The 248,827-nt window shown below is 43.9% G+C and overlaps 2 protein-coding genes and 1 long non-coding RNA gene across 10 annotated transcripts; 2 read left to right on the forward strand and 1 right to left on the reverse strand.

Moving 5' to 3' along the window:
* The first annotated feature begins 31,235 nt into the window (after positions 1–31,235).
* On the forward strand, positions 31,236–55,234 carry TP53I11 (tumor protein p53 inducible protein 11). 2 transcript variants are annotated; one of them, XM_068193708.1, is made up of 7 exons: positions 31,236–31,396; positions 47,847–48,216; positions 48,757–48,815; positions 49,373–49,421; positions 49,854–49,950; positions 50,475–50,576; positions 51,501–55,234. In XM_068193708.1, the coding sequence occupies exons 2-7, from the start codon at positions 48,088–48,090 to the stop codon at positions 51,632–51,634; spliced, it is 570 nt and encodes a 189-aa protein (XP_068049809.1). In that variant the 5' UTR covers positions 31,236–31,396; positions 47,847–48,087; the 3' UTR covers positions 51,635–55,234. The 2 variants fall into 2 exon arrangements, with proteins under 2 accessions (XP_068049809.1, XP_068049810.1); XM_068193709.1 differs by lacking the exon at positions 31,236–31,396 and adding an exon at positions 45,053–45,254.
* TSPAN18 (tetraspanin 18) lies at positions 54,246–243,312 on the reverse strand. 7 transcript variants are annotated; one of them, XM_068193705.1, is made up of 11 exons: positions 218,048–218,341; positions 186,129–186,240; positions 114,233–114,363; positions 81,418–81,507; positions 76,073–76,164; positions 75,124–75,318; positions 69,587–69,661; positions 63,788–63,886; positions 62,387–62,566; positions 59,755–59,838; positions 54,246–58,810 (listed from the first exon to the last, which is right to left on the reverse strand). In XM_068193705.1, exons 5-11 carry the CDS (start codon positions 76,133–76,135, stop codon positions 58,763–58,765), a joined length of 744 nt encoding a protein of 247 aa, XP_068049806.1. In that variant the 5' UTR covers positions 76,136–76,164; positions 81,418–81,507; positions 114,233–114,363; positions 186,129–186,240; positions 218,048–218,341; the 3' UTR covers positions 54,246–58,762. The 7 variants fall into 7 exon arrangements, with proteins under 7 accessions (XP_068049806.1, XP_068049805.1, XP_068049802.1 ...); XM_068193704.1 differs by lacking the exons at positions 186,129–186,240; positions 218,048–218,341 and adding an exon at positions 243,134–243,312; XM_068193701.1 differs by lacking the exons at positions 186,129–186,240; positions 218,048–218,341 and adding an exon at positions 176,392–176,547.
* LOC137476652 (uncharacterized) lies at positions 219,156–220,703 on the forward strand. The gene is made up of 2 exons (XR_011000500.1): positions 219,156–219,195; positions 220,310–220,703. It is a non-coding gene; the product is annotated as an uncharacterized lncRNA (long non-coding RNA).
* Positions 243,313–248,827: the final 5,515 nt, after the last annotated feature.

The raw sequence follows: 248,827 nt of genomic DNA on the forward strand, positions 1-248,827 counted from the left end.
TATTCCTGATTCTCTCTCCCTTCCCCACAGCCCCATCCTTTCCTGCACCCCTCACCAGCAGCACAGGAAGACAGGGAATGGGGGCTGTGGTCAGTTCATCACACATTGTCTCTGCAGCTCCTTCCTCCTCAGGGAGAGGACTCCTCACACTCTTCCCCTGCTCCAGTGTGCAATCTCTCCCATGGGAGACAGTCCAGTTCTTCACTAACTGCTCCACCATGGGTCTCTTTCCATGGGGTGAAATCCTTCAGGAAGAGTTCTGTCAACAAACCTGCTTCAGCATGGACTCCTCTCTTCATGGACTCACAGGTCCTGCCAGGAGTTTGCTCCATCACAGGCTTCCCAGCCTGCTCCAGTCACATCCACTGCTCTGGTGTGGGTCTCCTCCATGGGCTGCAGGTGGATCTCTGCTCCACCATGGACTTCCATGGGCTGCAGGGACACAGCTGGAGGTCTGCACCACCAGCTGCAGGGGAATCTCTGCCTCAGTGCCTGGAGCACCTCCTGCCCCTCCTTCTGCACTGACCTTGGTGTTTGCAGGGCTGTTCCTCTCACATAGCCTCGCTCCTCTCCCCTGCCGCAGCTCCAATTGCACAGGTTTTTGTTCCCTTCTTAACTCTGCTATCCAGAGGCACTACCACCATTGCTGATAGTTTCAGCCTTGGCCAGCTGGTGTTGTATCTTTTGGACATAAGGGAAGTTTCTAGCAGCAGAAGACAGTCTGAAGCCCTGCCACTGCCCAAACCTTGCCACACAAACCCTGCACACCTTGGCAGTGTACCGAGCCCCTAGCTCAGTGGCAATAGTTACACCTGACTGCCCTACAGAACTTCACATGCAGCATGTAATAGACTTCTTGACAGCTCCCCAGTCATTGGAAACCCACATAACTATTCAAGGCACATTTTGTTCCTCCACAAATCATCCACACACTTCCTTTCCTCCATAAATGCTGTGATAACAGCTGAAAAGTGAAAGCAAAATAAAGCTGTGTGAAACATGTGAAATACAAAATGGTTGCTCTGTGCTGGTACCATTTGTACAGTCCTTTTCCCCCATCACCCACAAAAAGGGGGTCATCAGAAGAACAAGGCGAGAACTGTGTTAGATGCACTGGTACAATCCCTCTAATACATCTGGTACAGTTTACCCTGACAGCAGATTATTTCAGCCATATTTGCATTGAAGATCCAGGCTTGGAACATACAGATCAGAAGTTCAGAGGTAATAAAAAAAGGGAGATACACAGAACTACAGGGCTGCCACTAGGGTCTCCTGCACAGGAAAGAACTCCTCTGCTGTGAACAGAAACCAACATCAGCTCAAGGACAAGCATAATTCAGGGCAAGCAGAAAGCCTCAGCTGGAGAGGGCTCTTAGTTCAGAACCTGGGCCTGTCAGATGCCATGTACAGTGAAGGAAGGGCTAGCAGCCTCATGAGTACTTTAGAGAAAACAAAACAAAGCAATGAAATCATTATTACTAAAGAGGACCAGCACTCTATGTCTTTGGATCAGGAGCATGGCTTCTGCTCAGAACAGCCATCAAAAAGTGCTGCACAAGATGGGAAGGGGTACAGCCACTCCCTTAGGGTGAAACAGCTCCTGGACATGAGGGGCAGCCCCAAACTTTTTCTGTTCTGGAAAGCCCTACAAGTTTGCTGCCTTCCTGGAACAGGTGTTGTGAATGCTGGTGAGAGAGGGTCTCTTTTTGCACATTGGTACACTTGCCTCTGATGTGTTCACACCTGGAACTTTGTAGAGCAGCAAGGGAACAGTAATTGCCAGATGGTTCATTGGAAGATAAATGCTTCAGTGTTAGAGCCCTTGTATGACTCTCCATCATTTATCAAAGGCCTTTCAAGACTCTAGAAGCACAGGGAGAGGATGTGGTTTAGGCATGAAAGGGCTGATCTGGAGGTGAACAGAGCTGAATCTCTGTGTACACACAGACGTGTACACACAGATGTGGACACACATGAATACACACACAGGCACACAAGTTTATTTTCACACCAATTTCATTTTATACCAAACATCTGTGGAGACGGATCAGGCTGAATCTCTGTTTAAAGCAACAACATGGGACTGTAAGCTCACTTTTCTTAGCCCCTTAAATTTATATAAAAGTCCTTGTCCCATTCCCTATCTGTAGGAGTGCATAATCTTCCTCTATCCCTTTGGAGATTCATCTTAATGTAATGGCACTTGTCCTGAGATTGCTCCTTTTTTTTTTTTTTTTTTTTAGCTAATTCCAAATCCCTCAGGGGTTAAAATTCATTCATATCAAATAGGAAAAAAATCTGTTCTTTTCACAAGTGGTTCAGACTAGATAACATCAGATCTGGCTGTCAGATCTCTAACACATGACTGAGAATAACAATAATCATGAGAGAACACACTGCACATCATCTTTGGTCCAACCAAAACAATCCCCAGGCTCTTTCTCTATGCCCTGTGGCCCCAGCCAGAGCTGAGATGGTTAGATCAGGGCGAGGATGATCATGGCCCCTGTGGTGAAGCACAGCAGGCCTGGGCTCATCAGCATGCTGACAGAGGCCCATCCCAAAATGGAAAGCATCACAGAAGGCTCATTTTAGTGCTCTAGAGATGAGTAAGACCGCAAACCAAAAAATATATCATTATCTGGGCACATCTTGTAGTTCTTGTTCAAACATTTTGAGTAATTTGCTGCTACTTTTAACTTCTCTGTCCCCCATGTGGCAGTTTTTGACAAAGGGGAAACAGTAAATGATCTATTCTTGGAACATTTTCCACTGCTTATTCAGAGCAGACTCTAATTCAAAGGATAAAATCCCCATACAATCAGGGGTATGAATAGGACTGTCTGGTGGAAATCAGCCCGCCGTTTAGCAGCAGTCTGGTTACGGTTTGTTACCTCTCGCCCCTAGAGCTTTGGGGATGGGGAAGGAACTTTCCAGGGAAGCAAGATGAGTCAAAGATCAGTCTCATTAAATACAGCTTGAGCACATGTCTGTCACTGACCACTTAGATGAAGACAAAGCAAGGAAAGGCACAAAAAAATGCCTTTTTCCTACCTGCATGCTTGTCTGGTAATAGGATGTATCTGATGCAGCAACGTCTCAAAACTGCCATGAAAGATCACTTGGGATTTTTGATATTATATAAACCTTGCTCTGAAGCTTCAGAAATTTTTGTTACTATCAGGAGCAGCTCTGCACTGCCATTAATAGACATGCTGAAAAAGGAGGGGCCACGGTCTTGCTTGCAGACCTGTCTTTGCTCTCCTGTGAGCAGCTACAGGGCTGATGTTCCCCTTCCAGCTGAATGGAAAGACTCCTGCATTTTCCAAGGACAAAATTCCCCATTCAGTGGATGCAGACATGGACAATGTTTGACACACAGAATTTGGTATGCACTTTTTAAATGTCAAAGGTGTAAAGAGAGAGGATCCCCTTTCAAAGAAAATTAGTGATTTTGCTGTTCATAGGAATCATAAAATCATTGGAATGATTTGGGTTGGTAGGGACCTTTAAAGGTCATCTAGTCCAACTTCTGTGCAATGAGCAGGGACATCAACTAAAATCAGGTGGCTCAGAGCCCCATCCAACCTTGAATGTTTTCAGGGAGAGGTGACTCACCCCCTCTATGACCAACTTGTTCTAATGTTTCATGACCCTAATTGTAAAAAAGGTCATCGTTATATCTAATCTAAATTGATTCTCTTTCAATTTAAAACCATTACCCCTTGTCCTACCACAACAGGTCCTGCAAATAATGTTTGTCCTCTTCTTTCTTGTAGTCCTTGTTAGGTACTGGAAAGCTTGGATAAGGTCTAACTGGAGCCCTCTCCTCTCCAGGCTGAACAATCCCAGCTCTCTCAACCTGTCCTCATAGCAAAGTTGTTCCATCCCTCTGATCATCTTCATAGCCCTCCTCTGGATTCAATCCAACAGGTCCAAGTTGATCCTGTACTGAGAACCCTAGAGCTGGATGCAGCACTCCAGGTAGGGACCTCACCAGAGTGGAAAAGAAAGGGTGACATTTTTATTCCCTCAAAACAATCAAACCCAAAGCACTAATATTCATGTGTAAACACTAAAACATTTGTTGCCTGCAAGTAACTATCTGACTAATTCCAATCATGAACACATCCCATTATCCTTTTTTCTCTGATGAATTGAATTGCATTTTTCTATGTATGCAATAAATGTTAATAAAACCATACCGGGGGGATTGAGAGTGGCTTGTGTAATGTATTGGCACTTCCTTATTCACCGAAGAGATTATGGAAGCACTTTATCCTTTTTTTGGGCTGGCACAGAGTGGTTTCAGCCATTCTGTGACTTACAGGTATCCCCTTGTTCCACAGCTCAGCTGGGAGCTCTCCAGTGGTGTTGGAATCCTGGATGCTGAGAATTTTAGACTTTCTGTGCTGAAAGGCACACACCCACAAGAGAACACTGCATTTGACCTGAGGCTGTGGAGAACACTTTAAAAATTGATTGATAGTACTGGGATTGCTGGGTATGTAGTTGGTTAGAAGTGTGTAATACCACAGGGTGGAAAACTTAGAGTTTGGGGTTTCAGAATACAGAAATAAATATGAAGCAAGATGGAGGTTTTAGGGTAGAGACAGGTTGTTCTTCTTTACCTTCTTCTTCCTTCTTCTTCATGGGTTTGGGTGATGTTTTGTGATTGGACAGAAAGGTCCACATTGCGGGCTTTGGGGGACCAGTTATTGGGTTAAAAGGGAAAATAATCTAGGTGTCCTTTCTTAATTGGATAGTTTAAATTTAAAAGACCTTGTAACAAGAGTTAGTTAGTTAGCCATGTCGTGCCTTGCTAATGAAAAGCTGCCAAACTCATGCTTGTGAGACTGTTTCACTGATAAAATAATAAACACCTGAGTCTGAACATGGAATGCCGTCTCAAGTGCCTTCAATCCCATCCTCGAGAAATTGATACAGTGGTGCAGTGAGTGTGGCTCAGAGGGCTTCACCCCTCGCCTTCCCTCTGTTCCCCTTGGCAAGTGGCAGCTGCTACTCTGTGCTCTGCTTTTATTGCACCCAAGCTCCATCCACGCTAAGGGGCCAACTCAGCATGTTAGCAGGGTACAGACAATGGTCAGTTACCAATGCTCCCATGATTTTCTAGGAAACATCTCTGACTGCAAGCAAGGGTTTAACAGAATTGTCAAGCTGATTTACAAATAAGGCTGCTCTCTGGTGCAGATGAAGATGCTAATACAATCTTTGTGGCTTGGAGTTTACTTGCATCATAGATGTTGGAGCATATTTATTTGAGAAAGGGAAAGAAAATAATTACTTGGGCTACTGCTGGATTTGTCTGAGGCTGATGCACCAAGTCAGGCCAAGGCAGAATCCCCATGTGGTGTTGCAGATAAATGATGAACGGATTGGTCTTCTCTGGGCAGAGTGCCAGGGCATGTCCTAGGGAGCCCCACTACTCTGTTTTAAAGGGTGTAGTAGTAAATGAAACTTGGATAAACTGACCTGTTGAGTAGATACGAGGAGCCCATTTACTCTGTATTCCCTTAACTGGAGGCAGATAATCTCCTTTATCTTTGTTTACACACAGCTGCACACAGGTTTATTGAGAGGAAAGCAGCTTTCCCTGTGACTCAGAATGCAATTATTGTGAGATTGTGCCTGTGCCTCCAATGGCTCCCAGTCAGCAATTGAGCCAGAGGCACTGCCAGCAAGGAGAGCTGCCGGGAGCTTCTCAGGGCTATGCTGGCCCTTTGCACTTCACACTGTACAGGCTGGTGAGACGTGTCCTGCTGTCCTGCTTTCCTGCTCCTGGGAAGTCTGGTGGTGGAGAGATGCAAAATCATTATCTTCAGCATCAGTTCTTTAATTTTGTTTTACTGTCTTTTCTAGGTGTGACTAATTTCCTCCTTCACTGCTGCTGTTGTGAAGTGTTTATAGTCTCCCATCTCTGCCATCAAGTCTCTCTCCTCACCCTGAGCAATCATTCTACAGTGCACAATTCATGTTTGCATGTCAAGCTTTTTCTTCTCCTCATATTTCTCTTAATTCCTTGCTGCCTGGGTAATTCTCTCTTTGCCTCTCAGCACTTTTTAGCTAATTTTTCACACAGTTTTGCAAAGAGAGAGAAATGGAAGAGCAGGATCATGGAACACCCTTGTCTGCAGGAGCCCCACCCTGTTCATCACCCTCATCCTTGGATAGCTCTGCTAGTCTCCATATCCCTGTGTAACACAACAGCACGGGCTCTATGGAGTAGACAGAGACTGGCCAGTGTCTCTGCCTAGAGCCCCTTGCACTGGACTCAGAATGTATATTTTTAACCCTTTGCATTGTCGGGCTACACCAGACAGACTCAATCTGACTTTTGTCAGACACACCTGTGTTAGTTATTCTGATTGCTTAGCTTTCAAATTCTACCTACCAGAGGCATTGCATGAGCTCTGGGGTTTGGTGTGGGGTTTTTTATTCCTAATTATTTTCCTTTGGAATCAGACCGACACAATTAAAGTGACTTCAAAGAAGTATTTCAAGTACCATTCCAAATTTCAAGTCTGGTTTAAGATAAGTGGCAATGATTGTGGGAAAGGACTGAAGATAGGCAGACTCACAAAAAACAAAGATGAATACACTATCAGGAAACCATGACAGGTGCATAAATTGTGGAGTAATACAAATAACCAAATAACCAAAATAAGGGAGGATGGTAATTCTGTCAGTGCTGACAGCAATTTTATACCAAAGAAGCACTGTTCAGTGGAGAGATAGGATCAGCCACAAACTAATAAAAGAACAGTATGAACGAATTGTACACTGAGCCAGGGGAAGCAGCTGATAGGCTCAATGTCTGCTTAGACTCCTCTGCAATAAAGCTCTACAATGTCTCAAGGGTGGCAGTGATGGGCAAGAGATGCCCACGTGCTTCTTTAAATGGGCTTTCTGACACTTTCTGACACAAAGCATAGAGAGAATGGAATGATAGATAATGTTCAGCTTTGCTTTCTCTGCTCCTGGCACTGAATGAGATTTGCTGTCCTGAACCAAGGAAAACCAGAGGGCAGCCCTTGGCTTTGGGATGGGATGAAGACTCATAAAAATACCTTTTTACGTTTCTCAAGGCAGGGAGGGGACAAAATGTTCCTGTATTAAAAAGTTCATGTTGATAGCCATGCTGCGATTTGGACATGCTAGTTACTTGTCTACAAGCCATTAAATATGCTATTTCCCTGCACAATCGGATTTACACTTCTGACCCACTCAGCTTTGTGGTTTATATCTGATAGCAGACTTTGGCTTTATACCATAAAGAACCAGCAAATTAAAAGAAAATTATCCCATTTCTTGAACAAATTAGAGGACTGTCACCAGTGTCTGAATGAGAAAAATGCCTGGAATCATCTTTAATCTAATCAAATTTGAATTTGTGTGCAGTTGTTAAAGAATAATCTGCGCACCTCAAGCTGTAATCATTCAAAAGAGCAAAGGCATGGCAAGCATTTTATCTGCAGGCCGACACAAATAACACCAATTAACCTGCTCTGATCAGTTCACTAGAGAAAAAATTGTTATTGAGGAGTTCTCGCAATAGTAACAACTGCCAAGAGAGAATTTTTCCCTGAAAAAAAAAAAAAAAACATAATCAAAGATTGCCACAAGTAGAAAAGGACAATGAAGTGTCAGGGAGAAGAACCAGCCAAGTAGCAACAATATTTAAAAGTTTTGATTGCAATTTTCAGTAGAAAGCCAAGAAAATGAAATTAATTTGCTGAGGATGATCTCACTACTGTGAACTCAGGGCCTCTGGTCTGCCAGTTTCCAGACACTGGGACTTCCTTCCTGCAGGCATGAACAAAAGGGGGTGGCTAGTCATTAGCTGGTCTGAAGACAAGAGTGGGATTCGGCTTTAGTTCTTACTGGATTATTATCTCCTCTTAATTAAAATATCCTATAACATTATTTCTCCTTTAAAAGAAAGAGCCTTTGAGAGATGTTAAACCTCAAGACTAGGTAAGAAAACTTTCATCCTCAAAAATTTGAGAAAAGGGAAAGGTCATTTTTCCAAATTAGAGAAGCAAATCCAGGAGTATATCTGCTGACTGGTTCCAGAAAGGAAATCTTTATCCTCGAGACAAAGCCAATTAGTGAGGCTCATGACTACATGTTCCACAAAGAGTATTTTGTGGGAGAAGGAAAAAAAAAAAAAAAAGAAAAGCCAGTGGTAGACTTTGAAAAGGTGATGAATTTCTTGTCCTTCTTTCCATACAGTAGGCACAAATGGCTGCAGGGCAAAGAGCCTTCAAGATGTCACATTGGCCTGAGCCCACTGCTCTTTGGACCAGCATGCAGGTTCCCAGATGTTCTTCTCTACCAGCCATATCCCCCAGCACAAGGCCCACCAAAGCTCGCTCAACCCCAAGTCACAGTCCTGAGAGTAAGTGGCTTGTTTTCAGTGACTCGAATGCTGGAACTGACTCATATTCCCTGTTTCGTTTATATACTCATCATTTTTGCTTCCCACTTATGCATCACTCCAGCTTATGTCACAAAATTAGAAAATGAGACAGACTTGTTAGAGACCAAATATGATCTCTGGTTTGACTCAGCAGTGTTTATGTGGAGCTACTCGGACACACTGTGGTTTGGCACATTGATGATGACAGAAAGGACAGGTTATAATAATTTTCCAGTCTGCACCTCCCTCCCTGAAAAAAGCCCGATCGATCAAAATTAATTGTCATCCCCTGACATCTTCATTAACAATAGAAATAGATACTCATGAACATGCCTTTTAGATCTGAGTTCAAATTTTAAGACTCCCTGCAAAAGATTGCTGTTTTCTCCCATCTGTAGGAGTGATGCTCGTGACAGGTACTACCTCTCCCTCCCCAAATGCTCTTGCTCATTGCTTCACATATGGGAAAAAATCATCCTAATTTCACACTTCAGATGTCTGCAAAAGGCTGAATCATCTTTCTCTCTGGCTCTGACTGTGGCTGGTTGTTTTAAGCTCCTGTGCAGGTGTTGATGGATGAAGCCACCGGGAGTGGGGTTTCCCACTGTGCGTGGCGGGTGCCATACCTGGTAGAGGCTGGCTGGCTGCACCCATTGCCAGGTGTGGTTGTGGCGCCAGGGGGTGGCAGGTGAGTCCACAGGGACAGCAGCTGCACAGAGTTCTTCCCTAGCATTTGTGTGGGGACCAAAACGGGATCTGGCAGCCAACAGAGCAGATTTGTGTAGCCAACAGAAACTGGCAATGAAGGCAGCGGCTCCAGGAAAACAAACACAAATATAAGAGGCATAGCAACCACAAGATTCTATGGCAAGGATGGGAGATGAGCTATCAATCTGACTCAAGCAATCAAGCACAAGCCAGCTGCACAGGGCATTCCTCAGCTTGGGAGGGAAGATGGGCAAAATACACCTTTCTTGGCCCTGGAATGATGATATGCTGTGAGGGCAGCAAATTACCAGCACAGAAGTAATGATCAGCTTATGTCATGGTTCTGGTGAGGGCTTTTTGTCAAGATGGGAAATAGCAAGGACACTGTTTGAACCTCCTGCCTACTAATTATGCAATTTACAATGTGTTGCATGGCAAATTTTTGGCTAAGGTGATACTGAAACCGAAATCTACTAGGTCTGTATCCTCTGCCTTATTCAAGTATTTGACCACATTCTCTCTATTCCTTTCCCTAGCAGAATCGCTGGTTTCAGACTGGCACTGCCTGGTTAAGAGAGTGGAAGCAGCCATGAGAAGGGTCCTGATGTTCCTTCTCCCCAGATGCAGCAGGGCTGCATCCCCAGGACTGAACACCCTGCAGGGTTGCATCAGCAGTGTTGGGGCTGGATGGTGGAGCCACATTCTTGGCTTGAGACTCTCTATGTTTAGTACAGGGTGCAAAGGAGCCTCAGAATGGCTGAACCAGGTGGCCTGGGTGGCCATCCCTTTGGAAACACAACCAGATCATCTCCTTCCCCTAAACACTCTGCCAAGGCAGAGACCATGCCAGACTACTCACCAGCAGCCTGGGAGGTGCAGCCAAATTCAAGACAAACATTGACATCAGCTTTTGAATCCTAACCAGCCTGTGCAAAGATACCCTTACTTACACTTTCCAAGTTTTCTTTCCAAGCCCATATTCCCCAAAGGCCTGGGAACAAGCTGCTTTCTCACAGTGTGAGAGTGAGCGGAGTTAGGATGATCTAGACACCAGAAAGAAAGGAAAAAAGCATCTTAATGGGGCCACACAGTCTTGTCTAACCTTTTATTTTAATATGGGCCTTCTGTTTTGTTGTCTCTAGCAGGGTTTCTGGATGACCCCAAAAGCATAAGTCAGAGCAGTACAGCAATTTGTGGAAAACGTGTCACAACATGCTGCTCACAACGTGCTGCTCTTTTGTAGGGCAGCAGGGATCTCAAAGCAACGGGACCCATGCTTCTACAGCACTCAGTTCTTTTTTCACTTTCTGTCCACCTCGGTGTTGTACTTCTCTGCCTTGTGACAAAACAGCCATTCCTATGACTTCCAGATTAGGACCATGGCCACTGTGCTATGTAACTTCCCTTAGGATTAAAAAAGAGCAATGAGAATAATGACTTTGTGCCATCAAACATTTATTGGGAAGGGAAACATGCCATCAGATTTGCAGGATTTTAAGCTTTTTAAGAGATAGCTTGGAAGCACTCATAGGCCTTGAGAGGCTGTACCTATCAAGGTGTCCTGTACCATGGGGAGTGGGGAGCTTATTACCATGAGCAAGACCAGGCACCTCAGGACATTACTCAGTAATCACCTTGGTGGATACAGCAATGACAGTCGTCACCTGGCCTGGCACCATGGCCTGGATGCAGATGAAAATATTCAATGGCTTGTGACTAAATGAGTTAAAAGTGGGGATTCTTCTGTCACTTTAAGAAAACTCAAATAATATTCCTGACAGATAATCAATCTCATCTTCTTGTGCTGGAGAACTGCTGTGCCCCTCTATGATAATTCTCATGACATGAAGCATATGCTGTGCTCCTGCAAGACCACCTGTTATGGTCAGAATAATCTTGACCTCTTAAAACAAAAATGTGTCCTTCAGTGCAGGCTGGGGGAAATGAAGAGGAGCCTTGCCTGAACACCTCTTTGCTGTCACGCTAGTTTTGTGGGGAAAGCATTGGTATAAAGGGTTGGATGAATAGAAACAAGAGGTATTGATGCTTTAGATGTACTTCTTTTGGTGTTTCTAGAACACTCATGCACCTACCTGTGATGCTAGTGTTATTTTGGGGGCATAGACCCTATTTGGCATCATGGTGGGCAATTGCTGTAAGATGCTGCATATCATGGGCTTGTTAAGGAGCTGGTACAGCTGAATTTCCCCAGTCCTTGCTGGGCTGGGTTGGATCCATAACCATAACAGCCAGGAACAAACTCTGATTTTCATCTGATCCTTCGCTTCCTTCTCCTAAGAAGGATTAGGTCACAGATAGACATTTTGCTTGATTCACTGTTTCACTAAGTGCTTAAACTGGTGGTAATCAAAGGAGCAAGCAATCTCCTCTGGTGTGTTATAATGGTCTGCTGGTGATAAGAGGCTCCTCTTTTGGGGTTCTCTATATGCTTCCTATCAATAAAATAATCTGTCACACACAAGGAAGTTGGTCCTGTGCAATGAAGGTTCTACTCTGTCACAGGGTGTTTTAAGGTTTGTGATGCACTGAGAGGTTTCTTCTGGACCCAGATGGATGAGTGGCCTGGGATGATCATAGAGGTCCCTCCTTCGGGGATCACAACCTTGCCTTGCACTGTCCTGCCTGAAGCCAGTCCTTGAGCCAGAGATTATGATACTAAAGAAACAAATGACAAAACCTTTCTGCCCTTGGGATCAATAATAACAAGAGAGGCGGATGTGCCACAACTTTTCAAGGCAAGTATTATTCATACATCCCCTCAGACATGACTGGTGTATATAAATCATAGCAGAGGCTATCTCAACGTGCCCTACTCCATTCTTGTAAAAAAAGATGCACCTGGATTTTATTTCTTTTTCAATTCTATTTAAAGAAGGAAAATAATCTTCAATATCATGGAAAGGCTTTTTAATCCCTCACAGACAGTACAGAATAGAAGGCTCAGGATCCCTGAAGTGAGTGGCAGATGAAAAATGCTATTCTTCCTTTCATAAATCAAAAATCAGAGCAATTTTCTTGAATTCAGTCCTGTTATTGTGGTTTTCCCTGTTTCAAATATGAGCATTAATCTTCCTCATTTTATGTAGCTATGTAATTGCATTCCCCAATCCAAGAGGATAAGTTTGCTTGTTTCAATAATTCTTATGATTTGCTGTTCCACTTGCAGCTTGGAGACTGTAGAGACAAATAGGAAGAGCTCAGAACAACTCAGAGTCCAGGAGAACCTCTTGGGACACAACCAGCTTAGAGACAGGCTGGGGGGAAGGGGGGAGCAGCACAGCATCTCAGCCACTGGAGGACTGTGGATGCCTCCTTCGAACTTGTAATCCATTACCCTTACACTGATTTGTGTAACTACTCTCCAAGGAGAATAAAAAGGAGAACAAATGTGTTAGGGTCTGGCACAGGAGTTGGATGTATCTTATTAATTGAAGTAACATTAAGTTCAAGTCCAAATGCGTTTGATCCTTCATCTCGTTTGGCCGCTTTCATTTCCTCTTTCTTGCATGTTTTCAAGTCATTGATTGTCTCATTCTGCAGCTAAAGCTGCTTAGTTGGGAGGCGGGGGAGTGGCAGGAGATTGCTCTGCCTGAAATGCTCTTAGTTTATTGCTGCTTGGGTCTGAATTCCTTCCTGCTCTTACAGTCAGTAAATGTTAAACATTGCTTGCTCTCAGTATTTACCTATTTTTAACCCTGACTCATTTTGTTTATTTCCATAACGTATGCCTCTCTGTGCTTTACTTCTCAATATCCTCATTCATTTTTTTAAACCGCTGAATATCCTCACTTATTTTCATTTGTAAGCACTTCTGTTGTTTCTATTTTTAGTTCACTTTTAAACTATTTTTCTTTTTTCCTTGTCCAGTTCTTGGAGTTTTTTGTCTGAGATGTGGGACGTTGTCTAGCCCAGGAGCTCACATCTCTCTGTATCCTCAGCTTGGACCTGCTATCTACCTGTCAGAAACATTCACCTTGCTTACACTTTCCTCTGCAGAAATACTAGGGTCTACTGATTCATCCAAAAAAATCCTTAAGTATCTCGTACCCCATTGTATGGCAAAGGAAGAGCTGAAAGAGTCAGGAGACAAATTATCTCCATAGCTCAGCTTTCTGCTTAGAAAAAGAAAATCAAAAAGAAGATTTTAAAGGCAGATCCTATGGGAAGCCAGCATGGTTAGCAATGGAAAGAAAGCCCTTCCCTCCCCAGTGCTAGTAATGAATCTTCTTTCCCTCTCAGCTGGTCCCCGTCCTCCCCTTGGAAAGCTAATTACCATCGTAGGGAACACGTGAGCTGGCCATACAGCGTTAACTCTCAGACCCTAATGAGGCAGAGTGGCAGATGCTGGGGTTATTCAGAGGTTATGGGTGACCCTCCAGCCCATGAGGGGAAGCTCTCCTGGGAGTGGGGTCACTACAGGCTCACACAGGGAGCCTGCCTGGGCATATCTCCAAGCCAACCAACAAAGCAGCAGACAGAAGGGTTAATGCTGCTCAATAAATGAACCAGCATCAGACAAGAGATGCTTGAATCTTTTTTCCCCCGTAATATAATTTGTTGGCTGCTGGGAGCCTCCCTTCATTTAACTGGGGCTTTTCTCTCAGGCAAATCAGGGTGGGTGCTGCTTGCACAGCTGCAACATTGATTTCCAGTTTGGAGTAGAAAAGGAGTTATTTTCTCCTCCTTTGTGTCATCCCAGAATGAAAAGGAGACAAATAAATAAAAATCCCCTCTGTGCAGCATATGACACTGAGAGACCGTTGTGCATGGCACAGCCCCCTCCTCCCCCCACCCCTCACCCTCTGGGTACAATGCTCCCTCATTAACTGGACGTTTCATTCGGAGGCTGTTGCCCAACTTAATTTGGAATAATTTATTGGATCGGATTCATATCAACTTAATAAGGCTTTAGTTGAGTGCAGAAAATCCATTTTTCAGCAGCAGTAATTGCAAGTGATGTTAGAAGGTGACCCCCTCCAGCAGACACTGATGGGGCTGCAATGCCACAGGGTAAGGCTTTCATGGGCATCACTGGAAACTAGATGGGATAACACAAAGGTATTCCAAAGGCTTAATTCCAAACAACACAATGTTTGTCCTGCCATGCTGCCATGTTCCCCCCCCGCCACCCCGCAAATCCTGCTGACATCTGTTGCCCACTTCTTAGTGGGTTTCTCCTCCAGCCCCCGCTCCTCAGCTCCATATTGAGCCCCCAGCTTTGCCCAGTCTTGCACCTTGTCAGATCTTCCCTGAACCCATCCTGCCTCTCCAAACTCAGTCTTCCTTTCCCACTTCACTGCCTGCACAGCCCTTTCTCATTCTGTATTCAGCCCTCCCAAATGACCAGTTTCATCTATACCAGCACTGAGGGAGACACACCCTTGCTACCTAGTGAAGAGTGGGTATCAAGCTCTGCCATGACAAAGAAATGCCCACCATTCACCACAATCCCATGCCTGCTGCTCTCCTTGCTGCCTCCAGGAGTTTGGAGAAGGGAGTAGAACTCTGCTACAAAGTACTTTTGGACACTGCAATTCCCTCTTATCCACTTGCAAATAATTTATGCCAAGCCAAAAAGCACACCTGTAGAAGAGGGGCAGAAAAGCCCGTCCCTGTGGGCACAGCAGCAGGAACGGTGGGCAGTGAGGTGGTACCTTCATCCCACCATACCACCTGAAGTGTCACCAGCAGCAAGAAGCAAAGTGTCCTGAGGGATTATCCCTTCCCACGCCTGCTCCGGCAATTCAGTCTGCAGCAGCGAGTCCCTTTCATGTCCCAATCTGTCAGGCTGGGGAGGGCTTAAAGGGAGAGGCTGGCCACCCCATATGCCGGGGCTTTTCAGGGTCTAACCCCAGAGCTGCTCAGCTGCTGTGCCTTAGCAGTGCTGACGATAACGCTTTCATTTCAGCCGGACGCCTGGACAATGGCTCACGTACGCCACTGACTGCACCGGCCGAAGCTCCTCACGCAAACTGGTGTTCCTCAACGTACATCTGTCATGAACGGGTTTTGGATGGACACACGCACATAGCAGGCTCTGCTATGAACATCTGCCTGTTGCTTCTTCCCAGTGCTCCCCAGCACTGACCTGTACTCTGCTTCCACGGCCAATTAAAATGCAGTGGGGAGTGGGAGGTCGAGGGAGAGTAGAGAGACCTTTCATAACTGCCAGAAGCCCTCTGACTCTTTATTTGAAAAATTAGCATCATAATACCTGGCAGTATCACTGTGCTGTTAATTCTTCTCTCATTGTCCTCCTGAAAGATGCAAATGGCATTGGAGTTCTATTTAGAAGAAGCTAGGCAATAAGAAAGTCATTCTAAAATCAGCTTAATGGGCTTCTGCAGAACCTGAGCGCAGCTGGTGAGCCTGCCGATGTGCTCACACATTCCGAACACAGCGGTGGGTGAATGAGTGGGCTTGCTGCCCTTGCAGCAGAGCATCTCCATTCCTGCTAGAGCAATAGGCTTTACTTGGTGCTCAGAGGGAATGGGTAAAGTCCTCCTGTATCCTAAAAATGAGTACCATTAAAGAAAGGCAGTGCAGGAACAACATCTCCCCTGGTTTTCATAGTCTTTTGTGCAGATGGAGAAGAGAGTTTTCAAAAGCCCAAAGCAAACATTGACCTAAGGCTACTCTCTGAAGATAATGGCCACCCTGGAGAGCTTTTGCAAATCCTGCTCCCAGGCAGAGAAGAGTTTCATTTGAATAAAGAGAGGAAGTGACTGAAGTCAGAAAATTATAAAGCCATGAGCTGAACTATTTCTGGAAATCCTAAAACAAATAATTGAAGAAATTTTTTTAAGCACCTAGATAATAAGGCTGAGAAACTTTTAAGTTAATAGGAACATGTCAAGAATAGGTTGTGTCAACACGATCCAATTTCTTTCCTGACAGGTTAATAGGGTTTGTGGATGAGGCAGGAGAAAGCAGTCAGTGTCATGCGTCTTCAGTAAGGTTTATGACATTGGACTTATATGACACACCCATAAAGAATTTAGGGTAGCGTGGCCCAAAGGCAGTTTCTATAGACTGAGTATAAGGGTGGCTTAAAACCGCTGACATTTAATTGTCAAGTTGGAATGATTCATCAGCTGAGATTTTGCAGTGATCATTCCTGTAGCAGATGTTATTCAATGTTTTCATTAATGGCTCAGATGATGGAATGAGAACAAGGTTATTAAATTTGCAGGTGGCATTAATCTGGGAGGGACTGCAGGCACATTTGATAAGATTAGAATTCAAAATGCTCTTGATAAGTTTAAGAAATACTCTGAAAATAACAGGAGACACTTTAATAAAGACAAGTACAAAGTAGTATCCTTAGGAAGGAAGAATCAGATTACTAAATGTAAGATGGAGATGGTGGGCTGGGTAGTGGGTCTGCTGGAGGAAAAGGGCTCATAAGGAATCACATGCAGAATTTTGACCATAGTTACATTTTGGTGGAAAAAATCAAAATCATATTGGGATGTATGAATACACTTTTTAAGACAAGGAATGTGAATCTACTTTGCTAGAGGAAGGCATTGATGCTCCGAAGTGATGCTCATGAGCCACATAGGTGTCCCTGTCACCACAGGGCTGGTCTGCAAAGGAGTGGAGAGGGAAATGTCTGGGAAGTCATTCTCCCAGTCAAAGCACTTTAACCAATGGCTAAGTGCCTGAAAAAAAAAAAATCCCAAAAGTAAACCTCCCCGGCAGCCTAAACTATGTACAATTAAGGCTGCCTTCCTCCTTCCTTCTCACTTCCACATAGGGGTGCAGCCCCTGGGATGGAATCACTTGGGTGACGGGGTAGCCCAAGTGGCTGAAGCACCAGCCCTGCAGAAATGTTTCCTTTGCAGTGTTTTGCCAGCAGCTGAACAGCCTGGAAATGAAGCCATCATTTTTTTTAACTTTATGGGGGTAGGATTCTGCCCAGCTCAGTTCTCTGAACCCTCTGTACCCAATGACCCACCGGGCTGTGGCAGCAGTCCCACTGGCCACAAGGTAACCAATTCTCAACAAATACTTGCAAACCACATAGATGTTGGCATCACTAGGGGAAATGGCACGTTTTTTCAAGCAAGCCAAATTTCACAATTCTCCTACACTTGAGCAGGGATCTTCGTCAGCTGCTGATTGCAGCAGAAGTCCAATTAGAGGCTTGCCTGCTTTCCCTGGGGAGCAGTGATATAATGACAAAGTCTCCCTAAAACAAGCTTGTTTGTTTACTTTCTCTGCTCAGTTCCATTTGCTAATAAACTGCCCACGCACATATTTAGTCCCATATAATTTTATGCCTCACTACAAGTGGAATGAAATTGTTTTTCTCTCTTGTATTATGTGAAAAAACCTGATGTAATCTACATTATTTCTAAAAGTCAAGGACCCATTGGAATTCAAGCTCTTTTATATTGTTCTTCCTGTCTCCCACTCTGTGTTTCCTCAGAAAAAAAACAATCTTCTTCTCCCTCAAAGCAAACACCTTGGAGCATACCCAAGCCCAGCTACAGCACCTGGGTTTTGCCACAAGCCCTGGTTTCTCCAGGAGACAGTTTCAGGTGCACCAGAGAAAATCCAGCTGTTCCCCACCCTGAGAAGAAAGTCCCTCCTCGCTCCTCTGCCATGTCCCTGTTCCCCTCCTTTCTGCTCTAGCTCCAGAGATGTGCTCTGGCCACCTGCTTGCTTGGTTTGACGCCAAGATGAGCCCAGCTTCTGGGGTGCTGGAGCCATCCAGTCCATACAATGGCACTTGGTCCTCAGGTTAGTTTGAGCAAAAGGCTCTTTTTGGTGGTTTGTGCCAGGGGACAGCCCTACAGCCTGTTCTACCAGGGTGACAGCAGTGGGGGCCTGTCATGCTGGGATACCACACCACCAAAAGCAACACACTAGGGAAAAACAACACGTGTGAGCTTAGATCTCATTACACTCCTCCCAGACTCCTTTCATACGATTAAAGTAGGTAGGCTTTAGCTAATTCATTGTCACTCTCCTGGCTGTCCCCTTGGGGAACCTGGCAGTCACTTGCACCAGGAGGCTTAGATCAGCCCTAATGAGCTCAGTCTGCAAAGCAAGAGCCCCCGTTTATGCTGGGCACATTGTGCAGAAGAATGTGAGACTTAGCAAATGCTCACAAAGCCAGTTCAAACACTCATTTTTTACCTTAAGATACACATTTCCTTAGATAGCTTAAAATGCCATGGTGACTACTGTTTGTTAAAACACAGACAAAGGCTCTCTTGAGAGCCTAGAGGCTTTTTGGCCAATTAAGCAAAGATCTTTTGTAACCAGAGGGGTCATTTGACAGGTACAAGTCCACCTAAAGGCGTATATACAGGTATTATTAAAACCCACTAAAATACGAGGGGAAAACAAAACTGCAAAATTGAATGTAGAACTTTGGGAGGGGCACATGTCCTTCTGTGCCCTCTGTATGCACTTGTATACTCCTCCTTAAATCATACTTCAGTGAGAACAGGAATGTCTCTCAGGAGTTGCCCTGAGCAGCAGCCTCAATGTTAGTGCTGTTGCTGGGCTCCTGTCTCCAAAACTCTGCTCACACAAGTGGATGAAGAGTTGGTACAATTATCCCAAAGCCTGTCCTGTTTAAATCTTGGGATGTCTCAGGCTGACATCTCCAGACAGGGACTTTTGCTGTGGGTGTTTTTTTTTAAGACTACCTTATTGCCCTGCATACCAGGCAACCCCTCTTCCCCTTTCTGTGGGGAGGGGGATGCCCTGCAGCCAGCCATGGAGGTGTGTGGCTGTGGGTCAGACCACACAGCATCAGTAATGCTGGAAGAGGCCACATGCCCACAGCCCTGGGCACCGCTCGTTGCGGAGCTGCCGTCGTCACAGTGCAGACCTGGCTGAATGGCTGCTGACATGCTGCTGCCCAAAAAGGGCAAAGGAAATCTCTGTTGGTAAGTGAGAGCTATACAGACGTGGAGTTTTGCCAAGTGAAGGTGTTTGGGCTGTTTGCAAGAGCTGTTTCTGCTGAATAAGGAAGTGCAGGGCTGCTTTGCTGTAATAAAGCACACTGAGGAAATTATTTGTATAATCAAAAAGAACTCTGCATGAATGCACAAAGTAGGTAAAGAAGCTCTCAGAAAATTACCTTAGACAGTACAAGGGTTAAAAAGATAAGGGGGAACCTTGCATGGGGCTTAGGTTCCTTGATGCCAAGATAATGTGCTTCCACTAGCCTGTGCTGAAGTTACGAGAGCAAATAACTTTGGGCTTCAGGAACTGAGTGTGAATATTATGGACTTTCTCATTTTCCCAGAAAGACTTTTCTTAATAAAAGGAGTGAGATTTGTCAGATGTGACCCTAGAAAATCTACTAAGCATTAATTGGCTTCTACTTACTTAAAATGTTTTTGGGAGTGCACAGCCTTGGTAGATCCATGCCCAAACATAAGCTGGAATTCACATTTGTAATAAGCAAAGTTGAATTGAAATGATGAACATCTTTTTTTCCTCATATGTCCTCCCCACAAAGGTAAAGCTCTAAACTGTTAACAGCACTCAAAGTAGCTCCCAGTATTTCCTATAAAGTAGGCTCCCACCTCTCTGATAGTGATGGTCTTTTTTTAAATTTCATGCCATTTGTCTCCTTGGCCTTATTCATCTCCCAGTGCCCAGGGAAATGATATTTTACACTTCTTTGGAAAAATATCATTGTAATATCATTAGGAAGTGTGAGCTGAGGTCAGTTTGCTTCTCATTCTCGAGGTGAATATTGGAGAAGAGTCAGCGGCATCTCTGATGACAAGGAGACACTGGAGCAGTGTGTGAAGCTGGGGCCTTGCCCTGCCTGGACCCCTGCAGATCTGGCCACCCCATGACTATGTCCAAGCTCTGCCTGGCCTAGGGGCTGACCCAGATCTGAAAAGGAAAGCTGTTTGCTGTGGGCCTGCTGCCAGCTGATACAGGATTTAACTTCTCTGTCTCTTTGTGTGGGGAATAAAAATATGATGCTTAAATTCAGGCCAAGTCTGCCCTAGGTCAAGGCTAAGAGTGAGAGCTGGACCTCATCCTGAACAACAGACATCGTCGGAAACTTGGCCTCTTGTGGTGAAGTACCTCTAGTGATAAAACTGACCCTTTCTGGCTATGGATAGAAATTTCAGGAAGAGGGTGATGGAAACATGGTCACATCTAAGCCTTGTTTCAAGCCTGACTGTTGTAGTTACTACTGATTTGCATTTAAAGCTTAATTTTGATTATTAGAAAGCAAGGTGACTTGTTGCCATTTGTGTTGCTTGTTTACTTCCTATATCACTTCAGGTTAAAACCTATTAGGCAGAAGCACTCGCTAGAGACAGCATCCTACTGTGTCCCCTGTTAGCATGGAACAGGTTCATAGGCTTGGGACTGGCCCTTGGCACAGAGGGAAACTGCAGTTCTGGTCCAGAGCTATGATGGACAGTTTCACTAACTGTTAACACCTGCTGCTTCAGAGGTGCCTGCACATCCCTGATGCAGGGACAAGCAGGGATGGGACAAAGTCTATATCACTTACAGATGAAGAATCTGGATTAATTCTTGTTCCTTCCTTCGAAGTTTCTTCTCCCCAAATCTATCCATGACTTTGAATCCCATTTTTAAGGGGTGCATTTCCCTCCACCCATGCTTCTATGAAATCCTGCTATTTATCCTTGCTCCCTGAGAGGAGAACAGGCTCCAGGAGCAGCTGCATTGGGAACTGGCCTCACTTTTGGCATGAGGGGAGCTGCCAGAGTGCCCAGAGACAGGAAGGGGCCAGATGCAGAAAGCTTTCTATTTACCCTAATGGGACTGAAAACATGTTTAGTAAATTGGCAAAATATACTGAGAACAGAACTCAGCACACTGGAAAATGTGGGAGTTGGCAAAGGCACTCATGGCATTAAAAGTATATATGCAAAGATGCCAAGCATTATATTTATATAACTAGCAGGCAGTGGAACATTCTCATCCCCCTAGATGGTCACCAAGGCCCTGCTTTCCGAGGGAAAGGTGTCCTCAGGGTCCCACCATGAGCTGCCAAGTGGTCTCAGCAACACACATCAGTGTCTAACAGGTCAGGCAGGATGCCCTGTGGCCAGGGCAGAGGGCAGGCCAGCATCCTGGTGACAAAAAAAACCCAAGCAGCCCTCCAGGCTATCAGTGAAAGAGGAAGAATGGACTGAAGAACAACCAAGTACTCTGCCCCTTTGGTGTGAAAATCATATCCTGCCTCTCATCCAATACCAACCCCATCAACCAAGGAATTTAATTTTATCCCTGCTCTGTCACCAGGGCAAGTCTACATAAATGTTTTGTCCCTTTTAAGCTTTCCCTTGTTTACCCTGACTGAGCTTATACCACTCACTCACCCTCATTTTGGTGACCACCATGTGCTAAGCTACAATGTTCTCTGCCATAGTGTTGAACACTCCCAGTCAGCAGGGAAAGAGGGAGCTGGCAAGCCTCAGCCAGCACTGCCTGATCTCAGCCTGATGCAAAGCAGGGGCGTGGGACCCTGCAAACCCTGGCACCTGGCTGTGGACAGCAGATCACAGCTCTTCTGCACAAGGGACTGGTTGAACGCCATGGCGCTGCATCCCCATCACGTGCCCCTCACACAGCAGACTCGCAGGGCGGTGCTGCACAAGACCCACCCTGGATCCTGCTGACCCTGAGCAGCTCCCCCTAGCTCCTACTTTTCTTAAAATGTGCTTTTCCCTTCTTCTGGTTCCTTCTGCATCAGACTCCCTGTGGGCAGCATTCTGTGGGTGCCTGTGGCTCCTCACTGCCCAGCTCACATTGACTCAGTAGGGTACAGCAGGGTGCAGGGACAGGTTATTTCCTAGGAACTCATCATGTTTTCCCTAAAAGAATCTTTGCTGCCCATACTACAATCAGGTGCAGGACAGCCTGTTGCAGCCTACCCCTAACAAGCACCATTTTGCTCGCAGGAAGGTGCTCCAGTGCACTGCAGACAGCAAGGGACACTGAAGAGTAATTTACTTTTTTATGTAAACCTTGGCTTCCAACAGGCAAAGGTGCTCCCGTTCCCACAGTGAAGTTACTGAAGAAGCTTTAGCTTTAGTTCACTGTTTATGATTTTTTTCTATGCTTTTGTCAAATAAACCATTATCATCAGGAGGAAATCTGTCACTGGTATATGAACACATTCTGCTTTCTTCTGGGAGTGATTGAGTTTGGTGTCAGCGAGAACCTGGGAGAGAGGAGATACACAACCCAGAGCAAATGGCTGCAGGCCAGGGAGGTGCACACCAGCAGTGATGGCTGAGGAGGGGACACCCACCTCTGGCAGAGACTGTTCCTCTGAGGTGCTGCTGCAGTGGCAATGGTGGAGTAGTGACTGCCCTGGAAGGTGACCCCACTGAAAACTTTAGTGTCACCAGCAGGAAGCCCTGAATTGGAGCTTTCAAGATGAGGAGACAAGGTGAGCGTACTCTGGGTGAGGGTCTGCAAACCCTGCTTTGGCTGCACTGGTATCCAGGCTGGGAGCAACTAGAGGCACACAGCAGTGGTCTTCTGTGTGTGACCAACCAGAAACTCAGCAGAGTGCAGGAGCTTGCTTGGCAGCAGCACTGCTGTGGCAGCGATCACAACCAGTGACAAGAGTGCCTCTGAGAAGGGCACAGCTGTTGACCCGGGAAGCCACACCTGCAGCAAACCACCAGCCCCAGCTCTAGTGAGGGTCCTGCTTTGAATATTCACCTTTGTGGTCATGCAGGGTGCTGTCCTGCATGGCTCTGGCTCTGATAGTGCCACGTAGGCAAAGAGGTCTCTGGTGGATGCTCTGCCGCATTCTACTGGAGCCTTCCAGCTGTTGGCAGCTGCCTGGCTTTGTCCAGGGGCTGAAGCAGTTAACAACAGAAACAGCTGAAATGTTAAACTAGGTGGCCTATATATGCCAAGAAACATTCACAGCTGCTCTTTGATGTTAAATTTAATCTGTAGTATGCTGTGCAAGTACGGTTGGCTGTGCATCTTGTATAAATTAATTACAAAGAGCTCGTCGTGCATGCAGAGAGCAGCGGGCAGCACTACAAACACTGCGCGCAGTCGTTTAAGGTCGCAGGGGGAAATCCTGTTGTGAGGCTCTGCCAAGGGGCTTTGCCTCCTCCCTCTTTGGGAGGACACCCTGGGCATCACAGCTTCTCTGACTGGTGAGCTGTAGTTAGAGCACATGGATGTTTCCCTCCATCCCTGTCCAGCCCAGTGGGAGGCAGAGAGCCCCCTCCTTAGTCACAAGCACCCTGGGATTCAAAGATGAAGCATGGTCTGGATCCTTGGGATGCACTTACTCTTTTTAAAGATGAAAACTAGTAGATCTGGGAGCTGTTCCAGAAAGGGGCCATGCAGAATTACAGGGAGGCCGTAATGGGGTCACTCTTTGGAGGGCTGGTGTCCTGCATTTTTGGGAAAAGTACCCTGGGAAAATGAGAGACGCCTTCTTAAGATGCCTCTGCTTGGCAGTGGCACTTGGTTCAGTCTTCTTGCAAACTTTTGTTCTCAGCTTTGTACCAACAAGCTCTGAAGTCTTTACCTTACATCTTAAAAAGTAAATTGCTGTTGTTGGGAAGTGGGGAACACACATTCCATCTGCACTATGCATGCATACCAGGCCTCAGCAGCACCTTGCTTCCCTGCTTTGCAAAAAGAGACAGGCAATGTCCTTTTCAGAAGGGAGAAGGAATCTTCTTTCTTTCTCCCATCCTTCTGACCTGGAACTTTGGCAGTGGAAATCAATTAATGCAAAGGAGAAGCACCTCACATTCTGTCAGAGATTAAGCCAAGGAAATCTCAGTCCACAAGGTGAGAAAAGAAAAAAAGAAAAGCGACAAACAATCAGAAGCAAGATTCAGAAGGGAAAAGCTCATGCAGCCTCATGTTTGTTGGTGGAAAACTGCTTCAGTGCCTACCCCAACATCAGATGTTGATTACCTACCCATCCTTCTCACAGGGTTTTGTAATCATTAGCTAAATCAGCTTACTGTAATGTGGAAAAGGGAGGGACTGAGAGTATCCCGGATGAAGGGCACAGGCTGCTGGGTGTGCAGGGCACTGGTGTGGGAAGCACAGGGGCTGGCCTGGGGTGCAGCTTGGGCTTGTGACTGCTGGCAGCCTGGCTGCCCCTTCCCTACCTCTGCATTTGAAAACATCACCACTGAGCAGGCACCTAAGCTTTCCCTCCCTGCTAGAAACCCTCAGCAGCAAATGGCTAGGAGATGGCTGGGGGTGTCCAGGCAGGGAGAGAAGCTCCTTACTCCTGGTTTCATTGGCGTGGCAGCACAGCCACTCTGCAGTGAGAGAATGCAATGGCTGCAACTGACAGCACAGCTGACCTCGGAACAAAGGGCTTCAAACAAGGTTTAGTCGCTAATTTTGCAGCTCAAATCAAAAAAGACAGGGCTGGGAGGGAGCTCTGTCTTTGTTTCTGCATGTTCCTTCTATAGCTTCTATTGTTGCAGCCCCCCAGAAACATTCACAGCCTTCCAGATTGGGGCAAGAGCATTACCAGACCCCAGTGTAGTGCCTAGGTTTAGGGGAAATCCCACTTTCCCCCATTAGTTCTGACACTTTTGCAACACTGATCTCCACAGCACTTCCCATTTCTCACCGCTCCATTTCTCCTGTTTTTGGCCGGCACACCCACTCATTAGGGTGTAAGACAGGCTCCTCTTAGGTATCAGAGGACAGGCAACTTGCCTGTGTCATCCGCCTCACCTTTGCCTTTACCCGAAAACAAAGCACAGGTAGCCCTTATCCTGTGGGCAGCTCTCCATCAGCTTTGCTTTCCCCAAAGAAATGTCACAGCAGGTGCCAGAGATGTCAGAGGGGCTGCAGTGTCCTCCCCTAAGAGCAGCTCACATCCCTCCCTGCTGCCGTCCCCCGCCCCCTGGGGAGAGAGGACGGCAGATGCCTTTTCCTGCCTTGCAGCAGCCACAGTCCCGGCGATAAAGCCATTGTGGCTTCCAGCTGTGGGTGAGGAGCCAGCGGTGGCTGCAGGGCTCTGGACATAAGGGAAATGGCAGGGGCAGGAGCTGCAGCCCCCATGGCACAGCCCACTGCCCACCTGTCTGCACTGCTCTCTGTCACAAGAACCACAGCACAAGGCAGAATCATGCACCATTTACAAGTGGCAGTCATGTGGAAATCTAATCCCAGGTATAATCACTGCACTGCTGTCTCGGGCACAGCACCTGGGATTGCCAGCAGGCAACAAAGCCTGCTGGGATGATATCTGCTGACTCTTAACATTGCCATACTTCAAGAGTCAACCCTCAAAAACCAACTCTCTCCATTCAAGATTCACTCTTCTCTCATATCCACACATGGCTTATTCATTTTTCTTACAGCAAATCAGGCTGCTTTGCATTTGCTGAGCACCAAGGAGGGTTTGGGAGGTAAATTACCCAGGGTGGGAGGCTTGAGACAAATGCAGAATGTTCATCCAGGAGATGACCCTGTGGCTTCTCATCTATTAATAGGAGATGTAAAATACGTATGCTTCCAAAGCATCTCCCTGTGAAAACTGAATGTAACACCTTTAGATACAGAAGCCATAAAGCTGCTACTCCTGGGGTTAAGGAAGAGGCTTGCTGTCAAAAAAAAAAAAAAAAAAAAAAAAAGATGTCCATGAGGAAGAAAACACGAGGAGAAACTTTGAGGTGCAGCAGCTTCAAATTATACATTGTCCAACACAACTGCTCCACATATTTGCTTCAGCACCACAAGCCCCTTGAAGCCATCAGTACAGAAACCTCTGGTCACCGGAGATGGATGCCAGGCAAACCCCAACGCAAAATTAGATATGTTTTTCCCACAAGGCTGATCAAACATCACAACATGTTTCTGGAAGGGGAAAGGCACTTGATTGCCAGTTGTACCAGGTTTTTGTGCCCATCCTGTAGACTTGCTGTTGGTTTCAAGATGCTGCCTGTAGGATATGCACAACAGGATGGCTTTTGCCCCTGCCAGCCATGGGCCTCCTGGAAGGCTGTGGGAGGAAAGCAAGGTGACCTGTGGGTTGAGACACAGGGTCAAACAGTGTGTTGACTGTGGTCCTTCAGTGTTCAGGAACATAACTACTGCAAAGCAGCTTTAGGGTAAGAGCTAGTCCTACTGCTCTTCTGGAAAGTAAGTTATGGCTATGAAACTCAAGAAGATGTGATGGGTAGAAGAGCTTGAACTACATAGTCTAACCATCCTCCCTGATCTTATAGCTTATAAATTTACCACTCAGCACATTTTCTGTGGCATCTTTCAAAGGAAACTGTAGGAAGTATTTTCAAGTGTGAGAAAATGACAACCCAAAGGGTGAAAATTGAAGTCAGCAACTATCTCAACATACTGTAGGGACAACAAGACAATCTCAGATGCAGAATAAAAGGACTGAAAAGAGGATTCTCATAGATGCTCAGAGGAGCCCAGTTGCTGAGGTGAGCAGCTGGGGGTAAAAGCAGCTATAGGGCAACAGCAAAAAAGCATTGTAGAATTCTGCAAAATAAGGGTGGCAAGCCAAAGGGGTGTGGGAGGTCACTGAGGGGCATGAAAAAGAGGGAAAAAATCTTGCTCTGGTCCACTGTGACCTTCTTTTACAGGGGATGGAGTCTGTGTCCAACCTGCTGAGATAGCAACGCTTCTGCAGGAGTCTGGTGCAAGAGCTGGAGCCCCTTTCAGTGACACTGGGTACACACAAGACTCCCTCTGGCTCCTTCAGATGACACTCTGGGAGTAGCTTTTTCACTTTAATTTTTGTGGTTTAGTTTATTGTGGGGTTTTGGGTGGGTTTTATCCCTCCTAAAAAGGCTATTTCATCAAAGACATTGAGTATGTCTTATTCTGCTTCAGACAAAATTTCCAGAGATTTTTTTTTTTAAGTTTGTATTCCAATGACAATTTTTGTGCTTAATTGTGTATACACAAAATTATTTAAAAGACAGATATTCAAATGGAACCATTTGCAGGCCCCGAATCAAAATGCCTTGACCAGAAACAAGTTTTTGAGATTTCTTTGAAAGAAGAGCAAAAAGTTTTTGCCGATATAGAACCTACTTCTTCCTCTTTCTAGGCCTTGCCACTTTTCACAGTTCAGAAAACACAATTTTCACAGCAGCTTTTTTTCCTTGAAAGCCTGTCCATCTGACTATGCATCACCCTCAAAGAGCAGCCTGGGGACACAGATCCTGCACCAGATCTCTGTGCTACCCTTCCAAGACAAAAAGGCTGCTCTGCTGTGAAAGCAGCTTGTGTCTTGTTCCTGGTAAAGAAAGTGTCCTGTCATCATCTTCATGCCCCAGCCCAACCTCAGGGGCAGAATTAGTTCCTCTCATGAGAAGTGATCAAATGGGACGTGCTATCTTGCAGGACCTGCGGAGCTGGGGTCACACCTGGCAGACACCAAGGGACAGGAGGCCAGCGCTGTGAGAGGTGCCAACAAAAAAAAAAAAAAACAAAAAAACACAGAAACATCTTCAGAGTATTGATTATTTTGGCTGTTTCAAAGTTGCAGGCAGCTGCCTGCTCTCTGCCAGCCTGCTGCTTCCCTTCCCCGGGCTCAGAGGGACCCGCTATCCTCTCCAAGTCCTTTCCACCCAACACCTTGCAACATAACTAAATACAGTAGGTCTGCACCCATCAGGTCCTGTGTAGGCAGAGGGCTTGCTTGAAGATGGCTCCAGCCTCCAGCCCCTTGCACAAGGACCACCTTCACTTGCTGGGGCCCAGGAGGGGGTGTCTGAGGAGGCAGCACGCCCCACTGCCAGCTCTGGCCCCTCACAGCAGCCGGCTCTATCTCACCTCTCCATGCATTGCCTCACAAGCAGGACACACCCACTCAAACCCTCCATGGGCATTCCCAGATTTGACTCTCCAAGAGATGAGGGAAGGGGCCAGGGAAGAGCAGGAGGTAGTGCCACCCACCGTCTTTATCTGCCCTCTCCAAGGTTCCAGCTGACCTGGGAGAAAAATGAAGACTCAGCATTGCCTGAGGAAAAACCAAATCCTCCCCGTCAGCATTGCGGCGGCTCGCTCCACACACAGCCTAACAGATCCGAGTCTCTGTGCTCTAGCCTGCCTTGCATCCTCTCAGAATGTATTTTAATGTGTTCAGCACTGCATATAACAATTCCTACTGATGTAGCTGCCTTAGCACATTTCAGAGGCATCGTGTTTAACAAACTGTCCTATTTGGAGATGCAGAAAGCAGGCTGGTGTTTCTCCAGCCCAGGACTATGAAAAACAGGGCTCTGCCGTGCCTTTGATCTACACAAAAGGCTTTCTCCCCCGCAGAGGGGGAGGCTGCTAGACCCTTCTCCTTTACAGATGCTCCTCCAGCAGATATTCATGAGCACTGCTTGGGAGGGACTCTGGACCAACCTCTCCCTTCCCCACTGCTGCCTGGGGCCTCTGAGCCCCCATCTCTCTGTGTCCCACTCTCTGTGAGTCACTGTCTCTGTCCATGGACTCTTATCAAGTGCAGAATATTCCTTAATGATACTTCACAAATTTTTCCTTTATTTTTTTTTCCTTTCAGGCAAACACCAGGCTCTGGCTGGATTGTGCGGGATCCAGGGGCAGGTGCAGCCCCCTCCCTGCTCCCCTCTCCACTCTGGTTTGCAATGCTTCTTCCCCCGGGTCCAGCTTGGAGTTGGTCTTCCTATCTCCTGCCTGATTAAGTGCCTCAGCCGAAGCTCCTGGGGCACAGCGAGCTGGTGACTCTGAGCCACTTGATTTCCTTGGTGCTGTGGAACGACGCTGCATGTCAATGTCAGCCCAAGGCCACTGGTGCCTGCTAGAGATGCTTCCGCGAGGGTTTGAATGCGCACTTACTAAAGCTGCTGCGAAGGAAACCAAAGCCTGTTTGGGCCATGTAATGCAGCAGCGTGGTGCAGGTGAAAGGCCCCGCAGACCAGCTGCTGCCTTTTGTACATCTCACAAGTCAGCATGCGGAGAGCTGCTGACCCCCTTGTGAGCTGTGCTGCACCCCATGTCTGCCTGCAAGGAGTCAGGAGAGATCTGCCTGCACCCATCCATCTGCCTATTGCTGGGGAAGCCAGGAAAAAAATGTTCCTGGAAGTCTGAGGTTACTTATCAAATGTGGTCACACAGACCAGCGTTAATGCTGTGACGATCTGCTCTGACCAAACAGCATCAAAGAGCGAGGGGAGAGGGGCAGAGCTGAAAGCACATCCTGTGGCAGTTGTCTTGCCATTGAAACACCCAGCAGGGAGGACAAAGGCTTGACCAGGCTTCTGAATTAATAAAAGGTGGGTGATCTAGGCAGTCTCAAACAATGCAGTCGCTGCAGAAGGCCTCTGGCTCTCGTTTATGAATTCAAATCTTGGCTGAGGGTAATATTTTCAAAAGCACATTTATACGTGCCAGAAATAACCCCATAGTTTCTTTGTGACATCAGATGACACAATTGTTTGAATGACGAACATTGAAAATAAATGTTTACTACTTCTGAAACTCTCCCCCTTGATGCAGCAGCCTGAGCTATCCTCGGAAAACTGCTCATTACTTCTTTGAAACAATTTTGAGAGATCTCTTTGAATGCAAATTTCTCTTTAAAAAAAAGTCAGGATGACATATTTTGACTTTCCTTGTTTGACAATACCATAGTTATTTCATCTCAATAATATCAAATGTGATTGTTTCGTCTGTGCCTTCCCATTTTGCTCTGTGTGCTTTTGTATTTCATTATCATATTTCAATGCCACAAAGCCCAGATGGAGTATGTATAATATTTCATCTCTTGTACATGTTCTGGCACAATCACACTGAAAATTTTGAACTTTATCACAGTAAAATATTTGACTAGCTCCAAGGGAGGATTGAATTTGTTTTAGAACTTGTATTAAAAAAAAAAATCAGCGTTTCCTCTCTGTTATGCAGCAAAACCAGCTACTGAAATGTCAGATATTCCCTCTGAAGAAATGTTCTGTTTCCCAAAGATTCATTACTTGGCCTCTGTGAAATGATACATTTCAGCCCAGTTCCCAGTGGATGAGCCTTCAGTTTCTCAAAGGACACCCTTGTGTTTGCGATGACCTCATCACATTGTATGTTTGAGGATGCAGTTCTCCATTAGGGTTTATCCACGGGGTTAAAGTGAGTTCAAAGGTTCCCAAGCAATCCCACTCTCTGTACCTCCCTCTGCCTTCCCCTCACACAACTTCACCCTCCTCTGTACCTTCAAACTGGACCTGTGAAACGAGATGGGTCAAATGACCACACTAGAAACCTCCCTCGGAAAAAGGCATTGCATCAGGATAGGGACAGAGCTGCCGCCAGCTCCTTTGCCACCCCTCTGTTCTAGCAGCCCCAGATGTTTGCCCATTACCACGCCGTCATTCTCTTTCGTTACAATCTTTTCTGCTCTGAGACAACCCCAACATCAGAATGCCGGCACGCCCGACTTGGTCTCCGCTCATCCTCCCAGAGGGACCCGGTGATGTGAGCCCCGCTCCAGGGCAGGCTCTGGCCAGGCTGGCTGTGGGAGCTGGCCCTGCAGCTCTCTGTGCAGCCAGGCTCTTCCCTTGTACCTCTCCACCTGGAAAAACTATGCGTGTTCCCCTGCGCCCACGTTTATTCCCTTTTGCCTTTCTCAGGGAATCGTAAAGCACTCCTCGAATCCACGCAGCCGTGACCAGCAGGATCGAGGTCCTATTTGTATCGCAGAGAAAGACCGGGACAGCGTCGCTGCCGACCCTCGGTAGCTCTAACCCGTCGGACATGAAGGGACGGGACCCCCTCCGGCAGCTCCCCGACGGGCCGGGTGGGACAGGAGCCTTTTGTTTCTCCCATGGGTTTATTTCCATGGGTGCCTCCGCCCCTCCTTCCCTCGCAGGAACCCGGCCCCGGGACTCCGCTCTTTGTTCCCACGCGTCAAGATGCGGTCACAGGTGGCCCACGCGTATCCCGCACAGAAGCCACACGGGACCCCGGCGCAGCCCGCAGGTAACCCAGCGCTCCTGGGCCGGGCCGGGCCGGGCCGGGCGGCGGGGCCACCCCGTCGGGCGGTGGCGGTGGCGGTGGCGGGTCCCGCCCGCCGTGGGCCGGCGCGGGCGGGGCGGGCGGGCGCGGTAAAGGCGGCGCCGCGCGGGGGCCGGGCTCAGTCTGGTCGCCTGCGGGCTGCGCGGCGCCGCGGCCGCCCCCGGAGCGCTCTGCCCATGGGGCAGCCAAGCCGAGCCCTCGGGACTGTCCCCCGCCGCCGGGACCTGCGCTAGGGCGGTGAGTGCTGTGCGCGTCCCCCCGCGCCGCGGACTTTTCCCGCCGCCCCTCGGGGTCCCGGAGAACGGGAGCGCGGACGCCGCCGCGGCCGTGCGCCCCGCGGGAGCCCGGTGCCGGCAGCCGGCCCTTGCTGTCCGCTCGCAGTCAGCGCGGACGGGGGTGGGAGGGAGGGAGGGATGGACCGACGGATGGACGGACGGACAGGGGCTTAAGGAGAGGGATCAGCCCTTGTGCTGGCTGCGCACGGCTGCGATGGGACCGTCTTCGTCCTGGCCGTGCCCGGTCCGGGTGGGATGGGTGGAGAAGGAGGTGGTGGAGCGTTGTATCCTGGTGGGAGGGTGGCAGGTTGCTCCGAGCGTTGGAGGGACAGCAGCCGTGCCGCCTTGCGAGGTGATGCGCAGGCGGTCCCTTGGCTTTGTGGCGAGGGCTTTCTCCTGGCTCTTACTCGACTCAAAGGCAGGGGTCCGATGTCACTTCTTTCCTGGAAGTGCTCCGTTCTTTTCCGCCTGCTCGGGAAGCGTCACAAGACGACCACGGTCCCCAGATGAGTACTTCAGGTGCCTGAAAGGGGAGGCTGAGTCCTGGCCACTGCACAAGCTCGGTGAGCTCGGTCAGCCTCGGTGGCTGAACGTTGCGTCGAGTTGGGATGAGGGAAGCTAGCACAGCTGTGCTCCCCGTGGGATGCAAGCCCGTAGGTGTGCTGGGGAGCCCTGGCCGCAAGGAGGGCTTGGCCATGGTGGACGGCGAGGCTCTTGGGGGGGATGGAGGGAGAGGGGCAGGGGGCGGGAGCCACGATGTGGGAGGGAGCCGGGACAGACCCCCTGTCATCACAGAGGGAAAGGTAAGGAAAGCCAGCTCTCAGCAGGTTCTACATCCCCGCCAGAGCTTGCCCATTCCTGCGTGCTGAGTGGTCTCTTACAGGGTCTGGCTGTCCCATCCGGGCAGGTGCACTGCTTTGTCTAGAGCAGCAGCTATTAGGCTTCTCTGTTCAGTACAGCTTCCACTGACTAAACCAAGCTGAGCAAGAAGCAGCACCTCATTGTGCACCTGCTCCTTTCCTGCCTCAGCACTGCTTGGAGTTGGAGTTCAGTGAGACTTTTTCTTACATGAGCAAGGAACCTGACCCTCTTGCAGCTGCCTGCGAATCAGGGCTGCTAATGACTAAATGGGTACCATTTAATCTCCCCGGTCTGCAAAGGCTGTGAGTTACAAATGCCAGCAGCAACCAAAGCCTTGTTGACATTAGGGTACCACTAGCACAGCTGAGCCATGAGAAACTACAGAGTATGCAAGAGTACTGGCTATTCTGGACTTGGCATAAATAACTTGTTCAGTAACTCTGTCTGCAGTAGAGCAGCCTGCTGAATAATTGCATTCAGGGCCTGTGGATGAGGAAAGTGATTTTTAAACAAATAAATAGTAGTTACAGTTCAAGCAGGAGAGTCTGCCCAGGGAGGAAGTTTCCTAAGAAAGGTTTTGGCAAAACCCCAAAATAAACAAGGTCTTAAGACTCAGCATGAAAGCACCTCAACCAGCCCTAGCTGTGTCTCAGCTAGACTGCGTAAATACTCATCTGATGCGTGCACAGCAGATTGTGAGGGACACCATGAACCTGTGGTGTCCTGGTGCCCTCAGGAGTGAGGGGCTGGATACTGATGGCAGCTGGGAAAAGGGGGGACTTGGTTGCTTTAGTATGTGCGTATTCTTGTTCTTTGAATGCAGTGCAGAGCAAAGTCAAGGGAGCTCTTCCCTGGGTAGGTGGTTGTCACAGCCAGGAGGCTGTGAAGGTGAGTTCTCTTCTACAGTCTCAAGAGAAGTTGGTCCTTTCTGCTTGTGGGCCTGTAGTGAGGTTTTGTTGTTGAGATATGAACACAAGAACATCTCCAGAGATGCACAGCAAGGTGAGGCTTGGGGTGGCCATTGATCACTTGGAGAACAAACCACAGACATGCCCTCCCCTGACGTTTTCAGTCCATTTGGAGCTGCTTGGAAGCTGGGGTGTGATCCAAAGGGAAGTGTTTTCCTATTGTTCTCATTGAGCATTGAGTGCTGAAGCGTGCAGAATGCCAGGAGTACATCTGCAGCTGGTGTTCATTTGTCCTGCAGCTCTCTGAAGGTCAGCATTGTTGAATAGTAGGGGCTGGGAGGGATGGTGCCACAGGCTGGTTACAAATGTCACTTTGAGCTGTTTGGATCATGAAATGTTCTGTGTGATGCGTGTGCTAGGTCCTCACCCAGTAAGCCCCCAAATTTCTAGTGAAAACTGCTAAATGCCATTAGAACACAAAGAGTATCTCCTTCTGACGCAGGCAGGATTGGCTGCCTTCCCACCAGGCTGCCCAGGAGGCTGCATGTTGACCTGGGTGGAGCTGTGCATGAGGTGGGGGGTGTCTCTCTTCTTAGTGCGACGTTTTTTGGCTACAAGTTTTCCCTTGGCGCTGGATAAAAGCACACGTGAAATAGAAAGATGTTGAGATTGTTTATGTTTGACTTCTGGCCTGGTGCCAGAGGGAACGGTTTGGTGACCTTGGCACTATTGGGACATTATTTATAGACTGTAGATCTTCTGGGTTTTGTATTTTTGATGTAGGAATGTGAAAATAAGTCTTGGGAGGAAAAGACCCAATGTTGGCCACAGAATACATTTGGATTTTTTCCAGAGCAGGAAAAACAACACTTAAGAAGTGACCAGGTGTTCCCTGTTCACATTGCTTTCTGCCTTCCCTTGAAAAATACGGGTTTGGTGCTGTCCTGGAGATCACAGGCTAGCATGAGTTCACTCCATGTTAGAAAAGTTCTTCAAGATGCTAAAAGATGATAAAAAAGAAATCCAGCTATAACCAAAGACACTCTGGATATTTGACAAATGATAAATGACTCTATGGCCTTCTTGGCCTTCCTCTGTTTGTGAAGCTCTGTGTCATCTGCAAGGCTTACTGCATCTCTGTGTGTTTCAGTGCCCATCTGTGGTGCTGCTTAGTGTGGCTGACCCCAGATGACAGATGGAGAAGAAGAGGCTTGGAGATGCACAGGGTTTTACTGGAAGGCCCACCACATAGTGCTGGCCCCACAGCTCTGCCTCCCAGGGCTCTTGTGAAATCCCAGTAACAAACTTTCCTTCTGGGTTTCACGATGTGCATAAGTCTCTCATCCTCATTCTGAGCAGTGCGTATAGGCTCCATTTACCTAAATTGTAAATGTCTTTCTATCCCTCTGTATGCAAAGTAAGAACGTACAGAGCATTGCACATTGGTTTTGATGGGGAAGCCCTTGACTAGGTTGTACCTGATTCATTTTTTATACCAGACTTTGGTTGGACCCTTACTCAGCTCATCTTACAGGGAAAAATCAAGGACCAGTGTCTGTAAGAAAGCTCTACTCCAGATTTATACTGATTTCTGCTGTCATTCTGGGGAGGAGAGATTCATCACCAAAACAGGGAAATTATCGAAACCTTTTGTAGTTGGGTTTACTGCTGAAGGTTGAGCAGCTTCTACTGATGTTGGTGGTCAGGAACTGTGTGCTCACTTTCTGAACCTAAGGGGCCAAAATCAGAAGCCTAAGCATAGGGACCGGTAGCTGGCTCCAATGATGCAGAGTTTCCTAGATGTTTTGGTCAGGGATTTGGATTAACATAATTTAAGTCAAAGGCACAGAGGAGAGTATGGGGAGAAAAGCAGTTAGGAATAAATCCACGGTTCGGTAGTTGCGTCTCCTGAGGAGTGGTATTATAGGATGAGTTGGTGTAGCGGGAGATGCACACTGTGGAGTGTCAGATAACACTGGCCACCTAATTACTTGTTTGAAGGGGTTCTGTGTTTTACAGGGAGATTAGTGTGCAGTCCCCTTTGCAGCTGCCTGCTACTGCAGAGAGGAATCCCTCCTTTTCGTACTAAAATTAGGCAGCAGCACTTTGACTGCGTGGCCCAGGGGGCAGGTGCGGGCAGAGCAACACACAAAGGCTTGCAACCCTCTTGTTTTTAGCTGTATCCTGCCTGGGTTGAGAAAGTAAACAGTTTGTGTCAGCAGCTAAAAAAGAGACCTACAGAGAAAACCCACAAGTCTTCAGGAAACTCCATGGGTGACTCAGAAGGTGTTTTTGTCTGAGCACCCGTTCATTCAGTAACCCATGATGGCAGCAGAAGCACTTTTTGTAGTGGTGCCACCTTCTGAGTGAAACACAAACCTCTGGTGTCAGATGCTTATGGTCATATAAAGACTTGAGAAGCTCTTTCAGCCAACAGATGATGTTCCAGTAACTCCACTGCTGAGCCTTAAAATAATCCCAGCCCTTGTTGGGTGCTGCAGTTTCTTTCTGGGCTTCCAGCTAGGGCTGCTGTAGATGGAAATAGATGTGATAAAGAGCAGGCAGTTTCCCAAGGATAGCTGTGCTTCCAATCCTTCCTGACAGCCAAGAAGGTGCCTTTAGTTCAGCCTTCCTGGCTGTCTGGCCCTGCCTTGCTGTACATGGCATGCACCCAGCCAGGCAGCAGCCTCACTTGTGCCCCATACTGCAAAGCTGTGAGAGATGTGTGGGCAATGCTGGAGCACAGCCTGGGTGCAGACACTCTGCCATGTTGTATGGAGTCCTCAGGAAGGACTGTGTTGTGGAAATGGAGGGCCGTATTGCCAGTCTTAGCCAGAGCTCCAGGAAGCAGGTTATTTTCTGAAGAAACAAGATATTTTAAAGGTCCATGGTTTTAAGTCCCTCTTAGTCTTTCTGTTGGACATTTAATTTTAGCTGCCTGGCATAACATTTGTGGTAGATGTTTGCTGTATTCCAAGAAGGCAAAAACACAAGCTGCCTCCTTGCAGAGGGGAGAGGGAAATTCAAAAACCACAATACTGAATCCAGAGGAGCTGGGTGGTATTGGCCTTTCCCCAACACTTTCTTTGTGGCCTAGGAAAAAAAGTTTGTGTAGAAGCTGCTCAATAGCAATAAAGAGCATCCAAACATTAATCCACAGAAAGCAGAGCTCTACCAGGAGTCAGAGGTTGCATTGAACAGAACCAAAGAATTTAGATCATTTGTCTGTGTTTTCCCAGGTTGTTTTCATGGTAAAGTGAGAGTAAAATTTAGCTGACTTTAATATCAGCATTGCTGGTGGAGTCTGTAAGTGCTAACCAGAGATCTGGTGTGCTTCTGAACAGCAGACACCTATGGTGCATCCTTCCAGCCTCCTGCCCTACTGCTCTGCCCAGTGCAACTGTTTTCTTCTCGGGCTGTTCTTGCCTTGTCTGCTGGCAAAAAACCATCAGGAATTCTTCCAGTCCCTTCCATGAACTGTGACAGCATCCACTGTTTAAATCTCTGGACAAGCAGGATGCACTGAGGGTTGATGGATGGAGGAATAATAAAGCAGTTGAGCTTATCCCCTCCAGCCAATTTATTCCCTACATCACATCACCATGCAAACCAAGTGCCTGTCATTAGTCAAAGGGCATGGGGGAGAAGAGGCCAACCTGAAAGCCCCAGAGCCCTGGCTGCATGGAAATGACACTACAATGAAAGGTGACTGCGAAGGTGTTGACTAAAACCTGACACTTCTATGTCACAAGCTCTTCTAAGCAGGAGGCTGTGCTGTTTGTTTGTTGACAGATGTATATGTACACAAGCACAGTAGCAAAGCACCGTGTGTGTATACACACACACAGAGTCCTGATGGATGATCCTGATATTACTGGAACTTGTTGTACCCAAGTGTCTGAGACTTAAAACTGAAAAAGAAGGGAAGATCCTCAAACAACCCTTGATAGTAGAGATAGGACATCTGGCAATGCTGCATTTTCCATGGTTACTTGAAACCTTGATTTGTCAGCACTGATGCTGCTGTAATTTGGCTGCCTGAATCTCTCTGTTGCCTCCTTGTTCCTGGGTAGAAGAATCAAACAAAAGTAGGGAGAAGAACTAGTCAGTGCTACCTTTAACATTTTTTTCCTAAGAATTCTCTTGCATGTGCCAGGCAAGAAGGAGAGAGAGCTCCTGTGGGACCTCTTAGTTCTCAAGATATCCCTTGTCACCCCGGTTGTACATGCCACATACTGGTGTCCACCCCTTTGCTTCCTCTCTGCTCTGAAAAGAGAAATCTTGCTTTAGTTCCTTAGGCTGATGTGGGTCCTTCGTGGCTGTGACTAGAGGACATAGCATCTCCATACCCTTTCCTTGCATGCTGTTGTCTAGTTTTTTCATAATCCCAAAGTGTGGCTCCATGCTGTGAGATGGGCAAAAGTGATACAGGGTTTGCCTAGGATCAGGTAGTGAAAAATTCACTGCAAGGATCTTGATCTTGTCTATCCATATAAAAGCAATCAAAAGCCTAGTCTTGCTCATCATCTAGGCTCTTCCTGTGGTATATTAAAAGAGGTGAACCATTGCAGGGAATGATGCATCTTGTCCTAGAATGGACACCTCTGGGGATTGGCTCACCCAGTCTATTTCAGAGGGAGCCTAAAGGAGGGAGGTGAGGAGATGTACAGATTCAAGTTATAGTTGATGCTTCCAAACTCCATTCTCTCCACCCATGAAATGCTTTTACTCTGGGCTGGGGGCAGATTGACTCTGTGCATGCTCTTCACAGTATGCATACACTGGTGTTTTGTGAAAGCTGGAGAACCTGTTATGCATCAGAGACATTGTCTCTTTCAATCTCCTTTATATGAGTTCCTTTTTCTGATGAAAGCTTTCTGAAGGGTACTTGTGTGCTGAATAGCCATTGTTGATAATGCACGATATGAAATCCAAAAGGAAGGCTCAGATTAAATGTCACGCACTTCATAGTCGGGGAATTCAAAGATCCTTGTTGATCTGTGCATAATTCGGGGCTTGACAGCTCATGCATAAACAAACATGTGCACATTCACATATATGGGTGCAGGCAGTTTTCCCCTGACTCAGCAGCACATAAAAGCAAAGTTGGGAGGGTGAGTTCCAGAGGGGTGGGTGCTGTGTTCATGGGGAAAGCCTGTGGGTTCTTCAAGCCTCTGACTTGAGAATCACACTGGCAAAGTCACTTGTTATTAGTGTGGTGGGCTTCCTTCCTCTGTCCTCTACTGTGCAGCTCTCTGCTGAGCTGTGGCTGCGGCTGCTTTGATTTTCTGCATCTGGGTTTAATCTGACCACGAGAATCTTCTGAGAGTTTCTGGTGTGTGCAAAGGCAGTATCCATGTGAGGTTCACCCCAAGGTTTCCACAGTGCGTTCTCCCACCAGCAGTGAGTGAAGACAGAAAGAAAAAAATCGATGTCATGCTAAGCTGGTTGTTAGTCAGGCCAGGAAGGGCATTTCTGCCTCTGACATGTTGTGTGTAATGAGCCAAGTGCTGCTCAGGAGTCCACAGAGCAGGCCAAAGTGTCATGACCTGGCACTGGTGGGTACAGTGGCTGGGCCATTGCTTGTAAGATGTCTCACCTGCTGCACATGAGCTAAATGATCTGTGGTAGATTTACTTTTCATATGCATCTGGGAAAACTAAGCTCTCAGAGATTTAATGACCCAGTCTTAATTTTATGGAAGGAGCAGGAGTACTGCCAAACCTGTAATCTAATAGTTTGGCTTTCAGGCTTCCTACTCTGCATGCTGTGCTGTAGTTCTGTTCCTAAAAACAGCTGCTTTCACTTTCAAGTGCCTCATTGCAGGAGAGGGGAATACTTTTGGCTCCTTCTCGTTCTGAGGGATGCTGTGGAACAGTGCTCCATAGACATGTCCCTGTGCACCATGTGTTCCCCCTCTAGTGGGTTGCTAGAAGTTTCTTTGAAGTTGTTTCACCACCAACTTGTGAATTAACAGAGCTTGTGCTAGCTCTGGCAGCAGCTATTTAGAAGTTTTCCTCTTCTAAATCTGTCCTCTTAGCTCCTGTTTGCCCAACATGGGGAATTTTGCATCTGACATTTTTAGCAGTAACCTGTTGCTATAGAAACTGCTAAGGTGTCAGAGGGAGATTTTTGCCAAGTTGGGATAGGCTACCAAGTAGTTGAAGTATGTGTTTTGTTGGGAGGCCTCCTCCATCGTGTTTTTGCTAAGCAACTCCCTGAGCCTGTCTGCATGTCTGGGCTCATTTCATGTCTAAGGAGCCAAGAGGGAGTGATAAACCCAGAGTTCCTATTGTATGTGAATGAACAGGAAATATTAGCAAATTATTTAGGGGAGATGTGAGAAGGTGTTCCCAAGCTGCAGTGATGGGTCCAAGTGGTGTGTAGGTGGTAGTGCAGGGCTGAGAGATCACAGGTGGTATCAGTCTTTAGGGCAGTAAATGGTAGACCTAGAAGCAGGAGTTGAGACTCTAAATGACATCTCCCATGAAGGAGTCTGGGACAAGCTGCTCCTCTCACCCTTGAGACCAAAATATAGGTGAATGCCAACATACTTGGTTGGTCTGATAGTCTGAATTCTTTACTAACTAGTCAAGAGATCGTGCAGTGGGACCCAAAGTAAGTCCACACAAATCAACCCATGTCTCTTATTTGTGTGTGTGTTTATACGTATATATAATACATATATTTATATACAAATGTTCATGTACAAATACATATATTTATATGTATGTATATGTACATTTATATTGGCTTAATCCAGTAATATATAACTTATTGTTAAGAAATTAAATGTATTTTTATAAATAATACAGTTTTATTATTTTTTCCAGGATGTGGATGTAACCATGTATATAGGAAATGCTCTATAACGGGGTTGTTAACAACTCAGCTGTTGACTGATAGTTGCTTGGGCCATTTCATACCAGGCCTGATTTACAGAACTTCTGTGTCATGGAAGGAAACTTTATTGCTTGTACAATGAGAGGTGTGAGTCCTATGAGTGCCTATGTGCCTGGGACTCAGGAAAAATCCTAGCTAGACCAAAAGGCAATCTTCCTGATTTATGCAAATTTATTCGTCTGCCCTTTTTCCTCCCTATTGTGTTTGCCTAGACCGCACATCTGGTCATATCATGACAGACTATGGAGATGAGAAACTCTTTGTTTTCTACACAAATGGAAGAAAATAATCTGATGCTGCTGGGGTGTCCTGCAGGAGTTGTTCTCAGGCTGGGGTTGCAAATTGGTCCATGAAACTGGTTTGGAATCTGCTTTTGCAGTTCTGGAGTGGAACAGACTAATTTCATCTTCCATTTCATGGTTGTAAACATGTTGAGAGTGTATAAATCACAGTGGTTGCATTGTGCTGAGTAAGTTCCAGGATTGCAGATAGAGAACTAATGTTGCTGGAGGTGTAGATTATTGTCTTTGGGAAGGGAATTCATCGAAAATGGCTTTGAAATCACTATTTCAGTGACAGTATACAGATGGATGTTGTGCCTGTATGTGGCTCAGGGGACTTTATGTCCCAAATTGTAATTTCTTAACAATTTTGTGTTCTGGAAAAGGACAGAGGTGCAGGGAATTGTTGAGAATAAAGAGCATTGGCTTCCTGGAGCATTTATGAAAGTCTCTTGTCAGGTGCTTGGGGGCACAGTAGAAAGAAAATTTGAGGAGGTTTGAGGTTGTCAGGAAAAGAGGTGCCAAGAAGCCTCATGTTACAGTGAAGGTTCAGTGTCCAGTGGTGTTGTGGGTAAGCACCATGTGTATGGATTCCTCCCTGCTCCTCCCAGGGTCTTTCCATAGTGTTCCTTTGAGCCTCTGTTAGGCCTCAGGTGCGAGGCAGAGGAGATAAATGCAATTGCATCATAGTTTCTGTAAAACTGACTTGTATTACCCTGTTTGGTTGAAGGGCTTTCCTAGCTTTTTAAGCCACTCTTTTTCAGTAGCAAGGGTTGACTTACTTGGGTGGGTTGGGTTTTTTTTGTGTGTGTGTTTCTCTGTATGTGCATATGGGTTTTATTTTTCCTTCTAATGTTTCCCTGTAGAAATCATCTGCAGGACAGATGGCCTGTTAAGCTTCTGGGGTTGTCTCTCACAAACACCTGTCTAAGGCAGCTGGGAATCAAAGAGGAATTCTCCTCTTTTAATGCCTTGAAAGAAAAACGGTACCTGATCCTAATATGTCCTATTTCCCTGTCTCTCTCTCCATCCTCTCAGCTTCCTGGGAACTTAACTGCTTGGTTGTGGCCATCTGTTGAGACAGCGAGGGGCTGGGTGGGGAGGTGGCAGACAGAGCCTTTGCGGGAGAGCAAGGGCAGCTTTGAGGTGATAGATTGCTGTGGCTGGCTGGGCTGAGAGCCTCGGTAGCAGAGAGGAGGATGATGCAGGGGTGGACTTTTATGTAAGTCACACAGATAGATGAGAGCTGCTGAAGTGGCTGTTGTACATTGTTGTGCTTGTACCTTGCATCCTTTGTATTTGCAGCCAAAGCACACCTCAGCCCAGGGATGGGCTGCTTGAGAAGGCAGGGTAGCATGGCCAGGCTTGCACGCAGGGTGTGAGCACACATGTGTGGTAGATGAAGGGTGAAGTCTGTGTGTCCCCTGTGGCAGGAGCCCCCTGAGCCCAGACAAGAGGGACCGCGATGGGGCCAGGTGTCCAGCTGGGCACCCGTGGGGAGCCCTGTGTACTGTGCTGGTCACCACAGCTGTGCAGGGAGCCTGCCCGAGCACATGCAGCGTGTCACTGGCTGCCCTGCCAGCTGCTGCGAGAGGCAAACAAGCATTTCTCCCCTGAGGTGCTGCCCAGGCTTGCATGGAGGGGTCGGCGAGTTGCTGCAGGTGGTGGTTGGCAGGCCGGCAGGAGTGAGGTTGCTGTGTTTAATTATAGCTGCCATCTGAGAAACTAGTAGAGCAACAGAGCTTTTTTATCGTGTTCTGGGGAAACTGAGCACTTTACAGGTTTTGATTGCTGTATAACACATCCTGCGACACAGAAACTTTCCTGTGGTCTCTGCAAAAGGAAATTTGAAACCTATGGGCAATAAAATTCTGGAGATGGGCTGTACCTCCACATGCTGTGGGATATAGCCAATAGTGGCTCTTCTTGGGGCAGGATGTTTGTACAGCCACGAGGAGCTTGGGGGCAGGAGCTGCTGCACCCAGGGGCTGCAGGGGAACAGTGTGGAGGAGGGTGCAGGGGCTGAGCCTGCTTGGGCTAAAGCAGCCCTGAAGCAGACGGAGGAGAGGATGCATGGAAAAGGCTGAGCAGACTTTGGATGTCCTTCTTTCGTGAAGTGGTGACTGAGTACGCAACACAAGTTAACTCTTTCCTCCCCAGAAGGTTACAGAGGGCTCTGTCCCTTGTTGAGGGGTGATGCTGGCTGTATCCATTACGCTTGAGATTGCCAGAGCTGCTGTAGGCATTGGGTGCCACTGCCTTGTGAGTGGAGGCTTTGTGGTCACGGGCAGCTCTGCACCTCTCACAAACACCTTTGGAGAGCCTATTCAATGGTGTTTGGCCATGAGATGTGTTCAGCTTGAAGGGGGAGCTTTAGATGTGCCTGAGGCTCTTGGTGTGTTGCAGATGATTTGGGAGATGATCTGGAGGCACCCAGTGAAGAAGATGTCCTTTGACCTAAGGATCTTGTTTTGCATTTTCATCATTTAGGGGCAGGAAATCTACTGCCTAGCTTTGTAGCTGTTCCCTAGGGATAACACAGTCTCCCTGCACCTTTTAGCGTTGCTTAAGGAAGCAGCCCCCTGTGCCTTTTAGAGTTGTTTATGGGGCTGTGGCAGGGCTGGGCATGAGCCTCTGTCAAGACATGCTTCCTGCTGGTATTGCAAAAAGCCTCCTGCACTGAAAGGGCTGGTGTTTCTGTGGGAACAGAGTCCTGTGTACCTGGCTTGTTACAGGTGAGAAATCTGAAGTCTCCCTGTTGCTTAGGGGTACAGACTGTGCCAGACAGAGCGGGAGCAGCCGCCGCATGCTGCTGCTGTGGTGGCTGAGCGCTAATTGTTTTTACTGCCTGAGCATCAGGTTATTTTTGGCTTGATCAAGTTTAATTCCCAGCTGGCTGGTTGGTGGTAGAGAGGTCCTAATAGTCTAAATCTCCATGCTTGATAGAAACCTAGACTGGGAGCTGGTTTGGTCACCATGGATTTGGGATGTGCAGTTGCAGAAATACAGGATGAAAATAGCTATATTTTGGTAGTTACATGGGACATGGGGAGTTCTGGCTCAGGGTCTGCTGCGCCATGGGCTTCCAGGGGAAGCTCTTGCTAGGCCATTTAGATAGGATGCACAAAGATGTTTTGTGACTCGCAGGTGTGGTTTAGGGTTAGACACAAAGAATTTACCCATGCCTCAGGATTTCAGAGTCCTGAAGTGTCTGAGGTTGTTCATGAACAGATTTTAAGCATATAAAAGTGAGCAGACTGAACTTTCATGTATGGTGGGGAAAAAAGGAGTCTTGGGTCCCATGGGATTAGGCAACAGTGTAATGTTTGCAAGGACCAAGGTACTCAGTAGGTCTGTGGATCCTGTCCTTAATTCACTTGTGTTTCCACTGCCTCTCCTCTTTACTGTACACATGTGTTTGAGCCCAGGCTTTCTCAACAGCTCTGTGGCTAATGAGGTATGGGGTCCAGAGCAGCTGCTATGGACCCAGGACTGTCCTCAGCAGCAAAGAGACAGAACTGCCACAGCCTGGAGTAACATCAGAAGAGCTGGACAAATCCATTACAGCTGCCAGGCCCCTTGCAAGAGAAATGCTGTGGGCATCAGACCATCTATGAGGGCCAGGTACAGCACAGCTGCCATGGTGGATGCCCCTCTCATATGTACACTTCATTGTGCTGCTGGAGAAATCCCCTGGGCTCTGCCAGTTCTCCCAGAGAACTCCAGTGTTGGAAAGGGACACTGCCTCTGCTTCATCTGCTTCATACTTAGTATTGGTTCTCAGCCTGTGCTCTGTAGAAGATGCTTAGGCATGGCAAGTGCCCTGTGAGGCTTGACATCCACATCCAGTGCAGACATCCACTGCACCTTCTTGGCTAATTCTTAGGCATAACAAATCAAAGCGGGCTCGAGATGCTGGGTTGTCTTGGATATACTGACTTGGGAAATCTAACACAGAACAGCAAGAATCCTCTCACTGGCCTGAACGTGATAGAGCTGAACAAACTGTGTCCAATTTAAATGTATAAACATTTCATTATCCCAGCTTGGCTCTAGTTTCATACTCTCTTCCTCTGCATAGAGATTGGAAGTTCCATGAAACCCTTGGAGCAAGAGGTTCCGTAGTGCCACCTCTTTAATTCAAGCACCACTGCTTTCTCAGGTAAAAGGCTGCACTGTGGATGACAGTGCCATCCAGCTTAGCAGTAGGCAGCATCCCTGCTCCCAGGGCCCTGGGGAGCCATGTCCTCCCAGGTAGCCAGTTTGCCACCCACGAGCAGTCAGGCTCTGGCTTCCAGGAGCTGTAGGCTGTCGGTTCCAGGTGCTGCCGGAGCAGGGTCTGGCTCTGCTCTCCATGGTGGGTGCGCAGCTCTGGCTGCTGCAGCGCTGTGGCGTGTGCCGTTGAGTCTCCTCTCTCCCACGCTGCGGAGCTCGCCTCTCCAGACGCTGGGAGGGAAGCGGAGACGTTGGGGGAAGAGCTGTGGAGGTGGGAGAGATTGAGCTATCATTGGTGTGGCACCAGTGGGGTTTCTTTGCACCACTAAGCAGTAGCTATCAAAATTGAATGCAGTATGCTGAATAGCTGAGCAAGGGAGCACACACTGAAAGGAGCCTGTGAAGAAAAGGGATCTAGGAGGAAAAAACCCTCTTTCAGCTGCACATAGGCAGTGCCCATCACAGAGAGCTGTGGCAGGGAGTGGGAATTGCCTGTGTATGGTGGTTGATCTGCACAGTCCCTGGGATGCTTGGAAAAAGGATTAAGGAGGAGAGAGTCGCAGGAGAAAGAGGAGGTGGAGGTTTCCCTTTGCAAACTCACAGGCTAATAGAAACAATCCTCTAAGTTGTCAGTGTGTCAGGATACATTAATGTAAGTATAATGTTTTCAAATCCTCAGCATCTTCTGTCTGAATGTCACGGAATTAGCGTTAATTGCATTCATTAGCTCGTTAGCCATTAATATTCAGCATTCGTCAGCCTGGCTCTGTCTCTGGATGAGGCGGGTAGTGAGATGTGGGACTGGCTGCGAGGCCATGCCATAGCTGTGCTGTAGGAGCGTGGGTTTATGCACCAGATTGTTTTGTTGGCATTTGTGTCTGGCCCATGTTGTCCCGGCTCTTGGCCAGTGGCTTACAAATTAGTGGAAACTCTTAATGGGAGAGCAGTGTTAATGATGATGTGGATAAATTTCCACCAACTCCTGCCCTGAAAGCAACTGGCAAGACAAATTATGAAGGCAAATTTTGATCTTTTGGCCTTGAGCCAGTTGCTAAACTGCCTCTGTAATCACAAAGCTATTCAGTGCAGTCTTCATTGGTGAGTCATGGAGTCCCACCTTTCTTTGCTTCTTGCTCTCAGGAGAAATTCTCTATTACTTTTTTTTTCTTCCTTTTTTTTTTTTGTTCCTTCTTTCTTTTTTTTTTAATTTTTCTTCCTTCTTCTTTTTCTTTTTCTTCCTTATTTTTTTTCTTTATCTTCTTTCTTTTCTTTTTATCTTCCTTCTTTTTTTTTTTCTTTTTCTTCCTTTTTTTTTCACCCCCCTTTCCATCTTCCCTTCCTCTGGCATTTCTGACCCTGAGGCCAGAGCAGGAGGTGTAGGCATCAGGCTTTCCCTGGCAAGAAACCAGGAAAGATCCAGAAGTGCCAGGATGGCATGGTCAGCACACTCAGCATTCCAAGTCCTGTGAAGACCAGCAAGCCTCAGGTCTCTTGTCTCTGAGGAGAGCCATTAGGATGCTCCTGCTCAGGCCCTCTGCCAGACTTTTCCCCTAACATTAGAGATGTGGGATGGCCTCAGAGTGAGAGAGAGGAGCATTCACCACAAGATTATTGCTTCACGATTGGAATGGATGCATTTTGATCAGAAAACGCTGGGAAACAATGTCTTCTCTGGTTTCGGCACTTCTGATGGGAAACCACTCAGCATCCAACCTTGTGAGCCAGAAGCAGAAAAAATTGCAAAAATTGTAGCTAGTTAAAGAGGTTGAGCTTTTCTTTTAGACATATCTCACTGTCTTTAGCATGGATTTTGTGTGCAGATTATCTAGATTTGAATACACACAATTTATTGTAACAGTTTAGTTGGCAAACCCCAGACATGATAAATCTTTCAAAGTTTTCTACTGTCAGCTACCATTTGAGCTTCCTGCCTTATGCTCAAAGGTAGGCCTGAGTGTACAACTTCTACTTTCCTCCTGTGCCATTGTTTACAACTCTCCCAATTCTGAAATATCTCTAGATCCTGACTGCAGCATCTGGCTTCATGCTGCCTTTCCAGGAACCTGGGCTTAGTTATTCAGTGAAATAAGAGCAAAAAACCCACAACCAAACAAGCCCTGCTACAATCCAAAAGAAGTACCTCCAAAGCACTGAGTAGCTCAGCTGGCTCACTGAAAAGCATTTTGCCTGGTCTGCTGAAAGGATCTTATTAAACCCTTGATCATGGGGTTCACCTTTTGCACCACCCCAGCAAGACCTCTTAACTTTGCCTTAAAGAAAGAGTTACGTTGGGCACTTGAAGACAGGACTGGCTGTTCTTGTCTGAGCCACCACAGGGAAGGGTATTCCTTTGAGAGGAAAATCCCTCACAAGGCACTGGCACAACATTTGCATGCACAATGCCAAAATAATTTTCTCTCATTTTATTACTCTCCAAAGGCTCATGAAATATGTAGACATCAGCATAAATTGTCTCCTCCTGGGGCAGCTCTGGGAAGGTTCAGCTGGGGCATGAGCCCTACACTTGCTTGGGCTGGATTAGCTGTGTTTGGTGCCTGTGAGGAATTTCTGTGGGTCTCTGGAAGGGTCAAGTAGCACATGGAAAAAAAGTGTTTGTGTTCAGCTGAACCAAGATAAAATGAAGACAAATTGGAAGAACAGGCTTTCTGAACTGAGGATTTCCAGGGTTTTATATTTGTGGGATGAGACAGAGTGATTTCATGGGACTCAATACCTGTAGCTTTATACGCATGCCAGGGTAGAAGTTATCTTTTTCAACTCTCATTGCCTATATTTACTTATCCCAGATAATATTTGAAGTTTCTGATTTCCATCATTTCCCAGAAAGCAAAGTGAGTGTCTTCAGGGAAAATTATGCCTCTGGCTTCTTGTTGCTCAGGGGCTGATATATTCTGGCATGGCCTAGGGGCTGCAGCATCTGAGTGGGGGCACACACAAATAAATAACTGATAATTGTTTGGGGTTTGACCTGAAATGGCAGCTGAAGAATCTGATGTATTGCATGGGAAAAGAAAAAAGGCCAAGCATTACTTAACAATTTTAATTCCCCTAGTCTGAGACACACTTAATTCCCCTAATCTGAAAAACAGCAAAGAGGTACTATTGGGCATTGCCTCATGCTGGGATAGACGAGATTATGGTTTGTAGGTCAAAAGCATTTATAACTAAATGTCCCTGCTAAAGCCACTCTGCTCTAAGTTTTTTCTTTCCTCTCCCATGGCAGATCCCGGAGACAGCAGGATCATTCTGAGATGAGCCACCTGTAACTGGGGCTGGCCTCGTTGCCAGGGCTCCCTGCCCTGTGAGGATGAGGAGCCGTCTGCCAGCCTAACAGAAAGATTTTGTGGCGGTGGTTGTTTTATTTTTCCCAGACGTCGTGAAATTTCATGTGACAGCGGAGCCACTTCCTGCACCCTCCTTGTGCCACCTCACAGCCAAGGGCTCAGTGGGGCAGGGCCACCACCATGGCGGCGAAGCAGCCCCCACCGCTGATGAAGAAGCACAGCCAGACCGACCTGGTGAGCAGGCTGAAGACACGCAAGATCCTGGGCGTCGGCGGGGAGGATGATGACGGCGAGGTCCATCGCTCAAAGGTGAGGGCAGCAGAGAGGGAAGCCCATGAGCAGTAATGGTGGAAAAGGGACCTTCTGCTGGACAAACCAGAGTTTGCCCATCCATGTAGTTTGGGGTAGTTACAGCCAGGCATTGTGAATGGGAGAATGTTCACATGGACATGAACAGCTCTGGGCAGTGTGCACATGACAGCAGGACAGATACTGTAACACCCTGAGGGCTCTGCAGGAGCCTGTGCTCCATCAGGATGTGACATGCAGGTGATGTGTGTGAAGAGTCAGTTCTCTTCTTCCATAGGTAAGAGGAAACAGGAGTTAAGTGTTGACCCTTCCCCAGCTGCATGCTGCAGGTGGCTGATCCCACTAAGGGAGCAGTAGAGGCTGCAGCTCCTCATGGAAATCAAGGCAGGTGTTGAGACCAAAGAGTCACAGCTGAATCCTTTGCCCTCCTTCCAGCCCTCTGAGATAAACTCCCACATGGGATTAGATATGTGGTTTTGGGCTAGTGAGTATTGCCTGAAGACGGATCTGCTTAGCTTGTGCCTTTCATTTGAATTTCAGATTAGCCAAGTACTGGGAAATGAAATCAAGTTTGCAGTCCGGGAACCACTGGGACTCAGGTAAGGTACTGGATCACCTTGGAGCTGGGTCATCTGAGGGCCCTTGGCCCTGGCAGCTCTGGTTTCTGACACCAACTCTGCCACTGTGTGAGCATCACTGCTCCCTGCAGAGGCTTCCTGCAGGCTGTGGAACCAGACCAGCTCTTCATTCTTCCCCCATTAATGAGACTGAGGCACTCAAGTTCTTGTCTCATTGTATATGCCGAGAACTACAAGGGCTGTGTAGGGCTGGAGGAGCTCCTGTTCTACTGCGTGACAGTGTGTGTGTCCTGTGGGGACCCTGCTCTGCACCATCCTCTTGGCACCTCTCTCCTTTGCTTGGGGCAGGGGGAGTCGGGCTCTGTCTCACCAGCAAGGCCGGTCTGCAAGTTGAGGCTGGAGGTAGCAGGATGTGGAAAGATGAGACCTTCCATGGGAGGTTTCTGGCTGTCTTACTTGTGCATGGGGGAAGGATGAAGGCTGATGAATGAGCAGGCAGCCAGAAATGCTTTGTGAAGTATGAGTGATGGGGTCACCTCCAAGCTCATGCTGGGTCCTCTGTCTTCCCTCTCATGCAGGGTCTGGCAGCTTGTTTCCGCCATCATGTTTTCTGGGGTCGCTGTCATGGTAAGTGAAGGGTGTGGTCCTGGCAAGAATCAGCTCCTGACTGCTAAAGGGGTGCCCCAGCATGGCTCTCTGGTCCCTGGCATTTCTCTTCCTCCCCTGCCTCCAGCAGCTCCTACCACTTTCTCCTGCGAGGCCTTTGCCCTCACTGTGTCTCAGTAATGGGCTTTGCCAACAGTGTCCTTGGCAGTTTGTTCCCACTGTGAGCCTGTTTTCATTAGCAGGGCCCATAAACCAAGGAATGGCAGCCTTGGTCACAAAAACCAGCCATGCAGCTGATAGTTGACATGGTGATATTTCTGCACCTCCTTAATTTCCAGTTTCCTGGCCAGCGGCTCCAATCCTACAAAGGCGTCATGCTGGAGTGCTGCTGCCCAAGAGGACATGTTTTGGTGGCCAGTTCAGATTGTTGAGTTTCTCTCTCGCCTCTGCCAGGCTCTTGCTTTCCCTGACCAGCTCTTTGATGCCATCTTTGAGGAGGAATCGGTGAGCAGCAAGACTCCCATCCGGCTCTATGGAGGAGCCCTCCTCAGTGAGTGCCGCACTGTACTGCTGCCCCACAGAGTAGGGGGACAGGTGGCCAAAACAGCAGCAGGGGACAAAGTCCATGCCCAGCTGGACACCTGCAGCTGGAGAGCAGAACTTCTGCTGTTAGCAAAGAAATTGCTGAGGGGTATTTTGAAAAACTTGGCTACTGCTGCTTTTTCCTAGCAGGGATTCGGGCGTGCTGCAGGTAGGGTAAGAAGCTCCGAATCCCTGGGGAATCACCCCATGTACCCCAGCAGAGGGAGCCTGCAGGAGGGCCCGGGGAGGGGCGCTGGGCCGCGGCTGAGGTTCCGTGGGAGCGGCAGGGGAGATGGGGCAGGCGGCGGCATCCCGGGAGGGGCCCAGGAGGAGGGGGGCGAAGGACAAGGAGGCGCGGAGAGCTGGGAGAAATGGTGTGGGAAGGGAAAGGGGCCCGACCCGCGTCCTGCAGCGGCACCGCGCGGGGCGGGCGGGAAGCGCGGCCCCGGCCCCTGTCCCGGCCCTCGGGCAGCGCCTCCGCTGTCGCCGCAGGCATCGCGCTCATCATGTGGAACGCCCTGTACACCGCCGAGAAGGCCATCATCCGCTGGAGCCTGCTGGCCGAGGCCTGCTACTTCGCCGTGCAGTTCCTGGGTGAGTGCCCGCGGGCCGGCCGGGACGAGGCGGAGGAGGAAGGTGCGAAGACTGCGTGGTGGGAAGCTGGGATCCACGGTGGGCAGGGCACTGGCATGTTCCCTGCCAGCTGCTTGCCTTTTTCTCCCCCGTGGAATAGCCTCTGCCCCGATCTGCTCCTTGAACATCACCCTCTGACAATTCATTAATTTTTCTCCCTACAAATGTCGTGGGCTTCATAGCCAGCACAGGTCATTGCTGGACCAGGCTGCCTAGATGCAGGGTCTAGCAAGAAAAGATTTTAGCAACCTACACTAAAAAGGGGGATGTTTAGTCTTGCCAAAACAGAGTATAGCATTTAGCTTGTTTCTAGGGAGCTTATCTATATTTAACAATGAAGGGGGTTCTTGTATGTGTGTCTTGGTAGCTCAGTGCTGGTTTAGCTGGTTTTAGATATGAACTATGTATTGGTGGCCAGAAATGACAGGTGTTCGATAGAGGTGATGTGTGTGGACTGTGCATATTCTGTACATGCTTCTAAAGTTGAGAAATGTTTATCAGCACTGATGTGTTCAAGCCACAAAGCAAACTCGGGAGGATGCGACTCCCAGATTAATACCTGAGCATAATGGAAACTCATAACTGCTTGAGTGACTGTTTCAAGCTGCCTGAATGTGGGGCTGCCTTGAAAGCAGGTTCTCTCTAAGGGAGAGCTCTGGGGTCCACGGCAAGCTTCAAGGCTGTGAAAAGAAGCTAGTGAAGAGCCCCTGCCATGGGTTCACTGTGCATGTGAAGGAGCCTTGCTGAAAGCTCCTGCGCTCGCAAGGCTCAGCAGTTCCTGCCGAAGCTCTGCGTTAGAGGGCAGCAGAAAACAGCATTGGGCTATTTGTCTCCTTTTGGTTTTGCATCACCAACCTCTGCCTTGTCTCTCTCCTTCTTCTCCAGTTACCACTGTGTCTCTGGCTGAGAGTAGCCGGATAGCCACAGGTGCTGTGCTTCTCCTGGTCAGCCGAGCCCTCTTCATCCTCATCAGCATTTATTATTATTACCAAGTTGGACGTCGTCCCAAGAAAGTCTAATTCCTGGGCTTTTTTGTTATGGGAAAGGTGGGAGGGGGGAGTTTGTGTCGGTAATTTTGCATTATAATTATAATTTTTAAATTATTTTTTTGTTAGTCCCTTTTGGTTCTAAAGTAGTTTCCTTCTTTACCGGCATGAATCAGTGTGAAACCCAGTGCTGGTGGCATTGCCAGGTTAAATGGGGGGAGCAACATCGCTGGGACCCCCCAGCCCCTCTGCAGGAGGTAAGGAACAGTGGGGAGGAAGGCTCAGGGAAGTGTGTGGGCCTGGTAGGCTCAGGGAAAAAAGCCAGTTTTCTAGGGGGAACTGGCTGATGGGATCACAGGCTCTGTACCCACTGGAACAAAGCACAAAATAAGGCCAGCATATTGAAACCAAATCCCTGAGGAGACAGGGCAGTAAGACAAGCAACAAAGGATCTGGCTACTCTACTTGGTAAGCCTTGCACCTCCCCTGGTTTACAGCCCTTTCCCCTTTTAGCAAGTACTGACTATCCAGGTAGCCAGGAGCTGGATGGAGTCAAGTTCAGTGCTTTGCAAACAGCTCTTCTTTCCTCTCTGCCAGAGGTGCATTTTTGTGTAGTTCATAGTTTTGCACCAGATGCTGTGTAGGGCTTGGCAGGAGATACAGCAAAAGAAGAGGGAGAGCCCTTGTTCCCTCTGCAGGGACAGCACTGGGAACAACTTGGATTACAAGATGTTAGAAGTGAAGGAAGCTATTGGAAATAGCCCATTGAGCACAAAGACATCCCCTTGTTTGGGGTGTTTCATGAAGTTCCTAGGCTGGGGTCCTGTCCCCTTCACCCCAGAGCACTTCCTACAGTTGAAGCTTTTCTGATGGTAGTAGCAGTGGTGGGTGTGCAGTACCTTTATCTGGTGCTCTAGTTGAGCAGGAGCTGGACTGCTGTTGTGGTTAGCACTGCTGAGAGCAGAGGACTGTAACAGTAAGAGCATCTGCACAGATGCTTGGGTCAGTGAATAGCCTCTAGATGTGGGCTCTGGCTGTGGGAGATGGTGTTCCAACTCTGCTAGTATCTGCATCACATCTCTTCTGACCTTGAGAAGAGAGGACCAAAGTTTGTAGCATTAACATATTTAATACTTAACTGGGATGAGGAACAGCAAGGAGTGGAGCGTATGATGACAAGGACAGACTAAATGTGCTTTGGTACTCACTAGCCAATTTCTCCAATGTCTCCTGGGCTTAACAGCATTGCCTGCCCTGCTTCCTACTGCTCTTTCCTTGTGGATTATCCCTGTCCACAGCTTGAGGCAGCATTTTTTATTCTCCATGGGACTAAAGCCAGAAGGTCTGTGTACAGGATATGGACTTGTTACTCATGCACTAATGTTGACTGGATCAAAGCATGCCCTGGAATATAGCTGATGTTCCAAAATCCCAGTAGAAAGATTACTACAAAAACAACTGCTGGTGTGAACAACAGTCCTCAAGCCACTGGTAAGACTGGGATCTACAGCTATTGCTGTTTAATATCTTAGTAGAGTTAGAAGAAGGTAGTGGGTAGTTATTGTATGTTGTGTTAGTGCTTTTGGCATTTAGAAGCAGCTGCATAAGCTTGGGACACTGTGTGCATTGTACTTACTGGCCATGCAAAATGTCTGTCACATAACAATATTGGAAATTGTTAAATCAGGAAACATCACAACTGTAACTTAGTTTTTTGCCTAATGAGTAAATCAAATGGAGAGGCAACATCCAACAGCAGGCTAAATTCTGGAGCCTCACAACAATACACGCTTGTCAAGCTGCTTTCAGCATGTCCAAAAATGATACTGAGCAACTAAAACTTTTAATTAGGAGGAGTGTTTCTGTTTAGATGGAATAATTGGGGTCTAAGAGGCAAACCTTTCCTTGTAAGGCAGGTAATGATCAAATGCAGGCTGGAGAGGATCAGAAATTAGACCAAGTGGTGCAGCGTGCTGGAGCCGGAGCATGGCATGCTGTGGCTGTTGCTCTCCCCCTGTGCGTCACCTGCATGGGCAGCTGCAATGGCCTCAGTGTGGCACTTTGGCTGTAGTTGTGGGTATAGGTACGTGAGGCTTGATTCTTTATGTTTTGGGGTGTCACATGAATGTATACACAGATTGATGGTTGGTTTTTGTGGGGGGGTGGGAAATTATGTTTCTAGGACAGACAAGTAAAACCTACCACAGCAAAAGCAATCTTACAGAAGAAGGACATGGAGGGTCTTCTTCATGCTGCCTCACATCTGTTGTCCACAGGTCCTATGAACTTAGTTATGACTTGGGTCTGATTAATGTACCTTAAAATGTCATCCCATAGGTGAGAGAAATGAGTTACTGTACTATGTGAGAGCAGTACTCCAAAGACTTCTTGATGGTTAGATCAGGTAGGAGTGTGGGGGAAGCAGTTACAGCTCTCCAGGGTAGCTTTAAATAAGGTGAGATCAGATTTCTCTGGTCCCCTGATAAGCAGCCGCTTCTGCAAAACTTGAAACAGTCAGCCACTTCTAGGTTTGCTGGTCAATGGCTTTTTCTGCTCCAACATAGAGCAAAGCTTGGGGGGTGGCCACTTAAAAGATTTCATGCTACTTGGTACCTAGTCCTGAAAGTGGAGACATGAAGTTGGATTGACACTTCTTGCTCCATCTTGCTATAAGTGGACCATGTAGAAAATACAGAGCTCTACACCTCCTCTACAACTAAGCTGTGGTTCCTGGCATGTCCCTTCTCAGCAGCAAGGTGCTGCAGGAGAAACACTGTCAGGCCCACTGCAGGTGGTGAATGCATAGCAGGTGAGGCCTAGGAGGGAGTTGCTCAAGGTGTCTTGAGGATGAAACCCAGGCAGAGCAGCTGCAGCACTGTCAGAAACCAGCTGCACCTGGTTGTCTTCACTCTGCTGTAATGGGGAGAAAGGGAGGAGGATGCCAAACCTTTGTATAGAACTGTGTCCCCAAGGACAGAAGTGCTGACATCACAGCTGCAGGTGGTAGTTGAGAACATTATTTGGAATCAAAAAAGCCTGAGGTGTCACTTCAGGCTTGGCTACTCATCTGCTGATAAAAAAACTCCATCTCCACAGGCCTCAGCTTCCTTATCTGTTACATTGTGAGAGAGGCCTTGGACTGATGTCATCTCCCAAGGGAGACTGCAGTGAACTTCCTGCATTGTACAATGCTGTGCAAGACTGGGGTTCTGTTCCCCAAAGAATTGTGCTCCAAGCAGGCATAGGCCAGGACTTAAAGCTGACCCCCTTTCTTTGCCAGGGATGGACCCAAACCATTGCATTCACAGAGCTCTCACTTTGGAGGGTGAAGAAAACTCATCATTCACATAACTCCCTACATCATCTTATTTGCATCTAACCAATATCTGGCAAACTGGAGCTGGTGACATAGGAGAGGCTCTGTCTGTCCTAAGCTGGCCTCTTTTCTGGTCAAGGGTTTTTACTTGGGAGGGTGTGGGTGGGGGTGGTGGTGCAGGGGGAGAATGGGACACTTCAATTTATACCTCATTTTAGCTGCTGTACCTGAGTTTATTTCTCCTCTGGTAAGAAAGTGACTGTACTTAACACCAAGCAAATAGTGAAAATTAAAGCTGTTTCACTTCACTGGCACAATATCTTTCTTTTATTTTTTGGGTTTTTTTTTAAGAAATGCACACAAAAACCGTGCAGAGAGTGCTTCAGGCTTGTGTTCTGGTTTATATTACCAAAAAAAATTCCTTTTCAATATAAAAAAGCATTACAGTAGGGAATACAGGATAAATTAGCTCCGTTATCTAATAAAAAGAACATTTACATTTTTTTAAAATAGATTTCAAACATTATTTCACACGCAGCCCTTTTCCCAGGCGTTTGTGACAGTCAATGGAGCATTAAATAGGAACCAGGAGGCAGGGATGCTGAGAGGGGCTAGGGGCTGGCCCAGGCTGGTCTCTACTACTCCCTCCAAGGTGCTTGGGCCGTGGTCACAGTGCTACAGCTGCTACAGAGCAGCTCCTTCTGCTCTTCAGCCTGCCCAGAGTTCTCCAGCCAGCAGTGACTTCAGCTTGAGCCCCTGGCCCCAAAATACTCACCAGAGCTGTTAAAAACAAATACAAAAATACAATTGCTTTTCCTGCCTACAGTTCTGAAAACTACTGTACCACAGAGGGGACAGCCACGAAACCAAGGGACAAAACCAACAAATTTACATGCTTTGCCACACAGTGGGAGTCTGCTTTCTGGGCTTGCTTGTTCATTAAATTCCCCCAAGGAAATTCCTTCTGCATGTTACCAACTGCTACAGATCCTCTCAGACTTGCACATATCTTTACAGCTATCTCCACTTCTTGTTTGGAATTGCTGCCTGGCCTTTTGAGCTGTGTTCCCAGTGGCACGTCAGGCAGCCTGCAGAGAGGATTTGAAATCTTCACACAGCAAAGAGCAGTGGGGGATCAGAAAAGGTAGAAGAGGAGAAACAGCTGTGCACAGCCCAGAATAACAGATGAAGAAGAGATCCTTTTGAAGATACAGGGACTACCATTAGGGAGAGAGGGAAAGCAAGAAAGCTAAAAACAGACAAAGTAATAAGTACAGAATTAGGAAAGCCAAAGAGAAACAAGCCAGCCGAGATCATACTTCAGGCATGTATATTTAGTACTTTGTGCTCTGACTGCTTTGGTTTGGTTGCCCCAGCTCTAACAGGTTTTTTCCTCCATGCCACTGGTGGCAGAAAAAGGCTTTAAGGCTTCTTTTCCCCTTCAGCCACGCACCATGTACAAATGAGGATATTTGCCAGCCAGGCTCTGACCTGCGAACTCTGCATAATAAACTGAGGGGAAAGGAAGAAACTGGAGACTGGAGGAGGCAGTTCTGCTTCTTTCGATCACCTCCAGCCAAATTACCAACTCTGCTGACAGGTTTGTTCCTTCCCTGGGAATTGCTGTCCCAGAACAGTCACTGACACCAGCTCCTGAGGCAGAAGGAGAACAGATAAGCTTGCTTTCTGCTCAGCCCATTCCCTGCAAGACTGGTAGATGGAACAGATTTTTTTTATCTTAAGAGCAGCACCTGCTGTCCAGTACAAATACTGCTGGGTTTTGGCTAACAAAACTGTTTTTCTTTATTAAACAACAGACCAGAGTTTAATGCTAAAATGTCTCATTACAAGGAGGTCCAGAGGGAAATAGTTCTGAACAGCTTTCCAGAAGGTTTAATGCAACATCTGATGTTGCTCAGCAGCCCTGGCAACATATTTTGTTGCTGGAATATGCTGACTGCAACATGGGGGGGCTGCAGCTCTACCTGCCCAGCCCTCTCTTGTCATTTAATAAATTGTCCTCAAATGAAGCTTGGAAAAGCTCCTAATACCTCCTTCCTGTTCCCTAGTATCCTGATTCCCCAACCTAGATACTTAACCATTATCTTTGTCTAGTGTGGCCGAGGCTTTCTGCTGCTTTCCTTCCTTGCCTGTAGTCTGTGCAGTGCCACTGGGAGAGCTCAAGGGACACAGCCCCAGGGGTCTAAGGCAACAGCCAGAGGATGAACGTGCTGCTGCTGCAAAACCTGGGCACAAAGTTTAATGCTCTGCTCCTTCCTTGCCAGAGATTACAGCTTTCAGAGGGGCTGGCTTGAGCCTATATAAGAGTGCTCCCATAATCTGAGTCTAAAAAATCTGTAAAAAGACCTAATCTAAACAAGAAACCACAGCCTCTTCTGTCATTCCCCAGGTAAAATTAGTTTGGGGTCAGGGAATAAGTGACCAGATGAACAATTAAGGCAACAGATGATGATTCAAGATGAGAGAAACCAGTCACCTGTTCAAGTCAATATCCATGACCATAGCAGCAGTTGGAGCACTGTGGCTGCACACAGGGTTTTCTTGCATCCTGCCTGGGGTCTCAGTAGCTCCAGCTTAATCTCTGACCAAGGTCCAGTCCCAGGCATCTTGCTCAAGTTCACTTCCAAATGATTGAGTAGATGACATGTTAGTTAAATACCAAACTATCTCAAGGGAGGAAACACTATCAACTAAAACAATTCTGACTTGATGATTACTTTCATCATGAACCCATGGGAGAATCTCAGGGGAAATTCTCTGACCAGAAATGATTCCACCAGACTGATCCAGGAAAACAGCATGGGAGTGGTTGACAAACTTCAGCCTCTTCAATCCAGCACCATGTCTGGACCTCCCCTTAATGCTGGAAAATCATGCAGGAACCACTGCAAATGTTTATGCTAACAGAGCACCACAAACCATTTTTTTGCAAGTATCAGAGGAAAGGCAAAGGCTGACCAGATTTAAATAGTATATCCTGCCCTTGTCAGGAAGGTAGCAGTATCAATGATGCTTGACCAGAGCCATTATTTTCCCCAGTAGATGGGAACACAGCAGGGAACCATTTGGTCTCTTTCACAACAGTGAACAATAAATCTTAGTAAAAACAGAAAGGTAGGCACCAAACTCGACCCTCAGCCAGCCTTAACTGAGTCCCATTGCTAAGTTAGATCACACTGCCCCTGCTTGGAGATCCAGAGAAAAACCAGCCTCACTGAAGTGCTTGACATCTCTGACAAGTTTCACATGACAGGGGCAGAGCTTCCACTGAAGAACGAGTGTTTTCATCCTGTGGCTGGAAATTAAAGCCAGAATCACGCAAATGTTGACTACACCTGCTTAGACAAGCCACCACTGCTTGTTTCAAACCCACCTGGACAGTCACGGCCAACTTGTTCCCTTATGCAGCCCCTGCATGTCTGTTCTGGAGTCTTTTGTTGTCTAAAGCACGATGAAGTGGTGAGTGGTAGGCTCAGCCTGGTGTGAGAGGCAGCTGTGCTCATCCTCCCACATCCCCACCAGCTCCATGCATCTCTAGTGCAATCGGCGGCTCTGGGCTCCTGCTCCACGGTTGCTGCGGGTGGCTCTGGGCAAGGGTCCGGTGTACAGTGTAGTGCACATCACCTCAAAGTTCCAGCCCCTGAAGTACAATCCTTTTGGTCATTCATATATTACAACCCTCTTTTTTTCTTTTTATTTTTTTCTCCCTGTCCCATTTTGTTAAAAAAAAATAAAGTTTTTTGGATGTTTTCAGGTTTTGTTTCTTCGGATTTTCCTTTTTTCTTCTGAGTGTGTGAGGAACATGGTGGTTCATGGGCCACTTCTTACTGGATCCCTCGAAAGAGACACATAGCAAAGATCATGGCAAACAGCTGGGAAGAGGAAGGGAGAAGAAGAGGGCAAAAACAAAACAGAGAACCATAAATGTCAGCTGCATCTTCCAGAAGATTGGCAAAGCTCTCCCTGGCCCTGGGACCATCCCCGTTGCTTCCTCTTACCTAGCAGTCAGTGATGCAGAGAGGGGGACCCTTACCACCCACAGGAGGCTGTGGCAAAACTCTTTCCTCTGCTCTTCCTTCCCCTCCAAACTGTTAGTGGCTACAGCAGCAGCCTGACTTCATTCCCAAACTGCCCTTGGTGTCACAGGGGCACAGGATCCACAGTCCCTGCTCTGCACATCACTGCTACTGCCTGGCATGGGCACAGCACAGCCCTTGTGGGAGGCTGCTGCACCTCTGCCCAGATCTCTCTCCTTTGCACAAGATGGGGAGCTTTTAAAGTACCCAGCCTTTCCCTGCAATGCCACAGGGACATAATTTCTGGGCTAAAACCATGTCTGCTGGATGTCTGTTATTCAGAGACGTCGCCAAAGAAGAGGCTACTAATGCAGGACAATGAAAGTGCTCTGGAGCCCATGCTTTCAGGTTTTGAAGCACAGGCAGGGTGCTTTAAAACACATTAACCAAGTGACAGATTAGCCAGCTGGCCGGGGCACTGTGGCAGTGGGAGCAGTGACTGCGCAGGACCCTGTGGAGAGTGGCGGGTCCCCAAAGCCCCTGTGGCCAGCGTGGCAGGGCACGAGCTCTGTGCAGGCCCAGCACGAGGTGGCACTGCAGGCATGTGGCACTGGGTATTTCCCTGCCCTTTGTGTCAAAGGATCAAGGAGCCTCTTTCCAGGCAATTAAACCCACAAGTTGATAGCCTGTTTGCATTTTGCCAGAGCACCTTTCCCTGGCGAGGGAGAGCACCTGCCTGTTTGCCTTGCTGCTGGCACCTTACTGACACTGCTTTGTTCCAGTCAGACAACAGTCAGTACCTCAATAGCCAACACTCCAATGGCAAGAGCTCCTGCCAGGTACACGTACGTCTCAAAGGAGTTCAGGATCACGGTGTAGCAGCCCTAGGAAAGACAAAACATGATGAGATACACCTGAGCAGCACATTGTGTTGCTCTCGCTAGGACACGAGGTGCTCTCAGACCCAGGCACCACAAGCTGGGCTTCTCCTCACCACCTGACCCAGGTCCATGGCACAGGAGGCAGAGGTCCACGGGACAGTGCTGGGGAAGAGGAAGGTATTGCTGTAGTGTGCTGGGAGTGGTTCACACCCCTCACTGACCATGAGGAACTGTGAGCTCCTGCAGGGCAGAGAGAAGCAGCACAGAGAGGAACTCCATCTGCAAAGGGCAGAGACTAAGCACAGAGGGAAGGACACTCACTGCGGGTGACAGACATCCCAGACTGGCTAGAGAAAAGAATGATTTATTTAAAGCCAGGACAGGAAATTCTTGATTCATCTCGCACAGCCAGCAGCTCTTTACCAGCCCAGGACCTTTTCTCTGTGTTTTCCCCAAAAAGAGGCTGGCTGAACACCTGCTGATCTTGCTATAGAAGAAGAATTTCATTAGGAACTCAGGGCCATGCACTATGGCAATTATTCTGCTTATGAAGCATAACCACCATCATCCTTAATTAAATTTATGGTTGCTAATACAATTAACAGCAGGTAGATCTTCCTGCAAAGGTTTCGGGATATTTCTGGAAATCACCAGCTTATCCTGGCCTCAGTTTTCCCAGCCTAAATTTCAACCCACTGGGAAATTTCTGCAAACAGGTGGCACATAAAAAGAAAAGTATATTGGAGTTTGTCCAATATGAAAAGCAGATTCCTCTCCACTGTGAATATATTTCACACATACATTTTAATCCTATCTATTCTGCTAGGACGTTTCCATCACCTGTTTTTTTTCTTTCCACCTATAATGAAAGTCTTGGAACAGCAAAGACAGCTCAATAGCTATGTACCTGTGTCCATGCCAGACCCTGTGAGTGAGGCACAGCCGGTGGAGAATGAGGGAGGGCATGGAGAAGATCCACTCATGAGGCCACCCCAGGGAACCCAGACTGCTGGGGCAGTACCTGAGCTGTTAAAACCATGCTTTTGTCAACATGAGACCACTCAGCATCAGCTGTCTTCCAGCCATGTTTCAGCCAAATCTTCAGAGAAAAGCCCAGCAACAAATATTTGTGTGCTTGCCAGACCTCCAACCTGAACCCAGCCTTCAGCATGCTCTGCTCAGCTGGCTACAGACAGGAGTGAGCACAAGTGTGTCAGCACTGTCCTACCAGCATGGTGGCCCAAGAGCTTGACTTTGCTCCAGCAATGCCTCAATTCAGCTCTCAGTTGTTTGGGTTTGTCTCTCCTGTTTTGCAGAAGCGCACTGCTCTGTGCTTGGTGACACTCGCTGTGCACACAGCTTTTTCCACCAACACTTTGGTGACATGGGTTTGCAGGAAGCCTTCGCTTTCCATGGGAGTGGTAAGCTTCAGCATTACCACTCGAGGAAAACTTTAACCCTCTTTCTCACAATGCATTTCTCTTTCCCTCCCTGCAGTCTGTCATCTCTCTCCTCCCCATCTATTCCCAGCAATCAGACCTGGCAGAAGCAGCATGGTGCTGTCTGCTATGAACTCTCACCCAGAGTGCCTTTGCCAACCATTTCCAGCTGCCAGACAGGGAACAGTTCACATTCTGCTTCCAAAATCCTTTCCTTTCTTTCTCAATCTGCTCTTAAGTGCTGAAAAGAGGACCACTGCTTAGTCTGGACGGAGAAGGAGGCTTGTACGTATGGTCAGTACAGAGCTCGTTTGTTTTAACTAATGCTGAGGTGAACACAATCAGGAACTTTGCTGGAAAGTTTCTTAAACATCACATCTTGGTGACATTGGAAAGAAACTTGATCCTGCATCTCACCACCCTCACAGTCAATAATTTCTTCTGTAATATCTACACTAAAACTACACTCTCAGTTTAAGGCAATTCCTCCTTGTCCTATCATTACATGCCCTTGTAAAAAGTCCCTTTTCAGCTTTCTTGTAGGCTCCCTGTAGGTACTGGATGACAGCTATAAGAAATGCCCTTTTTCTACAGTAAAGAGTACAAAAGCAGAGAAATGCAGCTTTCCAATGCTTCTCTTCCTTAGAAAACAGACATGGTTTTCTGTGGCTGTTTTACCTTTGATATTTTGATTGTATATATTGATTAGGAGTCTTTGTGAACTAAATTGGAGCCATTCCTGCAGCCAGTAAGAGCCAACTCCATCCCATCCTACCTGACCTGTGCTGGCTTGCTAATTAACTTCTCAGAGGTAGCTCTAACCTTCATAAACACAACAGAACTTGATCTAAATTTTCCACCTTACCTCTCAATCCCTTAGGAAAATCTTCGTATTTCTGATGTTACAGCACAACATGGACTTAGCAGTGTGTACAATGAAAGAAGATTTTCAAAATCAGCCATATGCCATGACTTCAAAAGCTGTCAGCAGAAGTGTAATTAGGATGTGAGGTACAGTCAGGACCTGCCAGATTCACTAGCTACCCATGACCACTGCAGCCATGTCTCTGCCCACTGTGAAGCCCCTTTTCCTAGGGTTTGACCTCCCTTACCTGCCGGTTCTGAAACCTCTCAATGCCTTCTAGACAAGCTTCCTTGTTGACAAACATCCCTTCCCGGCTCTGGAGCTCTCGCTGGCAGCAAGCCTCTGGTGTCGCCTTTTCCAAAGAGGAATATGGAAGATGACGAATATCTTCAAAATCTTCTGGTCCGTTCACTCCGCAGCAGGCAAACTGGGGAGAGGCACAGAGAAGAAAGGAAGACAGAATTGACACCTTTCCCTAAAAGCAGACAAGAAATCTAATACCTACTCTCGTAGGGATCGAAGCTTTAGTCAAAGCAGAGACAAAACAACCACTGTTTCCAAAGAAGTGGGTTGTGCTTGTACCTTGGAGCTTCTGTTTCATTGAAGTCTTTATGAAGTCCCAATGTTTCTATGCCATACTGTAGATTCTAAGGTACTACTGGGAATATTGCTGCAAACTACATGGGGCTTTGGAGCATATCCAGAATGATTTGCTTGAGATCACCCAGCAGTATGATCCAGGCTCCCAACCACCCTTTCTCCCCATAGCTAATGGCCAGCATTGTTGCTGCTCAAAGACACTGCTAGGTGATTTGAGTAAGGTCCCTCTTTAGGATTCCAGTCAGATGCTTTTTAAAGATTCAAGTCATACTCTGACTCCGTCTCCTTTCAGTCAGCAAAAGGAAATGTCTTTATTAAAGTCCTGAATCAGCATGAAGGGCAGCAATCATCCTTTCCTTTTAAGATTAAAATTGACTTTTCATCTGCAGAAGCTGACGTCCTGCTTTTCACTCCTGAAGGGATACACTGTGGGGTGTACAGAGCACTAACACATGTGTCCACACACACAGATTGAATTCCTTGTGGTAGGTAATGACAACTGCAGTTCCAATGACAGTTGACCTGTAACCTGCCCAATTAGGGGTGTAATAGCAAAGTCAATTTTGATAGCTAATATTTCTATAGTGAAAATACATCATTAGGCACACTCCTGCCTAAGCTGCTGTTAACTACAGAATACTAGTTAATGCCAGCTTTTGGCTGCTGTTGGCTGGGAATAATTCTGAAGCAGCCTGCAAGGTGAAAGGCCCAGAGCAAATGCAGTGATACCCAGCTGCAGACACCTTCACTGCTCTCTGTGCTCAATATTTGAAAACTGAGGGTACTCTAATGCCTCAGGCTTTGGCAAATCAGGTGACCCCAATGCAGTCACTAGGATTTCTCTCTCAGGACTGGTGGCATCTCCATTTGAGAAAGACTGACTGCCAGCCAAAGTCTCACCTTCCTTCAACCACAAGCCCTGGTGCTAGGCTGGACATGATAGGATAGTTGAAGCAGGCTGACCCTGGGAGAGCTGAGGGTGTGGACTGAGCAACTTTTTGGTGGCCACTGACCACAGGCAGAACGGGATTGGGGTGGTCTGACTTACTGTGATCATAACAGAGTTCCAGGTGGAAGAGAAGACGTCCGTGTCGTTGTTCCTCTGGTAGTGCTTCTTCAACTCCTTGGTGAAGAACTCTCTGGTCAGCTGAAATGCACAGACAGGTGGAAATGTAAAGATTATTGCCAACACCTTTCCCAAACATTTCCCAAACCTCCCTCCTGTGAATGATGGGGGTTCTTTGGTTTTTGGGGTTTGTTCTTTTTTTTGCAAACCTCAGAGGAGAAACATGAGAAAAGCCATTGGCTGAGCCATATCTATGAAGAGGGTGAAGGGTACCTGTTGAATACAACTGTCACTCATTAAAATCAGGGACTAAACTGTATCTGTATTTCTAAAATAATGTTTACACTTAAATGTTGGTTGATTTTAGTTGTTGTTGGTTTTGTTTCTTTTTTAATTTTCAGCACTATTTGAAAGTATTTAATAAATTGAAACAGGCCTAAACCAGATTTTAGGAAGATTGTGAAATCCACACCCAAACTGTATGTTCACTTGCTGTGCTTCATGAGGTCTTCAAGCAAAGCATGATTTTCCCCTCCACTTTTCAGTCAAACCAGTTAACTTCCTACTAACAACAGGGGAACTGCTCTGAATTTACTTCAATGTGTGAGAAAGCAGAATGAAGCCTTAACATGAAACTTTCTAGAAATTAAAAAGAAGTAAATATAATTAATAGGAACTAGTCAAGTCATCTTATGAATCAGAAAAAAATGCCATTTGCTTGACAATGCTTTTGATTATCTAAACTAACCTGCATATGTGAAGAAAAAAATCCTCTTTATATTTGTATTTAGATAATGTAAACATTTTTTCAAAAGTCAACAATATAAATTATTGAAATTTCATTTACCCCCATCTGTATTTACAGCAAAAATAGAATAAATGCACCAATAATTTGTTCCAGAGTCTTCTCAGGAAGCTAGACACCTTGAAATTACATTTACTGAGGATGACTCTCTGGAGGAATAGTGAACATACAAACCTAATAATCATGTTAAACTGAACATCCCAGTTCAATCTTGCTGCCTTTCTGTCACTTCAGGACAAAAACTTCAAGAAATCCTCTTTCATGTTCCCAATAGATCTGGACTTGCGTGGTCCCTTCTCCAAAATATCTTGTGACTAGTGATCCACACAGGCAAAATCTTCTGCCTGTGTGCAGAAGCCACAGTGAAGGGGGCTGGACTTGGCTGGCTACAGCGCTGCTGTGATGTTGCACATTTGTAGGATCAGGAATTAAGCTGCTTGAAAAATACCCTTTCTATTCCCCCCTGTTGTTCATACAGCACTGCTGACGCAGTAACAGAGACTGCTACAAGCTGGTTTCAGGTTCTTGATATGCAACGTGAAATATCTCACATACACATACATATGTATGAGCTCTATGGGTGGGCACAAAAGCACAAGCACAAATCTGCTTGTTTCATTTATATCACAAAATTTAAGGACAAAAAAAAAACGGTAGTGACTTTTAAAAAGACCCTGGATACCACCTAATATTGGCTTCTCTTTTACAAATACAAACAAAGGCCAAATGTAATTACTACATCAGTACTGGGTTACTTTGTCACAAATACTTGAATCATGCAATTAACTCAATCTCACTACCTCTAATTAGTTATACCATTTAATTCCTAAATTACTTTTTCGGGACAGATATTACCTCATTTTTTGCTTTTGAACATTAAAATACCAGAGGACATGGCATTTTTCCTTTGGGAATTCGGTGCACTGAGGGAAGGTGAGGTTAGAAGATGCTGAATTAAGTCCTCGGTGTTCTCCTTCCCTTCCCTTTCTCTGTGTACTTTATCCATGCAGCATCCAACTCTGCAGACAGCTGCACACTTTTTTGATGCTTGTCTGTTCCTGAAGCACACACTTTTGAAACTGATATTACTGCTGGTAATAATCCCAGCCAGCTGCCTTTGCTGGGGTCTAAAACAAAAGAGTAATTTAAATATAAAGTGAAACCTTTATTTTGACAGCAGTAATCCCAGAGGAAATTGTTCAGAGTTTGTGTGTGATTTTTACAACACTTGGCCTAAAACAAAGCCTAGTGCTGGAAGAATACATTTGCCAGAAAAATAACAGATTCCATTTTGTTGGTCTTAAACTGCTTCTCCTGAGCATCTCAAGTTCAGAAGAATAGGGCCAAAAAAAAAAATTCTTCTTTTAAGAAATTGCTGGCTAAGGAGGATGAAAAAAGACAGTCCTTTTGCCATACCCATGGCCCTCCTCTAGCTGAAACAAGTACTGGCCCTGATGAGATCGGTGCACATTGGACTTTTATGGCAAGAACCATTCAGAAGGGAGCAAAGGACCTACTGATAAAACTAGAGCTTCACACAGGCTTTGACAACACAGTTGTGGCAGCCACAGCCATGAACAATAAGGAGCTATTCAGCTGTGTTTTGGGCGGGGTGCCTTCGATGCAGCACATGCATGCATACATTTACATGGCAGTGAATGAAGTGAGACTGTTTTGTCACACTGGTTCAGAAAATAGCTTTGCTGGGATTAGTGCAGCCAGATAAAAGGGGTTTAGAGAAAGGAGGGCATTTCTGGACAACACAGGCATGCTGGCACTGCCAAGGAAGGTCACAGCCTTCTCATGCTGCACTGTGCTCAAGGATACTGAACGCTGTAAAAGAAGCTGCCTTCATGGTGCCTGCTTGGGGAACAGGACACACTCCTGCCCATCTACATCGGCCTGGAGCATTCTGATGTGTCTGGCACGGTACAGGGCATGGAGGTGCAGTCACCAGTGCTGCACTTCCCACTCCTGCCGGGCCATCCGAGACACCTCTGTCTGCTCAGATGAGGAAGGCTCACGTTCTTTAGCTTTTTGCCTTATGTCTGAGGAAATAGAGGTACTAGCATCCAAGGTGACTTGCTTATTGAGTGTTAGAACTGGAACTAAAAATCCAAACATCCGGACTTCATCCAAAGCCTGCCACTGGACTCTTCTGTTCCCTAGACAGTTCACTAAGAATCAAATATCTCTCGAGGGTTTTTCCCATCCAGACCTCTCAATGGCATAGAAAGAGCAATTGATATTGCTCTTTCAATGTCTCTCTCTAGTGTTCATCAAAGTCATTATTTTATGGGGAATCTTCTAGATGATAAAGGGTTCTCCACTCCCAAAACCTCCTTTTCTAAGGAAGAGAAACTCTGGTAATCCCCTAGCTAATTAACAGCAGCATTCTTCTTCAGAGACTGCTTTTAAATAGCTCTTTGGAAGTGCAGCTGGACTTGCAGATCACAGTAGCTCACCTTTTTGTGAACACCACCTTCACTTACCCCACCACCTTGCTCTACTTCACTGACTCTTCCTCTCATGTCAAATCTCAGCAGAAAACATCTCTTTTCTCCCTTATTTTTGTCTCTTGATTTCTCTCACTCCCATAGCTGTTAATCATTTAACCCCATTGAGTATTTGGGAGCTGGTTTGAATGTAAAACTATACAACAAAAAGCTGCACTGAACATTATCTGTAAAGCAAACAGATAAAGTGTATCTTTTGTCTCATTTTACGCACCCAGAGAGGCCACAGCCATAAGGACTGGTACAGCAACCATCACAGAATCCTGCTTGGTAAGCGTCAAAGAATTTTAAATTGGCTAAATGTGCATTTGCCACCACATGACCCGAAAGTAATTTATTTCACAAAAAAAAAGGGAAAAGCACATCTGATCTTGACTTTAAATTGCTACTGTGAAGAATTCTTCCCACCATGGAATCAATGAAAGACCACGTCCGTCCATCTATGTAGCTCAATGTATGTATGTCACCCTAACCCAAAGGTGACAGCAAAATTGGCCACAAGTAGCTTCCAAGATGAGTACAGCCACAATTTACAGCAATGCCAAAACAAGGGCTATTTTTTCCAGAACAAACCTGAGGAGAGAACAAACCACAAGAACTTGCAGATCAAATTTGACTTCTGCATAGAGCCATCTCCAGCTATGCTGGGATCTGACGTTCTTCATTCCTTCCCATTTAAGCCCTTCCTGTCAATCATTCTGACAGAGTGGGAAGCTGGTGATACAAACAAGGAGACAAGCTCAAGAAAGATAGAAGTTTGTTCCCTTTCAAGTCATATCTCACAAAACACTACCAGATGCCACAGAAGTCTAGAATAACCACTGTGACCTTATCTTGCAAGATAACTTGACCTTACATGTCCTGTGGGAGTGGAAGGTACCGACGTTTTTCCCAGAAGCAAGCTGTAAGCGAGGAGGACACGTCAGAAATGCAGTCACCTTGCACCCAGGACTTGAAACAAGCCTGGGCAGTTTCTTGTACCTTTTACCAGTTTCCCACAGAGAAGGGGGGAGGTAGAAGCCATCAGCTGAGAGCTGCTTCAGCCAGCCCCTGCCCTCCAAGGACCATGTTTTGTCTCTGTGACAAAACACATACCTGGGTCTGCAGGCCAGTTTCTACGTGTGCGGTCTGCTCCTTGTGCTGAACCAAAGGAATTCTCTAAAAACTCCTAAGAGCAGAGCTGTAATGAGCAGAAGACACCAGACCTCACCCCATACTGCAATATGTTTATAGGTGTTTCCGTAAGGCTGTGGTCTCAAAGCCTAAACTGGAATGGGGCACCCATTCTGTGTGCCGTGTCACCCCTTCCCCACTGCCTTCAGATCTGAGGCAAAGACAAAAGACCATCTGCTCATAAACAGAAGAAAGTCCCCTCACTACCTCCCCCCAAGCCCATCCTACTATACAAATACCACACTCTCTTGCTATGAATTTCCTAAGTTTTGATTCTTTTCTATCAAAAACTTTTTAAAATTAATAAAATTAGAAGTATACACTGGTTTAAGAAAATCATCCTTCTACATGGTCCTTCTTTGCTCCTGCCACATTTCTGTCACGCTCAGTACAGCAAATGTGCTGCATCTTACTACTGGCAGAGACAAAATAAGCAAAATAAATACTAACAGTCACTAGTGACCACCTCTACCAGCCAATGTTTTTTCAAAGCCATCACTCCAAGAAGGATGGACCTACTTCAGTCAGGCTCTCCTTTGCACATGTGTGAATACGAAAAAAAATCCACAGACCTTTGCTGTTTAGAGAAAAAATGAGACTGTGGTTACTACTACTGTAGTAAAAGTTTACCACTAGCACAGGGGAGGGATGATGGCCATATAACAATATTCATTGCAGAAGAATAGAGAAAGGCTACATCATATGACGCTTTGGAGAGAAGGACAAATCTAAGCAGGGCCATAAGTGGGGAGAGATTTGCTTAGGGCAGGTCTGGGGGGATAGCTTACAAGAAGCATTGGTAGCAGTCTGGTGAGCAGCAGAACATGAACGATCAAGAATGAATATGATTAGAAGATTCATAAGAGACTTTTGGCACTGCAGAGCAAGCATTGGCTCTGTCTGGAAAACAGAAGTTTTCAACTATTAATATTAAACCCATGATATATTGAAAAAGGAAAATAGTTGCTTTTAATCATAGTGTGACTTTACTATAAAACTTCTCTCTGGTGGAATGTGCAGCTGGTTTGGCTGCAAGAGGGTCAGGAAGACTTTAAAATACTCTAAAAACTTCAGGAATAAGTGTGTCCCCATAAACTTCCCATACTGCACCAGCCAGGTTAGTTAGCATTCCGTGGCATGCTGGCAGTTCTGCAGACAGGGTAGTAATGAACGAGGTTTGCTGATATTTGAAACAGTCACTGTACAGACAAATCAGCCACTAACACCCTGCTCCAGGTGTGTATAACCCCACTGGGGTCTACAGGTTGCCCACCGTCAGATACTTACATTTTCTCTGAATATAAAAGCCAGGATTGCAGCTGAAAGCTCCGCCAGGAAGATTAACAAAATAAACATGAAGAACTGGAAGAGAGAAGATAAAAACCACAAACATAGCATTAAATGTCTGCAATAGGTAGTAGGAATACCGTGTTTTGCTAATCACCAAAGAGATGGAAAAAATAACTAAGGAAACTTTTCCCCCCCTGACAATTAAGGAACTGCACGAGGCAGTCACTTGAAGCACACACATTCCCTCTCTGACCTCATCACAGGACATGGGTGTTTGTGACATTTTGCCTGGTTCTAATGAGTAAAAGTGTATAAGATTACACAACCCATAGCATCCCCTGATAAACCTGCACCACGTCAAAACAGTAAAGCCTACTTTGATGGATAAGTTATATAATTGTGGACATGCTCACAGAGGTTAAACTGTCCAGACACAAGTATAGGTATCACATGTAAATGCACACACACATAACCCAGATTGCAATACAAACAACACAATTTACTGTAATATAATCACAGCTTTTCTTGTGTGGAAGGAAGAAGTGGGATATACCCTCAAATATTTATACCTGTGACCTAAAATGGACTGTTTTCATTTCAGGACAAAATTAGCCTTGGTTAATATCCCCCACACACAATGGGGTTGCACTAAGTTAAGTACTAACCACACAGAACCTCTACAGAAAGTTGATAACACACCATAATAATTTAATTTGGTTATGCAAGTATCATCCCTATCTTGTATGGCATCCAAAGTGTGCATATTCACATCCTTAAGATAAAAGCATGCTGCAGACTTGACAGAAAGCACAGCCTGCACATTAAGTGATAGCAAAAGGGAAACAGGCCCCCAGGTTGAAGTAAAACTTTATACTTATGTCATCATAATTTTAGGAAAAGGGAAGGAAAGCAAAACAGAAAGGCACATGGTTGTTCAATCTAAGCTAGAACTATATACCATCCTGTTGCCTTTGCAACCTCCTGCTGCTTCACTCTAAAAGTTTGGTTTCCAGTCTTGCCAAAGACACCTTGTTTAGGTGAGGTTACCATGCCTGGGTAATCCATTGTGCCTTCACCCCCCACCCCACAGAAGTAAATCAGATGCACTTGAGAGGTCTCGTCCCCAGAGACCGACATGCTGCTGGGAGGGTGCTGTTCCTGGGACCTTGTCTACCCAGAGCACTCAGGTACTTGGGAGTGTTTCCAGCCCAGGATGAGTGATGGGACTCCTGTGGGCTTCCACTTCAGATTCTGCCTGTTCTTGTGACCAGTTCTCAGTGACACTGGTGCCTTGTGCTAATTTGATGCTGCTTCAGTCATTATGAACCAGTAAAAAGAACAGACAGGGATGTGCCCTTTAACATCCTTAAAACAATGAATGCTGGTGCTGAGGAATAGCTATAGGGGCAGAGCAGAAAGTGGCTAAATTCACACTCTCTTCCAAAATGGCATTCATTTCTCATTTCTTATAGACAAAATCATGGAATTTATTAACCATAAGTCTGAACTAGGTGGACATTTTTTACATTCTTATTGCCACAAAGAGAAATTACCATTTGAATCAGTCTGTCTAAAATTCAAACAGCCCAAGAATTAGCCCACAGACTTTGAGATTATTTTACAGAACTGAGTAAATGTTAAGACATAACTCGGATTTTGGCATTGTGTGAGAAAGGCAAAAGTGAACGGAGAACCCTGTAAGGCCACATCATGTGGAGGGTAATAAGCTTGGTACATGTTACCAATGAAGACAGATGAAGCAACAAGTAAAAATAAACACAAGTCTGGATTTTTTTTATAGAAGGTCTTTCTGAAACAGAAAACAGGCAGACAGGGCCAGAAGTACTATTGTGATCCCCAAGCAATTATTTATAAACAGTGTCTGAAAGGCTGTGCATTGTGCACTTCAATAATGGAGACAGAATTCAAACTATCTTCTTGGAATGAGCAAAATGTTGTTTTGTTGTCAATTATCAGAGCTTTAAGTGATTTTTCCCACTAGAAAAGCACGTGCACCACCCTATCACATTTGTCTTCTTGCTTCTGCAGTGGAAACAAAAGAAAAGGAGCCTGGGCTCAAATGACAAAACAAAAGAAGTCAGATGAGCAGGGATTTTGGTTTTTAACAGCATGCAGTTGCTTGATTTTCCCGAACTAGTTAACTCTAATTTATTCTTACTGCTGGAGTTTTCTGTGTGGCTTCTTTTTTTCCTGCTCAGAGACTCTTTTAATTTCACCACAGGAGGGCAAAGAACAAGTGATGAGAATGAACGACGCTTTGCAAATTCACATCATCATCCATCAAGGGATCTCAGCATAGTCACTAAGGTCTAAGGTGGTGATCAAGTGATTAATCCCATCACCCTGCTAATTGCATTTCATTTACTGATTACTGGGAGGCACATGTTCACCCAAGCTCCAGCACAGGTCTGCGTGGAAGCAGTCATTCCCAGATTATCTGTGATAAGCTTCATTATCATTCCCAAACTGATTTACACTTATATTGTGCACTCTGCATTACACATTTGTAAGTTACAGTAGGGAAAAACCCACAAGCAGCCATTAGGGTTGATGAGAAAAAGATGGATCATCAGTGTTTCAGAACTTGCTCCCATTCTGCATTTGAAGGAGAGTCAAAATCTGCTTAACGTGTTTTCCTTCCAAAAATTAAATTGATTACTGATAAGGAGCCAGCTGGTTAATGCATGGGACACAGTAACCTCACATTCAAATTCAAGCTTGATACTTGACATTTGAACACAAATACTCCCCACGTCCAAGGTGAACATCCTAAGAAATGGGATCTCCCATACTAGTCAAAAATCTTACCACAGCTCCAGGTGATGATTGCAGGAGTTTTCACAGAAGTGGTCTAGCAGAAGTTTCCACAAATTAATGCTTTGTGTTTACTTTTCATAACTCATCCAATGTTCCAGTTTCAGAACTGCTGTTCCAAAAAGTGTCAACCATCTTTAACTCAAAAGGACCTGGACTGGCATTTTTATGCTGAGAAGTTGGAGGGGCTACTACATCCATTTTACAGGAGTGCAAAACAGGATGTCTGCATTTAAAACTAAGCCAAATGAAGCTAACGTGGGGTCTTCTTTTAATAAAGCTGAATTCAGTCCCTTGGTACAATGTTGCACATTCAATAGTACTTTGGATTCTGATTTTTACAGTCAGAGGACCTTTAGGACAAGTTATTCAGTGTCTGATTTGCAGGCTACTGTTCATTCCTCTTTTTTTGCGAGCCAGGTCCAAATGCCAGGAAATCGAGAAATGCTTTCACAGCCTGTGCTTAATGCAACGTTAGGTTCCATAGTGATAGGGTTATTTTTTACCAAAAGACAAGCAGCTTAATGAAAAATAAAAGTCCTTGCAAACACTGAAACCAGAACCTAGAGAACATGCATCTGTCTTGTCCCTTCTATCTTCTGTTTACATTTGGACTAAAAGCTTCAGGCATACATTATGCATCACTGAAATCTCACTCAAGCAGCTCTCTGGCTCATCAATTCTTTAACAACTTTGTAAGTGGACTTGATTTGATCTAGCAACTTCTCCCCAGGTACCACCCTCACAAAGATTTACACTCTGTTTTGCAAGTGTTCCCAGTCTCTCTGGCATACAGTCATGAATCTTTTTCCTATTCAGTGTCTAAAACTTACTCCTATCAGACTTTGGGTTTCACAGATGTTTTAAGATCAGCTGATTTTATCAGCTGGTGTGGCCCCAAAGAAGAATTTAGAAACATATTTCTTCTCCCAGGTCCTCATCCAAGTGTTTCACACTGCTGAACATGAGATGGCTGGCTGTTTAGATGAGTTGGTGTTGATACAAAAAGCCCTCAAACATCTGACTGATCAAAATGGAACAATAATTCCTTATCCAGTAATTACTTTTAGAGTTTCTCCTCGTCTGGGGCATTACTTCCAGCTCATATTTTTCTCATATTTTGTTCAAAATAAAATAATAATGAAGGTAAATAGATAAAGCAGCAGGGCTCAGAACTATCTCTAGGAGTAAGAAAAGTAATAACCACAAAATTGAGTGTATTGGAGTATAATAACTAAAACACATGGGGAAACATTCAAACCTGTATATGATATTAAATCAGGAGAGAACATGGCCCAGAGCTCCCTTTCTCCAGCCAGGTCACCAGTCTGTATGCAGCAGACTGAAAATATTACTCTCCCCTTCACTCAAAACAACATTTCTCATCAAACTTCACTTTTAGTTTCTTAATCTGATGAGGAAGGACTTTGAAGTAACTTCAGGCTCATTGGGCCTCATCCTTTCCATTTTATTAGGTTCCTCGGGGCAGATCTCCACAGACTTCACAGGTGATACATTGTTTTTCTGATTTATTCCTGAGATGAATCACTAGAAATCAAACCCAGAGCGGCTTCCCCAAAAGGGCTCTCATTGGCAGGCTATGAACTCAAGGCATATGGGAGCCAAGGGCCAGAGAGAATTTATCTCAGTGAAGCCACGCTCATCTCTAGGAAAAGATGAGTTTACATTCAAGAAAGAGAACTTTCCTGTCCTGTTTAAAGTTAGAGACAAGCCTTTTTTGAACCATGAAGCAGCTGTGCAAGATACAATCCTAACAAAATACAGTAAGATCAAGATTTAAAAAAAAAAAAAAAAAAAGAAAGAAAGAAAAAAAAAAACTAAAACGCACAACAAACCCCACGTGCCACCAGACACATTGGGAGAAACAAAAGATCATATTAAGAAAAAAAAAAACACTGAAAAGAACACTGAAAAGGAAAAGAAAATGAAAGAAAATGAAAAAGAAAACTAATGGTCTTTGGTCTTTCAATACATAACTGGCAATGCTTTCCAGTAGGAGATAATGGCTGGAAATCCTTCAGTATCAGAACTTGGGAGGAGTGGGAGGCAAGTGCAAAGTGACTTATTTTAGCTCTTTGTAATTATTGATGACCACCATGGGCTGAAATTTAATCCTGCCATTCAGGGGAAAATTTGTCCAAAGGTAACAAATCTGGTTCATTTTAGGAGCAGAGCAGGCTGTATCAGAGAGTGACCAGCTATTGAGAGCAGCAATGACAGCAATGACTGTTATGATGCAGTTCTGGGCTGGGCGCTTCTGCTGGCGAGGGGGGCTCCCTTGCACAGGGACTGTGCCCCAGTGTTCCCTCCTTTGTTGTGAACCCCCGAGGAATGAATCTACAAGTGGAAGAGTAGGTTTTGAGTAGCCAAGAAAGGACCGTTTTTGGTCACTTTATAAATGTAGAAAAAGACCGAACAACCAAATGGGGTCAATTAGAATGAAAGCTTAAAAGGGTCAAAATACACTCCCAGACTGGGCTCAAATCTATACAGATGAAAAAAGCAAATTATCTGTATTTCTAGCAGTGTGTAAAAGTATCCTAAGCCTTCTTATCATCTGAAGGAATACAGCTACAACAGCAGCCACCCATTCCTATGCATATCCCAGCCATTATCATCTATCCAGTCACCCCTCTGACAACCACCAAGAGGCCAAGTGAAATTGCAAGGGCACTTACAAACAGCAGGAGGCATTTGTTCTCACGGATGGCACCACAGCAGCCCAGGAAGCCCAGCAGGAAGAGCATTGCTCCCATGGCCAGCATGATGTACGCTCCTGTGAAGAGCAGGGGGTTGGCAGCCACTATCTCTCGAAAACCTGTGGGATCCACAATGACCCAGATTCCGAGTCCCAGCAGGCATGCTCCTCCCAGCTGTCACGGCACCAGGACAGGAGAGGGAGGGAGACAGGTCAACATAAAACAACTGCTGCAGAGCAACTGGATTCATTACTTATCTTTTGATCAAAGACATTAATTTGGAGAATTTGTATTTCTGCAAAGGCATGTATTCTCTGCTGTGCAGGTGACTTCTGACATGCTGCTCTTAGTATCTCTTGCTGAATAAATGAATAATTTGCAGAAAAAGCACCTTTCTTTCTTGACACATCACTCTACCAACTGTTTACTCCCTCCATACTGCTGAAAGACAGTCTTCATCTGCTGCCACATCTGTAGAGGACAGTGAAGGGGCTCACATGAACCACACCTGCCACAGAGGCCAGGGTAGCTGGGCACTCCCACCCTTCCATTCAAAAACAGTTAAGAATGACTCAACATGTGGTAGGGAAATTACTGCTTCTGAGTGAAAACCTCAGCAGGGCACCCAGGACTAAAAAACAATTTCTTCTGCCATTCAAGGATGAGCTATGTGCACCATTAGTTACAGCTTTCCCTGTGGTTTCCCCTGTCAAGGACAGCAATAACTCAGACAACAGTGACCACTGTGCTGCCTTACTAAATGTTTGGGCATCTTTGGATGCTGCAAACCACTCAGTGATTGCTAGTGCACAGCAGAGGGGATATTCTGTATTGTGACAGCTTTACCACACTATAGTCTATCCTGCTGGGCAACAGCAGGCTGCTGGAAACAGGGATCCAGAACAGAAAGTGAATTCCAAATACTTACAAATATAAAGAAATTGAAAAGAAACATCAGGTATTTCATGCAGCTCAGACAGTCTCCCTCCATGGTCTTCAGGGTCCTTTGTCCAATTCCTCCTGCAAAACAACAGCACATTCTTAGCACGCTTATTTTAATTGGAATGACACAATCCTATCTCCAATCTATTTGTATTTCCCCCAAGACCCCGTGGAGTTCATTATACAGAAGGGCTCTTTTCTTACCTGAACAGGGAACATTGCACAGGCTAGTAAGAGATAATGATTGCTGCTTGGTCCCTTTGCGTTCTTTAAGGTCTGAAGGTGAACACAGAAGTGAAGGGGAAGGTTGCAGGAAACCAAAGGTCTAGCTTTACTTGCACAGTGAGATACTGGGGAAAAAATATCCTTCTGCACATGAAGAATTTTTTTCCCCATTCCTTAAAGCTTGTCAAGTCTAAGAATTACTGAATGTACCTGTCTATTTCACGGGAAAAGATCATATTGAAACAGGAGCCAGAACAAGCTGTGCCCAGTTAGAAGACACACAAAGAGCATTTGGGACAGCTATCTTCATAAAATCTTCCTCTACAGGATGAACACCACACAAACATGGACAACAGCCTCAGGGAAACTTGTAGACATTTGGGCTTGGAATGACAGCAGTGTGAGGACATGGCAGGGCCCAAGGAGGACGTCCTCACGTGGTCACTCAGCCTGGGGCACAGCACCTGCTTGACATGCAGTGTGAGATGTTCCTGTGCTAGTGAGATCCTGCTGCTCTATGCCCCACCCTGCACAGGTCTTTTGCAAGAAGAACCCATGGATTCATGTTGGAAAGCTTTGGAGGCCAGGAAAAAAATGCTAAGGAATCTTAACCAGTTCTGAAACTCAGTGTCTGATTTAGACAACAAACTGCTTGGCCAGTGCTTCTGTTGGAAGAGCAGCAATAAATCCTGACCAAGTGAGGCTACACTGGAGGAAAGTTCCTGCTTGCTCTTTAATGAGGTGACTCTGTGTCCAAATATGGCAGTCTATTACCAAGTACCCTAGAGGGACAGACAAATAAATACATGAAATAGTAAAACTTCCACTGAAACAATGCAGTTATGGCACTGTGCACAGATGGAGCCATACATTTGCAAACCCAGAGGCACAGGTTTGCTTGGCTCCCTAGAGGAGCCTTCCCAAAGCCCACATGCTTCTTAATGCATCTCATTCCCTTTCTCCACTGCAAATGCCATTCCCTAACAGACATGTATCTAATGATATGCTATGTTAGCAAAGTCCATTTAATTCACTTAAAAGAAAAACTGAAATTACCCAAGATTTTCACCAGGCCAGAAATAAAACTGCCTTTCACTCCATTGTTTTTGTTAAACCACAACATCTGTGAATGCTCTAGAGCCTCACGAGGTGCTTTCCTCTGTGACCATAGGAACTGCTCTGCTTTAGCCACAGAGCTGAGAAAATCCATGGCAGGCAGAGCTCCCAGCACAGGGCTGCCTGAGTTAAGAGCCATACTTTTTTTAGACAATGTGTGTTTGGTACACTGCTTTCACTTGATTTAAAATCAAATAAATTCCTTATTTGTGAAAAAAACAGGCTGAGACACAAATGGTGTTTCACAGAAGCTCATGTGTGCTGCTTTCCCTCTACAGCTGCCTATACCTGGGGCAGGACAGCAGTGTGCCTCTGCTGGCTGGGTACTGCCCAGGGAACTCTCTTTGCTAGAGGAATCCTGGAAAGACCCACCTTACTTCTGGAGAAACACAAACCTGAATCTAAACCTGAGAATGAGGGCAATGTTTTTTCTTTACAAAGCTTATTTTCTTATACCCCTGATACATAATTGTTTTGCCCAGAGAAATTCAAAGACAAGATGGTGACTGCAAGAGATTGGGAAGGGAACAGAATTCGGATGTGGACCTGCGGGAAATGCCCACAGCTTCCTGACACTGTTTAAAGCCATGCCTGCAAATCTGCCAAAGAAAATGGATCTGGAGGTCCAGAAGGCTAAGGAGCTGGGCAGGGAATTCTTCAGTTTCATGGGAAAGGTGAGCCTTCAGCTGCACTAACCCATGAGTTGGACACTAGAGAGGGATATGAAAATACAGACAAATCAATAGGGTACTGGGATTTCAAGAGTCCCACAATTAGTGTCACCAAAATGTTCCCATTACCACACTTAAAAATTCATGCTCCAGTGAAACAAAGGATGGCTAAATCTTGGTAAATTAGCCAAAGTCTTAAAGTTATCTCAGAAATTTCAAAATCCTGCTGCCTTAAGCACCCACCTGTGTGATCCATATTATAGTAGACTTAGTAAAAAAAAAAAAAAAAAAAAAGAACAAAACCCAAAACAGTTTAGCCTTGTTGTGACACTATACATAATTCCCACACCCCACTACAGTCACCCACATGAAAAACAAGGCCTGTTGTCCAAGAAGCAGCAGCTCCTAAGCCTAACATTGTCTTGCTGCTTTGCAGTGTTGATAAATCCCATTCCTGCCTTACTTTCCTTTCCATGTCTGGGACTACTTCCTCTGTAAGGTGAGCAAGCTCCTTTGGGACTGCTCCGATTTACATGAGCTGAATACAGGTGTACTTTTATTTTCAAAGACAAATATAGCCTATAATTGTTTGCATCTCTCCTGCTGCCCATCCACTCAATATGTTAAAATGTTTTCCAGGCATAAGAAGGGAAGGGAGATTTTAAATCCATTGAGCAATCAGATCCTGGAAACTTCACTGTCCAGAAGAACCAGTCAGTCACAAAATTCTGGGAGTAGCAAGAACACATGCACACTCAGCTTTGACAAACAAGGGCTCCCTTCTTCTTTGCTTGGGCAAGAAATTGTCCCCAGAGGTGGTACTGGGCTCAGATTTGTAATTCCAGAACCCACTGCACTTCTCACAGCAAAGCAATAACTAAGTGCAACCTTACTCATTGTGCTGTGCTTCAGATCACCCACTGGGGCTTTCAGATTCCAAACTTCTAGCACTCAGGACGAGCAAATGGAGCTCGGGGGCAGTAATGTGAGGTCTGGGCTGGTAAAGCCAAGAACAAACCATATCAGAGTTTCTACATCAGAAGAACTCAATGCAAGCTTCCAAATAGCTTTGCTAATTAGCTGAAGGTACCTGGAGTCCCTGATGACAGGCTTCATGGCTAAAATAACTGACATTAAAGGACAGTCCTGACTCACCAAGATGGGCTTGCATTCTACTTTTCTTTTTAAACCATACACACAAAGAGCAAATTACCTGAGTTACTCCTACTACACACTGATACAAGTGTGATAAAAATTGAATGCCTATGTCCTAATCTACCTTTTAAAAATACCTTCACTCCCCTCCTCCAGGCCCCAGATCTGTGAGAGATTAAGTTCTTCTCTGCAGGAGACATTTAAGGCTAAGCAGACATTAACAGTAAGAACTGCAGAAGACAGTGGCTGACAGATGCTCTCCCTGGCTTGTCCCATCTCAGACCTGTGAGACATATGAGATGCATTTGTTTTTGTCTGAAATGCAGCTATAAATGTTCAGCTTTTTCTTAGGCACATTATTCTACATTTCTCTCTCCCCTATATCCCCCATTAATTTTATTGTGCAAAGGGATGGGGAGGCTAAAAGTCCCCAACAGTGTAGCCAGGAAACACAGCCCAGCTGCTGTAATCAGTTAGGAGTAAAGTCTAGTTTTTAAGGCAATGTATTTTTTTGTTCTCCAGCTACTTCCTTCCTTTTGTCATTTGTTTTGCATGCCTTGCAGCTGCCTTGAACTTCAAGTTTCTAAATGCAGCTGCCCAGCCACACCCTTCCAAAAGGCCTCCGATTTTCTCTTTGCTGCCACTGACATTTCCCTCAACACCCACATGCCTTTAACACTGGATTGAAACCCATGGATTCACTTAAATTGCTTTGAAGAAACTTTTGCTTTGAAGAAGGAATCACTGAAAAACTTGGGTTGGACAGGACCTCTGGATGTCACTGAGTACAAGCATCCACTGCCTCCAACATGGGCCAATTCCAAATCTGACCCAACTTCAAAGTTAGAGCATGCTGCTTAGGGTCATATTAGTTTTGAATGTCTCCAAGGACTGAGACTCCCCAGTCTCCCTGGACACCTCTTCCAATGTTTGATGACTCTTCTAGGTAAAAAGACTTTTCAAAACAGCTGCACAAGGTCTGTCTGAGTTACCTGGTGGCAAATGGAACAAGAGCATCTCATGGATGTGCCAGTCTCTCAGAACTCTCAGGAGCACCAGTCTCAATCCTCACATCTTCTGCATTTTAACACTCCTACTCTTTACTGAAAACAAGTGTGTGAACCATTTTCCTTACCCATCCCTAACAGGCCACTGCAAACAATTAGTGTTTCAATATGGAAATTCAGACAGATTGTCTGATTGCTCATCACAGTCTCCCCATCTCAAATACTTGATAGAAAACACAGAATAACTGAGATGGAGAAAGATGTCTACAAGTTCTCTAGCCCTCAAGCAAATCACTTTTTCAGTCACTGCTCTTCAATCACATGATCTGTGTATATCTTCTCTCAACATAAATATCTCTTTGCTGTCAACATGCATGAAGAACTTGTCCACTGAACTGATGCTGTTGCTTCCTCTAAAATGTAAGTTCTACAGTACTTCCTACAGAACATTAGCCTGTGGCTCAAGCAGGAAATAATGCCAACTTAAACCTACGTTCATAGCCATACACAATGCACCAAGTAAAAGTGTAAGATGTGTTTGAAGTTCTCCAGAACCAGTGCCAGGTAGCCTTTAAAGGTATTAGAAAATATGGACTAGATTCTCTTTCAAGTAAATGTATTGATTCCTAGAGGCTGTCGCAGATAAGGTGTCACTGGAAACATCCCTGAAGCTCTAAGCTGTGCCAGTGGTGAAGGATCACCACCACTTGGCACTGCTCCATGGTGTCCTCTCCTCAGCAATGTGCCAGGCCACCCTTTGGCTTGCAGGCATGGAGACTTGGCTCAGCATGCTTGCCTTCCTTCCCAAGCACACCTCTCATAAAAGGATTTCTGTGCTCACTACCTGCAAGCAGTATTCAACTTTACACCAAAGCAGTGGGATCTCCTAAGAGAACATATCTAACAGGGAGGGCCTTCCAGAAAATCCTCTCAGAGCAATATTTTCTCACAGTCTGCTCCTCTAGATGCAACAGAGATTGGAGGCAGTTTCATAAGGAAGGCTGACTTTCTGCAGTACCTCACTGGTGATACAGTGGCAGATGAGCTGTGTATTTCTTACTGCCTCCAGCACACCATAGCCACCCTTAAGCTGCTCAAACAGAGATACGGAGAAAGTACCTGGCATACAGAAAGAGCAAGTCATTAACAGCACTCACCTTTACTAATCTTGGGACTTGAAGCACAGTGTCTTTTCCAGTGTTTAATTGCCTGTGCGTCCCATGTATCTCCTTCTATCCAGACTTGTCCTGTAAGAGAAAAATACGCAATTACTAAAGTCAAGAAAATGCAATCATATTAAACACACAATTTATTAAAACACACCATCCTGATGAACATGCTCAGCCTAATTGCCACCTTAATTTGGTGTACATTAGCACTAATGAAGAGCTTTTAATACCCAGTGAGAGATTCAATTCCTCAGAATCTCCCACAGACCACATGTAAATATATAATTCTATTACACCTGCACTTCATACTGCAAGAGGACTAGATTAATACCAGCTGTACCTTCAATATTTTATAGGAGGTTTAGACAAATTTTAATCTGCTGTGACTTTACAGCCCATTTACTAGGAAAATGGAAAAGGCAGGAAGGAAGATGGAATGCATCTTTGGGAAGCCCAGCCATTAGAAACAGCAGTGTAAATGTTGGGTGCTATCCCTTGTTCTTCCAGCCAGCTGTCACACCAAGTTGAGCAAACTATTTCCTCTCCCTCAGCCTCATTGTCACTGCCTGGGAAGCAACAACAGAGAGGGACAGCAAAACCACAGCCCTGGCCACCCAAAAGTTTTAGATTTATGGGTGCAGGTAGAGGGACTCGGGTGCAGACTGCCACTGTCCCCAAGGTAACAATCACAGTTTTCTCAGTAAGTTTTAATTTCTGCCTACACAATGCTAATGAGAGCCTTTGACTAGGCAAAGGTGAGGTGAGACTACAGGCCAATGTGCAAGGCACACATGTTTGACTCTTGCTTTCTCAGGGCACCTGCTCCTAGATTGCTTTTTCCACGTATCTGACACAGCCCCAACTCCATACTGCAGTGCCTGTGAGGAAGGAGCAGCCTTTCACTCTTCAAAGAGCACCCCATGCCATAAGGGTCCAATATTCACACAGGGCTCAATAACTCACTCATCCTCCAAACATGGTTTTGGCATACTCGCAGCTTTGCTGGAGCTGCTGCTTTCCCTGTGAGGCACCAGATAAGTCACCTGGGTCTCTCCCTGCTTTCTCAGTGCCAGCATTTCATCATGATTTCTGGGAGTGGGTGCATTTAACATCTGTTCCCACAAACATTTGTAAATGTGCCTTTGAAAATTGCCTGCCATTAAGACTTCTGTGAGTGAAAGTCTATCCTTTGTTGTTGGCAGGAAGCTAGCAAGGAGTTTCAAGGTGGCTGAAACCATTACAATATAAAACATACAATGAATATTCATAGACCTTTTGTTTTGTATTAATCCCTCACATTTAATGTCCTTCCTCTGTCACTGTAAACCTACATCTCTAGATGAAGAACAGGGATGGCTTCCCCTTGGAAATCTGGAGGGTACAAACATCTCTTGCCTATCCACCTGTCTCTGCTGGGAAGTGCTGAAGGCATGAGCCAAGCAGGGGCTGAACTGCCCTACTTCACAATGCTGGGTTACAGCAGCCGGCTTTTCCACCGGTGTCAAAGTTCAGAGGGTGCTCTGTGACTGCCTGGGAGATGGCTGCAGCAAGTTCAGCAGGTCTGAAGAGAGGGTACATCTAGGACAAGGGACAGTGCCTCACAGCAGAGAGCCCCTGTTTGGCAGTCAGAACCCAGTGCCCATGCTGACCTTTGTATCTATTTCTGTGGTGTGTGGGGATGCTTCATCCTGTGTTTTGCAAGTGTGACTGAGACAATTTCTTTGTTTGTCCGGTCCTGTGATGCCACTTTCTTGGGATAGATGCTGCCAAGAGAAGATGGTTCTAACTTTAAAGCAGAGATGACACTGTGCTATATAAACCTATCATTAAGAAAATAACCAGAATGATAGGATTCCTGCTCCTACTGTGTATGCATATAATTACATTCCTACAAGCCCTCAGAGGTCTGCGTGGGAGAGAAGTTTTATTTTTTTATCCATCATAAGTCACAATATTTTAAAGAAATTACAGCACTCCAGAGAAGAAGAGTTTAAATGCTTCAGTAGATACCAGCAGGTACTGTGTCAGAAGGGATGAAAGACTGCATTTAGTGCTGAACAGCAGCAATGTTCCACCTGACTCTGTTGCCTTAAAGGGGAGGAAGTCCCTGCCAAACAGATTCTCTTTGGTTAATAGCTACGATTTTGTAATTAGGGAGAATTGCACAAAGTGCAAACCCACCATGCCTAATTGTGACTCCAGCAAGCTGATGCCTTTAATTACAGTCTCTGCGGAAACACAGTGGGAGCAGGATCGACAGCTGAGGCTAAGCCTCATCCTTGGACCAGCCAGCTGTGGCTGGAACATTGTCCACATCCACCACATCAACTCTCCTTGCTGAGCATTGGTTTCTCTTCACATTCACATTGCAGCCCGTTGAGGAGCCGGCTATGATGAAGGAAAAGCAGCTAAACATGTGCCTCCTGCTGGTATCATGCTGCAAGAAAGACAGTTGGAGCTCCAGAGCAAAGAGGGACGGGACAGAGTGGGCTTGAAACACACAACAGGCAACAAGTGAAACAAGAAATTAATGGAGCATGGGGATGAAGAAGCAAGGCCTGTCTCATAAGGGCTTCTAGCTGCTGCCAGTCCCCTGTGCTCGCCACATTTGCAACGTCGAGAGACACTTAAACACATGCCAGCCCATACATTCAAACAAAAGAAAAGCTGAAGACAGAAATCATGTCCTGCTGGATCTCTATGTCAGGTCAGTGCTTTCACAGTGAAAAGTGATGAGAAACATCTCTGTGGAAGCCAGATCAGAATAATTTCATTCCCTTGCAGTGGCATCAGAAAAAAAAGTGAAACACTTTTTGATTTAGAACTGGACCTTGGCACAAGCTGTCAACCCCATATGTTATCCTGTAACTATTGCTCCTACATAAATAACTATTTGTTCTGGAATTTCATAGCACTTGTGCAGCAGAATCGTTGCTATGACACAACTACATTACTTCATGTAAATCCAATTAGATCCCAAAGTGCACTGTGTAACTATAATCGGCCCCTGTGGAGCAGTGATGAGGGGACCTGCACAAGGCCATGCAACTGGATACTAAATTACAGTCAATCTACCTGCTCTTTAGTTGCATTAAAATGCTAATGTCACTGTAACGATGACTGCCTTGCCTTGCAACACTGGAGTGAATGAGCCTGTTGCACTGCCTCAGAGCATTTAATTCCTCAGTACAGCTGAGTGAGCAAAGCCCGTAGGGGCATCTTATATCTGCAAACAGTAACCTGGTTGGCTTTTATTACACTAAAAGCATATGAGGCTTGTGACAGTGTTTAAATGAATCGGAGCTGCGTCCAAAACTACCCTAAGTTTCCTACACAAGCAGAGCAACTGGGTCTCTTCTCATCCTGATTGCTTTCAACAAGAGCACATTTCTGCCACCAAAAGTCTGTGTGTGTAAGAGCATATCAGTCTCACACAGGAGGACTGAACCCCCTAAATTTTCAAATAAATAACACCAGCTTTGCAGCAAAACTATTAATACAACTCTTACCCTCTGTTTTATATTTGCAACTTTGCACAATGTGTGCATAGAATACATGAGATCACATGGAGGTAAGATCTCCCACACGTGCACAGACATTCAGAATGGAAATTCAGAAGTCCCAGAGCAGAACCAATTCTAAATGCTGTAACGTTTCAAAAAGTGCTAGATTATGTGTTTGAAGTGCCAGCATGGCTTCAGGCCACAGACCACTCTGTTTCAGCTGGTGCAAATGTGCACACTGCACCATTCAAAACATGAACTGCTTGCTCACTTTGGCCCCTTCCCAAGGAAAGTTCCATAGGTAATCACATCTGGCTCTTTCGTACAGCTTCTCACACACAGGAACCAGCTGTCTCAGAAAGGAAGACCCTGCATACAGAACCAAAACATCTGATAGCCTGCAATTCTTTTGAGTTCTGTTCCTTTAAAAAAAGCCCTCAGATAGCTCACAGGTGCGTTTTCCCTTGTATTAACTGTAGTACAATGGAACCATATGGTACTGATTGCCTGCCTTTCTAAACAGATGACCCAGAGATTATATACACTGATAATATAACAACATTAATTTTGTGTATTAGATGAGAAAACCAAGGCTAAAAGGGGAATGGATGTGCTAAACCTCCTGACCCCCAGTATAGCTCTCTGCTCACTGGTCTATACTGAGACCAGTCCCAAACCCATGAAAAAGATGATCACTTCTGGCTGACAAGTAGCAATCTTTCTCAGGCATCTTCTGTCCCAGAAAGCTGTTATTTAGCAAACCCAAAGAGAGGCAGCTAACTTTGGCCTCCTATTTCTGAAAGTATTTCCCTTCCAGATGGAATAAATGTCACCCTCCTGAGTGGATCATGGAGCTGCAACTAGCCAAGTGACATTATCCACTGTCATGTCAGGTACTGTCGTGTGTTGGAGCACTCCATGCGCTTGCACGGCATTGCAGATGCTGAGGGGATGTAACACAGAGTCTAAATGCCTGCCACATTTTCCCTGAGCCTGACACATCTCACCGTTACAACAACTGGCTCCTCTGTGCTCTTTTCTGTTGTCTTTTCCTATAGCCCTGCTTTGTTTGCAGCAAGTGCTTCAACAGTTTGTGGCATTCGTGATGGTTTTGAGAGATGCAGGAATAAATCTCAGGAACACTGGACAGTTGCTGTGGCAACCTTGTCCTCCTCAGACCATGATTTTCAATATTTTAAGAATTTTCCCAATACTTGCAAGCTTCAGGGAAACAAGGCAGAGGAGAAAAAATATTTTAAAGTAAGGATGGTACCAAAAGGGCTATACAGTCACAGGGCTTTTATTGTCCTATCAGAAAGATGATGATGTTGATGTCCTTAGCAGGAAAAAGAAGCTGTGACTGTCTGAGCAGAGGCAGAGGCAAGGGGCCATGGGCAAGGGAATTTGAAATCTCTGCTTGTATCATCCGTTTTAATGCAGAATGGAGTTGCAGATCAATAGGTTCGTTTCTTTTTGTTGTATTTATTCTCAGTGTTTTCTCATAAGGCAGAGGTGTGGAAAAACTAACCCACTATTTAGGATAATTTAACTGGGGAAGTAATATCTTTAATTCCTTTTAAAAAAGAAATCCTAAACAGAACTTTGAATACATTAACTATTGTACAAAAAACAAAAGCAAACAAACAAAAAAAAACAAAAACCCAAAAAAAAACCCCACAACAACAACAAAAAGATCCAAACAACCCCCCCACCAAATCAAAACCAGACAGAAGCCCCCCAGACCCCAGAAAACTAGCAAATTCTCTATTCAACAAAACAGTCAGTTTAGTCCGTACAGAAAAGCAAAGATTAGGAAAAAGAGCCTGTAAGAAAAGCAGATCTTAAATGAGAGATCTCAATAATACTAAATAATCCAGAAAATAATATTTCTGGAAATCTGAGAAGTGACATTATTTATCTGCTTCTCGTCATTTGTTAGATGTTTTTAATGAGAAGAATAATAATGTATCCCAAAGTGATACGGATTCTAAACACAAGAGGATATTATAGGAAATATATACATTTCACAAGCTATAGGTGTGATATGTGCAGGAAAGCTTGAATGCAGCAAAAGACATGAGAAATGGCCTAGGAAGGAGAGGCAGACCTGAAGTCTAAGTTATCCTGCTTATAGTCAAACTGATACATATCTCATAAATATTTCATGTGCAAATCTAAGCTGAGTTTCACTGTAATCAGCACCTTTAACTTACTCTAGCACATAAAATTGCAGCTAATGTGGTTTTAAAGGTAAATGTGACTGATCAAAACCACACCTGTCCCAATTAAGGTATGAACACCCAACCATTCAACATCTTTTGCTACACATATTTTTGATTTCAGATTAAGAGTGAACCATGGCCACAGCCCATGAGAAGGCTTCAGGTGTTCTGCAGGAAAATAAATGAGAGTTAATAAATCCCATAATCTTGGCATACGTGTTTCTAAATGCTCTCTCTTCCTCCATAAGACATATAATCTAAGTGCTCCAGCAACCATCAGGTTCCAGGCACACAAAAGACCCCAAGCACAATTCATGCGTAGATGACAGGAGTAGAGGGACCAAGTGAGATATGAGCCAAGACTCAAAGGCTGGCTCCCAGCTGCTTTTGCTTTCCCAATGGATAACAGACACTGCATCAATACACACAATGTCATGCTAGCGAGTTTGCTGCTGTCTTAACACCTCATTTTTCTCTCCATCTGAACTTATTATGAAAGCATGCAGTTCACTGTCCCCTTCTCCTTTCTCTTTTGTCCTTACTCATGGCATGGGAAACATGGAAGACAGCATGGCTGGTTATTGTTCATGCATTTGAAAGTGCAGACCTTTAAAAGGGGGTTATTCTGGAACATGCCACGGTTTTCCTTGTTATTTGCACAGGCAGCTAATGATCATCCTAATAGCTTCTCTCTCTGAAGTCGTAATAAGCTTACAAATGAACCCATTCAGCACATATTAAAAAGCAAGGGATGCTCCTTTGATTACAGCCTTTATGGAAATCTCCGAATATTTGTTTTGTTGCTGCACAGCCGCAATTAGGACATGCTGCTGGGAGCCTGCTCAGCTGCCAGAGCAGTGGGGTTTGGAGACACCTCCAGTGCCATAGCAACACAGCCACCTCTCCCAGCATCAGACACAGGGAACCTGGCAGCCCTTCAGCCCAGGCAAGCGGCTTCAGCTCTTGCAGAAAGTAAGAAATAAAAGGAGCCTAATGAAACTCCCTCCGCTGACGCCTCAGCGGCGTTTCTGAGGCAGTGCGGACAGCCCTGCGTGCGGCTCTCGCCAAGGAGCCGTCCTGCTGCACCCACTGCGGCCCTGCCACCAGCACGGTGTGGGGCACACAGCCCCCGAGACACGGCTGCACGCCCCACTCTGCAGTCTGGAGGGCTCACGCTGCAGGAAAACTGGGCAACAAGGGGAACATACGCTGGGGACACCTGAGGAGGCAGGTGCTTTACGTTGCTCAGGTGCCAACGTGGGGGAACTCGTTTCCATCACCACCTATAACACTTCTCCCTCCATGACCTCTCATCCTTCCACATGTGGGAGGGGAACCAAATAACCTTGTGGAAATCTCCTTACCACTTAACTGCTCAGAGGTTGATCTAAATCCCACTTATATTGCTGACAGACTTAAACTTCTCCAAGGGGGGGGCAGGGGAGGGGGAATTAAAGGACATAAAAACCTGCAAAATTGGGATTCTAGTTTTCATTAAGATTTGATCAAGCATTTCACAACAACTAAAAGTTAGAAAACCTTACCTTTTTTCCCCTAAAGGAAACTCTATGAACAATATACCCTCTATCTCAAAATATCCCTATTCCCTGAGCACAGTGCATATGCAAAAGTCTTAAGTGGAGAGACTTGGGGAATAAATTATTTTTGCAAACAAAATCAGCACCTTATGTGCTGATGACATGGATCATCAGACTTTCAGACAGCCTCAGTGGGGTGACTTTCACCCACAAAAAGCATAACATCTCCTTTCACAAACTGGGACTCTAAACAAACTGCTTCTACTTTGCCTGAAAGCCAAGACCTTTGTATGGAACAGATATTTTCTAAATCTCCAGGAGACTGGCTGAGGTTAAAGCAGGTCAAACCATGTAATACAGATATCTTTGTGTTGATACTACCCACGGTGCCTATTAGGAAGGCCACAATTGTAAGAAACCTTTTCTCGTCAAGGATATTTAATACAGTGCCAGAGAGTCTCCCCAGGCAGTCTTTGTTTTAAGGTTTGTGAGCTTTGGTGGGGAAAGGATTGGGTCTCTGATTGTGAAGTAGGTTTTTAGCTTTATTGTAACCTAAATAACACATGAGAGGAGCACTGGAAACTTCACTGCCAGCATGGCTTGCAAGAGGCCTGGGTATAGCCTGGGGCACATCAGTCATACATACACACAAAAACTGGCGTGCACTCACAGGACATCCTAAGGACTCTCTCAAAACTGAAGCAGCAAATGTAACTGTGGAAATACTCTGGTTGGTCTATTCAGCCTTCACTTTTATTTTACCCACTGGAAGTCAGGACTTAGAAACTAAAGACATGAAACTTTTTCTAATTCAAATCAGAAGGGCTGGAACAATTACAAATGTGTCAGTGAATGATGAAGGCACAAGCCAATCCCGTGGCCTTAAATCAGTACAGAAACTATTTGTAGATGGACTGATGACTACCTTCCTCTTCCCACCCAAAAGAAGCACACAGTCTGACCTAACCTGGCAATTCTGATTTTGAAAGTCTAGGCAACCTTCTTAGAGAGAACAAAACCAGATCTCTTATGAGGAACAGGACTCCACAGACTAACTTGCACATCAGTCAGGACTTGGCTGAATTCTGAATGCAAAATCACACCAGCTTTCAGTGGATGGAGCTCACTATACCTACACTTTGCTATGTCTCTTTTCTTGATCAGCATGCAATTTGAAAGAAATGCTGCATTTCAGCTGAAACCCCCATATTTTAGACGTACCAAAATGAGGTTTGCAGAACAAAGAGCCAAAGCAGCCCAGATTAAGGCTGAGAAAACATAGGAAACAACAGGATGTTCAAGCTATCCTGAGCACAGAGAGACAATCCTTTGGGGACAATCTCCTAGTCAGGCTGCAGAGTTGCTCTGCATTAAGGACAAGAAAAGTTGTCTCAAGAAACACAGCATTTAACAGCTTCTTCTCCCATCCCTGCAGTCAGCATGGGGAGAAGAATCTTTCTGAAAACATTGTGGAGTTGTGCCATGAAAACACATTTGACAATAAATTTTATGACAAATTTCATTACAAGATTTGTGGTTACCATTCCTCATGTCTGATGCACAAACCACCTTGCATCAGAACATTAATACCATTTAAGCCTTAGACTGCTTTCCACATTAGTCTGAAAGCCCTTTATGAAGCTGTGTCCTTTATAAAGCTGATGTGGCTTTGCTCCAGGATACCCAGCAAGTGTCCTGGGCAGCTTCTGTGGTCTCCTGTCTAGTGCTCAAACCACTTTTATATTCCAGTTTTTCTAACATCTCTCACAGAAACTCACAGACATTAGCAAGTCATTTCAAACTGGTGATCCTCATCCTCCTCCACCCCCTGTATTTAGTATAATTAACAGCAACACTTATCTGTAACCCATGGGGTTTCAGAGATTTAGTTCGGTATCCTATGAGAGTGCCCAGCTGCCTCTACTGAAAACAGGAAAAAACGTACCCAGAAGACAGCATACAAAAAAATTGTCATTTCTAGACAAAAACAAGTATTTTGAGTGACTGCCAGTATTTTTTAAAACTGTTCAAGTACAAAAACCCCAGGTGAGGTCCTTTAGATGGACCACAAAATGTCAGCTGGTTTGTACTCCACCTTCCTCTCAACAGTGTGCTCAAAACTGTAGAAATATACATTTAGAGCTGATGTCTCCAAAAATGCTCACCTGCAGCCCTCAAATAGACAACCCCTTTAAGTTTCCTCTACAGGTCACACCAGGAAATTTCTCACTAGGAGAATCCCAAGTCAATGATCTTCTGATGAAGACACAGCAAGCTTTGTAAAGTGGACACTGTCCACAACACAGCTGAGGTCCCACATCAACAGCACCACCAGGGCCCCCAGATAGGGAGAGGCTGGATCACAGGGATTGTGCATTGGAGGGGAAGAGCAGCCTGGTTACAATCTACAGGGCCACTGCCATCTCAGTGCACTTTGAAACTCCACATTCAGCACCACAGCCCACACACCAGCCTCCCTGCTGTTCCCCATTGACAACGGTGCGAACCAGCTCTTCCAGGGGACCAGCAGAGATATGAGAGTCTTCAGGGCATTTGGGATCAAGGATCAGTATCCTGGAAGCCCCAGTTGCTAATAAGGCATGGAGACTGGATGTGGGGACATTTTTGGAAAATGTAGTTCCTTCAGAAGTACCTCAGGAACTAAAGTTTTCCAGTCAGCACAGTGCCAATCAGGATTTTGAAGCAGGCACTTCCAATAGTCTCTTACTCATAGAAGAAAAGCTGCAGTGCAAAACATCCCCCAGTAAGGGATCAGCTACTTGCACGGCTTGGAAAAACAGGTTTGTTCTTATATCTTTTGGATGAAGCACATTAATCTGGACACAGGATGCCTTAATGTAAATCAGCCTTCCAGTATTTCTGTTTATTTGCACCAGCCTCCTCCAGCTCAGAGCCCACACTTAACCTCCACCCTACCAAGCTGTGCACCCAGGTGGTCTGGAGGTGAGTGCAGCGTGACTCCGATGAGATGGAAGATGAAGTACCAGAGATGCACAGAGAAATATGAGAGGCAGGAGATGTGCTTAGGGATCTATCATTTCGATAGGCTAAGCTCCTTTTCTGAGCCTGCACACTCCCTATGGGCAAGGGGAAAGCAGGTGATGATGCTGGCCCTCTGTGGAAAACCCTGCAGAATAGCTGTGACTCGGTTTGTCCTTCACCAGTTTTGCTGTTTAAATGCTGCAACTCATTGGAGCTGAGCACGCCCCATCAGCAGAACCAAATTCTCCCCTCTCAGCCCCTTGAACCCCAAAGAGTGAGCACACAGAGATGTGCAACCTTTCTCCAAAGTTTTGCAGCTGCTGAAACAAGCATGGGCTCACCTTGCCCTGACTGACTGAACTGTCCCTCCTCCTCTCCTCCAAGTAGGGGCTTGTCTGTGTTTCTCTTCCTTATCCATTCTACTGCTTCAAATTTTGAGAGGCTCTATTTTACCTTTTATTTCCTAAGTTTCCCTCTCTTCTGCAATGCACAGTGTTGACACTGTTAGCCATATATCATTACCATATTAATCTTTTTTGTCACCTGATTTTTGCATAGGAGTCATTTAGAAAACCTGATTTTGCTCAGAAGCATCCAAACAAATCTGTGAGTCAAAAAGAATGAGAGAACAAAAGCGAGTGCCAAGTAAGCTCCCATTTAAGCACTTTACATATCCTGTATGAAATACCAGCTCCTAAAATTCTTTTTTTTAGTGAGATGACATCTCATATATGCAATCTTTCCATTATCCCAGAGTCACACTGCTCAGGTATCTCAGTTAATACTTATCTGCTACTTTCCCTGCTATCCTGGGAAGATTACAAATTAATTAGGTGACTCCAAAGCATTCTGGAGTAACAGCCAGGATGTCCTTCTGATAAAAAAATCATAGTCAGAGGTGACCAGATAACTGCAGCCTATCAGTACCAACCCAGGGAATTCATTTCTGTAAATCAATGAAATACTGCTAAATCTATACCAAACACCCAGAATAATGATTTTGTCACTACTAAAACTTTGCTTATGGCTCAGTGAATCTGAAATTAGTCCTTTCAACAGGACTGTTATTTGGTCCAGAGATTTTTTTTTTTAATTCATTCTAGGATGGGATATTCCTGTAATGCCAAATCTTATTCAGCCATTTAATAAAAAAATTTGTTCACACTGGTGGGTATGGTATAAGCTATTAACCTACAAAATAAACTGATTTTAATTAAGGCACAGATGTGCAAGGCTTTGGCTGGAGATTTTAAATATCTGCTCCAAGAATTATGATACATTTATATGAGTCATAGGCAAGATAGGGAGGAATTTACTTTACACATTCGTTTTTTAAGGATTGAAAATGCAGGGTTTAGCTCATGAAGGCAGCTTTAAGTTACCACCTGTGGTTACTACCCCAGCTTTGCTTGGAGACCTGCATTTTACAGCCTAGCTGTAGTGACTCATATAAACAAGGGAATTCGCCTGGGGCAAAGGGTGCTTAACCTCGATGGGTTTGACAATATCTCCAGTCAGACTGTGTTTCATTTTCCCAACCACACAAGCAGACCACGGCCTCATCAGGGAAGCAGCTTCTGCTCCAAGCAAGGACACATTTTTCTAGCTGAAATAAAATGATATGTCATGACTCTGTTCCCTTTACAGCATCAGTTTCTTTCCTACTGTAGCTGAAAGCTTAGTGAGCAATTTAATAGAAACTCTATAATGTGGGTGCTTTTCTTCTTTTTAAAGATGATGCATCTATCCTTTTTGTTAAAAGCTCTAAATGGAGGTACACCAGAAAAAAAATTCTTTCCCAAAAACTGTAAGCCATATTGTAGTAGGGGATATTGCTACTTTAACTATGCAGCTAAGTGTTCAATTAGCAACCCTGCATAACACAGGACAAGGTTTCTTAGCATCTGTCCACTTCATACAATGTACAAGAACTCCTAAATCAAGAAGCTTACTCCAAACCCTGAAGAAAAATACCATCAGCCTTTTACCAAAGCCTTTTAAATACAGGCACTTAAGGCTTTACATGGCCACTAAAAAAGGTCCACGAAGGTCTGACCTGTGAACACATTACTTTACATATTATAGAAAGTAGTATTAATTAAAAAGCTGAACAGATTCTGTGACCACCACAAAATGAAACAGGCTCTTGTAACTACACAATTGGAAAAATAGATAGAAAAATTAAGAAAATACTCCAAAAATAGCTAAAATCAAAGTCTACCAACCTTTCCCCAGCTCATCCTCCAGGTAAACATGAGTGGAGACCAACTTCCCACTCAGGCCCAGAAGTCAAGTGCCTTGTCTCAGCCCCAGATGAGCCCCAGGTGTGAGTGGTAGGATCCTCAGCCAGCACTCACAATGGGCACTTTCTGCAAAAGGGCAAATGTGACACCTGGGCCAAGCACAGATGTGCTTATGCTTGGAACTGCTTCAGATATATTTCATGTATCAAAAATGAGAAAGCCAACAAGCTGGAAAGCTGGGGTAACGCTGCTTTATAACTTTTCTCTTAAGAACACAGAGCACCCATTAACACCTGTGACACGCTTCCTTAGAACATGAAACCTACTGAAACCCAAGTGAGGTAAAGTGTGAACAAAGAAACTTCCAAAGCATGTTCAGGGTGCCTTACACTGGCATCTATTCAATGTACCTTTTACAGGGCACTATCCTGCAGGAAGGGAGCCACTGGCATTTTTTCTGGTTAACTGAGAAATGTAGTATCTGTAGTTCATAAGGAGAGAGATATGTACATACTTTTGTGTTTATTTTTAGTATTATGTGATACGCCAGCGAAAGATGGGATATTTTTTGTCAAGGACACACCAGAACTTATCCTTTCTCTTCTCAAAGCTCTAATGTTATTTTCCAAATCAGTTGATAGCATAGTCAGTCAGTGATTGACTGAATGTCAAAGTTCCTATCTAGTTATGGGAACTTCTTCCTAGATGGCTCCAGCCAACAAGCACCTGGGAGCTACAGGTTGTAGGTAATAAGATCACAACTATGCAGCATTCAAAGTGGCACTGCACTGGCAACCCCAGAACTATATAATAGATTTCTGGGGGGAAAAAATGCACTTTTTGCCTAGTACACTATCTGAGATTACCACATTTGTCCATGGCAAAGGAAATGGACCACAGAGGAGCACACCCTACCCTAATGAGTGTGACATCACCCAAGGCAGGCTCAGGGCTCTCAGGAAGGGTTACAGGTTTCCAAGTCAGTCCTGAAAAGACAGTTTCCATGAGGACACTGACCTGCTGGGCAGAGGTTAGCAGCAGGGAAGTGCCATCATTCACAACAGCAGGGTAATAAGACAACCTCTACATTTTGCAGCCTCAATTCTTCAGCAACACTGGTTTTCAAAATACCAAAGATACAGGGTGCAAGGAGAAGGTGTTTACAGCTTCAAACAATAGCACAGTAATAGGAGTTTTACAGACCTTGCATATTGCATGACCTACTCAAGCACTCAGGCCCTGAGCTCTTTGTCACAAGGTCTCTGTTCAGAACAAAGCCAAGTCCTTTCAGTTCCACTTAAGTGCCTCTCCTAGCCTTCATTACAAGGACAGCAAAAGGGACAACAAATGGTTTGCTAATAAGACTGATTCTGAGGTGCACTATGAATAGAGGAGAGGTAGGATAATTACATTAGTAAAGGTAACTGAGGTCACTGCCTCATTGTTGTTTGCTCTTTAATTTAAGCAAAAATAGTGTAAGGTGGCCATAATTGGAGAGAGAGGGAAAAAAAAGACAGGAGAAACTGTTCTGCTTTTGGATGAGTCTGACTGCATGATTATAGGATGTTGGTTATGTCTAAGAGGGAGCTACTGAATATTTAACCTTAGAAATGGAAGCCTGGTTGTCTCTTGTCCTGTTAACATCCACACATATCTTCCATTAGCTCTAATTAGGGCTAACAGGGTGTTCACTAAGTATCTCCATAATTAATGCTAATAGTAGTTACAGGCAAACGTTGATAGAAGATGAAATGCCAAGGTTCTTCTCCAGGGTTAAATACTCAGCAGCCTGCCTGTCTCTCATTTCCATTTCCTCCTGTAACGGCTCTTTAATCAATTGCACGGATCCCAGGCAGCCTTACACACCCAGTCTTGCAACAAGAGACACGTGCAGCCATAAGTAACAGCACAAGCTGTTATTTATACAAAATATACACACAGACACACAATACCTGACAAATACTAGGCTGGTTCATGTCCATACACTCACCGCTGTACAGATATTCCAACAACATACTAATAGCACAGACTGACACATCCCTTTTTCCTTCAAGATGCTCAGGCTTCACATGGAAGTAATATTTCTATCATATATTAAGATAAGTAATTTCTGATTAACAAACCAAAGAGCAAACAGATCACAGAAACACCTCAATTACCCTTATTAATGTCATAATGCCACCTTTAGTTGATAGACTATACTATATTCCCAAATCAGACATTATTAACAAACCATTACATTTATAAATGAGAACTGAACAATTATCAGCCATAATCAGAACAGCTATAATAATGCACCTTCTATTGTGATTCTGGGTCAAGCCCTGAGCAGTAGTTCATGGAGAAAGTATTAGCAGACTGCTTCCAGCCAGGGGCCATTTGCTAGCACAAAGTCTCACTCTCTGCTCTCCTATCCCATCATAAGTGGAGAATATTCATCAAACATGTGCAATTCTGTGGCTGAGTAGATTTATAAACTGCCTTTAGTTGGGAATGTATTTGTAAAGCCTCAGGTAACCAGGGGAGTACTCTGCTGCTTCCCTCAGGAGCTGCAGATAGTATTTGTAGAAACTTTAGGACATTGAACTCTTTGCCAGAGATGTCTCAAAAAGGCAAAAAGCATCAGAAGAGGAGTGATGGGACAGCCTGTGCAGGCAGCCAGGAAGGGAGGAAGGACCAGGACACTGTCCCACTGGAACTGGCTGTTGGAACCAGACAAGGAGCTGTGCTTGTAGAAAATGTGACTCAGGCATCTGAACCCTCCCTGCACCCCATTGCTGGCTGTCACTGGTCCCCATGCACTTTGGGGCAGCTCCAGAAAAAAAAAAAAAAACACATGCAGACATGAGTCCCACAAAAAGGAATAGGTACTGTCTCTAGGGTGAGGGAAAAAATCAATTTGTATATTTATCAACTCACCTATACTGGCCCCATGTTACATTAAAGAGGAGACGGCTCCCACGACTCATCTTAAATCAGAACTGGAGATGTTTTGGCTTTGCTATGTGAAAACAAACTTTTTTTGCCTGCTTTGTTTTCTGCCCTGGGGAATTAGTGACTCAAGCAGGAAGCTGAGAATTCAGGGGGATTTATTTTTCATCATGTTTAGGGAGGGTTTTCTTCTACTAGGCATGTAGGCTTATTAATGCAGCTTCACTGCATTTAAAGTACTTTTATTTAAAGTACTAGACTTTAAATAAATAATTTTTCCCCTCCATTTTTCTTCATAGGTTTGTGGGGGGCGCATTTGTAAGTTACAGTTCAGGAAAGCAAGGGATATGAACCACAGAAGGCAGTATCTGAGGCGTGCTGGCTCTCTGCAGTGGGGTCAGAGCCAGCCACCTTTCTGATGCATCCCCCTTTGCCGCTCCTTTCTCAGCACTTCTAGCAAGGGGAGGATCTCCCACAATCCCCAGGAGAGGTCCCATTCTGGGCACCCTTGCATTGCTCTTTTTGTGGCACTCAGTCCCTGTGCCACATCCCTCCTCTTCTGGTTCCACATTTCACCCACTCTCATGGGTGACAATACATCCACAACTTGCATTGAAGCACTCACTTCACTGCTGGATCCTCAGACTGAGAAACTTTGTGAAAGAGGAAAGTGTCAGCAGGGTAAAAACCTTCCCATTTTCTTGGCTGGGTCTGATTTACCAGAGGTACTTTGCTGTATCCACACAACTTTTCTCAGAAAAGCAACATAGAGTATTCTTTTCCAGAGCTATAGGACCAGCAAATATTTTAACTATAAGCAATCTGACCAAACACAGAATGTTTTTTCCCAAATAAAGAGTTGCTCTCAATATATTTTGGATATTCATTATATGTTCTTTCTTGCAATAATCCAAAAGAGAGGAAAGATATTTATCAGTAGCAGAACCAAGAATGGCCAGAACTCTGTATTACCTGTTACCACACTGGTCCCTTTTCCAGCCTGCTCATACTCTTGGCATGTAGAAATGCACAGTGAAAATGTAGTCAGTAAAAGCAACACTTGTAAAATTTTATTTTAAAATCAGAGTGTTGTAAAGCAGCAGCTACAAAATTAGCTGAAATACTAAGCAATGACTTGTCTAGACATTTTTATAAGAGTAGCAGTGAATGTTGAATAAGTGTTCAAGGAAATCTGAGTTGATTGAAACATCTGATTATTCTGTGTTTTAACTGGATGGCTGGTGCTGCTTCAGCATCTTGCCAGCAGGATGAGAAGGATATTAAAATAGGGAGTAGGAAGGGATCAACCAAGAACAGTGAGAGGATAGTTCATCTCCTCTTCATTATTACTTAACTTAGTGAGAATGTTCTCTGTGTTGGATATCCAGTTAATTTTATCCAGGTCTCCACAAAGCACAAACCCAAGTTGGCAATACAGGTAGCACAAAGAGATGAATCATGTCTGAAGGAATTTGCTCTCACTGGATTTTTCTTTCTTTTTTCTCAGCACAAAGAGAAACAATAGAAAAAGATTTGAACTGAATATTTTCTATAAGACAGCTTAGCCAGAAGCTGAAAACATGCTCTGAGATGCATTATCTAATTTGAAATCTTTGCCTTTTTGCATTCTGATGGCAACTCACTTTCACCTATTATTCTGCATGATGGAATATCATAGACTTCCTGAGAGCATGTTGCATCTTCCAGATGAGGCCTAAGTCTGAGCTGAGAATTTCTTTCTGGTTGGGAAGTGATATTTACTGTTTGAATTTGTTTTAAAACTCAAACTCAGGAATTTTGTGATATTTTTGTGATTCTAGGATGAAACTTTTAATCAAAACAAGATAGACTGTTTGAACTAGCCAGAGGTGTGGTCAATGGGGCATTAATGTGGGACACTGAAGATTCAGGCTGACATTCCTGGTCTTCCCAGTTTTCACCAGGGAACACAAGCAACCTACTAGCCAGGCTATTGAGCTAAAATTAGATTAAATAGAACACACCTTTTCTGCACAACCCTAACTTACAGATGTTGCAATGTACTACACAGAATAAAGTTCCTTATCTTTGAAGTCTGGTACTGTCCTTGCTCAAAAGGCCACTTGGAATTCCATTGTGTACAAGTTAGGAAGCATTTGGGGAATTTAGGATGAGCAATAGTAATGCAGTAAATAGTATATAAAAGAACTAACTAGTTAATCTTAGCATCTTCTACAGACCACTCTGACCAGACACTGAGAGTTTTTCTCCAACTCCAGTGCACTGACAAATCCATGCTATAAGAGGCAGAAACAAAATCAGCTGCAGACCTACCTATATACCAGAAAAAGCAGACAGTTTCTCCGGGGACATGGAGCCTGGCTATCCTCTCAGAACTTCACACGAGGGTAACAGTGTAATTTTTTGCTCTACCAGATCTACCTGTCTCTGGCAAAGCCCTGTGTCTGTGCAGCCCCTTTGCTGTCCTGCTGCAATGGGGTGAGTGCAGGGGCTCTCCTCCTACTGACCAGCCTCAGCTCCCTTTGCAGGGAAAAGGCATGTGACAGCCGGCAGCCCAGGCTGGCTTAAGGACCAAAAGCAACCACAAGTCATCTACATCCAGGAGCCACAGAGATATGTTTATTTTCTTCCTCTCTCTAAAATAAAATAAACCCCAATTATAATCATCCTAACCATAACACTTCAGTTTGCAAACACTCTCAAAGCTGCAGTGGGCAATAAATCAGACATGTCACTTCCAGCAATTCATCTCTGGAGTTGGTTGCTACATGGCTGTAATATACAAAGAGGCTTTTTCCTGGTGATCCCCAGAGCCAAGATTCTTTTTGTTGGCTCTTCTTTAAACAAACACTCCTGTAAATTGCAGTTGAATCTAAATTTATCACTCAATCCTAATTATTTTCCTCTAATCAGTGGTTTGAGGGTGACTTTGGTTCTGACAGGCTGATACATTGTCATATTCATTTAAAAAAATTAATTCAGTTAAGCCAACTCCAAATGTATGCACATGATATCTCTGCTGCAAACTCATCATCACCACATAAGTCACACTGAAGGCAACCAAGACCTTTTGTTTTCAGGCAAATTGTCTCAAAAGAACAACAAAAATCAATAAGGGACAAAAGAAATTTCTGCAATGTCATGAAAGACCAGCAAAATGCACTGAGGCTCTGTCAAAACACAGCTATAACATCCCATCCCTTCCACATCACTCAGAAGGATACCAGAGAATTTTCAATAAAGCAACAGAACATGAAGGTTTATACATCTTTGATATCCCACAGCTGGAGGGAAAGACAGCAGTTTACTAATCCTGTACCATTTCCCTTTCATTAGTTTAAGTTTTCGGTTTTGGATGGTGCTAAATTTAGAAGGAGGGGTTAATTGTTTAACCTTAGAAAAATAATTATGCTTCTTTTGGCACTGCCTTAAAAAATTTCATATTTTTAGTTGCCCAAAGGATTTAAAGCTCAATGCAATGGTAAACTCTATAGTGTAGACTGTACCTGTGGATTCACTAAACAAAAAATCTGAGACTTTACAGATTTTGGATCTGCCTGCCTGTGCTGTGGGGGAAAAAAACCCAACACTTATTTAAAACAAAACTTGAAATCAGGTTTGGGGTTTTTTATTTCTGGTTTATTTATTTTAATTTGTTTTTTAATCTAGTGTTTCAATACTGCACATGTTCAATTTAATTTCAATTCCAGTTACTACTGTCACTTGGCTGGAAGAAGAGGTGGCGTGGCATATCTAAGTCTGGTTTAGAAATTTCAAATAATTTTTCAATCAGAATTTCTTGCAGTCCTGTAACTATTTGTCCTCCTATATGTTGTGAGCCATGGGGTTTTTTTTCCCCCAGTAGAGGTAGTTGAGTAGTGATAATTCCTTACACTCTCAACATAATTGGTGTACAGCCCAGCCTTGTCATTCCCACAGATCTGTGTACAGAGGTAAGAATTTCAATCTCCATTCTGGTCACTGTGTTTTCAAGTTCATTGATACTAATATAGTTCCCAAAAATGTTACTTCACTCTCCATTTCAGCAGGAACCAGAGTGAACATTCACTCCTCCCATTTCAATTTTCCAGATATTACACTGGCGGTTCACATATTTTCTTTACTAGTAAAAAAAAGAAATCAGGGAAGAGAAAGGAATGTGGTTTCCATTTTAAACAGAAAACTTTATATGGTGTAAAGTGCCTAATCCAAGGGGTTGTTGGGATATCAATACTAAAATTTGATTAGGAGATGGAATTTTATTGATATCCCTGGTTAGCATATACTTGGTTTACCTAAGTAAATAATCTGGTAAAACACATAACAAATTTATTTATGAAGACAGGAAGAAGAGAGCAATAAACAATTTATATGACAAAACCCCTGTACCAAAGTATAGCAATTTAATGTCTAACTTCACCTTCAGTAGAGAGGAAAGATTTCTCATTTCTACTTACAATAGATACTAGACTTCTGTGAATAGCTATTTACTGACAATCAGTGGCTTTGTGTGCTTATTTTCATACATATATATGTATGTATATATATTTATTTATACACACACACACAGAGCCAAGACAAAGTACATTCACCTTCAGCCCAGCTTTTCAACAGTTGCCTCGCAGGGAATCTCAGTGAGCCCCATCTCTCATCCTCTGACACCCTTCGTACATGTGTAAATAGAAACACCAAGTGTGGACTGCAACATCAGAACAATGCGCTTGTGTCGTCATCATTTGCACTCGTTCTGCAGAGATGCAAATACCTTCATAAAAAAGATTTTCTAAAGACCTAGGAAAAACTGCTCCACATTTCCTGACCTTCTACTGTTTGTCTTGAAACCCTTCAGGTTTTCAGACTTTTAACAGTTTTGTTCTAATACTACTTCCAAGTTTGGTGCTATCCTCCTTGAAGGAGGATATGAAGACAAGCCAATCTTTCACATGACTTTGCTCAGGTTTTCATCTCCTTGCCACAAACACTTCATTATACTAATTTGTTTTCGCATATTAAAGTTGAATGTACATATTCATAGATTAGGTAGTATTCCTGTCATGAAAATTGCCTGTGCTTTGAGTAAGAGGACCCTGATCCATTATTCTAGATCTTTCATGCTCTCTCAGTCTAAAGGTTAATTACCACTGCTGACACAGTTCCTAAGTGCTGTTTGAAATAGCACAATACTCTACAGATGTATATAGCAAAACCCTTTGCAATATGAGATAGCCCAAATTTAAACTAGCTGAGCTTAAAAATTATTTTTGACTACTCTCAGTTAGCAAAGTTTATAGACATTTACACATGTGCCATACAACAGGGCATCCTCCTAACAATAAGCTTTCATGTGCTCAGCAAAGGAGAGAGGAGAAGGTTTTTGCCCTACAGTCAGCAGAGTCCCCTCTGAACACAAGAATAAGTCATGGCTTGGCCAGTCACTGTTACCAAGCAATGATATGTATGAACTGCAAAGAGCATTTTCATGTGTAAGATGAAATAATTTATTTTTAAATATTCAGCAGTCAGTGCCCTCTTTGTATTGTACTCACAGGGTCTCAAGTCACAGGCTGTGATTCCATGTTGCCAGGAAGGCTACTTGTCAGCAGTGGTAGTGTGAGCAACAGCAGGAGGCTCAGAACAAGCATGTGAAATAAAGTGCACACGCCAGAGACTGCACATTGCCTGGTTTGCTAAGTGGCACCAAGCTCTTCACCCTGCGGGAGCCCTCAGATCTCTGCGCCGAGCAGCTGGGTTGCACTTTGCTGCTATCAATAATAATGATAAATAATAATAACAGTAGCAGAGGAAAAGGAAGCTCTGAGCTTACGGATTGCACCAGGTGGACTTTGTGCTCCTACTTCCAAGTGCACAGGGATTGCTTCACCCACCTCTCCCCCGCACAGCCTCCGCTTTCACAGGGCTGGCTGGGGGGCTGAGATGCAGGACTGCCCTGTATGCAGGCAACAGGCAACCCTTGGGCTCTGCAAACATCTGCAGTGCACAACAGGAGAAGCTGGGACAGGTACCTCCCCAGACTTCATGGAGTGTGGGATGGAAGGAGCTTTTCCAGTTTTAAAGAATAAAGACAGAGAGTAAAACAAGCTGCTAAACTACTTTCTGTCAATGAAAGCATGTTCCAAGGTCTCCCTGGGGCTGCCTGCTTTCCCAGCACTGCTCCCTGGGAAGGTGCAAAACTTACTGGGACCGTCTCTTTTCTTTCTCAGAGCTCTGTATGTTCTCACCTAGGTACACCTCTACACCTCCACCTACTGCAGGAATTTTCCATATTTTCTAACCAGCATTCTCAACAGCCACTAGTCTCAATTCCTGGAGTCAGGTTTTGACCAGGCAAAACCTACTAGTGTCATGATTAATGGACATGCACCCACATTACCAGGCTTCAGAGATGTCTTGTGGGAGGAAAAGACCAGTTGAGAACAGATGATTCATCAATCCTTATATTCACAAGAAGTTCTTCATCAGTAAAGGGATAAACTTCTGGGCCAGAGAGATATGTGGGAGTATGTACACTGACTCCAGTGGCATTCAGATGTCATACACAGTGCCTTGGGCAGGTTTACTCATGATGCGCTGTTCCACTCAGTTTCCAGCTTCAGCTGATGTTGACAGAGACTGGGACAGTCTGATGAAGATTTCATATTTGAGGAAAGACCAAAGAACACCATGAGCTAAGAAAGTTATAGACACAAACCTGGTCCCCAAGCATCTTCAATTCTCAGATAATCTACAGGCCACTGATATTCAAAACATGAACTGCAGAGGATGAAGTTATTTGACAAAGAACTGGAAATATGCTCAGAGAGCTTCTGTAGTGTTCAGCTGCCTTTCAAACAATTATTCAACCTACCATATGGACATTATGTAATTGCAAGATATACAGGGAAGAACAGCCATGAATAAAAAAGGTATGACAAATTGTTGCATGAAGATGCTCTGATCCAAACCAGGCTTAATTCAAAGAAACTTTGTGTCTAGGATGACAAAGGGGTCACAATGGCCCTTTCCTACCTTACTTGATGCTGTGTCAGCATTTGAGATTCTTAGCCATAAACATAATTTGTGATACAACACTTCACAGCAAACACAACAGGTAGCCTAACCTTCCTCATTGTCACAGTACTAATACACTATCCAGTCAGGATTTTTACTTTCATGCACCAAGACTAGAAACATTAAACAAACACTACCCCCAGAGCTGTATGAAAAGATAAAATCAGAAGCACTCTGCAGAGCCTGGGAATTCTCATGACTTCTGCTGCAATTTCAGCTCCCTGCCCATACCTTTTCTTCTCTCTTACCAACTTTTACAGCCTCACTGTCTTGGCAAATAGCTTACTTTATTTCTAGCACTGACAGCTGTTATTGTAGCAGACAGCACAGTATAAAGTTACTCATTAAAGGAGGTAAAGAACCACCTTCCTTCAACTCCAGTTGAACTTTGGGAAAAAATAAGTACAGTCCCTCTTTTCTCCTTTGTGAGCAATGGCATGGAGCATCAGAAAATACTGGCCTAAGTGCACATTGTACAGATGTCCTTGAGGAGATAAACTCAGGGCATGCAATTCCCATCCTTTGCAGTATAGGGTGTGTCTTCCCAGCCAGCTACACCAATTTTACAACAATTTGCTTAAGTCAGAAGGGCAAGGTGGGACCTGTGTACCAGGTAGGTGTTCTGGATTTCAGTCTGAGTTCACCCACTGACAGAGGAAGAGCAAAACATTCTATAATTTAAATCAGACCAGCTTCCCCCCTCAAATTCTTATGCACATAAAGACTATCTTGAATCACATAAATCTTTTTTACAGCTTTTCCCTTCCCAACATGTCCATTTTGCAACACTGCCTCAGCAAAAGCAAGAAGAGTTGCAGCAAAGAATCTGGAGGCATGGTAAGTGGAAGGACAGAAGGATAAATAAAGGGACAGGACAGTGATATGGCACCACTGTAAAGCTGAAGCACAGGGGTCCTTTCTGAGACAAGATGTGCTCCAAATCAGAGGTGACAGCAAAGATCCAAGGGGACAACTTAATCTTTTGTTAGGAAACTACTGAGATCTTCAGAGCACACTTCAGCAAAGCACTGCCACCACTGTCTTCTTCAGGACCTACAACTTAAAATACCCATTTAAGTGCTTTGGAGAAAATAGGCCAGATGCTCTCATCCACTGCAAAACCAACTCTTCTGCCTGGTGCTATTTTGTGCAAATCGATCCCTTGTTCAGAAATTAAAAACAAAATGAGCAGCACTGAGAGACACATCAGAGGAGCTCTGATTGAGAAGAAACCCAGAGCGATGCTGATTGATGACTCCCAGAATGCCTTTCCCCAAAGCAATAATGAAATACGTGCCTGGGACGGCAGCCCTGAGCACTGCATGGAAACATTTGAACAGCTCGCCTGCACCCGCAGACCTCCCTGCCTGAGGAGCGTATTTAAAACAGTTCTGCAAAGCACTACAGCCAGGGTCTTTCCTGAAAAAAAACAAACATTCCCTTCCCTTCCATCCTCCTCCCCTTTAAATCAACCTCAAACCCCAAATCCGGGGGCACCTCTACTATGTGTATAATGGTATCTGCCCAACATTCCTCAGTAACAGAACCACCTGGAATGGGGAGGAGAGTGCTGCTCATCCTGGGCAGGCACAGTACAGGGGGTACAGGGGAGATAAACAATGCCCTTTGCAGGTTTCAAAGAGAGCCTACTGCTGGTGCTGAAGGCAATTGTTTTAATCCTCAGCTGCAAGTCACTGGGACACAATAAAAGAGAATTAGCAAAGAAAACTTTTAATGATAACAAGGAGCATTCATGCCTTAGTTCTTGACTTGCAGCTGAGAGTACTCAGTAAATCAGAGGTGGAAGAGAAAATAGGAACAGGAAAACCTAGAGCAGTCTCCTTGCCACTAAGAGTGGCAAAAGCCATCATCAGCGGGAAGAGTAATGCCCTAAACATCACTTTCTGCCAGACAAGCCCCAAACTCTTTCAGAAATGGGGCACATAAAGAAATTTTGTATTTAAATAAAAAACAAGCAAACAAAAGTTACTCTGCATCAGTATACTCAGAAAGAACATAGCATGATAAAAAGATTCTGCTGTTTGGATGACAAAAAGAAAAAAATTAAAAAACCAAACCAGATGGGAAGAATTACTTCAGTTTGAACTGGTAAAGATTTCTTCTAAAACAAACAAACAAAAAAAAAATACAAAGGTATTACTTCACATTAATTCCCCAAGCTTTGTTGACTCTAAGATGAAATTTTATTTTTTTTACAATTTCTAACTTAAAACAAAACAACTACCCCAAACAATACACCACACAAAACAGCACAAAACCTCTTTTTATAAAATGTTTGGATCTAATTTTAATAGGAAAAATGTAGGTTTCATGTTTTGATATTAAAAAGATCAGCTTTGGCATTTCTAAACAAAAAAATATATTGCATTAAAAAATCTGGAAGTAAATATTTTAATGTTTACATATATATATATTTTACATATATATATACATATATGTAGCCCTATTGTTGATTGAATCTATTTACTTAATTTTAACTTGATATTATGAAGATGTACAGCCTCTCTGAAGATTCTTGGATATAAAAGTTTGTGTAATTTTTGTCTTTCATAAAAATTGTCTTCTACAGAGATGTGATTCACACACTTGATATGCACAACTGATTTTCTATTCACCGGAAAAGAACTGCTAGAACACTAGACTTTTCATCAATTGTCATCACTACTGATCAATAGAAAAGAAAAACACATAGCAAAAGACCAAGATCCCAAAGAGCTCAGTCAGCACTTTGGGATTAGCTTTGTACACTTAACATTCAGGACTACTGAGTATCCCTGGAGATTTATATTGCTAGTCCTAAACATCTGGATTTACATTTAGCTAGTTTGGAGTTTTCCAAATGAGTTCTTTCCAACTACATCTTGAATAAGAACCACAAAAAAAGAGAAAACATTTCATCACTGCTTTTTAGAAGTCACCATCACTTATCCACGTTTCCTGAGATGACTCGTGGAATATACACAACTCTATCCACCGTGTGGTCATACTAAGTCTCCAGGAGAATCAGAGCTTTGCTGTACTGATCTTCAGGTATTTTTAGCAACCATAAATTGTGCTCATGTGAGTAGTCTGTACTTACAGTCTTTGCTTTGAACACTGGCTTTTGGCAGAAGGACCCAGAATAGCCGAATGCCAACTCCTGGTTCCAATCAGTTCAGAGAGACTTTGGCCTTCAGTGCTGCTACCAGATAACATACAGAACTGGGAGATGGAAAGGGAAATGGAAAAGCAAAGGCAGTCCTGGCAAATAATTACACTTTCCAGTAACATGATCCATACATGAATCCAACTCTCAGGCCAATAACTTGCGATAAACTTATAGCTCCATTCTGAGAGCTGAGAGCTTTAGCATGGGGGGAAAAAAGAAAAAGCTCTTTCCTTCTTGTTAACTGAATCCTTGTGGGAGAAATAAGTTAAGGTTGAGGATATTATTTTTAGCTTTCTTGGAATGTACTCTTGGATATACTTTGCAGCCAGGAACGTTATAAATGGTCCAGGTCAGTTTGAGGAGTCTGACAAATTCTGCCTCGCCAAACATGTCCTCTGTACTGCACTGGGTGTCCATCTTTCCCTCTCTAGCACCAGCAAGGGCTACCCAGACAGCAGCAAAAATGCCCAAGCCTGACAACCCTGCTGCAGAGCACGGGGAAACCAGTGGGTTGGGTAGCCACGAACTCTTAATATCCTGTCGTTAGCAGTCACCAGGGAAAAGTGCCAGAAACAGTTCAAGGTGGCAATTACACAAAGCCAGTTCACAGGAAAAGCTTCCTCCTACCCTCCTGGGCTCAGGGGCTGACTCCTGCCATGCTGCCGGGAGGGACTAAGCCTGCTAATGCTCCTAGATACTTGAAAATGTCAAGACAGTGCTACAAGTCCATCTGAAATTAGCACCTCGTTAGTGATTGGGCATTTGAAAATAAATCTTTCACAAGTGATTAAAAAAGGAATTTTATGTTGCTTAAACATACTTCTTTGAAATAGATTTGTATTTGCAAATGCTGCTGGGGTGTTGGTCCACTCATACATGTGCTCTACTCCACGTTTCTGGGACAGGAACAGCTGCAGACATGTTCAGCTCAAGACCTGCATGTGCTGGGCACTGGAAGCTACAATACAAGCAGAGCACCGCCTTTATAACCCCCTCCATCTCACCCAGTCACAAAATGCCTGCATGTCCTCTCTACCTCAGCTCTCCTGACCCTTGCTTCTGAGGAGAACAGCCCTGAATGTCCAGCACAAGCATGTCCAAGGCTGCTCCTACTTTCTTATCTGCCAACAGCTGTCAACAAATGTAATGTCTGCCAAGGATCCAACTCCCATCCATTAGAAGGTAACAGGAGCATGAGTCATGTAACAAAGGACAAACCAGACATTAGATTATCTTTACTGTGCACAAGCCTGGCCAGCAGCTGACTTATGTGTAGGCTCCTCTCTCAAAAGAGCTCTCAAGATTTTAACTAAATAGATGCATCAATGCAAGCAAGAAAAAAACCTCAGCTTTAAAACAGGTCAAGGCACTCGATAGTAATAATAACCTTTTTCATGGTCTGCAAGTTTAAAAATCAACTAGTTTTCATTTTATTTTCTTTTTAATGTAAGCTGAATATAATTTTTTTTTTGATATGCAATTTTAAAAGAGAGGAAAGTGAAATTCTGGATTACTTCTTCAATATTTTCTTCCCGTTCCGGTTTTGTCACAGAAAGGAGGAAAAATGGGGAAAAATATGAAGATAAACTCTCCAGAATTAAAACTTTTTCATCATCAGATTTCTCTGAAAAGGAATGCAAAGATCCACAAAGCTAGTTTCTACACAAAATAAAATACATTTCCTACAAGAAAAATCTTATCAGCTGTTTTAGCATTTTTATATAGATGAGGAGGGAAGGCAGAGAGAAATCAAGCTACTTCCCACTGTCAATATGCACTCTAGGCACAGACTTAGTAATTGAATGCAAAATTCCCCAAACCCACTTCACTGCTTAGAGGGTAATACTACCCTTATTACTGATTTTAGTAGTTATCACCTTTCACTGATCCCAGCTCTTACTCAGAAGCCCAAGAATAAAAGCTTCAAATACATGCACATATACCCCTCTTATGTATCTATTTCCTGAGAAATCTCTACAGTGAGAGAATAGTTCTAGCAGCTTTTAGACTAAGTCCCCAGCTTTACACAATAATTTTCAAAACGCACAAATCAAAAGTGAATGTACTTTTGTAGGTCTCAAAATAAGCAATGCAAAGCCTTCACTGCTATTCTCAGGGACACCCTATCTCAGCCACTCCACCCAGGACATGGCACAGCAATGAAAGGCAGCTCTGCTTTCCTGTCCTGTCACATTGGGTAAACCTCATTTTCTCTTGACAAAGCACTTTACCCACAATAGAGTTAGCCAAAAAAGCTTTAAATTACTGTGTAGCATTAGATCTAAGTGACAGGAGCTGTTAGAGCTATATTTCTAATGACAATTTCTTTCCTCCTCCATCATGATTGTTTCCATCTTACACAAGCTCCCAACTTCACAGGGATACAGGCACAGCCCAAAACAGTCCCCACATGCAGTACGGTTAGCATCAGAAGGATTAGCTCCGTGGCTCTGGGGCAATACCTCCCAAAAGGTCAACCCACTGCTGGCAGAATCAGCTCTAGCGACATTTGAGTCCTAGAGCCATTAGAGACAGAAGTGGCTAACCCGTGCCACGTTGTCAGCAGCCACTTACAGCCTGATGAGCACCTCCTGCAGCAGAAGAGCTGAAAGCTCCCTCTATCCCAGTGCTCCTCAGAGAAGGCCCTCGGGATGCATGGCTGACCTGGCACTCACCCTCGACGCTCCTCTCTCTCCAGTTAGCGCGCACAGTGAACGTCGGCCACTGCAGCTCCCAGGACAGTTATAATGCGAGCGGGCTGCCACCAAAACACGTGGCCTGGGAGTTTGCAGGGAGCTTGGAACAACGGCTGCCGGGCCAGGAGCATCCCATTTATCTGTGCAGTGCTAACTCAGACGTCCCATGCCAGCCATGTACATGCCAGAAGCCATTTGCCGCTTCACTGGTAATTTGAGAACCAAGCACATGGGGCATCGCATCGTTCCACACCACTCGCTGTGATATCTCCTCTTGATACCACAGTGGACAGCATTTAGGAGGCCCCAAATTGCCTTTTGCAAAGAAAAAGCTATGTGAGCTCATTCTTCTGCAGTACCAAGCCCAGAGTAAAGTAAAGCCCAGAAGGCTTCCCCAGTATAAGTACAATTTATCATAGAGGAAGATTCTCTTGGAGACTAATTTTGTAGGTATTGGAGAGTAGCACACTTCTCCAAACAATTTAATTCACAGTCAAAAGAAAAATCAAAGAAAATTAGAACTTTCTCGATACAATATCCAATTCTTTTGGTCAATGCAGCCTCCATTTACAGGCTTATATAAAAAACTCCAAACCTTTCAAAAGTCCTTACTCCATTCTCAAAAAATTGCAGTTTCTTTAAAAGTTGTTAAACTGTTCAACATTTTAATAAGGAAAAAAAGTGTATATTGTCACTGCACACAGAGATAATAATCATAATAATATCGAACTATTAATATTTTGCCCAAAAAAGTGTTTATAGAAAGTACTTTCCCTTTTTCCACTTCTGTGATCACACCTCAGCAAAACACAGATTGGGTATTGTGACATAATTGTGGTAAATGGACCTCAAAATTTGTCGCTTCTTCTTTCTAAGAAGGAGTTGGGTTTTTTCTACTTTAATTTTTAACAAGTTTGCAATATTATCAGTTGTTGAACACATTTTTATCAAAAATAAATCAGCACAATCAGCAGAGCATCACGAGGAACCAGAAGTGATGGCAACCACAGAAAGCACAACTAAAAACTGCATCCCAATTCAAGAGGATACAAAAGCAAGAGTGCCTAAATCTTATGCTCACATGCACAAGCACACACTCATTCCGCTCCATTCTTATCTTTTTCCCAGCTCCCAAACCTATGCTTTTCCCACTCCAGGCTCTGCTTCTGCTTTCTGGAGTCAGCCTTTTTTGTGCTCATGATGCTCCAGCTGTCCCTTTGTCGGAGTTACTAAGCGGATGTGTTTGAAGTTCAGAGTTTTTCAAAAAAGCAGGCACTTTCTGTTCCTCAACAAGTGACACTTACACCAGGAAAAAATCCCAGACTTCAGGAGTCCATTTCCTGAGCTGGTACATGTTTAGACTGACCCCTGCTACCTGCAGAACTTCACCCCTGAAATAGTGCTGCTGGCAGCCTCTCTTCCTGCTGGCTTGAGCATTTCATCTGCCTGCTGGGATAGTCGGGCTGTGCTCATCCCCAGCAGTGGGCTTGCCCATCCAACAGAGAGGAACCTGCTGGCCCAGACTGGTGCATGCCACTCACTCAGCACTTCAGCTGCAAACATATATGAATATGAAGGTAGATTGTGAATGAAAATGGACACAGAGTAGTGCTCTCTGCCTCTGTCCCCTGGCCTCAGCATCCTCTTAAGCATGGAAAAAAAGACGAGAAAACAATCATTATTACTCATTATTACTGAGTTCAAGATGCAGGACAATGCAACATCCTCTCCTCCTGTCATAGTAGCTGGACTTCATAATTTGCCATTTTCCTGCTTTGCCTCCTCACCTGAACTGAGATAATAGAGACAAAGTAAGTCTTTTGCACAGCCCAAGATGCTGTACCATGCATACCATGGGCTACCACTTTCCTTTTGCCTAGAGCTTGCATCAAAACAGAACAACTTTCAGCAAGGGGGGGGAAGAAAATGTAGCTGTAAGAAATCAATTTTTAGAAAGAATGTAACATTATGCCATTTTCCTTATATGGCCACTGGTATCCCATATGGAGGCACAAACAATAGCCAGCTTGGCAGGGGGTGGAGTAAGAAGACGACTTGGGGGAAAAAATTATATATATATATTCCCTGCTGGCCCTCACCCTCCATTTCGTCTTGACTTTCTTTGTGACTGCACTGAAAGGGGTCAATAGCTCCCAGCTTGAGAAATGCAGCTTTTGAAAGGTCTATCACCAGCATCTGTATTTAAAGCATGCCTTTTACTTCACGGCCCCCCAGCTAATGCAAAGCTTTTAAAAAGCAGCCCCCCAGCTAATGCAAAGCTTTTAAAAAGTGAGCAGCAAGATAAACTTTCAGGGTAAAGAAAAAGCGAAGGGGAGAGGAGGAACAGTTCCTGTCTGCCTTGGGCTTACTGACACTTTCACTGGAATAAAACTTGACTGGCAAAGCAGGGACAGGGAACATAAGCTGCAGATGATCCAGAGTGCTACGGTGGCTTTAGTCGCTACCTCCCCATGCTCGAAAGTACATTATGAAACCACATGAAGCAGGTAAGCACCAAACTGGAAAAGAGTTTCAAGTAATTAAAAACAATGGGAAAATTAGCACAGGACTCATTAAGCATATCAAAGCTTTGCAATCTTCAGTGTTTAAGAATTTTGTATCTGACTAATACAAGCAACTTTGATATTAATAAGCTTAATTAACTTATCTTGATAACGAAAGACTGGACCAGTGGCTAAGTGGCCAAGATTATATTTAGGCTTTCTGTTTGAAGAAGTACTCCAGAAAATGGAGTCATGACATGTTAGAGCCAGGATTTATTGAGAGGGAGGAGGAACAGGACTATAACTTCCTCCTTTAGTGCCAGAGGACAGGGCCCATGTGGAAGGCTGGCACATGCCCAGTTTTTCAGGACCCCCAGGCTCCATTTCACATTGAAGCCTCATTCAAACATCCATGGCAATTATATTGCAGTTGCTTTTTCTATTAGGATGTTGTTTTTAATTCACTTTGGAAGTGGATTAATCCACACAAGGAATTTGTACAGCTCAGCTGTTGCTGTACTCTCCAGGTTAAACCTAGTCATCTGCATTCTGGCATTCATCCGCTTTAGAAACTAACTGTTCTCTCTAATAAAACTTTTCCAAATTTGAGAAAAAAATAAACAGGTGAAATGCCTCAGAAAGATGCTACTTTGTATTAACTAAATACATCCAGACATGACTTTCCAGCTCAAATTTATTTAACTTTATCTGATTGTTTAACTGGAACCTTTCAGTAAACATTAGAAGAAGCCCACGTCATTCAAATAAGACAAGCCTGAAATTCACAGATGGAAAGGTGCAGTGGTACCTCCAGCAGCACCACACACAGAAAAAAGGTACTTCATCCTACCAAATTGTCTGGGAGAAAAGCCAAAGAGACCAGAGAATGCTCCAGAAGCACAGAAGTAAATTGCCTCTTTGAGTCTCTAGCACTGGCAGCATACGACTTTGCATGTCACTTTAGTTCCCAATCATACTATCTTTCTCACGGGCATTCGAATACATTAGTCTGTACCTTATCAGATCCTGAATTACGATTGTAGACAAGCTCCTAACTCTGAGAAATGTAGTTCAGAGACGTTTATGGGGCTGTAATGAGTACTGACAGATAAGCCACACTCATGCAAACACGCTTGCAACTGATGTCTGGTTTAACACAATACAGCCCTAAGCCTTCATAACACAGCCTAGGAAACAGAATCCTCCCTTCACCTACTACTAATTGCATCTGCAGCGGTCAGGGGTTGAAAGAGAAGTAAGCAGATTAATTCTATTAGTCTGTGCAATAGTATCCCAAGGGGACAAGGGAAAATCCCATCCTTTAAATCAGGACTGGTAGATGCTGCTGGGAACGATGTTACATACTAGTAGGGGATTAAGAGTTTGGACTAAAGGGCCTCATTTTTTCTAGATCTGGTTTCCATGAGTCATAGGAATTAGAACTGCAAGGCTTTTGTGTTTGTTTTTTCCCACTTATGGATGACCTGATACATCTTTCCGAGTTGAAAACAACATTATTAAATTAATTTCTTACTAAACCCCTTCTCCACAACATAAAACCCTTTATTCTTTTTTCTTAAAAAGTTTTCTGTTTAAATTAAGGTATTTTCAATACAAAATTATTTTAGAACACAAAATCTAAGTATTACTTAATAATACCTCATATATAACATTTTTCTTTTTTCAGCATATTCCTCCCACGCTTTTAACCTATATTTATATCAACCATATGGGCAGTCTTGATCCTCTGAAAGTATATTTTTGCTGAGAAATGTTCCCCATGCTGTAAATACATTGTAAGGTTTCATCCCTACAGACATGGCAGGCAGTGGTGACAAAGCCCTTCCTGAGCCAAATGAGTGGAAAAAGTAATTTGCTCAATCCAGTGCAAGTGAGCCTGAGCATCAGAAGCACTGTCTGCCTTACCTGTGTGCTGCTTTGAAGGGACAGACTTTCAGGGAAATACTTGTTCTCCTCACAAAGTCAGGCTGTACTGAATATGCACCTGTCAGGATCCTTGCTTCAGGTCTCTAACACTGTGATTGAGGCTGATCAACCTGTCAGAAACAGCAAGGAAAATACATAAGACACATACTGGATCTGAGGAGAAGACTGCCACCTCGTTTTACTTCCTCCTGCTTGGGTAAAGACCAGCTCTTTCTTGTACACCTGAAGGAAATGAGGGGAAGCGTCTCCCAGTGACCCTGAAGACCCTGTCAAGATCAGGACTAAAGGCAAAATCTTCTTCCTTACTTTCCAGTTCATTAGGCTGACCAGAAAAGGGCTTGGACTGGAAGGCAATAGGAGGACAGGACTATTTCTAGCAGAAGAAGAAGAAAGCAACAGAGTTGTTCCACATCTTCCCCTCTTGCTCCTCTGCACAGCAGAGGAGAGTCATGCCCAGGAAGAGGTGCTGTGAGTCCCCAGAAGGCAAGTTCCAGAACAGAGGATGGAGGGGTGTGTGATAAAACATAGGTAGTTAAGTGTTTAACACACACACACCCTTTCTCTTTGTAGGCAACAAACATGCACACAGCTGTTCATCTAGTGGATAGATGTTAAAGTACCACTTATTCTGAATGGAGGGAGCCAGAAATGAGTGACGATCAAAAAGAAGGTGATGGAGTTAAGAGGCAGGTAAGGAGGGGAGGAAGACACCAACAGGTGCTCAAGGGTTGAAAGCAATAATGCAAGCAAAAGAAGGTAAATCAGAGCCTGCAGAACAACACGAAAGGCCAGTGGGAGAGAAGGGATCATGCCAGATTGCGTCTGTTTTCTACTTGCAGAAATCAGCCAGACACGGGGCACAGAGGTGGTGCCATCACTTTAACTGAGCAATCGTTCCATAACAGCTCCTCTCTGGAGAACAGCAGTGAGTCTGGATCTCTTTCTCCCTGACAGCTCAAGTTCAGATATGAAGATGGCGCCATGTAAATCCATTTCACAATATTAATTCTCTCCTCTCTAGTCTACCTCATTGATTTGCTTTCTTTTGAAGTGCAAATCCTCTGCCCTGCCCAGCCTCTCCAGATCTCAGGGCCAACATCAACTGTCCATATGAAACATCAGGTAGCATCTCTGACCCGTCTGCATCACACAGCGCTTAGCACCTCCTTCAGGATCAAGATGAAAAGCTGGGAGAGAGGGTCTTGTCACAGCAACTCCTCACTGAGACAGGGCTGCAGCAGGACATGTCAAGCTTCCCGTCTCTGTCATGCTATCTGAAGATGACAGCCATACTGAGCTGAACTGCCATTTGTCAATCCAGGGATTACAAAGCCACCTACAAGCCAGCTGGAAAGTGCTAATGTCACACCAGACCACATGAAAGGAAATTCCTCCCACGCACAGGGAATCAGCCCTCTGTCAGCAGCTCCCTGCTCCCGTGCAGAGGTGTTATTTCACACTTCCTCAGGATGAGAGAGAGGCTTTAGTGGGACCACAGGAGCATTGGTGAGGAGCGCTCTGCACCCTGGACATTCATCTTACATGCAATAGAGTGGCAGCATGCTCTAGTGAGCAGAGCAAGGGCCCACCAAATGGTACTTGGGCAGATGTTCTCCATGCCTGTTTCTCCAGTGGACTCTCAGCACTTTCAGCTGTGGCTCATCCTCCCATGTTTGTTTACAAAATTCTTCTCTGCTCCGTACAACCTGGCATTTCAAATACACACATACCAGCCACATCCTGGTTTCTTTGAAGGGGAAAGGCAAATATTTGAGAGGTGCAAGTGCTTGTATGCAGAAAATGCACATCCATACACTTCTGCCCAGGACAAAGTACCTGCTGCCTAACAAAAACATACCCTATTGCACACAGTCCTAGTCCTTTCAGACATAAGGTATTGAATATTAATTCCCAGCCTTTGAAGACAGTGAGGGGAAAAGTTTATTCAAGTTTGTAAAGTGATCTGAAACCACAACACGGAAAGTGGCCCAGGCAGGCATACCAAGAGTCATCAAAATTTTGATTCAATGACATCTTTAGTAGCAATTTTCCCTTTACATTATGGAAGAACAGTCCTGTCCATGTAGGCAAGCCCCTTCATCCCCTATAACTATTCCAGCTGATGCACCCCTGTGATCAGAAGCAGAGGGCTCTAATATATTTAGGGTCACTAATAATGTATTTTGTCTTCTGTGTGTGCTTGCTCAGCTGAGAGATTTCAGTCATCTCTATTCAAGGAATATTAAGACATATAAGATATATTAGGTCATATAAATCCTCCTCTCCAGGGGAAGATCATGCCTCTCCTCTCCCCTCTGCTTTGTTTGTATGTAATCCAATTGAAAGTGTCTCAGGCAGCAGGATTATTCTCCTTTCTCTCAGCAGACTCCAAAAAAGTCTGATAGAGAGCTGTCTTAAACACTTGTTGCATGCATAAAGAGTCTGTCTGGTTTGGTTTGTTTTGTTTTTTTAATGTGATTCCTTAGTATCTCACCAGAGCAAAAGCAGTAGCACGTGAGAAAAGTGAATTAAGGAAATAAAAAGCAGGCTTCTTCTCCAAGGTTGATGCAGAGGGACAGAGATGGACAGCAGCACTAGAGGATCCAACACTCCTCTAGTCTGCAGGTGAATTTTCAATAGAGGAGTAGGCCCAGTGGTCTATGGATCATCTGGGCTCAGTACATTTTTAATATGAAAACAAAAATAAACAAAAGCTTAATGTGGAGTTTCTCCCAGTTGTTGCCCCAGTCTTACATTCTCTCTAATCAGTGCTGGCTGCTATCAGAGACAAGACCCTGGATTAGATGTGACCTGACCCGGACTAGCAGCTCACGGGTGCTGCTCCCACAGCACTGCTCTGAGCCCCACACCCTTGAGGCTTTAGACTCTGTGGCTCCTGAGTTTGATTTAAGGAGAACAACTGACTCTACTGGAATTTAGTTTCTCAAAAAGTTTTTTTTAAATCCAACCCTTGTCACAGATTTCTCCCCACCTCAATGTTTCTATGCTTTGGGGCCCCAGTGGTTGTATATTTTGCAAATTACATTTTTTTTCTTCCTTGTATACTTGTGCAACCACACATATAGTTGTCTAAAGCCACTTAAGCATAATCAATGGGAGTTTGCACTACATATTGACACAGACATCAGGAGGAACACAAAGCATTCCTGTTTAACATTTTATGCATCAGAAATAACACCAAAACAGATGTAAAGCAAGCCAGTTCCTCATTACTTAACACAACACAAATCTCTGTGCATTAAATACAAGTGAAAGTGGAGTTGGCATTAGCTTGACAGATGTTGAGATGAGCTGCACCAGAACTGAGTATCTCAGCCTGAAACAGTGCATGTTAAAAAGGCGTCTGCTTATTGTTTGATATGTGTATTTATTTACATAGACAGCTTGCTGACATGCTGAAAAGTTGGGGAGGGTGGTATAGGCTGGCATTTTAAACTCTTAGCAGGCATTCATCAAGTGGTTTGTTATCCTTTGGTCATGTCACTAGCTTCCATTTTATTGCTGAGTGGTAGCAAAAGAGGGGAGCAGGGAAGGAGCCAGGATCCCCTCCACTGTGCAGACTTAACTCCTCGCCAGGAGCTCGCCCTTAGAACACAAGGCAGTATTTCCAAGATCAGCCTCCACAAGCATGTTGCCCCTAGGGCTCACCCTCCAATTTCTGGGGCCTCTGTGCCTTTGACACAGTCATGAGAAGAGTGTCTGTAAAGCTAGTCAAATGCAGCTCCTTGTTGCATAAAAAGAGATCTTTTTTAATAAGAAAGAAAATTAATTTAAGTGGATAAAGTCCCACAGGTTGGAACAACAGCTGAGGAATTATCTTTCTATCAGGTTGGTAATGAGGACTAAAAAAACCTCACACAAACATTAACAGCTTCATATGGGCTCGTTGGCATTTCAGATCAGATGTGAGATTTGGCATTCCCAGGAGCACCAGATGCAACTCCAGTTACAGACCAGACTATGGGCAAAATGCATTTTGCCCTGCTGAAAACAGTCTTGTCACAATGTCGGAAAATTAAAGGTACATATCTACCTACACAATATTTTTTTCCCAGGGAAATTATGCCCAGGGAGAATGTGGGTCACAACATCCAATGCCTCAGGTTGATCTGACTCACCTCTGAAACCTTTTAGATATATCAATTGTGTGTGAGAGTTCTTCAACATGCTGTGGGGTGCACATCAAATTACATGATCAGACACTGGCCAAATCCACCACCTCTACCCTACTGAAATCATAGAATCATAGAATATGCTGAGTTGGCAGGGACTCATCAAGCTCATGGAGTTCAAGTCCTGGCCCCACTCAGGACATCTCAGGAGACAAATTGTGTGCCTGAGAGTATTGTCCAAATGCTTCTCGAACTCTGTCAGGTTTGTGCTGTGACCACTTCCCTGAGGAGACTGTACCAGTGCCCAAACACCCTCTGGGTGAAGAAACCTTTCCTAATATCCAATCTAAACCTGCCCTGACTCAGCTTCATGCTGTGTCCTCAGGTCCGGCCCCTGGCCACAAGAGAAAAGAGATCAGTGCCTGCCCCTCCACTTCCCCTTGTGAGGAATGAGGTTTCCCCTCAATCTCTTCTCCAGGCTGAACAGACCAAGTGACCTCAGCTGCTCCTCATACAGCTTCCCGCCCAGACCCTTCATCACCCTCATGGCTTTGGACACTCTCTAATAATGTGACACTCTCTTATATTGTGGCACCCAAAACTGCACACAGGGCTCAAGGTAAGGCCACCCCAGTGCAGAGCAGAGCGGGACAATCCCTTCCCTTGCCCGGCTGGTGCTGCTGGGCGTGATGCACCCCAGGACATGCTTGGCCTCCTGGCTGCCAGGGCACTGCTGACTCATAATCCACTGTCAACCCATGTCCCTTTCTTGTGGCACTGCTGTACAGCCTCTCATTTCCTAATCTATACACACAACTGGGGTTGCCCCATCCCAGGTGCAGAATCTGGCACTTGCCTTTGTTAAACTTCATATGGTTGGAGAATGCCCATGTCTCCAGTCTCTCGCATCTCTCTGCAGGGCCTCTCTGTCCAAAGGAGTCGACAGCTCCTCCCAATTTAATGTTGTCAGTAGACTTACTTAGTATTCCTTCAAGTCCTGCGTTCAAGTTGTTAATGAAGATGTTGATGAGAGCTAGGCCAGGGATTGAGCCCTGTGGAACCCCACCAGTGACCAAATGCCAGGCTGATGTCTCCCTTTTCCCCGTAAGTCTTTGCGCCTGACCTGTGAGAGCCAGTTGCTCACCCATTATGGGATGTGTTTATCCAGTTGTGTGTTGGGTGTTTTGTCCAAAAGGATACTGTGAGAGTACCAAAAGCTTTGCTGAAGTCCAAAAAAAGATTACATCTACTGGCTTTCCTAGATCAGCTGGGTTGGTTACTGTACTATAAAAGGAAATAAGGTTTGAGAAGCACCACTTTCCCCTCATGAAACCGTGCTGGCTGTGACCAGAGACTGTGTTGTCCTTCAGAAGTTTCCCCACCAACACTGCCGGCTGCTCAACTGTTAACACTCACAATTACTATTTAATGCTAACAAAATAATACAGATTTTTTTTCCTATACCCTATATCCTATACCGAAATGGAAAAACTACCTGATCTGGGACCAATGACAAGAATGACAATCATATTCATGGTAACCACTGCAATAGGGGATCCTACCACAAAGAAGCCTACTGGGCCTACTGAGCACCACACTGAACTGTGGCAAACTATTCAAAGCTACATTTCAGAAATACTTTAACTTCCCTGGCAACTAAGGCAAAGGAATTTGTCCCCTCCCCCAAAAAAGAAAGGGAAAAAATAAAAGTGAACTACTGGCCATCTTTCCCAAACATGCCTTTGCACATCTTCCTGCCCCTTTGTTACTGTTCATGTCACAAGACTCCCTTGAGGTCCCACAGAACCAAGCTTCTTACTGTGTGCAGCATAAAAGAGCTCCCTGCCCAAAAAGCTAGCTGACTAAACAAATAAAAAGCAGGAAAAAAATAGCATTTCCCTTGTTACAGATGGGAAGCAGAAATCCAGAAAGATATTGGCAGTGAAGATCCGGCAAGAAGCCAGTGAATGAACTGGGAAGAAAACATCTTCAGTCTTGAAGCTTATTCGTTCAGTGCGGAGATCACTGTTTCTTCCTTTCCCATTCTCCTGTTTTTCACTCAAATTTGTACCTTTTACAGCTTGTAAAGTTCATCCTTAAAAACAAAGTTGATAGGCTACTGATGCTTCTCATTTTCATGGGGAGGAGATTTAGGGATTCTGATGTAAATAAGCACAAGGAATTCTTAGCTGGCACCCAAATATTGCCCCAAAGAGGCCAAATGCCCCCCCCCCCCCCACCACCACCTTTAAATGAACAAGTGCTGGCAGGTGTTGTTTCGTGAAGTTTTTTAATATACTTAATCATGGGACCATAAACTCACCAGCTCAGAACCACTCTAGTGTAGGTACTTCCAAGGTAGATGTTTCATATATTACCCATGTGTTATCAGTCAATACACATCACAACCCTACCAGATGAAAAAATTATTTTGAAATTGCATGGAAATGAAAGACATCTCTTTCAAGTGTTTCACTAATTAGCCAGACTTACCAAAGGCTAAGGATAATAGAGTACTTCCCCACTATGTCTGCCTTTCATTAATTCAAATGCCCTCTGTGCCCTAAACCTATTGGAAGAAGAAACCAACTGCACTTCTGAGCAATAGGATTAAATTACTTGCCCCAAGGAAGCAGGTTGCCTAACAGAAGCATTTGCAATATTAATAGTTACTTCAAATAATTTTGAATCATCATTTAACAACCATCAGTACTTCCTCAGTTTTTCTTGAGTTTGAAATATCTGTAGTGCATAAACAAAAGTCGATCTGTTTTTCAAGTTATTTTTTTCTTGATTGACTCAGAAATGATGCTTTCTGTCAGCCTGAAATGTTAATTTACGTTTGCTATTGCTGCTCTCTCCTCTTTCCTTGAATAAAGGGCAGGCTGATCCCTGGGATACTGCAGCACAGCACTTGGATTTTCACACTCAAGCTGTCACTCCATTAGCTCTGACAATCTGGCACTTTTCTATCCCACTTTTTAAAGGCTCTCATCTATCTCTTGTAGCTTTTGCCTCAGATTCACCTGAGAAGGAACGTTGAAAATTTTGGGCAGGATGTTCCCAGAATTACTGGAGCATCTAAGGGGAGGAAAAAAACAGACATTCAAGGCAGCACACACTGTATGTGCAGCAAGGGTGTATGTCTATTATAGCAATTCAAACATCTGCTGGTAATGAGGTTAGTTTGGAAAGGCTTTGATTCCTGCCTAGGGAATTTAGTGTAGCTTGCTTGCTCCATGAGAATGCCATGGGCTTCATCATGCAGTGTTCGATTCAAATATATTTTCATTTATTATAGAGTTTTATGTATAATACATGTGTGTGTGATTCTGGTGCTTCAAAAGATTTCCCAGTGAAAAAGCTAATACAGAATGGAGCACTTAATGGAGTTGTATAGCTCTTCAACTCTCCTTTGGAATGCTTAATTAGTTCTGCATAACTGATATCTCTGTTTTATCTTCTTCAGATCCCCTTTCTTTAAACAAACTCCAGATTCCCCCACTCCAAAAAAAAATGTCTCTTAAGTCCTGATTGTTTTTCTTGAAACACACGATAATTTTAAAGGGCTTAGCAAGAGTATTTCAAGAGGAAAAAGTACACAAAACCCAATAATCAAGTGGTAAAGGCCAAAGAGAAAGCCACAGTCAGTTATGGAAAAGGATGTGCAATGTTGTTCCATTATCCTCTTGAAATGAAGAGTTAAATCTTGCAAAATTCCATTCCAGTGCCTGCTACTCCACCTAAATCCTCCTGACCACAGCAACAAAGCCATTCTATAGCACATGTCTTGGCATTTTCATCATACTCCCAACACCTAGCACATGGTTCAAAGGTTTTGGTCCTTCAAAGTAATGCGCACATGAAATCAAATTGCTAAGCGTGAAGAGAAAAGTTGCTGTTCTAAGACATGGAGGAAACCATCCTCTCCCCTCAAATCCTTCTCTATATTCCCCACTGAGCGGATCAGGTCTCCTTGCCCATGTTACATCATTTCTGCATCACTTCAGTGTCCAAACTTGTGCTGTTCTTAACTAGAGTTCTTCCTAGAGTCTGGGGTAGCTCTGGCTGCACACAGGTACAAGCAAGCCACAATAAAGCTTTGATTTCTGCAAATTACTGAACTTTAGTTCTGAATAAAGGCTATCATGGAAGAGTATAGTGCAAATACACCACCTGTCTAAGTCAAATTAGAGCAACTTTAAAAATTAACAGTGAATAAACTTCCTTGGAACATGGAAGCCAGCAAAGTCACGCACCACACATGAAGGTACAGTTTAAATTGCTTGGATGGAAATCACACTGTCATTGAGCAATAGGGCTGTCCATGGCAGAAAACTGAGTAAAGGCAGAGATGAGCCCTACAGAAATAGTTACTAGATTTTCAAGTACCAAGAATCAGATGCCAAAATGTAAATACTATTAACAACATAAATCTTAAAGGCCTCAGGAGGGTTTGCTCTGTCAGCGTAACAGAAAGGCACCTATTAATGACAGAAATGAGGAATTAAGAACATACAGAATCAAACAAAGAGCAGTGCAAGATAAAGAAGAGCTCTAAGTTAACACCAGGCAAAGACATACATCCATTCCATTCTTCTCCCAGAAAACAAAAATAAAAAGTTGTCATAAGAGCTGTGTTTTTCTTTTCCCCTTCCACTCTCTGCACGTTAAACAAAATACCAAAAAAAACCCCAAAAAACAAACAAAGAAAAAACCTACAAAACCCCCCCCCCCCCCCCAAAAAAAAAAAAAAACACAAAAAAACACAAAACCCAAACAAACACAAAAACCTTTCTGACCACCAATCTTTCAGGAAAGAACAAATCTGACAGACTTTTTTTCCTGGAATTTAGTGTTAAAAATTTTCAAAACTTCAAAACTTTTCAATGGTCCAAAAGAAACATGACTATCAGTAAATGCATTAGGAACTCCAGCAAATGTTAGAAACGTAGGGATGAGGTCACTGTTTCTTTAGCTAAGGGTCAATTGTTTGAGCACCTTACAGCCATTTTGTGTTGTGTGGCATTCAGCAGAATCACAGCACATCAGAATGGACTGACTGGGGAGAAGGCAGATACTATTTTCTTGCTGGTACGTTCTGGTGATGGTGCTTTTAAGGACTCATACCAGCTTTCATGACAAGGGCATCTTCCCTATTTGCAAATGTTTTTCATCAGCAGCTTTCCCCCCAAAACCATCCCACTGTTTTTCTCTTCTGTCCTCTCATTCAGCTGTTTAAAGAGCTAGTAATCAAAAACAGTGAAGCATAATGGAAGTTGCAAGTGTGGAGATGCATATGCAGTTTAGAACAAGGACAATTGTTGTTATTATATGGCACAATACTCTGGAGATTCTGCAACAACGCTGGATGAATCCCAAAGGATCTCCCAGAACTGGAGAAATGGGATGCCACCCCTCTGAAAGCTGCAGAAATCAAGCTCTTTGGCTCACTGTCACAGTGTGTCAGAAAAGAAGCATCTCTTCCTAGCTTTCCCAGTTATTAATACACTTATTAAAATGTGAGACAATGTTTTCTGTTGTAAAAACACTGTACTGTCAGAGAACACCCCTTTGGAGGACTCAGGCAATTAGAGAAGGAGCAATTCTGAGCCTTGAATACAAGAGAAGGAGGGATGCCAAGAAAAACTACAATTCCATTGAAATTGAGGGCAAAACACTCTGTCTGTAATAGGACCATAAACATATCCCAAACAGATGTATAGAGGCTAGCTTCACAAAGTTTTAGAAGTGGTCAGTGTTTGGGGGATGCATCAGTACAAATGTCTCAGTCTGGGTGTTCAAGCCTCCTGATGCAAGAAATACATAGCTGTTTCTGAAAAACCTGGCCCTCTGGAAGTGTTTCAAATGAAACCAAAATAATCTGTCCCACTCTCAAAACTTTAGATGTCACTAACATAAATGGTGGGACTTCTGCCTTGTTCATTAGCCCACAGATTTAGAAGTATTCACAAAATGCTGCATGTGCTGATATGCCTGTCTTTCCAAGCCTGGTCATGTAGAAGTCTGTAGCCTGAACAACAGAGAGGCTCTGACTCCCAGGTTTCCTCCAGACAAAATGGGACCCAAGGCTATTCCTTCCAACCAAGACTCTGCATTCTGTTTTTCTATTACAGAGCTGCTTGCAAAGGTATGTACTGAAAATAACCATGGCCTTATCTTTTGCCTGACCTTCCCCTGTGCATTTTTCTATAATTTCAGCTTCATTTTTTTTTCAGCATTTTGATAAAGGGCACATCTGCGATTCAGTGTTTTGCACCAGCCTAGAAACAGTGAAACTGTGAGACAGGGAAAAAGACCAACACAACTTGTAAAACAGTTTGGCAAAGACATTGTGAACTAATATAAGTCTATTGGCCTTACAGTTGGCAACAAGAGCTTTTACTAGTACTTAGCTTTTAACTGCAGCATTCCACAAGAATCTAGAGGAGGCAACATCCCAACTAGTTAAGTAGGCATTGCCATCAGGAAAACTTGACAAGGAAACAACTGCACAAAAACTCTCCTCTGCATTATTTGCCTTGGTCTCTTGGGCCACACAAGCACACAAAAAGGCTTCCAGATGAGCTGTGGCATGACTCCTAAGGCAGCTGCTCTGGACAGACAGCTGCATTTAATTTTGGGTGGAGTTAGGTGTTTAAAGGCCCTCAGAAAGCTCTAGCTACCAGCTGGCAAGGTACAGCAGTCTGCACAGAGCTCCAGCTAGGACCATGGAGGAGCTTTCTATCAGAGCAATGCTTTTTGGCACATGGAAAGTGAGCGCAGCAACTGGGAGAAAGGACAAAGCCTTGGGAGGCTGTGAAACCTTGCTCTTTCACACCAATGGATGATGCAATCAAGATATACAGCCTTTGAAAAATTTCTCAGCACTTACACAGCTCCAGCGCATCCAGGCAAACTATCAGACAGCTCCTGCAAGGCACAAGCCTGTCAGTCTCAAGACAGTGAGGAGAGGTGTAGCATTGCATATCCCTCACCTAAGTACACCTCAGAGTGAGCTTGCCAGAGTTTCTACATGGTGCTAAAGCATTCAGAGCACTCCATCTCCTAGCTACAGCAGAAACCAGCTGCATTTAAATTAAAGACAGGTGGGAAGGAAAACTAAGGTTCAGGCACCAGCTGCCATCCCAGGTAAAAGCAGTCAGTAATGCTACAGCACAAGTGTCTACAACTAAAGGCTTCTTTCCTTCTTGGTCCTCACCTCAGGAGCAAGACAGGTGGAGGAAGATTTTGGATTACTTTGGGCTTTGCTTTCTCAGTGTCTCCTCTGAACAGCTGCCACAGTGTCCTGCTGGAACCCAGGGCCAGCTGAGTCAGGGATCTCCTTTGACTGTCCTGTCTCCCCAGCTCACTCTCCCTGCAGTGGACTCCTGTACCAGGGGTCAATTGGAAACTAAGAGGGTCAAACAAAATAATCAGTGTCAGCTCTGCCAAATAAGCTGCCAACCAGTAAGACAAGGAAACCTTCACTAAAAGCAATCACAAGATGCAGGAACTACTCTCAGGGCCCAGATAATGTTCCACAGGGCCCTTCTCCACATGTAGGTTTTTCCAGAGCAATGCAATCAGAAATTCCAAGCCAGACAAGAAGCTTTCCAAGGCAGACATTAAACATTCATTTGTAATAAACACCCTCCTGACCCCCAGGGACCAGTGAGAGGTGTAGGGAAACACAGCAAACAGAATCCAGAGAGGCCAGATGCCTTGCACTGTGGTTATTTGAATGTGTGAAGAAAAATAATAGAAGTGTTTTCAAAATGGTCCCTGGACCATACTAAGAAATAGCAATGATATTTTTTATTTTGGACACCTTAGTTCTTCGAGGGCAGTTTTCCCTTATCTGAACAGCAGAAGGACATGTTCCTCAGTGTTATTTTAGAAATGTGTACAAGAATTTCAAACATGCTCTCTGTTTTCCAATGCAATCCTTGGACTGAAATGTCTCCACATTTGCAATCATTTTATCTCTACAGAGCAAGGAGCAGCTGGGGACAGCAGGGGAAAAAGGGATTGTGAGACCACAAACCAAAGACTGGGACTCATAAGAGCAGCTGGCTATGGCTTTTTTATGGCTCTGGCTTGTCCAGTTAGTGTTGGATTTTTTCTATTGATTTTATATTCATGGTATTGTGGTTTTAAACAGAACTATGGAGTTCTAGCAACATATAACAGAAAAAGTCTTGCAAAATCAGATGGAAGGACACATATAAGGCACTCTGCAACCATCACTGAGGGGTGGAGGTCACTATATGCAGTTTCCACAGGAAATGCTTATAACTCAACAATATATATGTATAAATTTTTCATAAAATTACCTTATTTCACATATGCAAAAAAAATATTTAAATGATTAATATTTTGAGATCATAGCAAGAAGATGGGCAAAGACAGTGAAATTAATGAAAATGCAGCTGAGTGCATAGCGGAAGCTTTACAGCAAATTTTTTCATTTATGGTAATGTCCACTGTGCATTAGCATTTCCATAAATACTCTGTAAATAAGATTAAAAAGGATTGTTTCAGTTTCTGCTGATAATCAAGTGCTAAAGAATGGCTGCAGAATAAGAATTTTGTAATTCAATGCAAATATTCGTGCAAGAAGCTGGATCCTATGAATTATATGCATTTAGTCAGGGAGCAGAAATACTATTGTGTGACCTATATGTCAAAATATGAACTGAATCGTGCAGCTGGAAGCTGAACACTTGAATACCAGCCACTGAATACTAAAAAGGAATTGCCTGTAAACAATCAGCAAACCAAGAAGCGATCTATGAATAATTTCAAATAACTTGTGCAGTTGAAAAGTCAGTAAATTATTTGTAGACAATTTGTCAGTAGAAGAACTCACATTAAAAATATTTTAAAATTTCTACAAATTATTGTGTAGATATCAAAAGAGCATTTATGATTCATCAGGAAAAGACATAAGTAATTATACCAGGGGTTGAAAAGGCATTTTCTTTCTTGTATTATATTCTATAACCAATCAGGTGCATTAGAATAATACCTTTAGTTATAATTCTGCTGATCCCCAAGGCATAAGCCATTAGTGTGTGATGGAGACATGATGATGAAACTTGATGGCTGAGTAATCTGATTTGCTCTCACCAAATTTGAGCAAAATCTGACGTCAATGAATCTGTACTTGAATGTCCTAATGTCATTACTCAATTTCATTCCTGCAGGTGACCATACCAGATAACAATTTCATTCTGTTGATTTGGAGAAGAGCAGTGGCCTGAGATTCAATACGCAGCACAGCCCTCTTTAATCCTTTAAATATTTAAAGCACTTGATTTGCCACCATTGTGCAGGTGGGAAAAAAAAAGACTACAAGCCCTCCTAGCGATGTATTTTCCAAGAGCTAAGAGCTGTAGGACAGAGATCTCAAGCTGTACATGACAGCTATAAAAAGAAGACTGGTGACCTTCCTGCACTGTTAAATCAATTATTTGTTGAATTTACCACAATACTGCACGGAGAGGCAGCAAGCAGTCACCAGCAAGCCTCAGTCCCCCAGGTTCATGGCAGCAGTTTTGGATGGAAAATTCATGAGCCTCCCAGTTCATGAGGAAAACAGCAGGTTATGGAATACAAGGAAAGCTGGCCCTGTTCAACTTAATGAGATCTACTCCAGGAGCAAAAGGAAATACATTTTTAGAAGGGTCTTATTCTGAAGGAAAATTCCTGGAGCCACATATCTTGCAAAAACACTAGGTTTCCTTAACCTCAGTAATAAAATGGCAGGAGCCGATATTGCTGCAGATATTTTGCAACATTTTAAAATTCTTTTATCATTCTGCTTCTCTCATCAATTTTGCATTTCATTTGATCTTTGTTTGGTTATTACACCAGTTCCTCTACTGTAACAATGGAGATCAGTACGTGACATCCTTTGTTTCACACAGAAGCCTTTGCTTCCTTCCTCTTGACCTGGAATTAGGAGCACTGCAGTGGATGGTCTGAGAGGAATGAATCACATCGACTAAACCCAGTTTGCCAAATCACAAAAACCAGAGCAGCAGAAGGGCAGAAGCAACCTCCCTCCTACACAATTTGAGGGTTTTGGGATTCTACATTGTGTCCCATATCTTCATTCATTAGGGTTCTACCATCTGCCCCTCCTAAAAAGTTAGATTCCTACTTGTTACACCTCAGCAGTGCAACATATCTCCACAGGCTTCCATGAAATAGACATTTGGGGAAATGTTAACAACCATGAGACTTTGTTGCATTTCCTGTATGTTTTACAAGGGGTCTCAAACACTCGTACTGTTCCGTTCAAGTCAAGTAATAGACCAGATGAAGAACTTGCTCTCAGGTATGTCTTGATATCTCCCAAAAAGTAGGAGGGCAACTTAAGTAAATGGTTACTTTTTGCTAAATACTGCTTTTCCCTGCAATTGTACCTCTCCTTGTCCACATGAGCTTTACCGGCAGTAAATGTTGTAACAAGGACAGATTACAACTTGCATTACTTCAAACAAGACTGATGTATTTGGAATTGAGAGTGAGACAAAGTAATTGAAAAGGACATGAGAGTTGTCACAAGTACGCTCTGTGTTTGGTTTGCAGTCCAGCATTTTAGAAGCAGCTCTGGCACAGTTGTCTAGTCAAGATTAATCACACTTCTGCCAGCACTCAGCCAGGCTTCAGTGATGTCCCTTCCCTGGACACTCTCTTCTCCTGCTTGGGTCAGCAGTTAGAGGAAATCCTAGGAAAACAAGCACCTCCTTTGGGGCTGTATTTAAATAAACAGACAGCTCCTCCTGAGCAAATGCCACTGTCATAAAGACATCCAAATCATTTTTCAACATTTCACAATGTGTTTAAGGAGGAGAGATGCTGTCAGGCTGAAAAGCTCAGGCAGCAGGCCATTAGGAACCAGACAAACTTCTTGGGGTGACCGATTTTAACTCAATCCTGTACAGTTCTTGCCCTCCCACCTCTCAGGATAAAGTAGCAGTGTAGCTGTTTCGCGCTCCCCAGCTGCAGAGGCTGGGAAGAGTGCCCAGAAAACCTTTGAGATCTCCCAGCCCAGGCAGGGCTACAGGCAATGAAGATCCTAACCTCATCCTCCTGCTAAACTGAGGAACTTTGCTGTCATGAGAACATCAAGCCAATACACTACAATTTTGGAGCCTCACAGAAAATGTATCTTTTAAAAATGAATAAAACATCTTTCTTACTTCTAAAAAGGAACTGTAACACCACCAGGAAAAGCAAGTAATTATCAAAAACTTTACTCTTCATAGAGAAACAAACAGTTTTATTATCTCCTCTCTCACTAATGTGCTACTAACCTATCCTGGCTTCACAACTACATTTTCTCCAACAGATGGTCTAAGTGATTAACATAACTTTGCTAAACTTGGGGAAAGTGTTCTCAACATGTATTTATTTAGTTTCAAAGACTGAAGCTTCTATTTCAGATATGAGAAACCACATTTACATGTTTAAAAGACTGTCTCCCCCAACAGTATCAATAGGCCTAATAAAAGATCCAACCTCATTTCCCTGTCAACCTTATCCAAGAAAGACACTGATAGTTGTGTTGCAGTACAGCTCTTCCCACTGAATCTGCTTACCTGTCTCTGCCAGCCTGTGTTCATATTTCAGTCAATAAAGGATGAAACACTAAAAGCAACAGCTTCCACCTTGAAGCATACCAAACCATTTTCTTACTGTAGCATTTGTATTTCCTATCAGTACAGGTAGGATTGCATCTTCCTCCTCTTAGGCCAAGTGCTCAGGGAGGAAGAAATCAGCAGGAGCTGAGTTTGCACTCACAAGCAAGAGGCCTTGTTTCAAGTCCTTTGTACAGTATTTATAAAGTATCAATGGAAATTGAAGGTGGCAGCTGGTTAACATCCTCTAACACCACTACAGAATGGTTTTATCCAGAAGTTAGCGAGAGCCTCATAATTAATTGAGGCTGCAGAAGGAATGCAGGCAGACTGACTAATTACCTCCAATACTCTGGCTAAGACGCTTGCTGTTGGAACACATGTTAGGGGATCTCTAGTGCTCACAAGCAGTCAGAACCCTTTTTTCTTGTCTCCACTAAAGATGCATTTCTAAATACCTAAAACAGCTCCCTCAGCCAGAACTTTCACTCTGTGTTGTATTGCTACAGCCATCACTTTCCTTGGCCTTGCACAGCACAGCCTTGCTCCTAGCAACTCCAAGATTTACCTGTTACATACTGATCAGCAGAAGAAATCTAGTGTGAATACTGAGAGCAGCACAAAATAATGTCAGAATTGCCACCACCAGCCCTCCGAGCTGGACATTTACTTGGAAACAATCAGAAAATCATTCTTGCACTGAGAGCATTGTAAGGTTCAGCAAAGCAAGCACAAGGCAAGTGGAGCAGGAATATAAAAAAACCCAAATCACATCTTTCAGTGGAAGGAAAAAAATAGCATAATTTAAAACAAACTTTAATACAGCATTGGCCAAAACGCCTGCTAAGAGTACTTATGCAATAAATCAGCTTCTGATTTCTGCTTAACCTTGTGACCTTTTAAATTTGTACGTGGAAAACTCTCTGGTTAGAAAAAAAGTAAAAGGAAAGATGAAGTTAAATAGTTCACCTGGAAAATATGCAAGAGGCTTAAAAACTACCAGTCTCATTTCCCCAGATTAATCTGCAGTGCAAATGTGAAGATGCTAATGATTTATTTCTCATCCCTTGGCACCAACTCCCTCTTGGTCTCTTTAAGACAAAAAAATGAATAATAATAATGATAATAATAACAAATTTATGTGCTCTTTTTGTCAACAACTCTGAGCTCTCATTTCTGACTTGGAACTAAAACATCAAAAACAAGCTCCCCAGCCCCCATCCCACGGGGTGATCAATGATTCTTTACCACTTATAGAAGATCTAAAGAGGCACTTATTACACTTATTATGTTACAGTCACCAGCACAAATTCTTTTCAAAAGGTAGTAATCCTGTCCACGTTACACTTAACTCCTCAGTAGGTCCAATTGCAGTCAGGTTAATAACCTTCATATTATGTAGGTAAAGGAAGATTAACTCTGAATATGTTGAAACCAAATTTATGGTATGAAACCTCCTCCTTTTGTTCAGTTCTAGGCCCCACTGGCCTCTACCTAGGACTTGACAAATCTCATTTGACATTGCTGGCAAATGCTTCTTGATTGAGCATTTGGGATCAAAGAGGGTCTTCTCATTTCCTCCCACTGCAGCTCTGCTGGTCTAGTCTCACCTTAATTTGTCTTCCTAGTCCAGCAGAAACAGCTAGCAAGCAAGCAAAAATAATTCCTTTCCCACTGGAAATTCAGCTCTCAAAAATTTATTTCTAAGTTCTGTGTTTTATCCACACTGACTTTAGAGAAAAATACAATATTTTCAGAATATAACACCCTATTTCCAAACTTCAACAGGCACCAGAACTCCTATAAGCTAATAAAATCCTCAATATAAGATGGAAGAGAAAACTCTAAATATTACATTGCATCCTTAACAAAATGTAGGTGTTTTTCCTCTCCTGTTTCTCTATCCTGAAACAGCACCTAGCAGACATGCAAGCACAGCTTGTTCTGCCCAAGTCAGGAAACCCTCAGAGCAGTGGCCTCCCCTTTGAACCAAAGCAGTAAAAAATTCTCATTAGGTATCAAAAAGGTAAGGAATAAAAGCAGCCACCTCACTTCCCTAAGCAAGGATAAGCCAAGCGACCCAGCTGGGTCATCCAGCTAAACATTCCCATCACTTCTTTGTCCAGCTTGCTCTCCTCGGGGCTGTTCTGTCCAGAGGCTTTTGTGTTGATAACATGTGCAACATCCACGTGCAGGCAAGAGCAACAGGGCTCACTCAGCACAGTGCAGACACCAGGAGGTGGCTGGGGAGAAAAAGAAATGAGGGCTAAGAGAAGGCAGCAGGTCCTGAAACTCTGAAGTGCTTTAACCTAATGAGAAGAGGATTTTACAAATAGCAGCTATGAACCTGCTCAAAATCATAAGCATCTGAATGGAAAACATGCTGTCAAAACCCATCTGCCACCACATGTAGGGCTACCAAGCACTCTTCCCCAAAGGAAACAGGAGCCTTGTATCTCAGGGAGTCAATCCTGTTTCCAAAATGAAACACCGATAATAAACAGCTGATAACTAACAACACCCCAAATAGCCATGAAACACAGAGTCACTCAGGGATAAAGAGTCAGACTTCCAGCTGTCTACTTGATAGTGGCCACCAAGGACAAATCCCTGCTTTCAGCAGGAAATAGACTTCAAAAGCAGCCAGGGTATCATTTTTATTGGGTGCTCTCAGGAGTTTTGAGCTGGATTAGGCAGAATCCATTATCCTTTTCCTCCATCCACTCCAGTCAGATGCTGGACTGCCAGAGATCCATTTTCAAGGATGTCTAAAATGAGATCTGAGAGGTGGAATTAGAACTTCCTTACCTTAGCCACCTCCTTAGATGACAAGGATGCAAATTCACTGGCACCCCATCGATGGATCAGATGAGCACTGTTGTCAGACACAACAGCAGGACTTGTGCGGGCTAGAAAAACAGAAGTTTAGGTAGACAGGAAAGAAGACTTTGCAAGAAACCTTCACTTTCTGATGTGTGATTTTCTCAGATGTTGAACAGACTCAAAATCCTGTCACACTCCACTCCCTCCAAAACAAAGCAAGTTAGAAGGAAGAGAGGTTGTTTGTTTTGGTGACTGCCTTTTTTTTTCCAGTCACAGGTATAACTGATATTTTCTAGCCAAAAGTTCTTCTCAGATTAAAAACAAACAAACAAGCAAACAAACATGCTCAAAATATTAAATCTCTAATCTTACAGGTTTTAGATTTTAACATTTTGACTTCATAGAAATTCTACAGAAAAGAGTGTATCCTCCTAGACCTCAAAATAATTGGAAAGAAAAGACTCAGGCATTTAGGCAAAATGCGTATTGCTGGCTCAAACTAAATTGAATAATCAGCAGAGTTTCTAACCCCAGGCTGGCTGGAGGCCTGGCTTCCCTTAGCTTAGACACTAACTGTAGTCACTCATTATTATTCAGCACTGGCTCAGCACAGACAATGCACACACTTAGCATTGTAAAAAAGCAAAGGAAGGTACTCTTCCTGCCTCAGTGGATTTATTTTCTAAGGCCATCAATCTCACCCTGGCATTTGGTACACGTGGCAATCAGCAGATATATAACTGTCAAAGCACTGCACCCTTTTTACCTTTCTTATACTAAAGAGAACACAGCTACATTTGGGGACTCTTTTATGAAAACTAAGCTGGTCAAAACATTTTGAATTCATACTTCCTCTCAAAATCAGAGAGGAAAAAAACACCCCGTGGTAATCTCTCCTGGTTTTCAACTCACTCTACCTGAAAAGCAGCTTTGAAGAAGATAGTGTTCAAAGAATATTTGGAGCTAACAGAGCACAGCTTATGAGGAGCCAGCAGAGCTTGAAGCATTCTGATTCTCACTTGGTAAGGAGGTGCTGGTTTTAATGTGATTGCTACAAAAGCAGAGACAGGAAACCCTCTGCAGGGCTGCCATGAGGCACTCCAAACTTGGTAGATTAATTTGCAAATGTATCTTAATTTATGGGGATAGAATAAGGTAAATGGAAAGAAACTTTGTGCTGACTTAGCCAAGGTAGTGACCTTTGTGATAGATGAGTAATGTGATGACTGACTGTCACAATTAAAAGGCAAATATCATGTATGTATGTTAAGAGAAGTTTTATAGACTTATATTTTACCCCATTGCATTGTTATCAGGGATAGCCTGGATTTGGGACATTTGGGAGGGCTAGCTTGCTACTATGGTAACATCTGACCTCCAATCAAGATTTAAGGAAGTAAACTCCACCACTGGACAGAGAAGAAGGAGTCAACGGACAGAACTTTGGGGGGGGCTAAAGAGTTAAAAGGCAAAACCTGCATTGTGTGGGTGAGGACATGGTGAGAAAGATTGTTTGCTCCCGGCGCTGTAATATTTTCTCTATTCAGTCTTCTGTTGTGTTTTTGATAAGGTTTTAATAAACCTTTCTAAATTTTTGGAAGTGAGTAGCATTTCTCACACCTTGATGTGCCAAGCCTGTGGATGCTGAGCTGCAAACCTGATTGACACCCAAGTGCCAGGTCAGTCCCCCATGGCAGCCAGCAATTGCAGTGACTTGCTCCACTTTGTGGGCCATACCAGTGCCAAACCATGCTGCAAAACAAATTTCAAGCTTCTTGGCCACAGATGAGGATGAGCTAAAGCCTTCGTCTGATAGGGTAGATATGAATAAACAGACCTGTTTTTTTATCCAAGATGTTAAGACTGTGATAATGTGTATGCAAGAATGAATGCAAGGGGAAATCTACCCCGAGGGAAGTGCTTTAAACATTACTGAAAGGAAACCTGTCTCAATTCCCACTTAAGGGAGCTGGAGGAAACAGAGATCCATCCATGTATGCAGCCACAGCAGCTGACTACATTGCTACAATTTTCTCCAGAGCTTCCTTGGTTCTAACAATCAGATCTATTCTGTATGGATATAATTTTTGGATGCCCAGACCACAGGCACAAACATCCATCAGTATGGTGCTGTCAAAATGCAAACAATCTCCTGTTGCCCCTGAACACAAAGTCTCTTTTCACCAGCAGTTTTTCCCATTCAGTGGGAATCATTCAGGTGTAGTTAACAGCTATGCTGAATCAACATGGCTGTAAACCCTACATATTGAAATTCCTCCATTTCTGAGGCAAAACACCTAATGACTTTATTTCATGGAGAGCAGACAGGGATAGCAGAGTAACTAAAAAGAAAGTATCCTGCAATGCAAGGACATTTCTATCCCCCTTTGGTCTTTGTTCAAATACGTAGCATTAAGGAGAACCCAGATCAAAGAAAAGAGAGAGACATAGGTCTGGATGAAATTCACTGGAAAGCCTGAAGTTTTTACTCTCTCACAAGACAGTGGGTTTACTCCATGGGCAATTCCTTCTCTCTTTCATCCCATATGTTGCCTCTGAATTTGAAAGACTGCCCTGTCCCTCCTGTAGCTTTATGCCACTTCACCCTAGCCAGCTTAGGCAGAGCTGAGTTTGTTGCCTGCTCTCCTAGCACAAGCACCATGGGTGCTGCCAGGCACTTTGGAGAGGCTGGGGAGAGTGGCTGTTATCCCTATCAGCATCTTCTGGAAGGGGAGTACGCTCTTTGGAGCCTGTGGGCAGCCACATCAATGTGATATCTCACCAGTGTGAAATTGTCAGTTTCAAAATTAAGAGACATAGCCCAGCCCTGGCAAGCTCCATAAATGCACTCAAGGGGGAGATAAGCAGTAGCTAAGCAGGTACACACCATATTCCCTATTTCTACCCTCCTCTAGGCAGCGAAAGAAGAGACTCCTGGGCCTCTGCCCCACCCATGTCTCTGCAGAGGAAATACCAGAGGGTGCTGCCTGAGCCCAGCCGCAGCCCCCTGAGAGAGGACAGCCATCAGCAGACTCACCAGCCCAGCCCAGAGCTGATATAAGGCTACATTCAGATGTGATTTCAGGTTTATGTCTGGGTCCACAAACTCTCTCTGGATGCCAAGTCCTGCGGGGAGGCGGCGCAGGGAAGGGCCGAGCGCTGCTGGCCAGGCTCCATCCCTGGGGCCTCAAGCCCCGGCTCTGACGCAGAGCTCCATTGTGAACGACCGATCTGGGGGGAAATGCTCGCATCCGGGCAAACATCCCTTTTGAAAATCTGAACCAGTTATTAAGCCCTCGCCTTTCTGAGCAGGCTGAAGCACACAGAAAGTTAAGAGTCCCAACTGGCAGTGTAGCAAATCAAGCACTTACTGATCATCATGCCCAGTGCTTGGACAGCTACCCTCTAAAAGTGCCTTGAACCGAGTGTGTGCAGAAGATGAGCCTCCTTTCCTTTTGAGGGTAACAACATCCTCCAGCTCACTGAGCTGAGCCAAGCACACCAGAAGCCAGGGTGGCAAATGACAGCATTATGCATCAGAACATGAATTATGTAAAATTATGCACACAAACACGCAGGGGAGAAGGACATCCAACTTCTTCTCCCAGTTGTGGCAGACATTAGCTCTTCAGCATGTGCTTGCAAACTCCTTAAAATCCTCAAAGAACATCTTTCTGGCCTTGCATGTTCCCTACTCTTCTTTTCACAAAAATTTTACATAGCAAAAATAGCCAGCAATGACCATACACTACAGAATATAGGCTGGATTTCTGCTTGCTGACTTCAGTTTCACAACCCTGTAGCTCCATTTGCTTTGGTGGTGTCACTTCTGCTTTGTGAGGGAGGGAAATCTCAGGTCCCCAGTGTGCAACTCAGGCACAACACTGTAAGTGTTTTCCTGTAAAGTGGTTCAGTCACGCTCTCAGAAAATAACTAGAGCCAAGAGTGATTTTATAAGCTTAGAGGAAATTGTCTCAAGGAAGATACAATGGCGTGGGTTGTGAAAGGCACAAAACACCATCTATACCCTTTGCCCTAGGCTCGGTGTAGCAATCTCTGACTGCTGACATCTGTTAACTTTAGCAGACTTTCTGTTTTTTAAACAGATAAAAATGAGTAAATGAGTAAACCTTCTTGACAAGAAACCCTACTTTCCATGCCCATTAAACCTTAAACCCTTCCAAATCTTCTCTGGCAGCTGCAAGCATCTTCCCAACAGTTTCTGGGATGCCTGTTGGCAGGCTGCACAGCAAGCCACAGAAGTCTCTAATGATTCCTGTCTCTCTCCTTGCAGAAGTAAAGACAGATTAAATTTGTCAAATGGGGATAAGAAGTTAACGGGGCCGATAAGGTTAGACATGCCAAGCGATTCAGCAAACAATTCTGGAAAGAACGATTAGATCTGGGCTAAGTAAGTATGATAAATTCTGACTTTAACCCAATTACTTACAATGATTTTAGATGTCTGGGAAGAGCTGAGCACTACAGCGTTGTAATCATGAATGTGCGTGAAACTGGGCAGGTTCCCTTCCTCACTCCACCTCCCAAAGACATAGAAATTCAGGTTGAACAGCTTTTGAGAAAAAAAGGCCTCTGAATTTTTCTAAATCTAAAAACTCTGTTTGGGTCATAGACAAGCTCTAGCAGCAGGGAAATCAAGATCAGTTCCTGGTTTTATTTAATTATTTTTAATTGCAGAAAATAAACTTGTCTCAAAGACTTCCACAGTCTGATGTTAGTAAGAGGCCAATAGAGACAAACGCTTGGTCTCCGCTCTGTCTGAAGAAAGCCTTTTCCCCCTACGAATGGCATCAACTGGAATAGTCAAAAGAAAATATTTATCTTAGGGAAATGCTCTATTTCTTTTTCTCTAACCTACAATCCAAAGACCCTGAGGTCATTCTCTCCTCCAGCTGGTGACTCCCCATTTTCTGGTGGCTGTGGCTGTGCACCATCACCCTGTAAGAGTGAAAGTCACCCCAGACAGAGGCCAGCCTGAGGTCTGGGGTTCACTTAAGTCATACAGGCTTAATGCAAAGATCAAGGGGGTTTTGAAACCAAGACCATTTACATTAGATTTAAAAAACTCTAGATGGGAAAAATATCCTGGTCTCTTAGCTGCTCACCGACACATGACATTTAATAATAGCAAAGACAACAACTGTAGGTTAGGCCAATAAAAAGTTTGTCAGTCAAGTTGGCTTTGATGTACATGTCTTCAATAATAAACTCATTTGCTGTTCATGTTTTCGTGCTGAGGCCTTATCCAGAAGGAATACTGCCTCTCTTGTTTTTTCCAAAGCATCTTTCATTTATGTCATGAAACATATCAACCTAGTTGTTTTCATCTAATTTAATTTGTGGTCCTGACTTGTCCTAGCACCAAAATATTTATTCAGTGTGTTGTTAAAGAGCATAGATACATTTACACGAGCTTCAACAAACTATTGTGGACAGGGAAGATTTTGGGGAAATTGCTTGGAGAGGTTTAAAAGAAATTAGTGCTCTTTTATTATAAGGACTCATAGAACATAAATACAACTCCCACACATTTTTCCTTTTTCAAAAACTTCTGTACTCTAGGAAAAGCCTTGAATCTACCACAAACTGGCAAACTGCAGACCCAAGGATTATTTTGTAGAAAAGAGTATGAAAATATTTTCATTGCATGCATTCAGAGCTACAGTGTTCTTGAATTATGCCGAATGTCTAAAACAGACCTGAATGGAAATAGGATGCACCAGTATGGCATGTGTTGAAATTAAATACAGAATATACAAAAGAAAAGTTTGCTTCAAGACTGTGCATTCCCTTACTGCACCAGGATTACAATATCTTACGTGTATTCTCTCTTAGCAACGCTTTTACGAGCCAGGGAAAATGAAGACGGTACAGAGAGCATCTGAACAGAGCTCCGAGGTCTGGCTGCCCAGAAATCCCTGCACTTCCACTCTGCAACCACATGCTTGGTCTCTGTGTACCCGGGATAGTGCCTGCCAGCAGCCCCACTAATGAGCCTCTTGGAGACAGTTCTTTATTAGTAGAAGCAGAACTCTGTGTTTCTAAGTCTAAATGACTTCCAGGCTAAGATAGCATGCAAATAGTAGTAGCAAAATTTCTCCAAGTCAGCTATGATAGACCCTAAAACAGCGTTATGCTCCATAGTGTGTGCAGGTACACAGACTTAATTCAGGCAGAAGGTAGGAAAGAAGGGCTTAAGAATTTAAGGACCTGCATTTTTCCTGAAGAGTTTGTTTAACGCATTTTGGCTGGCAAGCAGGTCAAGGAAGAAAAAGCTTAGTTGGATAACATTATTTGATTTAGAAGTTATCATATTTCAATCATGGTCAGAAATCTATCTACTATAAAATCATAGAATATACTGAGTTGGAAGGGACACATCTGGATCATCAAAAATACCAGTACTTTTTACAGTTTCTGGGTAGTTCTGGGGTGCTGGGCAAAACTGAGAGAAGATATGAGAATGAAACAGAACTAGCTAGAAGAATTATCCAAGAATAAACTACTGAGATGCACAAGTAATGCATTATCTCCAGGAAGAGGGGTGTGGTGTTAAAATGGTGTGGGAAAGAAACCAGGAGAAGTGATGAGTCAGCAAATAATCAGTTAAAACCTTTAGCTTTAACTGTGAGGCACTGGCCTGCTCAAAATCATACTTGGAGCAGAGCCTAATACTCTCCAGCTGCTCCCTTCCCCCATAAACTCAGGGGCACTAATTTTGGCCAAAAAGACTGGGCCAGACCCAGGAGAGTCAGTCCTACAAATATTCCCATGAGAAACAAGCAGAGCAGGGTGTGCAGCTACTCCTTCATTCCCTGGTTCACCAGGTGACATGGACACCGCTAGCTCTGCTGGGAACCGGTGCAGCACCACAATTATTTCTGTTCTCTAAACAAAACTCTGCTGGGCTTGGGTGATTGAGTGCTTAGAGCCAAGAAGCAGGTGGAATAATTTTGTTTGGCAGTGACTCAGATCTGGCAGTGCCTCAAGGGACAACAAACCCAAGCAATGTTCAAGGGTTTAACAACACTCAGTCCAAGGCAAATTATGAAGACCACAGAGTGGCATGAATTGAGAAGCCCCCATTAGGCAGCAGATGTGTAGGGGTTCTTCTGGTGGGGCACAGGCGGGCACAGCAGGTCCTGAGAGGAGGGGTGAGGGGCAGAGAAAGCTGTGCTGGCCAACTCTGCCCCAGCCACCAAGATCACAAACCCAGCCTGCCACATGTCCACTTGGTGCTGGCTGGCAATGAAGGACGACCGATCTAAGCTGCCAAAAGCAGTTTCTTTATTAGTACAACCAAAAAGTCATCTCTGGGCAGCTTAGCTCAAAACCTCAAATAAAGCTGATATCAACACCAAAGTGTTGAATTTGTCTATGCAGCCAGAAAAAAAGGAATAAAGAGAGCAGTCTCCAAAGAAATTAAGTTGCCTCTAACCCTGCTTATTGTCAGTCAGAGCATTTGCTGGCTCATTCAACAAAGGTCTAAGTATCATTCTGCCCTAGCCCTAAATTCCCACACAAGATTAACACATTTGCCTGGCCCACAACTTCAGACTTTGCTAACAACTCTTCCTGCTACATGGATCATACCCATAGGAGAAAATTATTTTGGGTAGGAGGTACTCAAATCCAGAACAATAGTTCTGAGGCTCTTAGGTCCTCTTGATTCTGCACCTTGTTTTGCTGAACTCTTCAAGGACATTGAAGAAGACAATGACAGGAAAGTAGGGAGGACTGCATTTACAAGAATTCCTCTTAAGCACCAGCCCCTGAAAACAAGACTGGGATACTGCTGCTTTTAGGAAAGTAGAAATGAATACTCTTGGTATATTTCTTTCTCAAAGGATTGGAAAAACTTTCTTTTCATTACACAGGAAGATTTATAATGGGCTCTTATTCCCTGCAAAGGAGCAGAGAGTACTCCATAAGGGATGGACATGGAAACTATGCAGCCAAGACTGCTGTTGGGTTAACATTTACTTTAACTCTAATTTTATAGTGACACATACAAGTGTTTGAAAATAATAAAGGTTGTCAAAATATTTTCCATAATAAACTCCTACGCACAGCACATGTACAAGACCAGCACAGTTTCCTACCCAGCTGGTGCACTAGCTGCTACCAAGATATTATCTGATTACTAAGATACCATTGCAGCTTGTGTGGGAGCTTGCCTTCTCAGGATGGGCTGAAGCATTGCTTCTCCTTGTCCTTCCATCTCTTAGCATGCACAGTATCCTGCATTCTCACAAGTGGCAGCATTTGGGAAGTGGAGGATTTCTCATGTAGGGGTAACCAGTGATCCCAAAGTTATCAACTACCCCAAAACCAAGTCAGAAGAAGGCAGTATAACTCTGTTGTATAATGCCTCTGGGCAGACTGTGGAAGACAACAAATCACAACTCCACTACTCTTCTCCACACTCACATGGCTACATGTGCAGGATGCAAGGTTATAGGGGATTTCCATTTTTGCTAAAACCAGCAGCAAGACAGAAAAAAGAAATGTACTCTCAGTTTGAGAATGGCAGATTCATTCCCACTACCTCCTATATCTGGCTTGGGATACAAGCTCTGGAACAGGGATCCTGAAGCTCTTTATTTCAGACTTTCATTTTATGCCTTAGTAAATCTTCTTTCCTCCTCCTTCCCCCCAGCTGCCCCCCCCCACCCCCTTTATTAATTGGAGATATAAAAAGAGAAACAAACAAAAAAGTCCTCAAAAACCCATAACGAGGTGAGGTGCCCATGCTTTCTGACATAATAACATTCTCTAATTAAAACACAAAGCAGCCAGGGCTACAGGATTAATGAACATGGTTTCCTCTTTTAAAGTCTTGCCTGCTGACAGATCGCCTCATTCCTTCCTTGCTCTTGAACCTCTCAGGAAAAAAAATAATCCAGTTTGCTTATCTTACAGTGTGGGGTTGCCATGGAAACCGCATCCCCCTGTGAGATGCTCTGTCATAACATTTCAGCACTGTATGGAAGGCTTAAAGACACAGCATCCTCTACTCTGAGGGCTCCTGAGCTAGCCAGAGTCTGCAGATGAGCAGCTGTCAAATCTAGTGGAAGTCTAAAGTTGGGAGGGAGAGATAGAGAAGTAACAGTTGAAATACTCTGTTGCCCAGTTCTTTGCAAAAATCCTCTTCTTGCATTGGCAGTTAATATTGACCAAGATGTCCTTCAGTTTGGTGTAAGGCACATTTTGCTCTTTGGGGAACCTGTCCCCTGACAGCCTGTTGGAAAAAAGAGTGCTGGCACCAAAACATAACCCATCATTCTACCATGGGGTAGCACAAAGCACCTCTTTAGTCAGGGTTTTATGTCAGATTAGTCTTTGAGCCCTATTTTCTCAGTCCTTTTGTAAGAAAGGAGGGGAAAAGTAGCAAGCACAATAATTACCCATAATGGGAACAGGCCTCCTGTAGCCTGCTCCTTAATTACAGGGATGGCTTCCAGGCTGTAATCACTAGGGGTCCAGATGGAAGTTCTCCAAGCTCTTTGAGGGACAGAATGTGTCAGTTATTAATTAAACATATGAGGCAATTAGCCTCAAAACTTCATAGTAAATCACTACAGCTGTGTTACTTTCACTTTTTCCTTTGGTGAGCGCAAGTCAAATGCACAGTGCATTTCCCAGGGGGGCCGCAAAGACTGCAGCCAAAAAGCATTCCCAAACAAGACCTTTGTTGTTGGGTGGAAAAAAAGTATCTGCAGAAAGCTTGTTTTCAGAAGTCAGCTACTTCACAGTCACATCCCTCATGAGAGACGATGGATTCTGTGTACAAAAGCTATTCACCACTCAAGCTGTCTGGTGTGGAAGGCAGCTGAACTCTGCCACCCCAAATAGCAGCCTGGAGTTGTTCTGGTACAGCAGCAGGAGGAAACCATTCCTGTAATTGAGGTGGCCCATATTCCAGCATCAGCTATCAACTGTAATTAATTGGTTTGGACCTTATCAAGATTTGTGTCTTGGTAGACTCCAGCACATACAGGACCCTGTTGCTGGTTGGTCAAAACAGATTGAAAATGAGATGCTGTGTTGCAATTCTTTGTCTATCTCCAAGTTCAGAAACCAGGCCAAAACCACCACAGTTGTTGAGACCCAGTTAGTGATTTATTCCAGTATTTGTCTTCACAGACAAAAACTCTCTCAGTCACATCAAGGCAGGCTGACGTCAGTGCATTGTTAGTCGGCTTTTTACTCTGCAGTTCAGTGCCACAGTTGGAGATTCTATCAACTACAAAAACCCCAGTTAGTTTCCCTACACTTTTCTCACATGTAGCTGACAAAAGATGCAGTAAGTCATAATTGACAACAGTAAGAACTGGGTGGTGACCTCAGCCCTGTTTTACTCTAACAGAAAAAGAACTTCAACCCAATTTTACTCTAATATATAAAGAACTTTGACCCTTTCTTTAGACACTTTAGAATGCTTGGAGAAAACACTCTGAGAAAACTCATAGGCAAAATGGAGAAGAACAGCACATGCAGGCTGTAATCATATGCTGCAAGCTCCCCTTGGTACTTGACAAAACAGAGCAAGAGGAGTCAAGGAGGCTTTTTTGGAGTGAGCAGCCTCTGGAGTCTCAAGAAGGATCAGTGATGATTGCTTGCCCAGTTCAGAGAACACAGCAGCCTGAAGGAGACTTGAGCCCACTGAAAGTTATGTAAGTTAAGAGGAGGACGTATCCTCTTGCCATGGAAGAGGATAGAACAGAGCCAAGAGCACGCCAAGCAGACCTATAGAACACTTGAATTTAACAAGATGACAGATGACTGATGTGCAGAATAGTAAGTACTTTGTGTGCAAGCCGCTCTCATTTATAAATTTATTTCCTACCTTTGCTCAACAGGCCAGATATGAACAAAATAAAAGGGCTTTCTCTGGCAAACCAGATTACTGTGTTGAGATTTTTATGACAAAAACTGGATGCAGCTTCTCATGTCTACCTCATCCTTGTCTCAGCATTGTAACTCACGTTTGACTGCCATGTAAGCAGAAACATTTTTGCAGATTTTCTGAAATAAATTCTATCCAATTCAAACTGAAACACTAAATATTACTCGAAGTAAAACCTTTCAGAATGTTTGCAGTGAACAGAAAGTAAAGCAAAATATGACTATCGTCTTTGATTTTAAAAGTTTGAGTAAAGTTAAGTTGAATGACTTTATAGTGGATGTGCAACATCTCTAAAGCTTCATGCTTAGAAAAGGGCAGATAATACTCAATACATGTAGCCACACACATGTGGGACTTTTAATAGGGCACTCTCCCTACTGTACCTTGGAACAAACTTCTCACTTCTCTGCATAGCCAGTGCCATTCTCAATGTAAACTTGATAGCATTTGCTCAGCACTCCAGAAAAAACAATCAGGGACTAAGAGAGAGTTTGTGCTCCCTAAGAATAGAAATGCACCTTAATTTAATATATTTAAGGATTATTCCAGAAGGGAAAACAAAACAAAACCAAAAAAAAAAAAAAAAATCCCCTCAAAACCAAACAAAAAAAAGTGGAGAGAAAAGGAGGAGAGAAAAGGAGGAGAGAAAAAGGCGAGAAAAACAAAAAACCCCAAACCTCATCCCCAGGAACTAAGGCACTTATCATCTCCTTATACAAAGGGGGAAGAAAGATCTTTCAGCAGACACAAATTTTAAGCTGGGTTGCTAAATTGGGTGTAAGAAGTCCATCATTGCACAGCCCTACCCAGAGTATTCAGAATGTTACAGTAAAGGGGTATTTTCATTTTCTCTAATGAAAAAAAATTCAACATGAAACAAAAAATGAGAGTGGTTTAGCTGCACCAGTACATTGAAACCTTGAGGGTCTTTGACATTCATGAAAGCAGGGAAGTTGTTCTGTGTACAGAGGGTTACCCAAGAGTAACCTGATTAAAAAAAAAAAAAAAAAAAAAACCAACTCTAAATCAACCCAAACATCAAAAGAATAATCTCTAATTATATATGCTGGGGATTTTTTCAGCCTATTACTCAGGGCTTGATGATCTTTTCTGAATTCCCAGGCCTCAGGCAGGAATAATGACATTAAACATTCTGTGTGTTATTGAAAGAAAAGAAATAAGAGAGAACTGACACAAATTGCTTCAAATTCCTCTTAAGATCCTACACCTTGTATTTACAGAAAGGTGGAACTCAGTTCTGGTCAACTCAGAACATATTTTCACTGCCAAACAAGCCCTAAGAACACTGTGGCCAAGGAGCTTCTGTTTTCTAGAGGTCACTGGCAAGGTGTTACATCATTTTGTGATGCACAGGGAGACTGTTTTTGTCCTTCAGAGCTTTTTTTGTTTGGTAATGGTTCTGGGCCTCTCTGCCTAATTGCACTCACTTCATCTGTGAAGAGAGATTTATAATGGAACATAATTTTGAGGGATTAACTTTGACGCTGGTACATGGCCCATGCAGAAGTGACAGTAAAAAATTTATATTAGCTGTTGCTCCTGCCAAAGAATAACAGAGAAGCTTATTACACAGGCAATCTAACTCTCAAATTAATGCTGATTTTCACCCCATGGAACTTTACTGCTGTTGATTATGGGAAGCAGCAGCAAATATGAAGCAAAAGCCATCAGGAACCCAGCTGCCAATTTTTACTATTGAATGGGGTGACCAAAATCTTTGCTCAGGTACAAGCCTCAAAGGTAGCGAGAGCTGAAAACAGAGAACAAAAAATTACTGGAGGAATCAGGGACCTTGCTTAAAAGTTCTTGGGGAACTTCTAGTCCAGCATTTTCTAATTCAGAAGTCTGGCAGAGCATCAGTCTTCTCCCTTCCTCCCTACTACTGAAGAATTCTCCTACAAATTGTGTCCAAGGCAAAGCTGGATGCTTTTGGGACCCACAGCCACATTTTACCAGCACTTCTATCTCTGGGAAGCCAGAGCTTCTCTTGGAACTTCTAGGTATACTGTTTAACCTATGGAGACTGCAGTACTAATTATAATGGCAGCAATCATGATGCCACCTGCAGAAGGATACAGCAGGAAGACAGGGCTCCATCTAGACTTTCTCTGCCACAATTCTCTTGGAATAGAGCTCGAGTGGACAAGACATTCACTAGGAACAAACTGTGAACTGTGGGGCTTCAAATATTGCCAGTGCTGTGATTCACCACTGGTGTGATACTAACAGATCTAAACTGCTGCAAGCAATGGAAGAGAAATAAATCTGGATAAACAAGATAAACTGGGTCCCTTTCTAGTATTCAACAGAAGAAAGGAGGGTTCTTTAGCATCTGTCATTTGAGAAACACCCAAAGGCACAAGCCAGCCTTAAATATCCACAACATGATGTGCTTAAGAGGAAGCAAGGGTAGAAACTCTGCCCTGGAAACACCATGACACGTTGTATCCAGAAAGTTTACATTTGGCTTCACTTCAAAGGAATCCTGACTTCCCAGATCACCTGAACAGTTTTCTGTTCCTTGTGTATTCCCATGTGCTGTTGATGCCTCCCTGTAATTAGTTAAAAAATTATTTCCTCTCTCCTGACCTTTATGCTTTAAAGGGAAAAGGCAACTTCTGTGATGGAAGCTTGATGTAGGACTCAAGTGCCCACCTACACAAAATAATTTCCTCTGAAATTCTCTTTCAGAAGCAGGCTAGTGCCTTCTGCAGCTCTCACTGAAATCAGCTGTAGTTCATCTACCAAGTTCCAAGCTGGAGCCATCTTAAGTGAAATGGTGTATGTGCGTATGTATGTAACGTTTGTCCATAGTTCGCACAGATCCTCTGAGGATTAATCCAACCAAATAAAGATCATTATCACAGATAATCAAAGACCCATAAAAAATGAGATAAATCTCCCTGCAACACATCTAGGAAGTTACAAGTAAAATATTTCTTCTTATTCTTATATTTTCTGCTTTTTCATACTATGCTTCCCACATGGATTTGTTGTTGGCCTCAACAATAAATCCCTCTATGTAATCTCTCTTAAAACTACTGCTTATCAAGACTTGTTACCCCTATTCACACTCTGCATGCCTATTCTTATTGCTAAGTAGAACTAGTTTATGGTGAATTCTCAACATCTCCAACTGCTACTGAAAGGCAGCATAGCAGTTGGAGACATCAAGGGAGAGATTTGTCCTCAGATCAACTCTGATAGAGGAACTCCTCAGTCACATCATGTACTCCTGAGCACGGCAAGACCAGGCTGACAGTCTGGGCCTGACAGCTTGGTGACATCTCTTGTGTTTACTTGTTAATAGAGTCTAGAAAAGATTTTTATGGTAGCTGCAGAAGCCATAGTAGTAACTTAAGATAGGTTCATGCTCCACATATTTTGCTAGTGTTTGGTTTAATGAAGTACTTCCATAAATTTTCAGGGTAGACCCCACTTAGCAGAGAATGCCCAGATTAGACAGAGACAGGTACCTTAAAGGATTCAAAGACCAGCTTTGTGATTCTGCTAAAGAGCAACTGTGACCCACCACTCTGAAAACTGGTGGGTCAGTCCAAGGTCCAGCATGAAGGGGCTATAGACAGATATTTAAAGCTATGGTGTCAAAAAATCATTACTATGGACTGAATAAGCAGAACCATGGGTGCCAGATGGGAGGGTAGCATTAAAGAGGGCAGATGGAGCCATGAGCTGAGGGAGGGGAGGGAGCAGACACAGGGTTATATCCTGCACTGTGGGCACTGCACAGGGCTAATGCTGGAGAAAGGGAGCAGGCAGGGGCTGCAGCTCACTCGCCCCTCCAGAGAAATTTGTTCCTAGCCTCCAAAAGCATGCTTTTCATAAATCAGCCAACAGCTCCTTAATGTGCAACTTCACCCTCAACACCGCAACACGGGCAGAGATGCATCCAATCAGGGATGGCTCCGGAGTGCTCTGCCAGCAGACATAGCTGAGTAAATTACAACACTCTCCTCAGGACCATTACAGACAAAGAACAGCTGGAGACAAGATCCTGGAATATGAATGGTTCGCAAAGAAATCCAGATAACAAAACACAGTTAATGTATGTAGAGCTGTGGTGTCTGATAACATGAGAGCCCATTAAAGGACCAAGGGGTGCCAAAAATATGCTTCAAGTGAAAAAACAAAACATAACCGCAAAACAAAACAAAACAAAAAAAACCAAACCAAAACAAAACAAAAAAAACATAAGAAGCAATACATGTAATGGAAAAAGGGTAAAAAAAATCATTCCTTAGCATGAGGCCACAAACCATACAAAGGGGCCTTAAAGACCACAAGCTCTACTACTAGGCACTGATATCTGTGGCATGTTTAGCAGAGCCAAGCCAAACACACCACAGCTAGGTCCAAGTAAGTCAATATTTCAGCTTTGTGTGGAGACGCAAACTCGATTTCTGGAGGCAGCAGGATGGCCACACCAGCCTACACATCTAAGGCTCTGTTTACTGGTTGTCCTGATGTCATTGTATTACTTCCACTTCCAGAAGCACTTTTCTAAACACTATCTCTGGCATGTCTTCAGTGCAATATAGGCAAAGGTAAAAACAGCTTTTCGGTCTCTTTCTATCTCTCTTTCTCTCTTTCTGCAAGTCTGTTTCTCTCTTGGTACAAAGGAGTGCAACATCAGTTAGGTCATCCAGCAAATGAAAAGTGGTTACAGTTTCTGCTGAAAGGGACACTGTAGCCATGAAACTACCACTACAATTAGTGATTTGAAGTCTAATGGAGCAGGAAGCAGCAAAGTATGCAATAAAACTTTCAGAGAATATCCACACTAAGCACACATTAGGCTAGAAGAAGCTGTGGCCATACCAAATTCAAGGTCCCCAAAATGACATTTGCTTGTGCCTGAAAGAACCTGCTTCATTAAACATCCTTTAAACCCGATTGAATCAGACAGTTTCAGTGGTTCTCACACACAAGCCATGCAAGTTCAGCAGCTCTGAGCACTCTCTGCAGTTGTATGCCCTTGCCCTTTGAGCTTACTTTAGGTATCACACTCAAAAGCTCTAGAGATTCTTCATACAATCCAGGGATACAGGTCTGATCAAGCCAGACATCATCTCCACAGCAGCAACACCACTAAGGGCAGGTCCACATCTTGTTTTCCCTGCAGTCTTGGTGATTGGATCTGGGAGATGGCAATCCAGACCAGAAATCAGGAGCACTCACTATCAGTGCTGGCTCTAGCACAGACCTTATCTGCAAAGTTCTGCTTTGGCAACTCCCACAGCAGCCCATGGCCCATCTGTGTCTCAGTTTTCTCACCCTATAACATGGGCAGCACACATCATTTCTGTATCTCATAGGAGTGCTGCATTACCTGTGGTTTGCTCACTCCTTCAAAGAGACCAAACAGCACATTTCCTCAGGTAAGCACATCAAGAGACAAGTTCTAGTCCAAACTTGAAGGATATATGAAAAGTTAATATCTTTGAGTCTCCCTTATACCCACTAGCAAAATCCACCCACTCCCGCAATTTGCTTTGAAATAAGGGGAAAAGCACTAATTGTTCAGATTTATTTGCTGACTGGAGCCCCTAAGAGTATGCATTCTCTGCAGACATGAACTTGTTCTGTCCCAGGCCTTGAGAAAATACCAGTTTTGCTGGTGCACAGCATTATCTATTGAAAAACTCACCACATCATGCACTACATGCACTTGCCTGACTAAACTGGGACTCTAACCCAGAACAAATATATTGGCGTGAAAAGCCCAAGACACGTCTGAGCAAGTTATTTCCAGATGATTTTCCTGTGAACATCTAACAAAACTGAAGTTTACATTAAATATACACTGAGGATTTTCTCTCTTTTGAGAGCAATCAACATCCAAGTTCCTCTGCCCCAGGAGGTACTGGCACAATCCACTCTGATTAGACTCAGAAGGGGGAGCAAACAGACAATTACTCTGATAACAATCTTATCTGAGCACAGAAATGAGATTAGTGGCCTAACTGCAGTGATTCTTACCCAGATACACTGTAAAATTCTGACTAACCCAGCATGGGACGGGGAAGGAATTTCCCTATGGAGCCTGTTGTCAAGTAAAGTGAGGTGAAATTCTTCCCCTACTAATCACTTTCCAGCAAAGAGAATTATCTGTTAGGACCCAGTGGCCATGAACAGCATAAGTTCCAGGCTAGACATGTTCCTGATACTGCAGCAGCTGAGCAATTTGTTCCCTCTAGTTTCCAACTGTTAGAATCTTGTAAGCAAAAAAAGAGACTGAAATTGGCTGGGACCCTTCCCTGCCAATAGGGAACTATTCTATCCTGCTGGCTCTTCTGTTATTTAATGTTTTCAAGTCTACTCTGAAAATTCTCAAAAAGTACAAATTAGCTTCTCATGAACCTAATGACCAATGCTGTTGTGAAGTCCTCCATAAACAGTTTTGATTGTACTTCTGTAACTTGATCTCATTGTTTTTCATTATTCTATTTAAAATAGCCAAATTAACTCCTGTCCCCAGAGTTTATTGCCTTCACACGTCTGGAACAATGAACAGTAACAGACAGGGCAACATGACAGAACTTCTCCAAGATAAGGATCCCAAATAAGTCTGCACTTTAATCTCACGGAGACAGATAATTAACACAGTAACAGGACAGAAGCCTAGCTGCTCAGGAGGTTGCTTGCACCATGCCTATACCAACAGGTTTACACAGGGGTCTTGTCAGTATTGCCTGCAATGGGAACCGCACACCAGTCTTGAGATGCCAGCTCTAACGCTGCTAAATCCGGATGCTGCAGGCTCTGCTCTGCAGCTGCGGGAATGCGCCTGTGGAGGGGGTGGGGATGTCTTCAGCAATGGAGCTACAAATGTATCTCTGGTGCTGTTCAATGAACTCTTTACACTGCACAATTGCAGGAACAGGTCAAAGACCAAAAAAAAAAAAAAAACACAAATTCACCAGAAATGCCATACCCAAAAGGAATGACAATTTCAACAGTCTGGGTAAATCAAGCTGATGGTGATTTAAAAACTGATTAAAAGGCAGAGGGTTAAACTTTCCACATGCAGTATATGACAGCATCGTGCTTCAGTATTTGCAGTTTTCTTTACACATCTATTTAAACTAAGATGAATAACCTTATAAAAATACATAAGTAAGCAGCAGAAGAAATGGGCCAACTGCTGTACTTCTGCTTTGCTAATCTGAATTCACAGCATTTAGTTATAATCCTTCATATAGGAAGTTTATTTATACAGACAGGGATTTGGGGAATTCTGCAGGATTAGTCAATCGACAGCATTCTCGGGGCATGAATTTTAGCATCACAGTTACACTGCCTGGATATTCAATGCCTAGAGTAAATATTTGGGTTGATGAAGGTTAAACAGATTAGACAAGATGAAGCCAGGGCTCTCTGCTTATTTGCACACAAGCTTAAATATTGCTGCTCTTCATTTAAGAAGCCTAATTTAAAAGAAAATCCCACAAAAGCAACAAACATAATATACTTACCCAACCTGAAGTAGATAGCACCAAGATTTCTATCATCTTCAGCCTGGGTAGGCATGTGACAAAGCCACACACTGAATCACAAATCTCACACTCCTTGGCCTCCTTATGGGAAACATGCAGAGGAAACAACAGCTTCAGCACAAGCTTGCTGCTCTGAGTTTCAGCTACACCAGGGAATGGGATAAACAACCCCCCTCCCGGTTCTATTCAAAAACAAGAGGGAAATAATTGGTGTGAAAACCATTTACAGTTCAGTTACACTTTTGTGATGTGAAGAGGCAGTTATGCACAAGGCTGTCTGGGACCTGATCATGTCCATAAGTCCTACTGTGGAGAGGATTTCCAAATGTTCACAGTAATGCCACTCATCAGCTTTCATCAAAATCAGCAGTAAATTCCCATCCATAACAGGCAAAGCAGTGTTAAACTAAGTCCAATTCCTATGCCCACCTGCTGTATCCTCCAAGCTTAGTGACATTTTTCTGTGTCATATCAAGTCCCTGATCCAAGGCACCTCCACTACCAATAGGTTTTGGATCAGCTGGTGAAGGACCAAGCGCTAGACACAGAACAAAATTTTCCTTTCACTCTTTGATAAATAGACGAAGACTGAAAGCAAAATGACAAGGCAGGTATGCCAGCAGGTACACAGCTAGCACAAGCTAGGAGTTTGAGGAGGAGTGGCCAAGCATTCTTTCGCATTTCAGTCCATTTGTTCTGTTTCAATTTCTGAAACAATTTTACTAAAAGGAACAGACATTAAACTGTTTATCTTTTAAGCCATCAAGGAAAAAGCCCTACTCGTGTCTAAATTAAATGCCTCTGGCTGAACACTACTCTCACTTTCTGGATTTCCACCCTTCACTACTGTGCATCACTCAGCCCTGACCCCACCGAGGTTGTGTTTTGTTTACCACAGTCTCAAGAAAATTAGTGTACAAATTTCAGACCCTTTGGAGGAGGATTTCCACCAATCCACGTTTACTCTGAACAGATGTAACATTCCCAAGAAGCTCTCAGCTGACCGCCTTTGAAGTCTGAAGAAAAAGGGAGGGGTGGGAGGGATTGGGAGGGATTGGGGGAGCATATTAAAAAAAAAAAAAAAAAAAAAAAAAAAAAAAAAAAAAAAAAGCTCGACCTTGAAAGCTGCATTTCTTCCCTTAAAAGAAGAAGTCTCCAGGGACTCGTGAGCAAAATAAAAAGCAGATTCTTATCTCATGTTATTTTTCAGAGTGTTTTCTTTTATTCCTTTGCTCTTGTCATCTTTTGGATTAAAGGACTTTCACAGAGGCAGCACACGTGCAAGCAAACCATTCACCATTCCAGATCTGTGCCCTCCATGCCAGGCCAGGGCAACTCCTCCCGCTTCAGTTTTTCCTTTTCAAGAAAAGCACAGCCTAGCCTCAGACTCAAGCATGACAAAAAATATTTAATGACAGGTAGTTTGCTAGGATGAGTTCTGCAAAGGTTAAGCATTGACCCGAAGTGAATTCCCACCCACAAAAGCACTCTCACAGCCAGTCACACCTTGTGATGGGTCAGTGTCTGGACAGCACTTACACAGCACTCAGACTTGCACGCCGACAGCCCTCGGAGCTGCACTGTGACCTCTCACACAGCCATGGCTGAAAATATTATTTCATCAGACACAGCTTACACTTACCCCAAAAATCTCAGTGGGGACTAAGTTAACTTTAACATGGCAAAAAGGGGCTGCCTTTTCTGTTTTGCTTCTCTCTGTCCGCTCCCATGTCTTCGGCGTTCCTCTCCTCCCCTCTCAAACTCAGCTCCTCCTCTGTTAGCCTGCCCTATTAACCTTCTCCATATCCCACCCACCCAAATTTGCACATTATTATCCAGAGCCTTTTGTTCGGGTCCTTAAACAAAAGCATGGCTACTACATTTCCTGGCAAGAGGTGTCTCATACCGGCAATCACTTAGGGCAGCTCTAATAGACTCATTACTCCCAAATACAAAATCTGGGCACGCCAGACAGACCAATTCAAGGACACGTCCTTTCCCGAATTCCACAGAGCAAGATAAGCCTGCGAGCCTTGTGCTTACTTTATCTCAACTAAGAGGCTTCCCTCGTTTTCTCACTCAGTAAGAAACTAATTATTTGCCACTGAGGCATGGAATAGGTTAAAGTTTCCTCTGTCTTGTCTCAGTTCCCTTTGCAGATTAGGGGAAAACAATGAAGTCTCCGCACTTTGTGATACTGCTAATGCTTCCTGTGGGGATAGCAGCGCCGGCTGCAAAGAGGATTATGATTGCAGTTTAAAAGGAGTGTGCACTGTACTGCCGCAAGAGGCACAGGCTTATCAGGAAAGAAACCGAGCTGCCCCCAAACTATGCACTCGGGACTCCTGCCTGCCTTCGGTTCTGGCTGACGGCTCTGCCTCAGATCACACACCAGCTTATCGGGAGTGATAAAGCAGGAGCTGCTCTTGGAGGGGCTGGGGGGATAAATGACTAACGCTGTGCAAACAGCTTGCAAACATTCACCATCAGAACACACAGCAGTGTTTACAGATCGTCCCACCACATTCATCTGCAACAAAACACCGGGCTGGCAGAGTGCAGGGGCTGTGCATTCCTGGCCACAGCTGGGGAATTTGAAAGAAAAAGTGGTGGAGCAGCACTGGCCGTGGCGATGTTGGCTGGCCTTCCAGAGGCAAGGCTGCAAATGCTTTGAAAAGCACAGCATCACCAGTGAGATCTGTTCCGAGCAGATTTCGCTTAGAGGTGCAGCTGCAGTGCTGGTAAAGGGCCTCTGTCAGTCTCAGTGCTTAGCACAGAGTGGACTCTGTGGTGGAATAATAAGAAATTGCCGCTGTGGAGTCATAAGGTGCATTTCTATCATTGAGCCCTCTAAGGTACCAGAGGCAAGACACGAGTTTATTCACACTCATTCATCTCTACCAGCACAATTGCTCTTTTATAATGCCAAGGCTTTGGCCAAAACAGCAACCAGAAATTCCTTGACTTCAAATAGTGCTTAACCTACATGGCAGGATGCAACTACAGGGCAGCATGGCACTTTTTTCCCCCTTGCATAGTTCAGCCAGCATGAAAACCTGTATCCTCTTGGTAGACACGTACTGACACATGTCAAGAGGTTTTTGTTGTTTCTGTTGGCTTGGTATTTCATTCGGTTTGATTGTTGTTTGTTTCTTTTCTTAAACACTATGCCTGTTCTTGCTCTCCTCCAAGTAATTTGTACAACTGATACAAGCTGAAGTTATCAGATATTCCCCCTCACCCCTATTTCTATTCAGAGGGGTTTAATAGCTCCACATCTGCTTGCTAGAGGCTACAACAACAAGCAATAGCATTAATGCATGTTCTCCTGATTTTTTACAGGCTTAAAAATCCCTGGGCTTCACCCAGCATGGCACTGTCTCATTATACGCTGCTGTTCTAAGCAGTCTTTGCCAGCTCCCACCACACACCACGAAAACCACAGACCAAACCTTCCAACCAGTCATAATACTGAACAAAACAACAGTTTTAAGATGCTCACAAGGCACTTCCATGAATTGTTGCATGCTTTAAACCAAGCTGTTTGCTGCAGAGGGATAAGTTCTCTTATAGACAGTGAAAGCTAGATGCTTTTTGCCAACCAAAATAAACCATCTTGCGCTGCTACAACTCATGCTTCTCTACTAACCTTTGCTGCTGGTTGCCAGACTTGCCTAGGTTCCCTCTCTATCCACTGCTCCATACCATTAATCTCTGTTGAAGAATAAAGGAAACAGAGCTGAGAGACCAAAGACTTTCCTGCTTTATGGCTGTTAGAACAGAAATTTTCTGATCAACATGACCTCAACCAGCTTGTGCTTTAAGAGACTTGAGAGCCCCAGCAGAGACCTGAATTCCAGCTGGCCTAATGGCTGAGATGCTACCTTTAACTCTGAGAACAATGGGGGCAGAGACACACATTATTAAATTAAATAAAGTCACTGTCTTTCAAATTTTAATCAAGTCATCATGTGGGCCCTGAGCCTTGGAAAGGACAACCTTCAGTGCATTTCTCAATTTCACATGCTGAGACCCAGGTGACTTAAGTTATGCAGGGAAACTTCATACCTCAGAAAATATGTCCTGCTTGATTGTAAGTGTTTTAGAGATTACTAAAAAGATTAATTGGATTATTTGATAACAGGTTCTACACAAGGCAACAGCAAGAGGAAAAGCAACCTAAGCAAGGAAGACCAGCACAGAAGGAAAGGGAAACAATCCAAAGAAATCTATCTAGGTGGAGTTTGAATAAGTAGGCTTGAGAAAAAACAAATTGATAAGACTGGATTCAGGTCCAGTTAAAGGCACTTCATCACCACCTCTGCAGAAAAGTCATTCTTGTTAGCAATGTGGATACTGAATTGTATCAGCAGCATTCCACAAGCTTTCCACTCAAATCTAGTCAATGTGTCTCTGCTCCTTCCATCCTCAGTGGCACAGAGCCCTTTCGACTGACAGTGGCATCCATGATCATACTGTGGAGATCTTTGATACTCCCCATAAAGGGCACCCATCCACAGGATGGGCTATTGATTTAAAGCAAAGGAAAAGCAGACTTTGCCAGGCTATCACTAGCAGAGCTAATCAAAACTGCTATCAAAGAGAAAGCTAGAAACAAAGAATCAGAAGTACCTATAAAGGCAAACTTTACACACCTCTGTCCTGTTTGACAATGCAGGACTAAGCCTACATAAAGTCTACCTTGAGATTTAACTGAAAAACAAATTATTTAGATAACTAAATGTCCAACTTTCAGAAAAAACTAGACACACAGAAAAATTGCAGCCATAATAAATAGGAGAAACATCAACACTTCATGTTAAAACATGTTATTTTCCAACAAGGGTCTTATTGTCAAATGTAGTGATTCATTTCAGGACTTGCACAGACTCAGCAATGCATTTCTCACCAGTCATCTCTACCACAGCAAAAAATGAACAAGGCTGGACTGAGCTCACCACATCACACCCAGGAGCTCCACACTTCTATGGCCTCCTGGACTGAAGTGTGCTTACCTGAAAGACATTTAGCACTCTCATGAGCCTGCTTACCTGAAAGGCATTCAGCACTCTCAACACTTTAAACTGGGAAGTGTTTGCCCTGCTTGGATTTATCTCACTCTGCCTATACGGAGACTTTGGTATATTAACTTTCAGAATGCAATTTATACATTTCTAAAATCAATCAGAATCCCTAAGCTTTTACAAAAGGAAATGAAAAATATTACTGTCAAACATCCATCAGACCTAGAAGCCTAGGTGACTGTCATACATTAAAGAAATTAAAAGGCTGCATTTGAGATAGTATATGCTCTTCCCATCCCTATCTTGAAAGGCTATGATTAAAGTGCTTTAAGAATCAAAATTCAATTTCTTTCAGGTCTTGCAAACAACATTGGCCTTGAGCTGAATGCTGCCAGCCTGCCTGCAGCCTTTGAGAAGATTAGGCTTTTACCAGCCAACTATGAGAATCTTAAATCCAGTATTAATCCTAATTCCCATTTAACCCCATCCTCATTGTGCAGTGAAAGCAGGCTGTACATGAACTTGCACGTTCATTCTTCCATGTGTAATGATCTGTGTCACCAACAACAGATGCTAAACTTCATGTATGTTTAAGAAACACATTCCAACCCTGGATTACAGAAAATCACAGCAAAATAAAGACTGGAGCTAGAAAGAGTTTGTCACTCTGGGATGATTTCTGAGAGATTGCATGAATGGGAAATTTTCAGCACAAAACTTTTACCAGTCAATAACAGGAGATTCAGTCCTGGCTTGGAAGAAAACAGGATGCACAACCAGGTCACATGGACACAGAAGCACCCGTGACCCTGACTCCATAATCATGGTGCAGTGGTGCTGCCAGCATCACCCCACCAGTACCAAACCATCACATAACAACCATTGGGACTGCAGAAAGCACTGCCCGTCATCACCATCATCATGGTCACTGCCAGGGTAAGTTTCGGGGGACAAAAGACTCCGCTTTTCCTCTGAGCAAGCCCTTGTTCCCCTCTCCTCTTGGAGGGTCTGCAGCTGGCACAGTCCACCTTGCCACCCTCACACTACGAGCCCAGGGGGTCAGGTCAGACCAAGGAGAGGCCCACCCGAACAAAGGCATCGCCTGCCATTCTTGGTCTCCTGAGGCTGAGCTGACACAGACTGGCTACAGGGGCTTTTGCTAAAGTTGTCTCTTCCTAGTTGTCCTGAGGTGACTTTATGATGCTTGTATCCCCATTCATCTGTTTAGCCCAGAAATAAGTTTTGCACCTTTGAGACAGGTTCTGAGAGCAAAGTGGGGAGAGAAGAAGCGTGGAGTTTGTTATCAGAAACTGTACTTGCTCCCCTGCACCCTGCTCCTGGACTATGTTGTCTGCGGACAGACAGACAACAGGACAGAGCTCTCCTTTGCTTTTAGTTAGTTTTTAGCTAGCTGAGGCAGAGAAGTACCCTGGACTGTGGTTTTCTTTTTTCTTGGACTTGTTTAAGCCTGCTCTGGACTGAGCACCCAGAGGAGCTCCAGCAGCTCGCACCTGTGGCCCACTGGCCCAGCCTGGGCTGTGGCATTTCCAGCGCCAGAGGGACTGATAGGAGACTGGGTGAGCCGAGCTAGAGCCCACGGAGGGGACTTTCTGAGTTTGCCATCTCTTCAGATTGGCAAGAGGCTTTATTGTTTAATATTGTTCTCTCTTTTTTTTTTTTGTGCCGCTGAATGCTTTGCCCGTTAAATAAACAGTTTTTTCCCCACTTTTCTCCAAGGAAACCTTTTCCCTTACTGCCTGGGGGAAGGGCCACCTAAATCTGCTTTCTAGAGGAACCCCTTTGGAGGTTTCCTCCTAAATTTGCCCTAAACCAGGACACTAGTGTAAAGGCCAAGGAGCCAAAGTGGATATTCCTGTGTCCTTTCTAACATCACTTTACAGCAATTCCCTTTCAAATCCCATTTTGGCAGTCAAATTGGACATATCTCCAGGCTGTCAAGCTTGCTGGATCATCCATGGCAAGGTCAGATCATTCAGTGCCTCTTGTTATTTCTAGACAAGGAATACCGAGCACAGAGACAAAGCAACTGAAAGTGAGGACAGACTGCTGCTTGATTTGCTATCAAATGGGACAATTTCAATTCATTTACAAAGAAGTTCTCACAGATATTTGGAAAAAACCCTCCTAATATTTCCCGTGTTTAAAGCACAAGAATTCATTGCAGATGAAAGGAATCTTTCAGGAAACACATTCCCAAGAGAAAAAAAATGTATTTGGCACCACTGCCTGTTAATAGCAAAAGGACCTGCCTGCAGGCAAGGGAGCCAACGACTGCTGGAAATGGCAAATTTTTTTTTACTACTAAGTACAGTAATTGCTGAAAACCTCTCTTTCCATCAACTTCAAAATCAGCCACCTGAACTTCCCAAACTAAAAATGTGATGAGATTTAGGGAATACATTCTCTAAATGGAGGCACAGCTATAATTCCTTCTCCTTGCAACTGGCTATTACTTGTTGCTTGCTCACTGGGACTCTCCAGTGGAGATCCCAATAAAGTTGTGGTGCACTGCAGTAACAGTAGGCTGAGCATCACCTGAGCTGTGGTAACTCTCCATGTGCATGCTCATCTTCTGAAGGTGGTGTGAGGTAATTTAATTTAGCAGTGATAGAGCTTAGTTAAATTGCATTACTTTCCATCTGCCATGGGCTAAGACCACACACATGGTCAACAACCACAGCTCATCCAACAAGTAATTTGACAGAGTGCCTGGCTTCTGGAATACTGCAAACTGGTTCATATAGTCTTTTTGCCTAAAGTTCAAGCCAATATTTGAACTGAGAACTTTCTCTTTCCCCGAAGGTGTTCAACCCATCATGCTGCTACATGTCCTGGGGTAAGGTACCTTCAGTCTTGGGAATCTGGAAACACAAAGACTCTTGGTGGAAATAATTATTGCTACACTGAAGATTGAAATCTTTCAAAGCACAACAGCTCCAATGTTTTAAACCACCTCAGTTTCTCTGAGAGAAGAGCACAGATATGTCCAGTATGAGCAGATAGGGAACTTTGCCTGTTTACTGTCATGGCTGCATCTCCTACAACTCTTCTCCCCTCAGAAACATAGACTAGTACATGCAGAGAATCCACAGCCAACTTCTGAAAGATGGCAACTTGCAAGACCAAGACTGTAGTTGCTGTTAACCAGCACTTCTACACCCCTTCTTTGCTCATGCAGTCAAAAGAAAGGAGAATTATGGTTTTAGAACTATGCAGGCATTAAAAAAAAAAAAAAAAAAAGGCAGAAGCCATCTGTCAAAGAGGGTGACCCATTCCCTTCCAATAAATACCCTTTATAGACCATGCCTGCATATTACACAGCCCCTTTGGCTAGTCCAGCAACCTGCTTCACAGGCTCATCCAGAAGCCTGACTCTGCATGGCACATTTCTTCAGACACAGTAGAGGATTTTGTTTTGCATTTGTATTTAGCATTTAATCTGCAGAGACTATCTGCATACTTAATGAGAGAAGTGATGTTGACATGTCATGTACTTACACTCCACTGTAAATCCTACTTTTCCCACTGCCAACACCTTCATCTTGTAGCATGGAAGGAGGGATTGTGGTGGAAGAATACAGCTCAAGTTCCCTTCTCTTCACACACACAAAAACCCAAATGGAAAATGTAAAGAAGTTGCACAGTTTAAAATTCATGTCTGCAAACCAACTATGGACATATTAAGAGACACCTGTTTATTTATGCAACGTTAAATTTTCAAGATTAAGCAAAAAGCACTTTTTGTGAGAAATAAGAATTAGAAAAAGGCAGAGATTTTTTTTTCCCAGTGATCGCATCACAAAAATTTCAGGGGGAATAATTTCTCATTAAAAAAATATTGTTTGCAATTTCTAAAGCCACCCACTGAGAAATGTAAGAATTGTAAAATGTAAGAGAGAAAAGAGTCCACTGAAAACAGCCTTTTAATATACATGAGATTGGCAAGTGAATTGTAACTGTCTATGATGGGGAAAAATACAAAGGGATGGGCTGAATAGCTATTTCTTTTCATACACACATTGACTAAAGTAATAAATTTGCTGAAAGCCAGACAGGAAACCATGGTCAACATGATGCTTAGTGCACCATGCACCAGCCATATCTCCATATTATTTAGAACAATCCATGTTAAAACAGCTTTCCCTAGAGATGGCTTCCCAAATGTCCTATCCAATCTACCTTAGGATACCCCAAGCTATATGACACCTCAACAAATTCATGTCAAATGAGAAAGGAGAAGCCTATTCCACAGTGTCTTACTGCGATCCAGTTTCTTTACCTTGCTCCATCCACTGTCTCCTTAGTCCCAAGCCCAAACAAATCCCTGCAGCAATCTTTTCCATACTGCCTGCCCTTGCTCCTGCCCCCAGGTGATACATGTTGGCAACCAAACACTTCAGCTGCAAAATGGAAAAGACTGATGCTTTGAAGATTTGAAATAAGCTGGCAGCTCTTATTTAACAGTAAATATGCCTTTAAAAATAATAAATAAACAACATTACAGGTTCACAGAAACCTGAAAGCCATAAGCTTAATGGCCTAGATAGCCCTGCAGCTCAGTGATTTGGGCTCTCCTGAGGGCTAAAATTGCCTGGCTAGTCCTGATTAAAAAGATAAGCGCAGACAGATCCATTGCTCTAAAATATTTCTGAGACGGCTAAAGGAATGACTGAGTCTCATGAGTCTAATAATGCACAATTTCAGTCATTTATATCATTGGCTAGCCAAGTATTTACCTGGTTCCAAAGCAGAACATTAACAGAATCTCTGTAGAGTTGAATGAGATATTCCTAACGGGTCAAAAACTTCAGCCAAAAGCCTAAATAAATGGAACAGCAGTTCCATTAACAGACTTAACCAGAGCAGCCACAGCACTGCAGAGCCACTGCAAACACAGTACCTGCTCAGTATCTTAGACAAGCCTTGCTGCCCAGCTCACGGCAGCCATGGAGAAAGCATTCCCAAATGTGTGTCCACCTGGAGCCCATCCTCCCTAGCTTAGGATGGTGAGGCAAGGCACCCAGGAGAATCAGAGTCTCCTTGGTGAAACACAGGTATCCTGTGCTACTGTAGGACACTTGTGTCCCATCTGTGCAGGGAGGAAGGTCCATCCCATCCCAGGGCCTTCAGGAATGTGCATGACTGGATGAGTTGCTGCAGCAGGGACAGACCTCCCCCACAACAGAGGCATCCTTGTCACTGTGGGCATGTCCCACAAAGTGGGTGGGGGTAGGAGGGGCACCAATGCAAGCTCTTCAGCCTTTCCTGTAGGATGCTGGTTGCAGGGAGTACCTGGCCTACACCACACCTGCAGATGGGCTCAACTGTTCATACAGAATTTGGTCTATCCAAATGATGGGTGTATCAGTCCTCCTGATAACTGGGAGAAGTGGCAAACAGATGAAGAGCTACTTAAAACTCAATTTCTGACCAAATCATCCTTTTACAGTTGAATAGCATCATTCTCACTTCCCCTCCATCAGCTCCATATATTGAATATAACACTTTCCATATATTGAAAGGGTTAAAAAAGACAGCAGAACCATTAGCATTTTGATAGCTTTCCACATATGTATAGCAAAAAGTCTTTAAAATTCATTGCACCGAGATAATCCTTCAGGTCTAGCATTTCCTCCTCAGCTTGAGGCAACCAACTGGTTTTCCTCCCCTTAATACCTTAATAGAAAGCTCCAAGGAGCTGCCAGGCTAGAAGTCTCATATATGCTCAAGAAAGGCAGAGTCCTGAAGTTCAAGAGAAGCCACGTAAGGTGTCTGGGGCTTAATTAAGAAACAACTACAGGGGGCATCTTATTAGATACTGCAAACCCCTAGAGATCCTGGCTTCTGTACATCACAGCTCACAACACATGCACACGCTGTTTTCCTTCCAAAATGCTGAGCACACAGAGCTCTCACTAATTTCAGCTGCCACAGAAGGTGCTCAGCATCTCTGAAGAATGACCAAATTAAAAACCTTGACCCTGATTCCACTCAAGCTCAGGGACTCGAGCTCTCATCAAGATCAAGGCTGAATTTTTTAACACTATTACAATTTTGAGAACAAAGCTGTGATTTTGAACTGCACAACTGGCATTAATACTCAGCAGCTCCCCACCTGTGCCTGGGATGTTGGTTGTTTTTTTTTGTTTGTTTGTTTGTTTTTTTTTTTAAGCATGTGCTGTTTTAATAACTCCAAAGCAATTTGCTCTCTCAAGGAAGCACCCGGGAGTGCCTCAGGGCAGGGAAAGGCAATCTCGCTTTGTGGCTCTGATTAGGTTTGTTGCAGTGAAAACAGGCAGATGCTTCAGGACGACATCACTCCTCAGATACCACTAAAGCATAGGACTCAAGGAGCCACTAACTTGTTAAAGGCTATTAGGCCTGATAATATGCTCTTCCCAAACACTATTTTTGGGGGAAAACAGTCTGAAAAACCAATCTGTTCAAAGGAAAATGCTTGTTACGAACCTCTGCACACTTCTAAGGAAATTTAACAGGCAAGAAGTTGACATTCCAAAGAAAGAAAAAGTAGCAGTGAATGCACTGCAGTACTATGAGAAAAAGAAGGTTCAGATCTCAGGGGCACCACCTGTAGTCTCCCACACTCTAATGCATACCCCAAACCATGACATATTGACTATTTTGGCTGAGGTAAAAATTTCCCCACCCCCAATCCCCTTCCTTCCAAAACTTTAGGAGATCTTTATTTTCTATGAGAAAAAAACAATCAACCAAGCCTTGCCCTTAACCTCCCCCTGCAAATAGTCCAAACACCTCACAAATAAGGCTTCATTTACAGAGAAAAAGTTGTCCTATCCAAATTTAGTAAATGCACAATTAACACAGCAAAAAGAAAAGGCCTTAGAAACATATCATCGAGGGGACATGGGACATGTCCTTGGGACATTTGGCTCCAAGAGCACAGCAAAGCATATAATTTTTTAGGGGTAAATCTAGCTGGGGAAAATCTTCTTATGACACAGGAAATACTCCCTCCCCATTTTTTAAACCTGAGCTATCTTTCCTAGGAGCAAAATTTGGATAGGTGTTATTTGGTTATTTTCTAGTGTGTTATAAGTTTCCCATAATACCCTCAAAAAGTTATTTAGATTTCACTTACATCAGTAAAATGGGAATTCTCTGCCTCAAAAAGGTGCTACAAAGATACAATCCATTTGCAACTGTGAGAGGTTCAGATACTGTGGACCACACAGACACTCAATAAACAAGTGGTAGATAATTGCTATGACATGAAACAGAGAGGCTGCATCTGCCAGAAAATTTCTGAGCAACTGACTCATTCTGGTGGGCCAGTCCAGGATAGTTCAGATGCCTGCCCAATCTGTTCCTTCAGGCACAGTGCTCTGTTCATTATCCACCAGCCAATCTCTGATCTCTATCTCAGGGTGTACACACAACAGCAAATGCTACCAGTACTGTGAATCCTCTTTCAAATGCATTTGCAGTTATTGCAAGGGTGAGAAATTACCTTATCATCAGTTCCAGCAACTGCATCTGTTTCACCACCTCCTTGCTAGACAATAGTGTATCTGGAAAAATTTCTGCTTCACTTAGGCAGAATTCATCACAAGGAATAAAGCTTAGGGACAGTAGAAGAGAAAGGGGAAAGTAAGAAAAAAATCTTGTCTATGAAGAGTTACCTATGAAGCTACAAGACAGTCAGATTCAAGCAGTCTTACATTTAATCATATTCCATTTTAAAAAATCAGTGTTTGGTCCTACTCCACACTGTTGCACTCCATAAAGAGTCAAGGATTACAGGTGAAGATTGCAGCTTCTTGTTAAAGCACAGTCTACAGATGCAATCTTGTAGGATGTTAAGGGAAACAGATCCACTACATGGCTTCTCTTGGGCTCCTTCAGCTTTCACTGACAAGTCCTAGACAATGACATTGAAGTCCACAAGAATACAGCTCCAGCCACAAAAAGGATTTTGCAAGTCAGTCTCAGGGAACAGCTGGAGCATGCAACCCTGCTCTGTGTTATGGCAAACCCTTTACAACACTATCCTAGTGCAGCCTGACTTTATTTCAACAGGACAAATATAGAGTGTGGCTCAATCATACGTCTAAGACCTCAGCTTGCTGGAGCTATTTTCAGACTAACCTATTTTTTTTTTAATTCACCATCCCTGATTCAGAAGAAAAAGAGTGAAATCTTACATCAATGTCTTGCTTTTCCCAATAATTTAGGTATACTTAAAAAACGGGCAGAATTTAGACACAAAATGGATGCAAAGCAGTCAGGTCATTCTGTGATTAGAAGATGCAAACTGACTTTATAGGGCAAAAGGTGCAGTCCTTAAAAAGGCCTCATATAACTCCCGAATTACAGCTATCATTGAGAACACAGTTGAAGGCTCTGAAGAAAGGTAGCAGCTTACTTTTGTCTTCCTAGGGATCCATGGAGTCTTGGCAATCAGCCTCCTAGAGGTTCCTCTAAAGGTTCCTTTGATGACTGTAACCATAAGCAAGACTAGAAATCTGCTGTAATTTCAGTCCTAGAGGTCTTAGACTTGATTAATTTAAGAAAAATATTTTATTAGGTCAATTTTTTGTGAAAATGTTTTAAGATATTATTGTCATATTTTAAGGTAAGTATTGCCTGTTTATAACAAAAAAAAAAAATAAAAGCAAGGCTTAAGGTGTTTTAATTTGTTCTTTCAAACACTCTGTATCTGGGGTCTGTATCGCTACAGACAGACACAGTGGAGCTCATCTCACATCTAGGACTGCTTTGACATTATATGATTTCCAGAGCTGACTGTTGTGGATCCAAATGCTATGCTGCATCCAAAGAAGCTATATGGTAATTCTGGTTCTGATTTCCACTAGGTCAGGCCTTCCACTGCTGTTTCTGTGTCCTATAAACACACCTTATGCCTCCTAACTTAACTTGAAGGAAAAGAAGGGGTGAAGCCAAAAGGGGAAGCTCAGACTCCTTGTCTACCACAAGATGAACACAAGTCCTCTTAAAACAGATTAGTGGAAGCCATCTGAGGATGACTTTGGCTTCCCTGAAACAGGAAACTCCCTTTATTTAAACCTCAAATACACAGCAAGGTCTTGGAATTTTTTGCCTTTAAGAGGAGTGTTTTATATTTGTCTATACAATGATGAAGCTTCAACCTGGAGCCTTTTTTCCTCCCCTTTCCTAAAAACAGCAAGAACAAAATACAAAGTCAAGGCAGAGTGACATTCCCATATAATCAGAACTGGAGTGTACATCTCAATTTTGCAATCCCAACTTTTATAACAAAGGCATATCCTGAAAGGTCCCCTTGGCAGCCAAGCAGCACAGAGCATATCACAGTTCAGCTGAGCTGCACTGGAATAAGCAGAGTCAGGGTCTTTGGTGGTACAGAGCACAACCACAGAGAGCAAAGACCACACCCTCGCCAAGAACACACCCAGCTTAGCTGAGACCCCCTCTTGACTTTCTTCTTGTTATCTCCTTACTCTCCTAGGAGAATTAAGAAAGGATCAAGACAGGACTACTTTCTCCTCCTCTCTATAAAACACAGGAAAGAAGAAATTGGAAGAGACCTATTACTGAAGCCATGTACTAGCCTTCCTTTGCTGAGCTGCTGCAATCAAACCAGCACAAGAGTGTTTCATGCTGTTCCAAGCAGCTCCTCTCTTGCCCTAAGCATTACTTTTCCTACCCTGCCCAATAACAATGGCCCAGGCACAAATATAGCAGTGTTCAGCTATATTTTCCTTGGCTGCTTAAGGTGATTTTCTAATAATATTCCTCAGAGGCAGCAGTGGTTTAGGAGTTATATATCCTTGTACAGCCTTGACCCTGACAAAATACATCAGCAGTGCTTCAGGGTCAGTCTTTCCCCTCCTGTCATTGACAAGCTGATTGCTTTGCCAGAGTCTCCAGGGATTCTTTGCTCTACTCCATAAGAGCACACCTAGGGGAGACACCAGTGAGGAAAGACAGTTAAGACCATTGAAGAAGACACAAGGATACCTGGATAGGAACTCAGTTTTTGGAGGCAACCATATTTTTTGAGACTTGAAATATTTTTTTTACTTCCCATAGGGATGAAAATTTGGAATACATCTAGGACTCCTTCATACATAAACACATGTGCTCTAGAACAGCAGTTCTGTGGTTAGGACTAGTATTTCTGGCATGAAGGAAAGCTGCTTTCAGGACCCTGTTTTGGATTCATGACAGCATAGGTGAAAAACGCAAACCACTTGGCTCCTATCTGTTTTGACTAAGAAATTCCCTATCCTATATGCAAGAAATTCACCCAAGGAGAACTGAGTAGAGATCAATCCTTTCCCACAATGCAGTAATGGTTTCAATAAACCAGCATCTTCTGCAGGCAAATTGTTTCCTTGAAGACTTCCAGCCAGTCAAGTAGCAACCAGTGTGGTTTCTGCTGAAGACATAAGCCTGGAAGCAACCCACCCAACAGAGGTTCTGCTTAGGAACATCTTGTCTCCCCTAAGTAGGGCCACTGCAACACGGTGTAAAAGAAGAAAATAAAGCTTCATAAAATTTGCCCTGTCAACTCAGGACTCGGTCACTTTCTCCTACTCCAGTAGCTTGCATTGTTAAACAGAGGGAAGGAGGTATGGTGGGAAAACCTTACGCTCTCCTTTCATGTTTACTTTATTCATTCCTTAGTCTGGGACAGTAAAAATGTTGCTGATATCCAAAGGAGCATGTGCATGTGTGTGTGTGTGTGGCAAAAGCTTTGGAGCCTGGGCTGACGTGATGTGGTCAATTTTACTCACAGGGGCAGGCAGCATCTTTTTCTTCTGTAGCTCTAAGGAGTAGTAAACCTGTCTCTACAAGGAATTCAAAGCAAACACAGTAATACCACAGATGTATGCCATAGTTTGCCTTGCTGATTTAAGACACTTCCTATGAAACGGCTTGAAAGAATCTCCAAAGGTACAGTCTTCTTAAACTGTGTTCTCCAGAAAGAATGTTTTTCTACTTCTAAACACAGCATTTTTTTGTGTGCAGTACAGGATTACCCTATATAGGTCACTGACACTCCATGGAAACCTAGATAAATAGCTCTATTCCCACACTAAATTTTGTTGGCTTCTCTTCCTTTATTACTAAGAATATTTCAACTGGAACAACATATTTGTGCCTTTGAGGTTCTCTGCTCCTGCTGCCACTTCCCCACCTGGAGCTATAATCCTACGCTTGTCACAAACCCAGCCACTGCTTCAGAACTTATTGCAGCTACAATCTGCAGATTATAGCAACTTCTAATAGGGGATAAGCAGCAGGGAAAGGTGAGTTTAAGCTGCAAAGAACCTGCTGGTTCAAAGGGCCCTATTATTAATATTTATTATTTTTAAGCATTCAATGAGTGCTGTAGAAGATAAAAGAATGAATTGAAAGCAAGAACCAAGGAACCAAGTTTATACAAGATAAGAAAATGTGAAAGCTTAAAGAATAAGTGCAGTGTCTGGAGAGGAGGGGAGCCAAAGAAAGAGTAGTAACAGCAATGGGGGAAAAAAGCCACACCTTTTACCAGCACAATGCTCCTAGCATTAATAAGTATGAAGAGAATTAAATAATTCTTCAGTGTCTAATCAGAACTGCTGTCCATAGGGGACCTTCTGAGTATTATTACAAGGCATTGGCATATGTTTAAAGAATGGAACTTTGATCATAAAAAGCAAGTGTGTGGAGGAGAGGGGGGCTGGAAAAACAGCAAAAGGAAATGCAACTGGTGTTAGGGAAAAAAACAGCCCTGGACAGGTGCTTTAAAAAGCTCCAAATAAATCCACAAAATTTAGATTTTGTGTAATGGGTTAGAATTAGGCATAATTCTCGCTCATGTCCCTCCATTACAGGCAAATTTCTCCTCTTTCCCACAAACCCTTTGTGCCTGTTGTCAAAGGTCTCCCAGTTGATACTTCTCTTCCCCAACAAAGATGCAAGCTCATGGCTTACACCATTTTAAACCTTCACACTTTCAAACAACAACCCACAACGCTTCACAGCTCCAATGCACTTTAGCAAGATTAGCTAACAAGAACGTTCATCATGCCCACATGCTGAGAGTACTATCTTCATTTTCACAGCTGGTGAAACAGATGCTCAGAAAAGCAACGCAACTTTCCCACAGCTAAGGAGTGTCTACAGCAGGCTGATGTTAGGAATGCTGGCATTCACCCACCTCAGTTCTGAGCGGTAAAATCCGTGATAGCGCTTGGGAGTGAGAGTCCAACCCCCCTCCCAAAGCCCTCTGTTCCCCAAGGCTAGTGCAGAGCTTCAAAGCACTTCCCAAAGCGCATCATATTACAGAAATACTGTAAGAAATCCACTACAAACTCGAACTTGGAACTATCTGCAGCAGCATTAGCAAAGAAAATTAATGTTTTTAAACTAACTCCGACTCTTCTCCTGCCAAACCTTCCCCACTGCAGTATCAAAATATGAACACATAAAATGCAAAGCCTGAAATCTTCTGCTCCCTTCAGCACAGTGAGAAGATAGAATAAGGCTTCCAAGAGACTGGCTGGATTAAGTAGATTTTTTTCTTTTGTTTCGTGTCTTTGTTTTTTCTTGTTTAATCGCATCAGAATGCTGTTCCTGACTGATGTTTCCCTTAACATTTAAAAGAAGAAAAACAGTTCTTTATTAACAAAGCATCACTGTAAGCTGAAATCCTTATCAGTTTTGGAGTTTTTTTTCAATCCTATGAACCCAGAGTGATTTGTCACATCAGCAAGGTATTACATTGTCAATTCTCAGACTGCCAAAGCAAAGAGATTTTTTTGGTGCTTCCAGCATTGTGCCTCAAGCACTTTGAGAATTATCTCTCAGTTTTTCCTGTAACTTATTCTGAAAAACAGCTTGGTATAACTCTAGAAGATGCCTGTTACATGCCATATTCCCATCGGAAGGAAAAGTTTTGTTGATTAACACATAATAAGCACCTCATCCTAAGCTGCCTTGAGAATCCCCTCTGACACTAACAGAAAAAAAGGGCAGTCAGCAGTTCAAAAATACATCACATCTAAAGTTCACCCTTCTCAATGACATTCTGAGACATTCAATCTTTTATTTGCCATTATTTCTCATACGTGTCCACGTTGTATGCACCACATAATTATCACCATTAAGCTCCATCAATTTTTATCATCATGACTAACATTAAAACACATTCTGGTTTCAAATTACTACAGAAATAAATACATCAACAACAGTGACAGTGACTCCCATTCCAAAATCTACTGAATTTCCATTCAGTGGAAATCCCATTGTCTCATTTATACTGGCAACAGATTTTGAGGACTTCATATGAAAGATGCCCACAGGTCCCAAAGACTTCCATGGGAAACAGGTTCTCAGCAGGCCTGAGAAAGCAGTCCAGTACAGGCACAAGATCCCTCTGTACAAGAAGATCTGGTTTATTTTCACTCCACAAGAAAATGAGATGTGCCATCAAGTAAGCCAAGAACAAACTCTATCATTGCTTTCCCAGCATAGAGTGTTCCAGTTCAGTGCCCTGTGAGGTCCATGTCTCAGGAGCAGGCAAACTGCCAGTCAGTTCATTTGGGCCATTTTTCCTGAAGAAGTGTAGACACCATAATTTAGTGCAATATTTATTAGTCTAGAACTCTCTCCTCATAGACTGTCTTACACTGAGCTTTCTGTAAGGAGTAAATATAGTAACTGTTTCCATAATAGTGTTAAAATACCCCAACAGATTAAATTCAACAGATGAAACAGGACCATAAATACGTACGTCTAACAACATGACCAAAATCACCCTTCTTCAAACTGGGCATTGGGCCATAAAAAGAAAGCTGCTAGCATTACAATTTCAGTGTTGAGCCTTAGGAGCAGCACAGAGCTGCAGAAACAGTCAGTACAGTAATCATGCACAATATACATAACCCGAGCTGCAGCCAGGGCCTCTAACTGAGCCCCTGCCAAGCTGTGCCACTGACCTACAGTCAACAAGTCACCCTACAGTCCCATACCCCATTCCAGTCCTCTGTCTTGTGGGCTTTCCAGACATCCGGGATGGCATAACATGTATTTAAAGCTGTTTACAGCTCAAGTAAGGAGTCTGAGAAAATATAAGAGCTGTTATTAACTCTGCTGCACTACACAACTTTTCACATTAGCAGTTTGGTTTAGTTCCACTTCCTTGGAATCAACAACCACTCTAAAGTATTTTCCTGACAGTAACACCACAGCAACAGGAGTAAGGAGGGTACCGGTTATATGGCTTCCAGAAGAGTAATCAGGGCAAACTCGAGATCACACTAGGCACCACAGATGACCAAACAAAGTCCTTCTCTAACGCAGCCATGCACCAACTAAATGAGGGCAAGAAAAGCAGGAACAGAGATGAACTAAACACAGTCAACCAGAAGCTGTGCTACTAAGCAAACTCAGACCTAAACCCTAATTCACATAATAATGCAGGATTTTGATAACTAAATAATATCAAGCACATAGATGAGATTCAGCTTCAGCACTACTTATTTCATCAAAAGCATCCTCTCTGCCTGCCTGAAGCAATAGACTGGTCTAAAAACATCTGAACTCCATTTGAGTTTAAAAATTGACTCTTCTACAGTGATTTTTAATTTATTTCTCAAGAAACAGTAAACTTCCATTTTAGACCAGGTTTATTTAGTAAATACATAGCAAAGGGAAGATCCTGATAGCAATAAATAAATAAATAAATAAATAAAGCCTAAAACACAACAATCCCCAGAGACTTATCAGTCATTGGAGTTCTTGTGGGAAGGACTACACAGTCAGAAAGACTCCTGTGCAGAAAAAAGATCCTTTCTAAAAACCCGTGACAGTCAGAACCCCACTTCCAACACCTCTGAGGACAATGACAAGATACTGGTTATGGCTTTCTTTAAAATTAATTTGGTGGGGATAAACTGACAACACATGACTACTCTCAATTGTCATGCAATATTTGCTGCATATCAGTCCACCCAAAAAGAGGCATTCAGATTAGGCACGTGGTCATCCAGAGCTTCCTGTATCAAGACACCTGCAGAGGCAATTCAAATCCAAAACACCCCACTCATACACAACTCACCAGGATGGTGAGACCAGCTGCCTCTAGCTCTGAGGAAGACCAATGAAGGGCAGCCCATTGGTAAAGAACAGAAGGTGGCAGAGGTGCACAAGCAAATCCCATTGTAAGAGAAAAACATCTTTATCGTAGCTTGTTTCTTTAAATTTTATCTGTGCAAAAATAAATAAAAACATGCTGACAAACTGAAACCTGACAAACTGGTTTAGCAGATGGTGTGGTTAACAGAAAAAGATCAACTGCCTTCCTATAGCCACTTCTTTCAGTCTCAGAAAATTTACACTACATTAGCCCATGGCAGATCTTTATCAATGCAGAAATGATAAACAGCAAAGCAGCTGTTAAATGCTCCAGGACAAGAGATTGGATGGGGAGAAGACCCATGGACTGTTTGGTGGGCACTGAATTCACCCGGATCCCCTGAAACTCCCAGGGGATGGGTTAACTCATTCACCAGTTTGGAAGCTCAAGACTGAAAGAACAGTGAAAAGAAAATAAGAAATATAGGTGTAGGGGAAGGAATGGACACAAAAGGAATGCTGAACTGTGCAGTCATGAGCTAAGGTAGGACCAGCCGCAACCTGGCTGCCATATCAGTTACCAGTGAGGCAGCAGTGACCATCGGAAAGCTAAGCTCTGGCCATCTGGAATATATCCTCAAATGAAACACAATTAAAGTCCAGTCATCTTCCCAGTGCTGAGAAGTGGATAGTATGAAGGGAAGGGACAACACAGAACATTAAACTTTTAGAAGGAATAAGAAGCATGGGAAAGAATGGGGTTGTCTGTACTGATTTTTCTGTGCAACTATTTTCTTCCTTCATTTGCCACTTCCAATTAAAATTAATAATTATTTCCAGGAAAAAAAAAAAAAGAAGAAAAGGAAGAAACAGCTTAAAAGAGAAAGAGCACTTTCAGATCTGAAACAGCTAATTTCTATGCATCTTGAGGGAGATGCCCTCTCATGCAAATACACTGCTTGGTTTTGAGTCATTATTTTAAAATGACAACTAAAAACCACCCCTTCCCAAAACAAGTTACTTTTCAACTCTCACTGCACCACTTGTGGGGTTTTTCCCTGCATAAAAACAAGAAAAATGGGTCCATTTTATTGATGTCAGGTTAAATTAAACAAACAAACAAACCATACTGAAATTAGTCAAAAATTCTTGAGAAAGTAAAAACAGAGATTATCTCACAACAGTCTTCCCAGAAAAGGACTGCTTCAGCAGCCTCACAGGGTTAGCAAGGAGTATAGATGTCCATCTATTTTAATTATAACTCCCAAACAGACCTCAGACCTACTACCACCTCATGCAATGACTCATCTTCAAGATGTTAAGAACTATGCACTACCTCAGGAAACTCTCTAAATACAACCTGGACCACCATCTGCTTTTTTTAGATACCTTAGGCCCCTTAGGCCTCAGTTTTGTAGCATCTGAACTTTTCTTTTCAAGTCCTTCCTCTCCTCTAAGACCTACAGGCCCATAAATCCAGTAGCTTCTGTCCCCAGAGCAGTTGTGCCTGTTTTCCGGCAGCCTGGTGAGAACAGACAGGACTCAAGATAATTAAATAAAAACACAGGAACTTCATTATTTATTTTAAAGGAAAATGTGTTTTCTAGGAAGAAAGTCCTTTAGTTGGGCAAATCTGTAAGCTGTTTATCAGCTTAAACTCATTATCTGTCCATATGGTCTTAGCACTGTGGTTTAAAAAAAATGGGCATGCACTAGCTGATGAAATGTCATCTGCCCTTATGCCAGAAACTTCTATTTTTTTCATTGACGTCAAATTAGGATCCTTGCCACGAGTGAAGGGCTACCATAAGCACAGTCATAATATTTTAATTATGAAATGATCTTGCAGAAGGCAGTAAGGAAGGCAGGGGCAATGCAAGAAAACCCATTCACAAAAAATACAAAGTCACTTCATTCACATTTTGCCTCTGTTCTAATTCTTTTTGTTTGGGGAGGTGGGGTGGAAAGAGAGCAACCCAACTTTAAAAAAAAATGGCAAGGCAATGAGATGCTAAAGCCAATAAACACACATCAAAGCATGAGATGGCTCTGCTTCAGCTGCCTACAGTATTCAACCTGGGATAGATTAAGGCAAGACAAAAGGTGCTATGAGAGAAAATACTACCCCTACAGCAGTGCAGACCACCTTCCTCACTTACTCAGCCCGAATAGTGAGACCCCAGCCAGTTCTGCTGCACTGAAAGAGGCAAGGGCATGAGATAGGCCTAGCTTTGCAAAAACCCAAATATTTCCCCCATCATCTGCTGTTGTGATTTGAAGCCCTTCCCACTCCCCCGCTGAGTCGCTGCAGAGAAGCAGGAGCTGGGTTTATTGATTCTGTGAGTCACAATTAGCCGTGGGACACACGACCAAAGGTTTAGCACAGGACATTAAACCTGACTGAGCTGTCAACTCGGTTATTCCAAGGAGAGAGAAACAAATTGAAGTCACAGTAACAGATGTTTCTCATGTTTTATGAACTGCAATATTATTACTAGTTACAGACACAGTTTCTGCCTTTTAAAACAGACCTGCAACGCTGTGCGTGTGAAATTATTTGAAATAACACACAGACAGCTTGGCAAAGGACTTTCAGATAGCATTTTCGTACTCGCACAATGATTCCCGTTTCCCTTTCGCCCAGCCCCACCCTGAGAAGTATAATACATGTTAAAGCAGCCAAAAATGAGATCACGCCAGGATAGAGTACTTCGTTGCCATCATCTGCGGCGAGGATGCAAACACTCTATTCCCTCTCCTCTTTTGTGAGAAACACACTCAGCCTCTTCTTGGCTTCCACTGTGAGGAAATTAAGTTGTTGGGATCGTTCTGAGTTTTAAGGGAGCCTGGAAACTGAAGACTGGTGTTCTTCCCAGGATGCCGTATCCTTACACCTCAGGGGCAATAAAGGGATTTCCCCATAATTTACAAAGGAAATCTGAAACACCCCGTGAGCGCAAACCACCCCCAAGCCCATCCTGCTCCTCCGTGTCGAGGAGCGAGCGGAGGGGCGGCCGGCGAGAAAGCACAGCGAGAAAGCCCTCTCGTGGAAAGCACCAGCATCACCCACCCGAGCCCTCCGCTGGAGCCGCCCCAGCCCCGGCCCCGGCCCCGGCCCCGGCCTGGCCCCGGCCCCGGCCCCGGCCCGGCCCCGGCCCCGGCCCGGCAAGCCGCGGCTGCCCGGGGCGCCGCTGACCCCCGGCTCCCACCGCGGCCCCGTTCTCCGCGGGCTCTGCCATCCGCCCCTCCCGCAAGCAGTAACTCCCCGTTCACCTGCGCGTCTTACAGGGTTAAACACCCAGCGCGGGGAGCCGAGCGATTTGTGGCCCTGGTCTGCCTTGCAGAAAGGGTGGAAATTTTGTGTGGATTTTGCTGGCAGTCTGCAACATCTCAGAGAAGTTAAGGCTCTTCCTTTCTCCTCACCCCGCTACACTTGAATTCGTGGCAACTGTATCACATGGTATTTTAGCTTGCGCCAACAAAAGCTGTACCTCGGCCACAACAAATACAGAAACATTAACTGCCTTCCAAGGAGGGTGAAACATTCGAATCATTTTAACATACTATAAAAATACTTCAGTGAAAGCAGATGATAAAGAAGCTCATCTGTACATTATGCTACACAGTCGAACTGGAAAGATTCCCCCCAAACTATGAAAAAAATAAAGAATGTATCAGTTTCTCCAAGTGACATCCCTACCCTACCACTTGCTCCGTTTTTATACTTCTGTGACAGAACAACTACTGCTCCTTACAAAAACCACTGAATATCAAAATAAGCATTTTGCTGGTAGAATCCATCAAACACTTGCATACATCCTGTTGAATTAAGACAACTCTTTAACAACTCCAACTTTTTACCCACTAGCAAAAGTCCAAGGCGAGCCGAGGGTCAGAATTAGCATATACCCTGTCAGGCACACAACCATCTCCAGCACACTTCTGCCCAACCAGCTTTGGTGGCCACTGGCGAGTCAGTGAATTATGTGCCTAGAGTCTATTAACTGTGTCCAAATTTGCTCTTATTATAGAAATAAAAACACTAATCAGGCCGAGCTTACTAATTGCTGAGAGAAGTGCTAGAGAAAAAAAAAAAATTATCGAACATACTTCACAGAAAACCACCCAAGTACAACACACAAGAAAATGGTATTTACTCAGTCACTATAACCTTTAAATACAAAAGTTACGATGAAACTTGAAGTGCTCAGTTCAGCTTACAAAATCCCCATGTGGTACCTCGCTAACACGTTGCTGCAGCTACAAATCTCTATTAAAGAGCGGGCATTGACCCAGGGTAGCGGGATGGAAGATCAGCAAAGTGTGAAAGAGAAAATTCCTCCTAGCCCGGGCTGAAGTAAAAAACACGGGTAACTGTCCCACCTTCCTCATCCGAATTTCAGGGGTGGTGGCACACCCCAACACGCGACAGACGCAGTGCAGGGCGCTCTGGGCACAGCCTCCCGGCTCCTCCGCTCGTCTTCACCGTAAGAGGGATCCCGGCGGGAGGGGTGTCGGCCGGATGCAAAGGAATACAGAATTACCGAGGACAGGCTCTGAGGCTCCCGAAGACGCTCCCGAGGCCCGACCCCGGAGAGGTGCTACCAGCGGGGCGAGTTCAGCTGGCTGGGGCAGCCGGAGCGCCCTCCTCCAGCTCCCGTGCCGGCTTCTCAGCCCCACAAACTTGCACGCCCAGCACCCCGGGGAGTCACGGCGCTCCCGCACACCCTCCCCTCCCCGAGGGAACAGCGCAGCGGCGGGGTGGGCGAGCAGCCGCCCGTGATGTCCCTGCCGGCACCCCCGAGCGTCCCGGGGCAGCGGCAGGGCGCTGGGTGCCGAGCCGGAGCGGCACCGCCGGCCGCGGAAGGGCTGCGCGCCCAGCCGGGCAGCGAGAGGGGAGCCCCGCCCGTTACCTGGCGGCTCCCGCGGCGGCTCCCGCGGCGGCGGCTCCCGGGCACGGACCGGGCGGACCGAGCGGCGGCGGCTCCCGGCAGCGCTGGGTTCCCACTGCCGTGCGCGCCCCGTGCCCCGCAGCCGCGGAGCGCCGGAGCCGCCAGCGCAGCCGGCTCCACCTCCCGGCCGTGCCCCCTCCTCCGCCCCCGCCCGGCCCGGCCCGGCTCGGCCCGGCCCCGGCCCCCCGGCCCCTCCGCCTGGGCGCGCCTCTGCCCGCGCTCCGCTGCTCCCGCCTCGCTGCCCGTGCCTCTCGTCTGCCTTCTCCTTCGCCAGAAAACTTCCCGGGTGCCCTCGGCAGGAGCCGCCAGGGGCAGCCCGGGGTGACTCGTCTCTCCCGTACCGTGCCTCGGCCGTTCGGGGTGCGGGAATTGCAGCCCAGCAAGGGCGGCCCAGGGGCAGCTCAGCCTGGGACCCGAGAGCAGCCCTGAGCCCGCTGAGCTCCCCAGCAGGCGCCGGTGGGAAGGAGAGCTGCCCACTCCTCGTCTGCAGGGTGACCCCGGTAACGCCCAATGGGCTTCTGATGCAACGGGGGGATCCTTGGGATACAAAAGGAGGAGACCAGGGAAGTGGGAGAGAGGTCACTAGTTGACCGGTACCTCAGTGAGAGCTGCTGAAGTGCCTTCGAACATCTGATGGAGAAACTTCAAAGGATGATACTGAGGAACTGGGAAGCCTTTCCAAAATGCATACCAAACCAAAGGAAGAGCCCACGTTTGCGACATGGGAAAAGCCAAGGATATAAAGCTTGTGCCATTGTGTGGAGTGTGCGTACCAGTAACTTCTGAGCCTGTTTAAAAATTTCAATAGCATTTGACAGCTACAAATTCCATAGAAACAGATAACTGTCTAGAAGAGGTCATCTTTTTTACTGTTCTTGCACATAGAGTGACTGTATTTCAAGTCCAACAGCATCTGACAAGGGAATCTACAAGGGGGTTCATTTCAATTACCCCTAGTCAAACTACTCTTCACTGTTCCTAATACTTAGAAAGTCCTTACTGGGTTGGAGCAAAAGAAACTGAGAGAGAAAAAAGAGTGCAGAAGTAACCCTGTTACTCACAGTAACAATCAATAGCACAGGATTAGTAAACTGGACTTTAGTAAATTGGACATTATGTCCTTATATAACAACAGAGAGATCAATCCTACAAGGGCCAGATCATGCAAGTGATACACAGATGTGTCCTGGTGCTGATAAGAAGTTCTGCTTATTTCATGATGCTTTGCAAGACAGGGGATGCAGATTTGGACCCTCAAAGCTTAGTAGAAGAACAAGAGACAAGAACAGTAATGTCTAAAAGTGCAAAGCAAAGGAAAAATATATGTGCCAGCATCTCTGTATAATCTCTGCTAATGCCCCATATATCTGGTAATGAACAGTTACAAGGCTCCCCAGGTGCAGATATTTGTTGGCGGTGGATTTCTTTTATTTCCTGATGTGAAATAAAAATAGGGAGATACACATAGAATTTAACAGTTATGGTCCCAAATGTATTTCTGTGTAATAGCAAAACTAGATTACACAACCAGACTGTATTTGAAGCGTATGTTTTGTTATAGTCTATTGCTTAAGACAGGCAATCATTTCAGGGTCTGATATTTTCTTGTAATGTTCGGGCCCGTGTTTTTCCATTTCTGTTTTGCTATTCATTTATTTGTGTCACACAGCATGATCCTAGCTCTGCTTGGTCTTTGTGGCAGAGTAGGGGATTTCCATTTCTTTATTAGACACAGTTTGACACGAGGTAATAGCCTTGTTCCTTATTTGATTCCTTTGCAAAGGACTCACAGTGCTATTTTCCAGGAGGCTGGCTTGTCACGCCCCTTAAGCAGCAGATCATAGCTCTTTCAGGCAAAGATTACATTTTTGCTCTACAGACCTGCCAAACTGGGTGCATTGGTCCTCCCCCTGCACCCTCTGTAACAATCTCACATGTGTACCCCTGCATTGTCCAAGACTGTTGCAGGAGCCCACATGCCAAGCAATTTTGCCTTACCAGTGAATAAACCACAAAAGAGTGTGTGTATCTGTCTGGCTGCCCAACACTTACCCTTATTTTAGGGCCCAATGCACAGATCTCATGTGGAGGGTTTCCAATAAACTGACTGGGCTTAGTCCTGATGGAAACACCACCATTTTAAACAGCCCCAGATTCTACAGACAAGATCCTCTCCTCATCAGGGACACTCTTGGCTTTTTTTCCAACAACTGCCTCCCCTTTCCCCCTCCAGTGACATCATTATTCTGATATTTTGGGGAAAAAAAGTGCAGGGTAATGTATCCAAAGACTTGTATGTGTTTTCTGTTTTCCATCCTGATTCTATGAAACTGTTTTGTAAATGAACAAAAGTCAACTATATGTGACCCCAGCTTTCAAATCTTCCACATGCTAGCATAGACACAATAGTGCTCTTACATGCTCAACTGTGCAATTTAAGGGGCCACTATTGAAAATTAGCTTCCCGAGTTCATAGTGCTTTCACCATCATGAAGGAATTGCTTTGTGAATCCCAGCCAACACTGAATTGAGTTTTGCATTTAAAGCTAGGGTTTACATTCTTTGTTATGTGTAAAGAATATAGTATATCCTCTGTGAACTTAAAGCATAACAGCAACCTTGAATAAAGCCAATTTTATGATGGATCAACATGTAAGAGGGCTGTTTTACTTGTTTTCTTATAAATAGGTTATTTACTTGAAATCAGAACAAGAAAAGAGTTCCGTGATTTAGCCCAAAACACTAAAGCCACTTTCTCCCATTTCAGAAGGGCCTAGAGCTGCAGCCCTCTCACTGTCTGAAGAGTCTGTCCCTTGAATATTACATCATATGTGTCACAATCCAAATAGCCTCTTGTTACACATCTGATAGGCTTTAGTTTTCAGAAGCAGAAACTGCAATATTGGGAAACCTTGAACAAATCATGGCAGGTTCCTCATAGGTGTGATGGTCCAGATTTTGAGATAAATTTCACTCTACAGAACTCACCCATTACTTATGAAAGTTTTCTTGTCTGCACTTCACATCTGAGTTCACAACTTCACAGTTTCCCTGTTCCTTCCTTCCCTGGCCTCCCCAGCTTTCCTCCTGCTTTCTTTGCCTCCAGACTGCTCTCTTTCTTTTCCTATTATTCTCTCTCAGTATTTCTACTAATGCATTTCTCAATTTGCTGTGAAGGCAGATAAAGCAGGAATACAACCCCAATCCAGCTTGGCTGTGATTCCTAGAGCTGGACTGACAAACAGCCCAGCTCATTGCCTAGACAGATGGGCAGAAGGAAACTCTCTGGCATCTGCATGCTGGAACCTGAATAGCAATCTATTTCCAGATAACCATAGCACATTCCAGGAGCAATCTGTGCTCAGTAGAAATCACACAGTGTTATTAACTCTGCCATGAAACTGAATGGCACTTTTGAGAGCACAAAACAAACAAGGTCTCAGCCACAAAGAGCTTAGGATGACAAACTGACTGTCTGAACCTGATCGCCTGCTCCCAGATGAAGACAGCAAAGTAAGAGATCTTGTTTTTCCGAAATGTCAAGCACTTATAGTGCTGACTGAAGTTACACTGATCAGTATGTTCTCTCATCTGCTATCAGACTGCTTTTCCAGGACCCCTCCATCAGGCTTGGGAAAACAGCATGAGGGGGCAGTTGTTGTAGCGGTAGAGAGAGGTTTGTTCAAGTTTCATATTAAAATCATAATTAAAACCTTGCCAATGTATTTTTCAACCCAGTTTTGCTTCCCCAGGCTCAGCTGGGAAAACTGAAGCTAAATTGTTTATGAGTTGGTTTCTTTGTCAATATCAGCATTTCCCAATCATTTTCATCCAAGCAACAGCTAACATTTTGGAGAAAAAAAAAATCACAGGCCCTCCCTTTGCCATGTTGTTTTTGTTTTTGTTTCTTAAATCAAGAACTAAGCTGCAATTTGAATATTCATTTACAGATTTATTTTTCCCAGCTTTGTTTTCATATTCACTTGATTACACGGTAACATACATGCCTGTTTTTCTGAAGTGAAAAAGCATGTTTTGCCATTATTTCATATATCACCTCCTCATGTCTTTCTGACCCACACACCACAAAATTGGAAGCAGGCTTCCAGGGCAAGAGACATGCTATTCTTAAGATTATCCAACCCATGAACAACACTTTATGCTCACTGAGATACTCAAATAGGTAGACGTAATTTTCCTAAAAGCTTTCATGCTCACCTCCCTCTTTCCTCGTCTTTGAAGTTGTAAGATTACACAAAGGAACTGGCAGCAGTGCCTAAACCCAAAACTGTAGCATCAATGACTGAAAATACCCTTGGACTCTACCCAGAAAAATCTCAATTAAGAGAATTCTTTGTAATAATTTTAATATGTAGCATTGAAGGGATACTTTAAAGGCAAAATGAACATATTTAAGATGACAGCCATTTCCACAGCTAACAGCAGGTAAGCTGTATATTACTGGGGGGAAAAAAAAAAAAGCACAAACAGAAAATATCCTCTCACACTTTTGCTTTTTTTTTCCCCCCAGAAGTTTTCTAAAACTGAGATGAAACCAAAACATCAAGATTTCCAACTACATATATTTTGAGAAAATTCTCAGCATTCACATTTCCTCTGAAATGTACAGCTGAGATTTTCCTGTACTCCTTGAAACCTTTATGAAAACTAACTCTGTTTCTCACAGACTTTTTAGTAATTTTCACTAAGAAATAAAAAGCAAAATGGAGATCCATATTGTACCAGGACCCTTGCAGTTCTTTACATGTGTAAATATAACGAGAGACAAACACAGAGGAACAGTTATCCCCATTTACAAACAGGAAATTGAAGCAGGAAGAATGAATGCTGAAGAAGTACTAGAGGTCTGTGTCAGCTCCAGGACATGAGCTAGGAGATCCTGAATCACAGACAAATGCCTTACTCATACAAATATCTATCCTCAAATGTTTTGACTCTTCTCGGCATTTGCATCTCTCTTATAACACAAAGGGAGGAAGCTCAAATGCATTTTTAAAACTCCAGATGACACTAAACTTGTGAAGCTATTTTTATTCTCCTAAGATTTTACATAGCACCTTTCTCTTTTAAAAAAGAAGAAAATATAGGAAAATTAACAAACATAGCTTCAGGGTGTATTGTTCCTTGAGACGTTCCAATTAAATAACACCTTATTGGACAGTTAAAGTTCTTCACAATTTTTCTGCCAAAAATGTGGTATGTAGTTTACAGGTACCTACAGAAAACAGCAAAAACTGCCAGCAGGGAGCTGGAAGTGTTGAAAACTTCGCTTCTGACAACAGTTAGATGGTCACCCTGCAATTTGTTTCAACACAGCCAGTTGTGTTGCCATAACATGTTAAACATCTGCTAAAAACATATGGAATCCTCCTGGGGGGATGTAAGACGATGCCATTCATCAAACTATTTCACTGCTTCCCTTCTCCCCAAATGACTCCCTCCAGAGAGCCAACTGAAGACAAGGATTCCAATGTCTATATGTAGAAAGGGATCCCTAGCCAGAAAAGTGGTGATAGCTCCCCTTGGAACTGGGAGAAGGTCCTATCTGAGTAAATTCTGCTAAAGCACTTGTAATGTGGTTAAGGAGAAAAATGAAACGGCACATCATCAGAACTCCAAAGCAGGCATCCTCCTCCTTAGGTGGAAGGAGGTAGCATGGTGTCTGTAGCAAAAGTAATCCCCATTCTGCAGAATTCAGTTTACATGGGCACTACCAGGTTACCTGAGAGACTGCTGAAATAATGACCTTGGGCATGGAAGGACCTAATGTTTCTCCCAGTATCACAAAAAATAGAATGTTATTACAGAAAATTGAACTGTCCAATGCCTAAACACCGGGATGAGCATTCATGGCTGTGTAAAATGACTTCAGAAAGGCTGTAAAATGCATGACTTAGAGTGGTGACAGGCAGTTTTCCTGGTGTGAAGGTTGCTGGACATCACACTTGATCCCAGAATTTTTCATTATCAAATTCAGTGCCCTAAGTGGGATGTAGCTTTCCAGATCTGAACCGATCTCCAGTGACAAATGGAGATGACATATCCTGACAAGTCCACAAAGCAATGATTGGATGGTGATGCTACTATAACCTCATTGGGATAGCTGTCAAAAACTACACAGCTTTCTTTTGTTTCCTGAGGCTTCTGTTGTTTTTCTCAGGTATGCTACTTTCTATAATAAAAGATAGTACTTCTCTGCAGACCTCTTTTCACTTGTCATTCCCACCCCTTCCAAGCAGACACACAGTGAGGGCAGGAACAAAACTGCACAAGTTTTGCTTCTTTTTTCCCTCGAGCTCAAGAGTCCTTTTGTGCATTGGTGTGTAAGGCAGCCCTGCTCTTCTGTCAGCAAAAGGGAACTGGTAAGTGAACAGAGCAGCCATGGGAGCTGTGAAATTCCTGAATGCTGTATAGTGGGATTGAGGCTGGCTCGGTACTAGGGCTGGATTAGTTATTTTTAAAAATGTAGTCATAAAATTAATGGTCCTTGTGAACCCTCCACCAGGCACTAATTAATCAGCCTTCCGTTTTTACAAGTGAGAGCAAATGAATGCCAGGAATATGCAGTGATTTTGCCAAGTGGGCAGTAGGATTAGATTTATTAGAATTTAGGGCTCCCAACCTGTGATCAAAACTTGATTGCACCTCTGTCAGTTGCTTCAAATGTGAGTTTTCTTTATCTGAAGATGCAAATCCTTTAATTGGCTAGACACTCATTAGTCAGAATAACTGCTATACAAATAATGTTATTTTGCAGCTTAAAAATGTGGATTTTTGTAGACCACCATGGAACACAGGTTGGAACTATGGGAGTCACTTATCTGACTGATTCCAGCTACGAATGTTTTAAACAACATTGTGAGTTATTAGCTGCTGTTTCCTATCAGGAAGAGATAAACCGTGGATTTATTAAATGTTGGAGCTAATTTCACCCCTGGTTTTACTGGACTGATTTCAATGAAACAATGCCAAGGACACATTCTCTTAGCTAAGTAGCCCTTAGTCACCTACTGCATTTAACTTATTGTACATACATCACAAAAGCTTACATAGCAAGAGGAAAGAACCATCTTCTTGATTCCTGTATTCTGAGCTACCCTCAGTGAAGGACCCAGAATCCAGATTCTGTTTGAAAGATCACCAAGACTATTCCTGTAGACTCACAGTCCACTAAACGGTTGAATCCACCAAGCCCCTGAAACCTGAGAATTGTGGAAAGCCTGATAAAGGCTCTAAAGCTTCCTGCACTTCCCTCTTGCTGTAACCAGGCCCTCTGTGCAACCTTTCATGCCATGTTTTGGCACTTTCTGATCCTCCTGGCTGTGATACCAAGTTGCAGACATGGCTGGGAAAGTTAAAGGCTTTAAGAAGAAATTGTTAACCAGATTCTCCTGAAATCCTGTGCAGCAGAGTCAAGACTAGGGAATTTAGAGGCAAACAGGAGTTTGCCCAAACCACTTTTGCAGCACTGCTTTTAAGATGATTCCAGTTGCTCTAGAAGAGGTGCAGAGTGGAAGAAACCTGGTGTAAGCCCTCAGGTTAGCTCCTTATGTGCAGTATACCACCCAGTCTGTACACTTCTATCTTCCTCCTTTTCAGTACATCTCACTCTCTTGCTTTCATCTCCATTCTCTAGGCTCATTTTCTCTCAGTATCTCCAGCCCTGTCGTGTTCTCTGAAGCCCTTTAATTCTTTACTTTCCCCGTGATAACACCCCGCACAACCAGGTCTCTGTTGTCTTCCAGGCAGTCTCGTTTTGGTTCTACAGATAAAGACACAAAGCAGAGGGTGAGTAGAGGAATAGGGGTCACAAAAAGTCCTCCACAAAAGAGGTTTTCCTCTCTAAACTGACAAAAGGGGGCAAATCCCTCTGTTGCAAGAAAAATAATGACATGTTAGAAAGGATGAGCATGGAAACTCTGCCTTTCTTGGAAACAGCCACTGAAATGAAGCAATAGTTTTGGGAAGCCCAGGGTATTGGTAGAGCAGCTGGTCTCCTTCCAACTGGGATTTGCTGTATTTCAGGGCTATAATCAAGCAAATAGTGAATTTGCCAACCAAGGCTTTATTCCGTGTGCCAGGGAGCAGCCATCTCTTCACCTGAGCTAGAAATGTCTTCACTGATGTGCAGCATGTGCACAAGTCACTAAAGAGCCTTCACCCTTCATCAGTCAGACAAGTGCAGTTGTGTGTGCAGCAGGACAAGCAGAGGCAAGGGGATGGCAAGCTATTAAGAATGAAGCCTAATGGCCCCTTGAGAGCCCTGGGAGGGGGGAAATAAAATAAAATTAAAGAAACCCTTCACCTGAGTTTTAATCATACCCAAGGGAAGACATGAGATTTAATACAAAACATTACGCAGCTGCTTTGCTACACGAGATTAACTTCATGTAACAGGATGAATAAAAATATTCCCACTACAACTTTCTGAAGCATTCTGCCCTGAGGCAGTGAGAGAAATGGCACAGAATGCAGAATGAGGCAGGGGGATGAGCTAGAGACGCTTTTAAGCTCTGTGCAAGTCACCCATCCAAAGCTGGGCTCTGACACAAATTTTCTTCAGCATCTCAAATTAATAATTCATTCTTAGCTGGGCGATCATTACAAGATCTCTTTCTGTAGACAGACAGTCAGAGAGAACAAATGTAAGAGTTAATACTGGCTGGCAATACTCTGAACCTCTGAGAGCAACAGGCTATGACAGCACTGCTTAAGTTCTCCCGGTGCTGTGCTGAGTGCCTGGGCATCTGCTAAATACTGTAAATGTGCACAGATGAGGACCGACCCACTTCTGCAACTGAAAACTGGAAAGCCTCCCAGAAGCACACGTGATGTTTTGGCAACACAGAGAAAGAGAAGTTCAAGGAAACTAGGAAAAGAGTTCAGAAGAGGAGTGTGAACAAAAATACACAAATAGAAAAACATCTAGTTCTAAACTCTTTGTTATCAGTCATCCAAGATCAGTTGCTGTCAAGGTCAGTAGAGATTTTTTGTGGTAGAAATGAGGCAACTTCCCTCAGCAACCAGTAGAAGCTGTAGGTTCACATCACAGCCTGTCAAAGTCAGCAGGGACTTGGTCACAAATTGATTTACAAGAACATCAACTGGAGATATAACCTTTTTACTTTCCAAGCTGTAGAGTAAATGCATGTCCCTTGACAAGTAACTTTTCCTGGTAACCCCATCAACCATTTATGAAGCAAGAGTGGTGTTTGCTTAGTGCTCAGCATGACAGGCAGTGTGCATTACACAAAATACACCTCCTCCCATAATCGACAATTTAGAAAATTAACTATTTACTATTCTTGCTAAAAATTATCAGAAGCATCCAACTGATCGCTGTGCACATTTTGTACTTGTCCTTTGGAGACAGCAGTCCCATTAGATCCTGGAAATCAAGGAGTTTCTAGCATTGACTAGGCCTTGGAAAATAAATCCAGATCTCAACAACTGCTATGAGTCAGATGAGTCTTCTTTTATGCCAGATGAGAATTCACAACTTGAGCATGATGCCAGTCACAGGAATAAGAAAACAGAGATCTGCCTAGGACAGCAATGTGCTCAGGGACACCATAATGCCTCCTTAGTCTCTGTGGGAGCTCTGCAAAGGCAGGCTGGGTGTGGCTGTGGCTGCTCAGACAGAAGTCAAGGTTATTCAGAACAGGTGCAGCACTCACCTGATCTCTCTCAGGTGTCTGGCAGTAGTGGTTGAAGCAATCCCAGCTCCTCTGTGCTCACCTCTTCAGCCTGCCATTAAGGTTGCACTCCTTCCTGCTACTCTTCTCTTGCCTCTGGAAACAGCAGACTCACACAAGTCCCTCATCTTGGGGGCTGAAAAATTCAACTTTCTGTTTGCTATGGAGAAGCCCGGAATCACCCCCAGGAACTGGTGATGCTCTGCAGCTGGAGGTGTTCTGAGTGAGATGTAAATCAAGATACTTGGTCATAAAGCAGCGAGTGACAAGTCTTGGAGGAAAAAAAAGGTGTTATCTTTAGTAACCAGGCCAAATGCCAGCTCCAGCTAAGATAACAGGCATTCTACTGACTTCCTGCAATTTTCCTTCAGTGAAATATTATCCTCTTTACTTCCTGCCAGAGTGTCATTTAACACTGCTTTGCTGTTCTACTGTGATTTGCTCAAAGAAAGCTGCATTTCTGTGTAACTAGAAGAAGACTAAAGTAACTCCACTACATTAGAGATGTGCCCACACTCTGTGATTCTGAATGAGATTTATGTACATATTCAAGAAGCTACATGGATTCAGTACTTCAGTTTCATTTTGGTCAGTGAATTTGGCAATAATCCTTTATTACGGGGAAAAAAGGCAACAAATCAGTTACATACATGGATGACATGAACATTCTTGTTTGTATCTGGAGAGCACGTTATTAAAAATATTTTCTCAGAACAATGGCAAGACCCACTTCCTGTAGCACCCTGATTTCACATTCCAGCAATCATTAATCCTATCACCTGGAAACAGCTGCTAGAGACAGCACTGAAGTACCCTCCAAACAGGAGGTACCAGCCTGATTCCACTGCCTTGTTTGGACTTGATGATCTTAAAAGTCTTTTCCAGTTTAAACAATTCTATGATTCTGTGATAGATACTGGCCTATTACATACAGCTACATTTGCTGCACATATTGAAGTGTTCAGTAGGTGGGATGGGGCTTTGAGCAACCTGGTCTAGTGGGTGGTATCTCTGCCCATGGCAGCGAGGTTGGAATGAGATGATCTTTAATGTCCCTTCCAACCCAAACTATTCTATGAGTTTATAACACTGCAGTTTTGCCTCAACAATGCTTTGCAGACACCATTAGGTGACACAAATGCTTTGTGATAACATATTATTTGAACTCGAGATAAAACTACAGCAAAGCAATTTATTGCTACCTGTATATTTGCACTGGAATATGTCAGTGTACCTGAGGAAGAGCTCCTGAAGCAGGCAGGAGGAAATGTTGTTTTTCTGTTCACAATGGGTTTCCTCATCAATCGGGCATGTTCATTAAAGCTTGTTTCCTTTGGCAGGATGACTATAAAGGCCAGTTATGGAGGAGGAAAAGGAGTACAGGCTTATGACATGCCATTTTCCAGGATTTGTCCTGAAGATTAATTTTATCCACTGCTTTAATGAGGCTGAGTCCTCACGAATGGGTGACCAACATCTTCACGTTCTAGTGTGATAGCACAATAACAAGACAGCCTCTCAACACATGTGAGGCCATGCCTTTCACAGGAGCATTAGGTACTGAGCACAAATCACAGGCCAAGTACGAAAGGCAGAGCTATTCACTGCAATACAGGTAGTGTCAGAGCCTCAGGATCCATAAGGTCAGAACTGCTATAGCTAATAGGCAATTTCTCCATCAAGTGTCATGCTGTTCACATGTTCCTGCTTTGCCCTTTCCTCCTGGGGTGTTGATGGTGCTGTTGATGAAGGTGGGACTACAGCCAGCTGTTCTCTGACAGGAGGTGTGCCAGGCAGTGGGATACTGCCCTCAGCTCCAGAAGCTGTCAAAACCATCGTGGATTTATATTCTGTGGAAGTAATTAGGGACTCCCCGTTGCTTCTCCACTCGCCTCCCATTTGTAGGGCAATCACATCAGACAAGAGCTGTGCTCAGTGAACACTGCCAGCCTCCCCTGAAGCCAGTGGGGACTATTAAGAAAGGTTACTGGGGCAGATGGAATATTCCCCACTAGAATGCACACGCAGAGCTATAGATTTTGCCTTTGAACATAGCCTGTGGCAATTTCCAGCAGATAAATGAAAGATGTTATTCTCATTTGTTTGGGTTTTTTAAATAATGATTTGCATCACTTGTTGCTTTTAGTCATAGTAATCTCCAGTCTGTGGTAGAGAAAAATTATTTTTTTCTTCCCTATTTGCCTGATTTTTTCCATTCACTTCCTCACTCTCTTCACAACTAGTGCAGGCATACAGAGCCTTTGTGCTAAGGGAGTCTGGAAGGGGAGCTGCTGCTGCTCACCAGACTTCTTTTGTTAAGGTTTGCAAGGGGAAGGGACTGGCCCTGAAATGCCTAAGGAGCTTTCTTCAGCCAGTTTTGGTCCTTTCCTCATGACCAAAACTGGACTAGCAGTTCAGAGGCACAACCTGAGCTCATTTTAGACTCCTGCATCAGGCAAAGGCCTTTATAATGCAGTGAGTTTCTGAGGTCTTGGGCTTCCCACAGTTATGTGAGGCTCACTGGGGGATAAGACCCATGAGTTTTGCCAGGATGAAAAGCCAAGCTCGTGCAGTTTCCTGTCTAACAGCAGATCCCTCAGCAGAGTCCTTGCCCTCCCCCTCGGGTGAACTGCCACTGACCCAGCGAATTCAATTAGAATGGTTCTTCCTTTATCAAACAAACCCCACATGGCCCAAACCAAACGAGGTGCATTTGAAAACAAATGGATTGAAACAGCCCTAATCTCGTCAGACCCTGTCCTCTGCTCATGTTCCCTCCAGTTCAGCCTACCCACAAACACAATCAGGGCATCATCAGGATCCCATCTGGTCTGCAAAAGGAGTGGGGAGCCTGACACCCTGCAGAGCAGAGAGAATCACTGATTTGGGCCTGTATCAAACAGACCATTACAGTGCCTCCACAGTGCTTTTGGGGTCAGTTTTCTCACTGTCTCCACTGCTGAGCCCTAAAGGAAAGGGGAAGAATGCCTCAGCTGAAATCCTAGGAAGAAAGCTTATTAACCTTGACTCATTCCATTTTTTCCCATGCGCAGTGGTGATGCAGTGCGCTGTCATATGCAGTCTGGACAACCCCCACTACTTAAAGCACTTATATAAATCACCAGAGCAAAAAGCACAATGCCTTGACTGGAAGGCTCTGAATCACTTCAGCCACTCTATATGTGAAGACTTTTCCTTTATACCACAGGGAAGTTGCCAGTGCTCCCATTTCTGGGGCCCACTGGTCTGCTACATCTGTCCTAGGATGCATGCTAGCAAAAAGAAATCCCATATCGAAGTGGGATTCCCCATCTGACTTGTCTAGAGAAGAACTCAGCTATGATGAGGAGAAGGGAGTTTTCTTTGCTAGTAGATTGGCACAGACAGAGATGCTGCCCCTATTACTGCCATCATAAACAGCACAGACTTGTTTGGGAACCCTCCTCTAACACCAAGCATTTAGTCGAGGTCGTCAGAAACTCCTGGGCACCCCTGACACCTATTCAGACACATCTCCCATGCCTCACCTTCTTTTAGCCAGAAGAGACCACGCACAATTCCTGCTAGCTCACAGGACATGGACACAGAGGGAAGCTGGGGGCTGTCCCTGCCCAGCAGTCCCCAGCAGAGATGCCCTTTTTCTTTGGGACACAGATGGAGAACAGCTTAAGTCAGGCAGCACATCTTAGGCAGACTTCCTTGGGTGGTTCCCAGGGAAAGCCTGGTAGAAGAGGATCAGAGAGAGTGCAAGTGTGAGAGGCTCAAACAGCACTGCCATCAGATCTGGAGGAATGGTGATTTGCCTGAAGACAAGCTCTTGTGTCATACACTGAGGACATGTTCCAGAGAGAAGCTGTAGGACCAGTGACACACACAGGAGTTCCAAATAAGGGCTGTGCAGCTAGGTAGTCATTGGGGCTGCAAAGGCACTAAGAAAAAAAAAATTCTTTCTTAGTACAGCCTGTCTCAAAAGACTTCCTCCATGTGGTCATTCAGAGAGCAGGACACTTGAGCCATGTCCTGTGGCAATGCCCACTGAGGGCAGTCTCTCTGACCTACTGGGCAGTCCTTCCATTCAGCCTTATCCCTCTTGGAGGCAATCTAACAGCAGGAAGGAGGCAAGCCAGGGGCTGCTGTTAATTCCAGGAAGAGTCAAAGGCAGTGAACATATTCCCTTTATACAGCCTTTATACATGTGTTTTCATGTATAACACATGCCTTAGGTGAGTTTAACAAAACTGTGAAAAGAGAAATCCTGTGAAGCTAGAGCAGAAATCTTAGCAGAATATATTGAAGAAACTGCTGAAAAACATAAATTAGAAGTTATCACGTTTTCTATTCCAGGCTGCCTAAAAGGCATAACATACATATCCCTGTGTGGTAGATGTGAATTGTCCCACTGGAATCAGTAGCCAGAACTCCAGACTTCTGAGATGAGCCATTCTTTTGAACCACTTCCTTTGCCCCAAAAGCCCTTGACAGGTTTTTCATATTCTCTAAAATACATGCTCACATTTTTTTTTTCTTTTTTTTTTTCTGTGTCAGACTTCCCAAAGATGAAAAAGGGCAAAAACCAAAGAGGAATTTCTGTTGCACTACCCAATCCCACCATAAGTAAGGAACAACTGGAAATTATTGCAAAGCTAGATGCTTCCCCAGGGACAGGGTAATCCCTAGGAGCACTTATGGCAGAATTCCACCCACTGCTGCTTCTTTTTCCCTGCAAACACAACATTCCCTACAGAGCACTCCCACAACGGTGCCTCACTGAGAACAAACTAAAATATAGCTGAGGAGACCTCTGGAAATGCCTTTAAGAAAGCTCAAGAAAGCAGTACTATCAGTAGTACAAGTGCACCAGCAAACAGAATTCACTGGAAAAATATATTGATCTGTCTCTTCTGATTCTGAGATTTGAAAAACTCACAAGAATGCTTGAAGCTGCTCATTTGCATTTTGTTTCCCAGAATGCAATTCCAACTCATGTATTTCCCACAGGCACCAACATCAAAGCTGTGGAAACAAGCTATCTTTGCATGAAAGTTTTCTTTTTAATTAAACATTACAAACTAAGGCCAGAAATTCCTTCTTCTTTCACAGCTGGAAAAAGCATAAAGGAGAAGTGAGGCTAAAGGAACAGGATCCATCAGTCACTGTACAGAGAGAGATAGCCTGGCTGTGGATGCTTACAATTGCTTTCTCACTGCTTGGCTCATTCGTGAAACATATGGCGAGGTATGGAAAGCACACCTTTAGCCCAAAGGTCACTGTGCCACCTGCAGACCCCAGACAACATGCAGCCTTGCACAAATACACATGGAAGTAATTAGGCAGGCAAGGGAGCTGGGATTTGAAGCGGAACCCCCTCTAGTCTGCTGCATTAATCCTTCCAGTTGAGTTGGAGAAGAAATCTGAATTCCCAGGGGTCTGATTGCTGCAGCTTGTAGCTCAAGGTGGGAAAAAAATGTAATTTACTATTTCCTTGCAGCAAACATGCCATTACATTTTTGGGGTTCGGATGGAGAGAAAAGCATAAGGGAGTTACAAAGGGGCCAGGTCCACTTCCCTCATAATCTCCACAGTCACAGCTTGGCAGGCTGCTTTCTTAGTGTTGCTCTTCCACAAGCTTTCAATTTAGAAACTACATTTGGATTTTATGAATTTCCCGTTGAAGATGACAAGTTTTTTGGGCCTAGAATGGTAGATCCCAGTGAGTAGATATGGAGATGCAGAATGCCAGGAAGTTTGGATTCAGTCTCGTCTTTATAGCGTTGCATCCTCTGGAAGTTTTAAGCTGTGGATTGTGCTGCCCTTCCCTGCATTACACTGATAAAACCAATGTCCTCTTACCCCAGAGATCTTATCTTATAGCTGAAGCACCATCTAAGAGATAAGAGTGACAAGGATATGGCATGGCAAGGAAATCATGGTGGTTACAGGGATGTGATAGGTTTGGAGGAGTGGATTGAAAATAGGCTAAAAGGAAGTGGTATTGAAGAAGGGTAAGAGGATAACTGTGCCCACCAGGGATCCAAGGTTCAGATGTCAGTAAATCTTCAATCTTCTTCAGTAGATCCAAACACCTCTGTTCATCCTACACATTTGCTAACAGCTAATTTGGGAAAAGTTTGCCAGTCATCATTCCCTTCATGATACTGGCATATTCCTCTAGTCTCCACCCTATTTTTCTTGGATTCATCATCTCCTGCACACAGCTTTCTGTGCTTTTTCTCTCAAAGGTTCACTGCTCAGGCCACTTCTCACAAAAAATTATGTCTCCACATAATGAAAATATCACCTAGCAACCAGTGAGGGTGCCTCTGGTATAGTTAGTGGATGGAGAAAAAAACCCACACAAAAACCTCATGACCGAGACTTCACTTCAGTCCCAGGACCAGCTTCTTCAGTTTCTTCACTGAAAGAGCAAAGATGAGCCCGAGCAAAAGCAGATGAAGGTGTTATTTTAATGTTTGGTATTTTTTTGCTTTCCACTACCCAAATTAATAATAAAATTTAAATTTTAATTGTCAATAAATTATTTTCCCAAAGTTACAGAATCATACAACCATTTGGCTGGGACTGGACCTTAAAGAAGATCATCTACCTCCAACCTCCATTCTGTTGGGCAGAGGCACTGGAGGGTGCAGTCTCTGCAGATTGCTGGCAAGTGGCACATCATGCTCGTGTCACTTCATCAACTTGTTCACATACACTTAGTGAGTGATAAACAAGCCACTGCATTCATCTTTGTGCCTCTTTTACTAAGTGAACATACATCATAAGTGCAGCCATCTATGATGTTTCTATTTCATCATTCCCCTAGAGGTTTTCTATCTAATTTTAAACCAACTGTTTACATTTTCTGGATTGTGTCAAATAAACAGACAATACTATATGGAAGCTAAGGATACAGGAAGAAGCAGGGATGAGGAGCACTGCTAAGCACTCTCTTTTCTCATCTATTCCTGGAAGATAAATATTGGGCCTGCAATTCCTAGTACAATTGTCTCTGTTCTTGTAGAATTGTATGGGTAAATTCTCAAGCATCACACAGAGCTGTCTCTGCTTTTTGAAAAAGCCAGTCGAACACACGGGGAGGAGTTCTGAGTGAACAGCAGGAATGTTTCCATGCTACCTTTCTGCTGCTGCTTGGCCAAGGATTTCCAGGCACTTTTCATGATGCAACCATTCTTCTACGGGGTCAAGATTACTTCCTTTTCATGGTGCTTATCAGGGAGGAAAAGGCTTGGTGCCTGCTGTTCCTGCTGAATCTTCCAACTCTGCATTTTCTACCCATTCCTCAATGGAGGTAAAAAAACCAAACTCCATTTGACAAAATGTTCTGCCTCCTGGTGAGAGAAAAGAAAGCAAAATATGCTGGGACAGCATCAAAGTCAGAACTATGTGAGCTGCTAGGAGAAAATCAAGGTACAAGGGTACAAGCTACCCAGCAAATCCCCTTACAGAATAAGAACTGAAAAGCTGATCCTAAGTTTTAATCTTGGACTACCATATTCAGCTGCTTGTTGCTGATTTTTTTCTACATTTGAAAATAAAGAGAAAACCCTAAACCTGCTCTGGAAAGCTTTTACTTTGCATATAGTTGCCAGAGTCACATGTTGCACAAAGTGAAAAAAATAATTGTGTGGGGACAATGGACCTAAACCTTTCCCTTGCTGATTCAAGCAGCAAAGCACAGCACACTCAGTTCCATAACCCAGACTAAGCCTTTTGCTGAATGTCCCCAGACTGCCATTTCAGGGAATGTTTGCAGAAAGTTAATGCCATGTCAGCATCCCCATGTGGGAAATGGCAAATATTTAGGCACTGGGAATACAAAAATGCATGCGTCCAGAGGCTGCCTTAACAGACTTCCATTTTCACTGAATGCAGTGCTTTCCAAAACCAAATGTAATTCACCATTGGAAAGCTAAATAACTGCAATTCAGTGCTGCTTAATTTCTGTGTGAGCTGCATGGATGTTTCTTAGTTCTGTCTTAACACAAAGGTCTGACATTTGAGGAACCAGTTTTCCCCAGAAAGGGATTTTCCATTCTACCTAGAAAGATGCCTGGTGAAAAACAAAATTCTCTAGCTAAGGGTCAAGCACATGGTCCATGTAAGAGAATGGTGTTTTTCCTGCATTATTCCAATATAACACTAGACAATCATGGCATAGCAGAGTGGATGCACAGCTCTCAAAGAAAGATACCTCATATTTGAGTCTCTGACTGCCATGGTTAAGACAGATATATCTGACCATCTAGTTTAGGGATTTAAAGCACCTTTCCAGCGTGATTTGAAGCCAAACCCTCCCTCATTCTTGGTAGAACATTTTTCACAGGCGGTTCAGTTTTTGCGGAACCATCAGGAAATAAAACAAGGCAGTGCCTGTTTTCTCCACACACTTTCTCTACTTCACTCAAAGGAGAGAAATGTAGTTCTGAGTCACTTCCCATCAGTGTGAAGAAAGAGCTATAAGTGGTTAATCACACCCAGCCAGGCTGGTGCCTCAGTGACAGCAGACAGCAGAATGGCTAAGATGGGGTCTGAACAAGCCACTCCACCTGCTCTTCAGTCACTTCTTAGCCCTTGTGTGTTACAATCATTATCAAAGTAGCTGGAGTCATTACTGCAATGCTGATTTGTACTCCAGGGTCTGGGCATATGCCTGTCTCTTGCTCACTCTGGGTGCTGAGGAACAAGATAAGCTGTTCAGTCTTTATCAAGATGCCTGGTCCCATTTCTTAGTAAACAGTAAAAATTTTCACTGTTAAAAAGCCCATCTTACAACAAATGCAATTCCAGCCCAGGCACAAAAAAAGTACATGGGATTCCTTCTGGAGGAAGCCTCCATTAGAGGAAAATAGACATGGGGACATTTTCCAGTGATCCATCACCAAGGATTATGTATAACACAGAGAGAAAAACTTGGAAAGTACATTTTGACCCCACGACCAAAATTTCGTATCCACTCAATTCCTGTTTGGGTCAAGGAAAAGCTGAAAAGCCTAGTTGTGATCTAAGGCATACTTTTAAACTCAGGTTTTAGCCAAGGCTGTTTGTCCTGCCTCTGATAAATTGGTGTCTTAGCCCTTCCTTCTAGGCCAGGGAAAGGAAAGTGTGGCATTAGCGCAGTTTGTAAGCCTCTTATTTCGGGCTTGGAGAAACAATTGTAAATAAAATGGTCACTACAGCTTAATGAGTGTCTATCAGCTGAACTGAAGTAAGTGTGCACACTGCTCACAGTGAATGCCTTTATTTAATACACAGATATAATATCTAACCTGCTGAGTCTTTTTATTGTTGATGGAAATAAGGACCTGCCTTTAAACTCCTTTCTTCTGGTGACCACAGTTATCTGTGCCATATTTTCCCCCTTCTAAATAAATCTCTTTCAAAAGCAAACATTCACAAAGAGAAATTCAGCCAAGCAAAGCAGCAGCCTGAGGCTCTGGAAACATCTAACCATTGAACATACTTCAACAGTGGCTGTTACCATCTACTGTGCCAGAGCTGAGGTGTACAGCTATATCCTCTCCCAGGTAGTAGGTGTCCCTGGGCTGGCTTCCTCACCTGCAGGGCTCTGGGCAGCACCGTGCCTTGCATCAGTGTGCATGTGACCGGGCTGCCAAGTGCCCCAGGAATCCTGGGTATTGGATGTTTGCCACCAGAAGGGTACAAGGAGGCACGGTGTGATGGAGGGTTGTCAGAGATGAGCACCTAGACTATCTAGGCCAAGCACTCATCTGGGTTTTGCAGCTTCTTGAACATATTCACCAAGAATGAGCCTGTAACTCTCAGTGCAGCAAAACAGTATTAGTAGGAATAAAAGGTACAAAGTTTAGAAGAGAGTCGGTAGCTGAAAGTAACGCTGCATTCAGAGTTTCTCAGCCCTTCTCACAACTGCCTAGATTCTACACTATCAAGGAGCTTAAACCTTAAGTAGGATAATTATTTGAAAATATTACAGCAAAAGATTAATCACTCAATTTTATTAAACTTCAATGATTCTTTTGATTGCTGTGACTGAGATGACAGGACTAATTCCACTGTATTTACAAGACTGCTTTAAAATCATATCAATAATTTCAACATTAGACCTGCTGATTTTCTTCTTGTTCAACACTTGGCCAGCAATCCAGAGCCTTTGTGTTTGCAGGCTGGCTTGTGGAAAATGAGATGGCATCATGCCACAGTCCAGGGAAGCATCATCACCCAGATGAGAATGATTTATTCAAGTAATGAAAGTCAGCACTGCTAGTTAGTAGACCAGCAGCGGGAGAAGGAGCCCTTTACAGCCCTCTCCCATGTAAAACAGTTTGGAAACACTGTGGAGTTTGGTGCAGTGGCATTTTCTTTGCACAAAGGAGAAAATCCCACTCATTCTAATTTTGCCAGATGGCTTTGCACATTCTGCTACTGGACCTGTAGTGGCAATTTCATCACATTGAAGGGATTTACAGATGGGATAAGAGGAGATGTTTATCACTGAGTCTCTCTACAGTTATGCTTGCCCCCGTTCTCAGTTGTGAAGAACTGAGATTGCCCATGTTGTGTCCCACTCTTTCCTCTGGCAACAGTCAAAGCTCTTGTCATGGAGTATTACATTACACAAGATCAAACCTCATGGGCTACTTCGAGTGGTTACTGACTCTTTTTTGTTCCATTTCAAACCTTGAGTTACTGAGGTCAAATACAGTGACCCTAGCCTTCATTTGGCATCAAAGGGAGGGATACAGCCTTTATACACTGTGGGAACAGCAGCTTCAAAGGACATAGCATCAATACATACAGGAAAGTGCCTCCAGCACTTACTCATTACTAGCAGGGGAAGGCAGGATTTTCCTAGAGGTTCCCTGTGGGCCCATGCACAGAGCACACCCCCCAGCAGAACAGTTGCTCTGGGTGAGGTCTGCAGAGGCTGCATGGGAAGGGCTCTTTTGTAAACCTTTCAGAGAGTCAATTCCTTCAGGATGTGGGGGATTCCTAGGAGGCACATGAGAGGACACACATGAAACTTCTGATATCCCAGATCTTTACAGGCGCACTCTCAAATAGTCTTAAGTATCATCATGGAAGAATTCCTGAGATATCTGCCAACCACCCACTACACTGAGTCAAGGGCAGCACTCAGACATGTTTGTCTTCCTTTGAAAATCTTTCACATTGGCTGCAGCTGAAGGCACATGGCAAAAAGGAAAAAAATGCTTTAGCAGATGATTCTAAATTTGTAGGTCTGGCTTTAGTTCACATTGCATGGACTTCACCTTTCCCACTACACCAAACCACAGGTACAAGCCTGGTCACCAGACAACAGATGCACTTAATATAGCATGTTTGTCCTTATAAACATGCTCCTGCCTCCATTCTCAAACAGCTGGGTCAGCCTTTGGATCTCTGAGTTTTTCAAAACTGAAGAGAAGCTGCTGCCAGCAGAGCTCAAAGTGACACAAATTCACATAGTTGCTGGGGCTATGAGTATACTGTGGGGTTTTTCCTCTAGTTCACTCCGGGGAAAATGTATTATTTTAAAGGATTTCCTTAATATTCTCTCCTTCCTTTCTCTCTCATACTGTTGTTCTTTGTTTTGTGACATTTCTGTTCTCTGTTAAATTATACAGTATATTTCTCTAAAAGTTGCTGACATGGCCTAGCTTTAAACATAGCTATGTTAATGCAGACAGAAACTCCTGTGACTGTGGGACTCTCCTGGAAGCTGCATATCTGAATTAATGCAGCTGCCCACTTAATACAGAAAATATCTCAATAAAATATAAAGCAAAGATTAAAAAAAAAAAAAAGAAATCCAAGTCCTGCAGAAGAGCTCTCCCATCCTAGCAGCACCAATGTCTTTTCCATCTCATTCAACTGTGTTCAAAGTTCTTCAGCAGCAGTTTGAAGACTGCAGACCTCTCACCAAACTCAGATGCTCATTTCAAGTACAGCTGTGCACCTCTGCATCCCTTCAGTCTTTTGCTGGAAGGGTTAAAACTCCTCTTGCTCTGGTGTGAAAGGATTGGTCTGATAGCAGCAGCTATAAGGGATACTCACAGACTCCTCAGGAACTGTGATTTGGAGACACCCTGTTACTTGCTTAGAACATCCCTGTGGTGTATCACTGATTTTTTTTTTTTTTTTCATACAGAGTAATCACCAGTGGAATATATCAGAACAGTAGAATATATCACTGTTCTGAGAAGGGGAAAGAGCAGAAGAAGGGAAATAAAGTGATAGCAGGGTAGTTTATCACAGATGCCTTGTTTTGAGAGGGCTAAAGAGGGCCCAAACTCATTACTTTACAATATATCCCACTAAACAGTATGTATCACTACCTAAAAGCCACTCTTTCCAGCTCTACTGCACTGCCAAAAGTTACTTGGCAGAATGCTCTTTTTTAACTCTCCAAGCCTTTGTCCAAAGGCTGCTTCAAACAATGGCAGTTCACAAGGATGTGGAACAAACAACCACAATTCCTGTCTGAATGCTTGCTATGGTGGGAACAAACAGGGAGGGCTTAAAGGAAACGCTGGTAGCAAATAGCACAGGTGAGGGAAGAGCTGGCACCGAAAGGCTTTTGCAATTACATGCCAACATTCTTTGCTCTCCAGCGGAAAGGAGGGAATCTTCTCAGCTGGGACTGTGGCTAAAAAGGGAAGCTCTTTTAGGTTTGAGGCAATGTGAGGATTGTCATGCCTATTTAGAGGACACCAAAAGTTGTATGGGAAAGGGGGGGTAAAGTCTCTTCCAAAGAAGTGCTCTCTAAAATTTCTCTGCTGGAGTAAAGTAAAAAACTGAGGTGGGTAAATCCTAAGCAACAAGAGAAAAACTTGCAGCCTACAGAAATTCCTCTAACAATGCCTCGGGATCACATAAACAAGGTTATTAATAGAAGCCTGCCTCTCCAGCAGCCCTCAAAGGCTGCTTCCTCCCATTCTTCTATCTGCACCAATTCAAGGCAGAGAAGCCCTGGTTTGAGAAAACCTCACTTGCTCTCTTGTTGTTTTTATCTTTCCCTCCACTGTATTTCCTGTCAAGACTGCAGGTCAGAAAAGCCGGAAATCTCTTTGTACCTCTGTGACTGCCATGGTGTGACCAAGGAATGTGCCTCAGATGGAACCCAACTGCCCCTGCACTCTGGGGCAAGGCTGTGTGGGGAAGAGAGTGCTGGAGAAGTGAAGTGGAGAGTGAAGGGAAGTGTGGCTGGGCACTCGTGGCTGTCTGACACCAGCAGCCCAGACTAACACAAGTGAGGGTGGGAGCTGGGGCACAGACTGCTTTTCCAATTTGCTTCAGAAGAACCAGCATTCCTGCTTCACAGCCACAGGACACATGGGGGACTTGACCTTGCCTTTCCTGAGCTTTCCAGTCAATGTCACAGCAGAAACCCCCAAAACACTGGGTTGTTTTTTTTTTTTTTTTTCTGGCTTCACAAATCCCTGGCACCTCTCTAGTGATTTTGCTAGCAAATGGCAGAATTCTATGCACCCCTGGGGTTTTCTGAGGAACTGACAACCTCTGAGAAAATGAAGTATTTTATACTTTTCTACTATTTTTTCTGTTCTGTTGTTATAGAGGTCGTAGCCATACTTTCTCTAAAAGTTAATTTTCTCAGCTTCTAGAGTTACAAAAGGGCTGGGGAATAAAGTGAAAAAAATTGCAGAAACTCTAGGATTAACACACAACACCAGCAAATGTACCTACCGCAGAGAACACAGAGGCAGACTCACATTTGCACATATAGCAAAGAAGAAACCATTATTAATACTACAAAACCACAAAAGGTCAGGCCAAATTTATCTACATCTACAGACAAAATATTTGATAAGACTTACTCTTCCTGGGTGCTGATTTATTAGGAAGATGCTAACAAACAGAGAACAAACTGAAATACTACACCCGATAGAATATTTGACCCGATAGCTTCTCCAAATTTAAGCCAAGCAAGGTGCCAAAATAAATGCTTCCCCCAGGATTAGACTTCAAATAAAACATGGAGAAGTAAGCATATGCTCCCTGCCACTCTCTTTCCACACACTATCTAGACTATTTCGGGTATCAAGCTCTGGTGTGATGCACAGGTTGTTTTAAACTCACAAGAAAACTCATAGCACAAAAAAAACCTGTTCCAGTACAGACAGTACACATACAGACATACAGACACAAGAGCTGCTGTTGTCTTTGTCACTAGTACCTCAGCAAAATACATTTAAGGACTCTGTTCTAAAATCTGTATCACTTTGCATAATGAAACACATTTTGCATAGATTTTGCATGGTCCTCAAGGACTCAATCTTCCTTTCTTCAGCCTCAGTGAGCCCTTCTGAGTTGAAACCACCAGTGTGGGTCTTTAGCTTTCTTTTGGAGGCCCTGACATATTTTAAGTGAAGGCAGGGGAATAGAGAGAACTCCTTTCCCAGTCTCAAGTTCTGGCTCCTTTGTTACTTGTGAAAATCCATCTGCATTATTCAATGACAATGTAGTGCACAAGAATGTCTGTTGAGCAGGGTGCCTGCTGTGGCTGTGTGTGAAATAATACAGCCCTACTATCTGCAGAATAGAAGAACTGACATTACTTCTGCTGCTAAAGAACATTCAGCTGGAGAAGCTGGTGCTGTTTGGCTGTCTGTCATGACCACAAGCAGGATATCAATGCACCATGGGCATGGTGACACCCAGCCCACACCTTGCGTGATGTCTTTGGAGCTGAAAAAATGAGAGCACAGCACGCTGAGGCATCAAAGCTGTGAATTAGCTTGGGTTCAGGAGGAGCACAGCCACAGCACTCAGGGTGACTGGTAAGTGAAAAAACAGGGAAACCATCACAGTGCTCTGCTGCAGAGACCTGTGGGTTCAGAACTCAGGACTGACTCTTCGCCTCCTTCCCCACAGATGCTACAGACATGCCTCAGCAGCTTTGCTGAAAGCTGAGCAATGTGTAAGCACAGAAGGAAATTTTACAGACTGAGAAATAGGAAGCCAAAAGCAGCACATTTATGATCAGAAAATATTTTGACCATCATATTATTAGCTGTTGGGATTGACTTCTACAATTATCACAGAAGTCAACAGATTGAAAGTACTCAGAAGACTACAGGATGCTTGCATAGATAATGGGACATGCAAGGTTACTGTAAGCAGCATAAAATGGATAAAGATGTTATAATCCTATAAACCAACCTATAATTGCTTACAGGAAAATGGAAATTGCCCTGCCCGAGTCATAATTGGTGACTCTACATTTTCTGCATTCTTCTTTGAATCTCTGCTTTTGGGTACTCTCTGCAAGAAGCTTATTTTCACATGCATATATCTAATTTTCATATCTCACTTTGGATAGTTATTGCATGGCCCTCTGTAATCCCTGGTTTCTGTCTGCATTGAATGGCAAAAAGACAGGAAGATTTGATTATAGGGAAAGCAGGGAGCTGCAAGGGACTGAACTTTTTAAGGAGAAATATTCCTGGATTTTTTTTTCACTTTTCCTTTTTTCCCAACTCTTGTACTGCCAAGAGAAGCTGGGAGAGAGCAGGGAGCAAGTATGCTGGAACAGGGAGCAGGCCAGTTGTGATGCCAACCTGCTTAATCCTGTCAAACTGCAGTCAAGAAGACACATAGCTAAAACAGGCCAGAACCTCTCTCCTGTTAAACATTCAAAACTCAAAGGACTGCTCTCTAGGCACCAGTAATGATAAAATCATGGAATAGCTCAGGGTGTGCAAGAGCAGCCCACAGATCTGCAGTGACTGCTCTCTGCAGACAGAGTTACTTACAGCAACCAAGAACAGTCACGCTGATGGCACTCTTCCAGCAAAATGTTATCAACCCTCTACTTCTGTACACAGCTAATTATACCATGCTTAAATGCCACAGGGAGAGGGCTGCTCTATCAGGAAATGCAGAGAAACATATGCTGCCATATGGAGGAGATAGTCTGCACTGGGACCAATCTCTGTGTGTATAAGGCCCCACAGCCCTATTATATTATTGTTTATAAAGCAAGTCTCCTAGAAGGTAAGCAGGAAAAGGGAAAAGCAAAAAAAAAAAAAAAAAAAAAATTGTGGCAAAACATTTCTGTTCAGCTCTTGGTACAAGAACAGCAGCAAGTGGGAAGGAAGGTTATCCCATCTCTCTAGAAGGAATAATAATGCTTTATGAACATGTTGCTGAGTCCTGTTCCCAAAACAGCAACTTTGCTTTATTGCTAAAAATCATTGAGCTGATATGTCCTATTTAGGAAATTCAACCTAACTCAGAATGTATGCACCACTTAAAGACCCCTTAAAATGCAGCAAGGCAAAATTAAAATGCAATTGTGCTAAACTAAATGCCTTGATTTCTAGTAGTGTGTTTGTAACTAGCCAATAAATCTTAATTAGAAATAATCAACCTCATTCTCAACAGAACCCATTTTGATTTTTGTCCTCAAGAAGCAATAGCAAATGTTCAGTGAAGCTGATTTTATTTGCAGATCAATTGTCCCTGTTCATTTTCTACTCTCCTCCAGACAGGAGAAAACAAAGGGAACCTTTTGTTACTTGCCTACACACTCTTACTAACCTCATACTTGGATAGCTGGTGTGCCTATCAGTTGTCAGCAGTCATTTACATCAGGTGCAAAGTGACTGTAAGATAATACTAAGTAAGAAAGGTAGTAGCTTGCATCCATGTAAAAATCGCAAGGTGTTAAATCATGAAGGTGTCCCACTCTTCATCTCTGCCTGCAATCCCAGAGAAGAGTTTGCCTTTTGCCTTTGAGCCTGTTAAATTATATCTTCAATGTTGCTGGGTCTTGATGCTTTTAACACTAAAGTCTCTCAGTTCTCTGCACCAATGTGGAATCAATATGTCACTGTTAACTGGTGCAGCACAAAATCTGAGTAGTAGAATAAAGCCAGTTTCATTACACACATGCAATTTAGTTTGAGGCCCTTCCTCCCATGTCTTGCATCCACTTCATATGTAATGTTCCATCAATCAGGATGAAATGGATTAAGAAGTCTCTCAAAGTTGTAATCTGGAAAGCAGTAGTTGCCAACAAGAAGCACTTAAATCAGCCAGTGATAGAAGTGCTGAGTGGGATGTCAACAAGGGACTACCTGTTCAATCATTCCTGTTTCCCATTCAAATTCTTGCCCTGGGCCTATCACAAAAAAAGTGTGCGATCCAGTTCCACTGGAGGGAGTAAAGACAACAAAGAAAGACAGAGGCAGCTGAGAGAATCGGACAGGAGAGTCATTATGGAAATGTGATTCACATGGAAAGTGTGTAAGAAACTATTTCAGCCCTGAGTAAAGGGCATGAGGCAAGACTCTTTCTGAATACCACATCAAAAAAACCCTCAAAAATCTAAGTGCCCTGACAAGTCTTCCTGAAGAACCTTTAAAGGAAAGGGACTCTTTTTCTAAAACCACTGTCAGGACTGGATGCTTCTGTGGAGGTTCCATTGACTCTCTATAAAGACCACATTATTCCATGCCCTATCTCAGTCCTGTCCCTGTCTGCTAATGGGAACAGTAATCCCTGTCTAACAGGGGTTTTGTAAGATTTAATATCTGCAGAAAAAATTAAACTGGTAAAATGCAATCAGACACTGAAGTGTTACTCTGTTCTGCTCTTGATGGAAGGGATTTAAGCATTTCAGTTATTGGTCTCCAGCACAACGTACCTTTTGTTCACGGATGGATGCACTAATGAGCAAAGCTGGACATAAGCTTTCAGATAGAACAGTTTTCCATTTGAAAAATGCCAGTTTAACAGACTCAAACTATTTCATGGGAATGTACTTGCTTAATTGAATTTTCTGGCAGAAATCTGCCTGTTTCCTCACAGGTTCTCCTGCCTACCTGATCAGTGGGCAGAATTGAGAGCCTGGCAAACCTAGATCCAGCTGGCATGCTAAAGATTTTCCTGGCAGAAAGCCTGGAAGCCAAGGAGCCCTGATGGAGCTAGAGCAACCAGAACTGCTAGGATCCCAGCTGTGTAGCAGCAGGCCTGACAGGAAACTCATGGCAACTTTGAGCTGCTTGGACAAGTCTGCTTTGTAAACAAAACAAACAAACACAACAAAACAAAAAACTTAAAGAAAGGCATTTGGATGGCATTTTTCAAGTTGAGCCACTGGAAGTTACAGCTTTTGATCTAATGGAAGACAAACTGTTTTGCTTTTTGACATTTTCCCAGGGTGGGATTCTGGGCTGCAGGCAGTCCCACAGTCAAGCTTCTGGTTTTCTTTCCCTGTTGGTTCATGTTCACAGCTTAATGGGAGAGAGGAAACATGACCAATTCAGCAGGAGGAGTGAAAATGCCTCTGAACACGTTTGTGCTGATAGTAGCCCATCTGGGCTTTTTTCAAGGACAGGTGGTACGGGAGAGCCACATTTACTGCTCAGTCCACTGGTGTTGACAGGTTATGTGAAGAACCAATGCAGAATGTCAAAAGCCACCAATTACCTTAAAAAAAATCCAAAGTGATAAGCCGCCAACTGACCAGCTAAGCAGCAGACAACATCAGACAGCCAATATAATAGAGATAGAGCCATGTTCCCTAGTGATCTCCTGTGGGAGTCAGGAGGCCTGCAGAGAGGGTTCTGCAGATGCCGGTGTGTGTCTTGATAGACCCATGCTTAACTGTCGTTCCTATGACCCTATTTTGACTCTTTCTTCTTTTCCATGACTTCTAGTGGAGTTTGCATCCGACTCTCAGCTGCTAGAGCCATCAAATGCACATGTTCCCTTCTCTCTATGAGTTTCTAGAGCTGTTAATCTAGCTGCTCTCACAAGTATTCAAGCTGTGCAAAGGGCAGATGAAGAAGAGACAGTGGGAGGAAGAAGTTCATAAAGAGCAACTTTCAAGCACTACAAATGAAAAATGCAAATCAATAAATAACTGAAAAGGCCATGCTTCCTGGTGTGTGTCTGATCACAGTTCTCAAGCTCTGAAGCCTGTACTTTCATTCTATTTATAAAGAAAAAGTCATTTTAAAAGCCTCAAAACTTTTTTTCTAAGTTTCTTCTTTTAGAGGGTAAATTGTCTGCTGACAATTTCAATCTGTGACCCCTTAAAAATGCACATCTTCCTGCCAAGATACCCAAAGCTCTGCGTAGACTTGGAAGATTCAGTGCCAAAAACCCTCCCTTTTTCTCCTCACAAACTCACAGTTAAAATTAAAATATTACTAAAAACATTGGTGGTAGCTCTAACAACACATGTGGAGTAGAGTGGAGAGAGATGAATGGAGAATCAGAAGGTCATGTTGATTCTCCACTTCTGACTTCAAGTTTTGTTGTAAAAGTAATTGCTAATGACTTGCTAGTACAGCTAATTACAGAGAGGTCAAGAGGGTGAGAATTTTGCAAAGAATGTTCTGGTCTTAGGAAGATTAAAACATGTAATGTTTTCTACAGTCTATCGAGAAGAGGGTTAATAACCCAGAACATCCTCAAAAGGCATGCAAAGCTTTTTTGGAAAGTCATTTTTTCACAAAATTTTGCTTTAATTTCCAAATTGAAGCAGCTCTTGTTGCTAATATACCTTTATACACTTCAATAAAGTACACTCACTTTAAGAGCTCCTGCCAGTGCTGTCTTGAAGAACAAGACACTAGAATGAATAATGACAGAAAATGCAGGGAAAACAGGCACACTTACAGAGGTCTGGAGAGAAGAGATTCAAGACACAGTGAGGGCAAATTTGCCTCTAGTGCTTTTTTTTCATCTCTCTCCCTTTCTCTGACTCTTTAGCAAGTGCTGCCTGTGCCTGTGTTTTTGAACTTCCCGCAAAGGGAAGCTGGGGCTCTGCTTCAGAGAGGGGAGCTGCCAAAGAGAGCAGTGTTGACCAGGCATGGATGACATCAGGCTCTGGGGAGAAAGAATGACAGCAAGAGGGACAGGAAGATGAAGATTCAGAAGCAGATGATGTCCTATTTCTTCCACCTCTTCTTTTTCCCCTCCTCCCACTTGGACACTTTGATAGTGTGGGACAATAGTTTAATCCAGATGGCCACTGCTAAGGTAAATATCCTTTCACCACCCTACTGTCATAGCAAAAAAAAAAACAAAACATTCCTCCCTCCACCCTTTTCTTGCTGTAAGAACAGTGGTAGTCTATGTTTGTGATAGCAAAAGCTTCTGGAGGATGCAGACTAGGAAATACATGCAGAAATGTGGAAGTGAGGAGAGAAACTCAGGTATGCACTAACTGGAGGCTGCATTCAGAGCAGCCTGACATGCTGCCGTGCATCAGGCCTACCTCAAAGCAGGTGTTGGCTCTTTTCACCCCCAGTTTTTTCATAAAAATTATAATGTGAAGCAAGAAAATCTAAAGAGCACCTACAAAATATTTAGAATACCATGGCAGAACAGAGATGTGTTACCTTTCAAAGAGAATTCAAAAGCTGTCACAGACTTAGAGGCAGTGTCTGAGGAATAGCTTGGTCAAACTGACAGTCCCAGATCTCACCTTTGACAGAGCCCAGCTAACCCAGCCCCACACTTTTTGCTGAGCAAAAAGCATAATGTCGTGTTAATAATGAATAGCCCTGCGCCTCCTGTACTTAACACTGGAGCTTTGAGCAGATCCACAGCACTTTATGAATTATCTATTGCAGCTGATTCAAGGCCCACTGGGAGCGTTCTTGCAGCAAGCATCTTGCTCGGCTGTAATGGAATCATACCATTAATGCAATTTCAATTAGACATACATTATAGTGCACAGCTGTCTAAGCAAACAGTCTACAGGAAGCCTCCCCAGGGACTCATATCCTAGGGAAAAGGTGTGCAAGTGGGACACTTTCCAAGGGATCCTACAGTTGCACTATAAAGACACTAAAGAAATAAACAAGCCACCAAGCTAAAGCAGAAGGAAAACTTTGTCTGTAAGGAAAAAAAGGATGGTCTTCACTTGCTGGCAGCTAATTCCAAACTTCCACCTTTTCAGTTATAGGGTGATGTACTCTCCCACGCTTCATTGAGTAATCTCCAAGAACCAAAACCTGGCAGCATTCTTTTCAGCCTCTGAGTCTGTACTCATGTGGCCTGATAGGAAATCCTCACCTCCTTTGGAAATCGCGTAACTGTCATCCATGGAACAAATATTTAGTGGTCCTTTGGTCTGGCTGAGACTTTGAGCCAGATGGGTTCCTGGAGAAGAAAGAGAGGCTCACCATCTACATACTTACTCTTGGATTAACAGACTCCCAGAGAGATGGCACCAGTAGTACGTGGCTGCACCTCTTGCCAGCTGTCTACCCAAAAAAACCCCTTGGTGTGTTACAAGCAATGCTAGTCTCACTGCCACTCAGGAAATCTAAATCTCATTTAACTCTACATCAGGATAAGCTCTTCCAGACTACTGCTCAGGTCACCATTCTACACCCAACCTGACCTGCAAGAACCCTATGCCTGGAGGTGTTGATAACTTGAGGGAAAATGAGAGCACAGACTCTAACAGTTTCTGCTCTCCCTGCAAGACTACCATAAGGCATCTAATTAGTGTCAGTTGTGGATGAAGTTTTTCTGAGGGGCAACTGAATGAAGGATTTGCTAATTTGTTTCATGCAGGGCCTGCCAAGAAATATAAGACACTAACAACCACCAGTCACTGCTGAGCTGAACTGGATTTGAAATGGTAAGTTACAGATAAAAACTTCCCCATCTCCTCTGCTGTCCTGCCTCCTGCTGATCACCCTCATTAACAAATTCTTATATCAATGGCAAAAATATGAACTAGACTGCATTCACATAATGATAGTGGTGGCCTGAAAGAAGCAGAATCATCAATTAAGGCAGGATATTTCTCAATGATTCCGTAAAACCCTCTCTGCTCCCATTTTTTGTGGGCCTGGATTCACCAGCCTGTGTGTTTCTTGTTTCATGTCTGCGGCAACCAACACCTTGGGAACTTACAGTTGCAAATAAACAAGTGGTGCTTGAACTCAAAGGCAGGCTCCTAATCATAGGGCCATTAACAACTCATACTCTCATGAACTATTTCAGATTCTTGTGGGGGGCATTCAGCAGTAGTGTGTTGCAGCTCCACATGATCATGGCTGGCACCACTCCTAAACCATCATCTTTCTGTTTTATGAACACAAATACTTACCCCATATTCTCAAAAAATTGAGTAAGAGGGATGACATGGCAGACTTGTTCTCCCCTTAATTTTTATTGAGAAACAATCCAGAAAGCCAAAGAAAAAGAAATTTTAATTTGCAGCCTGCTATCTAATTTCCCTACATAGCAAGTGTCAGTCAGGTGGTTTGTTTTCTTGGTTACCTTTCACGGACCATTTAAAAGTAACAATCCATTGATAGACAGGCCACAAGAAAACTACTGTCATGTCATTTACTGTGGTCATAAAGGACATTTGGATACCGCCACCTGTTAAGACTTTTTTTTGCCAAGTAAGTAACCAGAGTAGTCTTCCCTCAATATACCCTTAGTCATGGAGAAATCAGGCCACTTGCAGCTTGTCTGATGTTGCTCCAGGCAGATTCTTGACAGCACTGGTCATGTGGAGGCTGCCTCCCAAAAGAAGAACAGCCTGGACAGATGGGGTGGCTACTGCTCAGGGCATCAAGGATCATAAAATGCTGACACAGTATCTGCCCCCTGAGAGCAGTGGCACTGTGGTCATGACCTTAAAAGGGGGCAGAGTATTAGGTCAGGTCATACCAGACTCCTTCCAGACCTCACACCACTCCAGAAATGACATTGCATATCGAAGAGCTGCAGGGTATCACCAGACAGATGATGCTATCCCTTACACTTCCAGAAGATGAAATACATTTCTGACAGCTGTCAGAAACTACAAAACACAATAAGTCACCCTCTTCCTCGACTTTTGGTGACATCTTTGATATATAAAAGGTGTCTTCCAAAACTACTTATTTCACCTTCATCATGATTGTCTTTGAATTGTGCTAATCACTACCTCTTAGCATACAAGAGTCAAGGCAGAAGGCCCAATGCCCTAACATGGGCTGTTGTCTGCTCTTTGTCTTTTCTAAGTGTGCATCACATGCAGGGAAAGAAACTTCTTTTAACTTGCATGCCCTAACCAGCTAGTAACCGTGCAGAGCTTCCCTTAGTACTGATGCTCTAAGAGAAATCCAGAGGCCTTGCACTTGTGCAAGACCATCTCTCAGCAATGCCTTACCCTCAGAATGTGCTGCCTCTGAAAGGGCATCCTGCTGGCCCTTGAAAGATAACTCAGGTGCAAACCCCCAGTTTTAATTAGAAGCTTCCCCTTTTAACACTACCAAAGGATTAAAATAATTGGAAAAAAGTAGGCAAGCTGTGCTCCCTTGAAGCTTGACAAGCAGCACAGGGGGAAAGGGACACAGCCCAGGTGAGATGGAAAATTCCACTGGTTTTCAGCCTCTCTACCCTTAACCTCAAATATTTTGTAGACTGTTAATTTAACCTGCAACCCTCCCCCAGCTAACCTCAAGGCTCAAGAAGGGCTGAGGTTATCACCTCATTTCCCAAAGGGCTCATGCAGGGAAACAGCTGGAGTTGTCCAGCTGTTCCCCCAAATAAAGGAAATGATAGAAAAGGAAGTCCTGTGAGTAAGCGTGAGGAGGGAAGACTTTGCAAGTGCTGAGGGCAACTTCAGAGAGAAGGCTCCTCTCAAGGAAGAGCCTTTAGAGGAATATTTATTCTAATGGAGCAAAAAAGGTTGGGAGCAATAAGATTGCCTGTGGTATCCACCACAGGATTGCTGAGGGAGGCTTGGAGGAAGCAGCAGGGAACTGAACCAAGGAAAGATGGCAGTGGCTGCACAAGTTGTGGCCACAGTTTAACGACTGAGCCTTGCAGGCAACCGCACATGAAACCCTCAGATGACCAAGACATCAGATTAACATCCAAACAGCAAACCAGCTATGTTTCTTGGCCCAGAATACTGTAAATCACATGCAGAGGTTGAGCCACTGTCTGTTGTAAGGCTATCCAGGAGCTGGGGCACCCTGCACTCACATTTAAAACCTTGCATCCATTGCAAATGAATGAAAGGGTGGTTTCAATGGGGTGCCCAGCTGAAACTGAGACTGGTCCTGTTCTGCAGCTCAGCTTAGGTCCTTACAACTTTCACTGCTCTAGTTCAGAGCCCACTGCACCCTGTGCCTCAGCTCAGCCACTGCACACAGACTGACCCTGTCCTTGGACTGGACTTCCTGCTACCCCAGACCTGTCTCATCTTGTTTCAGATTCAGTCCTGAGCTCTTTTGTTTCTGTTCCAGTCCAAAGTCTCAGTGGACTGAAAGTTACTGACTGTAGCAAAACAGTGTGAATAAGTCTGTGGGGGAGTCTGCACCAGCAGGACACTTTGAGAGGATCAGATAAACAAACTCTCCTGCCATGAACTTGTCAAAGCCTAATCCCAAAGCTGCAGAGGTGAAATGCTGCCTCACACTTCCACTACCTCCCTGTCTGCTGAATTTTCATGACATCTTAGGTTTGGAAACAGGAGGCTTAAAACTTCAGTTCCTGATGGCTGGTGAATTCAGACTCTGCTTCAGCCCATATGCAGTGTCTCTAAAACACAAAAACACCTTTCCTTTGCTTTGAACAACGTATAAGGCAGCTTATGACTAAACTACTGTATTTCTCCTGGACTGGCATATTAAAGTTGCATTTGAAAGGCTTCAAATGCTTTCAGGAACACTTTGGAAATTCAGAAAAACATTATATTTATCTCTGTCCAAAGTCTTTAATTCTCCCTGGCTATATTTAATCCACATTTCTTTTTGAACCAAACTTATAATACAGGAACCTCACACAAGAAAATTCCCAAATCATGATTCAGAGAAATTGCATATAGACTGAATTCCAGTGAGAGTGCATTTCTTCCAAAAAAGGAATGAATTATCATTAGTTATCATTTCCTCCTAGGATAATTAAAGCATTAGTCCTACTGGATGAAATAGGCAGGTAGGAGTCCCTTAAACAAAAAATGTGGCTAGATTTCCCAATTCTATAAAAAGCCTTAAAAACTTAAAAGCTTAAAAAACTACCACTAAAATGGGCTGAAAAATCTCACAAATTTTGAGTGACCCAGAACACTTGATTCAACTTTCAACACCTGACAAGAGTCACACAAAATCTTGTGCAGCATGTGGTGGTGAAGGTCAGGTTGTAAGAAACTTGCCTTGCACCTGCTTGCAGATTGTATATATTTTGTATAGCAAAGTATGCTATACAGATCTATGTCTTTTAGTAATGATCTCTAAATTCACTGAAAGGTTCACTATCCTTGAAAATTCTAGCACCCACAATAGACAAGAGACTTAGTGAAGTGTTTCCTTCAGAAATCAAAGGTCTGCCACGGAATCACATAAATATAAAAGCCTTTCTATTCTTCTTAAGTAGGAATATGTTGTAGGATCTTTCCAAGCGTGCCTACCCCCTGCAAACAGTAACTATCAGTGCATGTAATTGATTCTCTGCAAGGCACCAATCTTCTCTCCCTCTTAGAGCCCTGTTTACCTGCCGTCTGCCTGTCTAGTGCTGCTCAGAGGTGCTGGGAGGAGGCTGCAACACACTCTCTAAAACAGCCACCTCCTCCACAGGGCCCCTCCTGGCCAAATCAGTATTTAGTCAGGGTGCCTAGTCTTGAGGTAGTGCCAGACTGTCCCTTAAAGGGCACTGAGTCTGCCTTCACTTGCAAGAAGACATACAAAAAACTTTGGTGAATAACAAAATGATCCCATCTTTGTATCAAGTGGTTCCTGGACAAGGATTAGGATACCATGAGGCTTAGCTCACTCAGCTCACCACAAACTGATGATGTGCAAGCAGCTTTTTCCTACAAAAGCTTGGACCTGCAAGCAAAAGCTTGGACCTGAATCCTTGAGATTCTCCTTTACCAAGCAAATCTTCATCGGAAGATGCGAAAGGAAAACGCATCATGTGTGACACACACACAAGGCTTTGTTGGCGGAATTTGGGGTTGCTGCAGAATCTCATACTGAAAGGCATGGGCCCAGTTCATGACAAACCATCACCACATCCTCCCTGTGGTGGAGGGTGGAGCTGTGGTTAGTTATGGGTTTCATTCCTAACCTTACTGAAAAGGTCAAAACTTCTAGTCTACCTTTACTGACTTGCTAACAAATTGCAGGTGTTTTTCTATGTATCCAGGAATATTAAAAACCATAAAATTGCACCCTTCATCCCCTCCCACCTTTATCCCAGCACACTAATAAAGACTCAGAAATATTCCCAGAAAAAACCTGCAATCAAGTATTGTCTTTTTATTCTACTGTTGGTGACCCCAAAAAATATGAATCTGAGACAATATAGTCTACACAACAGTAATGGCTTCAGTGTATTCTTTAAGCTTCATGAAGCTATGAAGTCCTGTTTCTCTACAGCAGAACAACTTTTGATGATATGCCAAGTAGTGACTGGAGCTAGCTGGAATTTTTCATTCAAATTAGTTTTTAGCCTGGTTTACTAAGGAAACAAGGATTAAGAAACACAGTTATCCGTTTGTCCATTTACCATCCCAGCAAAACTTTGATTCTGCTGGCCAGTTTAAGCCAAATTGAAGAGAGGGTTTTGTCCCCATACTATGCAGCTTATGGAAGTTCAGAAAAAAAAAAAAATCAGTGGCTGGGTGTAGGAGAGAAACCCTGCCAAGTGCATCTATCCTGTGCTGAATAAAACTTCAGTGTGAGCTTGGGACTTAGGAGATACCAGAGACTCCATGGGAGAGAACACTGTTATAAATGCTCCTACCATGAGAAGACCTTTGAAAGCTACTTACCTGTTATCACACATCAGAGAACCTTGTCAATTTTGAGAGAATTACAGAATGCCAAGCATCACTAGCCCAGTGTGGCTATTAGGGTTTTTTTAATTGGATTTTTGCAGAGCTGTAATGTTAACTAAAAACAGGTTTTCACTGAACAACATATTTTTAGCATTTTTTTTGTATGACTGAAGTTCTTAGACTATTAGAGAAGCATGTAGGCATCTTTATTTGAAAAAACAGAGAAATAGTACAATCAGATATGAAACTGGGACCTAGACATCCCAGCTTCTATCCCTCCAGTACCTTGTACTGTCCTTTCTGCCTGATGGAGACCCACCTGCATTCCTTCACAGCTAAAGTTATTTACAGCTGATTGTTTTTTACGCATAGAGTAATTTTCACAACATAAAAGGACATGTGGGTGCTATTGCACTGAGGATCACAGTTCTGCTGAAAATGTTAAGAACATTAAATCAATCCAGTTGGAAGACAACACCATGAATAGGCTGAAAACCCTGACAGTTCATTTCAGCTTCCAGCCAGCTTTGCCACCTACAGGTACAATCTAGTCCCAGTGAGGCACCCACTTGTGACCCCACCATTAGTGGTACCCTGGCACACAGCTGCTTCATGGATACAAGCACTGATGTGCCAAGTCCCAGATGCACTCCAGACCCAGAGCACCAATTTGCTCTGGGCTTGCTGCCATTTTTGTGAATAGTTTCTATGTTAATCTTTGTACAAAGAGCACTGCATCACTCTAGCCCTAGAGTGTGAAGACTTCCATAACCATTCCAAAGGAAATGTCAGGATATTCCTGCCACCACAAGGTGAAGTTCATGATATAAAGCAGTCAATACAAAGGCTACCGCTGGAGCTGTGCCTCGTGATTCCTTTCTAGACTGTACAGATACTAGAAATTGAACTTTTCTGCCTTCCACTCCTTAATTTTTGCTCCCTCTTCCTGGCCTGGGCAGGGATAGTCCAGTTTATTACTTGCTCCATTGTAACCACTGCCCAAGAAGGCTGGAGGGAGAAATAATACCTCCTCTTTAGGAACAACCCCTCTGTGTTACATACATACATTGTAACATACACAGAGACTGGACCACTTCTTCAGGTGTCTCTGGCAAAGGGAAGAGCTCCCACTTGATCTACTTTCCCCTCCTTGTTGCCATCTTTACACTGGGCAGTTTTTTCTTTCCTGCATGTTGTTGAACCTCCCCCAGAAAGAAACTTATCCACATAACAGAAAGAAAATTGCTTCATACATGTTGCCCTTTCTTCCATCAAAGTAAAGAGTAAACATGAGGAAGATGGGGAGTTTGTCTAGGCAAACCCAACCAGAATCTGCCAGGCTGAAACCATCTCCTTTTCAAGCTTTTGTGTTCTTAACATCTGTCAGTATCAAGCTGCTCTGCGTCTCTGACCTAGATCCAGTATCCTTTCCAATCTGAGCTCTGCTTAGCAAAAGAGTATTCAAAATACCTGGAGAGGCACACGGTTGGGAGCCACATATAAGAAGAGGATCCTCACACCTCCAGCAATTGCAGCACCTCTAGCAAAAAGGCAGTGAGCAATTGGCAGGCCCACAGTGCCAGCTGCCAATTTGTTTTGCCAGTGACCCACGCCACTGGCATTAAAGGCAAGGAATACTCACCCATGGAAAGGAGAAAGGGAAAAGGAGGATAAAGAAAACCTACTAGAGCTACCTGAAAGTAATTGTACGTGAGAAGGCTTGAAAGACCTCGTTAATATTATGCAAAATATGGGGCAACTGTGACAACTGAGACACTGAGAGGTTCCCCGAGTACCAGAAAAGACATCTGTCAGGAAGAAATCCACTGAGCAGCTCGGTGCTTAGGCCAGCCCCAGAGCACACACACAGGGGAGACAGGGAGATCAGAGCTGTTTGGAATGAGCTTATGCCAGTTCTGCTGGCAGTCTCGATTCCTCCCACCTGGAAATCGTAGCCTTACTTAATGGATTATTTGTTCAGATTGTCACGTTCCTTTCAGGTGGATGGAGGATCTAGTCCTCAAGCACTCTAGAGTCATAGTTGTGCAGCTTGCAGTAAGAAAAGGAGATGGTCAAGGCCTTTTGAAGGGATGAAGAGGGAGATTCCTGCCTTTCAATCGGTGCAGTTCACACCCAAACGCTGCCTCTGTGCATTGCCTGTAGCTCCGTGCAGCCCCTGTAGCACAGAGCACTCCGAGCTTTGGAACGATAAGTGAGAGTAAATTCTGCAGTAATTCACATGCTTCCCCTCCCCCACACCCTGACCTTAATGGAAACCACATGAGGAACACAGGACACGCGGAAGATCACTGGGAAAGGCAAAGCTACGCACGCAATTAGCCACTGAGCTGACAGCAGAAAAGCCTGGCAGCTACTTCGCACCTCTCTCCTGCCAGGGAGCCCCTCTGGCCCCAGCTTTCCTAAGCACAAAATGCACCTTCTGTCACTGCTCTGAGGTGGGAAGTCAGTGAGGACACAGAAGAAGAGGAAGAGAGGCAGAAGGGGCAACTTGGCTCTCCTGCTCTCAATCCTTCCTCTGCTAGGGGGAATCTGCTACCTGCACGTCCCCAGTGGAATACTGTTATTACTATTACTAGACTCTCAAGCAGACACTCATTTTCTCATGACCTAAAAAATCCCAAAACCAAAAACAACAACAAAAAAGACCAGAAGAAAAGAATTTCTTCAAACTTTCCAAAACAATTAAGCTTCAAACAGACACCAAGCCTGAAGCATTTCCGTCAAAAAGCAGATGTTTAAAAAGCTCTGCACATACATCAAAATGGGGCTTAGAAAGTCCTGAAGGAAGTGTGTAACTACCTTTACAAAGCTATCACACTCAAAAGGGAATTAGCATCCATAATAAGAGATAATCCACAGGGCGAAGCTGACCTACAGTGATGGATGATTCTCTAAAGACCATGTGTGAAATGACCGAAGCAATGATTGCCTCTCACAGAATTAAGTGGGTCAGCAGAGTCCACTGAAGAAAGGCTGCCACCATCTCAAATAGTCTCTAACATACTCTCTTCTTACATCGTTTCCCACTCATACAGTTTCCAAGGGAAGGCGGTACAAGGAATTACTGCGACTGAGGCAAGGTAAGGTAGGGGAAAGCACGTCAGTGGGTGTATGGGGTGTGTGTATATGTCTGCATATGAGCACACATGCCATATGGCTGCTCTTCCTGCGACTTTTTCATTGCATTCTGTGGATCACTGACCTCAAATGACATTCTTGCCGTGTTCTCTCACTCAGTAAGGTGAAGAAGCTCACACACCTTCTCTGGAATCTCTAATGAATTATGTAGGAAAGACGTGTCGTTATTAGTGCTAAACTCAAGTCCTGGGGCTTCAGAGCTCAGTTTACAGCTTAACCACTGTCCTTGTGTTCCACGCTGGGAAACACCTAACCTCACTTTCCCTTAATCTTTCTTTAACATAGACACAATATCATACATATCAGACACTTAAAAAGAATCTTGTCTGCAAGTCCTGAGAGCTTTGAAATCCTCAAAATGAAGCAGATGAAAAAAAAGTAATTTTTTTCAGTTATTTTGAAGGCTCAGCTGATAAAGATGATGCCAAAAGAAAGGAATAGGAGTCCGTTTGTAAAAAAATTTGTAAGGTGAAGAAAATGTGAATTTTATTAACTGAAACTCATCTATACAAGTAACCTTGGAACTGAAACCACACTGGAAACAAGAAAGATGATTCTTTATCGATCATGGGATTCATTATAATTTTTCAGTGTATGCATTTGAAAGATGCAATGTCTACAGAAGTGCTCCCTAATGTATAAAATCCACTATCTGCCACTCTCAATTAAATGTAGTTAATGAGATCTCTGTTCACCCTATAGAGAAGAGGGTTGTATCTCCATAGTTTACTGAAAATGGAGTTAAAACATGGCTGGGATTTTAATTGGTTATTTTGGATATCACCACGACATGTCTCCTATGGTCTGTCTGGTGTATCTGAGGTTCATAAAATCCAATAAAGCATTTAAACAAAATCCAATAAATGCCTGAGGCTCTGGGCTTTAATACCAGAACATGAAGCAGATGTACACAGAAATGACAATTGACAGGATATCCCTTGCTGATCTATACATAACAAAGGAGAAGCCGCTTTCACAGTTGTATCCCCCTCCCCAAGATATAACAGGGCATGGCTTTATCCCACATGAAGCAGGTGCAAGAATAACAATTTAGAGCTGTGGTGCACTGCTGTGTGCCAGAAGGAAATGTCGCCTGGGGGCTGCCAAAGGACAACAGTTCACTTTTTCTTTTGGGGGCTCATGGGACACAAATGGCCTGGAGGAAGGACACAGCTATTGGGATTCTAGCAACCGGAGGCTGACAAGGATGGGTGCCAGTGCTGACAATTAGGACTCTCTTGTCTGCTGAGGTTTTCTGGTCACAGATTCTTATGGTCTAATTTTAAATGGACAAGCGAAGTTCACCTCACTTCTCTTGGAAGACTTTTTCCATAAGACAACAGAATGGAAAGTAGTCTTGGCTGAAATTCCTCTTCATTTTATACCTTGGCCCCCAGTTCATCCCAAAAAGCATACTGACCCCTTCCACAGCTTACTAAGAGTTCCCTTCTTTTCGGGAAAGGGAGCAGGAAGAAAGCTCAAGTGGGCAGCTCCTGCCTGACTTTCCTTGGAAAATTATTTTTCTTCTGGCCACTAGTTAAGAGGAAACAAAAAACAAAGCAAAATAAACAAAAAAAAGCACCAACATTGAAAATTCAGCACATTTTTTTTTTTCATTTCAAAGTCTAAAATTCATTTCAAAGGCCTAAAAATACGCTGGAATTATTGAGCTGAAAATCACAGTTATAATAAAGTGGAAATGATCCCATCAGACGAGACAGGCCAGCTGTATCATTACCGTTACTGGGCTGAATCCTCAGAGAGACCATTACACCATCAGCTGAGCAATTACAAAGTCTGGAACTGCACTCCCTGCAGTAACTATCCTTAAATGGGCACTGGCCAAACAGCTCCAGCGGCAGCCAGGCAAAGAGCTGAGCCTGCAGGGGGCCAGGGTGAGGATTGGATGCCTTGTAGCAATAACCTGAGTCCTGCTGCATGTTGAGTGTTAGCAATTTTCACTCACCTGCTTCTTGTGCAGATTTCCTATGGACCCTCATATTTGGGGTTGTCCTCAAAACGCTGCTTTGATCCACATGTGACAGCAGCCCCCGAGCTCTCTCCAGAACAAATGTGGTTTTTACAAGGTCTCAAACTTTTTGGCTGTAGCCTGGATGTGGTTCCCTAGGCTCTAAGTTCCCAGAGAGCTGTACTGACTCGGGACAAAGAAGCTGCCCCGTTGGTTAGCAGCAGCTTTGTTAGCTGGTGGTGCTGACCAGCTATGGCAGGAACCACAAGTTACAGGTGGCAGCAGCAGCACATCTCATCCTGCCACAGCTGAAAGGAACTTTCATTGTGATTAGCCCAGCTGGCTCTGCTTACAGCAAAGCCAAGTTTGGTCCTTTCCTTTTCAGTGTTTTCCTCTCTCCCCCTTCCTCCTGTTCTCCTTTGCTCCTGCAACAAGTCCTTGCAGTTCTTGTTGGGCCTCATCTGAAAACATCTCTTTTCTTACTGCCTAGTTTAAGGGCTGGTTCCGTCCTGCAGTGTGATTCGGCTGCTCTGCGGTGGATTGTACTGTTGCAGTTCAGTGGGTGCCCTGCAGCTGGGCCCCACAGATAGGAATGTCCGAATGACCCTTAACCTTAGCTAGACCCCATTGGCTGAGTGCCAGATAGCTCCAGCCCCCCTAGACCCAGACCTAGATAAAAAACCTTCCCGCCATTGTTCGGTCTCTTTTCCTGCATACCACCAGAGAATAAACACCTGGAAAACGAGCCTCTCTCTCCTAGTTTCTGTGGCACTGCTCCTCTGAAGTCCCCAAGGCTGAGCTAGCAGAACAGTTTGGGGGGGGCTGAAAGAGGGCTCTGCCGCATTGTACTTTTTGGGATTGCTTTGTTTTCCTTGGCATAGTGGGGGCTGCTGTGCAGCAAGGGGAGGACTGGGGAAAGAGAGCTGCTGATTCATTGCAGCTGTTTAAACAATCCAAGCATCTTATCCTCTCCTTTCCTTCCAAAAGCACCGCTCAGCATTTCAAGGCCAGCCTGGTCTCTCCTGCTTGCTTTTGTTTTCCTGCCCATTAAGGTTGTGGTAGCAGCAGAGGCGTGTTCTTGGGTCGTTTTTTCTTCAGCCAGAATCCACCTCCAGGTCCTACAGAAGCCAAACCCACAACTCAGGGTAAACACACAGCACCACCACTTCAGCTCCCCTTACTCAGGGTTCCATGGACACTAATCCAGTGGCTGCATTTATTGCCACATCCAGGGTGATTTTGTAGGGATAATAAGAAGATATCCAGAGGACTCACCTAAGCAAAAAGCTCCAGTGATTCATCACACTGTACCAGGAATATTTTCAATTTTCCTTGAAGGAAATTTTGGCAGAATATAGTAATTTAAATTTTGGAAGGGAAGAAAAATGTACTTGTTGGTCTTCAACAAGACAAATCATTCTTCTGCAGGTAGTGGAGGAATTGGTCTGCCAAACACAAGAGGCTCCACACATATTCAGCATCAGCTTTTCCTGAGACCAGAGGATGAATATGGTATTTATTGCAAGGAGATTCATGGTGTTGAATCACAACACAGAAGCCTGAGAAGGTAAACAAAAGGACTCTGAGGCAAAACTTGGTATGCATAGGACCTGGGTTCTAGAAATTGCTAGAAGAACAGGGATTAAGATTTATATACACAAGTCCTGTGTTCTTCTGAGGTGAATTATATAACCTTATGTTTGGAAGATGTTGGGAAGAGCTGAATAACTTTGGGGCACAGACATAGGATTGAAGGAATATAAAAAAACACATTCTGTCACCTGGACTAGCAACCCAGGCACGTGGTCAACCACTACAGTGGATTTACAGAAACTGTGGTCTAGCAGGTGATTAAACAGACTTTAAATCTGTGGGTCCTGGTTCTGCTCCTGATTTAAACAATATTGTGCAAATTGCTTCACTGCTCTGATTGTGTTTTGCTTTTGTCTTACTTAGCTAAAAAACCTTTGGGTAAAGCAGGCTTGGATACAACCTGCTATAGCAGCATCATGAACTTCATCAGCACATCCAGACACCTTAGCAATAATGATAATTGAATGTGTTCTGTAAAGATCACACTGATTAGTACATTAGAGAAAAATGGGAGAGACACAAAGCAGGATGCTAGGAGACAAAGGGAGGGATGGAGACAGGGAAACATCCTTAACTGAGTGTGCAAAATAAGATGGGATTATCAGGTTGACACAGAGCATTTATGCTTTGCTCACTGAAACATTATCGTCTTCACTTTATGCACAGAGACTCAACGGAAACAAATGCTATCAAGTGAGGCCAAAAGCAGACTTCTTATATGTGACTGTGGTTTGGGACACACGTTCCCATGTTCTTGGCTTCCTTCCTTCCTGCTATTAAGAGAAGGAAAGCATGTGGAAGCTGAGTTCTGCATGGGAAACTTGTGTATAGCTTTAGGCACCGGGAGAATGAAGTTATGTGCTAGAATTGATCTCATACATGGAAGACCTCTGGAGGGAAAGCAGAAGCCAGGGAATATTGGGAACATGCTCAGCACTGCTTCTCCCCAAGGACTGGATTTTGTCATGGAAGGACCACTATTTTAGCAAATTGTATGCTTTACTTGTGGATGAGAGGAGAGTGATGAATATTGTTTTCATTTAAGTACAGAAGTATCTTTGACATGGTATCCTCATAGTCAAACAGATGACATTTTGTTTGAATAGGTAGACTATGAAGAGAAAAACAGAAGGAATGTCTGGGCTCAAAAGGTTGTGCCTGGTGACTGGTTGTCCCTAGGGACAATGGGGGACAATATTTTTTGATGTCAGGTGTTATCTGTGTTAATAAAATGGTCTTTGGGACAGAGTGCACCTCAGCAAGATCATGGATGGTACCAAATTTCAGTGTTACAGGACAGGTTATTACTCAAAGGTACAATGGCAAGCACTAAAATGAATTGAGAGGAACTTGTTGGAGTTTCAAGAAAGACAAATTCAAAGTCCTTCAGCTGACACAAGATAATTCCATGCAAAACCAGCAGTTTAGGTGTTTATATTTCAGTCAACGATATCTGTCCTGATTCACTGCCAGGGAATTGTTTAACAGAGTCAGGCAGTCCTTGACAGTGGAACAGCCTTCTCAGAGGGAGTATGGAAGGAGCTGAACTCATTCCTGCCATCAAATGACTGCTGAACTTCCCTTTTTTGTTTTGAATATGTGGAACAGCAGTTAAGATCCCATCAGTCCATTTGAATTCAGTCAGCATCGACCTAGCTGGAGATACGAGAAACATTTTCAAAAAAAGTCCCATTTTTCCTGGCCCATGGATTTCTTTCTTTCACTAACAGTTCTGAGAAAATAGCATGTTTCTCTAAACAGTAATGCAGCCAGAATGGACGCTGAACTACTGCTGTTATCCCAGAACTGGCCATATATATATATTACACATTAGTATAATAAACAGTTGATGTAAGCCAGAGTAGAACCAGGACCTTAGATATTTATCTAAATTAACAGAATCACATTACTGTTTTGATAGCAGATGAATCAAAAAGTGTTTCATGTCTTATCACAAGCCTTTCCCCCTTCTCTCCCACTTCTCAAGGAGGGTGTGGGAGAGTGGATGTATCCTGCCCCTGTTTCCCACACAATTGCTACATCACCTGTCTTGTACCAGTTGTCTGCAAAAATACGTGGGTTTTTTTTAATCAGTAAAAATTCAGCTGAGAAAGAAATTGAATTGTTTCAGATTGAATTGGTAGAATCCCACCCCATGTGGACATAGGCATCTTTAATAAAACAAACACTTAGGAATTAAATTGCACGCTTGGTTCCATATGATTGACTTCTCTGGGATTGTGTTGTCAGAAATAAAACCAGAACTCCTCAGATTTCAATTAAGTAGATAAGTTATTGTCTATGCCTCCCTTCCTGTTACTTTGAGAAAAAAATGTCCATTATTAACTCTCAAGATGGTCAGACGTGGTATTCTACAGTTGTCAGGTTCTGTAATATAATATATCTCCTGAAAAAACATTGTCAATACTAAATATAGATATTATGTGGCTCAGAGGGCTGAGGGAGATCAGTGCACCAGGTATGAGCCCCCTTGGTGTTGCCTCGACAGCCCAGCTCAAGGTAATGTTTACAGTCGTATTTTGTTCCACACAATACATTATAGGGGAGTGTGTGAGGGAGGCTGCTCACTCCCAGTAGCTGACCACAGGAAGCCAGACCATAGTCATTTGCAAAGACATGTTGCTATGAATGTCTCAGACTGCACATCACCAAAGCACTCTGTAGACTCATTTGGGCTATGTACTTCATTGCAGTGCATATTTAAATTTAAATGGCAGCTCAAAGCCCAGGGTACTGACCTAATCATCATTCAAGTATTTTTTCTGTTGCTTTTCTCTTTCTGTATCTGCTGCTCTAAGGCAGGTCCTACTTGACTTACTTGGTCTTCTAAGGTGACTCTCCAAATGGAGAGGGAAAGGCTGTGGATGTTGTCTACCTGGACTTCAGTAAAGCCTTTGACACCATTTCCCACAGCATTCTCCTGGAGAAATGGGCTGCTTATGGCTTGCATGGGTGCACTGTTCACTGGGTACAAATCTCTTTGGATGGCCAGGCCCGTAGAGAGGTGGTGACTGGAGTTACATCCATCTGGGTAGCCAGTCACAATGGTGTTCCCAAGGCTCAGTGGTGAGACCAGTCCCGTTTAATGTCTTTATCTACAACCTGGATAATAGCATTGAGCATACCCTCAGTTCACAAATCACACCAAGCTGGGTGGCAGTGTTGATCTGCTGGAGGACCGGAAAGCTCTGCAGAGAGATCAGGGTAGGCTGGATCCACGGACTGAGGCCAGCTGTGCGCAGCTCAACAAGGCCCAGTGCCAGGCCCTGCACTTGGGTCACAACAACCCCATGTAGTGCTACAGGCTGGGGGAAGCGGGGCTGGAAAGCTGCACAGCAGAGTAGGACCTAGGAAGGTTGGTTGGCAGCAGCTGAACATGAGCCAGCAGTGCCCAGGTGGCCAAGAAGGCCAATGGCATCCTGGCCTGCATCAGCAATAGTGTGGCCAGCAGGACCAGGACAGTGATTGTCCTCCTGAACTTGGATTAGATTGGATAACAAGAAAAATGTCTTCCCTGATGGGTTATCGAGCATTGGAACAGGCTGCCCAGTGAAGCGGCTGAGTTTCCATCCCTGGAGGCATTTAGCAGGTGTGGCACTAAAGGACATGGCTTAGTGGTGGATTTGGCAGGACTGGGTTGGACTTGGTAGTCTTAGAGGTCTCTTTCCACCTAAATAATGAACTATCTTTCTGTGTAATAGGTTTAGTTTTATCCCTAACACCCTCAATACATGTGAGAAGCATCAAACAGCAGGGAAAGAGCACACTACCCTGAGATGGGTACAGAGCACACTCCTCAGAGAAAGGTACTTCTGTGCTCTTCACAAATAATTTAGCAGATAAAGAAGCAAAACAACTCCTACACCATGTCAGAAACATACTGTATTATTAAACCTAATACTTCATCCTTCATAGGAAAAGAAAATATTTCAGTTCCTGTTTTTAATCTGCTATAGACTGAACACAAATTTTGTACATTTTCCATGCAAAGAAAATCCTCTTCGTCTACACTCCCAGAAAGCATTAATTCCAAGATCCCAAAATGTTATTCTGAATGTGTTTTCACAGTATTTCAGTATATGAGAGGAACTATGACAACTGCTGACATAAAGCTTAATAGAATAATGGAAATACTCTATTACATTTAATCACTAAGGGCACCTGCTACTTAGTACTGATTGAAGCAACTTATCTTAATTTCTAGATCAAGTGTCTTCTGTTAGTGCCTTAATGAAACAGTGTGACATACAAGAAAAATTACTTTGCTTTGCATATTGCCATTTAAATGATTCGGGGGGGAAAATCAACCCAAACAAATATTTGAGTACTTCCCCTGTTTTGTAAACATCTAATTTTCCATAAAAACCCTTTTACAACAGAAGTGTCTCTCGGGTAACTTCACTCTGTGCATCATACGAGCACATTCTTTGGAATATCCTATTTCAGTGCTGTTCAAGCCACCTCATGTTGGCTTCAGCAGGGTAAGTGTAGGCTCCCTCTACTCCAGAGTAGGAATGCTCTCACTGCCACGCTGAACCAAGTTGAAAATAGCTGGTTTAGTTAAGCAGGGTCACATCTACGTATAGTGAAGGCTTTAAAATGAAAGATCTAGCTTGTCAAAAGCAGGGAAATATCAGTAAGGATGTTAGTAATCATTACTTCAAAAGCAGAGGTGAGATGATGGGGAAGAGCCATGTGAGGGAGGGATCTAGGTACCAGCAGTGAGGAAGGAGAGTAAGGGAAGTGGAGTGGTGTCTAGAAGGAAAGCAGGAGCTTGCAGGCACCTAATACAGGTGCTGAACCACATAGGAAGCTCTGTGTGCACAGCCCAGCTCACCAGGAGTGCCCCTGAGGGTGCAGTAGCTAAACAATTCTCAAACTCAGTGTACATATTACACAGCTTTTCCATTTCTGTCTTCCTGTGCTGCTTCTCTCCCTTACAAGACAATTCCTACAAGGGATAGCAGTTGCATTTTGCCCTCACAGCTGCTTTGATTTCGGTCCCATTTCCTATTCTGTTGCATCCCCTGAGGGCTACTACTACCCTGCTCTTCCCAACCCCACCCTATTTGTGCCCTTTCCTCTTAAGGCTTAATTTCCCTGACTTTGATCCTTTAATTGGCTATTTCCCGCTCTCAACCATTAGCTTGCTTCCCTGTGTGATGGCCAGCATCCCATTATTAATCTACATTTTGAGAAAAGGGTAAATCACAGGACTGAAATGGCACCCAGGAGCACACAACTGTGCTGTAAGGGTAAACCAGAAAACCAGGAACATATATTCCTTAATGAGGAGAATTTGCAGTCACTGTTACCTGAGGCTTTCTAATGAGCACCAATGTTCATCTTCCCTATCTTAGTCCAGTAGTTTTGCAAGTCCTTGTAGCACCCAAGAGTGTGCCATCTGCTGCAAAACAGAATGGTGAGAACTCCTACAAGACAGATTTTATGGAAAAAGATTGTAGCCACTGGCAGTGTCACAAAACAAACCAACTCAAATACTTTAGTGTACTGTAGGATAAGGAGTTAAGACCAAAAAGAAACCCTTATGAACTAATCACATATGTGCAACGGCTAGTAAGGAAAACATTTTCTAGTATGTGGGAATAATTGACATTTCTTGTATTTCATTGCCATGTCTTGTATTTTAGAGAGGGAGATGCATACGACTTGGAAGAAACTTCCTGAAATGTTGCAAATCCACCCTCAAGTTCCTTGCCTACCTTCCAGGTGAATTTCAGACAGTGCTGGTGTCTTTCTCACTTTTCTGATATGAGCTGCTATTTTAATTAAACCCAGCATATTTGTCAAGTATGTCCCTAGAAAAACCCAATATGTAAAAAATTACCAGCCACTTCTCAAAACAATTATTTTGACTTGGAAAAATTCCCTTCATTCTGAGATTCTGAGATCTTCAATCCATGAAGATGGGTGAGGAGAGAATAAAATGAGAGAGCACCATAGTTTCTAAGGCAGCAGCAGGGAAATAAAAAGGTAAGCTGAGATGAAAGGGAAAAGGGAAAGGGAAAAAGAAAGAAGAAGAAAGGACCATGGGATGCATAGCACAGTGGAGAGCTCATTCTCTTCCTTTGACAGGCCAACAGCTAGATTTTTTCCTAAGAAGGATCAGCCCACCTCACAGCTGCTTAGAACATGAGCTGGGGGATGGGAGGGGAAGCAGAAAAAATAGCAGTTCATTGCCAAGCAGAAATTGCACTGTAAACAGGCTCATGGGAATGTGCAAGATGGGATTTGCAGGCACAGCCATGCAAGGTGAAGAAAGAAGTCATATTATGAAAGATAGGAAAGGCCACTGAAGACAGTTCAGGTGTTCACTGTGATCTTCTTTCTTCTGAGTTAATACACACAATTTGAAAGAAAAGGAAAATTGCAGTGAAATAAAATGGCAATAAAAGTTCTTATTTTTAAAGGAACATCTACCCTGTTGGTGCTTACCCTCACAGTTTTGGGTCTCCCTGACCTTCAGTTGCATGCTGCCCCTTCAGTGCACTTGGGCAGTGACCCAAGACCAAACCCACAACACACCTGCCACCAGAAAACTCTTTCCTGAGGCACTTCCACCCATGGCAACAAATCTTCCGGACAGTAGATTTCATGGGTCTGCTAACTGTGTGTATTTCTGTTTGGGACCATGTAAAAGCACAGACTGTTCATCATTCAAGGTTTTGCTTTGCTGTCATGATATTACTGTCTGGGACTGATATTTTTGGTGATGGCCAGAAACAGCAATAACACACTTTTCCTCATGTTTTGATTATACAGGAAGAACTTACATGATAACACTGACTGAAGTTCAGAAAAAGAACTAGTCAAGTTACTTTAAAATAAATGTCTAAGTGAAAACTTAGAAATTGGTTTTTCAAAACTTTATAAAGAAAAGAAATACTTGCAGGAAATTTGATAATTACAAATATTTCTAGGAAGCGGGTAAAATCCCCAACTTCCTTTTAATTCTCTTTTTAGTAAGAAAAAATGAAAGAGAGAATAAGAGAAAAAACAGACAAACTTTAAAAAGTGAATATTCATGTTTAACTTTGAAATTGAATTCTATCTAAAAGCAAAACTATTTTAATATTTTAGACAAAGGTATGAATGTTTTGTTTATGAAACCACATCTTAGGGGGAAAGAAGTGTGAACAAAACTTTCAAAAAGAACTTTGTAGACAAGGTATGAAATTTCAGATAGTGTCACTATTTCCTATTTTTAATTCAAAAGTCCCGCAGCAGAGATGAAACAATTTTCCCCTGAGAAACACATAACGCTGGAGTGCACAAGGTGAGAATTGTTTAGAGTCACAGTGATGGACACCAGCTTTCTGATAGTGTTCTAAGACAACTGGTGGCATTCTGTAAAAAGGGCTTTAAGTTGTGTTTATCTGAACTGACAGCTGTTAGAAGTACATTTCATCCTTATCTATCAACTCTAAAGCTGATTTAACCGGAGGGAAGACCATTTTCATGGAGGGCTGCTGCCCACAGTTGTACTCAGACAAGCAAAGCAGACTTCATGTGGCCTGAACCACATAGAGACATTTGCAACAGTGCAATCTGCATGCAGAATGTTTTTCTATCCAGAATGGCAGCAATTTACATTTTCTTGCACATTTTCAGAAGAAAGGAGTCCACAGGGTCAGGACAACAAAGAATTTAACAGTGAGATTGTCTGTGACAGAGAGAGTGCAATTATTATGAGTTACAACACTGTCAGGATTAACATGTCTTTTTAACAAAACGTGCAAAGGAATCTCAAGCCATTAAACTGTCTAGCTCCTAGCTATTATATTTGATCCATAAACAGTACCTTCAACAGTACAGTGCCCTCTAGCACTGTAATAAAGTATCAAGCATTAGTTAATACTTACCCTCCAAATTGCTACTTAGAAGCCTCTTTAAGTCCTCCCATTCAAAAACCCATCAAAAAAGAACAGTTGATACTGAAAGGGCTGCAGCCCCATTTAGAATCAATGTTTGACTGTCTTCAAACTGTTAACTCTTCCTCATCCCCAGGGGAAGCAATACTATCACTCATATTTTACTAGTTTCTAAATTAATGTTGTGATTAATCTTCCCCTGGAGTTTTCAACAGTTCCTTATGACAATGCAGGTTACTCCCTGAAACAGGAATGGCAGTAATTGAGAAATGGGAGTGGAGTTTAAGAAACTATGTTTTTGAAATGTGGCTAGGAACAAAGGAACTAGATAGAAAATAAGTGGAGCAATTGACACCATATTATAGAATTTGCCATTTCTGACAGTAGTAGCTGTATGTGCAGAACCATAACAAACTACACTCACATTTGAGTCAGGATGAGCTGAGCTACCTCCTCACCTCCCCATGTCCAAATGCAGCTAAACTGTATGAACTAGGCTCTCCTGAGCATTGGTCAAAAGAGATAATTTATAGGAGCAGGATCAATCTCAGCTGCTTTGATCCCAGACCCCTAGACTCAAAGATGACAAAGCTTGGTGTGATTGTCTTGTAGAAAGGGACCAGAATATGGCATGGAAAAAAATAATTTTAACAATCATAGAATCATAGTGTTAAGAGGCTGGAATGGACCTTAAAGATCATCTAGTTTCACCTGCCCTGCCACGGGGAGGGACACTTCCCAGGTTGTGGATAAGACTCAAGGCCTTATCCAAACAAGTTCACTCTTGAGATGTGTATAATAATGGACCATAGGTAGATAACTCCATTCTTAAATGGTCCCAATGGCTAAGAAGGAGATTATCAGAAAACAAATTATAGCTGTGTACTGCAGTCATTGGGCAAAGCTCAGTGGGTGCCAGCTTTTCAAGAGGGACTAGGAAAGAGCAAGGAAATACCCAAGGCCTTTGATATGTAGTCCTATGTTGCAAGGCCACAGCAAGGAGGCACCAGGCAGGGAACATCCATGTCCACACTCTTGTGACTTCTACTGCTGCCCAGGGGGACAGCTGAGGGTCTGGAGCAGTGTGGATACAGTAAAACCAGTGGGTTTGGTGAACTGGGAGGCATCTCAAGTGCCTGAATTCATACTATGTGTCTGTTTGCAGTGTTAAACAAATGCAATATTCACTACATAATAAACTTTTTTCTTCAGTGATGCACTTCTAACTGCTTCTTGAGTTGCTGGTCCTGCTGCATCTGTATGGAACTTCAAGCTTCTCCCAGGTTCATGTTCTTGGTATTTAGAACTTCCTTGTAGATACAAGCATGGACCTTATAATTGCAGTTACACAGAACCACTCACCCAGATTCTGCTGCATGAAGGGGGGCTACAGAGACAGAAGAAGTCCTGTGCCTTTCCCCAAGTACATATTTTGGCAAGATACATCAGGCTGTGCCTTTGAGCTCCCATCAGTACTATCCCCCAGTCCTGTTTTGACTGCAGAGGATATCCCCAGTGACCAAAGAAGAATGGATAAGATAGCACACAGAAAAAATAGATCTTTTCCCACCTTTTATTCCAAATATCTATGATATGGATGCCATGCACAGCAGATAATATCTATGCCTAAAAGCAGCAGGCCACTCGAGGGAAATTGCACTAATTAAGTATACAGGCTGTTTGTTGTCTCACTTAGTTCCTGTCAGTTCTGCCCTGAAAGAAAACACAAAGAAGAGATTGTGGAGACTTCAAGAAGCATGGATGAGTTTTTCCCACAATTTAGGATACTTACTTTGGAAGTTGGAAAGTCAGGAATCAGTTCAGTTGCTTCCCCCCTTACCTGCTTTGTCTTAGAAGTCAGGGCCTGTTACTCCAAGCAAAGTCCATTCAGTCATTGTGGTGGGAACTCTTGGCAGTCAAGAGAATCTCTGAGCAGTAGGAGTCAGTCATCCCCAGGTAGCAAGCTACTCCATTTGCTGATTGGAAAAGGACACACAGATTGCCCTAGTCATGCTAGCATCAGAATCTGGGGGATTAGGTGGAATGCAGAATATGACAAGGGCTTTGGAAGCAAAAAAGGGAACCACAGCCAGAAAATCCCTCCTCACATGGCCTCCTTCTATCTCCTCCAGTGGCCTGTAAGATGCTTTTGTTTCAGCCTCTGTTTTCAGTCTCTTTGGTCAGAAAAAGAGGAGCAGCTGGAAAATACTTTTCTAAAGGCTGTGGTAAAGTAAGTTCAGCCCAGCCCATGTGGAAGACAACCAGAGCAATTCCTAGTTTTTGCTGGAAGGCTTCTCTCATGTGAACTGCAAGATCTCTGAAGTGCTGTCTGTGTTATTTGGAAATAAAAACTATAAGGAGGTTCTATTTTAAAACACTCTATGTGTAGAACCCTGTGAATACATGTGCAGAACACTGTGAGATACTGTACCTATTGTACAGTTTGCATCACTCATGAATGCATTGAGGCTGGGAGTGCTGTTAAGTGACTTTCCATAAACCCAAAACATTTAAACAATCTCACAAAAGGCACATATGACTTTATCACATGGAACTATTTTGAAAAAAATCATGCGTTACTGGTGCTAGCTAGTGGACTTTGAAGTTGTGATATTATGTATGAAAAGCCGATCTTGTCTTTCAAATGTCTCCCTCCATCTCTGATGTAAGGTTTTCCTTTCCCTGGATGCTTGAACACAACCAAAAAAGCTTGCCTTAGTGGAAAGGAGGTGATTAGTATTCTAAATCAAGCCTTTAACCTCTTGGATGCATTTCAAAAATACATTGTGGTGAGGGATGTTGATTTTATTAGTGCAAGCTTGGGATGCCCTGCATATCTCAGTTGTAGCTCTGCCAGATGCAAGGTGTCCGAGCAGCAGGAGAGGGCTGCTCTGCAAGGGCTGAGGGTGACAGCAGGCCAGTGCTACCACCCACGAGTGCAGGGCTGCAGTGCAGCAGCAGGGAAGCAGAGCATGTCCAGTGCCTCTAATCAGGGCTGGACTCAGGCCAGCAGTTGCCAGACAAGTCCAAAGGCAAGGCAGCTCTCCAGTCAGGCTGTGAATTCCAGTCACTGGGTCAGGGACCAGGGTGTAGGAACATGGTCAGGCAAATCTGCAACATAGCTGCAGTAAGGACAAAGGGCCTGAGCTTCACAGTGCCTCTCACCACTCTCCCAGGCCTCTCCGGGGGGGACCCTGCCAAGGCTCCACACAGATCTCACACAGCTTGATTCACAGCATCTCACCCCAGGTTACAGCTGCACACAGCAGACCTGCTCCTGGGCACAGGCAGCCAAAACCCTTGCTAGGGGCAGGGAGTGTTGCAGAGCCTGTTGGGGCACTCTGGCATCGTAAGGCAGATCTTCCTAATCTCAGGAGGTGGTAAATGTGAAATAAGTGGATGCTGTACCTCCACCAACTAGTGCCCAGTGCCTGAGGATGAGCTATTTTATAACAGTCTGAAAACAATACAAAACTGAACTGAACACAATGTCCAGAACAAGTAAGCAAACAGAAAAACATCTGTAGCATGTTATGGAGACACTCACAGAGTCACCCGCATCCACACCCATTCACCCAACACATTTGAGGCCATTACAGAATCCTATTTGTCTCTTCAAAAGAGAAAGAGAAAATGTGTGAAGTTTCCTTCTTGATGCATGTCTAGAATCCCTGACTCAACTTCCTCCCACTCTCCATTTGGTTTGACTCAACTACTGTACCTTTCTCCTGCATCAACCATTTAAGTAGCGTAACAGTCTCTGCCACTTCAGCACACTCATCCAGGACACCTAAGAGCTACTAAGAAAGCTCCTGTAGCAAATCTGAAATCAGGGACAGCCTCCTGATAGCAACACCACAAAATACAAGAGATACTGCAATACACCCTGGACACTAACCCTGGGAAAAATTATAACTAAATGCAGGCTGGTTGCTGAAGAGTATCTTCTTTGCTGCAGGAAGAAAATAAAACACAGCCCTTAGAGAGTATATCCAGTCATTCTCAAGCAAAACCATCTGGCTGAGACCTTGTCATTGTCCGGACAGGACTTCAGGAGTGTACATCAGCACTGCTATCCAGATTTAGAATACTTGCCACTCCTGTGACACCATGCAAGCAATATTTCTCAGGTGATGGCACAGACAGACGCTGGGAAGGTGAGGAAGCTAATTACTGACAAGCATTAACACTGTTTCGTCACAGTCCCTTTGCAGACTTAGATTCAGATACCAAACAAACTCAAAGTCAAGTGAGACTTGGAGATTAGCATCTGCCTGTCTGTTATATTGAGGCTGTTATTGATGTGTTTCACATTCAAACCAATAAAAACTGAAACACTCAGCACTCCAGACAGATAGCAGATTTCTAGACTGAGAAAAAAAACTGAAGGGAGTCACAAAATTAATCTCTTGTCAGAAATGAGAAATGTTATCAATTTTGTCAGTGGAAAAACCCACCCAATGCTTGCTCCAACAGTATTTGACTCTAGCTTGTTTCTTCCAAAATTTTGAGATAATCTTGAAACTATGCAAAAGAAAAGGCATCAAGAAAGAGAAGGGGGAAGCAGAGCAGTGCTACAAATTTAATCTTTTGGTGAATAATATCTCTATGCAAACTCTGACTCCATGGCTGGTGAAGTAGCATACTTTGGCAAGAGGAAAAGGGACTAGAAAAACAAGAGAAGGAAAACAAGTAGTCCTATCTCACTCAACACCACCAGAGACTATAAAAAAAGGGAAGAGGGTTCTCCTGAGCTTGGTACATCCCTCTGTAGTGGGAAGGTCACAGGACAGCTTTTGAAAGTTCCTGACCTGGAGGCCTTCCTGCTCTTTGAGGGCCTCTCTTTCCACATTGTGCTATTCCAGAAAACAGAGACCACGTCTCATAGTTGCTTTAAACCCTAAGTCAAAATCAGGGTATTAGAAAAGCTGTTAAATGTTAACAGGAAAAAATGCTTAGTATTTTTGGGAGTTTCCTCGACTTGGGAGGGGAAAGGTTAAATTAGTAGGTTCACTGATGAAGAAAAACCACTGTCAAACATAGCCTAAAGGATTATTTTACTGCTAATCAGTGGATTTTATTGTAATCTGAATTAAAAACACGCTGCTGGATATCAAAGCACAGAGGTTTTATTGCTGAGCAGGGCTATCTGTAGTAGGGACCACAAGAACTGAAAAACAAGACTTCAAATGTAAGGCTTATTCCATCCAATTAATTCAGCCTACAGAAGAGAAGTTTTAGAGGTGACATAATTGCTGAATATAGGGATTTACACACAGAAAAGCATTTAATAAGCGGAGGAGGCAAGCAGACAGGCGTTTCAGTCTTTCTGTCAGAGACATAATGTGAACCAACAATTGCAAATTCAACAAGAAAAGTTCTTTCTTGTTGTAATTTCTGGGAAGTCAGAACTACTACAGCATAACAGTGGAGGTCACCGTCCTTCAGAGTCTTTATGACAAAACTATATCTCTTGTAAAAACACATACTTATTACCTAGCTTCAGGGGGAAAACTGCTAAGGGCACGTTCAAGTTGGCTCCTTCCCTCACTAAGTCAAGATACCTCTGTGCTGCATTCACCCTTCAAGCCAGACAGGGAAGTTTGGGATGGGGCTGGCAGCAGAGCAGCCTGCAGGAGCACCTTTTGTAGGACTGTCAGCAAGTGGCCTAGGCGTTGTGTGAGCAGCCCCCAGCTACCCTTGCATACGGGAGACAGCAGACCAGCAGCTTCATGCCTCAAAGGTCTAGAAGGCTCTTCAGATCAGATCAGAACAGCTCACCCAATGCAGGGATCATGTATCTCCCTCTGAAGCATTTGGCAGTGACCACAGACAGCATACCAAAGGAGACAGCCTCCTGGGCAGGCACAGTCTGGCAGTCGCTGCAGCCTTGGCACAGGCTGAGCAGCACACAGGGTGTCCTTGGAGGTCTCCTATGCATGCAGCGGCTAGAGCTGACCCTACTTAATTTATGAGCTTGTCTGAGATCACAGCCTCATGTATTATGGCTCCAGGCTCCATTGAAATGAACTTTATTAAAATAAATTCCAGCTGCTTGGAAGGAGTTACAGAAATGACAAAAAGAAGGCAAATGCTTCCATTCCCATACTCACTGACAGCAGAAAAAGAAATAGTTACTGGATACCGAGCAAAATTCAGCTGGCTCAAATTGAAGGGGCATGAGAAAAAGATCTAGTCAAAGAACAAGCAATTTTGATAAAATGAGATGGTTACAAATGCCATGGCAGAACCCCCAGCTAGGCAACAGGCTTAAAGCAGAGAGACAGAAGGACAAAGGGTCAGGAGGGCACCTGATAAAGCTTCTGACTGAAGGTGGGATACATTTTAATAAATCAGATTCATTTGCAAGGGGTCTTGAATGCTTGTACCTTTCCTGTTTTGTCTGTTCCCTGGCCTTTGGTCTGCTGTATTTCCTTCCCCAGGATGCCTGTGGGCTGTTAATGGAGAATATTAGGGAGCAGCACCAGGATGTACCTCACTCAGCCTGTTGTTGCCAGCAGCCTACATGCTCATTATTGTCCCTGTTTGGTTGATGTTCTTTTTATCCTTGCTTGGCTCCTGGGGAATTTCAAAAGGATGAAATTTCTAATGCAGCTTGGCATTCTTGCCCAGCCACAACTAATCAGAATTGCAGTCTCGTAAGGATCTCAGAAGAAAAAGTCCAGTTTTCTGCCCTTTCATGGGTCAGCAGTGAGGAGATTAGATCTGGACCCTACCAGACCAGCAGAATTGCTCTCCTTGGACATAGGGTTGCCCACTCCCACCTCAGGTATTGGTACTGCAACTGCATTTTTGGAGTTCCAAAAGGAGTACCTAAGCTTTCAGGAGCCAGGGGCATGAGACATTAGCAGTGCTTATGCGACCTTGTCCCCATTCCTACATTTCTACTTCCCAGCAATGAATTCTTAAGACGGTCTCACAGATTTCCCCAGTTTTAACCAGCATTGCCAGCAGCCTGTTTTCCTCAAGAAATTCTGGAGTCTCCTTACAATCATTTTTTGATAGTGCTGATAACAGCCTTTTCCACCTCATGTCAGGCATCACAGACAATATGAGCAATACTTTACCTGAGGTTCCTAGATCCAAGCCACCTACAGTGCAAAAAAACCCAAAAAAAAAAAAAAACAAAACAAAAAAACACCAAAAACCACCAAAGCCACCAGACTAGAAGCCTGGGATCAGTGAAGTTCAGTGAAGTTAGTTAGTGCAGTGAAGTGAAAAGAGCACATCTCCAGTATACTCTGCAAAGCAAAAACATTTGCCAGATAATCCCGTAAATGGGGAAGATCTGCAGATCTTCAACAGTTTAATGGCATGCACTGCCATTGAGGGTAGGATATCACACCTCAGTAAGAACAGGTTCCACTGAATGAAATGAGAACGTTCTGTTTCAGCAGTAATTTCATTTAATGTCAGCTCTGTAGCAGGGGTTTCATGTGAATAGTGTAGCTGAAAGCCATTAGACTTCTTCCTCATGCTATCATCAACCACTTTTGGCAAGGCCTGTTAAACGGAATAACTTGCAGAGTGAGCCAGAAATAGGGCCTGTGGAACAGATTCTTCAGATCACAAATGTTAAACCATGGAAATGGATTGGTGACAAAGAGGGTGGAGAGGAGAGAGAGGTTTCCACACACTATTTCCGCCCCCCATCACCATCACACATGTGGTCTACACCCCAACATATGTTTGCCACAAATGTAGCCCAAGAGACATTCCAGATCTTACTCAAGAGCTGAAACCTGGAAAAACCTGCCAAGTTTGAGATTAATCAAAGGGCAGGGTAATGGTGTGTGTTGAGTGTAATGGAGTCACCTATGCTTAGATTCCACAGACAAGGGACAGAGAGGTACCAATGGCCCTGCAGTAATCACTCTGATCTATAGTCTGAGGCTCTCTTCAGCAGCCATTGAAGGGCTCACCTCCCACTCAGATTAGGTTTTCAGCTGTGACTAGGCTGTCAATTTAGGCACCCCAAGTGTGCTCCCAAAGTTAGGGAGATGAAGCATGCTTTGGGGAGCACTTGGCTTTGAAAGAAGGTTCTTTGAATTTTATGGCTCTTTCCTTTCTTACCTCTTCTTCTGTCTCTCTCCCTACTACCACTGGATTGGTTTACCAATTTTCACAGAAACATTCTGAGCATGAAATAAAATTTCTCTTCACTTAGCTAAATCCAAAGTGTGCCAAGATAGATGGTTGCTGAAGAATGAATGCCATGTCAGGTCATGTCAGATCAGAAATAAGGAAGCTAATTTTTTTTAGCAAAAAGAAAAAAATTAAATACAGCAAGAGGGTTACCATGGGACACAATTTTCATGCTCATACAATTCTTCTAAAAATTAAACTTATACATCTATGTTTCATAGAGAGATTTAGGAAAATTAAGTTTGGAAGTTTGATAGACTTGGAGACTTCTATCTTCAAAATTCCTGAGAAGATACTACAGAAAATCAGGAATACAGATATATGAACTAACACATTACTGGTGACATAAGTTAATTTAGGGAGACCTATTAGGAAAATGAGATAGTCTATATAAATGTGTTATTTTATTTATCACAAATGTTTGTGTTCTTGATTTAAAAGACAGCTAAAGATTTAGTGGGCCTTGGGATATAGGCGGGGGATTTTTATAAAGCTATAAATGAAAAGGGAGAAGAAAGGAGAAACACATTTCAATTTTATATACCCAGTACTGAGACTGGAGCTAAATACAGAGTAATAGAACAGTGCTCCCAAATAGCCACAACTCTGTCACATAGGGGCCTGGCAGGTAACATATGGATTTGTTAGATGGAAAATGACCCACCAGTTTTTGGCTTCAGTAGAACTTTTTTCCCAATGGAGTAAGCAGTAACTAAATAAAACTTCATGGAATAGGCTGAATGATGCAGGTCTCTATCTTATCAGAGCTGGTGCCTATGTTCAAATGATGAATTAGTTTTGGCAACCGAATTTGGAAATTTATTGCTGTTTTTATTTTCCTTCAGTGGAAGAAAGACTAGCAGTTGGAAAGGAAGCCTATAAATCTTAACATTAGAGAGGGGAAAGGGCAAGGTGTTTTACATACATACAGAGGCTAGACAAGAAATTGTTTTTTCTAGACACAAAGAACAATGTGCAACAGATTTCTTTTGAAGATTTTTCATTTACTGAAAAACAGAAAAAATATTAATTGCACATCCTCTTTGTTCTTTTAATTCCAGGTTTTATTAATTTTCACTGAAAAATCTGTAGGCATTTCAACACAAATAAAAACCCTATGGTTTCTTTTACACAAAAAAGCAATCGCAGATTTTTGCCAGAAAGAGAAAAGGAAATTTTGAAGAAAAAGAAAGTTTGCTTTCTTTCACAAAAGAAAGGAAACCTCTCTATCTCTTTGGAAGATGATATAACCAGAGTCTTTCTGGGATGAGAAGAGTTTGGGGATCATCTCACCCTTAGATGAAGTATCTGACCCAAACAATGGTTTGCTACTCTCCACTATGGATCAAGATGAGGAATGCACAGTCCCAATGGGGAAATAGCCAAGTAGAACAAGGCTGCTGAAAGGATGATGGGAGTAGCACTTGTGAGTGATAAAAAATCCTGACATCAGTTGAAAGCAGTCTGAGGAACTCCAGCCTGCACGGGAAAGAACAAGATGCAGCAGATATTTAACTGTTCTCATAAAACTTTCCATTGGCTATTTGCAGTGAATCCTCCTATCCCCGGGCAAGATGCACAAAATTGCCTAATTAAGTCCACATCTTTGAATGTCCCAATTAAACCAGCTCCTCATCTTCTCTTGCTGAGAGGCACCCTGCATTCTCTGATTGAAGCTGGTGGCAGCATTTAATGTAGTATGCTGAGAGCCTATGGCTAAAAGTTAGAAGCTCTGAGAATCTCTTCAATGCCTGCGAATTTGGGATGGTGCTGGTTAGTAGCACGCTCTGGAAAGAACATGGACACTTTAGTTTGAAATGAGCCACTGAGGAAGTTCATAAACTCTCTGGTAATAGCAGGTGATGAGGGTAATAGGGGCTGCCAGTAGCTTCAGAAGAGGTTTGCCTGTTACCTTGGAAAGCACAAGGGAAATTCCCTTCTCTGCTTCCTCTTTCCCTTAAACAGAACAACCCCCCTCAGAGCATTTTGGAAACGAGTATTAGTGCACTAGGATGACAAGGCATTCTGCAACATGGGACTGAGGGACTGCTTCCAAGAAAGAAATCCTCATACACACAGATCACAGGAACTTGAGCCCTTTTCATATCAAAGCATCTTGCTCAGGGGCCTTCAAAGTGCATTCTCCATTCCAAGGCCTAATGGAGTTGGAAACCTCCATGGAATGAGAAAAGATAAATTTCAGCCAAAGAGCCCCACTCCCTGTATTTTTAAGAGATCAAAATGTTTCAAGCTGCTAGGTCTGCAACTAAATATGGGATAAAATGGGATATTTTATCCCATTAACAACACTACCTACACACTCCTTTTTCTTCAAGTCCCTAGTTTAAGGATTAGAGCACTGGGAAGTGAGGGAGGGAGAAAAAGTACTGAAAGGAGAAAAACTGCTAAAAAGCCAAAGCAATGACATTTTAGACAATGGAAAACTGAAATCAAATATAATTGTATAACTGTAGTAAGGCAGGATCAAATATTTCTGATTTATTACACAGCTTGACTCTTGATTTCCAAGGAGTAGAATCAGCACTCTGATATATTGTGTGACTCATAGAAAAATGGTTTAGACCTGAAACTGTAGGATAATAGTGACAAGATCAACAGCTGACGACTCTGCAGCACCCCATACAAGCTGTTTGGGCGTGATTTCAACATCAAGATCAGAACAGCTGGTGGCTGAGGTGAAGCCTTAGATCATGCCAAACTTTTTTTTCCTGATCTTAGTTTTAAATCCAGTCCACCAACCACTTGCCACATCAAGCCTCATGCATTTACCAAAGCCTTCACCAACCTTTCTCTTAAAACTACAAATCCTGAATAAATCCCCAAAACTCATTTTAGTCCTCAAGGTATCCTGAATGCTTCCCAAGCCTAGCCTCACCTAAGGCTGTCCTGACTGCCACCTAAATATCCATAGCCCTTCTTGGAACCAACCTTTATTCTTGCCCTGAAGGCAAGGAAAGGCAGAAGAGAATGATAAATCTTTGTCCCAGCCCAAATCCTGGCTGCCTCTCTGGTGGAAAGACACCAAGCAGTTCTGTCACCTGTGCCAAAATTCAAAGCAGCCTTACAACTCTGTGCTCCCTCTAAACACTGGAGCTGGAAATAAATTTGCTCCACACTGACTTGTATTCATAGACCCGTTTCAATGGGCAGCCATCAGTAACAACCCCTACTCTGAGACCTCTGGACTTTAGCAGACCACAGGTAAGACCAGCATTAGGAGTCTGCAAAGAACAGTTTTTACTGCAATGCCAGATTGCTTGCAAAAATAATGAGCCTGTTGTGAGCCAGTGGCCCAAGCTGAACTTGCACAGAGACCTATTGCAGAGCTAAGTGAACTCCAGGGTTCAGGTTGGATTTATAATTCTTGTTCCAAAATATAGGCATCAAAACATTTCAGCTGGACTCCTACATGTAGGTCTCCAAAAGTAAGTGTAAGCATGCCAGAAAGCTCCTCCCAAGCCATGATAACTTTCAGGGATGCAGTGCCTCAACAACCTTCAACTAAAATTAGGATTATGAATAGGAAGTAACTGGAGGTCCTTCTGTTCATGAATCCCAGAAATTTGCACAAGCAGGCAGATAGGGCTCCCAGACTCGTGCTTTATTTGAGCCTGCAACATCAAACTCTTTTGAAAACTGGATGTATAGCTAGGGTTGGACTTTACTTTTGGAAAAGAAGTACAGGCCATGAACAGTTCTTTTTCATGCCCTCAAAGCTTGCAGCATAACAAGAAAACAGTGTCATGGTTTGACACTGGCGCGATGCCAGCGCCCCCATGAAAATGTACTTTTCTAAATAATTGCTGTGAGATGTGATCAGGAACAGAGCAGAGCAGGCCCAAGCTTAGTAACAAAGAAAAGAACTTTATTAAACTACTACTACTATAAAAACTACAAACACTAAATCCTGGATGAAGACTTTCTAAAACACCCCTCCTCCTCCTCCCACCTAATTTCCAAACAAACTCAACAGTGAGACACCACCCAGGATCCTGATCAAGTTGCCACCCTTCAGATATTCAAATACTCAATCTTTCAAGGGAGACAGGAGTCTCTCCTGTGCCACAGACTCCCCAGGAAACACAATTGCCACCCTTGTGTTTCCATGTCACACATGGCAACCTCCTGGAGAACATCTGCCATGGTGACACTCTCCTTTCCATGTCACAGTGCTCTCTCACCACCGTGCATGGACAGACTGCTCATAGGGCTCCTTTAAGGATGCTTTGCCATGGACCAAAAGAGACAACAGTTCAGTTTCTCATTTTGGGACTACAGTCCCCCCCATTTTCCCCTGAGGCTGAGGGTCCAAGAACAGAGGTCTTCTTCTCCTCTTCTTCCTTGAAGATAGAGGGCTTCTCCACACCTTCTCCAACTCTTCTCTGTTCTCTCTACTCCTCTGCTGGTAATCACTGAAACAAGTCTCTTGGCACACCAACGCACCCTCCTAAGTGCAGCTTCTGTCAGGAGAATTTGGTTCAGTCTATGGCTAACAAGAAAAGTCCAGCCACAAGCCACTCCATCATCTCCTTCCAACTCAACAATTTCCTCTTCCATCATCTCGGATCCCAGACTATCTCTCTTCTACTTCAAATCAAGGAGGAGTAATATTTTACAAAGCCTTCATTTCTCAGGAAAGGGTTAAAAGCTCAGACTCCCTCTGGACGGCTGATATCTCTGCCCAGCAGCCGATTCCCAAGGCCAAGGCTGGGCGCCTTCCACCCTGCTCTTTCTCCTCCACGCCGGCAAAGTTACAGGTGCCGTCCGGACTCTCTGTCTCTTCCCTCTGGGGGGGGAATGACAAAGACATCTCCGCTTCTCTCCACGCTTCCGTCCACAGGAGCTGGCTCGGTTCCAGTCCTTCTACCCCTCAGCTCACCTCGACCAGGCCTCATGGCTTCTCCTCCCCCACCCAGCCCCATGGCTGGGCAGGGGAGATCTGCACAGCACCTTGACCGGAACCAAAGAGAGCGAGCTCTTGGGAGTTCCTGCTTTTAACCCCCTGTGTTCTCAGAGGCGTATCCCTATCTTCAGTGGTCACACCAAGTGCTAATATCTAAACTTGACCACTGATTGGTTTGACCCAACTTCCTGAAAAAATCACTTCCATGTCAAACCACGACACAGGAACATTCAAGGGCATTATTTAGATGACAGAAGCTCTCAGCAGTTATGACATAGCATCAGGGTGTGCAAGAAAAATGAGGAGAATGTGAGTTGTTTTTACATAATAAAAGACTTCCATGGATTGTGGACAGAACTACGTTCAGTAGGATCCTACAATTTGTAGGTATTCCACTGACAGCATGCTATGATAAAGCCTAGGCTTAAGAAGGAATCAGACTGAACTTCTCTCCTCCCTGACCAAGCAACAAAGTACTGGTAGCAGGCTGACCAGAGCTGCTGGTTTTCCAGGCACAGCCCTGGAACATCACTGTGCCATGAGTGCTAACATCATAAAGACTGTTCTAGAACCTTCTACCCAACTGGCACCAGAATGTTTTATGTACAGATTATTTACTGTCTAAACTTTAACCAGCCAATTGGTTGACCTTCTCAACTCATTTCACCCCACAATCATTGTTTCTTTTTCCAGTGTTAGTTTTTCAGAATACAGCAGTAAGAGGTGTTCTTAAATCTGTTCTATCCCACAGCTAACAAATTTAGCCATATATTAATAAGAATTTCCAGTGCCAGAAGTTTTCCCAAACTAGAACCTTCTTGCATAGCTATTCACCCTTCATTCTTAACTCATGTCTCGTTTTATTCCAATGAGCAAGATGTTATTGAAGCCAAAGAGTTTTATCAACACCAGCCTTCATTAATTCCTGAGGAAAGGGCAAACACCAGCTTCAGCATTTCTTGTTCCAGCCCTCACTGTCCTTGTAAGTAACTCTGCAGAAAAAACCCCAGGGATGTTAGAATTGCATTCACACTTTATATTCATTACCATACACAGTGCTCTCCAAAATTCTGATAACCCTAAAACTGAAGCAGCATGTCAGGCTGGTCCTCTTGGCACATCTGGGAGCAGACCTGCTATCTGGGCAGGCTTAGCCTCAACAGCACAAATACAGGTTCTTATAAAAAAATGGGGACAGACCTTCTACTAGGACCTGTTGCAATAGAACTGGGGTAATGGCTTTAAAATGAATGAGGGCAGATTCAGATCACATATAAGGAAGAAATGTTTTTACAATTCTAGTGTTGAAACACTGGAACAGGTTGGCCAGGGGGGTGGTAGATATACCTTTACTAGAAACATTCAAGGCCAGGTTGGATGGGGCTCCAAGCAACTTGATCTTTTTGAAGATGTCCCTGCTCATCAAGGGGGTTGGAGGTAGCAGACCACCAATCTAAACTACTCTATGATGATTCTATGAAATATACTCCTCCTAATCCCCTAGCCAGACTATCAAGACATTCTCTGCTTCTGTTACCAACCCATCTGCTATAAACAGGTGAGCTTTACAGTTTTAATAAACTTTAATTTGTCCTTGCAAGGATCCTAACCATAGTCTTCCACTGTCAGTGAGGCAGGCTTTTTTTAATTGATGGAATCTGACAGCAGCTGTAAGCACTACAAGCCTTCCAGTATATTGAATTATGCCATACTCTCAACCTTCTGATACTCAGCTTTTATCCTTACAGGAAACATCTCTGCATATTATAAAACAATTACATGGGCTACTGTAGTCCTCTTCCTGCAAACAACAGTTAGCAAAGCTCTTATAAGGTCCTGCTGGCAGTAACAGAAGGATATGACAGAAGTTCTCTTAGTCTGGGAGAATAAAGGGTTGAGCATGAAACAGTTGCTCAGGAGATTCCATCATTACATCAGAAGCTAGCACACTAACCTTTCCCACCAAGCTGATTTCAGGGTAGAGACAAGGAGACTGCTTTCTCCTCTACTTCTGCTTTACCCTCCCCTTTGCTACTGGAGCACAGGAGTCCTCAGCATGGCTTGTGAGGAATTCAAGAGGAGAGGAGAAGATCTCATTACCATTTTGCTGCCTATTAAAGAATGAGACAATCGAGCAGTGGTAAAAAGTAAATAGCTGTATGCAATTATGAGAATCGCCAGACATCTCATTTCATGTCAGGCAAGACTATTGCCTAACAGGAAGACAATATAATCCTGCTGTTGCCTTGCTCAGATGAGAGAGACTCGAGCTAATTAGCTTCCACTATAGCCAGGCATGAAATTGCCAACTTTATTTTATGATAGCCATCTGAACTGTCATGTCCTCTCTGCATCTTCTCATCACATAAAAGCTCGTGTAACCAGCTTCACTACTCTAACAAAGTGCAAGCTCCTCACTAATGACCACAGGGATACTGAGGGAAATCTAAGAGAAAACAAGAGAAGGGTCCCAAATCCCAGACATACCTCTGTTCTGGAGCCTTGGTCCCTGGAAGAACATCTTCCCACTTCTGCTCACAGCTCACCAGTGTGAGGAGATTCCTTACAGCCAAGAGCCTGGACCCCACAGCATTCTGGAGCCAAACCTTCTCATCAAGTTTTCGTATTCATTAGCCAAAGCAGGAACTGCTGAGGACTCCAGGAAGAGCCAGCAAGCGTGAGAACCAATGTTCAATCTCGGTGTTACAGGAGGCAGAAGATTGTTTTCATAACATCTGTGGTGAGAGTGTATAAAGCAACAGACAGACTGCCAATACTTGGAACTACTCAAAAGGCAACTCTGGCAACCTCACAGATTGTTTTATAAACAATTGATTTCAAACTGATCCTGAAGTTAATGGGAAAGGCAACAGAGTCACTTAAGGATAAAGGTGCTGTGGTTTCTGCATTCCCTGCTGACTACTTCCACAACAGCAGCCCTACACCGCAGTGCTCACACTCAGGCACAGAGGTTCTGTTCATCCATCTCTCACTGCTGGCAAGAACTAGTGTGGCAAACTTCACTGTCAAGTGGTTTTGACACCTGACAGCAGGTGAAATACAGCCTGTCTTGTAAGTCCCAGTCTCCTGAGAACAACTCTTTCAGAGAAATTCTCTTCCTACATCCACCCCATGGCTGCTCGCAACTCATCCTGTTACCCTTCATGGCCAGACCACAGCTTGGCATTTGCTCAGCAACCAACCTACCTGGCCATGCTGGCTGGCTCCTCAGGGCAGGACGCTGCTCTGTGGGGGCTCATTCCTGTCACTATCTTGTCAGGCCAAACCCCACACCACCACCCTCTGTCCCAGACACCTCCCTCCCATATGCCAAGGCCTCCTCCTTAGTCAGTTCCTTCCTATGAGTACACCTCACCTTCCAGAGGCTCCCACACTGCCCCAGCCCACCTTCCACACCACCTCACTTCTACAGGTTCATACAGACCTGGTACTCGTGCATTTCCATGTAAAAACCAAACAAGACCAAAAAAGAACCCCTTCAAAAACACCCACCAAACCACATACAACAGTAGCAGTGGCTGTATCATTTCAGTTTCTCCACCATCTCCCCCCAGCCTCACAGCACACAAGGAGACATTAGCTCCCACCAAGCACCAATGTGACACCAATGACACACCTGGTGCCATGCAGGCGCTGAAGTCAAATGCTGTGCAAAACTGTACTCAGTTCCCAGGTGACTGGGAATGCACTGGTCTTGAGGAAAGGCATCCACTGATTTCTCCAGGCAGCTTCCCTCATACACCACATGGAGCCCACCTCACTTCTGCTCTGCCCTACTTTGTTCTGCAGCTCTGAAGAATTGCCCACAGCGGTCTAGAAAAGCCTCTCCAAAATACAAAGTGCTCAGGTGTCAGGGTCTTTGCCCAAGTAAAAAGTGGCAGGATGAGAGGAAACAGCCTCAAGTAGCACCGGGAGTGGGGAAGAAGGGGGATTAGATTTAATACTAGAAAAAATTCTTCACTGAAAGGGTTGGCAAACATTCCTCAGTCTATCCCACCTCAGAAGAACAATACACCCTGGTTTTATGTCACAAGTTTAGAATATAGCTTTATAATCCTATTTTGTTCAGTCCCAAGTCTTTTACATAATTTTTGCTATGAGGTAACCACTGAGAAAGCAGAAGAAATCCCTCAATCAGAAGTTGTTCAACTATTTTCAGTCTGTTTATGCAGAAGGAAAAAAAAAACAAAAACACACTTTGTTTTATAGGAACTTACATCCTCTAGGGAAAAATGGTTTTGCCAAAAAAATCCCAATCAGTGTTTACCAGAGTTAATTACAACATCATATTAAAAGAACAACTTCTTTTTGAATACTTGAGAGTATCGTGAAAAAAACCTCTAACAAAATTAAAGGTCTGCACTGTGCTGGTTACTATTCCAGGCTGTCTGCAGACATCACTGCATGAGTTATACTATTCTGACATCATTTTGCAAGTTCAGTGCACAAAGCACATGCTTATACTGTAACATGACAGGACCTCACATTTCCACCCTAGTAAACCCCAAATAGTTTCCAGAAGTGCTATGCAGAAAATACCCAGGAAACACTCTGGGTAAGCCACTCAGATGATCACATGCTCTGGGATTCTTGTTGTCTCTGAAGAACTTCCATATGTCCAGTCTATAACTCTAAGGAGGGCAAAAAGAAGGAAAAAGTTAGTCTGGTGCACAATGCTCTGATCTCCTGCACTGTCACAGCTGTTGCTTTGGAGCTGGTTACCTGAGGGTGGCAGACAGATTCCAGAAGAAATGCAGACTGACAACCTCCAGAAAAATTGTTTGGACAAGAAGAGACAAGATGGAGAAGATTTAAGCTTATGAGCAGTAGATAACGTTGGCCAGAGACACATGATGGAAAAGGTCTGGAATTCTGGTGACACAGTGAGGATCTGGGGTTCTGTAGGAGGCCTAGGTCTGACATCACTATAGTTCCTACCTGGTGAACAATCACAGAACGAAGAGCAATATCAGGATATTCCCTGAGCTGCTGCCATTGTTCAAATAAACATTGTGAAGGAATGGGAATTACTAACATCTGGACCCTATAGGTGGGAAGGAAAATGCTCTCTTGCTTCCTTTTGTAGTTACAGAAGTAGGTTTCCATACTTTCTGCTAAACTCTGCATTGTTGAGGACAGAGGAATTACTCCATGATGCCATTCATCAGTGAGAGAATTACAGGAAAGAAGATACCAGAGAGACATTTAATTGAAGTGTATGAAAATGCCATCCTTGGGGCCTAAAGCAGGATTTTCCCTCTCAGATTCCATACCTCATAGAACATTTATGTACTACTTAGAGCATTTTCCTTCTCTTAAGCCCCTATTTTAAATGGAAGTAATATTTTTGCCCAGAGAGCTGAGAGTAATTTTTCTCCTGGTACACAGCGTCCAATATTCCCCTAATCCCTCCCCACAAAAGCCAAACAGCACACACATCTGAGTCAATTGTATTATTAGGAGCTTGGAGGAGAGAAACCAGACAATTTATACCTGTGAGAAGAAAGAATTCATGGCCAGGATTACAGAATTTGCTTAGGAGAAGGTAATTTCCCATATTTGGCAGAGAAGATTCCTGCCACAAGGCAAAAAAATTGCATGAACTCTGCCAGCACACACCTGCTAGAAATTGTTTATAATGGCTAAAGCACACCTAGTAGCTTTACTAGCAATATTTTACTAATAGCTTTGGTTCACTAATTGCATATGTTTTGCTAAGGGCCTTTTGCCAATTTACAAGTGTTTGAAGACTTCCATGCTAGTAGATTTTTACACTGACAAGCTTTTAGTATCAAACTGGTTTAAGATGTCATTCAGAAATCTTGGCTGCTAACTGAGGTTTATAGGTAATAAAAGGCCAAGGCTAGAGCAGGGTCTCAGAGGCTAATGGGGTAGAGCCAGCCCATGAATAATTGAGGGTATGTTCTCCATTTATGGCATTGAATGGTAGCATTTGTGGGAATTCCAGGGTCCTTTGGCTTTTAAGCAGTGAGTCCCTGTGGCTGCCCATTCCTCACTTTCCTCAACAACATCACAGAGTTTGACACCACCACTTGCAGTCTGTCCTTTGGCAGCCAGAAACCAAGATTTTCTGAAGTCTACCACATTCAGCCTAAATCCTGAACAAAGCTGGCAGGGACCAGCCACACCACCACACATGGGAGAATTATAAGAAAAAAGAACAGCTGCTACATGTTAAATTTGAGTATGTTCATACAGAAAACAAGATGCATTTTGACCTACAGATTTACCCTTAGCCACTCTAACTAATGCAATTCCTCTTCCCACTCCAGAAAAAAAAAAACACCTCATGGAAAGAATTATAGCAGCTCGTGAGTGCTTCATGATCACATAGAACAACAAACGTCACCAGTTCATTACTAGGGGCCTTGCTTCAGGCCACGGGGTGGTCACAACTCTGCTTTTGCAATATTAATTATTGGCCTGGGACAGCTACAGAGCAGCTTATTGGCTGTGCACAAAACGCTTCCATGTGCTGAGCTTCTACAGAGGCTGGCGCTGTGGGCTTTGCTAGACAAACACTGCAGCTCCCAAGAAGTCTGAGTGCTAGGCTGATTTCTAGTTCCAGCAGCAAACCTCCACCTCTGGAGAGGAGCTGGAAGCCTGGCCCAAGGAACAGCAGCGGATTTCTTAATCTCTGAAGGTCTGAGGACTTTCTTCCTGGAATCTTTTTTAGATCAAATTTATAAGTATTCAATGCCCTCTCCTTCCCCGCAGACTGACAACTCAAAGGAACTGAGGATGGAGGGAAACAGGAAAAAAATGGGGACAAGAAGCATCATGGGAATTTCCTCATGCTGAACTTCCAGAGCTAGGTAGAGCAGAACACAAGAAGGAAACACTACTCTCACTAGAAGGAGAAACACAAGAAGGAAACACTACTCTCAGTAGTAGAAGACATGCAACAAAATATCCAACTGTGTGCTTCTCCAAGAAATGGAAGGGAAAAATACCCCTAAAAATGCCAAGCATACAGCAAAAATAATTTACGAGGAGAATATATCAATAATTACAAGTTAATTTAGCTACCCTGCTGCCAGGAGTAACTGGGAGCAGAAGGAAGCGATCAGTGTCATCTTCTCATTCCCCTGGGACCAGCCCGGGCTGCATTTTCTTGGTGGAACACCTCCCTCCAGTGGCCAAAGGCAAGTGTTTCCACAGAGCTCGGGCAGCTGGGGACCCAAGCTGGGGACAAGCAATTGTCCTCGAGTGCCCTACTTTCTCCTTCCAGCTCCACAAAAGGCTGAATGGAAACCAGCAGCGCCCTTCCCCACCTAGGAGCCATCTGGTCAGGGTTGGCAGTTTTGCCAGGAAGTGTAGCCCTCTTAATCGTGGAGCCCTGGGAAAGCATTACCACCTGATTAAAGCAGGGTGCTCTGGGAAAGCAACCAGAAAGGGGAGACTCCATATGACCAAGAATCAAGCTCTCCTCAAACACAGCCCGGGACAGCCTAAAGGAACAAGCTGTACTAACACGTAGGACAGATCACTGCACCCTACTGTGGCTTCAGGACCCATTTAAGCCCCTCTTGCTCTGCACTCATCTGGTCAGGGCTCCTGAAATCTTGACAGACCAGTTGCCACCAGTGTTTGCTGGAAGCACCCCAGTACCTTCTCTGCAAACGTCACTGTTTCTTCAAACATGTACAAGGACTTAGGTCATGCTTATTACTTCCTAAAGCAACAGCTGTAAAATTTATTAGCAGACTACCTTAGGTTCTTCTAAGCCATTTCAAATGTCCAGATGCATCAATATGGTGCAGGATCTGAAGGAATTTTGAGATCTAGCTCATATCCACTTTCTCTTAGCTGAGAAAAGCAAGAAGATTTATATAGCTCGTCTATCTACTTCTGAAGAGCTTTTCAGTCAAGGCCAGCATGTGGTGACATAAACTATGAAAAATGGCCATTTAGCTTTCTTCCTTCTCACAGTGGCAGGGCAGGAGCTGAGGAATCCTACTGAAAGTGAGAAGGAAAAGAAATTATATAGTTAAGCTTGCAAGAGCTGTATGCACTGTGGGCATAGCAGCAAGCTTGTATTTCATCAGAATTAGTCCCCAAGGCTTATGACTTCAAACTGTGCAGACTGTGCAGATCTGAAGCAACACCTTCAAATATTTAGCTTAGGAGATAGCAGGT

Source organism: Anomalospiza imberbis, chromosome 6, assembly GCF_031753505.1.
Source record: "Anomalospiza imberbis isolate Cuckoo-Finch-1a 21T00152 chromosome 6, ASM3175350v1, whole genome shotgun sequence".
Taxonomy (NCBI): Eukaryota; Metazoa; Chordata; class Aves; order Passeriformes; family Viduidae; genus Anomalospiza; species Anomalospiza imberbis.

Coding starts and splice junctions, on each gene's coding strand:
- TP53I11 (XM_068193708.1), top strand. CDS start 48,088: ATGGCGGCGAAGCAGCCCCCACCGCTGATGAAGAAGCACAGCCAGACC. Junction 48,217..48,756: donor GCGAGGTCCATCGCTCAAAG/GTGAGGGCAGCA, acceptor TTTGAATTTCAG/ATTAGCCAAGTACTGGGAAA. Junction 49,422..49,853: donor TTTCTGGGGTCGCTGTCATG/GTAAGTGAAGGG, acceptor CGCCTCTGCCAG/GCTCTTGCTTTCCCTGACCA.
- TSPAN18 (XM_068193704.1), bottom strand. CDS start 76,135: ATGGAGGGAGACTGTCTGAGCTGCATGAAATACCTGATGTTTCTTTTC. Junction 75,319..76,072: donor TTTTCAATTTCTTTATATTT/GTAAGTATTTGG, acceptor GTGCCGTGACAG/CTGGGAGGAGCATGCCTGCT. Junction 63,887..69,586: donor CTTTTATATTCAGAGAAAAT/GTAAGTATCTGA, acceptor TGTGCATTTCAG/CTGACCAGAGAGTTCTTCAC.